This window comes from Solea senegalensis, linkage group LG2 (assembly GCF_019176455.1).
Source record: "Solea senegalensis isolate Sse05_10M linkage group LG2, IFAPA_SoseM_1, whole genome shotgun sequence".
NCBI lineage: Eukaryota > Metazoa > Chordata > Actinopteri > Pleuronectiformes > Soleidae > Solea > Solea senegalensis.
In genome coordinates, this window is record NC_058022.1 from 14,267,618 (window position 1) to 14,484,392 (window position 216,775).

General features: G+C 42.4%; 10 protein-coding genes across 15 annotated transcripts; 6 read left to right on the forward strand and 4 right to left on the reverse strand.

The window, feature by feature from the left end:
* Positions 1–6,249: 6,249 nt before the first annotated feature.
* Positions 6,250–7,852, forward strand: LOC122765268 (potassium voltage-gated channel subfamily E member 2-like). The gene is made up of 2 exons (XM_044019432.1): positions 6,250–6,544; positions 7,082–7,852. The coding sequence occupies exons 1-2, from the start codon at positions 6,518–6,520 to the stop codon at positions 7,415–7,417; spliced, it is 363 nt and encodes a 120-aa protein (XP_043875367.1). The 5' UTR covers positions 6,250–6,517; the 3' UTR covers positions 7,418–7,852.
* Positions 7,853–9,232: 1,380 nt separating this feature from the next.
* Positions 9,233–13,910, forward strand: casq2 (calsequestrin 2). The gene is made up of 11 exons (XM_044050141.1): positions 9,233–9,744; positions 10,849–10,933; positions 11,027–11,127; positions 11,227–11,338; positions 11,782–11,855; positions 11,931–12,061; positions 12,155–12,200; positions 12,302–12,356; positions 13,153–13,253; positions 13,385–13,459; positions 13,550–13,910. The coding sequence occupies exons 1-11, from the start codon at positions 9,508–9,510 to the stop codon at positions 13,769–13,771; spliced, it is 1,239 nt and encodes a 412-aa protein (XP_043906076.1). The 5' UTR covers positions 9,233–9,507; the 3' UTR covers positions 13,772–13,910.
* A 5,869-nt stretch (positions 13,911–19,779) lies between these two features.
* Positions 19,780–38,131, reverse strand: LOC122765577 (vang-like protein 1). Of its 2 annotated transcripts, none has more exons than XM_044019920.1 (9): positions 37,947–38,131; positions 31,275–31,526; positions 30,489–30,660; positions 26,511–26,939; positions 26,153–26,328; positions 25,228–25,361; positions 23,008–23,158; positions 22,176–22,410; positions 19,780–21,664 (listed from the first exon to the last, which is right to left on the reverse strand). In XM_044019920.1, the coding sequence occupies exons 2-9, from the start codon at positions 31,343–31,345 to the stop codon at positions 21,404–21,406; spliced, it is 1,629 nt and encodes a 542-aa protein (XP_043875855.1). In that variant the 5' UTR covers positions 31,346–31,526; positions 37,947–38,131; the 3' UTR covers positions 19,780–21,403. The 2 variants fall into 2 exon arrangements, with proteins under 2 accessions (XP_043875855.1, XP_043875854.1); XM_044019919.1 differs by having other exon boundaries at positions 26,153–26,331.
* A 3,530-nt stretch (positions 38,132–41,661) lies between these two features.
* LOC122765093 (helix-loop-helix protein 2-like) lies at positions 41,662–44,087 on the reverse strand. Its single transcript, XM_044019166.1, has 2 exons — positions 44,066–44,087; positions 41,662–42,032 (listed from the first exon to the last, which is right to left on the reverse strand). The coding sequence occupies exons 1-2, from the start codon at positions 44,085–44,087 to the stop codon at positions 41,662–41,664; spliced, it is 393 nt and encodes a 130-aa protein (XP_043875101.1).
* Positions 44,088–50,859: 6,772 nt separating this feature from the next.
* Positions 50,860–52,167, forward strand: LOC122765188 (ribosyldihydronicotinamide dehydrogenase [quinone]-like). The gene is made up of 6 exons (XM_044019321.1): positions 50,860–50,934; positions 51,005–51,169; positions 51,248–51,378; positions 51,459–51,572; positions 51,650–51,751; positions 51,818–52,167. Exons 1-6 carry the CDS (start codon positions 50,931–50,933, stop codon positions 52,112–52,114), a joined length of 813 nt encoding a protein of 270 aa, XP_043875256.1. The 5' UTR covers positions 50,860–50,930; the 3' UTR covers positions 52,115–52,167.
* An 11,508-nt stretch (positions 52,168–63,675) lies between these two features.
* On the forward strand, positions 63,676–69,171 carry LOC122765404 (atypical chemokine receptor 3-like). The gene is made up of 2 exons (XM_044019640.1): positions 63,676–63,828; positions 66,507–69,171. The coding sequence occupies exon 2, from the start codon at positions 66,576–66,578 to the stop codon at positions 67,710–67,712; it is 1,137 nt and encodes a 378-aa protein (XP_043875575.1). The 5' UTR covers positions 63,676–63,828; positions 66,507–66,575; the 3' UTR covers positions 67,713–69,171.
* Positions 69,172–92,232: 23,061 nt separating this feature from the next.
* On the forward strand, positions 92,233–95,647 carry rpe (ribulose-5-phosphate-3-epimerase). 3 transcript variants are annotated; one of them, XM_044020023.1, is made up of 7 exons: positions 92,233–92,318; positions 92,475–92,612; positions 93,273–93,352; positions 93,460–93,599; positions 93,955–94,089; positions 94,852–94,938; positions 95,041–95,647. In XM_044020023.1, exons 2-7 carry the CDS (start codon positions 92,491–92,493, stop codon positions 95,161–95,163), a joined length of 687 nt encoding a protein of 228 aa, XP_043875958.1. In that variant the 5' UTR covers positions 92,233–92,318; positions 92,475–92,490; the 3' UTR covers positions 95,164–95,647. The 3 variants fall into 3 exon arrangements, with proteins under 3 accessions (XP_043875958.1, XP_043875959.1, XP_043875960.1); XM_044020024.1 differs by lacking the exon at positions 92,233–92,318 and having other exon boundaries at positions 92,427–92,612; XM_044020025.1 differs by lacking the exon at positions 92,233–92,318 and having other exon boundaries at positions 92,564–92,631.
* A 3,299-nt stretch (positions 95,648–98,946) lies between these two features.
* igsf3 (immunoglobulin superfamily, member 3) lies at positions 98,947–178,684 on the reverse strand. Of its 2 annotated transcripts, XR_006359662.1 has the most exons (10): positions 177,649–178,684; positions 160,876–161,256; positions 136,399–136,818; positions 133,228–133,614; positions 129,392–129,799; positions 126,530–126,955; positions 112,612–113,022; positions 107,399–107,845; positions 106,037–106,952; positions 98,947–98,961 (listed from the first exon to the last, which is right to left on the reverse strand). XR_006359662.1 is itself a non-coding variant. In XM_044018554.1 (9 exons), the coding sequence occupies exons 1-9, from the start codon at positions 177,686–177,688 to the stop codon at positions 106,702–106,704; spliced, it is 3,171 nt and encodes a 1,056-aa protein (XP_043874489.1). In that variant the 5' UTR covers positions 177,689–178,684; the 3' UTR covers positions 104,345–106,701. The 2 variants fall into 2 exon arrangements, 1 of the variants encoding a protein (XP_043874489.1); XM_044018554.1 differs by lacking the exon at positions 98,947–98,961 and having other exon boundaries at positions 104,345–106,952.
* A 19,495-nt stretch (positions 178,685–198,179) lies between these two features.
* Positions 198,180–204,568, reverse strand: LOC122784021 (immunoglobulin superfamily member 3-like). 2 transcript variants are annotated; one of them, XM_044049068.1, is made up of 10 exons: positions 204,345–204,559; positions 203,254–203,628; positions 202,728–203,144; positions 202,165–202,569; positions 201,447–201,821; positions 200,625–200,996; positions 200,140–200,532; positions 199,459–199,875; positions 198,624–199,016; positions 198,180–198,534 (listed from the first exon to the last, which is right to left on the reverse strand). In XM_044049068.1, exons 1-10 carry the CDS (start codon positions 204,412–204,414, stop codon positions 198,341–198,343), a joined length of 3,411 nt encoding a protein of 1,136 aa, XP_043905003.1. In that variant the 5' UTR covers positions 204,415–204,559; the 3' UTR covers positions 198,180–198,340. The 2 variants fall into 2 exon arrangements, with proteins under 2 accessions (XP_043905003.1, XP_043905012.1); XM_044049077.1 differs by lacking the exon at positions 198,624–199,016 and having other exon boundaries at positions 204,345–204,568.
* Positions 204,569–206,270: 1,702 nt separating this feature from the next.
* On the forward strand, positions 206,271–213,446 carry klhl6 (kelch-like family member 6). Its single transcript, XM_044051267.1, has 7 exons — positions 206,271–206,878; positions 207,020–207,185; positions 209,488–209,937; positions 211,519–211,756; positions 211,967–212,169; positions 212,257–212,470; positions 212,962–213,446. The coding sequence occupies exons 1-7, from the start codon at positions 206,622–206,624 to the stop codon at positions 213,255–213,257; spliced, it is 1,824 nt and encodes a 607-aa protein (XP_043907202.1). The 5' UTR covers positions 206,271–206,621; the 3' UTR covers positions 213,258–213,446.
* Positions 213,447–216,775: the final 3,329 nt, after the last annotated feature.

A 216,775-nucleotide genomic window follows, 5' to 3' on the forward strand; every position in this document is an offset into this window, starting at 1 on the left:
TAATAATGTGAATATGTCTAAATAATGACAATGATAACATGTTTAATAATATTTTATGTAGCCTTTCTACATGGAGTTTGCCTGGTGTTCAATATTAACAGCCATGACTTAGGATAAGAAACAAACTCGGCTCCTTTAAGGTGCCCTCACTGGATACCAAGGCACCAGGCAGCTGGACCGGACACACTAGCTCAAGTCTGACTAACTTAACTTACTAATATATGTATCAGACCTGGCATTGTCTCATTGTCTGCAATAAAATCTTTCAACTTAACTCACCTGATAATCAAAAATCTCCGTAACACCTCCCACTAAATGTCCGCAAGATTGTGGAGGATAAAGCGGTAGAAAACGGATGGATATATTACGTAAATGTTTCATGTTCAAAATATATCATCATCACTTTAATACCAGCAGTGTGAAAACTGGAGGTAAGAATAAGGTTGTCGTCCTTATTTGCAACTGTCCTGTCCATGCGTCATTGCAATAAAACCTTAACACAGTGTCAATTAACAACTGCAGTTACTGTCAACGCCGACTGTAAATGAATGCCTGTTCTCTAAGCTCATTGATTTCCAGGCAGCTGCTCCTCAGCACTGTAACGGATGCTCTGACGCATGGCCTGCACGGCGATGCCCACAAAGCAGGGCTCAATAAATTCTTCACATTCAGATTTGGAGGGAATTACGATAGTGGTGCTGTCCACCAAAAATATTTGTCTGGTATTCGACCACTGTGGTGCAAAAGGTATTTGTTGCAGAAATAAATGGGGTTTTTTCAGTCACAAAGGCACCACTTCATAAACTACTGTTTATTTCCCAGGGCCTTTATAATAATAATAATAATGATAATAATAAGCATGCTTGTACTCACTTGCCTGAATTGTCAGTTACACTGTGAAGCACAGCCATCAAAGGTTATGCAACAGTGTGGCCGCCAACTTCAGTCCATGTGGGAATCACTGAGGTTAGTGGGAATTGTGTTGTGAGCAGCAACTCTTGAATAAGGAATGCTTGGTTTTGTGTAGTCCTATTACGTAAACGCTATCATTAATATCAGCTTCATAGTTATTAAAGGTGACATCGAATGCTTGTATCGCACATATATGTTAGTTATGGAGGTCTACTTACATATATTAATTTGTTTTCATGATTAAAAACCTCCTAATCGGTTGAATGTACACAACCGGATGTGCCCGCACCAGGAGGCGCTACAGTGGTGAGAGGAGTGGTGAGGTTTACCGATGACATCATCAACATACGGAAGTGCCGTTCCACTTCACAGAGCCCAGGAAAACAATGCAGTGGCTGAACTGTTTGTTCTGAAACTTTAGGGTTTCATAAACAAGGCAATGACGCAGATACACACACAAACGCAGCATTAATTGGAGCTTCCGGTCTATGTCGCCTTTAAGAGCATACTTCAACTTCATTGTATGCAAGCTCGATTTGTCGGTGACGGTTATGTGTAACGGAAGCGACCATGTAGGGAACGTGGCGTGACATTTCAAGCAACACAACAAACACAAACTCAATGCATTCCTTTCATTCCCCATGCGCCGCCTCTACTACCCTATGGCAGCGTGCCATTCCACGGCAAAAGGAAATATTTACCTACTTTACGGAATAACAACAGGAAGAATATTGTCCAGGGCCACAACACGGTGAACGTGGGATTATTGAGGCTTATACCAGTGAGGCCTTTTCCTGTCTTTCTGGGTCAAACTCATCGCACTGACAACAACATTCCTGACTGGTGACAAATGGACAGCGTGGCGGTGCTGTAAAATGCTGATAAAGAGTTTGCTGATATGGCAGCCGAATAATTAGAGAGGCTTTAATTCTTGTAAGTCATAGGAGAAAACAATCCTTATCTCTCCTCTCACATGTTCCGGTAATAAAACAGGTCTGTGAACAGGTTGGGAACAGGATGGAAATTTTTGAGACAGCAGATACGGAGCTGGTGGCAGCGCAGGTCACACGCTGAGCTCGTCATGTTTCTTGGTTCACCTCTGTAGCGCCTGGACTGACTGTGGTCCAACATATTCTGTATTTTACTGGCAGTATAAGGCAGCAGGCTCTCTATATAATTATTTTAGTGGGTGTATATTTGCATTTTTTTCCCCCTCTTTTATTGCTTTGTTTTTCAGAGGACCCACCATTAATTGTGTTGTAAAATAACAATAAAGGCTTTCCATGTCTGTTTAAATAGAAATAGAAACAGATACGGGGAGTAATACAACATTCCTAATGCCGACTCAACAACAACAACATATTATGTATTTTCCATGATGTGTTCTTCTCGTATAAATAACAGCGTAACCACGACAGTGGCATTATCACTGATCTCTTCTAAATCGTACAATCATGATGCCGGCCTTAGGTTAAAACACATTTGGCCTGGAGAAGACGTGGAGACTGCTAACCACTACAGACTGATGGTGTCACTACCTCTAAATAAATAATGTGTACTCCTGCTGAGCTGTGGTGTCCTCACAAATATGAATCATCATGGTTCATGCAACAATGTTGGTATCCACCACAGGAGTCCTGCCAAGCTTTCGTATTAATGTTGACTGGATTCTCTCATCTAAATTCACTCAAACTCTGAAGAATTCAGGTTCTGCCTCATCATATTATGAGATATACAGAATGATGACACTTTAAAGCTGCGGTGTGTAACTTTAGGTGAAGTTATTATTCTGCCTGTTTGGTATTCGTGTGACATCATTTATATGCCGTGAACGCAATACTGTCAGACCTGACTGAGGGAGTTTTTGTGTGTATACAACGGCAGAGCAGGGGTGGATTGGGGCACGGAACATTAATCCCACTAAACTGTTAAATATAAAAGTTTTTTTAGCAGTAGAATTCACCTCTGAGAGGTGTTTATATTGCCGTGTTCCCATTACATGGTCCCAGCTCGCCTCACCACGGATCAACTCTACATGGTTTGGTTGTGTTTCCATGACAATATAGTACCACCTCAACGTGGGCGGAGTCACCACAGCACGTAGCGTCTGCCTGTGACGATATTCTGACCAATCAGTAGCTGGCAGTCTGACGACGTCACTCGTGATATCAGCTCGGCTCGCTTGGAACCTCACCAGAGCAGGTACTAAAAAGGTACCAGGTACCAGGTACCAGGTCCTATCACTAATGGAAAAGCAAAATAACCAACATTGCCTCCGTTTGTCTTGAACTTCAGTGTTAAGAGCAGAATCTAAAAGGAAGGAGAATTACACAAATGAGTTTTTCCAGCTCCTTCTGAGAGCTTTACAGGATGCTTTTTGCATCACATAATGCCGTTCCGTTCGGTATTCCACCCTTTTGTCGTTGCTAACGTGTGCACGTGACAGCCATTCACTACTCTCAGTAGAACAGAGTTCAAGTGTATTTACCCTCACAGCAGCTTTGTCAGATATCAGTCACCAGCTGATCCAAGAAGAGGGCGTGGAACGCAGCCTTATTTGCATATGTGGAAAAGTACTGCTGTATTGTTGCCCAAGACATAGGGAGGATAATTCCCATCACACAGTCACTACATTTAACTGAAGAGTGGATTCATCACTATAACTCAAAGTTATCGTTTGACGTTAACGTTCTGCAAATCCAACGGCCCAGGTGCACGACTGACGTGGGCCAACCAAGTGAAAACTCATCAAAGCTGTGATTGTACTGTTTATATAACCACCGACTCACAAAACAGTAATTTAACACGCTGTGGATGCCACAACCTCAGTGTGCTCTCATGTGAACTCTAAATATGTGAGGTGGGCCAACACGATCCTACAGATCCGTGTGTGAACATGTGGTGGGCCTGTCCTTTGTGTGTTTGTGTGAAATGACATTTTTATGTAACATTTAAGCCTCGCAGGGGGCTTTATGGCTCACTGGCTGCGGCGATACTGCGCTCTTATTTGCACAACGTCAGTCTTGCCTTTTTGGTGTCTGTTGATCAATCTCGATGGCCGGCGGTTTTTACAGTCATCGCTCTGCAGCCGGGGGCCGGGTTTAAATCCAGAGCGAGCTTTGTTTCACAAAATTTGTGATGCTCTTTGAATTAAATTGAACGTATTGTCTCTTCAAACACAGAACTCCATTTGTGTTTGCATCACCGTAATTACCTCACTCACAGCTGTCAGGCTGTGATCATCCAAACCTATCCATGCAAATGTACAGTGTGCTCTGCTGATTACTCTCTTGCCAACACACTGCTGCAGCCCATGTCCAAGAGGAAAGGAATTGGGCTCGTAGCTGGAAGGATCACTGGTTTAAACCCGGGACGGGCCAAGAGCTTGGGTGCCCATGAGCAAAGCACCAAATCCCCCTTTGTTATGTGCCCTCTGCTCCTGCACCCAGCTTGTGTGTGTTCATGACTTGTGTGTAATAAGGATAGGACAAATTCACTATCACTAATTGCTGTGTGTGCTAATGACTAATTCTAATTCTAAGCTTCCTACATCTCCTCCGTCTCATGTTGTATTTACTATGATTTGACTGTTTATGCGTCTCTTAAGGTGCATCAGCTCTTTCAGGAGAATCATCAGCTGCTCCGGAAACATCCAAACAACAGCCTGTCACATTTAAGTGCATAATTATTTGCTGCAAACCGTCAATTTTGGGCTATTCTACCATTACTGGCCTTTCCAGCACATTCCAGTCGCCCTTTATGCTTATGAATGTATCTCTAATTTAATACACAAATTTAATCAGCTTCAAATGAATGATCTGATTTTGAAGGATAAAAGTCAAATGGATTCACAGTATAAAGAAGCTTTGGGATTACAGGAATTGGAGGAATGTGCATGTTCAGTTGCATAAGAGGCATCTGCAGCATAACAGGAACGTTAGTAAGATGTAACTAATCGTTTTGGTACTGGTTAAGAAATCATTCACTTCGGTTATGCTTTAACAGTTTAATACTGTTTATAAGTGAAACCCTCGGGCCGCAGGCATTCAACCCCAATGCTTGTACCTAAAAGAATTCAGATATAAGTTACTGGTTAATTAACTTTTATAAAGTGACTTATTAACATTTTAGAAAATGGTAGTGAAGAGTGTTTCAAGGCTGGAATGGAAGTGTGGTTATATTGCACCATGGTTGTTTCTTCTTTGGTCATTTAATAAAATAGAGTTGTCTGCTGTAACCTCAAGTTATTAATATGTGAAATGTAACAATGCTGTTTTGATTGATGCAGCGGCAGCGGCAGCAGCAGCAGCACTACTCCTCTGTTTAATGGTGGAAAGCATCAAATGTCAGGTCATTTCAACACTCATTGTGCTGAGACATTCTTTCTTAAAGCACCGAGCCAACACAGGAATTCCTAATGTTTTTAAAGACACATAAAATTGTGAAACATCAGATCCCTGAGATGCCATGTCATCAAGATGTGCACATGTTGAAACCTGACCAGAGAGTGAGAGGAAACAAAATATCCACGGTCCCTGGCATGTAGAGTATAAAACACTAACCTGTAGATTTTGCATGAGGTGAGTTGTATTTGCAACGTGGCTGACATTCTACATTTTATTTTGCATATACTTTAAAGACCAGATTATAATCCAACTGTAATCATTTCCCTCTCTTCTCCTGTCCACTGTCTCTTCTCAGGCTGTGGAATTTTACCGCTTTGCAGCTCACTTTTCATGTACTTGTGCATCGGTCTCTTTGAACTAACTGTTTCTCTTGTCTTGTAGAAAAAAAAGTCAGCACGCTGGCGCTGGATAACAAAACATAAACGATCTTGGAACGATGAGAGCTAGTGGGAATAATCCACTCCAGGAGTGCGTCTCTGAGGGGGGGAAACTCCTCTCCTTCAAATGCTGATCCAGTTTAAAACATTCCTGTCAGCAAACAGATACTGTCCTTGAACAAGAAAATGGACCACTAATGACTCCCGGGTGCTGAAAAGTGATAAGCACCACCTTAAATTAAGACCCATTTAAATGATTTAGTGATAGAGTGTCCACATGACATGAACACATGTGTATATAAGAAGAAGCAATAACTAAAACACTTACAATACAAAATAAAGAAAAATTTGAATGTAAGTGCATGTTAATATGGACCCAGAAATGTGTATTATTCTACTGCCATCTAGTGAGAGCTAGAGTACAAATAATTGCTAAATGTCTTGTATTGTGCGCCCCCTGTGTGTGAAGATGACAAATGACAATGTAAATACACACACACCAGCCTCTGCCCTTGTATTTGTTTCTACCATGTGGATGTTAATGAATCATTGTTTGTGCATATGTGTGTGTGTGTAAGTTGTAACGACTTCCTGGAGGAGATATCAGAATTGTATTTGCCAAACACGCTGAAGGTCACAGCACAGTATCTTTACCACATGTACACAATATCAAAACTCACTGTTCAGCCAAGCAAGAACAGTGGGGTCGTGCTTGACTGCGCTCCAGTGAAGCAGTGAGCCAATGACTTTGACCAATTACTTAAAACAGGCATATATGTTTTCTTCTGGGTTCTTTTCCACTCCAAAGTGAAAAACTCCAAGATGTGGCCTTCAAAATCCTGGCAGCAGGTTAGTGCAGTATGGAAATAATGTAGTGTTTCCGTCAGTTTTCTGATTGCAGTCTAGTAGCATTATTTTGGGGAGCTAAATAAAGTAAACGTACTTTAAATCACAAAGAACAAGGAAAGCTTATAGTAATGATAATGAAATGAATCAGGGTTGTGATAATGACCTTGAGTTGCTTTGCTATCAGTTACATATCATATTTTTTGTGCTTTCAAATGCGCTCAGTCTGTATTTGGACCAATCCAACTTATTTTTGCAGTGTTTGTCACTAAAAACCTCAGATTCTTTATGAATGATGGAGATCAACATGTATATTTCTGCCATAAGTCATATTTGACCATGAAATGTTAAATTGACTGTTAATTTCATTTCATTTCCCGGTGATATGTTAATGTATTTTTTGGTTTTTAATCTTTATTGTGGAACATTTTCAAATGCATTAATATAATTTGAATATGATACATCAAGTTTACAGTCAAGTATAAAATGAACTGAAAATACTACGAAGCAGAAATACTATATCCTGTGCTTACTAACTAGGGGAACAGCTCTGATTGGTCCAACTTGACCCTTCACCTGGAGGAGTCCTTGACCAGTGCGTTGGGTCACTATCTCAACAACTGGAGACATAACATGACAGCTGTAGCCGAGGCGTTAGACAAGACTCTGGCTGAGGAGAATGTCAGGGATATAATCTGGTATCTGGTGGTGATGATCGGCATGTTTGCCTTCATTACTGTGGCCATCCTGGTGAGCACGGTGAAATCCAAGAGGAGGGAGCACTCCAACGACCCCTACCACCAGTACATCAAGGAGGATTGGACTGCTCAGTTACAGCAGAGTGGCGGGGTAGTGACTAACTTTGCAGCTTTATAAGACACATGCTGTATATGTTTAACTCTCAGCAAGTCTAAATGAGGAAAATGGCTTCTACCCATTTATGTTTTCTGTTCTCTGACAACTATGTCTGATTTAAATTGATTTTTGGACATGATGTAACATGAGTTATCTGTAGAAGTTCTTACTGTTAAGCAGATGATGGGAGTAAGTCACACATATGCAAGTTCCAAGCAAGTCTCAAGTCTAAAGTGCAAGAATCAAGAAAGACACAAGTCAAGTCTAATGAATATAGAAGATGAAGATGATTTCCCAGAAATTCCACATTTAAATATGCTAAAAAAAAAAATCATTTGGAATTGTTAGAGTTTTATATGTAACAGAAATACTGCATTACTCATACAATGTAAGGACTTCCTCATGGTCCCAAACAACTGAATTGTTCATTAACATCAATAAAATGAAAAAAATGCAGAGCCTTTTTGTTGGCATCACTCGGTTGCCAGGTTTGACACCCAATGTTGTAACATTAACCCCTCAATATTTGAGAAAATGTAAATATTGCATATGTCAAGTCATTTCAAGTCAGTCGAAGTAAAGAGTCTTTTACCAACGTTAGTCAAGCAAGTCTCAAGCCCTCAAATTTGCAACTGAAGTCATGGCTCCAGTCCGCCACCTCTAAAATACTCTGTAATGCTATAAACTTGGTCTCCTTTTATTATTATTTTTAGTTGTACTAAATTAACATTTACATTTTACAACTACTTTGTTTTCAACTATGTATCTATTTCGTTTCCACTCACTTCCACTTTACTTTCTGTTGATTTTAATTATATTTTTCTCACTATCAATTGAACTATAGGCATGGAGGACATTTTAAGATGTTACAGCAGGGAAAAGAACAAATGTCGATCATACAACTGATAATTGGCTTAATTCAGTTTCTGCCTTGGGTTTGCATGTTCCTCCCACAGTCCCAAAACAATGAATGGTTGTTTGTCTCAAAGTGTTGGACTTTCCTATGTCAGCTGGGATTAACACCAATGGCCCGGCCTACCTTATATGAAGGAAAAGGCAGTAAATAATGTCTGACTGAATCACTTCTGGGATCTTTTTTTTGTGCCTGCAGAGGGCAGCAGAGACTCTTATCAACAGCACGACTGTGCATTCGACAAGTTTGGACACAAAGAAGTCTAGGGAGGGAGGTAAGAATAGAGGTGCAGCTGTTGCTGTTTTGTCTGCAGCTCAGAAATAGTGCCTGTGTGGACAGTGTGCAAGTTTGTACAGAAACAATTAAATTGCAGCTAAATGTGGTACGAAGTATCTCTCCTATTTTTCTGCTCACTGTCCACAGATACAGCTTTGACAAACTAAGAAAAGCTACTGACATGCAGATTCATTTCTTACACCCAAAGTCATACATATTATACTGTATATTCTCAGAAATCACATTGCACACACTGCTAAGCCCACAGAGCCACATCTACAGGACAGTCAATCCAGACAAATTAAGCTGTCCTTTGCACACCTGTTGGCAGATTCTTTCACAGGCTACCATTAATACTAGAAAACTTTGCATTCACTTTAGGTCTCTATTCAACACCTCAATGTAACTGCACTTCCAATGTTTTTGGGGTCTCTCTTCTCCCATGTAACTGACTCCCTCAGAGAGAGATGTCAGGCAGAAGGTACTGTAACTCACTATTTAACCCCCACTGTTATTTCCTACTACCTCCATTTCCCCCTTGTCATTTTATTTTTAGAAATGAAACAACTGGTGTCCTAAAAATGGACCTGTCCTACGCGGGCAGGGGAGAGAAGTGCAGCTATGTATGGTATCTCCTGCTGGACCCTCACAGGCCCGACAGTGCTTGTCTTTTGCCTTTGTGTCGGCAGAGAGAAGGTGTTGAGGAGGAGTCGTATCGGAAGAAGGAGCTGCAACGTTCTGAAGATGTCGTAGACATTGAATTTCTGAATGCTTTACAACAGCCACTCAAGGACCTCTTCTCACATCTGAAACTTTCTGCAGCTTTTCCCGCCCACCCCTCACATACGTGACCTTTCTAGTGATCCAGGTTTGTGCTGAGACTAAACCATACTCGTTTGGGAGTGTGTGGGAACTGTGGACCATGTTCTGCCTGTGGTTGTTCCTGCTCCCTTGCCTGAGCTTCGTGCCTCTGGCCTCAGCTCAGAAGGCCCTGGATTTCCCACAGTATGACGGGAAAGACCGCGTTCTCGACATCAATGACAAGAACTACAAGCGAGCTTTGAAGAAGTACACCACGCTTTGCTTGCTGTACCATGAACCCATTCCAGACAACAAGGAGCATCAAAGGCAACACCAGATGACTGAGCTGGTGCTGGAGGTAAAGTACTGGAAATTCAGTTTAAAAAGTTCAAATTTAAATTAAAGGAAAGCTTTGTTTGTCAGTGGTAGTGACTTCCTCAAGGTCAGTGTGTAACTGCATGCACTTCAATACAGTAATGTAGAAATGTTTGACAGTAATTCTCTCTTCTTTTGTCAGACGCTTATGTGTTTTATGAGATCAGTATATGCAATGTTTTCTTCTCTAATGCATCTTTTTGTGGACAAATGCCAACATAAGTAAGCTTGAGGTTATTTTGTGTTCTAGTTCTGTTAGGTAACTGGATGCTCTCTGCAATTGTTAAATTTAATTGACAAAAATCCCCACACAGAAAGGAAAATAGTTGATTGTTACTGAGGATGAGCTGCTAGTGATGAGTGTCATTTGAGCCCAGTTGTCGTATTAAAATGGTCAGGCACAAAGAGTATAGTATACATTCATGACTGCTACTGTGACATGCAGTAGTATACCTATATAGTAATATATGTTTTGTCTTGTTTTTCTTTGTGAAATGGTTTGAAGGAACAAATGCACCTCCAAATATATATATATATATAATTCAGGTGAATCAGGAGTCGTTAAATTTATGTTCATATTTATTACAGTTTCCTCTTCACTGCCACTGCTGAGTTTGTATCCATCATGATCATCCTCACATTCAATACAAACAAAAACCAAAATGACACGTTTCTACTCTGTACTTTTATGTAACTTATCTGTACACTAAACAGTGCATTATTTATAAGAGTAAAACAACATTGATCTATTTGTGCAAGCCCCAGTTTAAATCAGCTCAATGCTCATAGAATGACAATTGAATTATACATATATGTGTGTGTGTTGTATATATATGTAGTCTAGTTATATTTAGCACAAGACAGTGAGGGTTATTATATTACTGCGTCTTTAAAGCTCCTGGGTTCCTTTGTCAGTTTGCCAGCTTTGGTATTATTATACGACCTTTCCCAACACTGCAGTCTCTTTTTAACTAACTGAAGTTTTCCATCTGACAAAATTAAATATACATATATATACATATATTTTATAGGTTTTTTTTTGCATTTTTTGTGCTCAGTCCAACCTTTTGTATTTATTTTCTCCCAGCTTGCAGCTCAGGTTACAGAAGAGAAGGACATTGGGTTTGGAATGGTCGACTCCCACAAAGATGCAAAGGTCGCAAAGAAACTGGGTGAGTATTTGTATAAAGTTTAAACTACATTGAGCCTCCTGCTCTATCTGGGATTTACAAGACTTAACGGCATATCATCCCCTTCAATCACAGGTTTGGAGGAGGTGGGCAGTGTATATATATTTAAAGCTGATCGGGTGATTGAGTATGATGGCCTGCTTTCTGCTAACACCCTGGTGGAGTTCCTGTTGGATGTGAGTAGACCGATTTAAGGGCAGATTCCCAGCTGCTAGTGCTAATGGACACCGTTGTGACCCCAGAACCTCTCCCTCCCTCTGATGGTCTGTCTCTAGCTGTTGGAGGAACCCGTGGAGGTGATCGGAAACGCTCTGGAGCTGAGGGCCTTCGATAGAATGGAGGAAGATATTAAGCTCATTGGTTTTTTCAAGAGTGAAGACTCTGATCGTGAGTGTTGCTGCTGAAATGAAAGATACATATGCTTTTTCCAAAGATGTTTTAATTATGCTTGTAAAAATATCAATATTCTCTGCCTTGTTCAATGGGCCTGCGATGCCCTTCATTAAAATGTATTTTAACCCCTTCATCTTCATGGATTTACAGATCCATTTTTAACACTGCTGCACACACACAGCTGACACTGCCTCATCCCCTCTCACATGCTTCGGAAGAACTGAGTGTAGTTTACTTGTGGCTTCTTCCCCTCCAACCAACTGTGGGAACAGTAATTGGAGGTCAAAGTTCAGCTATTTTGTGTAAATGTCATGTATACAAGAGCCAAGGAAGCATAAACAGATGTGTGGTCAAGAAAAGAGGACTGCAACCAAGCCATGTCTCACTAAACACAGCATAATAATACATTTTTGTCCCGGTCTTCATTTTATTCTCAGACTTTGATGCATTTAAAGAAGCTGCAGAGCAGTTCCACCCTTACATCAAGTTCTATGCTACATTTGAGAAGTCGGTAAGTGATCAACAAGCACATTATTAACTCAACACATGCACAACTATCCTCTATAATCTGATCTTTCTGCTTCAGGTGGCCAAGGAGCTCACTCTGAAGATGAACGAGGTGGATTTCTACGAACCCTTCATGGAGGAGCCCGTCACCATCCCAGGAAAACCTCTCTCTGAGGAGGATATAGTGGAATTCATAAATGAACACAGGCGGTGCGCGCTAAGAGCTGTGTTGACCTAAACACTGTTAAAGTCTGTGTGTGAAAAAACAACTGTTGACATTCAGTGTCCTTTATGTCCTATTAGACCAACTCTGAGAAAGCTGCGTGCAGAAGATATGTTTGAGACCTGGGTGGGTGATAACAGCTCAGCTGCAGAGAAAGAAGTTCAAATTAAGTTTTACTCTTGTCCTTTTTACTTTTACACTTGTCACTTTTCCTTTTATTTGAATAGGAGGATGATATCGAGGGCATCCACATTGTAGCTTTCGCGGAGGAAGAGGATCCTGGTAAGAGTCTGTTATATCATTTTATTGCACTATGGTCGAGCCATATGTCATTACCATCCATTCATCCGTCCATCCATTTTCTACCGCTTTATCCTCCACATGATGGTCACAGGGGACGCTGTGCTAATCTCAGCTGACAGGGCAATGGGGGGAGTACACCCTGGACAGTTTGCCAGTCCATCACAGGGCCACATATAAAGACAAACAAACATCCACTCACACCTACGGAGTGTTCAATTTACCTAATCCCCATATTGCATGTTTTTGGACTGTGGGAGGAAACCAGAGAACCCAGAGAAAACTCATGCACACACAGGGAGAACATCCAAACTCCATGCAGAAAGGCCCTTGATCCGACCGGGTCACAAAACCGGGTCTTCTTGGTGCAAGGGCAAGAGTGCTAACCACTACACCAACCATGTGGCACGTTATGACCATATTCAATTCAATTCAATTATATTTGGGTAGTGCCAAATTACAACATACATTATCTCAAGGCACTGTACATAGCAAGGCAGAAACCTTACAATATTGTAGACAGAAGAAAATCCCAACATAGACAATGAGAAAGCATGAGGAACCAGTTTTACTCTACTGTACTATAATGCTAGTCATTTCATCTACTGTATGCTTATTTACTTTATAAAATCAGGAAAATCAAAAATCAATAGCCATTTGATGACTGCCCATCAATGTGATGCTCTATTCCTGACCCCAGAGTTTAAAACACTGGATAAATTAATGTTTTATATCCATTCCAAATCAGCTGATGTTGTGTGGTCTTACTTTCTTCAAGATGGCTTTGAGTTTCTGGAGATCCTGAAGGAGGTTGCGAGGGACAACACTCACCTCCCCGACCTCAGCATCATCTGGATTGACCCTGATGATTTTCCCCTGGTGAGACGTGAAACCTCTGGATGAGTAGAGAGGCAGAAAAAAAACAAAACAAGAGTGAAACATCAAACCAAACTAAACCCCCTTTCTAGATATTTAGCTGCAGGTCTAATGTGATCTGTCTCCCTCTTCAGCTGATCCCCTACTGGGAGAAGACCTTTAAGGTGGATCTGTTCAGGCCTCAGATTGGAGTCATAAATGTCACGGACGTAAGTTCACAGCAACCTGAGAATGTGTGCCCGTCATGTCATGAGTATTATGTTGAGTTTCTCCCGACACTGCTGTGTGTTTGTGTGCAGGCTGACAGTGTGTGGCTGGAGATGGAAGATGAGGAGGATCTGCCCAGCGCTCAGGAGCTGGAGGACTGGATAGAAGATGTTCTCTCTGGCAAAGTCAACACTGAAGATGATGATGATGATGATGATGACGATGATGATGATGATGATGATGATGAGGATGATGACGACGACGACGACGACGATGATGATGATGACGACGAAGATGACGACGACGATGAGTAATTAATGAGAAACATATCTTGATAATCTTGACTCCTCAGTCAAGATTATCCAGTTGAACATGGACTTCAAGCAGCTGTAAAGCAACTTTTGACACAAACACGTCTATAAATGACTGTTCATAATAAACATGTCAACAGTGTCATCAGATTGGTATCTTCTTTTAAAACGGCACAATGTGAAAGCTTCATTCCTCAATTAAAAAAACACTGTATAAAGTAAAGAATAAGATATACATCAAAGGAAGCAGCAGGCAGTGGAAAGTAGTTTCGTCAAATACAGTTTTTTTAGTATAAAATGTAAGGGTTTTATTTTGAGTCTATTAATATAATACTATCAACCTAATATTTCAGATGGTAAATGTGCTTTGTTCTTTTCAGATTAGGGTTTATTAGGGATTTTGTTTGGCCAGCAACATCTAATTTAGTTTCCTTGTCATTTTCCAGAAAAATAAGTGAATCACATTTCTTACACCACGTCCCATTAAACTTCCTAAAATCCCTCTGTCAAAACAAGCATCTTTACTTTCATACTTTAAATTTTTCCAGATAATATTGTTGAACATTTATTTCTTGAATGTGTAACTTTTACTTCAAACCTCGCAAAGCAGCTGGATTTCCTCCAAATTGGACTATCTGGCACAGCTTCAGGTAAGTCTTGGTAATTTTACTTAAGTGAAGGATCTGAGTGCTTCTTCCACTTTCCACTTTCAAGATGTTTAATCAGCTATAGGTGGCTCAATTCTCCCATAAGCCCAGCTGATTTACAGATGCAGAAATGGAGAAGACTTGTACACCCAAGTGAGGGGGGTAACTTACGGAAACTTATGAAGAGGTGAGGCAACTTAATCGGTGGTGTGTCCATTTTGTCCATTAGAGCTTGTTAGGGCTCGATGTTTGTCAGTGAGTTTGCAGGAGACACACGGTCAGAAACAAATGCTGCAGACGAGGTAAAGGTACTTTGTGTTTTTTAAGTTCATAAAAATAAAAGGTGCCATTGATAACGTATCAGGTTTTCTTCACTGATTTAAAGTTTCAGGATTCCAGTGGAGTTCTAAAGACGGACGTAATATTTATAAAGTATTATACTGTATATTTCATGTTATTTATACAAGCAGCAGTTTGAATTGCCGTAAGAACTTATCCTGATGTAATCATAATATAATAATGTCAATACTACTAATAATAGACTCACAACCTGATGGAAATGTTCACATTGACTAGGGTTGGGCAACATTTCAACATATACATTTAAATGTTTAAAACCACAATTAACAAGCATCTTCAATGCAAAAGCAGGAGCCATATTCTGTATTTGATTATCCAACGTTTATCGCATTACTTCCTGATGTGAACACAACTTTGTCGTGTGTGAGTTATTTCTGATGAGGGCTGCAACAATTATGAAATGAATGGCCTATAACCATTTTGATAATCGATATCAGTTAAAGTAGGTTTTTTTTAATGATTAAAACAAGTTGATTCTTCAGATTCTTAAATGTGTATATCTTTGGTTTCTTTGCTCCATATAAAAAGAAATTATTAAAACTGAATAATTTTGGTTTGTGGACCAAACAAGATAATTTTCAGGTTAAGGAAACTTTTTTTTTAATCTACAGTAAAAGTTTTTTGTTTTAAGGTATCCACATCTTTAAGTTAAAAAAAAGTCAATCAAGTTAAGAATATGTTTTACTTGATATGAAGAGGGCAATAAATACAGATCCCATCCAATCCACCTTTATTTATAAAGCACTTTAAAACGAAACAGCTGAAAAAGTTCTGCACATCAGAGATAAATAAATAAAACAAATAAAATGTAAAAATGCACAAATTCACCACGCTCAAGGTCACTTTACAGAACAACAGCATGGAGAGCAGAGAAACCCAACAGTTCACACATTGAGCAAGCACTAGGCATCAGTGGAGAGAAAAAAACTCCCTTTTAACAGGAAGAAATCTCTGACAGAACCAGATTCAAAGATGTGAGGTTAAAATCCCCTGCTGGGAGGCCACCCAACATGGCACGCAAAAAGACATTATGAACACAAAAGGTTCAACTTGAGTCTTTAGTGGCTTTATCTTCATAATCAAATCAGGAACCAATTATATCAAAGTGATTACCAGTTGAAGGAATAAGTCCTCTAGCTCATTGTAATCAAACCATTACTACACTGGTTGCAGCACTTTGTAAACTTCAATGCATTTACCAAGCATGAGTCATCAGATTCAAAGATCGTCAAACAACCAAGTCAAAACTAAATACAGATTTTCAATGTGAATCATTACTGAAAGTAGCAGTGTCTGTATTTCAGTGTTTTGCATCATCGTGTGCATGTACAATGTTTTGTGATGTGTGGTTGAGGGTCAGTGTGGGCAGGGCGTCTGGGTTGGATCAGTCTCTGTCTTTAAGTGGTAAAGTCAATTAAAACAAATCTGAGCTGGATCTGTGACCATGTTCTGTTGGACAGAGTGACGTAGCAGCCTTGGAGGCATGTGTACACTATGGTAGGCTCTGGTTCTTAAGGTCCAAAACTACCCCCACATCCAACCACAATTCAATATTAAATCACCAAATTTCAAGTCCTGTAGATTTATTCGTATTATCAAACCAATACCTACACATTGTTCCTCAGTTTGCTAGCCATTTGGGATGATGCCAACTCCAATGACTTGGTTGCTGCATGAAAAACTGCAAATCAAAGTCCACCCAGACATAGTTTCTTCTCTGATCCCGAAACCTCACAGCAAAGCATGAAATCAATTCCACTTTCCCCGTCCTCGGATCTCATTTTCTCTCCCTGCAGCCTTCCAACACCCACTGCTGTCCTCATAACACCTGCAAGAGGCAGAGGTCTCACAATTCAGAGCTTCTCATGTATTTAGCAAGATGTGGCACTAGACTATTGATAAAGCAGAAACCTGAAAATGCTTGACACCAAATTAACCAAACACTTAAAAACAAGTTACATCTACACCTTCAATTGCATACGCTGAAATTGCTAGTGTATGCTATTCTATCAAAAAACCCACATTGGGAAAAATCATAAAGACATATCTTTCAACCAGTTGCCAGCGTCATATATAAAAGGGGCAAAAGACCACTTACATTTACATGATTAAGGTTAACCACAAAGCTCCAGAGTGAAACCAAGAAACAAACCACCAATTATGAAATTCTTAAGATGCAGCTGCTAATTCCTGCCACAAGGAGGATACTTGAACAGTCAACATTTAGCCAAATTCTGTCTGAGGACTTTTGCAATTCAGCCCAATGAATAAGGTCTTATTTTCATTTGTCCGTCATAATCAAATCAGGAACATTTCTCCTCTTGTTACAGCACTTTGGAACAAAACTTTAGACAAGCTACAAGTAAACTTCAATGTATTTACTAAGCATGGGTCATCAGGCCAAGTCAAAACTGAGATTTTTCAAAACAAGATTTAAAAGACAAGCGTAAAAGCCATTTAAATATACAGATACAAGAAAGCCTCAAGAATAATCAACTCAAAATCTATTTAGGTTGAGACCCTCCCAGCAACAGACAGAGTGACAGCTTCATTTAAATGTTATTGTGTCAGACATTGTTGTCATACATGGTCAGATGCAAAATTACTTTATAAATTGATTCAACAACAACTCACAACAAACCAGGAAAAAAAGATTGACACAGTGGCCAAGAGCAGTCATGACAATGGCCATGAAGAGACGGATGTGAAAAAGCTCAGACCAGGGAAAGACATGGCACAGTGGTCAGGCAAGAACAGCACTTATCATTTGAGCGGCCAAGAGAAGACTGAAGCCATAACATTGTGACAGTGGACAAGACACAACATCCAATGTTCTCCTACCATCAACTGAGCATCAACTGCATACCAACATCCATTCAGTTGTAATTTAACATCTGGTCCTCATGCAGTACACATTAGAACTGACGACATCAGAATGTCTGCATTTTGGAATAAAAATAATGAATCAACAATAGCAAGGTGACAATCAAAGCTGTACAGTCAGTTTTTTGTACTTCTGGAAGATCCCCCATCTTCCAGATGGAGTGGCTCAGTGGTTAAGACCGGTACCCTGTGTGCGAAAGACATCATGGTCGCAAGTTCGACTCCACCCCTGGCTGATTGTACTCAATTCTATTGTAAGTTGCTTTGGATAAAAGCGTCTGCTAAATGACATGTAATGTAATGTAATGTTATACAAGCTGAAGTTTGTTTTTCTTTTAGAGACACATTTAGACAGGATAGATCGGACAGATTGGCACGGCGGCCGGAAAAACTGCAATGTCATGGCGAGCAAGAAAAATGCGTGGCACTTACAGTTTGTGGATTCAACCAGAACATTTTGACAATTTTTAGATAAAAAAATCCTCAACCATGCTGGCACAGCAGCCGGGTATGACCACACCCTCTAAAGAAGGCACTTACTATTTGTAGATGTACCTACTTTTTTTGGTCCCTGAAACTACTTTGAGGTAGTGATTGTCCTGTCCAGAGGGGTGGACAAACAGGACCAAAGCTGAAATTGATCAAATAAGCAAACATTAAGGCAGAACTTTGCCATCAATGAAGCACAGCTTAGCTAACATTGAGTAGATAATTAAGCCAACAGAGAGCTGACAATTTGAGCTAAGGTTGAAATTAAGCATTGAAGAAATAATTTAGCCAAAGCTAAAAACAACCAACATTAAACCAACCAACCAAACCAAAGTTAATCTTATAATGAAGCAGAACTTGAGCAAATTAGCAAACATTTAGACAAAATGAAGCTGATAATAGAGGCACAGCATGGCTAACACTGAGCTAAGGCTATTTTTGAGGAGACAATTAAATATTATGACACAATTTAGCCAACAATGTCAACACTAAGATAACTTGACAAAAGGTACTCACCACTGAATCATCAATCTTGACCAGGCCGTAAACTTCATTCTGAATCTCCTGTTGTCACGTTTTTATACACAAGCTGCGGCACGCGATCAACATTTCGGCGTCTGACGTCACGCCGCGGTAGTTTCGATTTTTAAAAGTTCCCTCCTTCAGGAAAGGTTTCTGTAGTTAAACAGCGTCACTTTTCTCTCCATATCGCGGCTTCTCTTCGAACCGATGTTGGCTGGACGAAGAGAAAGAGGAGGAGGAGCCGCAGTCATCAGCTGATTGAAACCACCTGCGTGAAGATGATCAGGTGTGTTGTATGTCATCAATCAATCAATCAGTCTCTTCTTTTATATGCAATATTTACAACATATTCACATTTCCCTCCTCTACCTCCATGTTTTCATTCACCTTTATGTCAGATTTTAAATATTGAATCACGCGTAATCACTATAATATTTTAATGTAGGTTAATAAAATGTAGGTAAAATACATACAGAGGATGTAGAAATAAAAGCATTTCTAATCTGAACGGCTTAATCCCTCATTCTAGTTAAGAAGGCCTGTTTGTGGGTGAAAGGCTTTCCATAAACAAAGACCATACTGATCATATGAAAACATATCACAAATTCCGATGTATGGTATTTAGTGGGAAAACTGCCTTTATTTTTGTAGTAATAGTCACAACCGCAGGAATAACAGATTATATTATTAAAACCTTTTAAATAATATAAATAAAACTAGCTGAAAATTGCCTGATACAGGCAGTGGCACAGGAAATATTAATGCTTTGCTGTTAATGCACTTTTTATGTCACAAACCCCCAAACAATATTGGGAAGAATGTTTGAAAAAAATATTCTTTCTGTGAATATTGTTACGTATTATTTCACTAATGAAACAAAAACCTTAACAGAAATCAAAAGAAATATATTTAAGTAATGACAATTATCATTACAACTATAACTCATTATAACTAAGATGTTGTGCAATAATCCCTACTTTATAATTACACATGTAGCTAGAAATAGCTTTTTAAATTTATCTTTACCTATGATACAGTGATAAAACTCATTGAATAGTGTATGTATTCATCACACATTACATAAAAATACAACAATAATCCAATACCTTGAAAAGGTCAATACAAATATTTATTTTTTTTAACAAATGTGACTTTGACACAGTTGCTTTGATTTTACATGACCTGCTGTATAAAAGAAGACAGACAATGTACCAGCTGTATGACGTTTGGGAAGGCATTTTTTTCCCTCATTAATCGTATTTCTCTTCCCACCTCTCTCTCACACTCTCTCTCTCTCACAGACACACACATACACACACATAAATTCACATGTATGATGAGTTGATCGTTGACATGTAAAACTGAGGCACATGTCGTCATCAATAAGTATTTACAACCTTCAACAACAGCCCTAAGCAAAGCTACACCGTCAGTCACCACAGTAACAATTGTGTCACTATAAATGTACAATATAACATGCCTCCAACTTACACACAGATGACATAAAAAGACCAAATATTCATAGAAATAAACACTTGCAGTCTGACGCACAAGACAGTTGGTGTTCCAGCAGTGGTGGATAGGTGGCAGTAGTGTGACACTCCAGAGACAGAATACTGACAACAGAAATACTGACACTAGGTTGAGCTATATTTGATTAAAAGTCTTGGCAGAACGAGTTAATTGACCCTTACTTTTTCAAAAACTAAACTGAAACACTGAAATCTAGGCTTAGATGTTCATGTATTTAATGTATTATTTTTATCTTAGGCAGCTGAGAACCTCATGGCTTGGTATCTTTCGCTTGGATGTCAAGTTTTACGGTACACGATGCTGTCATAATACATCTTCATTTTAGCAAATGATGACCCAGGTCAGGAGAATATGTTCTAAAAATCAACATTACAAAACACAATTAGCTCTACAGATATAAACAAGGCAGAAATGTTTGTTTCTAATCTTGGGTCTGTATTCATCTGTACTGTGTTTGGCATTCTATCCAAGATATTATTTTTAAAACGTATTTAACTTTTAAAGATACTTCAATGATTTGTCAGACACCAACAACACTTTGTCACCTATTTACAGTCCAGCTATCTTCACAAATACAGTGCAGAAAGACAAGGTAAAAATAAAACGTTGATAGGGTAAAAAAAATCCTTCAAACCAAGCACAGTTTTAATATAAAATAGGTATGCAGTATAATCACGTATAAATACTGTACATACATCTATAATACAGAACAGTTCAATCATCATTGCTAGGACAGAAAAAAGAGCAGTTTTGGTGAAAAGGGTTCAGTTTATATCAAATATCCGGTCACTGCGTAACACGGAGGAGAGAAGAGAGAGACATTTTAAGACAAACCCCAGGTGTAGATTCAACTGCACAAAACCATGCACACCTTTCATCCTAAATCACACACTCCTCTTAAATCATGAACTCTCCCCCGCAGGCAGACACTGGCACACACATAAAAGTAGAACATTTGCAAGGGTCATCTGAAGTGCATAGAGGAATACCTGAACTGTGTTCTGTAAATGTCAGGACAGAGAAATCCAATCATACGCCCTCCTTCTTTCCTGTCTTTTCATGTCTCCCAGGACAAAGACAAGGACACAAATGTGTATGTACTGTATATATGTGAGAAAATGACACCAACCTAAATACAAAAGGAGAAGTACAAAAAGCTTCAGTCCAGATCCAGATGAGCAGCACTGGTCCAGTGAGTCTGTTAAACTGAGGTTTCTGACTGAAGCAGCAATAGAAACTTGTGAGACTTGGGGTCGATGTACTCCTCAGTTAGTCGGATGTAAGGGATGCTCTTGACATTAATAGCTAAGCTGAAGTCAAGACACCTCAGCAGGAACTCAGATCCTTGCTTTATGCCACTGGTGACAGACGCCTCGCTGATCAAAGTCCACTGATCCGCCATCCAGCGCTCAGGTCCGTACTGCAGAGTCGGACCAGGGGCCAGGTAAGCCTCGAGGAAGGCCTGTACACACATGGACAGCCAATGAGTCTTCAAACACATTTTCAACAGCATGATGTTAAAGTTGCAGTGGGTACACAAATGTCTGAGTGTTTCTCTGTACAGCAGTGTTTGGATCTCATGCTCCCTGAAAAACGACTTGTTTTTTGTCGATACAGTCAGAGGCAATGTATCGATCAAAACATAGCGACTTGACAGCAATTTGATGGGATAAATGCTTCTTCACAGCATCAAAATGACATGTAATGTAATGCATCCATCCCTGCGTTGCTGCTCTATACATACACTATAAATGCTCCTTCATTCAGGTCTGATAGTATTGCTTGACATAGCCAGGTAAAAGACGTCAGGAAAACCAAACATAGGCAACAAAAATAACAACAAAAATGACCAAAGGTTAAGCAGTACAGTTCCTCTCAAATTTTAAAATGAATGGTTTAAATTATATTGTTTGTTTAGAACAAATTGGGTGTATATTTTGCACTTATTTACAAACATTAAAAGCCAAGCTGACCTTGGGGCTCATGTTGTTTATAAGGCAGAAACCGAGGTGCTTCTGGATGCTCTCCATGCTGTGGCAGTGCTGCCTCCTGGTGGTGCGGAGGTACTTCTGCAGTGCACGTGCCATCGACGGAAAGATGGCCAGCGCTGCTTCGTGTACATCCATGATGTCAGAGGGGGTTGCACGCTCATCCTCTTTTTTCATCCGCCGGACATGTGTGAAGGCCTCTTCAACAGCCACCACCAGCCTGACAAAGGAGCTTAATGTCAGCTTTTGAGGTGACTGGCTTTAATCCTTACTATATGACAAGCACTGCATATATATATATATATATATATATATATATATATATATATATATATATATATATATATATATATATGTGTGTATATATATATATATATATATATATATATATATATATACTTCCCCTTATTGCTCAGTACATATATGAACAGAACAATATTTATGTTTTAAACTAATGCATTTGTGCACAACTTTGTCGAATCGTGTGGGAAAAAAGAACATAAGTAGCAGTTCCTGGTTTATTAAACCAAGTTAATTTGATTTGATTATAAGTGATACAATGCTCTATATTTCCTGTAGTTACTGTATTCTATGTGTTTGTTCTTGTGCTGCATTTATCGTAATATCATTTAATTCAATTCACTTGTCAAAAATGTAAAAAGTAGGTCTATCTGAAGGCCACTCTTAGGCTTTTTAAGACCTGTACTGAAGCACAAATGTGTAATTACATCTACAGCGCATATACAATTCTTGAATAAAGACGAACAAGATCAATATTTCACCCTCTGATCTTCTAAATGTGTTTCCCATGACCCACCTGGCTCTACGCTTACGGACTCTTCTCTCGTAGTCGGCCTCTTCATAGTACAGCTCGTTGTGGGCACTGTCTTTGCGTTTGGCAGCAGCTGTAGCCATCGCTCGTGACTGATTGCCATTACCAGCCTGGGCCCCCGCTGTGCTCCCAGGGGCTGCACCGGGAAAAAAGGACAGCACAAATTGATGGTTATATTTGTTTCAGGGCTGGAGGACGTGGTTCCTGACCCAAACCTGACTCTGATTAATGGGCTGCATCTCAGTGAAGCAAAGAGTCACATTGGACACAGTGGACTTCAGAACGCACCGTGTAAGACCGGTGAATCAACCTATTTAGTACTGCGCCCATTTTAGAATGTGAGAAAGATTTGGGCGCTCTTTGTGTTAATAACATATAACTGGGGCATTCAGCCAAATCGTGTGTCTCACTCACAGAGAATGTTAATTATAAGACTGAGAAAAGAGGCTATTTCCACTGGAAGCGTCCACATTTTTCCACATACAGGATCCTGCAGAATCCTTTTCATCAGCTGTGTTGGGGGGTTGGGGTGGATGAGATTTTCATAATTTTACACTACAAAGACCATAGTTGTCATCTGAGCTGGAAATGACAACCGCATGAAGCCGATGGAGCTTCATTGTAGGGAATAAACATTTGGTCTCGTGAAGATCAATTCGGGGATGTTATAGAGTGTAAATGCTGCAGGTCAGTTAAGGATTTAAATCATTAATCTAATCTGCACACATGTATGTGCAGGTCTGGCACAATGAGTGCAGCAGTAACAACTGTTGAATGAATTTAGATCATCTTCACTGGGCAGAGTGTACATCGTGCATTTTCCTATGAAAACGTGGGTAAACACTGGCCTCTTTAACTTCTTGACCTACATATTCATGCTATATAAAAAGCAACGATGAATGACTGTGAATGTGAAAGAGAAAGGGGGGGGGTGGGGCTGCAGTGAGTGGAAAATGAAATAAAGAATAGGACGGCGGGGGAAAAAAGCACGAGTGAGCCGACCTGAGACGTGAGAGTGTGTGAGATATGAGCGTTGCTCTGATGAATTATTTAAGGCTTGAAATTCCACAGCCCTCGAGAGGCTTTTTCACTGCACTTTGATCAAGAAGGGGGAGGGGGAGATGGTGCTATGAGGACACCATCCCATACTGTATCCCTGCCGTAGATCTTCATATCCACGGTGCTGTACAGGTGCTGAGTGGAGGATCGTTTTTAACTGCAGGACAAGATGCAATACGTGTCATTACAGGATGTGTGTATGGGGGGTTATAGATTGAGAGCATTAAAACACCACAGTTTTGTATGTGTGCGTGTGTGCAGTACATACATTGTGTCAGGGTGGGGGCTTTAGAGTGCAGTAAAGATGGAGTCAGGTGAACCGTGAAATTAGCAGCTTCCTATGATACAGTGCTGTGTGAGAGGCAGTGAGGACTTTTATCTGTACTTACTGTCCAAAAGGTATGTTCTCAATTTGTTTTTAAAAGCTGTTCAGGGAAGATACATGAGGATGAAAAAAACATCCCAACAAGAAAGCAGGAGCAAGAAAATATGGTTAAGAAATGATGAAAAGATCTGATAAGACTTGAAATGTACAGATGTCATCAGTGGCACGTCGCTGTCTAGTTTTGGGTAAGAGCAACTGCATCAAACCACTCACTTTGCTTCATACATTTCAATGAGATACAGCTTAAAGACTAACAATCTAAAAATAATGCAGCATAGAGTCTTTTCACAGTCCAGACCCATAGATCTCAGAGAGGATTTTCAAATGGGGACCCATTAGCTTCAGAATGGCTTTTTATAGACAACAATAACAATGTCCTCACATCACTATATTTGCAACAGACTAGTTCATAAAAAAAAAAAACACAACATGTTTTTCCCTTCGCATTGCTCACTCCTCTTTCTTTGTTGTTTGGCTCTATACCCGGGCGGTCAGCAGCAGCAGCAGGCGTTACTGATTGTTGGCATGGAAACACTGCTAGGCAGGTGTCACTGATTGTTACAATGGAAACAAACAGTAGCTCTTAGCTGTAGAGTTAGCCTGAGGGTAAGGATGAAGTAAATCTGGTCAATTACAGACCGACATAAAACATCAAGATTGTCCTAAACTAGTTAAGCACTGAGCGGGACAACGACTAGTACAGAGGCACAATTTCTGTATAATTCTGGGAGGAAACGGCTGTAGCAGATAAAGCGACTAACCGTCTACGTTGTAGACCTTTAGCCCGGCCAGGTGTTTTGCCGCCCGGTGTTTCGAGGCAGAGAGAAGTGCCGGGTTATGGAGAGGAAAATCTCTGTAGTAATACTCCAGAATGGACAGAGCAGCCCTCTGAATACTGCACAAGATAAAAGAGAGAAAGACAGTACATCACAGCTGACCTACTGTATGTAAGACGACATTTAATCCACATGTTTTAAGACACATGCTATTAGATATTAAACACAAATCATTTGGCCCTAGTTTACAGTGTTAAAACAGAAGGACCCTGCTGGTTACACTTCATTTGGATAGTTGGAAACTGATTCAGCCTGACCAGAATTGACAGGATTCCTACAGCTTTTATTCATGATGTTGGTGCAGAAGAACAAAACATGTAAATAGACTCCTGTGTGTAAAATTAGTGAAGTTATTGGAATCTGTTATTCTGTTTCTACATCCTGTCCTGTCCTGGTCCTGTTTACCACCTTGCCAGTAATTCCTGTTTTTGGCTGCATGACGCAAACATTATCTAATTACCAGTGTTGTCTCCTTTATCCTGTGGCGGTCACACACTTGTCCACAGCAAAAACAAAGTAAAACAGCCACAGGATGAGTATGTGTGTCTGGCAAATTTCTCATGCCTCCCTGCAGACTCTTAGAATAACTCGCCACCAGACGATGAGACTGATGAGTAACTCAATTAGTGCATGTGCCAGATTTCCCTGTGGACACGAGCCTCCAATTACACACATACTTCAGCATTATAGAATGTAATGACTGTGACCAAGTGCTACTGTGTGCATCTCAATGGAGAGTATTGGGAACGGTCACGTCCACATGAAAGATTACAAAGGTCTTTGTTTTCTTGTTTCATCACGAGCTTCGTACACAAAATGTGAACGTTGGCCAGGGAATGAACATGCATACCTGAGCTGTCCTATGTTGTAGTGACGCGTCTCTCCATCTGTGGAGCGGATGACACACACGCTGTAACAGGGCTGCAGCTGGCGGAGCTGCAGCAGCACCACGGCCAGGTAGTGGACAAACAGCTGCGAGTCGACGAGGGACACGGCGAATTGGACGATACCGTGGTAGTCTTCGTCCTGCTTAGACCACAAAGCGTTCACTGCTGTCACCACGTCATAGGTTAGAGTCACATTCAATTCAAATATGTCATAAAATTAGAAGTAAAACAGAGGTCTGTACAGTCCAAAAATAAAAAAAAAGTGAATTACTTTCACACACCTGCCCAATACAACTATAAAAAAAACCAACAACAACTCACCTGTGGGTCGAGGATTCTGACGCCATAGAAGAGCCAATAAGACATGGTGAGCAGGAGTGTGAGTGTGGTGAGGAAGGCACGGTACACACACACTCTGGGCAGGCTGGCGCGGCCCGGTCGGAGAAACAAGGCCCAAATGGCCACCAGGAGCATGAGGAGCTTGAAGGAGATGGAGAGGAAGAGGCCCTCGCAGGCTGCACCACAAGTCTGCAGCCTGTCAGGCCACATCACAACTGGAAGAAGCAGGAAGAGCATGGGCGTGGCCAGCACCAGCAGCCCCACAAACAAGCCCACAGCCAGGGGAAGATAGCGACGGAAGCTTTGGGTCCGATCCTGTATCCCTTTCCCTAATCCAACCACTTCCTCCTGGGAGACGCTCAGCTCTGAAGTGCCTGTAACTGCGGTGGTTGTCTCTCCCCAGTTATCATCCTGAAAGAGAGAAAAGATAAGATGGTAAGTATGACCCTGACCTTAGCATACCAGAAATGATCATTCACAACTTCCACTCTCCCACTCTCTAGCATTTCCTGCTTGGAGACCACAGACATTCAGGGAGAAGATTCCAGGGATTTGGGATCTCACAGAAACTTGTGGGATTTAACATGAATTCAGAATATATCAGACATGGAGGCGGACTCAAAACATCAAACATGTTTAATACTTATTTGTTATTTGAAAATTGTGAAGACTGTCGCGTCTGTTAACCCCTCACACGACAGGATCATTTGGCCAGATAATCTGTTCAAATCAGCCTAAAATCGAAAGGCAACCACGAGCGGGAGCGGCTGGTTTCCGGCTGGTTTGTGCATTTGGGCTTCTGTATGAATGTGTTTACATATTTCGCATCAGAAGGATACAACACCACCGTGAAATGTGTCCTTAATTACTGTTCACACGGTTAATGAACTGAGCCAGGCTGGAAGAGGAGATGCCAACTCTGAAGCCAGAAGATGACTGAGCATGAGACGAGGAGACACAGTGAGAGAGGAGGATGGCAGCGGTGGTGGTGGTGGTGGGGAGGGGGATCTGTCTGTGGGAGTAATGCATTAAATCAGAGGACAGTTATGTACTGTAAGTGTAAAGTCAGCTCCATTTATCACTTTTACTCAGCGCACTCCTGCACCAACTCACTTTAATAAGATCTGCAGCCTTCCGAACTTCAATAGATGCTCATTAGTCCTTTCATAAAATGCTTTTCTCCACACTAAGCTGATATATTTCTCACGAAAACCATTATACATTTTAAAATAGTCCCCCTGCTATTCATGTGGATGGGATATTATACATCGTATTGAAAAGTAGAATCTAATCCTGCCCATTGGGCAGTAAAATTAGCACGGCAAGTTTCAGCTGCCTCTGTATGTCCCCACACGGCCACTCATTACTCCGTCTCACAACAGGAGTAGTCATTAGCTCCACCAAGGATGTCATTTAATTGTCGTCAGCAGGACTACCAACAAATTGCTGTACCATTTTCTTGGAATGGTGTGGGAAGAATACATATGTTTTTCGCATCTTTTAACGTGGTGAATTTGGGTGTTAGCTGTGAAGGAGGGACGCCGAGTACGCTTCTGGTCAAACCTGCATTTGCGGTGGTTTCTATTTGATGAGTTCATAGTCACAGGCCGTTGCAGCAGTATGCAGTGTGGCAGATCAACACGGCATTGATGAGCTATGATTAGACTGGTACGTTTGTGTGATTTAAAAAAGCAAAAAAGAAAGCAGAAGCACCCGAGATCGGCTAAACTGAATTTTTTCAATTGACAGCTGAACATTTGACATTTCCACATGATGTGTGTATAATAGATATGAGGTTTGGGCCGGCGGTCTCTTTACTTGTCAAACTTCAAGCTCAATGTAGAGGAAAAATTAGATTTTTTGTATTTATTTTATCTCAGCCTACCGGCAACAAAACATTAGTCGACCAACTGTTGGTTGCAGACGAGCATATTTCCCGAACCATGAGTTTTTCCTCTAAACATTTGATGGTCACAGAGAGCGGGTGGGACCACAGCTTTAACCAGCTCAGACACCAGACGGTCTGTGCCACTCCTCACCAGATGTTAGCTCTGAAGCACAGTTTAAATGTTTAGGAGCTGAAGAGGAGGAGGAGGAGGATGAAGAGACTGCATCTATTTCTGGCCTCTTGTCCTGCTCTCATGTGAAGGCTTTCTTCTAGATCAGCTATGGTGTGTTCAGCCTCAAAGAGAAGTGAACACTTGCGACCTAATTCATCAGATTCCATTTGAATGCACAATCAAACCCTCTGCCAAGGCATCTTTACATTATATTAGTGACTGAGGTACGACACTATTAAACCCAGCCATTAAGTCCCATCTGATTAATCCCCAAGATTAATCCGACACTAATCAGTCCTCTCTAAAAACAGTAAAGTGAGGAGGAAGTGTAAATAGGGAAAGGAAGAGAAAGAGAGCCTTCTGCCGTCCTGCTTGGCAGTCTTTTCACGAGTGAATATGGACGCTGATTAGCAGTATAGTCAGTAACAATGTGTGAAGCGGTGCTAAAATAAATCATAGACCCTGAGGCGAAGTCGTTTAAAATGCCGGACAGGTTTCTTTCCCCTTTCTTCTGTTGCTTACGTATTGGGTATCGGATTACAGGCTGTTGGTGTGGTAGCTGTGCACCAGAGTGTCTCCACCTATGTGACGCAAAGCCGTCGTAAAAATGCCAAAGCTACGCGCCACCATGTGCCGTGGTGTTTCGCTGTGGGGAAATGGAAGCCGATGCCGCGTGGCACAAAGTCACAGCATCACAGAGCGGCGCGCGCGCTCTCAGTAACAGATTTGGCACTCTCTCTGTGACTCAAACACAGCCGTGCACCGAGAGCTGCGGCCCAACAGCGTATCCTTATGTCACAGGCATGTGAGTAAACATGGGAGGATTACTCATATCAGCTTCCCTCAAAGTGGCCCTTGGCTGGACGTTAAAGCTAATCTCACTGTGGGAGAATGTCTCTCTGGGCCGGAGCCTGTTAGTATTCCAGCAGCTCTGCCGTCCAACAGAGCTGCTCCGAAACACAACACAACACAAACACAAACACAAACAAAGCAAAACAAACGCTGACTGCATGATGGTGTAGTTTGGTGATAGTGTCACTGGCGCGACATTCACACGTCATTTGCCTGCAGGGCCAAAGCAACACAAGGGTGGATAAGTTTACCCCGCCGACAATACGCGCATGCTGCAAGCTGACAATCACATGACAGTGTGGAATGTGGGATGCTGAGCTGAGGCGGTGAAATGGGTCAGACTGAGGAAATCCTAATCACATTCAATCATACAAGTTTTTGTTTGAGTGGACCTTTTCCTTTTTAACACGGATAAAACATTTTTTCTCCTGTCTATAAACTTCAAGTAGGTCAGCGAGACAGTGAAGGCACCCTGAGGCTGATCTCTCTCAAAAAAGAGAACATCTATCACTCTTTTTTTCCCTCCTTCGAGGTGTGTTTTTGTTTCTCATTTTGCTTCCTTTCATTTCTTCGCTCCTCTTGCGCTGAGAATGTGTGACTTTCTGAGAAACACACTTCTGTACCGCGTGGCGAAGACATGAGAACGTTTTACTCTCACGCCTCCTGTCAGCTGACTGAAGCGAGACACGAGAACACAGTCGGTTTGAAGCAGGATTAGAACTGTTTATCAAAAATAATGATCATGATGTTCCTCTGTGTCTTTGAAGCCAGTGAAGTTTTATCACTGCGACCAGAGAATTACACGCACAGTAAACATACAAATCCGTCCCCGGCATACAAGAGGGACGCTGATCCTCTGACCTCGATGGTCTCATGTCACCATTGTTATTATGAGCCAGTCTCTGTGCCAGCTGTGCGACGACGCGTTTATAAGGTCACGGTGCCGAGTTCTTAGCTGGATTACCGGGGCCTTTCCGATTTACTCTGAAGGAATTTGATTACTGTTTCAAAAGAATGCATTTAAAAATAGCCGCCTGCTTCAGTATACCTGGCCTTCCTCTCCCTGCTCTGTTGCGGAGGTGGGTTCTCCAGGCAGAGGCTCGCCATTGTGAACGGGCGATTCCTGGGACGGCGTGTCAGGCGGGTTGATGACGACGGACCTCTCGGAGCGACTGCTGTCTTTACTGCTGCTGGCTTTGTGCCGCTCACGGCTTCGATCCCTGTGGAACAAAACACATGAAAACAGTGAGTGAACATCAAGGATTGTACAACATCGTTGTAGTCACATAAGCACAAGATGAGAAATGCAATCTAAGTGAATTGATTTATATATGACAAAATTGAAACATTGCAGTTTGAGACAATTGTGCAAATTGTGGACGAGTAAATGTAAGTTGCAGCCATACAGGCCAAAAGGCTGGTGAAAATGTAGAGCAATGAATATTTCAACAGGCAATCACAGGAGTGAGGATGTGGACGGGACCGGAATCAAATCCTTCTCTTATTTGCAGAATAGCGTAGAATAGAGTAAATCACTGAAATAGGTTTAGAGCCATTCGTCTGTTACGGCCCTAATCCGTGAGCTTTGTGTGCCTCAGTCTCCGGCTTTCTCCCGCTCTGCCCCTCTCTCTCTCTCTCTCTTCGCCTCTCACATCAGTTATTAGGCTACAGCCGACCAAAATGAAAGAAAACACGAGAAACTTTTAATGTGCACCAAAAACATTCCAGTAGAAATTACACAGCAATGGGCTGGGATGAGCGATGCACTGTGTGATCCAGGTAAAACAGAAAGAAATCAGGGACAGACAGTCAGATGGACGGCCTGAGCACATACCCATGTCGGTTTGATCTCCCGGAGCGGCTGGAGTGATAGGAGTAGCCCGAGTGGGTCGACTCGGTGTCCATTCCAGCGCAGTTTTACAGGCACTGATTGCTGAGGTGGACGAGGAGTGACGCGTCGTGTGGCAGAGAGGACAAGCTGGCAGCGGTGCTCAGGACGAGGACTGGGTTGCTATAGAGACGAGCCGCTGGAATCCAACGACGACTGGCTACAACCCCAGGGAGCTGCTTCAGTGGCCACATCGACCTGAGTGATGGAGAGATGGAAGGTACGAGAGAAAGAGAGAGAGAGAGAGGTTTACTTCATCATGCTACAGCCAATGTATGAGGTATACAGGACAATTCAGGCACCATAGGAATGTGTGTTTATTATAGGGTTGGTAGTGAAGGAACGATTACAACTTACTACATATTTGCTCTATAGGATTTCATTCCTTTTGGTGTGACTATGTCTTAGTGCTGCTATTTAAGTCTCTTATAAAAAATAATTATGCATCTACAGAGACATTGAGATGTAAAAATGTTACAACATAAACGTGAGTATCCGAGAATTAGGGGTCTCAGAAAATCAAAATCAAACCCAGATAAGGTGAAAGTGCATTCATCATGTTCCTGTTCTCTGAAACAAGATGCCTGTTCACCTACGACCTGCTTCTTTAAGAGAAAACGTGCAACTTTTCTTTTCTTTCAAGCTTTTGGTTGCTAATTTTTGTTATAGAAATTAGGGATATGTGTGTTTATGATTCAGTTTTTTTTTGTCTTTTGTTTTCTATGATTTTAACACTGTATGAAATCTGCCATATAAATAAAACAGAGGTGACTGAAACAGCGCAAACAGATTTAATGTGATTAATGATAAAATGTGATTAGAAGATGTGAATCAAGGTGCCACATATTTAATCAATATGACTTCATGAGATGCTCGATTGCTTAATGAATCTACTGCAAACAGAAACAGCATTTATCTCTTTAATGAGACTAAACAATGAGCAGAACTTCTTTCTTTTTTCTTTATTCTGTTTGCTTTTAATTCTAGGATGTTTGCACAATATTAAAGCAGAGCAACCTCCTCATTTCACTGCACGCTTCACCGCTTCATTTAGCTATAAAATCCCTGAATTCTTGAATCCTTCAACTCATTTATACCCCACACATTTTAAGTGCACGGTGTATAACGTAAATATTTCCCTCCAGGACAATAAAACCTAAAATAATCAACTAAATGTGATTCAAGTGAATGTTTAGGTTTATATATGATCTACTGTAGCTCTCTATTGTGTTAGCATGAGGTCAGATTGAAAGTGCCAGACTCACTTCCTGGGCCCTAATGTATGCCGTGTGATGGATGAGGCTGTCTCTTGCTTCACCATGTGTGACCATACACTTAGAACTCAATCTACACGCCGTCCACCTGACAATCACCATCCTTCTCTGGCCCCAGTCCCATTCCACTAACTGGGATTATTATCATCTCCTTATTGTCAAAAGGCAATTTGTTATTTTTACAGCCGACGGTGCCAATAAACACGAATACAGCGCATTCAGCATTTTAGGATGCAAATCCACACAGAAGCCTGGAGATAATTGTATTTATGCAACATAGGCGATATCCATGAATACGATACCAATGTTTTTCTTTTGTTCAATCCTCCAACAAGGGAAATGTGCATGAGATAGACTCCATTAAGGATTACACTGCATAGGAATTGATAACATTGTCCCTGTGTGTAGTATCACTTATGTCTGACAACAAATGCTAGGATTTGTATTATCTCATGGAGATTATGAAAATCAAGTCAACTTTACTTCTGGAGCACATTTGAAAAACAACCAAAGTTGACCAAATGCTTTACAGATGTAAAGACCCAGCAACATAAAACGTATAAAACATAAAATCAATAAAAAATAGAAGTCAAATAGTGATATAATAGAATAGTAAAATGATAAACACTATACTATTTCTATCCTGAAATGAAGGCTAAGGAGAAGAGGTGGGTCTTTACAAGAGCAGATTTAATTTCCATGGGTTGCTCCAAAGTTTAGGGGCAGCAACAGAAAAGGCCACATCGCTCCTGGTTAGTAGTCAGGATTTTGGCACATCTAAACTCGGCCTGTTATCAGACCTCAGAGCTTGGGATGGAACAAGAAGAAAAAGACGTTTCGAGAGGTAAGATGGTGCCAAACCATTAAGGGCTTCAAAAACCAACAATAAAACGAACAGGAAGCCAGTGGAGAGAGCGCAGCACAGGCGTGACGTGGTCTCTCTTCTTTTTTCCTGTTAAAAGGCGAGCGGCAGCGTTCTGGACCAGCTGGAGGAGCTGGACAGTTGACTGATCTAAACCAGTAGCATCCTGGTGTAAAGAACATGACATCATTCTCCACTGATACAGTTTCCTGTGCTATTAAAAGCATGTTGGAAAACACAGAGCAGTGCATACATAGGTAGTCACTGAATAATGCAACCGAACATGCGAGAACATGGCGTTCACGGTATCAAAGCTGATGTCACAGCGTCACATTTTTTTAACAGAATTGCAGACAGGGCACAGTGACATCTCTCAGCCCTAACCAACATCTGGAGCGTCCACAGTTGCCATGGCAACACAGGAGGCAGGAGGCCCCGTCTCGTAGCGATAATCAATCACCCCCCGCAGAGCTTAAATTTGTGTGATACACTAATAGTGTGTGTGTGTGTGTGTGTGTGTGTGTGCGTGAGTGGGGGTGTGGCGGCACTGTGAGAGGGCACAGCGAGTAAACAATGGCTTCCCATCACACGCAGCACCCAAATGGTTTCAACGAATGAATGAATGAGCCCTAGAACATGAATAAAAGCTGTTAACCCCGTGAGCGCTGATCTCCGATCGTGAGGCGGTGAAAATGTGGGCCAAGATGAGAAGCCACTGAGAAGCCACTCACCCACGAGGGCGAGCATGAAGGAGCACAGTGGACCAGGTCATGTGGAAAATCAACGCCACGGGGTAAAAAAAACTATCAGTTACAGACTAACGGATAACTATGAATAAGGCATGCAGAAGTAACAATGTCAGACGTGCCGCTGTACTTCCAGGAAAAAAAAAAAAAATCCCAGAAAATTCTGGAGTCCTCATGTGCGGGAGGCAGATGAACAGTGTTATCTGCACGGTGAAGCATGACTTGCATGCGTCTCTGAAGGCTGTTCTGGTTCACTGCACAGAGATGAGCGTCACGAGGGGAGACAGTGATACTAATGTAAAACAAACACTCATTATTGTGTTTGTTTAGTGGCCGGAGGTTGTCGCACAGTGCACTTACAGAGCTACTGTAAGTGCACATGGTCAGATTTGGAGATGAGAGTCATGCATTATGGATAAATAGTTCTGTTTTATTACATTATTAACGAGCATCGACAGACGGCACTCGTGCAACACGTATAAAAGTTTCATCTGAGTGTAAGGAAATATGGATACATGACACTAAATGGATGGTTTGAAGCACTGTCACAATATATTGGGAAGAAAGTGTGCTTTTGTGCTGTATTTAATCCTCTCCCACGACTTCTTTTTCAACCACAAAGAAAAACTAACAATGAAAATATGGTTTATGCATGTAATATTGTCATTTATACTATGATATCTTTTCTTAAATTGTACTTTGAGGTTAAAAATGACAATATATCACATATATATCACTGTAGTATCCCAATATATCATCACTCCTGTATCCTAAGATGTATGCTTTGATAGATCCGGGTCTTTCCTCTGCTGGTCCAGCTCATCGATGCATAACAAGAATGTGAGATGACTTTAGTGCAGTGTCACTGGCTGCAGGGACATTTCAGCTTCCTTAAACTGGACAGAGAACAAGAGGCGTGGCGTTTGAGACTCAGTCCAAGAGCGGCGCAGTGTTAGCCGCCGAACTGTTACAGTGTCACAGCCTGGTTACCATGGCATCTGTTACCTCTCTCTCTCACACCCATTAGCCCTCATGCCTCCTCCTCTGTCCTTCATGTGCACTCTGGCCCTGATGACACAGATAGATCACATGTACAGGACCCTCCCATTTATCTGGGTTTGGGACTCTTTTTTTTTGACTGCTGCCATGTCAGATTTTAAAAACCGGACGTTCACAGATGTCACCTGCCTTTTATTCACAGTCTATGGGATGGAGGGTTTAAAGAATGTGCCTTTTTACCTGTTTGGGACGCTTGAATGTCAAGTGTAAAGCTAACAACAGCAAACTGAATCATGAGGAAAACACAGATGCAGCTGAAGTGACACAGCTGACCGACTCATGGTGTTTTAGACTCATTTCTTTTTCTTGCCTTTCTGCTGCTCTCTTTCTCGGGTCGCCACAGTGGATGATTTGCACATTTGAATTTGGCAGAGATGTTTATACCAGATGCAACCCTCTCATTTATCTGGGCTTGAGACCGGCACAAGGAGTACACTCGATGTTCCCCCTGTTCTCCCCTTAGCTGGGGTCAATTTAGAGTGTCCAATTAACAATGGGGATGGAGTACCTCGCTCAGGGGACCGGCTGGGACTTGAACCAGCCACCCTTTAATCACAAGCCAAGTTGGGTTTTTTTCCCCACTTGACTATGGGCTGCCCCAAGGTGTTTTAGACTAGCGATCCACAAATAAATATCTACAAAACCAAGCACTATTCAGTTATTACAGTAAAGGATCAAATTATCATTGTCAAAGGAGATTATGGAATAGAATAGAAATAACCACTTGTTACAACCACGGCGAGCAGGAGTCCATCTCTGAAAGCCCAACATGTCAAACCATGAAGCAGATTGGACTACACAGCAGCAGAGGACCACAGCAGATGTCACTCCTGCTTCCGAACAACGTGTCCTCTGTACCCAATAAAGTGGCGGTCAGTGTACGGTCTGCTGTGTGCTCGTTTTGCTGTCATTGTTTGCCGCTGATAACAATGTGACATTTGATTCTTGACACGAGCATATAGTGGTTAGGTATGTGCAGAGAGCAACTAGAGAGCAACCCTGTGACCTTTGAGTGACTGGATAATCTCAAACTACTCTCCTACTCTACTGCCCTTTCACACACACACACACACACACACGTTTGCACTTCATTCATAGTGAGGACCCTCATAGACATAATGCATTCCCTAGCACCTTACCTTAACCATCACAACTAAGTGCAGCACTGACCTAAACCCAGATCTTCACCCCCAAAAAGGCCTTTAAAGAAGTGAGGACCAGCCAAACTGTCCTTACTTTGCCGTCCTCCCTTGGTATGGTTTATATAAAAGCCACAAATACAAGAACACACACACACACACACACAGGTTTACAGACTCTGCCTTGACTTCCATTCATTTGGACAGTCTGAACGAAGTGTTATCTCTAACATTAACCACAACCATAACCAGTAAATGCCTAACCATGTAACCTTAGCCCTAGACTTAACCAGATCCTCAGAAATGAGGTTGTGCCTCATTAGGACCATGTTTTGGTCTCCTTAAGGAGTACTGGTCCTGGTAAGATCAACGTTCATGCCAAAAAAAGGTCCTAAAGATGTAATAAATACAAGCACACACACACAGAGAGGAGAAAGAGGAGAAAGTTAAGACCTGACACAGTCCTCTGGAATGCAAACGCTCTGCTCTGCTCATGTGAAACTATGTAAAAGTATAGTAGAGGGAGAGGGGGCAAGGTCACGCTGAGGTGGTGAAAGAGATACCTCAGTGCATTCATACCGCCTTATTGTCCTTAAATACACTCTACTACACACCGCTCTGCCTTTACACCACGCTCTCTAAGCTTCCACGGATCGTAAAGGTATATCTTCATGTGTCGTTCCCAGCCAAATCCCCCCCCCAAAAAAAAATGTCATTTAAAAAGGGAACAATGACCAAAAACGTTGCCAGGAACTCTTTCTTTTGATCATTTGTGGCATGAATGGCTTCCAGGGGGATGACTCATGTATTTCAGAGGTTCCCATACCTCACAATGTCCCCTCGGCTTCTCCACACACAGGAGGACCTATCAACACTGTTTCTGTTCAATAATACATGACTGGAGGTGATGCATGGTTTCACTGCAGCAGCAGCAGCAGCATCATGAGGGACACTCATGAGGAGATATGTCAGTGTCAGAGGAGGAAACACATTTCAATCTCCTCATCCAGCTGTGCTGCTCCAGACAGATGCTGCTGCTGCTGCTGGTGGAGGCGACACACACCGTCACCCTGCTGCTGCTGCTGCTGCTGATGCTTCGTCTGAAACCGCCCTTTATTCCACAGCTTCTCCTCCTGCAGTCTGAGGCAGCGAGGGATGCGCTGTATGTGTGCTGTGACTTCTCTATTACAAAGCTGCAGTGTCGGTTACAAAAGATCTCGTTTCAGTTTCACCCTGAAATTCATTCATTAAAAATAAAAATAATAATAATAATAATGATAAAAAATAATAATAAGCACCTCGTGCAATTAATGTTGTATTCTGTTTCCACATAAGAGGCAGTGAAACAACATGGTTTTACCGCCACATGAATGTGGGTTAGTAGGATCACAGACTAACACAGGAAACCATTTTCACCACCAATGAACTTCACCGTTAATTCTCATGTGGGGTTGTTGAGTCTCGGGCTTGTGACATTAAACCAATACCGCGGGTGTAAATGAGCACATCGATTGCGAGGATCCGGTGAGTAAACGTACCTCTGTCTCAGACTGAAGTCATCATATTCCCTCTCCTGCGTCTCAGTGTGAAGGTGTGAGTCCGTCGTCGTCGCCGCCGCCGCCGCTGCCGCTGCTGCTGCTGCGTCTGTGCTTTTCAGAAGAGACCAACCCTTCCTCACAGTCTGGCCATTGTGATGATGAGAAGGACCAGAGACAGAGAGAGAGGGAGAGAGAGAGAGAGAGAGAAGCAGCATGGAGCGTGGAGGCGCTCTACAATGATGTGTTTCATCTCTTGACCACAAGGGGTCGCGCTTACGCTCACACATATTGTATAATTTGGCTTCTTTTTTTTTTGGCAAAATGGTAATGGCAAATATTTTTGATCAATACTGGCATCATGATTATTCACTGGCAACTGGGATAAAATAAAAAAAGGAAGAGGCCATACTTATATTATATCATTACCCGTAACTTTAAATCCTGAAAGAACTATAACAATGGTGTATTATAATTGTTTGTAACAAATACTGTGTAAGAATGCTGTGAAGGAAAAGCTGGAAGAGAGAAATAAAAATGTAAAAGTATAATCACAAATAAGAACACTGTCAAACGCCGTCTTTTATGTCGAAAATATTATACAAAGCACTGTGTTTTTATGTCATTGCATTAGGCATGTTTTTTGAAAATGAGGAATCTCTACAATCTCTACAATCAAAAGTAAAATAGCTTTATGTATCTTAAAATCATACAAATTTAAGGCTGGATTATCAACCAACCTTTACCCGCAAACCTAAATTAACACTAAAATCTAATTTCAGGGAATACTGGGATTGATTGGTCAAAATTCTTGTCATGACCTCACTGACAATATAGTGCCACATAATCTGAATTACTATAAAAGCAAAAAGGAGCATTTTTGCACCCATAAAATGTTTCAAATGTGTATTATTGCTATGTTTTACTTACTTTCTGGAACATGAGCAACAACAAAAACCACACCATAATCATAATAATCCACAATTCATTTAGAAGAAAACCTAATTCTTGACCATGACCAAATAATTTTACTTCACAGTCCTTTGTTCTGTCTACTATTCAAACAAATGTTTTACTGTAAGGATGAAGGCGACAGAAAAAGCTTGCCGATGTAAATAGAGCAATGTTTTCAATGATTTAAGGCACACAGAAATACGACTTGTATTACAGTATGCTATCCTAAGGATACGAAATTGAGATTACTACATTCCTAATCTTAATTTTGTCCACAAACCTCCATCAGAGGGCAGTGCTGCTCCTCATGAAAGTAAAGAATAGAATTTCACACATTTTAGAGAGAATATTCTTATATCCAGAATAACAGCAAATCATTGCCTGTTCAAACAAGTAAACTCAACAGAAAATAACACAATCTAATAAAATTGTCCAGTAACGATGGTTTCCATTTGTGTTGACTCAAAGACAGAATATAAAATACAGAACATTACTAATAATCACGGCCTTTATCCATAAATATGATGCTACGTTTGGCAGGTCCTTCTAGTCCCTGACATTGTACCCAGCGTGTGGTGTGTGTGATGTGCAGTGTGCAGACAAAGCACTGTCAATCGTACTGCTGGAGTGGACATGAACAATACCCAGAGTCCCTTGGGCCACATTACTCTGCAGAGACTCACATAAAAGGAAGCGGAGAGTAACACAGGCCGCCTCTGACTAATGGAGAGAAAAAGCAAACACGCAGGCATTCACATTCACCGCCTGAGCTCATACAACATGAGAGCCGAAAGAAGGAGCAGTTTGTCAAAACAACCCTAAAATGTTCAGTGGTTTATTTTGTGTAAATAACAAAATACATTGCTGGTTAAAAAACAACAACAGAGAATTGAAGACAGTAAACCAACACTAAACCAAATGATGAAATATGATGCCAGTTCATCTGCTCTTCCTCAGGTGAAGGAAGAGCAGATTATTGTGGGACCTTTTACAGTAAAAAAGTGTGTCATTTCCTCATTGTGTGTGTATTTTTGTGTTTGCTATGTCTATTAGCCATTTTGTGGCAGTAACACTGACCTTGTAAGGACTGGTAGTCCTCATGGAGACCAAAACCTGGCCTTAATAAGGTAGAGCCTGATTTCTGAAGAACTGGGACTCAGGGCCTACTTTTGGGGCCTTAACTTAACCACAGTTTAAAATGTCCTTAGGTTTAGATTAGGATTAAACCAGGGGTCTGCAACCTCTAGTATCAGAAGAGCCATTTTTTGACTGCTCTACAAATATAAATAATCTGGTGGCACAAAACATTATTATGACCCATACAATGAAGATAATACATGAAGTTTTATATATATATAGATAAAATAACTAAAGTTTTTTTGAAATATAAAACTGTTAACATTTTATAGCTGTTGACAAAGGAAAACACACACAAATAAACACTTTTGGCACATGTAGGCTAACAGCTAACATTTGTGTCCTTCCATAATTTGTTTGGATATTGTGTAGCTCATGTAACCTGCTGGGATGTGGATCCAAATTTTATACATGACTTCATTTAAGTGTTATAATGAATGGCTTTCCATATTTCAAACACAAGTCTGTTGAGTCTGGGGGAGGTTTTTAAATATGGCATTTGATGTACAGTACCTGCTGAGCTGAGCCGATACTAAATGTGACATGGACAGACTGCCGGCCACGGAGTGTCGACGCTGGAATAATAATCAGAAAGAAATCAAACCGAAAAATGCTGGACTGAAGATCATTTAAAAAGACTTCCAAATGAAGACATTAAAGTGTTAATCTCCAACATATAGGAGGAGTGTGGCGTATTTGGTGACCGCACTCCGGTCATACAGGAAGTACTGAACTAATCTTTTTAATGAACTGATTCTAATGATTCATTACTTACTAATAACTGCTTTACTTGTCACTTCTTTGTGTGTGTCACGTATAAAACCAAGTAGAGTCAAGCTGTGCTGGAACTGTATAATGGAAAAGCGCCATTAGTGTCGGCTCAGCTTGCTTGGAACCTCGTCAGAGCAGGTACTAAAAAAGCACCAGGTACTGTCGCTAACGGTAAAGCGAAAAAAAAATAAAAACGAGTAGGGCGGAGCCACGCTGAGCCATGTTGTTCTGGAACCGTGTAGAGGAAAGGCGCCATTAGGATGTGACAATATTTTTAGTTGACAAATTATTAAAACACTTTTATTAATCGCCTTGGGCAATAAGAGGTGTTCACTTTGAAAGACGAACATTTGAATAAAATGTCTTTTTTTCTCTGAAGCTACAGGGAGCCACTGCAGAGGGGCTGAAGAGCCACAGGTTGTAGACCCCTGGATTAGAATGCAGTCCTGTTTGTGTGTGTGTGTGTGGGCTGGAGAATCACCTGCAAACAAACGGAATAAGAATAAAAAATCTCAAATGTTTGCAAATCACATCACAGATCAATGGCTTTGCTCGACTTTAAAGATATCAAAAATAACGGTTGTATAAAAGCAGTGAGAATTTATTTTGAAGAATTGAAATAAATATGTTCAAACTGGTTCAAACTCAAATTTCCTTACTTGTTTGCAGCAGCAACACTACAGGTGGTTATGCAAGGTGAAATATCAGTGTAACATTCCCATGATGCATCAGGCTGGAGTGTGTCTGTCCTGTTTGGAGTTTCATTTGTCATTTTAACCCCACACATGATTCAGGGAATACATGGCATGTCAGTATTGATCTGTCATGGCTGCTTACAGTTATTTCTCCTCCTCCATCATCGTGTTACAACCTGAACATCCAGCACGTGACTCAGGTAAGAGATGTAACAAACGGCGAGTCGTAGGATCTCAATCTTGGACAACTTCCTGTCTGGTGGGCTCGTGGGCAGGATTTTCCTCAGCTCTGCAAAGGCCACGTTGAAGGCCACGACACGGACACGCTCCCTGGTGGCGTGCGCGCACCGATACTTAGCTGTCGCGCGCCTCCTCCGCCTCTTCTCCTCTTTGCTGAGGGCGGTCGCGCGCACGGAACACGCATTGGCCTCTCCATCCGCGCGCTCGGCAGAGCCACAGTGAACATCCAGCTCCAGGGGGCGCTGTGTGTCCGCCTGCTGAGGACTGAGCATCATCTCACTGTCCTCACGTCCTGCAGAAGAATCAGAAAATATTATATGGCTCAGAATTCAGGAAACAAATAATCACAAACTATTTTACAAGACAGCACATGTACAGCACTTTTCGTGGACTTTGCATAAAGCTGAAGTCATTTTACAACATTAACAGGCAACACATTTATAGGGACCAGCTGCAACAATGAGAAAACATAAACTTTTTAGAAAAACGTGTTTTAACTAAACAGGTTATTGTTATTTATTTGACAAATAACAAACTGAGTTCACCTTTTTATACCTACATTTGTGCCACATTAATCAATTAATCATGCATGACATTCAACCACTAAAACAACCTTTTCTGTTCAGGAATTTGACATCTCACTCAATAAGTAATAATTTGCTTTCCTGTATTTTTCTGTGTTTTTTTTTGTAAAACATTAAATTAGAAATGTCTTGGATAACAATAATAATTATATTTTAGCATTAAAAACACAATTTTGGTTACAGAGCTTCTACATGCTGGTATATAAACCATAAGAGGAACATAAAATATGATTTAGATAATTACCAATGCTGTTAATGTAGGGCAGCTGTGGCATAAACCTTACATTGTGGTGGTCTAATACATGGGGTAAGCACTGGATATCCCCTTTACGAGTTGATTTGTTTTCAGACTAAAAAGAAAATTAATGTAACCAGCCCTAAAATATGATAGGGACTCGTGCTGCCCCCTTGTGACAGATCGTAGCAGACAGCGGCGCTGTCTGAGGTGCTGAAACAAGTGCCCACAAACCAACGTGTGAAATCATCTACAAATAAAAAAAAGTAAATAAATACAACTAAAAATCGAAATGAACTGGCACTCGACACTGACTATTGATGGAATTACATGTTTTACATTGTGTCTTCCTTGTATACGTAGACATATATATGTGTACATGTATACATGTACAAATAAATAATTAAATTGTTTCAGTAAAGCTAAACTTACTTCTTCAGTTTCACATAATCTTATCCTGCGATCAGCTGAGCCCACAAACAACAAACAAACACTGCTGTGCATTATCAGTATCAAATCTCAACTCACGTTGCTCGTTAAAGAAACCAGATTGATGTCACACAGTGGAAGTGCATCAGTTCATCGCAGGGGACGGTAAAGTTGTCTCCTCCCGTGCGCATCCATGCAGTCCTGGTTTTGGATTCGGTTAAGTCAAGTTTAAATATTGGTTTCATGTGTGAGTGCAGGTGAAGTAGACCCGCGCTCCGTCTCTTCCGCCTCTCTGTCTGTATCCTTGTATCTCTTCATTCAGCAGCAGAGAAATCTGTCCGCGTCTTTCAGGATGTGCGCAAACTAAGACGCCCCCTGTCTGCCCATAAGCGTGGGCTGACGACACGAGCAGCAGGACAATGACAATGTGCTCATCACGGTAAGACAATTAGTCTTTCTGATTTTAAATATACGTATCACAGATATCATTATATTAAACTTCCATATCCACATTTGTTATTACAGATATTTACAATTTGTATTGCCCATCACTCAATATCAAAATAAATTTATTTATAGATGAATCTGTAGATGTATAGATTTTTTTGTGTGAACTATATATCACTTCATATCAAAACAAACACTTTTATTTTGAAATTATGAAAGAAATATTGTTATTGGTATATTGATGGATAAATGAGATATAATTAGAAGCTAATATCACATGTCCCTTCTGAACAGTACATGACTGTACCATACATATTCAGAATTGGAATTGTGGGTATTCTATATGTTACTAAATTATGAATAATTTCATTCTGAGATGTCTACACTTTGACTATAATTACAGTTCAATACATCTTCTGTCAGAATTAAATTGTATATTGCTCAAACTGGAATTTATCATAATAATTTAGTTGCATGTATGTGTTATTCATCTACAATTCAATGGTTAGTTTCCTAGGAGAGACCTTCACAGTCAAACTCTCTCTGTGCAGACATTTTGTTTTATTTGAACCATATAATCCAGTGACCTCATTTGCAACCCTTGCTGTGTGTAAATTGATTAAAGTTCACCTGAAACCTCCACTGACGTCATGTTTGTGAGGTTAAGTGAGGTCATGTGTCTCAGTAGAAAGAGTAAGAACAACCACAGAACAAAATCATGTCTCCTTGAAGAACAGAGTGAAACAGCTGCTTTTGTGTGTACCCATTAAAACACAAACAATGAAACAGGGGAAGTTGTGTTCCATGCTGGAGCTGGAGACAAGAAGGGGGGTGGTGGTTTAAATGTAGATTTCTCAGCAGTAAAGTGCACAACACAGGGTTTGGTCACAAGCTGTTAAACATCTACAGAAAACATGCTCTACCATTAGGATTTGCAGGAGATTGGTTTACTCACTGTGTCTCTGGGTTCTCTGGTTTCACCCCACAATCCAAAAGTATGCAGATTTGGGGATTAGGCAAATTGGACACTCTAAATTGACTGTAGGTGTGAGTGTGACAGAGGATGGGTGCTTGTCTCCCTGGGATGGATTGACAATTTGTCCAAAGTGGGCCTCACTTTTCGCCCTATGTCAGCTGGGATAAGCACCAGTGCCCCCTGCAACACTCCTGTGGAAGACAAAGTGGTAGAAGATGAATGAATGAATGGCTCAGTCAGTGTGGGAATTGAATTGACTGTAAAACAATCGACTCCAAGCTTAATCAAGGTTACATTTACTCTCACAAGTAAATAAAAATTATTATTAACAAGTTCAGGTTCAACTTTAATATCATATCATGTGATACCCATGAAATAGTTACTCTAAGTTCAATATGTCAGCCAGAACATCTGCAAACACCGAAGCACAGGTTTTGTGTTTGTGTTTTTGGCTTGGTGTTGTGGGAATCCCTTCACCTCTGTGTGGCTGCAGATATATTATATATAAATTATTATTATAGAACGTGTTTGTCTCAGACACCGTCTGACGCGGCTCAGCTGGAGTCACGTGTGATAACGGAGAGCGCCTCGGCATATGGTGAACGCTGTTATCGTTCTCTCCTAAACACCATGTGGCCATTACTTGGGAATGACCCGCTGCGCTGCTGAGAGGGATAAGTCACATCAGGTGATGCAGAATAAGGTGTTTCATTTTTCCTCCTGTACATTTTAATCTTCAAATTAGTATAACAGTCATCTGAGAGCTGGCTTTAGCTCCTCCATAGAGATTCACAGAGAATGAATGAATGATGTCATGACATCATTTAATAATTTTTAATTTAGGAATAATCTAATCTATATTGTGACATTTGCCGTTAGTATTAAGGAATCTGAGAATGTCACATGGAATATTTTGCAGTTTTAAGTCAGTTAAGTCAGCTTAGGGACAGTTCCTGGTGCTGAAATGAGTCCAGGTCAAAACAAACCAAGAGAGCTACATTTCATATCATATCATTTTTTATATATGGATATTTTATACCTATGTGTTGTCTAATGGTCCAGGGGTTCCGTTTGTGTCAACAGCCTCACTTCACATTATTAGTAATGCATAACATTCAGTCCATTCACCTCTGCTAGACCATTTTAGTTCTGCAGATTCTTCATTCACTCTTCTCCCACAAATACCTCACTCACTCACTCACTCATCTTCTGACACTATCCTCCACCTGAGGGGGGCGCTGGTGCCAATCCCAGCTGACATAGCCAGTCCATCACATAGAAATAAACAACACTCACACCTATGGTCAAACTCCTTGTTCCAACCGGGTCTGTAGGAATAATAGGACGTTGCTTTTTGCCACACTCCCTGTGCTGTGCACTGTGTCATCGCCTCCCTCTCGCCTACACCATTTATCCAGGGTTTAACTCCTCATCTGTCTCAGTCCTGACACCATCTGTTTGAAGCTGAGGCAGCAAACCGTTCAGAATAGAATAGAATAGGGTACAACGCACACAATTGTGGGTGCTCCACACAGCAACAGTGCACTAAGAGGTGAAATATGGAATAATAAGTGCAACTTTACTACAACAAAATACACATAAACAGCAAATAATCCACGGGATTAAGCAATATAATAGACTGTAAGGTGCAGAGGAGCTCTGTATGTGTGTGTGTGTGTGTGTCGGGGTGTGGGTGGTATACATTTACTGATTTATGTCTGTATGGCCCGGGGGAAGAAAGTGTTTGTCAGTGCGGTGGTGTGGGATTTGATTGAGGGCAACAGGTCAAACAGGTGATGGGCAGGGTGTGAAGGGTTTCCTGTGATAGTTTTCCTGAGTCAGCAGGATCTGGATATTTCCTCCAGGGAGGGCAAAGGGCAGCCGATGATTTTTTTGGGGCAGAGTTAGTAACCCTCTGTGCAGCCTTCCTGTCCACAGCTGTGGAGCCTGCACACTCCACGAGAGGAGTGAAAGAAGGCCAGCAGTAGCTTCTAAAGTGTAATCACTCACTGTTTATCACCGTATCGTCCACACAAGGGGGAGCTGGAGAGAATCCCAGCTGACATAAGGTAAAAGGGGGGGCGGGGGGTACACACCCTGGACAGGGCAGCAGTCCATCGCATTGGTCATTTTCTGTGTGATAATAAATAATAATAAATACATATTTAATTACAGTAACCAAACAATCCTACATGCTATCCAATAACTGAACCTTTTAACTTCCTTAACTTTCAACCTCTTCACCTTCAGTCATGTCCAAGTCCTGTCATCCTCATGTGTTGCCATAAAATGGCAAATGCAAGTGCTAAAGTTCTTTTTTAAAATTTTAATCTGATCCCTGGTTTATCCCCCCCGCACCCAGTTTCCTCTCTGTCTGCTCACCATCTGCTGTCATATTTTGTTTCTGCCGGTTTGGAATCAGATATTTAATCAATCAGCTTTGTCACCATGGTTACGGCAGCTAGGAAGAAGCGGGGAGAGGCGTAAGGGAGGGAAGACAATACAGCAGCTCTGCTCCATTCCTCAAGGTTTTCTTTTGGTACAACTTCACTGCAAAAGCAAGAGTCAAGGATCCACTTAATGCTCGTTAAGTCATTATTGAAAGAAGACAAGGGACTCCCAGAAGATATTATCAATAACACAAGCTTTCATTATATTTCCTTGAATCATTTGCCTGAGATTAAAAAATTAAGAAATGACTCACTACATCGGGGCTACAACAGTTCAGTTATCAAACATGTTCTGTTGATTCTGTTCAGTTATTCTAGCCAATTAACAAGCCTGAGAGGTTTAAGAGTAAAGGCTTCATATGACACAACACTAGTCTGTGAAAAGTAAACTACACCTCATTGCTATTCTCTTCTGTTTAATCCACCTTTAATACATTGCGTTCAGTTGTGTTTCATATTGCACTTTTCTATCCTTGACTAGTCCTTACACTCCAGTTTTGCCATTCACATTCACATTCACATACACAACACTTTGTCTATCACACAGCCATTCACGTATAGCTGCAAGGAGGAATTTTGATTTGTTCATGGACATCAGCACAAAGGGGATTGGACCCTAACCCTCTGGGAGAAAGACGACTTTACCATCATCTCTTCAGACAATTGTAACTTATTATTTACTTATTGTGATCAGAATTAGGCATGCGATTAAACATCCAAAAAGATCAACTTTTTCTGTCACAAGAAATTATTTTATCATTTATAGTTTTATTTATCAGTAATAATCTACATATATATATATATATATATATATATATATATATATATATATATATATATATATATATATATATATATATATATATACACACACACATATACGTATATATTGTTTCAGACTTCTCTTTTTGAGTTAAGGCAGTGATCTATTCCCACTTTCCTTTTTAATCTTACAGATTAGAAGGACACATCTTTTTCAACAAAATTTTTCTGGTCCAGTTTTCATTTAAAATCTGGCTCTTGGTTCAGTTTTGCTTTCAGGTGTGCGCACGGAAATTGGAGACTGAATGTAAATGAAAGGACCCTAAATAAAACATAACTATTTTAGAGAAGCTCAAATGGAAAAGACAGAGTGGATGGATTTGTGAGACGTGTGGGGAATTATACAGGGGATTGCTTTTGTGATGTTTTATGTGAGTTTGCATCCAAGAAATGATGTCCTTCAAACTTAAAAGCCGCAGCTTTTAGTTTTGTTTATTGTAATTACATAAATAGAAAATGTCAGCCAATTACAGAGGACACCTGTTTCCAACTCCTCAGGGGCAGTTAAGGCAGAGTGGGAGAGCACTGAGACATGTTAATGTGGCAAAAAATAAAGAGTGACATTTTCACTTCATTCAGAGCATTTCCCGACGTAGTGGTCTCTTATCGCAGATCAAACAAATTAACAGATTAAAATTTGTCATCCACTCAATTAAAAACATTGTGTGTACATACTGTGTCACCATAGCACTGTCAATATTTATTTAACAACACACAGAAACACCAGATGTTCCTGAATCACAACAGCAGCTTTTGGATTAAAGTCAGGAAGCCACAGAAGCAGCTGTTTGAGAAACTGAAGCTTCTGTTTAACGTGCAGTCATCTCATGAATCACATATTTGGATCACAAATGGTGCAACTTAAAGCCATAGCAAACAGCATAGCTATTAACAGGTGCTAGCTGCCGTGTATATAGTTCATATAAATAGTATGCAATTATATTGCAGCTCCTACAGTGTGGTAATATATTGTATGCAGAAATCTATTCTTTATTCGTGTGCTTTTGCTCCATTACCTTGAAAACCTTGAGAGACACATCAGTCAGTCAGTCAGTCATCATCTAACCGCTTTATCCTCCACCAGAGGGTCGCGGGGGGTGCTGTGCCAATCTCAGCTACATCGGGCGATAGGCGGGGTACACCCTGGACAGTTCGCCAGTCCATCGCAGGGCCACACACAGCTAGAGACAAACAACCATTCACTCTCACACTCACATCTATGGTCAATTTAGAGTGTCCAATTTACCTAATCCCCACATTGCATGTTTTTGGACTGTGGGAGGAAGCCGGAGAACCCGGAGAGAACCCACGCACACACGGGGAGAACATGCAAACTCCATGCAGAAAGGCCCTTGTTCCAACCGGGGCTCGAACCCGGGTCTTCTCGCTGCAAGGCGAGAGTGCTAACCACTACACCACAGTGTGTCCCTTGAGAGACAAATAATACAAATAAAACAGATCTTGTGTCTGTGCCAGGCTGCAGGGCTGTGACTGTGTCTTTTTTAATTTTCATACACCCATTCCAGTAATTATGTCACTAACATTAGGTAGCAGTTTGTGTGCTTGACAGTGACTCTGCTCTGCCAATATATAAGCATAATTCATGACTCACCATCTGGATGGAGATTACCCAGTTTGGCCTTAACCTCCCAGTGCTCTGGCAGATATTCACCAACTGTGATTAAACCGTAAACTGCATCTAATAAATTTGTTCACTGGAGAACAGCCCAGATAATGTTGGCATCTAGTGGTTAAAAAAAGAAAAGAAAAGAAAGCGTGGATGTTGCACACTGAAGCCCAAAAGCATTACCAACTCACTAATACATCAATTTTTTGCAACAATATTTTTAATCAAGCACCTGAATGTCACTATTCTGCTTTAAATAGGTTTATAGGTTTTAAATTTTAAAATATAATAAATATAGATACATACAAAAATTTAATTTAATTTAATTTAATTTAATTTAATTTAATTTAATTTAATTTAATTTAATTTAATTTAATTGTTGTCCCTTACTTTTCGAGGAATGCCTGTATTATAGTGCCTGTATTATAGACGATCTGCATTTTCCTACATTGGCCACATGATGGCACTATAAGTCACATTTTACAGCAATATCTCGCTCTGTCCACAGTGAGTATTTTCAACCATTGTAGAAACTAATAAAAGAAAGAAAGAAAAAAACCTGACACATGTGGAAGAAAGTGTGAAACATGCACATAAAATGTTGCAACAAAACAGCCTGGGATCATGTTGCTCAATACATCACAAACCATGGAAACTTATCTCCCAGCAGACGACAAAAAGACATGCAGAGGGAATGTAGCCAGAGGCTCAATGTGAGGCACCGAGAACACAAACACACTAATGTGGCGATGGTGAGAACAGCCTGTCTCATAGCTACCAGAATGCCTCATATTCTTCTTTTTATTTTTAACAGTCCATGTGTTGATTTGACAAACTGACAAATACCCACACTCAACAGCCCAGGAAGAGAAAACCAGGAGAGGCACCGGGGAGGAAGATAGCATACAAAGCGTATCCATATGTCTCACTCATGTGGCATCGTTGCATGCCTGTGCACCCGTGTGCGAACACACAGCAGTGATCCCCCCCCCTCCATCGCAGGGGCTGCACAGACAGAGCTCAGGACTGATTTTGGTACCAGATGTGTGCCAGCTCGTGTCTGCCTTTCCATTGCAGGACTTCTTTTTTCACAGGGCAACGTTCGTGAGCTTACTCGACCACAGGCAACTGATGTTTTATTTTTTTTTTAGAGCAAAGTAAAGCAAAACAGAACTTGAAAACCAGTAACAGTAGACTACAGTGAGGGGACCACTAGTACACATGTGCTTAATGTGGTTTTGGATACACCAGGGGTGGCACACACAATTTTTAAACATCTTGTCCACAGAGACAGACATCGCTGTACGTGTAAGCTCCCAAACATCCACAGAGACTTTACACAAAAGCAGAGGAATAATCGTGGATTCAAAACTGCTAAAACATCTGCAGCTGTTGCAGCTTATTTTTAGATGCAGTAAAAAGCGTGTGGATGGGAGTCCTGAGAAACAGCCCCAGCAGCTGATTGGTTGATTGACATTGATTGCTTATTGACAGCACCTGTGAGGGTACAATGAGCCGTGAGCCCCTGCATATAAAAACAGCCCAGTTCCACACCATGTTCAGCTGCTTTCTCCATCGACACACAACTTGAGAAGTACACAAGCCGCAGTTTGGTCCAACATGGGTGAGTCATGTGTTATTTGGGAATCCTGAAGGGTGTTTCTGATTCTAACCTGTTAATCTTGCCTCAACAGCAAAGAAGGTTTTGATTGTGTATGCCCATCAGAGTGTGGCCTCGTTCAACGCTGCAGCCAAAAATGTGGCAGTGGAGGTTTTGTCAACCAAGGGCTGCACTGTTGAGGTTTCTGACCTGTATGCTATGAAGTTTCAAGCCTCTGCTACTGTGGAGGACATCACGGGTATGTAAACTTACACTGGCTTTACATTCTATACTCTTTGACTGTCCATCCTCAAGGACGTCTCTCTTGTCTTTGCAGGTGACGTTAAGGATACTGAGAACTTTCGTTATGCAGAAGAGACCAAGCTGGCATGGGAGGAAGGAAAGCTGTCTGCGGACATTACTGAGGAACAACGTAAAGTCAATGAGGCGGATCTGATCATCTTTCAGGTGAGCAGTCGTCGCAGTGATTTGTGTTTCAAATCCTGAGCGCTCCAGAATAAATTACTATTAAATGCTCCTTTTCTCAGTTCCCCATGTACTGGTCCACTGTTCCTGCAATCATGAAGGGCTGGTTTGACCGGGTGCTCACACTGGGCTTTGCCTACTCCCAAGATAAGATGTACAGCAATGGAATGTTCAAGGTAAAAATGAAGCGGCTTGCCTCATTAAACTAATGCATTGCTCTGCCTTGGATTTTATTTATCGATTTTCTCCACAGGGCAAGAAAGTTATGCTGTCCTTCACCACTGGCTGTCATGAGTCCATGTTTACTGAAAATGGCATCAGCGGAGACATCAATGTCACACTTTGGCCACTACAGGTATTTCTGAATTAATTAACTGAATCAAGTGTTAAATTCAGCACTAACACTTTTTTTTCTTTCCAGAATGGGATCCTCTACTACTGTGGCTTCCAGGTTCTGGCCCCCCAAATCTTCTGGGCTCCCTCTCTGATTTCTTCTGAGGAGCGTAAGGCCATGCTGGAGGCCTGGCGCACACGACTACAGGGACTCCTGGAAGAGGAGCCGCTGGGCTTCACTCCTCTGGACTGCTTTGACGAGAAGGGCTTCCAGTTGAAGCCTGAGGTTCGTGAGAAGCATGCAGCCAAGAAGGTTGGACTTGCAGTGGGAATCCACCTGGGGATGCCCCTCCCACCAAACAGCCAGGTGAAAGCTGGGGTCTGAGGAGGATGATGTCGTCCTGTCAATTTCATGCATTAAAAGCTTTAAAACCCAAATTCATTGTCTTGATGGTACTTTGAAAGAGGTTCAGTTTCTGCACATAATTGAAAGTAGTAGAAGGAAAGTTGGGCAAATGTGTGATCACTTCAGTTTTCATGGTGGCATTTAGTAAGATTTCACCAGGTAGACTTAAAGGTGACATAGAATGCTTGTATCACATGTTAGTTATGGAGGTCTACTTGCATATTAACTTTTCATGATTTAAAACCTCCTAATCGCTGCAAACAAGCCGATCGAAATATCTCCTCACTGACGCTCTCGTCAGCTGCGCTGTTTCAGACCAAAACCACACCCCCAGAATGTGGACTGTTGTGATTGGCCAGCCAATGAGAGCTTTCCCACTGTCGTGAATGGCCAGGTACCTGGAAGTGACGTAATAGATAGGCCAGCTCTCAGAAACTCAGCTCCTCTCTCTGGCAAGGTGCTCTGCATCTGAGCAGCTACGAGTAGTTCTCCGGTTGCATGTACGTAACCGGATGTGCCCGGACCAGGAGGCACTACGGTGGTGAGGATTTCTGATGACATCAAATTAAGGAAGTGCTGATCTGCTTCGCAGAGCCCAGGAAAACCATACAACACTTTTTCTCAGCAGTGGCTGAACTGTTCTGAAACTTTAGGGTTTCATAAACGAGGTAATGACGCAAAACGCAGCGTTAATTGGAGCTTCCGGTCTGTGGGCTTTAACATTGTCCCTAACCTTTAAATGGTCCTCGTATCTATCTTGCAGCTAATTTATTTGCTCATGGTTACCATACCTCAAATGTGGCTCCATTGTAAAATTGAGCTTCAGCATGTCTTCACATCCTAATTTTCTTTTTGGCTGAAACTGCTACACCAGGTGGTGGATTTAGAAGCCAAACATTCCCTCAGTTTGTCCATAAGGCCCTAATGAAATGACTACAACCGTTCCATAACTTCAACATGTGGATTTAAGTAACTGTTTACAAGTTTATCAGAACATGGAAAGTCTGATCACACCCTGTTTCCACTGCCCTTAAATGGACACTTTTTCAAAAGTTGCAGTTGTCTTTCAGGGTGGCAACATGCTTTTGAATCATCAGATCAGGGAGGCTAAGAGAAAATGTCTCTACGTCACTCCCTCAAAATGAGCTTTGAAGAGGTCTCTAGGTTAAGTCACTGACAAACAAGCTAAACAAGAAGCATGTTTTGTCAACCCACCTGGATAAACCGTTCCTGTGCCCAGCAGCCACATCAAAGCTGGGGAGGGGGTTGTGGGTAATGAACACTGCTTCTTGCTCTGCATGTGCAGTTAAAAGCTTTTTGTCTCTAGCTGATAATTGTGAAAGACTTGACCTTTCCATTTGCCTGTAAAGGTCAAGTCCTTATGAACCCCCTCTGTTCTAGACTATTTTTGGAAAACTCAAATGTCTTGCATGAGGCCTGGCTCAAGGTGGAGTGTTCTCTGCGATGTATACAGAAACACTGGCAGCCAAAGAGTCTGCCTGCACGCAGTGTGCAGCTCTTGCACAGCAAACCGAAGTGGCCGAGCACTTTTCCCAGAGAAGCAGCTTTTGTTTGGGTATGGAGGAAATGAAATGGAGGTGGGGGTGTGTGTGTGTGCACACTTGAGGAAATAGCCTTGCACTCTGATGTCCAGACCACAGCCTGTGACATGTAGGAACTTGACGGTGTGCATATTTAACAGCTGGGGTTCCACAAGGTCACGGTGCATTTGTTTGTGTCAAGTCACTTCCAATTTCATAATCACCTGCCAAAGCGGCCAGAACAAGTTCAGCGCTTGTCCTTTTTAGCAGTCAAAACAACTCCAAGACGAGAGTTTCTTATGCCGAATGGTGTTTAGACATGAGGATTTACTGCTAAACAGTCTTCCGAAAGTGGACTTTCTCAATTTGCAAAATTCCACACTTTTTTTTTTGACTGCCTTACTCGCACTGACAAATGCAATGAAACACACAGCATCACATCTTTACCCAGATGATGCACGGAAAAGTGTCCATAAAGTTGAATGTAAGCTGCATAAATTGTCCAATGTGAAATGGGGGTGGAGATATTTTGAATCGTTGAATGAAGAGGGCAAAGTAGCAGATATTTTGGCAGTGGATAATCAACTATGCGCAGAGAATCACTTGGGAATGAAGCTAAAACTTAAGCCAGCTCCTTCACTTCACTTTCACGGGAAACATGGACTTTTTAAACATGTTTACATTGCCTTTTAGTTAGTAAGCCCTGAGGGATTCAACATGGCCTAAAATGAAAAAGGTGCATACATTTAAGCGTTGTGAGGGAACAAAGACCACTGCTGTGTCCCTCTGTGCACGGAATTTTCTTAAAATGTTTTAGAATTTATCGCTAAATACTCTCGGTAACTTCTGCAGCCTCCAGCTGTAGAACTTCTCTGCATTGTTGGCTGACCGCTTACCGGAAGTAGTTGGGCTGGCTTATTGAAAACGGGGAAGAGTCAAGTGCATATCACATATTGTAGTTGCTGTTTCCTGTGAGTGATTAAATTTGGGATGTGGGAACACTACTCTGTTGGAATTCACACACTATGGCAGAGAGTGTGTGAGATGTGTCTGAATCCTTCATGCACTTGTGAGTAGAGCTCTTTCTCTGCCTCTCTTAATCTGAGACAGAAGAAAACCAGCGTTAGACTTAGAGTCGGTGGTGTTGTGGCCACTGAGTGTTTATGTATATAAGACTTGTACCACCGTATCTGATTCAGTGTCCATCCTGCTTTCCCATTGTCCATCCCAGTTCTCCCACCATGACTGCAGGGAAGTCCATTTTTCACTGGGTCAATGGGAGGAAGTGGGCACCATCTTACAAAAAGCATGGAAAAGAGCACACGGAAAAACTGGAAGGTTTAGCTGATTCGCTTAAATGTGCACATTTATTCAAATAAAATGAAGCAGAGAAAGCTTCACTCAAAATTTCACCAAATATCAATCCAAAAACAAAAATATAAAAAATAAATGTTCCAGGTAGTTATGTAAGAACCTGCTGATTGTCTGTCAGAGCAAGTTGCTTCAGGCTAATAAATAGTCAGACAAACAATTCTTTGTAAAACCATTAGCTATTTTATGTTATATATGTAATTGGTGAGCTTTTAAGGCAAATTGTGTTAGCTTTGGACAGAGCTGGATAGCTGTTTCTTTTACCGCTGTTTATGCTAAGCTAAGTTAAGCTAACTGGCTGCTAGCTGTGGCCTAATTACTGTAGTCACATGAGGGGGGTATTGATAATTTAACACAGAAATAGACAAGTTTCTGAACATTTTCCTAAAATATATATATATATATATATATATATATATATATATATATATATATATATATATATATATATATATATATATATATATATTTTTTAAATAAAATGTTAGACTTGACAAAATAAATAACAAATTCATTCTTTAAAAAACTGAGGTGAGATTTGAGCAATAGATTCAGGAATGCAGAGCAGAGCCAGATGTGACTGATTGTTCTTTGTTGCCTTTTGAGTGTTTTGATTAGGCCATAAATGGGTCCTTGTGTTTGCACCAGATGTCAGAGGGTTAACAGCAGTCAGACCATTAAACACTATGACCCAAAACATACTGGGAAGGAAAGAGGAGGAGAGGAGAGAGAGGAGAGAGCTGGACGAGAAAAGTAAGAAAAAGTTAGAGGCTGACTGAGAAATGAGAAAAATTATTTACACCATCCATCCACTCGTTCTTTCAGGGGCTTCGTTAAAATCCAATCAATTACATCTTAACACAAACCATAGCTTGTCTAACTTGGCCGAAGTCCATGTGTGCATATAGGATATATTGAGAAAATGAGGCACAGTTTAGGGTCGGTATATCAAGATTGACAGCAGGGAATGTAACTATTCTAACTGCCCCTTTACCCTCGTATCACTGGTTGTTGATGTGGAAAATATATCATGAACGTCATGATAGGGTGTTGTACCATGTTGTGTTCGTGTTGTGCAGATTAGTGCATGTGCAAGTCAGAGATAGTCAAGGCAGACGTCAAGAGTGAGGCAACAGTGTCTAGCCACAACCAACCATGTTCATGTATTTATGTATTAATTAACCGAGTGACTGTGTTTTTACAGTGGGGAACATCCAATTGTTGCGTTAAAGCCTTCCTCCTCCGGGGTAATTCAACAATTCTAATTGTAAACAATCTTTTGTGCTGACTAAAAGACTCTTTATTCCTTTTCTCACCATACATTTCCACAGTTGTCAATTTTTACAGCGTTATGAAATGGGGAATTCATTTTGACATCTGAGTACAATCATCCTTACAAACTGCACCAATTACTGTAGCCTCTTAAATCAATGTTTTCTTGCAGTATAAGTAGATCGGTTCCCACAGCCCTCGTTAAAGGTAGTGTTTCAACAAAACAATCTTTTATTCACTTCTGACTCAAACGTATACTGTAGCACCTTTAAAGTGGTTTGAAAGTGGAAAACAAAAACTGCTGGCAAATGAATTGCATACCTGAGCCAGTTGATAAAGTTCGTCAGATCTAGCTTTTGGCAAGAAAAGAAATAGAGTATTTTTATGCTTTTATTTCCTCATAAACAGAGGGTGTAAAGTACTCGCATGAAACCACATGCATCAATGTGTTTGTTTGTGTGTGTGTGTGTGCACTTAAGGTACATTTCTCATGGCCCTGCACTGGTGATCAACAGCTGTGGAGGAACACAAGGTCCAAAAATGAAGGGAAGAACACCAGTGAACGAAAAATACAAATAAAAATAACAATCACTACCTCCTTCCTCTTTTCATGAACTCTTGCAGGATGTGTCTTTCATGCCTTGCTCTTTTCATCCTCACCTCCATCCTTCTTTTGTCTCAGTCTTCTCTTCTCACCGGTGTAAAAATACACAGGAAACTTTTACCACAATGGGACTTTTCACACACACTTTTGCTCATTAAGGACTTGGATGTTCACTGGAGATGTATCCCTCACTGGATCGGGCTATTGTTTACCGTATTATGAGCAAGCTCTTTCACAAATCAGGCTCCTGACAGGCCCCAGGCAAGCCTGCACTTTGCAACTTTGAAAGTCTTACACGGAAGACCTGCCACGGTTTTTGATGAATGAATGGGCATGAAGCTATTGGCCCCCATTCAGCCTATGATGTATAGAGTGCCTGGTCGTGTGAGGCTGACGTGAGGTAGCAAAGCTGTTTCATATTTACAAGCAGAGGCTTAGTGGCTGGGAGGTTCAGGGAAGGCTTTTGGTTGTTTGATGCATCAGAGTGACAGGGTTAACACTGCAGTCACCCATTACGCTCGTCTCTAAATCCTTTTCTGGACCATAATGAGAAGCAGATATTCACTATCTCAACCACAAGCTTCAGAGCGGTGGGAGAAACAGACACATGGCGAATGCAGCACATCATGTGTCCACCACTGCTTCTTGATGCGTTGCACCAGTGCTTTACTCTTTTCTTTTGTTTCTATCTTTCATTCAATCTTTATTTCTGGCTCTTATTTCCCTTGATATGATACCGATGCGTTCCCACTGTCATACATCAGCAGAATCCATGAAAGGCAACAAATGGCCTCATGCGTTTTTGGTCTGTAACAGATGTAAGTAAAGGTTCAAGGTTATAAATGACACGGAGAAGAAAGACTAGATAAATGGGAGCACTAGACTTATTGCCCCTCACTATAGGAGAGGGCTCAGCTCCAGATGCTGCCTGGGTTGCCACCTCCTCCTCAGTGTAATCCCCCTGCAGAGTTACATTTGTGTGTATGTGAGCGATGGGGGGGACCATGAATGGGAACCACCTGGGATGGAGAAATATGACTTTAGGTTATTTTCCATCCCATGTTGATTTTATTCAATAATTTTTTAGCTGCTGGGTAAGTTTACATAGCAAACTGTATATATCGCCATTTAGATCTTTTTCCATTAAAGTGACTCAGGCTTCTTTCCACGAGAATGTTTGTCTACATTACTTGTTCCATCATCTTGTTTGAATGCTGTGGAGCTGTGTTTATATCAAAGGACCCTGCGATGTTTGGTGTATGAGCTTTTTTTTCGCAAATGAAATCTCTCTTTTTTTTTTAAAGCTAAATTTAAACCATGAACTCCATGCCAGTAACTGGACGTCGACACGGGATTTTTATAGTCATACGCAAACTAGGGTAACACCTACAGCTAATGTTGCCAGTGAGGCTATACTACTCCAGGCTTCCCCAAAACATAACACATTCCAACAGTGTGAATGGTCCATTTTTCATTTAGCGTGACAGGACAATAGGGGTGAAAGTTAGCCACCTTATCTGTGAACTCTGAGCCATCCGCATGTTGTAAAGCACACATCAGGATTGCCAGGATAGGATTACTTAGTCCCTCCAGGGAAGTCAGCGAGATAGACACCATCTCATGCAGTCTGTGGACAGATTCTGTCATTCACTAATCCATACTGGATACTTACTGTCCCCGGGAGCAAGACATTTCATCAGCCCTTACCCATCATCTGCGTGATCCCAGTGACCTGACGAATACAAATGCGTGTGCGCGTTTGTGCAAGAATGTGGGGGTGAACAGCAACCTGTACGGCTCGGGGTGAACAGAAAATTTGTTTGAGGCGCTGCTGCGTGCGGAGATGACGGACAAAGTTAATGGGCTGTACGAACCACAGCCAGCCATGCTGAACAGCTAAGAATGAAGGCACTGACAGATTCACTGAGGTCAGAGAGCGCGATGCAAAAGAGAGAGAACGTTTTAGAGCAATAGCACATTTCAAAAAACTTGGCCCTAATGATGGATTAAATAAATGTGGAAGATCTCTCGCACTGATGAACCCACTGACACTTGTTACCGAACTCTGCAGTTACCCCCAGGTTTATGGAGGAGCCTTTTCAGCCCATTGTTTTTGCTTTTACAGCCCACAACTTTGCTTTTTAGGTCCTGTCTCACTCCTCTCATCAGCGTTTCTTTTTTAAGCTGCAGGAGGGAGTTGTTTTCGGGACAAAAGCTCTAAAAAATCTCTAAAAGCCCATTGTAACCTAAATGTCCGTCAGCAAATGACTAACAGTTAGACACTAGCTGTTGAGTGCAGCCAAGCATTTAGCAGGAGTATGAGTACAGCAAACAAGCCAGAATTTGGAGTAAATATTGGACTTTGATTTGTCACATAGCAGCAAACACAAATAAACAATACTGTTCATCCATTTCGGCTGCATGACTGAATAAGCTATTGTTTATTAACAAATTCGCCACACTAACTTACCTGCAGGAATCTTTTTTTTTTCAACATACCACAAAGCCTCTTTGTATATTCATGTTTGACATCCAAGCAGTGCTCAGATTTCACTCACATTCATGGGCTGGTGTTAGAGATGTTCTTTCAGGAGGAATGTCACAAATGCTACATTTCCACAGCGTTTTTGCCAAACACACGCCAGCATGAACACATCCCTAAAAGACACAAAGCAACACCTTATTAAGAGCAATTAGGAAAATCAGCAGTGACATGCAAAAAAAAACTGGCACAAAACCAAAAACCTTTTTTTTTTTCATGCACTCCCTCATGTTTCACACAAGCTTTGTCCACTCCTGCGCACTGCTGTCAGAGTAACTCACACTCGCCCTTCTCCTGCTGAAAGATAATAGAAAATTAAGTGATAATAAAGTGAAGGACGAGCGATCTGAGGAGGAAGGGGGTAACGAGGCATGTGGGGAAGCAGAGGCATGCGGGAGGGAACCTCAGAAGTGCATGGAGGTTTGCAGTTGATGGTAAAAAATGTGCCTGAGAATGAGACTATGAGGGACCCTCTGAATGGACATTTGCACGAAAAAGGGCCTTGTCTGTCAGATCCCCCACCGTGACATAGGGCCAGACTACAATAGGAACTGCAGTCATTGGGAATAACTCTCTCAATGTTTCTTCCTCTGTTTTCCTCAACTTTTCTCTCCCACACCAAGCAGCCACCCACCTCCTTCTTTGGCGTCAGCACTGCCCCGTTTAGCTCCTGCAGTCCCGTGCCCTTTTCCATCTCCTCATCTCTGGATTGTTCTGTTGACCCTGTGACAACTCGGTCTTTGGACTTTTGAAAGCAGCCCATGCCGTGTGGGAAACACAATTTGTTTACATTAGCTTTTACTTCGTCAAAGCTATTAAATCCTGTTGATTATTTCATTAAACTAACATCACAAATTTGTCTCAGTCTCAGATCAGTGTCTGCCGCCTGGAGAACAAAGACACCGATCGTGCCGTTACAGCCTCAAGCTGTAAACCCTCACAGAAACATCATGCACGGATTCCAATTGTTTTGGAACTCTTGCAGTCCTGCGACAGATTTCAGTCGCGTGCTGAAATACGTCTGGCAGCATTACAGCACCGAAAAAAGCGATGTTATGAAATTGGAATTTATTAAACCTGATTTCCTTTTTTGCAACTTGTGAAAGAATAAAACAACCTGTCAAAACAACACCGATATTTTTACTAACTTGTTGGCATACAGTTGCCTATTTTCATTAGATACTGAGAAATATTGACAGTGTTCCTGAGCCATGTCTCCAACCCTGGAAATGTAAGATCTGTGTTATCATATTTTTTGGTGTGCAATTTCTTTTGGCTCTCTTTTGGTCTCCACCAACCCCAAAGGGAAATATTTGGTATTATCTCCACTAGCTCACTGTTTTCTTTGTCTGTCCATTGTTTGGTGCTGAGGTGGGACATAGTGTGCAGTGGTGGGGTTTTGATGGAAGCACCTTCCAGCTGTGTCACTGATGAGAGAAGTCAGAGCAAGTCCAAGGGGCAAACAAAGATGTGTGTGCCCGGAAAAACCAAAACAATGAGCCGAAAGGTGCTGAAATCCTCTGGGATTGAGTGGAACTGCAGAGTCATGGAGTGAGTAAAGTGACGTAAGAAGTTCCGACTTGATCAGATTCTCATGGTGGGAGTGTGGATGAAACTGTCAAGCGACTGTTGGATTTCCTTCGATTTTCGTTTCCCTCCACATTAAATGCAGATGTCTGTCTCTCAAACAGCACTGCAGCACATACACAAACGCTAACACACACAAAGACGCACACCCTGCTGTTCCCAGTCCTGCTTCCCTGTGAATGAGGACTAGAGAACAGAGGTTGGCAGCGGTCCGCAGGGCTGCGGATGCTTATCAGCAAGGCTTACAAATCCCTCCTGATGCTTCTGATATGGAGGACAATGGCTATGCGTGCGTAGTGGGAGCTCTCTTTAAAGCCGCATTGAAACCGACTTTACTCCACTCTTTAATGAGGTCAAAGTAGCCTGCTGGCTGTATTTCATCACAGAATACAGGGCGTACAGTAATAATAAACTGTGTTAAAGTGACCTGTACTGTTCAACGATATATTCTTCCTAAGAAAACAGGCTGGACAGCTTGTTAAGCCAGGACTTCAATCACTCAACACGGCATCAAAGGAAGGACTTCATATTGGAGCTCAAAGTGAGGATATTGTCGGGATTTCACAATTCCACCAGTGTTTATCACGTCAGTCTTTAATGAAATTCCTCTCTTAGCTTCTTTGTGTGATCCTGCCTTTGTATTGAACTTGGGGTTAATTGCCCTGGTGGGGCCACCAGAGTTGCAGGTGAGCTTTCAGCTGCTTCCAGTGCAGACGTGAGCCACCCACACGGCTTTGTGCTGCATCCAAAGGATGTGCCTGAAATGAGACTGAATACCTCTCCAACAACAATGAAACAACAAGGCCTTTGCAGCTGATGTTATTGTTGGTCACAGTTTTTGGACAAACAAAAAAAAAAACAACACCCTTTTTTTGGTTTCTTTCTGTCAGATTGTTCAAATTGATTTATGTGAAATAAACCAGGAAATACGTTTTGGCATTGTTTGTTATGCAGGGGCGTGTTTTTCAGTTACTTTTGTGAGACTGGGTGTTGGTTTTGGGAGGAAGCAGAAGACACAGTACATGGCTAACTGGCTAACTGAACATCTGCAGGTCTGGTTTCATATTTAGGTTTCTGGGGTGGGGAACAGAGGGCGGTGTCCTTTCAGTTGGATTTTATGTGGTTATTTACACCACTGTGACTGCACGTGGTCGTCAGTAGTCATGTGAAGTCAGTAATAAATTATAAAACAATCATGTAAAGATTTCATGAGATGATGCAAAGTTTACATTTTAGCTGATAAGCGTCATGAATTAATGCAACATATTGCTCCTGGTTCTTGATCATATTGTGAATGATGAACAATAGTGGTTTCAAGTTATTGAAAAGTAGGCCATGATAATGTAAAGCAAGGGAGGGACTTGAGGGACACTATCACTGCATTTTACAATGTTTAGCCACCTTAAAATCCATACATGACAGGCATAACACAATAATAACAAGAGAATACAGGGAGCACTTAAACGTGTGTAGACCTGTGAGGCACTGTCCTATAAAAACATGCATTAAGCAACATACCGTGTAATTTAACCCTCATAATGTCCTCCACAGATTGCCATACACCTTTTGTCCTCTGGGGTCAAAAATGGTTGGACTGTTTATAAATTAGAGTTGAACTCATTACCTGACATATAAACATGTCAACATCCATTTCCAAAACGTGTAACCCTCCTGTTTGCCCTCAAATTTACCAACACCTTTAATCCTTGGGGTCAGCGATTTAAACGTCAAGAAAATGATTGCGCAAGTGTATGTATGTGTTTAGGTTTATGTGTGTCCCCAAACACACAGTATCTATTACACAGATAATAGGGAGAAATGCTATGGAAATGCAATCCTCCATATAATCTCACTGATTGACCTACAGTTGGAAAGATAGATCTTGTTAGTGTCGTACAGCTGTTTTTTATTTATTTATAACATTTCATTTCAGTCTTTTCACATGAAGTAGAAAACTGATTCAAAAATCATTATCGATGTGAGTGATTAACATTGAATGACTCCAAGAATAATAAGGAGGTTTAATGTTCCGAAATGTTTGTGCTGGCCTTCAATGCAAACTGCAGTCTCTGTCTGTCTGTCTGTCTGTCTCTGCCTGTGTGTCTGCCTGTGTGTCTGTGTCTCTGAACCTGCTTTTCTGTGTGTTGTGGGGACCTAAAACTGTTTCAGACATTAGGGGGAAGTTTTAAAGTTAGGCTGAGGTCAGGATTAAATTATAGTTAGGGTTAGGATTAGGCCAGCAGTAATTATGGTTAAGGTTAGAGTAAGTCTCCAGGAAATGAATGTAAGTCAATGCAATGTCTTCTGATGTATGGAAACCAGTATGTGTGTGTGTGTGTGGAGAGAGAGAGAGAGTGAGAGAGAGAGAGAGAGAGAGAGAAAGAGAGAGAGAAAGAGTTCATGTATTACTTTCCAATATTTTTTTTGTGTTTTTTTCTCAATAATAACAACTACTATAATAGAGGGTCATTGGTAGTGAACATATAAACGTAAGTAAAGTGATTATAAATGTGTGTTTTTCCTGCTGCGCCGAAACTCAGATGAAGGAGAGAGTGTGTGTGTGTGTGTGTGTGTGTGCTGTTGGGTCCAGCCTTAGGGGCGTTACTGCAGTGAGTATCAGCAAGTGCAGACCGAGGCACAGGCTTAGATTCATTGACGGAGGCAGAGCTGCTCACGAGTTTCCTGCAGCGCAGTCTGACGTTATTCATCAGTGAGAAAGAAAAAAAAACGAAAAGAGAAGAAGCCGAAATAAAGTCAGTGGAGGATTCAAACTCAGGTAAGCTGATCAAATAAGCTCATGTTGGAATAATTATTGGAGTTGTTTTATTTATTTATTTTGACTTTAGGCTGGTCGGTGCCTGCGATTCAATCTGTCCTATCATTATTAACGCAGTGAAAATGAATCGATATGTAGTGTATGACTTTTGCCGGGATTTGCCTTTTCCTGTTCTCTCTCTCTCTCCATCTTCCTTACAAGTGCGTCTGCGTCTCGTGCTACTGTAAACCAAGTTGTGCGTGTGATAAGAGAGGTTTGTTTTGCAGCGCGACATGAATCAACAGTGGCAACAATGAGGCTGTTTGTGTCCAGCAGCAGCAGGAGGAGGCGGCGGCGGTTTAAAACGGCACGATCCGTGCGGAGTGACTTACTGACTGCACTTCTGCGGTTCATCTGCACGGTCGTGTTTTGTTTAAAAACCCGCACACAGAGGCTGGTGTCAGGAGAAACTTCTGACAGTCGTGCCGCACCTGCACCATCACAGCCGGCCGCATTAGCACATGAAAATGGCCCTCACATGCTTTTATTGTATGTGTATTGAAAAACAAAAGACCATTTCGGCTAATTTGTAACTGGATACTACAGAGGGTTAAAAAGCGGTGACACACACACACACACACAGAGGTTTGCACAGCTATCCTTTTAAGGACTTACCAAAGCTTTATCCAGTTAACCTCAACCTAACCCCAAACCCCCAGAAATAGGACTTATCATATTCTACAGACTGAAGGGAACATCTCTGTTTCTCACAGATCTGCACAAATATCACACAGTAAGTAATTCCTGTCAAAATTAATCGCAATTGGATATTTATTCAAGAAGACTGTTGGTCCTTACAAGGTCAGAGATTAAGATAGAAAGGGTCCCACGCACACACACACACACACACACACACACACAGAGCATGAGTTGCTGTGCTCTATCTGTTATCTGATGGTGTGGGTGTTAAAAAGGTTAATTAGCTTGAAGCCTGTGGGGCTACCTGGCACCTCCAGGTATTTTCCATATAATATAAGTGGAATTAGACAGAGGCCATTGTGAGGGATTATCTCTGCATAGAAAATCCTTCCATTAGAATGAATAGCAGCTCCCCTTTGCCTGCTGTGTCCAAAATAATTGAAAGCGAAATAAAAAAAAGAAAGAAAGAAAAAGTGAGGCTTCTGACATCTCTTTGAAGAGATATATCACAGGCAGTGTGGTCAAAGAAGTGTTGCGATGAGGGGCAAAATAATCCTCTTCAAATCCTGTACAGAATATGCAGAAATAGTCATCATCAGCCAAAAGTAAAATCCTCATCTGACCTTATTTCAAGGTGTGTCATTTTAAATTGAAATGAATCACTGTGCAAGAACATTACAATAATAATAAGTATATTTAAAATCAAATGCTTTAAATAACCTTTTACCCGCTTGTCAAACAGATTTCACTTAAAAATACAAACGTGGGATTAGGATTATTCATGTAAACTGAATACAGGGACACAAATGAATAATATGTTGCAGGTGCCTTTTTCTTTCATCATTCCCTGTGACTGCATAGTAATTAGTTCTGTGTGCAGCAGAGCTCTACCTCTCCTACATAGACAGATGTCTGGTGTGGTCACATTTCACTGCTCTGCGGCGTGCTGTGTCACCCAGTGGTCGGTGACCCTCGCTTGTGCCGCGGTCTGGCCATTTTGCGGGCGTCAAGCGTCCCCCGCTGGTCTCTGCGTGGAATCCACTCTGTGGGCGTACACATCGGGCAGAGGGAACAGCAGGGTTAAGCCACTCGTGTTCTGGTTTTGATCTATCACCTTTGACCTCTGAGCTTGCACACACACACACACACACACACACACCAGTTAGGGGAGCAGAGAGAGACATCACAGCCAAAAAGGAAAAGAAAAAATGGGGACAAGGCAGACGCCTCTGTGCAGAGCTAGACCTTTTAGATTCAACATGTTACTGGCATGCTCAGCTGCTCTACACACTGCAACCTCTGTGATCTCGCATATTGCTCCGGTCGCCTCACTCTAAATGTATATGTGCGTTTTATTTGAATCTGTGTGCAAGTGTTGGTGTGTTATTAGATTCAGATGTTGTAAAAAAATGACGTATTCAAGGATACGAGCGGCGATCGCTTTGATCATCTGTGTGGTGACAGCTCCATTCTCACTTCTCTTCGTCACTCCGCCTCAAGAGAAGGAGGAAAACTGTTTTACCATAACACGCTTGTTAAGGGAAAACATTCTTTAAAGTGGCATCAGGTTTCCCCACCCTGACCAATGCTTTATCTTGGAACGCCCTAAACGGAAATAGACCCTGTTTGGCTTTCTTGATCCCACTTCCTTATGTCTAATCTGCCTTCTCTGCTCGTGGAGTTAATGTAAACATTTATGGTACTGCTCCCCGACTGCACATCAGTCACGGACAACCAATACATCAGTGACACACCAGAAAGGAAACTCTCTTAACTTGTTTAAGAAGTAACTTAACAGTTAACCACATCATGGCATACCACAAGACGTGACGTGTTTTACAAACGCCTACAGTTTGAGTCCACATGGGTAAAATAAGGCAAAAAAAAAAAAAAGCTTTTCAAATATGATGGCAGAAAATAAAAAAAAAGAGCATTTAACAGTTGGATCTTTTTCAAGATAAATGTATGGTCCAATAAATGATGAATTAATGTTTTTGCAGGCTCTGTTCCATTCCGACGTGGTGTGTGTAACCTTCCAGAGATCTGTGGTCGTCTCCCAGTCCTGAAGAATGAGTCTGAGCAGCAGTGACCTGGAGGACCTGTGGGAGTCGTTGGGGGAACTCAACCTCTCTGAAACCTTCACCAACATATCAAGTGTGGACACCATGGTGTGTGCCACAGCGTTCAACCGCAGCGCTCTGCTCTACTCCATGTGTGTCCTCTACACGTTTATCTTCATCATCGGGCTGGCTGCGAACGCTCTGGTCCTGTGGGTGAACATCCGCAGTCAAAGAGACTCCACCCCTCGCCATGAGACGCACACATACATCGCCCATCTTGCCGTTGCTGACCTGTGTGTGTGTGCCACTCTGCCCGTGTGGGTGAGCTCACTGGCCCAGCATGGCCACTGGCCCTTTGGTGAGGTGGCTTGTAAACTCACCCACCTGCTGTTCTCCGTCAATCTCTTCAGCAGCATCTTCTTCCTGGCCTGCATGAGCGTGGACCGTTACCTAAGTGTGGCGCGGCACAAAGACAGCACAAGTGGCGTGCGCAGGAAGCTGATCCGCAGCGGGGTGTGTGTAGGGGTGTGGCTTCTGGCTTTAGTAGCGTCCTTGCCTGACACCTACTTCCTGCGTAATGTGAAGTCCACACACGGGGACGCGATGCTTTGCAGGCCCGTGTACCCGGAGGAAAATCCCAGGGAGTGGATGGTGGGAGTGCAGCTGAGCTTCATCCTTTTGGGCTTTGTTCTGCCCTTTCCTGTTATTGCAGTGTTTTATGCCCTGCTCGCCAGCTCCCTCAGCCGCTCCTCTGCCTCTTCATCGTCCACCACGGTGGAGCAGGAGCGGCGCGTGAGCCGCAGGATGATCCTGGCCTACATTGTTGTGTTCCTGGGTTGCTGGGGGCCCTACCACGCTGTCCTCCTCGCAGACGCCCTGTCCCAGCTGGGCCTGGTGCCACTGACCTGTGGCCTGGAGAATGTGCTTTACGTGGCTTTACACCTCACCCAGTGCCTGTCCCTGCTCCACTGCTGTTTCAACCCAATCCTCTATAACTTCATCAACAGAAACTACCGCTACGACCTCATGAAGGCCTTCATCTTCAAATACTCAACAAGGACGGGCTTAGCGCGCCTCATTGAGCCCTCCAACATGTCTGAGACCGAGTACTCGGCCGTCGCTGTGGAAAACCCTCCGCAGATCTGAGGCGCAGCAAACACTGAACACTGTTTGCAGATCGAACTGAATAATGCAACAACATTACATTACAAAATGATGATGCCATCAGACTGTAAATACCAGCATTATTTCTTCACATTAGAGGACAGTGAATGAAGAACAATCCGGCATCTTTTTCTTTCTCAGAAATCTGCTCGAGTCCTGTAGAAAAGAAAGAAAGCTGGAACATTTATTATGCCAAATATCCTAGTTTTGATGGACTGTTTAAAAGCACTTAGAAGCAGTTAAGATATAATAGCTGATACTGAAATAATATCAATATTGTCATTCACAAAACAGTGATTGTGTAAAAACACTGTGTTTATAGGAGTGTACTGTGCGTGTTTTGTGTGTTTGTTGTGTTTAATCTGACAGGCTGAATTGAAATATTGAATATGGATAGTGTTAGTAGAGTAATATTTTTTTTGTCTTAAGCTGTATTTATATTGTTTTTTTTTCTTAAACTGTTGTGTTTGCCTCTTTCACACTGACATGTGCTCACTTCATGCAATGCTGCCTTATCATTTTAGTCAGACCACTGACCGGCTCAGTGTTTTCGTCCTGCTGTCTCATTATTAATCTTAACCACGGGTCACCTCATATCTGGTGAATGTTTTCTCTGCGCACCATCGAGGAATAGTTACAGCTCACACTGTGAGGTCTGCACACGAACTATGAGGCTAAGTTTTCAGCTAATTAGTTTTAAAAAAAGACAAAGGAAACAATCTAGCTGGCTGGATCTATAAGCGATATCTCATTTCTTACCAAAATAACTGAAGATAGTACTATTGATACTATTGATTAGCTGGACGTGGTGACTTCCTGTTGCAAATTAACCAAACAAAATAAGCAAACAGAATGTGAGTGTGGTGCTGGACAGAAACGTATTTCCCAATATGTTACAAACTGCTTGTATCGTCACCGCAGATTACGGACGTCTTTGTTTTCTTGATGTAAATATTTGTTCACATTGTCATAATAGCTGGGACTACTGAGCAGACAGGCCATGCAGCTCCCATCGTCTCTGAAATACAACATTATTAGGCCAACATTCTGTTGTTTGACATCAGTGCGAACAAAGTGTACACAATTTATATGACCAAATAACATGAATAGCTTTACACCACTAATGTAGCAGCCGTGGTTTTGAGCAAAAAAAGTGTTTATTATGGACCAAATAACAGCATTATATTTAGAGACACACATAGATGATGTTTTACGCGTCATGGATATTGAATTAGGCCGTTTTCTCACCGTCTATTGTAGGAAACACATGTCGGCACAGGGCATGTTGTGTCATGTGACTGGTCACACATGGACGACACATTTACACTGAAAAAGATTGAAGACTGGGATACACGGACATGTGTAGACAAGAACATAGGCATTCCGTTGCTATTGTAATGTGTAACATGTGTTTTATGATATATTAAATAGTGAGAAAATGTTTTGCCTCAGTGATTTGTTTGGTTTTCGTCAAAATAATCTCACAGCTTCATGTCATGTCCATTCCCCGAGGTCCCCAAAATACGCAAATGTAAAGCTTAAAAGTGTTTCAGAGAAGCTTTCACCACTCCGCCCGGGACCCCAGTGAACAAAGACGTCAAGAATGATCTCAAAACATTTCAACATAACTTCCCCTGGTTTATTCCAGCTTTTGTGGCGTGTTTACTCCAGTCATGTATGCTTGGTATGGAAAAAAACACAGTTTTCAATTACTGTCACATTAACTGTCTTTCAGAAAGCGGCCAAAGAAACAGATGTTCCTCGTGTCACTTTAAAAGGAGGAGTCTGGCACTTTTGTTTGACAGTCAGGGTCAATCAGGTTAAAACTAGACAGATTTATTACACGCTTCCTCCCTCATTGAGACGAGAATGAAAGGGAAACATGCCAGTCCCATCAAAGATGTTAATATATCTCGCGTAACGAGGAAGAATGTAGAGACTGACAGCAAGAGCTGTAATGTGGCACTGCTTCCTGTTGTCATGCTGTCACATTATGGGGACAACGACAAGCATGGATCTTGTGTGATAAACAACATCCTGCCACCGTTATCTTCAGGATAATTCCACTACACTCCACCCTGCTTTCTCCAAATCAACTACCAAATGCAAATGCATTGTTATCTGTTGCTCGTCATCGACCACGTCCCACTTTTCCCTTGGGATGAAGAGTTAAATGTTGCCAAACACTGCATGACTATGACTGGGTGACAATCCTATGAGATATATAAAGTCAGGGTTTGATTTTGCCTGCTTTTTGTAACATCTAAAAATAATTTTGGGTGATTTGTTTTTGCCACAGAATCTTCATTTTTTTTCCTAGATTTTCAGCTCTTATCTACATATTGCGACTATGTGCTCAGTATTCATTCACACAGCAAGTTGAAATTCTTTTGAGACAACACACTCCTGTTGATAGACTGAGTTGAATATTTGCATGGGCAAGTGAGGGGCAGTTCAGTGCCTTCACTCCATGGCAGGGTGTCAGAGGTCACTCTGATGAGGAAGCTGTGCAGGGATATCCAGAGGTCAAACGGCTACTGATCCTTTCACAGCTTCCTTTTTGCCTGTTGACACTGCCTTGATCTTGCAGCACTCCTGGTGTGTGGCGGTCACCTCTGCCCCAACCAGCCGGTCACCTCCTCGCTTCTTTCGTTGTGTGTGAATGATTTTCCCACAAGATGAACTCATGTGACCTGAACCCTGTCGTTGTAAATGAACTTCTTCTAACTCGCCAAACATGATGCAGTGTATACATTTATCAACTTCAAGCCTTCGTTAAATGCATATAATATATATGTAAAAATGGAACTATGCACAAGCAAAGCAATATCATGTTGCGGGTCTGATTCTGGATGCCAGCTATCCAAGGTTAGCAGAGAGGTGTCTGTCATGGCTATCTGCGTAACAGGATTTGTAAATGCAGCGAAGGTGACTGTGATGTGATGTGAAGCCATGACCACCATTGTCGGGGAGAACAACCCGATCCTGGAGCTCCATTTGGGCTGTGTAATAATAGTGTTTAAGCTGAAAGCACAACACATGATCTGAGGTGATTTGATTGGGTGCCACTCACACATGCTGGTGCCTGGAAAGTTGGACACGGTTCAACTTCTGCAGCCCACAGTGCGGGCAAAGCAACAGTCCCACAATGCAGAATGTCAATGACACGTAATGCTGCTCCATTCAGAGTTTAGAAGAGTTTTTCATTGATGCCGCCGCCCTGTACGTGTGAGACGGCTGTTACAAGGACTTAAGATGAAAGTGTAATAGCTGGGGTTATATTAGGGTATTTTACAATTCACTGTAATTGCCACACAGTGCACTTGAAGCCTGTGAGGCCCCCAAGAGTCTGGATGCTTAAAGGTAGGGTGGGAGATCATTTTCTGGAGCATATTTTACTCTATTGCTTAAAATCCTCGTCACACCGCGATTATAACCAATTAATGAATGCATTGTCACAAAAATGAAAAATGTCAATCACGTGTGGGACGGACAGGCCTGTAAAACCCCCTCCAATCATATTGAACGGCGCGAACGAATGAATTGGCTTGTGATGCATCAAACAAGCTGCTATACTGATAGCATTAATCGCGCATGCTCAGAAGACAACGCCAGAGCTTATGCTAGCTTGCTCAGTGAGAGAGTTGCAGCAACGTTATGACAGAAAAGGTGCCAACAACATGTGTTGCAAACAAAAGTTTTTTGGGAAAGCTACCGCCAAGAAAAAGGCTGATGCAGAGCAATCCAACACAAGTGAAAGCCCAGAAAGGGCTGCAAAGTGACGCCATGGTGGCCTGGTTTCTACTGGACAGGTAGGTTAACTTTATGTCTTTGTGATCGATAGTATTTGTTGTTTTTCGGCACCGCGTTGTCATTTGAACAAGTATTCAAAAAAGATAGCGATGTGAATCCATGTCTGAAAAAAGGGGTTTGGACAGTTTTTCCAGCATCTCCAACCCTACCTTTAAGGCAGGTTGTCCTTGCAGTAAGTAAGATTTAATTCTAATTCCTCATGAGGTACACAGACCATATCACACCATAGCATTTTCCAAACTATCTCAGCCATACAGCTGATGCTCAGGTGCTGCAGTCATGCGTGAGCACACTCTGGGAGAAATGTTGTGAGTCAAAATGCTCCTGCTGCTCTGTGACTCAGTCGCCCGCTTGTGTTTAAATTGGCAGGAGTAAACTGTATTTCTGTGAGGTGTTTTCAGTTGCTTTTACAGTTTGACACTTTCTTCCTTTGGATTTTCTCACGTTCCCGTTATAACTCACTCGTGCAGATGGTGTAAAAACATATTACCGAGCCAGTCGAGCACGAACTGTGAGCAAAATGTAAGAAACAGCTGAACAGAGCTCTGCACTGATCAGCCATGACAATAAAAGTGGTAGCTGGGCTTTAATGTCACGTTTGATCAGTGTGTTTATGACTTTGTGGAGAATGATTGAAAGTTCAAATTAAGTTTTAAATGACATTACATCGTGTTAAGAATGACCCCCCCTTTTAAACAGGGCACATATATACAGTGCACTGCCATAATATTTAGTTACCCGTTTTATTGACATGGTTGACTGGCGGAGTCTGAACTGAAAACAAGGGAGAGATTTACAGTGATTTTAAGTCAGAGGTCTAGAACTGGTTAATACTGTACAATTGCCTGGTGTCCAGCTCAGTCCTGTTACAGCTGGGTTTTATGTGATTTGTAGTACATCGTTAACGGGGTTGTTTATTACCGTTTGATTAAAAAAAAGCACAGGAAATAGAGCAGAGATCAAATAGATTAAAGGATTGTTGCTTTACAGCTGCAGATCGGCTATTCTTTATACTTTGAGATAATGTTAATGAATGATGAAACATGGTAGAGATGCAGAGGGGGAGAACACTGAAAACTGAACACTGAAAAACCTCTGCTCAATCATGTGTAGGACATATTCACCCAAATATGGAAATGTGAATTGCATTATTCCTGGCCAATTTCCAAGCATTGCGAATAAATTCTCAACCATGTCCTGAATTTGCTTCCCTGAATAAATAAAGCATCTTGAATTATTGATGAAGTAGAATATGAGTTGAAAAGCAGCAGCTGTTAGTACTCACAGGAAGTTTCTTGGTGCGATTATGAAGAAAAGTCAGAGGGTAGAGTTAGTTTAGCACTCGGTGAATCCACTCCAGTCAAGAGAAGAGGATGTGTGGCAATGCCCAGATGTTGGACAGATGTTGAGTAAAAAGGAAGGAAGAAAAAAAAACATCCAACGGCTCATGTCAGCTCACAAAATCACGGCTTATTTAACCTTTCAAAGCACAGTCCTGATAACATCAGGATGAGAGCAGGGTTTTTTTAAAAGTGCACAGGAACAAATCAACAGAAACTGTGATCCGAGGATGGAATTCATGTTGCTGTGTTCAGGACTAATGATGATACTGTCAGGGTCTGTGAGAGCAGATGGCCCATGCACATAATATTTCTTGTTTCACACGAGGAGATACTGAGAAAATGTTTCTGCAGCTGTGAGACCTGAAGAAGGATCCATCCATCCATCCATCCATCCACCCATCCCTCCATCTGGTTTGTTTTCTGACAGTCATGGGGAATCAATCCTAGCTGACATTGGATGAGAGGCACAGTACCCCATGAACATTACATCACATTTTAATTTTGTTTTTTAAAGCTGACGCAGAAATATTGATTGGGCCATCTTGAAGGCCGTTCAACCTGTCACTCCAAAAATAGCACTACAAGAAACTAAACCATTAAAGCTGAAAGATTGAAAACCCAAAAGACTAACTCCACAATTGCTATTGGCAGAGGCAGACAGACAGACAGGCTGTAATATCAGTTTTAGTTGGCCATCTGTGGATTGCACCTTTTACTCTTATTTATGGTCCAAACACAGATTAAACTGAGAGTGTTCCAAAAATAAGCTTGAATAATAGGCTGTAAAGTCAGTTCCTTTTAACCTACCACGCCGCGTATGATAACATTAAACCACACATAAAACATTCCCGGGCTTATTGTTTGTGTGAAAGCTCTAATCTCTTCCAGATCCACAAATGTAACTGTATAGGCAGGACACACATGGACATGGCTGCGGAGGCTTCATATTAGGGGCGGGGAGCTGATTTATACCACACTTCGTGCCCAAGCTTTGGATCCGGTGTTTAGATGTCACCTAATCCATCCACCGCTCTGTCGACTTTAAGAGCTCAGCCTTTATGCGCAACTTTAAAGTTTGGGCCACCGCTCCATCAGCTCAGCAGCACGCTCGTGACAGAGCTGATGATGGAACTTCAAAGAACCGTCGGGAGAAGAGGAGGCAGCTGCTTCGTAGATTATGGAGGCACACGTGTTTATATTTCCCAGGACTGTGAAACATTTTATAAGAAACCTGCAATCTATATGAGGAAAGTAGATTATATCCTGCGTGTTATGTATATTCACCTGTTGCTCTGATATCTCTTCACGTTTGTGAGTGTTTGTTGTCTTTGGTGTAAAGATAATGACAATGAATTACGACATAAGAACCCAACGTAAAAAAAGACATTCTCGCCTTCGTGCAGTTGTGGCATGTTTATCATAGCCTAGTGTTTCACTTCAATTCACCCCTTCACCCAAATGGATAATGAATGACTTTGAGCGTCTCTTTGGGTAATGATAGCTTATTTTGTCACGGAACGGGATGCATGATAAAATGGAAGCGTTGAGGGAAGCTTCATCTCAGCTGACGGGATGTGTTGACAGTGACGGACAAATTCCAAAGTGGGATTTACGTTGCCTCTCTGAAGTGACAAGAAAAATACTAACTTTGGGCTGCGGGTGATGTTTTGTCTGTGATGACGTTTGAGCAGACAAATGTCCTCCTTCGGTTCCTGTCTGAGGTCAGAGTCTGGCATTCCACTGGCAAAACAAGCCTGTTTACTCAGACAAAAGCAGGGCGTCTCAGTAAAATCAACACGGCGTCACTGCGCCAGAACCCACTTTCATAGGCTTCATAAAGCTCATTCTCATTCTTTGTTGCTTCACAAAGAAATGTTGATGTTCATTCATTCATCAGCTGAAAAACAGGCTTTATCGTGCTAAAAAATACCCTCCGTTTCATTTATGTTACAACACTGCATGAAATCCTACAACTAAAGCTAAACGTGTGGAAATCCCCAAAGCCAGAGTTAGAGGTAATTTGCCCTCAGAAATGAATACAACACACACACAATAGCATTTCTGTCTTTCTGCATTCTGATATTCTTATTCTAATGACTCAACGTGACATGTTATCCTTGAACACGCGCCTAAACCCACTGATTCACCACAGAACATAATAATCACAGAGGGAACAAGGAAAAAGTCAAACGTTAAAATGTGCAGGTGAAATATTCAAATTCAAAGGGAAAAGAAAAGAAAAGGCAAAAATAATAATAAATAAAAAAAACAAATGAGAAAAGCAAAATGTACAGAATGTACAGCCAAGGTCCAGAAACACACACGAGAACCTGAAGAATAAACAAAGCTTACAGTGACAGTGAATAACCGAAAAGTGCAGAATATGAAACAACAAGAAACAGGTGTAAGTGAAATAAAACATGTGACTGTGATCAACAAAAGAGAAAGTGCGGGAAGTAAAGACAGACATAAAGCCAGGCATGGATACTAAATAAGAACAGATACTCAAGGTAATTCCACAAAATGCACGGGGTGAATGTCACGAAATGCAACTTTCTCTGGATTAAAGAAGATTTGTTTTCCTCTAATCTCAATGAATTGTTTGTACACCTCATTTGATGGGGACAACATTGAAAAGTATAGGGGATCGCCAAAAGAATTATTATTTCGTGAAAGATGAATGTACAAATACTTGAGGACACTGCCATCAACAAAGCTCATTAGCCAAATCACTACCTGTCTTTACGTTACGTAAGATATACAACTAGAGTTGAAGACCGGTACTACAGTCCAGATTAAAAAACATTGGAAATCATTGTCTCCCCTCCCACTTCCTCCCCAGAGACTCGAGGTCGCCAGGTAGTTTTACAGAACCAATAAATATGGAGCTGCACTTTCGACAGACCATTCCGACGACATAAATATAAACAGAATTTGCTGCGTTCAATTACAAATATTGAATAAACTGTCTCTACCATTGTTATTCTGTTGTAACTAGTCATTGCATTTAACACGTCTCTTTAATCTCTAGCTGGATTGTAATACAATACATTTCTGACATGTACCTCCTTTAATTAGTACTTGCATGATTATATTTTCAGGTTCAAGCTTAGTCTGAAATTGAAACTTCCATTCCACTTTCCCACCACGTCAAGGGAATGATTCATTCCACGTGAAGTCTAGTTTTAGCTCTTTCATGGGTTTCTTTTTTTCTATTTCATCAAAGGGATCCTCCTTTTTCATTAAGGGACTTTCTGCTCAAATTAGAACTTCATACGCAAAATGTATACATTTCTTCTCTCGCTCATTCCCGTAATCTATTTTTTTGGCTCCAGAAACCAAAATAGCACCCAGGAAAATGCTTCAAGTCCTTTGTTTCAATGAGATGACATGACACACAAGACTCGGCAAGCAGGTTAACTTCTCTATGTCCTCTTGTTGAAATGTCTGTCCTGACGAACGTTCGCCGAAAGCCTTTCATTCTTACCCAAAGTGATTTATGACATTTCTGTCACATGTCTGATGGACGGCCTCCTACAGTGATACCAGGCGATGTTAATTGCTACATTAGCCATTTAATGTTTCTCCTCCAGCTCACTGTTTCAAAATCTTTGTATTAGAACAATGAAAAAGCTGCAGCTGTGACAACAATGATGTCCTCGAGCAAATAAAACTAGTAACTGATACAATGGTGGGGTGACTCAAAACCAGCGCAGAGGTGAAAAGGGGGCAGAGGACGATGAACCCTGAGTTCAGCTTCTGAAAATCGTCTATTCATAACTGAAGGCCCGGGGGCGAATACAATCCGTGGTATGTTTTCATTTCGTCAATTGTGTGAGCGAATACTGAGATTTGGTGTCACACACACAGACACAACAGGCGTGTCAGCTCTCGGTTTCCCCACCCTAAACCGCCCTCAACCCCACCCGGAAAATACGACTTCCTCCCCCATTCATCTCACTGCAATTTTGTTTTATTTCTCAGGAGCTGTTTTACAAACTCATTTGTCAAAGCACACAAAGCTTTATTGAGGCCAGTGAAACCAAGCATGGGAAGCAGGAATTACAAAAACAGTTAGGTTGCAAGGTTATTGTACTGAGGCCAACTGCAGCAAACCCTCTGCCACAAGGTTTGGCTTCAGATTCAAACGTGGTCGACGCCGCAAATGACCGAATGCAATTAATGCTGTTTACTGTATGTTGTTGTTTGAATTCCTGTTGATCACACACGCAACTTACATGTGGTGCAGCAGGTTGCTGCAGCTGCAGTCAACCTGCAACTAAATCCAGGAAATGGAGGAAGTTGAGTGAGTTCCAGAGAAGCAGGGGGAAGAAGTTTCACTCCAGCGTGTGGGGGAGTAACTCGGGTGATATGGAGGATGACAAGGGCCAAGATGCTCTGAGGTGGTTGTTGAAAGACATACAGACATTCAATTTCACCCCAGGGTGTGAAGTGTGTGTGTGTGTGAATGAAAAGTGAGAGAAACTCCCTGTAAAACAATACCACGCCGAGTCTCTACGTCCTACTATGAAGAAGAGGAAGAAAAGGGAAGGACGGAGGGCAGAGACAAAGATGTTTTTCTTTTCTTTTTGGTGACAGACAGACATAAACAGTGACACGTCATCGGTGACATTGATTGTTTAGTTAAACTTCTGTATATTGTCATGGGGGTGGAAAAAAAAGATAATTTGATGAGGTGGTGGGAGATTAAATAAAATCTAGAGACATTAAATAAAATCTTGTCTTTTTATCCTTTGCAAAGAGTGTCAAACTGTGGAGCTGTGACAAAGGTAGGCAGGACGTTGTTGTACTGTTTGTGAAAGCTTGTGCAGTCAACTTCTGTGTTTTCTGGGGTTATGTCTGGGGCATCGAAACCTTGCTGGAGGTCAGCAGATTAATACGTCAAGGTCTCTTAGCTTTTAAGAATAAAAGTCACATACCAATGTCACGTGTCTAAATCACTAGGAAGAATGCAAAGGCAACATAGGATAAAAAATATGCCCATTACAATACACAACAGCGTTTCTGTGAACAATTCAAACAGAAATATTTACTATTTTCATGGCACAGCTTTTAAGTGACACCTATCTTTCCTGGTTTGTATTTATTTATTTATTTAGCGCTTTTCTGGTCTTGATGACCACTCAGAACTGCTTCACACAACAGTTTCTGCCATTCACCCATTCATACAGCTCATGTACTGTATGTGTGTGCAGCACATTTTCTATCCCACCTTTCACACACGTTCACACGCTGCTGTAGGAGGAGCAACGTGGGGTTAAGTGTCTTGCCTAAGGACGGGACGTAGACTAGCAGAGACCTTCAAGGTGAAAGACAAGTCGTGTTTGTCTTATATTTTAAAGGGTTGTTTCACAGCTCACAGTTTTTTTCCACTTAGTCAAATGAAGAATAAAATGAATATCATTATGATGCTGCTGTGTTTGTTTAACTCACATTCTATTACAGAGTTGGATAAATTTGACCAATGTATTTTATTTTTTCAGATCTTTTACTCATGAAACTTGTCAATTGACAGAAACAGTGAAGAGCAGTGTAGGGCTTTTATTTTTATAAGTGACTTTGACGTCGATTTTATTTATGTTTTTCAATCCCAACCTCCTCTTTTGTTGGGAATGAGAGATGTATCTCAGATTCACTGTCTTATGATCGAATATCACATTTATCTCTGGAATTTGCAAAAAAAAAAAAAAAAACCCACCAAAACAAAAATATTTGTCTGGGGGAAGTGGCCCTTTAATATTCAACCACCTGCAAAGCCAGGTCTACAATGCTTAACTAATATTACACATTTTAACATGTGAATCTGCCATTGCAGGAACAGCCCTAAACAAACCCATGTAAATACACAGATATAACAAGGGTTTATTGTCAAACAGTGCTGGAAAGAAAATCACAAATATGAAGATGTACAGTAAAACAAAGAATGGCTCTTTGATTTTGAGGAGCATTCTCAAAAGACAGATGTTTTTAGTCAAGAATCAAACGGTTGCTTCACAGGTTTATCACATTTCACCGGCTGAAAAGTGGTAACACGGAGTTGATTTTTTTCATTCATACCCGTCTGTGTTTTAGGTTGATGGATGAACATTTTCATTAAGGTCAATATGTCATAAGTAAAGGCTGCAACCCAAACTGGGCTTTCCATCCTGCCCTTGCTATATGGTTTGAAACTCAATAGGAGGAGTGGGGGGTTTGGAAAAACACGCGTTTAAAGGAGGAGGTGTGTGTGTGTGTGTGTAGGCATGTGTTTCACTGCTTTCTCTGCTACGGTATTAAATAGCTTTCCATCAGATGTCTCCCACCTTGTAATCAATAATGCTAGAATAACACCCGGAACACAACAGTCATCAGCCGACTGTCATTCACTTACACCCAAACTAATCCACACATGCACATGAACGCAGAGGCATCCATCATCCATAACTGTCTGCTAGGTGCTCAGACAGCACTCTCATGAACACACAGCAGCTCGGGAGCTTCCAGGCATCATCCATCACCGTGGCCCACCATGAGGGCGTCCATTACTGAGACACACACACACACACACACACAGGCAATGAACCTGATCCACACCAGGCCACGGACTGGACACACACAGACCACCTCTAGGGGACCTTTAGGGGTGGACAAATACAAAAACAAATAAAACACAGGTCACTTACAGGGACACACAGGTAGCCTGTTTTTTATTGCTCCTTTCAGCTCAATCACTGTCTATAGAGTGTGCTATTATTTTCATCTCTTAATCAAATCATCAAACATTCCCCCCCCCCACCCTCGCCAGGCTCTTCCTCTCTTCCTGCATCTCCTTCTGTGTTTGAAGTACAGTGTGTAAATAGTGCTGAGTAGGTGGCCTTGTAATGAAAACACAGATATATACAGATATCAAAGGCTACACACATTAATCAGGACTTGTGCGTCACAGATGTGTGGCCGTGCACGCTCCGTTTTCTACATGTGTGCAATTCCCCCGCCATGCAAAGCATGTTTTGCGAAAAGAGCATGCGTGTCGTGCCAGCTGAGAACATATGGCAGTGGCACAGTTTACAATTTCCCATAAAAACCAGCTTACGGTTGTCTTGAAGTTGTTTATCTCATGGATTTTTGAGCTCCCTTGCAACAATAATATCAGCCCGTTTCATTCTCAGGCTTTGGTTTACTGACTGAAACAAATGTTTCTACTGGTACAGAGGTAAAGGTATTCATGACATGCCGTCCTCAGTAACAATATCAATTCCACTTTCCCATTAGCATCATTCACGGCGTATACTTTAGTGTCTGTGTATCAGTTCCCTGATACTATTCCCATGAACTGGTTCTTCTTAAATGGCTGCGTGTATCATCATATTTTGCTATTTTAAGAAAAGAACAAAATGTGAGGATCATTCCACAGTGGCTACAGGGAAAAGGCACAGGTTTGTTTATTTGAATTCTTGTGCTTGTGTGTTTGTTTCATCAGCTCTAAAACTCTTGAAAATATCAGTCAGGCCTGTGTGTTGTCATACTTACACATTTTTTTTTTTAGCATCATGAGCATAATCTGGGATTCTGCTATTATTTAAAGTCTCTCAGCCCAAAAACAAGGATGAAGTCTGTCAGCGCTCACTCCTCCAGAAAGTCTGTTACAACACTTGAGTGCAGGACTAGGGCTCCTACAGCTTTAAGCAAGTTACATTTAAGACATTTTAAGACTTTTTAAATGACCCAAAACACATTAGTTAGGGATAAAATGTTTATTTCAAAATAAAACATAGAATATCTACTCTCCAGTGTTGGTATTGTGACGTCCTGACCAAATTTTTCTTTTTTTAAATAAATGTCATGAAATGTTATGAGATTTTCGCTGACAAATAATAATCATAAAACCCTACTTCCTATGTGTTTACATTTTCAAGACTTTTGAAAGAGGGATTTAAGACTAATTAAGGCCTTATTTGTAGATTTTAAGACTTTTAAGACTTTTTAAGGATCTGTGGGAACTCAGAGGACTGTTTGATTACAAACTCAGTTGGGCCGCATTTTCAATCCAAGAAATATAGCGAGGCCAGACATGTCCTGCAGGCAGTAAGCAGCAGTTCATCAAAAAATGTAAGTATAATAAAAGAACTAGCAATAAAATGATGTTGGTCCTATGTGTCCTTCGTACACCTCAAAGTGGGTGAAAATCAAAAGGTGCAGAATATAAGCATTTGTTTCTCTTTGAAATAAGGTAAACATGTGTCATATACATATATATATATATATATATATATATATATATATATATATATATATATATATATACACATATATGTATATACGACTCACAAACATCTCACAGTGCCCTTAACAGAATACAAAAACTATCAATGCTATCAAACCTGTCAGAGCACTGTAGGAATGTATGCAGGAATCTTTGCGGGACAGTGAGAAGTGTTTCTCTCGTTTTTTCTCAGTGTTTCTGGTGGAACCACAGGCTGGACAACTAAGAATGATGCCCACAGGCTGCCATTTGAATAGGCTGGCTTTAGTGGAAGCACAGAAGTAGAAATATCTTATACGTGGGTGTGTGCTGCAGTGTTAGCTTCATGAAGGTAAGATAAAGAGGTTGACAGTTCAGGAATAAGGAATTGCCGTGGAAACTGAGAGGAAGTTCGTGGAGTTTACAGCTGCCATGTGCTATCTAATGTAAAAAAATAAGGCCTCAGAGCAGAGAGTGTATCCGAAGTATTGAGTATCAGGAGCCTACACACAAGTAATCACGCAAATGTCACTGTATTAACTTCTGCCCTGTGACATCACGTTTAATGATTTTGTTTCTGGCCGCCCAGCAGGAAGTGCAGCCAAAGAAGTGAATGTTACAGTTTTAAAAGTCTCCATTTTAATGCTGTGCTCATTCAATTTGTGTCACAGAGATGTGGCACAGTGTTACTCTGCTAGGACACAAAAAAAACTGGACATACAATCAAAATCAACGCAGGACTAAGAGAATACTTTAGGAAGTGAAACACCATTACAGTCCAGGGAGAGTCATAACACTGCTGATCTCACAGAGGATTTCCTATGTGAAATGTGTGTTTGTTGATATGTGGAATGTGATAGCACCTGGACAGCTGCCTCGAGGCCTCTAAACTTACAATGACTGCTCTTTGGCCACCAGGGCTTAGCGAAGAAGTTGTTAACACAGCACTGACGTTTACTCTCCGATCGATAAGGCGATTGTGTCGTTTAAAGGTTGCATTTATGTGTGTCTGCATTGTGTCTTTCTCTGGCAAGAAAAGCGCTGCTGACGACAATAAAATCACAACATTTGACCACTGTTTAGAATTACTCATTTGCTTTTGATTAAAAACTGGTGGACATCATATCTTTGTTTCACTGTAAGCACTGACCGGAGGAGTAAACTTGAAAGACGGCCATAAAATCCACATGGTTCTGTTGTGGGGGGGAAAGAATGGAAGCTATGGGGCACAGAAGGAAGCTATCAGTGTCCATTCTAACCTGTACAAACATCTGGACATGATATCTACCCCTGCTCCTCAGGAATGACGCAGAAGGAAGACCGAGAGTCCCACACCCTGACAACCCACGTCTCCGTTGTCCTGATCTTTGCCATGGGTGAATATGCCAGAGCTTTAGGGAAGATTTCATCCAACGTCATGCAGTGGAGGTGATCTATAATTATAGTCTGTGCTAAACCATAAATCACTCGGGGAACACATCTCGGAGACGGCACTAAATAATGATGAAAATTAGCCCCTCGTGGCAGTGAGCCGCTATTTGTTGAAAAAATAATCCCAGCACAGATCATGGAAATGTTGCCAAAGCTATGACATGAATCACTTCTTTCTTCTCGAGGATGTAATTCACAGGTGTCATAGACTTCTTTCTACGAGTAAAGTGATACTCCCGCCAGTCACTACTGTGATCATCACAATGGTTATCCCTTGCGCCGTGGTGTTGTTGAACCTTTTATAAACCTTTGCACACGAATAATTCAACTACAGATCCACCACACTCAGATTCACTTGGATTATGCAGACGGACTGTTTACCATTAACTCAAGATCTCCTTTGGTGCATAATTGTGTGGGTGTTATGGAAGCCTGTCTATCAAAAATGCCAAAAACTGAGCCTTTACAGTCACAACAACCCGACACACACTGCTGATTGCAATATGAGCTTTTCGGCCACCTTGATGTTGGACTCCCGATCTTAACTAAGCCTCATGGGAACTGAACACACTCTCTCAGGCAATCCGAGCAGTCACATACGAATAGGTTGTGTGGTCAGAGACACTTGAGCTACATTTGTTCGAGTGCTTAAGTCTTTAATCTGCGCGCTGGATCAAGAAATATTATCGTGGATTTAAGTCAGATCCTTAAATCTCAGGCTTTACATCACCACGAGCAGCAGTTCTTAAAGTCTCCGGGTGTTTGGACGTTCACAGTTTTAACACCTTGAGCGAGTTGTAAAGAGACACTTGACTTGATTTGTTAGCGTCGGAGAGTGTTTACTTTAGGTCCCGTACTTTCAACATTCATCCAGTGCTGCATGTGCGGGACCAAGATTAATACTTAAAAACTAGGTGGTCCTCGAACTCTCTTGGCTATTTGACTAAACACACCTGAGCATATTTCATCTGCAGATTTCTACTCTTGGGGAACTGGACTTTATAAGGTTTGTTGAGCATCACAATTGACTCTAAACTGTCTCAGTGGTCACTGAGTCAGTTGGTTGGTCCAGAACCACTAGCATTGGCATTTCTTTGACCTTTTGTGTTTGTCCTCTGGAAATTCAATAGGTTCACTAAGAATTTAGTCAACAAGCTCAACATTGTCACCTCACTCACATGCAGAGTAAGAACTGTGGGTCTTTAAGGCTTCAGGTTGGGTTGTGATATTCTAGGATTGCAGTGTGATTGAAGGAACAAAGTCTTTGACATTCATAAAGGTCAAATCTAAGAACTTCCAAGGAGTCTATGGCGTTTAGTTAAGAAATGTCTCGCTCGCTCACTCACTCACAGAGCTGTGGATGATTTACTTTGAGTTGCGTTCAAATGTAAAAGTGAAACAATCTCTGGCAGGTCATGGCGTCGAATGTAGAGGAAATAATCAAAAGCTATATGACAAAAAAACAGGCTAAGATGCCTCGTAACTGACTTCTTTTGTGTTTGATCCTTGCACTCTGCAGTGAGTTTTGAAGTCCGGCACCAAACGTAAACATTCAACAGCTCATGAAGAAGAAGAAGGGTCTGTTGTCTGAACACATAGCTCATGGTGTTAGAGGTCTGAGGCTGTGAATCCAAACCAAGGTTCTAAATACCTACAATTGCTGAAAACTGCTTGGATAATAGAGGCTCCCAGTGTGGTGGTGGTGGTGATTTTGCTTGTAACCCTAAAGTGCCACTGGTGCAAATTGTTGGTCAAACTAATCCCACTGCAAGAGGAGAGGCTGGAAACTCTACTGCCATCCAGACTGCTGATCGAAGCGGGTGTTTTTATAGTGGAATACCATGAATAGTTACAATTTTGTGGCTAAAATGAGGAATTTTGAGAGAAGAATGGGTGTATTTTGTCATAATTAAGTATAATTTTACAACATGTGGTACTGTTTTGCTGCACAACTCTCGCCTTTGCAGGCTTGGGCCTGCATCGGCCGCGCACACTGTCTCTGCACTGCACACGGATGAGTGTGTTATGAGTGTCGACGGAGAAGCTCATGAAATGTTGTGGCACAGTGCCCGAACACGTATGGCTCCTCTGTTGTGAGCCGTACTACGTTTTTTTCTTCCCTCATTCAAAGCCATCCAGCATTTCCTGGCAAAGACGATAATACACAAGGACAATCCTCCGAGGAGTTGTTCCCCAGTGTTCTTCACCTAAACGTCAGAAGATCCACTGTTGGACATGGAAAACACAGGCAGGAACACTCACATATACACATATCCTTTTACATGAGGGTGACCACAGTGTAAAAGGGCTTACACGTACACTTTGTTTGGCTCTGCCAAGAAGAGCCAAGAACGGTGTCGACCTGTGGTCACGCAGTGTATGTGAAAAATAAAGATGGCCTTTCAGATTCCAGATTTGGTGTTGGTTGAACTTTACCTCACCTCCAGAAGCACGGCAGGGACACGGCAGAAAAAAAAAACAGCGAGCGGGCCAGGGGAAATTCCTACCAGGGATCCATGAATGTCTTAATACCACAGGAATGCACAAGTCAAATTTACACGACGGTCATGACAGCTACAGATATGAATCAAGATAAGCCAAAATCGTTCCCAAGCTCCATTGTGGTTGTTCTCATTTTTATCACTCCGTGCAAAAGAATTTCGTTTGTTTATGGCCTTCAGGTCTTTGAGGACTTTAAGACTAACACTGCAGCGGGGGCTTATACGGAGCCGCCATAAAAAGATAAATAAAAATGACACATTTAACTATTTGTAAATGACTAAAACCCATGTCATCCATTTCAGCTCAAGGTAATGGAGTAAAAAATGTATAGGTATGTAGATTTAGATATAAAATGTGCAACAACAACAACAACAAAAATAATAATAAGTGTTATAATATGGTGCAACACCATTACTAAGTTAATATATATATAAAGTAGGAAAACAGCTGTACTAAGACAACCTGTTCCCGCCAAAAGAGAAGTTAATCTCCAGGTTACATGGTTACTCATGTCATTAAATGAGTTACTCCCAGGACTGTTTATTTTACTCCAGGGAAATCCACCCTAATGAAACACCAACAGCTTTCATTCTCCGCTGCTTGCCCCTACACAACCCAGCGAGGGAACACCCCGTCGCAGCTTGACAAACAACATTGATTTGCTACATCGCTGAACGTCATTGCTGGGCGGATCTTCTCTAAATCTGCCAGTGTCTCTTGGATAGTTTCTGCATTAGTAAGTGGAAGATTTGTCAAGGCTCGTGTGGATTTTTGCGAGAGCTGTGGAGAGTTGCTCGTCATGCCTTCATTCCTGTTGACAGAGTAGCTCATGGAATCTTTTGGCAAGGGGCCCACGGGGGGTGTTTGCACCTCACTTGTGAGCCTTACTTGTGTTTTTCTCCTGATGTGACATTTCCTGGCAACGATAATACACAAATACCTTCCTCTGTGGAGTTGTTCTCCTGTGTCCTTCACTCAGGCTTTGAGAAAGCAAAGGTTTGCTCTATGCACTGTGTCTGTGAAATGTATCGCCCTCCTTCATTTGCTTTTCAGCAAAACTGTATTTTGGAGCATATTTGCAGAATTAAAAATACGGTGGCTTTTATCTCCGATTTCTTCCGTTCTCACCTGATCAGCAGAACAGTACAGCAGCAGAGTCCATTATTAGCTGATGCACTGTACATGCTGGCTCTCTGCCAGGCTCCTCTGGTAAGCCACTCAAAGAGGCCAGCGCCAGCCAAAGCCTGGAGCATTCCCACACCAAACAAAAACACATCAGTAAAGTCAATATTAGCCTTTTATGCTGCCAACCAGCAGCAGGAAAAACACAGTACAAGAGGAGCGCATCCCTCACAGGACATCTAAAGGCCAAATGAAAGCCCTCGGATAGTAAAAGAGTTAATGAATTGCTCTCAAAGGTCTGCGTCTCGAGTGGGCTGTAACCTATCGCGCTCCTGCTCCCACTTCCGTCCATTCTTTGCGCGAGGTTAATTGGACGGTGGGACAGCACTTTGTCAGGATGTGAATATGGAGTAGTTCACATGGGCCATTTTTGAATGGAATGAGCAATTTCCCCTGATAACGACATTCACGCGTTCCACTGCCAAGGAGGAGGAGAGCGCAGCGCTTTGACAGAAATCACTGGCGGGTGATATTTTTACAGTGAGCCGACAGCCACCATAATAATTGAGCATTATAAGTTATTTCCTGACATTTCATAAAAGCACTCTTCGCTCCTCTGCTGATTGTAGAGATAACACTGATTGTAATTGATTCACTTTTTTATTGAATAGACTGACGGGAGCATGAAAGCTGAGTGGTCCACGCAACATTGCTGTGCAACTACATCATGAAACGTGAATTCCGTCTTCTGTATTCTTGGCGTCCGTGAGATTGAAGGTTACGATAAACAAAGTAGAATCAGGGAGCCACTCCTCTTTAATTGTGCAAACCTGATACGTAGGCTGGTTAAACAAATCAGAGAAACCTTGCGTTTTAAGTGACCTTCCACGGCTCATGGGTTGTTTTTCCATCTCGCAAAATCTTTTGTCGGGTTTCTTCTTTTAGATGCACGGCACACTCCCTCCCCTGCAGATGGATAACGTGCATAGCATCTTAACTAACAATCAGTTTGATCTCAAGTCTTTGCCAATGTTGCATACTTGAAATCTGAACCTCTTTAAGTGTAGTTTGTTGATCATTCGATATGTGTTCCTTCGTGCACACCCACGTTTGCTTTTGAAATCCTCAAATGGCCCCATCCAGGGGAAAAAGATGTTGGAGAATGTGTTGATTCTGCCTGACTCTTCACAGTGGGTCCGACAGCTGTTGGAAACACCAGATGGGCTGAGGGTTCATACTTGGATTGCGTGATTCTTTTCTCACTTTTTATTTACTTTTTTTTTTTTCGATGGCCTCTCAGTGCCAAACAGCTTGCTACATCATCATCATCTTCCCCCTCAAAGTGGAATATATTTGTTTTTCTTCTGTTTCTGAAGTCATCGCTGTATTTTTCACACTTTATTCTATAAAGTACATGACACACTTTCAGATTTGTTGCCAGATTTACTTTAGATTTATTGAGACTTTAAAAGTATTCACTTCTTTCTATGAACTTCTATTCTTCCAGGATTGTATTAATGCGAGTAGGAATAAATATCAAATAAATCAAGAATACTTTAAATAAATCTCTCCATTGTATCTCGGAAAGCTACTCCAGGAAAAAAAATAAATAAAAAGACTTAGTGCACATGTTGTGAGAAAATATTAAACCCTGCGGGGGGTTTTCTGCAGTCCCTCGCATCCACGGTCTTCAAATATTAACGATTAAATCATGTGGATTAGATTTTTATGAGGTGAGCTTACCTCGAATAAACCTGCTCAGTGGGCTACAGGTCTTAAATCACACAGAATCATTATTAAAAAAACAATCTGTGTTTTTATTCTTTCAAAACATTCGACACTCAACGTCAACAGTGCTCCTGTGGTTCATTTTCTGGCCTTTTGAAGTGACACTTGGTCCACCTTAATGCACTAAATCATGACCAGTGTATAGGGACCCGTTTCTCCCCTGAGGCCACAGGCAATTACTGTTAAATGTTGACCACTGGTCCTTTGAAGTGTGCTGTGGTCAGGGTGTTTACATTAAGGTCACGTCAAAGAGTACAAACCATGACATACATTGATTTAAGGCTGTTTAAATAACTGATATGGAGCCGATGATGCTAAATAATCTTGTATCTAACGATTTGGAGGCAACATTAACCACAGTATCAATATGAAAAGATCACTCAATTGATTTCTGACCTAATTTTTGCATGTCCATATTGGACGTATACGCTTAAGGGAATTATGCAATTGAAAGCACAGATGAGGCAACAAAAACAGCTTTAGATTTCCTGGTTCCAAAGTTTCATTTCTGTGTAGTTAATGATTGCAGCTCTGCAAGTCACAATGCACCTTTGTGGCCACTGCATTCCCTGGGAGTACATTATTGTAATGACTAACCTTTTCCAGCAAGTTCAGACAAATATAATGGGTACTTTAACACAGGCCTCACATAGTACAATTGTACTTTTAATTGATTATGTGCAGAGAATTTCAGCATTTTCTTGTTGTTGTTGTTGTTGGGAATATGTGGAGACAGTCCTGCCTCCCTGTAGTCCACCATAAATAGATATACAGCCATAGGATATACAAGGAAACTCATCTGTTGTCCCTGTTGTGCACACACACACACACACACGCACACACACACACACGCACACACACACACGGATCGCCCTGTGACTATTAACCTAACAAGTAGGAGATGCTGCACCACCCTTTCCTTTCCTCTTACGTACCCTGACCACAGGCCCATAAAGCCCAGGAAGGGAGCAGCTACAAGGACACACTCCACACACTTCTTCTGACCATCACAAGAAGTTGCTTTATCACTATCTGTTTGCTCAGGAGGCCAGACTCGGCTGCAGGCAGGATGCAGGATGAAGGTTTCAATCAAGATAATACATGAATAGTTTGGATCAGGTTCTTAATAATCAACATCAGTGGCTCGAAAAAGGAAAAAACACGTCAGAACTGTCTCTGTTCCTGTTCCTGCATTCTTTTGCAGAGGTCAAGAGTCAGCGGGACCCAATTTATCCCAGGTTACAGCTCCTCATATACTGCTGAACGCAAAAGGTACACGTCTTTAAGTTCACTTAACAAACACAGGAAATCTTCCCTATATGAAACCAACACACCTATTCCTCTGCAGATTAGCAGCTGTCATTTTTTTCCCCCTAAACACATTTAATTCAGTTACAAATTGGAAATAAGCTGGGTATTGATTTACCACATAATTAACAATTAACTCATAGTTGGCAAACAATCAGGAGAGTTGTAATGTGGATAATATAAGGCGATTGGTTCCAGGAACAACTTTCATGATCTCAGTTCAGAAGAGAACATAGGAACAGCAAATGCACTAGTGCTGGACAAGACATGGACAAGTGGGCATGTATATGTATGTGTATATATATATATATATCTATATATATATATATAGAGATAGATAGATAGATAGATAGATAGATAGATAGATAGATAGATAGATAGATAGATAGATAGATAGATAGATAGATAGATACACACACACACATACACTGTATTTCACAAGCAGTGAAGAAATGGAGAAAATGTGCAATACATGCATATCTTTATCATCCAAACAAATTCTAAAATGTTGCCATGAAGTGGGTCTCGCAAATTAGAAAAGTGGCAAAACATGAAAATACATCAAATAAAATAAAGAAAAGTTTGACAATGTATATCCATGTTGAGAACATTTGGGGCTTTGTTGGAAACTATCATTCATCATAGCGGTAAAGACAAATTAGTCTCGTTCTGTTCCTGTAGATATCGCTGTCACCGGGAAACCATGCAGATGCATTTGAGAATATACAGCGGTGCTTTAAATTAAGACGGAGAGTGTTTAAGCTGAGAACACGTCAACTGTGAGCAATAGAGAGCAGCTTGATAGCATCTTAAAAATGATTGCACACACATTCCTGAACTGTTCCTCCTCCAGTAAAACAAAAAAGGTGTCGTTAATGGGGGACTACTGGTAAACAGAAGCCTGCGGCTGACTGGAGTGATGTGCATGGTGTTTAAGCTGTTTACAGTAAAAGTGATAAATGTGACTTGGTGTCGGCTGTAGGGAAAAGAATCACCCCATTAAAAATGAAACACCAATGCATCAATTACAGTGGGGCAATTTATCAGTATCACTATCTAGGCTCACTTAAAGTTCCACTTTGCTCAAAATATTATCTCAGTAACTAAATGAGTGTTAAAAGAGCTGAAGTGTATCTTCATTTCCCCCCTCTTCCATTAACCCTGCTCTCAGGAATCAGAGAGTTACCATGAGGGACTTTCGTATGGACAGATGTCCCTGCAGTTATGGCACCAGTCCACAAAATACTTGTCAAAGCCTAAAGCACTTTTGACTTAACTCCCCAAGAGGCTTGTGAGGTCCCAGTTCTCTATGACGGCAATTTACTCTGTTTCAACCCCACTCAAATGTTCTGTGCCATGCCACCAGTGGTTTTCATCACTGCTGCAGTAATGCAAAACTCATAAATGCCAGATTGTGTTTGGTCAGTCAGGGTACATGAGTAGGGCTCCTTGTGGGCCGAGCCTCCGCAGAGTGCTGCAGAGAGGCCTTTTAAAACCCTTTTCCTTTGCTCATTATAAATCACAACAACTAACACAGTTATAAGGAGAAGAAGGGAAAAAAAACTGTTATCCAATTTCAATGGACTGTCTCCAAGGTGAACAAAGATATCAGGGAGGAAGAATTACTGTAAAAGTGTTTGGTGAATACACTGCAAATGTTCTCTCTCTTATGAGTAATAATGACAATAACCTGCTGGAATTAAAGTACCATAAATACAAATTGTGCAGACAGCCAGATACATCTGCAGCAGATTATAATTTATATATTTTCTATCCCATTCACAGTGAAGGATTAAAGCACTTTTTGGAAATAACTACTATTTTATACAATTACGTAAATGTTTCTTGTATGCTTGTTTCATTGTGAGTTTGTTTTCCCGTTGATTTTCAGGTAACAACTGGGACCTTAAGGTTGCTGCTCATGTTTTGTAACATCTCTCTCTTTTATTTGGTAAAAGCTTCATGTCAAGTCAAACAGTAATAAGCCCACAGGGCAACCTGTTCTCTGTCCAAATCAAGCAAACTGCTTGAATCAATAAATCAAAGTTTTCTAAAACCCACATATCATCCCAGCCTGCGTCATCAAACACATCAGTGAACAGGGTTTCCTCTGAGGCCATTACCATAAAACATACAAGTTATTACATCAAAGAGTGGTAGAGATACAGTTGACGGAGAGACGTGACTCACAAGAATAAGTCGGTGAAGCATTAAAACATGAAATCAGTGGCCACATAAAGAGAGAAAATAGAGGCAGAAAACATCTGGGATACAAAAGTAAACTGTGCCCCACATTATTTCTCAATGTATCCAATATGCTGCTGATTAGAAAACTGTGTCCTCCATGACTCAACAAAATTCTCTATTTCACACAATGTCACAATGTCTTCTGTGATTTTAGAGAAAAGGGTATTCGCCTTTACTCTTTTTTAGCAGAGTTTGAGTAAATTTGCTGCAAACTAACACACGTTAAATATTATAAATAATATGAGTCAACATTGGGTTTTTGAACCACACAGAGAGGAGCATACAGGCAGAAAGACATGACTGTTAACGTCTCCTAAATCAACTTCCATCTACAATTCAAGGCCTGAGAAACACTGATGAACTGTAAATAAAAGTTCAATGTGAGCCATGCGCCATCTAGTGTTCAAACGTGATCAATGTCTTATTTTGAAAGCGGAAGTAAGACTCCGGAACATGGAGCGACACCTTTATTTTCCCCCTCATGACAGCTATGGTTTTACCGGAGAAAAAAAAACTTTTTTCTATGGTTTTACCGGAGAATTTTTTTTTTAATTAATTAACTAATTAATTAATTAATTTTACATTAATTAATTCATTTAGTTGCCTTCGACATTAAACTCATTGCGTCTCACACACACACTGTGTAACTACGGTTGTTGCTGCTGATATCGTTAAGCAAGGGACACGTTACAAAATGCAGCGATACAACTTAATTAGAAACGGCAGCATTTACGCAGTCAAGAATTTAAAATTATTTTCTTACACTTATGCTTTCAATGTCTGCAGCAACAGGTAACAACCTCTTACATTTTAAGATGTATGTACTTACGTTATTTTATATTGAAGGTTGCCAGCGGAACTCGTACTTTATGTTGTGGCTAACTTGACTTAGCGTTAACCTCCCCTTGCTTCTTCTTCCTCCTCCTGCTCCTGCTGCTGCTGTTGCAGGAAGACTGTAAACAACATGTCTTATAGTGCGAAGATCGGTCCGTCCATCCTGAGCAGCGACCTGTCCTGTCTGGGTAGCGAGTGTGTGCGGATGATGGAGTGCGGGGCAGATTACCTGCACCTCGACGTGATGGACGGGTCAGTGAACTAGCAACTGGTTAGTTAGAAGCTAAAACTAGCATGCTAACGGCTAGCTTGGAAGTTCAGTGTGTGGGAGCTAAAGTTGGCTACAACCAACAAGCTAAGTTAGCCTGTGAGAGGTAAACTGGGAAACCATGTGTGTGTGAGAATGGTTTCTTCTGGCTTAAATGCAGCGAGGAGGCATCAAACGACACTAGCGCGATTAAAACCGTTCAGAAGTCGATTTGTGAATATATATATATAAATGTGAATACACATATTGGGATAATTGAGAATGGAGAAAGGCAATAGTTCACGTGAGTCACTTGAATGTGCTGAGAAGTTCCTAAACAGTTCATGATTTATTATCATAGTATTCCTTTTGTATTCTTTTTCAAACTAATTTTCAACTATACCTTGCATATTTGGCGATGCAAGGTATGACTTTGTAAAAATAAAAAAAATGTGTAATTTGTAACATTAGTGACATTGGTTTCCTCTGTAGTCGGATGCACATATATGGACATATGTCTGTATTTCTGTGCTCCAAGTACAAACAAACTGCTTTCTTCTACCTCCAAGTGTTGACACTTTAGTTGTCCTCTACACAAATGCAAAGTTTTGCCCTGCATATGTTTCAGCTGCCAGTTTAATGTCTGGTTTCTTACCTTTTTAAAGACATTTTGTTCCCAATATCACATTTGGCCATCCCATGGTAGAGTGCCTGAGGAAGACAGTAGGCCAAGACCCTTTTTTTGGTGAGGAAAAAACACACACCACACTTCAGAAACCCAAGTTATCCCACTGAATTGAATCATGAATGTCTGTGTGGCTGAGTGCAGTATTGTGTCTGTCAATGTTGCAGACATGCACATGATGGTGTCGCGGCCGGAGCAATGGGTGAAGCCCATGGCAGCAGCAGGAGCCAGCCAGTACACATTCCACCTCGAAACCACCACCAACCCTGGAAACCTCATCAAAGAGATCAGAGAGAGTGGCATGAAGGTTAGCCAGCGGACAAACCTCCAGCATTTTAGAGCAAAAATGTTGTTCAATTTTACCTGATTTAAAACATTGTGACTTTTTTTAGTCAAATGTGGCAAGGTTGTTGGTAACACATTTCTTGTGCGGTGACAATTAATAGAGGTATTTTTCATTAATTTACATGTCTCTATCAGAATACTGTCATTATTAGTAAATGCTCAAGGTTGTGACATCATTATTGGACACACAATTGAAATCAAGCCATTGGTATGAGCTAATATTCCTATAAAGAGAGTAGCTGTACAGTGGATCTATAAATATTTGTGACAAACCATATATTGGGTAGGAGATAATTTGAAAAACTGGTATTTTGTAGGTGGGTTTGGCTATAAAACCTGGAACAACGGTTGAAGAGCTGGCACCTTGGGCTAACCATATCGACATGGCTCTGGTCATGACTGTGGAACCTGGTTTTGGAGGTCAGAAGTTCATGGAGGACATGATGCCTAAGGTAAGGACGAGCTGCAAAGGTTATATAGGTGAAACAATACAGAACATCTGCACCTAGTTTATGCAGCTTTTCCAAACACTGGACATAGCAAACTACTCATTGCATCATCCATTAATTTTTTTTAAAACTGCACCACTTTATCCTCCATGAGAGTTGCAGGAGGTGCTGGAAATAGGGCGAAAGGCAGGGTACATCCCGGTCAATTTGCCAGTCCGTCGCAGGGCCAACATACAGGGACAAACAACCATTCACTCTCACCCTCACACTTGCGGCCAGTTTAGCACGTCCAGTTGACCTAATCTGCACGTTTTTGGACTCCGTAAAGACTCCAGAATACCCAGAGAGAATGTTTGCACACATGGGGAGATCATGCAAACTCCATGTTGACATTTGAGAGCAGGCAAAGTTCAAATGGTTTCTGTTAAAGGAGCACGAGGAGTTTAGACACCTCATTTTTCTGCAGCCAATATAAGGGCAAAGAGCATATGTCCATTCAAAGTAGGTGGGACAATTCAAAGTGCAAAAACAATCAATAAATCGATTAGATGAATTATCATGTACTGTGTGTATGATGAAAGAACGGTTGTTTCTTACACACTTCTGTTAAACTTAAATTTGTGTTGTGTAAAGTTCTGCTTTCGCAATGTGAGTGAGTCTCACTCACATCATACAAGCACTGTGTTTCTCTTTAGGCCTGTGTAGTATCAGGAAATTGTGTTGTAAAAATTGTGTCGGACAGGTTTTTGTTTGTCTTGCGACCAGGTGACCTGGCTGCGGAATCAGTTCCCTTCATTAGACATTGAAGTAGACGGAGGGGTTGGACCTGATTCCATTCACAAATGTGCCGAGGTAATGAAAACAAACACTAAAGCCTGTTGAAATCATCTCAAGCACATTGAATTCCTTTTTTGAGGTCGTCTTATCTCATGTGTATTGTCATACGCCCTACAGGCAGGAGCCAACATGATAGTGTCAGGCAGCGCCGTGATAGGCAGCGATGACCCTCGCTCCGTCATCGCTCTTCTACGCACCGTGGTGGCTGAAGCGATACAGAAACGCTCCCTGGACCGCTGAGGTATCCTCTGTGTGGAGATCCCCGTGGCCCTCGCACTCTACCTTCCTGTCTAATCAAATCACTGCATTAGCCAGTGGAACAGACTCAACACAGACATTTTCTGGGCGCCTCTACAAAACAGTTTGAACTAAAGTTTTTAAGTGTGCTTAACTAAGTTAAGACAGGATGAGTCTCTTCATTTCCAGACCGGAGCAGATGTCACTCACACCTGTAAACATTCCTCATTGTTTTGACTCGTAATGTATGTTGTATCATGTATAAATTACAGTAATGACATTGGCTTAGGAAAGCTGGGCTTCATGCAGGTAATCTAGTTTTACAGGCAATCCTTTGACTGTCATCTGAAGTTTCATATGTTATGAAACTAGTTTAGCTCTTGTTTAGTTTTGTTGAAAAATAATTCACAAATGTCTTGCTGTACGTCAGAGCAGAAATAAAAATGTACGACCAAAATCCGCCAGGTTTGGTTTTGCAGATTAAAAAGACTCAAGTGATTTTGCAGTTTGACAAGAAGGTATAAGACACACAAACACCCCTGCCCTTTGACTGACCTAATGTTTTATCAGTGACATGGTCTCTCAGGCCTTACCCACACTTGCACATAACTTCCTCTTGACAATCTTTTGCTTTTTTGTTTTTTGTTTTCAATAAACACAGCATTGTTTTAAGAAATGTCTTTTTACGAAACCACAAAAGGAGTCTAAACGCTGTGTTATATATGCCAGGCCTGTATGTGGTGCTGTTACGCTGCCACAGAGATACACTGAAATAAAGGCGAACACGTAGAGCATGCGCATAAAGCTTGCACGCCGTGTACAAATTCCCAACACAAGAAGAAGATGATGGTGAGAGCGAATGCTAGAGCAACAAAGAGGCCGAGCTATGACATCATTTTCCCAAAGTTGCATATTGGTTGTATACATGAAAACTCAAAGGTGGCATTTGAGATTTCTTGGAACCTGTTTTCCAAAAATAGCATCGTAGGGCTCCCAAAATACCAGTTCTGTGTGGATATAAAGTCAATAGAATGCAAAACTTTAGCGGATTCTCATAAACCCTTTCGTGTGTGTACGGGCCCTCAGTCTCCGGGCTCTGACAGTAAATCACGGAGAAACGTTTCGAGTATCCCACAACAACTTCTCAGTCATGAACTAGAACTCCCCGATGGAGTGGTTTTCTCTGCTTGTTAAGTTGAGGCTGTTTGACAGTGAATAAATGCCACCTCTTACCACTCATTTGGGACGGGAGCGGAGGGGAATACTAAAAGTGGCAGCAGACAGGAAGTCAGCCAAGAGACGACAACACTGACGGGTGGCCAGCATCCAGCAAGCTGTTGAGAACTGTCTTTTGAGATTGTGCTGCGATGACACCATTGCGTCGCATCCTTTTTTTAGTGCAGCTTTATTCATGCTGCTCATCACCTCTTATACCGCATACATTGGATTCAAAGATAGAAGCACTTGGAATAACCATGGTATGCAGACCATGTGTCTGAATGCACAGAAGGCCTCACCGGGTGCAACCCCTGCCACACTTTATTATGCGTCTTCTGTGAAGTGGTTGGAGAGTGTATGTTGGCACCGACTGACCATGAATGCGCCCAGCCGCTGGCATCATCTGCAGCATTCACTCCACGATGCATCGGAGTTGGTAAGACAACGTCACGACCAGGCCAGACATTTGACACACCGATCCAAGGGTTCATGTTGTTGACTCACTGTCTCCACTGAAATCAGGAAGTTATGCTGTTATAGACTTCAACTGTCCAGTTTTATTGAGCCTGTGTCACTGCAGCCTCACATTTCTGTTGCCCGCTGACATGGCGTGTGAGACTGAAGCTTATATAAAGTAATTGTAGCCCTTTGTCTCTGTACGCTGTACTTTCAGAGACGCTTTTCTGCCCACCTCGGCTGTAAGGTGTTGGTTACAACATTGGAGGTAGAGCTTGTACTTTCCACCATGTATTAATAACATAATTCATTCAATGAATTACTAGTGTTTTATATGGAGAAACATGCAATGCTCCTTTAAAATGTGACGCACGGTTAAAATGCAGTATAATGTGTGCCGTGTAATAACTAGCAAATGCATCCTACAAGAGCAAAAGGTTAATTCAATCATGTATGAGCACGACACCATCACAACACTGACAAATCATGCACTGAACCAAGCGTCTGATGATCTGCAACAGCTTCCTTTTCCATGCACTAGGTGGCGGATTTGGACAAAAGCCCCCCCCCACACACACACACACTCCCCCCAAGTAGGGATGTCAGAGTGAGAAATCATGTAAGGAAATTGTAAACATATATTATTAATCTGCAAGGATGAACACGCATTCTACACAGGTCTAGATTTGGGGAACATTGTGGTTTAATCTATAATGCATTCTTCTTCCATGGGGTGAACAGCTCGACTATGAGCGCAGCAGAGAACTGCCTGAAGAAGAACAACTGAGGAGCTGCAGCATTTCTCTGCTGGAAAAATGGTTTTGTTAAACTAATTAAAACTGAGCCAATCATGTTAGTATATGTGCGTAAGTATTCATTCTTATATTTCTTACTAATGCCAGCATTGTTGTATATGGAAAAGTCCATAAAGTTGCTTTGGTATTAGGCAAATGAATCAGGAGTGACACCACTGAGCATAAAAAGTGCTGGCTCTGCAAGTTAGAGAGCTACAGTACAGTAATGTTGCATTTACTGACTAGGACATGGATTCTTCTTCTTCTCCGAGGACTTACGGGAAGACTAAAGACACGTCTACAGTATCGCTCATGTCTTTATCTGCTGAATCCAGAATCCCTCGTGTCAATGAGAATCACCAATGACACACTTCAAACTGCAAAAGCAGCTCACGCTCAATAATGCAGCATGTCTTGCAGGCAATTCACAGACTGTTGAAATATTGATACTTCAAATCTGTATTAGTGTTAGTGTATCAGTGTGACATATAACCGCAGATAATCATTCGTGCTCGTCGGTCCATTGTACTCTCATCATGTGGGTTCATACAGGGCATGTGAGTGTTACAGGAGTAGTTGCATGTGATCCGTGCATTTGTCTGTCACGGGGGAAACTCTCGTGACCAACGTCAGTCTTAATGGATGATGACAGGCGTTTTGTCTGCCTGTGTCACTGCCGCGTCGCATAGGGGAGTAGTCAGCACCTCCTCATGCTCCACGCTCCTTAAGTCATGGTGAAGTCACACTGTCAGGAGATCAACAGTTGCTTCGCTCTACGGTTAATTCACCGTTTGATTTATTTAAAGCTGCAGTGTGTAAGATTTGAGGCCCTGGTATACTCTCCCACGCACATGCAGCGCGCGACAGATATCGTCGAAACATTTCCAAACTCTGGGCTGCACGTACAGTCTGCGAGTTGCGCGTTGTAACCAGCCTTTTGTATGTACACCAACTTTACCCACACGCTGATGCATAAACAAATGAAGAAGGAGGAGAGAGTTTTTACATCCTTTCTGGATTGTGAAGGCCACCGTAGTTCCCTGACATCCCTGACACAAAGGAAGGGTTGAGTGGAGATGTCCTCCGTGTGTTAGACTCTGCAGTCTCACTGTTAGATGTCGTAAATTCTTACACAACTGGACCTTGAACATATAATGTATAATACAAGAGGAAATGCAAATTCAGCAGCAGCAGCAATCCATCCATCCATTTTCCACCACTTTATCCTCCACATCAGGGTCACAGGGCTGCTGGTGCCAATCCCACCAGCAACCATGACAATGAGAGGCAGGTAGGCTTCTGCCCCCTCACACACACACACACACACACACACCTACCTCATATGCCGGCCTCTAACTTATACATCAAAGTCACTCACAAGAGAGTGTGATGCCATGACAACCACATCAAGCTATTGTCTACTGTGCTCCAAAACAAGAAGTAGAAGTAAAGGCTGGGGGGGTGACACAGAGTACAATAGTCAGAGATCCATCAGTGATTCACCTCGTCTCACTGATCACGTGTGTGAACAGCCCACATCTTTCACAGCATGGACGTTGTCATAGGGTATGTTCATTGGAAAACAGGGCACACACTCTCTCTCTCTCTCTCTCACACACACACACACACAGAGAGAGAGAGGGGGAGAAGAAATTGAAAGTCCAGAAAAGATTTTACACCGAAATTGAGTTAGACAGCCATCATGTTGAGTTTTAAAACGCCGCCTTGAGGGAACGTCTCAGTCCTTGGCAGAGGTGTGTGCACACTTCAACAGAAAGCCACATCGTGTACAACCACCACACTGTTAAAGCGGATAGATCACCAAACAGCAGGTCCCTCCGGAGGGTGGCCCACAAGACAGGCCGCAAGTGATACTTCACCCACAGGAACACACACACACACACAGCCACCACAGGGAGCAACTACACCCGCTCTGAATAGGTGTAAAAATCTACATCTGCAAACTTTACACTAGGGTCTCGCTGAGCGTTATGACACCCGTGCAGATAATATTCATGTTCATGGGAGATGAATCGCTGAACGAGGACCCACGCTGTCAAATATTCATTGGTCTCGTCCAAAGACACCGTTTGAAGTATAGCTCTCCCAGAAGGATGTGCTTTTTTTGTTTTTCGGATTGTTTGTTTTTTCCGTACAACTCGTCTTTTTTGTGTCTCTCTCGCTGCTCTGCTCTGCTGCCATTTTATTCCGTTCCATCTATTCCCTCGCTGCAGTTACTGTCTCTTTCATGATTCACCCTTCCCCATCCCTGGTATCTCTGCTATCGTTATGTGGTAGAATGATGTCTTTTTGCATCTCTCCTCATCCTCAGCACTAAAAGCACGTCGGTGAACTCGCTGCTCCTGCTCAAACTCATTCATAATTACTTGGCATCCCACAGGAGGGCAACATGCGCAGCGCTGATTAGCTCACTGTGGTTACCACCTTTACTTATGCATAAAGGCCTCGTTTGATTGAGTCTCAATAGGGTTCTCAACAATTAAAAACAACTTGTTTAGAAGCGCTTTACAAAATATCTCTTTGCTCTGAGGGCTTGCACCACAGTGCTAGATTGACACAGACAGACAGACAGACAGATAGATAAATTATACATGTTGTATGTTAGTGCATGTTAATGTAATAGCGTGTACTGTATTATGTTCCCATTAGCAGTGATAGTTCTGTCTACTTCATCCCTGCTCTGCGTACTTCAGTGTTGCACAGTTCTGTAAATTCAATTTTATGTTCTGTTTTTTTTTAGGTGGACACTGTTGCTATGGATGAAAAATAGCCTCTTGGCCAAATGTAGCACATAAAAAAAACCAAAAACGATTTAACAACATGCACCACCTGTTTAACTAAACCAACACATAATTAGATAAATCAGCATCCAGATATAATAGCTTACAGGCTCAAAAAGAAAAAGCACAACTGCTCTTGTTCTTACAACATGGCTGCAGACGCGGCTTGTTTGGAAAAGGCCTCCGGTGTCTTTCTTCCATTCACAGACACCGTATCTTAAACTGCGTTATCTTAAGATTTACTGGAGCAGGAACGTTGGGACCCAAATGGCATCGGCTGAAATTTACAGACGAATACATCTTCCAAGGTCAGTTCACCAATAAGGTACAGTACATAAATGTATATTCTCTATAAAACAAATACAACAACAAAAGCCTACAACAATTAATTAGCTCCTCATCTGATTCTCCAGGCTTCCGCGGGCGGCAAAGACGAGCGAGGATAAATCCATACGTCTCAGGGGACGAATGCTATCGTAGTGGCAACGATAGCGTCGCTTCAGTGTGTCTTAGACAGAGCTACAATTATACACACAATTTTAGTGCCTATCCATTATGGATGAGATGAGATTTTTTTTTTTTTTTCCAGTGCACGTGTTTGTAAATTTGTGCATGTTTTAATTCATAATGAATGTTGTGGGACCATTAGTGTTTTTGTTGTCGCTGGATTTCAGTATGCTTCTTTCTGTTTTGTGCTGCATATGAATTATTTGTTTTTTCTTTCACTGATAATTATCAGACAGAGCTCATGCCCCCCCCACCCCCCGCCCCCCCAATAAACAGCTTTATCTAACACACTCTTTAATACAAGTATTGATCCTCTTTTTTTTTTGTTTTATACTCCCCCCAGCAGAATTTATACAATCACACCGTCCTCGAGATTACTCACTGCTGCCGATACATCAAGAGCAATTTGTGGTGCAATTTTCCGCAGCACAGGAGGTACATCTGTTCTTCCACCGTTATTGCTCGCCCCTGTATTTCACCCTTTAGGAGGAAAAACCAGCGCTTCTTTGAAAATGTGAATGCTATTTTATTTTTTATTTTTTTTGCTGCTCTAACTGATTCACACTTACATCATCACTAAGTGCTAGGCACAGGTGAATGCAACACGCTGTGCAGGCCGCTCACACTACACCCAGAACATTTAGTATCACTTCCTTCCACCTCCAAGAACAGAACAACCTCCAGCGTACACAGTATTTTGTTGCTTGCCGAGGATTGCGTTACATGATTTATTGATTCCACGCTGTGTACTTTGTGTTAAGTTTGCACATCGAAGAACCTGCTTCTAATGAACTATTTTCGGATTCTAATCCATGCAGAAATGCGTATGGATCTCCATGGACACTCCTCTGTCCTATATGTGCGATGATGCGCCACAGCGGAGTAAGCGGAAGACTTAATTCTCTGTGATGCTTCCCATTTCTCAGTTAATTCATAATTTATTTGCCTGATTGCTGCTCTGGATCATACGACACTACACAAGTAGACCTAATGTCTGCCCAGGTGGGCCCTCGAGTGAGTGCATCTTCAGCGGCGACTATGGATTTGTGAGCGTTATTTAATTGCATGCAAGACATTTCTTTCCTCCTAAGGTGTGCACTTGACAAAATGGAAATCAGAGTGAAAGTGGGACAGGGAGATGGTGCTCAAAGAGGATTTGAATTTTTGTTTTTTTTTGCATCCTGTGAAGTTGTGATGGAGCTTGCTGACAATAACACCAGTACTATTTGTTTCCCTACCATCAGTGCTCGCAGCATCAATAGATCTGCGAGTCCGGAGGCTGTTTTTCCAGTCGAGATGAATTATTTTGTCGAGACTTGACCAAAAGCTCATGCAGGGGAAACTGTGTGTGCGTCGCGGAACGCAGAAAGTGATCTTGAATCACCACAAGCAAACACCTTAACTGTGTCTCTTCTTGCGGCGAACGCCATTTACCATGCGTGTCACCGTGATTTATGGAATGGGTGGCAGCATTTGTTCTTGGCTTCACTGAGTATGTGTTAATCAATGTGAGTTCATGTGGATTTGTGGGGAGAGGAGTTGGAGAGCAGTCCACGAACAACGTGGACTTGTGGAGGAATGGAGTTGACAGAGAGGGAGGGAAAGTAAGCTGGTCAGTTTGCGTTAGTTATGAGTTATGAATGATGTGATTTGCTGATGCTGGTAAAAAAGAAAAGAAAGGGCCCACTTAACCTGCAGGAGATCCTTGTAAGTATCGTTTATCTTGTGGATGTGCTGACCCAATCCTTCTCTCTCCTCCACTCAAGTGATGCACTTATACAACGAGAGAGAGAGAGAGAGAGACAGAACATGCAGAGTAAATAAACCATCGTGTTGTCGCAGAGGTTCAAATCCCCACAGCATCTCAACAAGACCCTCCTGACTGCAGGACATTATGATTAAAGTAAGGGTAGATGATTTGGAAGTGAGCTGAGAGTGCCCGAGTACATTATGTAACAAATCTGGACCAATAAATTGTTTTTAACCTATTCCCAAATACAGAAAAGAAACCCAGAAAGATGCACTGAATGTATTTTATTGCAGTAAACGGACAATAGCAAAGTGCCTTTGTAAAGTTCATGATGGCAACTATTAGAATAACAAAAGGGGGGGAAAAAAATCAAATAAAAACAAGCCATGGTCATATAAAAATACATCACTGAAAATAAAGCATCACTGGCTAAAATGAAGAAAAAAAAAAAAGAATCACCACAAACTATTTTACACCTAAATCTGGAGCCAGCACACAGCCAAAACATGCAGCTACAACTTCCTGTCAGAACATCTGGAGGCGGCGCGACCCCTCACACTTTCCTGGATAAGGTCCGCAAAGATGACATGAGTTGAATTTTGAATAAATTGGATCTGGGACCATGTGACCAATTCAGTAGCACCTAGGGACTCAACCTGCAGCTCGATGATCATCCACTACTTTCAAAACAGACCGACCACGTCGTTCCCGTTTTGGATGGAATCAGCTTCACGACTGCATTTACTGACAGAGCAAATGCATAAGACACACATAATGTATGCAACCGTTACAGTCACAAGACCCTTCCACTCCAGTAACAGCTCCACCATGTCTTCCTGGTAAAACCGGGGCCCTAAAATGCACCGAATGGTTTATGACAAGCTGAATTAGATTCAGGTAATGAGGCAACTTTTCAACCGTCACGGTCTTATTTTACACAGTATTTACAAACAGGGAATTAGGATCAGATTCACAAATCACTGTACACAGCAATTCTATCATTTTATTTATTTATTTTGTAGAAATCCACGCACCCCTTTAAGGAATATAGTCGATAACGTCTTTGCTCGGAGAAGTTCTTTTTTGCATCATGTGTCCTCCTAATTTTTTTTACCCTCATGTGACTAAGACTTTAAGTCAAACTGTTGCCTCATCAACTACGTCGGAGCTTAAAATATTCAGTGAGGACTACTTTTCATCCAATACTCTATAGCTGACAATCCCATCACGCAACAGATGGAATGAAAGCAACATCATTTTGGCAGGAAGTGGCACTGCGCTCAGATCCACAGGCGAACACACAGCATCAGGCAACATCCAGACATCCGGCGCTCTGTACCTGACCGATGATGACTAAAGAAAGTGGCCAAAGTCTCTGCTGAATGGGATTATCTTACATCAGTTTAAAAAAAGAAAAGTAACTGGTTAATAATGAGCACACGGGAAGGTGATGGTGGGGGTTGTCATCTTCTTTGACATTAATAAGCTGTAGCTGTATTCACCGTGCATGCATGACATTTCTGACTCACATGACTAAATAGCACCAGCTCGTCTCCATTTGCGACGGTTTACTTGAAATGGAACTGGTGAACGAATAAATAAAAAAAAAAATAAAATAAAAAATAGCAAAGCAAGTTGAAATATCAGAACTCTCAGTACCAGCTGTGCACTTTTGGTTTTTAATGACATACGATCTATAAATCTATTTAATGAAGTGCCGCGTGAAAGCAAAGCATTAAAAGAACAAATATGACCAATATATCAAACACGATCTCCACAACACCCACTCTTGAGAGAGATTAATTGATAGGTTTTCAATGAGCACTATTGGCAGTCAAATATAGTAAATAATAATAAGGGGGCTAGGCTTTGTGTTGGCTCAGGGATCAGTTAATGGGATGGGGGAGGCGGGGGGGGGTGGAGCGGGGGAGCGGTGGAGGAGGTGTTTGGGCACTGCTCTGTCACACAAACATAATGCTCAAAGAGTTTAAAGTTTACAAAACATCAAAATTCCTCCTGCAATACTCATGCAATATACACGTTGACACGATTGAGACAACATTATCAAGTTTTTCAAGAGTTTTCTTGTCCAGTCTGGCAGTGAAAGGGTTCGGGTCAGGTAGAGGATTTTTCTCTCTACTCCCGGCTGCTGCATTCCAAGGAAAGTGACAGATTTTCCACCCTTCTGCCTTTTTTCTGTCGGGGGGGCTGAAGAGACACGGCTGCAGCCGGAATCCACGATTAGAAGACGACAGTTCCACAGTTCAGTCTCTGCCGACTTTGATGAAGCGTCCTACCTCGGTGTTACATCACATTTCACGAAATAAACGCGACTCAAGCAGAAGATCGGTAAGTGAATGCATTGTTGTGACTTGTCTGTTGGACTACTGTACACGCAAAGCCACACTGACGTCCTTTATAGATATACAGTAGATATACAGTGTTCTGACACTGACCAAACTTGACAATCTGGTATGAAATGCTACACACTGCAATGCGCAGGACGACTCTAGCATTTCTACATCTACCACATTGCCAACACACAGAATATTGACATAATCTGCTTGGTGCAGTTGCCTGGCAACACAAGCAGCACAGTTTTTTTTTTAGTTTTTTTTTTAAGAGAATTTCAAAACCAAAAGGGAAAAATCTTACAAAGCTATGCAAAGTAGTATAAAACAATAAATAGAAAAGTCTCTAAAATAAACACAAGAGTCGATTTGTTGACTTGAGAGTGTGCAGGAGGGTTTCACCACACGCGCACATTAGCAATCTGAAGTGTGGCTCTGGACAGATCAAGTGTTGTCTTTAAACTACGGCGCATCTTTTGGGCTTCTGAAATCTGCAGGGCAACAGAGTGGTCATACTCGAAGAAATGTGCAAGAATTCAATTTCAGGTGCTGACCCCCACTGTGCAATGTTTAAGGGACAATTCAACTGATTTTACATGGGTGTAAAACTGCCCATAAGGCTCATAAACCCACAGCAGGAGGTAAACAGACATATTTTCACAATCCGCTTCATCTCCACTCAAACTTCAATTACTGCCGACCGCGTGGAAATCAGGAGGAATTGGCACTGAAAAAAAACAATAATAATTATAAAAAAAAATCCCATGTGTTGAAGTATGTATATCCCCAGCAGGAGAGAGGTGTTTATTCATTCTCCATCATTTCTGACCCTCCCCTCTATTTCTCTTGCTGTCTTTTTTTTGGGGAGAGGAAGAGGACAGGGAAGAAGAGCAGAGCGGTCTCTCACTAAGGCCAGAGAGTCTGGCAGTGTTTAAGTGGCACACCGGGACCTGCTTCTGTCTGCCAAGTCAAATTCATTGTGGAGGCAGGTGGGCCAACACACACAAACACACACACACACATCCTCACTTAGGACACAGACTTGTGTGTCCTTGCCTTTGTCTCTATGCAGCCTGGAAACCAAGTCATCAGCTATGAAGTCAGTGGGCACAAAGCGTCACTATGGCAACCAACATAGTGGGCCAGGCTGTGGCTGCTCTTGGATCAGTGCGGAGACTTTTTTTTTGGCATCCGCTCAGTGCCAAAGTCCATTATAGAGTTTCCCTCTCTTAAATCATCTTCCCAGAACAGCCAATGATCTCATCGGCGCAATTTTTCTTCTCTTTCAAAAATATAGACACATATTCAGAGTAATAGAAATCAAAATGCAGCTTTTGAGATTAGGTTTCACGGAAAACAAAAAGAGAGAGAGAGAGAGAGAGAGAGAGAGTGAGAGAGAGTGTGAAGCTTGTGATACTCTCATCCTTCAACTTTGCACTCCCACATTTTAGTCCACACACACACACACACACACACACACAGTTGTTAACATAAAAACAGGCAGCAATCAGGGTAGGGATTTTGAAACGGATCAACTGATTGACTAATTCAACACAGCAGTGAATGACAGTAAGGTCTGAAGGTGGAGTCCACACGTGCTCCCTGGCATTGTGTTAGCTGGATCTGCAATGTGTGTGAGGAAGGAAGGCAGGAGCATCCCCCCCTTAGTCAACAGAGCCAGGATGCAGGCTGAGTGCAGGGGGGTCCAAACAGGTGGGAGAATAACTGAGGTGAGGCTCTTTAATCCACAGGAGAGGGGCCCCGTTTTTGCCCTCTTGGCTCTTGCTGTTGTTGCGGCTCTTGAAGCGCACCAGCAGCAAGGCGATGACGAGGATTCCGAAAATGGGAAAGGGGTAAAAGAAGACAAAGTAGAAGAGGGAGTCGTTGGCGCACACCACAGACTTGACGGTGGACTCTGTTGAGAATGAACAAACAAATAGAGTTTTTTTTTTTTCACAGGTGATTTTTGAAACTATGCATGGCACATTCCTGAGGAAAAATGCATTTAATGACTCTCGGAGCACGTTAAAAGGCTGTTTTTGCCGCGCTTAGCGATCCTCAGCGAGTTGTTGACATTGGAGAAAATGAATTCTTCAGATCCCAACACTGCCTTAGAAGCCATTAATTACGGTGGGTGGAACAACTCTTCAAACTGTGGTTGAACCCAGTGCAAAATAAATGTTGTGACTGGAGAAACCGGCTCATTTGAGGTGGGCACAGACTATCTGAAAAGTTGACTTTTATTATTCTCTTGATAAATGTATTATAAGGGGGACATATTACAGCATGAGACAAAAAATTCAAAGGAGCGGCAAAAAATCTATCCTCTTTACTGAAACTGCCAGAATAATAATACTTTACCTTGTTGCAGTACATTGACGATGGTGAACCCAGAGTCGTTGGTGGCCAGGCGGTACCATGCATTGCGGGGATTGAGCAGCCACTCCTCCACGTGGCAGTAGTATCGCCCCGCGTCGGTCGGCCGGGCTCCTTGAATGGTCAGGGTGTACTGGTCCGAAGCCATTCTCGCAAACTGCAGGCGGGAATTGGGCCCCGCCTCCTCTCTGGGGCTGCAGTTCCCATTTCCAAAGACGGAGTCATGGCCAATGGAGAACACGCAGTCCTTCTCCTCGTCTTCCTCCCCCAGCCGGTCCTCGGCGTCCTGGTCTTCAGAGTGCTCCACGTACCAGGACACAGAGAAGCGGGAGTCTCGGGACGACTGGGAGGGAATGGTGCAGCCCAGCCGGATTGGACCAGACTCCTCTACCGTCACATTCGACTCTATCTCCTCAACCTGCAGTCGAACCTCTAATGAAGGAGGAACAAGAAAAGAAAGATGGAAAGTATAAGAGCCTTGCAAAAGTCACACAAAAACCAGACCTCGTATTCTGATTCCGATACCAACTGCTTTTATGGGAATATGTCAATAATTGATATCCATGAGGGTTGCAGGGGCAGCTGAAGCCTAACCCGGCTGACATAGGATGAAAAGGTACAACCTGGAGAGATAACAGAGCCAACATACAGACACAAACAACCATTCACTCTCACACCTAAGGTCAATTAAGAGTAGGGGTGTCAAACATACGGCCCACCAGAGGGTCCAATCCAGCCCGCAGGATGAATTTGGGAAAATTTCAAGATGTTCAATACTATATTTTTCAGTTCCAGACACCTGTGACAAAATGTTTTGTGCCTTTTTAAATCCACTGTGATCTGTAAATGTGCAAATGGTAAATTAAGCATAATATTCTTGAAATTGCACTTAGGAGTTCTTGTTGTTTATGGGTTATTATGCTATTATTTTACTGCTCCGGCCCACTTCACGATCAAATGTGGCCCCTGAACTGAAATGAGTTTGACACCCCTGATTTAGAGTATTCAGTTTACCTAATCCACGATCTGCATGTTTTTGGAGAACCCATGCACGCAAACTTCACACAGAAATGTCAAAGATAAACCAAATCCATCTTTTCTTTCTTCTTTTGTGCCACTTGTGCCCACTGTTTGTTACTGTGGAGAGTGTAGTTTGACTGGTTGTCTCTATAATGGCAAATCACAAGTTTTCCTGGCTTCACCACAACTTATTTATAGCAAAACATCTCAACACTGCGAACCTCGTTTGAAGTCGAGTCACACAAGGAATACGACGATGATGACATACATACATAACGTGACTAAAATCCTACAAAAAGACCGCCAAAAAAAAAAAATAAAATAAAATAATAGTCAAAATATCTGCCTTGATCGTCAAGTGACTCTCTATTGTGCAAGATGAAGGATTCACATGACTGATGTTGCACTTGGATCCATGCTACACCCTGCCAGGGGAGTGAATATTTCATGGACACACGCCTGCTGCTGTTATAAGAAAAAGTGTTTACACATGTTGACAGCCTTATGAGGGCCAACATCTGAGCTTTAACTCGTCTGCTTAATGCAACATCTGTAACATGACCCAATTTTCCACTGGAGATCAATAAAGTATTTATCAGCCAGACGCTGTTCAAATTTGAAGGTGTTAGTTTGGAAAGAGATTTTACAGTTTTCTTCTTGATTTAAGGGAAGATTTTGACTGATTTATTGAGCAGTGATGGTAGAGTTTTGGGGCTTTTACACCAAACCTATTCTGCAGACAGGTAACTGTTTTAGCTATGCTGCAAAGAAACCTAAAAAAAAGGAAAGAGTCTAAAAGAGTTGGACAATAAATGCAGCAAAATGCACGTGGATATTAAAGAGTCTCGGAGATGGACAGATTGAGGAAAATGAGTGCATCTGTCTGTGCCATGTGATCCCCAAACATGAGCACTTTAATAACCTGTGAATGAAACTCAACAGTCTACCAGGCTAAGAACTCACGAACCAGGAAAAAAAACAAAAAATAAATCCATCCCACCAGTGCTGCACGAAGCTGTAACTTCTCAGCAAGGTTAGGTCCTTCCCCAAAGGTAGTGTGTCTGTCTGTCTGTCTGTCTGTAGAAGTGTGTGACAGTGCTTCAGGGGTGACCCAGTTCCATTGCAGTAAAAACAATGGCAGTGAAAACCTGGCTTACATGGGCTTGGAACGGTCTTCTTTAAAAGCAAAATGAGAAACAGAGAGGACAGCAGGCAGGAGCTGGCACACAGCTCCCCCTCATCTCTCTACAGGCAGATTTCTGGATGACGTCCGAGGTGAGTGCATTTTCTAGCCCCTTAATGAATATCCATGATGTTTATAATGCAATTTCTATTTGTCTTATGGACAAGTTCAAATCTGTATGGTTAAGAAAATACAATACAATTTAAAATACATTTAACCTTTCTGATTGCGGGCCACACGGTGGTGTAGTGGTTAGCACTCTCGCCTTGCAGCGAGAAGACCCGGGTTCGAGCCCCAGTTGGAACAAGGGCCTTTCTGCATGGAGTTTGCATGTTCTCCCCGTGTGTGTGGGTTCTCTCCGGGTTCTCCGGCTTCCTCCCACAGTCCAAAAACATGCAGTGTGGGGATTAGGTAAATTGGACACTCTAAATTGACCGTAGGAGTGAGTGTGAGTGTGAATGGTTGTTTGTCTCTAGTTGTGTGTGGCCCTGCGATGGACTGGCGAACTGTCCAGGGTGTACCCCGCCTATCGCCCGATGAAGCTGAGATTGGCACAGCACCCCCCGCGACCCTCTGGTGGAGGATAAAGCGGTTAGATGATGACTGACTGACTGACTTTCTGATTGCTTAAAGGAATACTTCACCAATTTGCATTTAGGTAGTATTTTTGAAAAAGTGTTCTTCCCCGGTTTCTTCTGAGTCGAGAAATATCTTCATTCTTTGTTTTTGTTACGTGCACAACACTCACAACACTCGGTTGAAACGGCAACGCTAATTCTGCACTCATTCCCAGAATGTAAACAGTGTCCGCCATCTTTGCTAACAGTTACTCTAACATTATATTTTTCAACTCAGGGGAAACTGAGGTTAAGTTTCCCCTGAGTTGAGGTTAAAAAAAACTACCACTATTGTAGTATTGTAGTAATACACAGCTAAATGCAAATTGGTGAAGTATTCCTTTAATACTAAGCTCCCACAGATAAACATGTGTTATAGGTCTTCTTTCTGTTGCTGCCCCTCTGGTGTGGAATAGTCTCTCAACCCACATTAGGTCTTACATTTCCCACTACAAGGTGTCTTGCCATTGATCATTTAAAATCCAATTTCAAATTTTCTTTTTAATCCTGATGCACAGTAACGCAGGTGCCAACGCGAGTGGCAGCCTCTTCCAGTAGCTCTGGCAGCTTTTTCCTTTTTGTTCTTTTTCTCTCTGACTTTCTTTTTTTTACTCTTATCTACATACGCATTGGTTTCTGAAAGCCGTAGTGAGAAAGCAGTGAGAACCTTGTGTATACAAGGGATCAGCTGTTTCAACTACGGACAATAGCGCATGCCGGCGCAGCTCAGTGCCGGCATAAAGAGCAAGACCAGAAAAGTGGTGGAGATACAAGCTGCCAATTCCATCATGGATGATGGGGAATGTTAACTAGGGATGGGTATCGAAAACCGGTTCTTGTTGAGAACCGGTTCCGACTGTTTTGATTCCTTGGAATCGTTTGCCAGTTTTGCAAACGATTCCCTTATCGATTCCGAGCGGGCGCGAATGACGTCACCACGCACGTTGTGTAGCTTACGCAAGATAGGTACGCAACGTGCGTAGCGACGTCCAGTGCAGTGCAGCCGGCAACATGGCACCCAAGCGGTACAAACGCTCGAAAGTGTGGTTACATTTCACGAGAAAGGGTGACAACAGGGTAACTTGCAATATTTGCAAAGTGGAGATTTCATCAACGGGAGGAAATACTACCAATATGCAGAAACATTTGCGCACACAGCATGCGATAACTTTGAATGAATGTCGCGTTTTCGATACGCTCCGAGTCCGGAGTGATTCTCAACCCAGCAGCAGCAGCAGCAGCAGCAGCAACGTTAGCATGTCCTCCTCTGCTGTTAATACCGCAGGTAACAACACTGCCTATCATGTTAGCGCCATTTGCCTCGTTGTAAAACCTGCTATTACTAACAGTTAACATTAAATGAATGCCTTCTGCATTTAATTTAGAAAATGACCGTGACAACTTCGTCATAGCTGTAATAATGCACAGTTCCATTGAGTTTGACTGAATTCGTCACTGGCTATTAGAAAAATGTTACTGGATGTTACTGGCCATTCTTGTATTTGCCACAGAATAACTTATCTTGTATTGTATGTTGTTAATTTCTACATACAAGAATATTTATTTTATTATTATTATACCTCAAGACAGTTTGTAAAGTCATGTTACTTCTAACTGAACTAAAGTTGATTCTAATTGACCTGTTTGTTCTCCTTTTTTCCAAATGAGAATCGATAAGAGAATCGATAAAGAACCGAATCGTTTAGCAGAATCGAAAATGGAATCGGAATCGCAAAAATCTTATCAATACCCATCCCTAATGTTAACGCATGAAAAAACGAGACGAACGAGCTGGCCTTAATGAAAAATGTGAAGCTGTACAGGGTTTCTATCTATCTATCTATCTATCTATCTATCTATCTATCTATCTATCTATCTATCTATCTATCTATCTATCTATGAATGTGACTTGACTAGGTTGACATTTGCGGGCTGTAGCTTCATTAACTGTGGGGACAGTGTCAGCTTCAGCGTGCATATAAACTACAGGCATTCACTTTTGTCTTAGTTGCATGTGACAACACATTTTGAACCCCTGTGTTCCAGTTGGAGAGATGCCATATTCTCATTCTGAAATAATAATAAAAAAACAAAAACATGACACCTGGCAAAGGAACAGTGCTCTGGGAGACGACGGAGAAAGGTCACCTTCGGCTGCCGCGTGGAATAAAACCATGAAAAGATAGGGACTGTCGAGGATGAATGAAATGGATAATGATTTGAATGTGGCTGTCATAACTACGGGTGGAAATCGGGACATCCCTAGTCATAACTGCCCAGAGCAAGTTGTATGGTCATTGGTGTGAGATGGCTTTGAGGAGCACAGCCTGCTTATGTGAACGCAAACAAATAAATGAGCATGTTGACAGCTGGCTTACCTGGCTGCCTCACCACAACCTTTGTCAACCCCGAGGATTCCCGGGAGAGACGATACCAGGCTCCATCTGGGTCACTCAGCCACTCCTCCACCAGGCAGTAGTAGGTCCCAGAATCGCTGCTCTCAGCTCTGTTCAGCGTCAGCACGTAGGAACGTGGCGAGAGCCTCTCGGCCTGCACGCGGCGTCGCAGTCTCTCCTCGTCTGCGTACGCCCCGTACTCGAACGCCCCCGAGCGTTCGATTCTTAGCAGGAGCTCGTCGGCCTCTGAGCCCGCAGCGCGTCTCACGTACCACAACACAGCATGCTGGGAGTCCTGGCTGCTCTGAGAGGTGATGGTGCAGTTGATCCTGACGCGACTGTCCTCTGGATACACCTGAGACTGATTGGTCTTCTGCACTCGCAGCTTACTTTCTGCAAGGGAACGAGAAGGAGAGAGGGAGGGGGAGTCAAGAGGGGCGAGAGGAAGATCAGTCATTACTTTGGGTGCAGGAAAATGTGAGATGAGCTGATGAGGTAAACACATGTTTCTTTCTGTCATCAACAGTGGAGACTGGGGAGGGGGGGGCACAGCAGGTGACAAAAACAAAGGAATATGAGGTGAAGGAGGTGGAAATGTCACGGGAATCAAAGTTGAGAGGGTTCTAGGGGTTTGCTGGTGTAAAAAGTAGCAATGTAAGATAAGCTGGGGAGCAGACAAGGGTGAAGATGGAGGAATATGTTATTAGGAAAGATACAAGACAAAGGAAGGGCAGCGGGTCTGTCAGTCTGCCTGGAAGAGAGGGGAGCAGATAAAAAAAGACACGCATTTGTCAAGAACAGACAGGAGGAGAGGAGATAGGGACGAGAGGAGATGGTAGAAGGGTGTGACTGAGATGTCAGGAGGAGAATGAGGCTGCGCCGTGTGTCTGTGGTTACAGTGACAGTGGGAGTGGGTAGAATGAGCTGCAGGTACGTCGGGTGCAACTATGACCAGAGCCCTGCTGTCACGTATTTGGGAGGAGGAGGATTATTACCACATAGCGCACACACAAACACACAAACACACACAGCGATACACGAGAGAATCACAAAACCAAACCCTATAGCAATGTATTTTCAACGAAGTAAAACCTGCTGTAAATATGTAGAGTATACGACAAATTGGATCAGCTACTGTCATGAAAATATTGTTATCATTATTAGCAGTATTAGGTGAAACAAACTGAGTTCAGTGTTCATATTTATTTCCAAAGTGTCTTTTGGATTAATTGCAGGATCATCTCTATCACCAGCTCCAAACTCCTAAACCATGACAATTGGATTTGTAGCCCTCTCGAGTCGGCACACATGTGGCAATCCGAGAGTTTTAGAGTTTTTTGAGCTAAATTTGGGGAGACCAATTCCCTTAACTGATCTCAGCAGCAGATATGCAAGTGCACAATATCAACTATTTCCAGCTCTTTCACCCCCAAAATGAGAAAGTACCAGTAAATACAGGAGCTGTTCGGGGACCAATGTCTGCCAGCAATATCTAAATAGAAAAAGTCACACTTGTTCAGGCCGGCAGACCATTTTTTATAGTTTTATATTATAGTAAAAACCCACATATTCAATTTATTGTGATTAGTAACACAAACTGAGTCAAATGGGAAAAAAAATCAGTTTGACAAATTAATACCAAAGACAAATACTGGTATCATAGCAACACAACAATAACGACGCACAGTGTTAATTGTTTCACATTTACAGACACAAATCTGACCCCCGACTCGATCTTCTACACGTCTCATTCAGTCTTAAACAATTCTCAGCATCTTTAAACCCCCACCCCCACCACCACCCCCCGCTCGAGCTTATCTCAGCTGTGACTGAACGAACGTGATCAACTGCCTGAGGTCACAGCCATCTGCCCAGAACATCGCGCCCTTGTTCACAGATTGGCGAGAATGCTCAAATTATCACTTCTTGCACATTCACGGAGTGCTTTTAGTACTAAGTGTACTTACAAGTATTAAGTGCTTAAAGTATGTACGTATCCGACTGAATTCCAAAGACTTTAGTCACCATCATACAGTAGCTTCTGGTAGGACCCCCCCCACCCCCACAATTTCCTCAACCAGAATCACTGCCGAGCCCCACAGATTCCTGGCAATTTAAAATGTTTTTTTTTTTTTTCCAGAATTACCTCCGAACCTCCTGAAGTGGAACTATGCAGGATTGGATTGGCACAGGACAAAGCAACTCTGTGCCGCTCCCATTTGAAGTTTAAATCTGCAGCCAGGAGGAAAACCGGGGGCTGGAAGCCTGTTGCTTTACACGAGTGTTTCCAGAAATGTTTTCTCAAATCTAAAATAGGCCAATTATGCAAGCCTTATTAGGCCGGCTCACGAGCAAATGCAAGTTTATTTATTTATTTATTTATCAATAAATAGAGACGCAGGATTATCATCAGCAAAATATCAGTATTGGCTGATATTGGCTTCAAAATGTATTATCGGGTATCTGCAAATATAACAACATCCCCCGATATTACTAATGACTAAGAGACTAAAACAGTCCTGCTACCTCCTTGACTCGTATCATGGCTTCATTTCATTGTCATTTATTGGCCCAGTCACTCCCAATATATCTGCATGTTGGATATCGTCAAAAAAAGTCATCCCTCTTACTAAATATCCTTAAAATCAACATTTCACTAGTTGCTTGATTTCAATATCTGGATAATTCTGGTACCTGGTTTTATTACAAGCACCTCAAGAACACCCTTAGTTTAAATGAGTGGATATTGTTGCAGAGATTTTTGATTAAAGTCTTTAAAGACTTTAAAATAAAGTCGTGTCTGTCTGTCTGTCTGATTATCAGGTGAGCTGACCTATGATGGAACCTCTGGAGTCAGCGATGAGTTCAGTTGGACGGAGGATATTCTCGCGAGCAGTGCGCCACGTACAGTAGTTAGTAAGACTGACGAGATGGAGTATCAGGTCCAGATGCCTGGCACCTTGATATAGGGAGGGAACCTTGAAAGGCGCCTAGTTTGGGTCTTATCTTATCTTCTTAAGTTATGGCTGTTTATATTGAACACCAGGTCTGGTGATAAGAATATGTGAGCAATTAAACTTAAAGTTGGCTGAAGATTAGAATTGAAAAGACAGAAATGCACACGCCAGCATGACACATCGTGACACGCGTCCACTCCCACAGAGAGCACGCTTCTTTCCTTCAACTCCAGCCGTCATATGACAGTTACCTCAAAGCTGACACAAGTAAAATATTTAGATGGCCTACAGTATGAACAGTACACGGTGGCTTTTTCTTTGTACATGTGATATTGATGAGGGCAGATTCATTATGCTGTGGGAGGAGACGCAACAAAGAAAGAGAATGGTAATAGGAATGCAAATGCTGATTAATGCATATTTTGAGTTAGACTCACATTCTCTCGCTCTCTCCTGTATTTCCTTAATGAGCCTCAACAAGGGTAAATATCTACAAAGACAAATCCATAAGTGGAAGCGTGGCTTTCCACTGCTCTGCATTACTTCATATGTCACTCACACCTGGTTTCACTAAGTGCACGCTCTCCATTAGCCCTGTGACTGGGGATTTTCCCGCCTCCGGGCCATATACGACCCACAGGACAGTTTAATCTGGCCCATGAGACACTTCATAAATACAGTAAAGCAACTTGTGAAATCTCATGACAGTGAATCATTTCTTCCCGTGATAAAAGAGAACATAAAATAGTGGAATAAAATGTCCTTCAGGGTGGTTGCTTCACAGTGTAATCCTTTCAGGTCATGTCTGGATGAAAGAAGCGCACGCGACGCCATTATGTGCCGTAGGTGACGAGCGTCATGGTCACCGTCAAGATACAGAATGTTCCACACTCTCTAAGGAGGAACGGGGGAAAAAAAAAGACAAAATGACTCTCAAGCATCGTTACTGCTACAAACAGGAAGTGCACTTGAATGAACTTCACTGTCTTTGGAGAGTTCGGAGAGTTTGGGTGCAGGCAGGTTTGATGGCATGTGGCTTAACCCCTTAACACAGAGCGCGCCGCTGACGACACGTTTGCACAAGCGCACTTTGCGTCACCGTAGTTGCGCGACGGTTTGTGCTATCGGGAAACATTCCAAATGGTTTCTGAAAGCCGACGTGTGGTTATTACGGTCATTTCACTCAGGAAGCCAGAGAAACAGCGTCTCAGAGACAAAGACTGATAAAACGCTATCGTAAACATGTTTCATTCTGTTCCAATTTGAAATTTAGCACGCACAACTGCAGTGTTTTTCGTCATTTTAAATTGTTCAAACACTATTTTAACATGCAGTATGTTGTAAACAACTGCCAGATATAGGAAGTTATTCTGGAAAAAATGAGTTAAAGGACATTCTATTAAGCAAAAAAAGGGTTAGGTGTTAAAGGTGTTAAAGCATATTTGACCAAACCTATGAATTATTTAATTGGGGCTGTTTTTTTAAGGCCCCTTATATCCAGGTAAGGGCAATCTTAAGACATTGTGGTCACAACACTATGCTTCCAAATTTGTGGCAACAGTTTGGGCATGGCCCTTTTCTATTGCGACAAGACTGTGCTCCAGTGCACAAAGCAAGGACTATAAAGACATTATTTGACAAGCTTTTTGGTGTTGAAGAACTTGAGTGTCCCGCACAGGGCCCTGACCTCAACCCCATTGAGCACCTTTGGGATGAACTGGAACAGAGATTGAGAGCCGGGCCTCCTTGTCTAACATCATTTCTTGACCTCATAAACGCTCTACAGAATGAACAGGCACAAATCCCCATAGAAACACTTCAAAATCTGGTGGAAAGCCTTCCAAGGAGAGTGGAAGCTGTTCTAGTATATATACATGTTAGAGTCCTCTATATGTATTTTAATACGTCATTACAGTCCCTGCTGAAATGTTATTCAGAGGAAACGTGAACAGTCTTTATAACACTCATGTTAAGACTGTTCTTTCTCGGCTGTTAGAAGAGGACCAAACAAACCTTACTTCCTTTCCTTCCGTCTCCGTTTGTGTTATAATATCCGTCATGTGTACGTCTTCTTCTCTGTTTGTCAGTGTAGCGTTACAGCGTGACTTACAGTACATGTACACCCTTGCCGATCCAATCTTGCACAAATCAGTTTCTTCCCTTCACTTTCAACACGACTTAACACCATTTTAATTAAAAAACGGAAGATCCTAAGTCTGCAAAATCATTTTATGAGGCAGAATGGAAATATAATGATATGAGCTTTACGCTGACTTTCTCAGCTCGACTGGAGAAGTGTGTGTTTCCGCATGTGTACTGTATCGTCTACACACAAACACACATAAAACTGCACACTACATCCACTAATTGGCTCATTGAACCCTTCTCTCCCCCGTCTCCCATGTGTGCAGTTTGTCTGTTTAATGGCTACAGGAGATTGCAGGGTTGAGACAAAGCTGTCTTTATTCCTTTTATTTATCAGCAGCGGTAAGTACACAGAGGTTGCAAACAGCTCAGTTTTCATAAGGAAGAAAGATAGCAAAGTGCACCCCCAAGCCCCAAAAGCTGCTCCACGCAACGGTTGTTTATGAAGCAGAGGAGATGAAAACCATTTTGAGTCCGAGGGGAGGAGAAGTGTACTGCTAAAGATGCCACTGTGGCGTGCCAGTGCACACTAACCACAGGTTTTATTTTTAAAAAAAGAAGAAAAATTAGGATAACTTCAAAGATGCGAGGAAACTTCCTGGTTCTGAGGAGGAGACTACAGCTGGAGATTAAAAATTGAGAGAAAATTAGTTCTCCATCTCTGTTTTATGCTGCAGCTCCAGGTGAAGCCTTTTAATAGACGACAGGATCTAAACATGCGAGGTGAACTGTCGACTTCACTCCTCTTATTCCACCTTTCGCCGGCCGCGGCGGTTGTTTTGACCTCTCGTTACCTCTTTCCACCCTTCTGCGTTACGATCGTGTCTCTCCTGATCAAACTCTGTCTAATCACCTGATGTTCATGAATATTCAGCAGCCTCCACTGTGGGTGAATGAATATTAATGAGGCATAAATGAAGTGTGAACAGTAGCTGTGCTGGTGGGGTCTCTGCTAACACTTCTGCTCAGGTTTTTTTTTTAATTTTAGATAAATGATATGTATTTAAGGGTCACGGAGATGACAAATGTAATCCTTCCACTTAGCTGAAGGAAGGAGGAGTCGCCAAAAGACAGGGAGAGGAAAAGAGGGAGGAATAATGTAGTAGAAAAAATGATTTAGGGAAGAGTCAGAGGGGAAGACAGGAGTGCAGGGAGATGAGATATTAGGACTGAGCTGCAGAGTTTTTGAACGATAGGTGTGTTTTGGAATGTCCACTGAAGTGTAAACGTTAATGTCCTGATGTTGAATTGCTGTGTTTATCAATAAGAAGTTCCCAGTACGGCAGACAGGAAAGGTTCTGTGAGGCTTGTGCTCCACTGCTCTACAACCTTGTACGTTGTAAATAAAGTTTTACCTTGACCAGACTGTTTAACTTCACATCATTTCATTGTCAGTTATCTCCACCACAACAATAAAAGCAGAGAAGTGGATGCAACTTTTAGAGAGGATGAGAGTTAAGGGATAGAGCAGAAAACTGAATAGATGTTCAGAAGAATCAGAGAGTGAAGGACCGAGGGTGTGTTTGCGGGGGGAGGGAGAGAGAGAGGGAAGGAACCTGGAAAAAGATGAGAAAGATGTAAAAGAGAGAAAGTGAGAACATACTCCAGGGGGAGATTTGACAAAGCAGCAGGCAGTCTCCCCAGTTCTATTCCAGAGGACTTTAGAGCCTTAATAGCTGCCTGCTCAGCCTTTAGCATTAGCATTAATGCTGGGCTAATCCACAGCCAGGACCCCAAGCATGTCAGGACCGTGGGCTTTAGACCGACCCTGATCCCCTGCAGAGCAGCTCTCTCTGGCTTGTTGCTCCCTCACCAGCGTCCGCCACATTACACACACACACACACAAAACATGTTACATACAACTCGCTCCCGTGGACGTCTGCCCCAGGGAGCAGAGTGAAGAGCAGGCTGCTAATCGGAATCAATGAGGGTTAGGGATTCCCAGACTGAAGAGTGGCTCCTCTGCCAAACTGGGAGCCTTAATTTCTATGTTAATGACTGCCATGTGTCTATGATCCCATTGTGTCAGAGGGATATTATCCCTCCTCTTTTTATAATATCATTAAGACCAGGCTAATTATGAGGATTTGCGCACACAGTAACAAGAGCTTTGAACCACAGGCTGCATATGGGATTGGATATGGAGTCGACTTTCAGATGCAAAACAAAGTCTTGAGATTCGCAATTTCACCCATACCTTGAAATAATTCACAGATGTCGATCGGCAACCAGGTACTTATTGGACAGCACTAGCCGTCAGTCACAGTGGTGTCCACTCATTCAAGTCACTCGTCCAATCAATAGACTTATTGTCTATTTCCCTCTAAATGGGAACAGAATTGACAAAATGGACATAATGTGCTATTGACAAAAAAAAAAAAAAAAGCCTGAAAGCAGCAATGGAGGCCATTAACTCCTCAGGAATATACACTTTCCTTCCTTCCTGCCTGCTAGTCTGCTAGGAAAATGGATGCACAAGAGGGGAGAGAAGACACGAGGTCAGAGCAGGGTAACACTGGGAGATTAATAGACCAAAAGAAGGTGGAACAGAGGGGAGAGCACAAAGACATCAGACTGAGCTGTGTGCGTGTCTTGATGTCCATGTGGTTTTTAAAGGGGTCTAACAATGGCATAAAACACATTATGCTCATTAAACCACCAAACTGTGGGTATTCAGTTAGTGCAGGCTGGAGAATGGCTAATGCATGCATGTGTGTGTGTGTGTGTGTTCAGGAGGCGGCACTGCTGAGCTTCTATCGCTCTCCTCCTCCTGCTACTATTAGCCACTGATTTACATGGGGAGCAGCAGCACTGTAGCTAGCCCTGAGTTACGACTTCAATTACATCAGCAGCAGGACACACGTGACACACACACACACACACACACACTAACACACTGTCAAAAGGTGCTTAAGAGAGATGAAGAGACACAACACATGAATCTCATTGTGTCTGCAGACTGGGCCGAAAAAGAGAACGGGTACGAGATTGGATTGGATTGAACCGGACAGAAAAATGTGCCGTGTTCTCACATGGGAGGGAGGGAGGGCGGGCGGGGGGGTTGGGGGGGGAGAAGACATGTAGGCCCCGACCTTGACTGTCCTGTCTGAAACAGACGTGATTAATCAAAAACCTTTTATGAAATTATTTTCTGTTTCAGTGCACCTCTCACAGGCTCTTCATTTATCACCCATTATGACCCTGGGTATTCATGTGTGTGCAACACACAGATTGTGAGCACATTTCGGATTATTTGAACGTGCATATAAACCGTGTATAGGGGAGGCAGGTTGTGTGTGTTGCGTGCACCAGCCACTTTAGAATTTACACCTGTCTACGACTGCTGGTTAACACAAATATCTAATCAGTCAATCACAGGGCAGCAACTTCATGTCTTTAGGCATGAAGACATGGCCAAGATGACCTGCTTGAGGTCAGAGAATAATGGGCCGATTGGTTGGAGATGAAAGACAACTATAATTCCATCCCTGAACCCAAAACATGTCGAGCAGATGGGCGTCAACGGAAGACCTCACTGAACACGGTACGCAAACAAAGGGGTGAGAGAACATGTTAGTGCTGTGCAATTATCGAAACTTGTATTTCATGTACGATTATGGCCACAAACAATTACAAAAACACAGTAATCCAAACAAAATGATGATTAGAAAATGGGGGATTTTATTCTGAAAATAATGCTCCGACTCTGACTTCGTCATCCGGCCAAAATAGAACACACGCATTGAGCGGATTCCCCGGGTTAAACACGCAGCGTGAGTAAAGATGGCAGACGGAGGAGAGGAGCAGCAGCGGCGCTGAGTCAGCGGAAAAGGTCGAGCCAGCTCACTTGTGTGGGAACACTTTGGATTTCAAGAGACAGACGTCGACCAGAAACACATCATGTGGAATGTTTGCTGCTCGGTGAAAGTCTGCACCGACCGGCAACGCGACAAATCTCTTTAAAACCACTTGAAACTCAAACGCTACGAGCGAGTGCGCAAACACCTAAGTGGTTAAGTACCAACAACGTCCTCCGCAGCACAGTTGACAATTAAAAAGACACTTTACAGCACGCTCTGAAAAGCACAAAAAAATGACAGGGGGGAAATACTGTGTCATTAGGCCAAAAACTTTGAAGTTGAACTTTATTTTATTGGTAAGTGATATTACATTTCTAGTATCTGGCATTTTATTTACAACGTATTTGTTTTGTAACTTAATGTAAATGTTGGTATTTTAATTTCAATTTAGTTTTTTATTTGTTTTCACGAGACTGGAAGTACACTACATCAGTTATTTTAAGGTAAATTCAACATTTCATGTTCAAAGCCACTTGTTTTACATGCGCTAAGTTCCATCTGTTTCAAGGTCAAGTCAATGAAATAATCGAGATTTCAATTTTGACCCAAATAATAAATATTTTTCCCATAATAGAGCAGTCCTAGTACATGTAATCCCAGTTCTGCCCAGTGTAACGCAAACCCAAACCCTTACTCCAGACTTACCCCATAGACTCCAGACAGTAACACTGTGATGAAGCTGCTACAGTGCACAAACAAGCACATTTGCCATATCTGTATTATTTATGAGATATTGACAACTTGAAACACTATTTGAAGAAAAAATGTAAACATGACCAAGAGAATTATGAGGAGGCGGAGGAGGAGGAGGCGGGCGGCAGGGAATTATAAAATATTCAAAAATCAAAAGCGTGAGAAAGAAGCTGTGGGCGTGCATAGTGGGGAAACCTGTAGCTAAGTGCGAGCAAACGGGAAAGACGACATTAAAAGAGACTTATGGGAGGGGGGGTGAAACCAAAATGTTGAAAGACAGAGATGAAGCGGCAGGGCGGTGAGCCGAGCCTTAATGAAGACAGACAGCTCCCCATCTATGTCCTGATAAGCGGGAATCTCCAATCGCTGCAGCGATGCGAACGCTATCAATTACACTTGTGTGGGCAAGTATTTCATTGGCATGAAACAAAAGCACACGTGGCATCTGGTACTGCCAGCTCAGATTAAATTGAAAGATGCCCACGATTACAAATGGGGAGAGAGTGACGGAGCAGACGAGGCACGACGAGATAAAGTTGGAGAGAGCGGAAAGGTACAGTGCAAGCCCTGACTCAAAGAGAGCAAAACAAGGGATAAGGATACGGATAAGCAAAACAAAGCACAGGCATCTTATCCTGCATCGCCATGTTTTGATCTCAAAGTAGCCGAGCAAGCGTAGGTGTGCGAGGAGAGATGGGGAGAAAACTCTAAGTGGGACACCCCACCCCCACCCCATCATCACCATCATCATTCTAGCTCACCCAATAACCAGGCAATCTTAATATCCTGCTCCTCTTGCCAGATACACGAGCACTAATGTGCACATGCACACACTGGAATGATGAGAAAAACGTATTGAACTCCCCAAACCATCATTAATCTAAACTCCGGTTCCATTAGGGAAGATTCAGCATAATTAGTTTTGGGTGTTTGCAGCGTGTATACATATGTGTGTGTGTGTGTGTGTGTGTGTGTGTGCACAGTTTTGAGTTATGAGTAGATGATATTAGACTGTGTTGTAGAGACTGAGGCTTCCCTGGCGATCTGCCATGCTGAACATGTGTTCGCCATTATTGCATTTCAGAAAGAGACAAAGAGAAAACTCAATCAGGTGAAATCTAATCTTACTGCCACTGTATGTGAAACTGTATGCAATGTGTTTGTTATATTTTTTTTTTTTTTGTGGAGATCCTCTATTCTTGCAGAGTGTGCTGCATGTTTGTGTTTGGACATGAGAATGGTGATGTCTGGATCTCTGCAGGACCCGTATAGCGGTCAGTTCTTGCCCAACTACTGCTCTGGGTTGCACATACAATACAGTAAATATTCTGTGTGTGTGTGTGTGTGTGTGCAAATACAGTAGTGAACTCCTGTTGTATGACCCAGGAGACACAGGCAGTGTGCCTCTAATGCAATCTGGAACAGGAAGTAGGTCTGGGCCGGGCTACAGCCTCACTCATTTGATGAAAGATCATTTTGACCAGCTCACTGCTTCTGTTCCATGCAGCTTTTATCAGCTTTTCTCCTCTGATGATCAAAGGCGATGTTCAGATTACCACCCACATTATTCAGATCGGATCAAACGGTTCACAATCTTAACTTCAAGTGTCTGCCTCTAAATGTGACCGCCCTTAAAATATGTGCACAAAAACCACAAGATAAGATAAGATGAGATGAGATGAGATGAGATGAGATAAGAGTGCATGCGTAAAGGCAACGAGCTGTGACTGTTCTATGACTGTCTGATATAGGACCACATACTGAAGTGACGCAGATCTGATTTTAACCGTTTAATGCCGAGCGTATCGCAGACGACACGTCAAAGCCAACATGTGGTTATTACGGTAATTTCACTCACGCTGTTGCAGGAAGCCGGCGTATCAGCATGTTTGTCACCAGAGAGGAAAGTGCTTTCCTAATAGGGCTTTTTGGTTTTCTTCATTGTAAATTGTTAACACACCATTTTAACATGCAGTAAATTCGAAATAACTGCCAGATATTTAAAGTTATTCTGGAAAAATAATAATTTCTCTGTAAAACCTGACTGGTGAGTCACATTAACCACAAAAAAAGAGAGATACAAGTCACTTCAGCCTGGTAATCTGAACTTAATCTCAGATGCATGGATGGCAATGCTTGTTTTCACCCTCTACTTTTGAAGTTCTGCACACTTCACACACACACAATATAAGATGGTGGCATAATAAGACAAACAGCTGAGAGAAAGTGCTGTGTTGCCGGGTATCGGAGGTAAGACTACATTATGCATAGTAGCATATGCCTGCTCACCGTGGCACGTCACAAGAAACAGTTGCAGGGGGCATTCATGCAGAACTGCCCCCACGTATGTGCTGCATGTACAGTTTGTGCACACAAAATGCTGCTGAGGCAGCTCCGCAAACATCGAACAGGTGCCTCCGGAAGCACGATTTAGCGTCTCTCAATTATGTATCTGGTCAGCTTCTGTGTTTTTCCTCACACCTCATTACACACACTCCCCTTTATCTCGCTTCTATGAGGGAGGAGGTAAAAATGCCACGCTCTCATTTAGCCAGCTGTGGTTAACATTTAGGGAAACAGAGAGAAAAACAGCAGATGGAGGGGAGGGGAGGGGAGAGGAGAGGCATGAGGCAGCGAGACACGTCCTGCAGCCCATGGCCAAGTGTAAAGGAATCGGGCACAGAACACAAAGGGCCAATTAAGTGTACAGATACTGCAAGTGCTGCCCACTGCTCCTGCGCCCGGATTGTGTGTGTGTTCACTACTGGTGTGTAAAGGGTGGGTTAAATGCAGAGGTCATATTTACTACTACTAATTGGTGTGTGTGCAAAAATGATGAATTCTAATTTCAACAAATTAATCACCAGTCTAATTGAAGGTTAGAAAAAACATTAAACACATGCAAGAGGAGGAGATGAGTGCTGCATGACCTGGTCCGACCTGGGCTTTGGCAGCTCGTGAGATAAAAGAAATAACTTTCATTCAGCAGCTGATCACATTGTCACGATTACTGATGGAATTGCCAAGGTAACTGATCACTTTGTCACCGGAGATGCGACTGGAGGGTGGAACTGGCACAGAGTATTTCCTCCCTTGCAAAGTGCCCATGTGTGGCAGTGTGTGTGTGTTAATGATCTGATTTAGGACAAACAAAGTCAACTGCAAGGAAGTGAACATTTAAGGTGATAAGTCACTTTCAAATAACTTCTGAGGGGCCCGGGGACACGTGTGTGGTTCCACGTGAATGGCTAGGGTCGCAGCGCAGTCACTTTAGCTTGTAAGGCACCGCCTCCACACTGTGCGGCTTCTGTGTGCAAGTGTGTGTGGGGTTTTTTTGGGTTTTTTTTTTCCAATAACAGAGGAGAATAAGAGACATGCATTCTACTTGCTCGATTTGAAAGTGTTATTGACCGCCACAGTCAATAGAGCCTCTTACTTTTCCTCACCTGAATATGGAAGGGGCTTTTGTGGGCAGACAAAAAAAAATCACTTAAAAGTCTGCAACTATAATAAATATAATGTAACGCACAATGCTGTGTCACGGCAGTTTAAAACCTACTGTGCTCTCATTACACCCACATTTCTTGCTCATCTTTCTCCTTCAAGTACCACTATGCTTTACTGGACTTTGAAAGTCGGACTCAACTACGGGGCATTTATCACGTATCACACCGTCGGTGAGGCACACCACACTGGGGTATATTGAGCGAAACTGTGCCTGTGTGTGTGTAAGTTTCTTGTTTGTGTTCAGCCACTAATTGGGCTTTGCCTGAATAGTATTTTTTCTCTGTGTGTGTCGAGCACACAGGGCCAGTGAGGGCGGTGTCGACAGTTTAATTCATCCGCTGAGGAAAAAGGTTCAAGGACAGACCTCTCATTCCCTTTATCACACTTTCTCACTTCCTTCTGTCTCTGTCCTTCACTTTCGGTCTCTTTTACTCAGTACTCTCCTGGTGTCTCCTGCATATTTAGTAATCCCTTCACCGCTCTCCATTAGGAGGCTCCACCCAGCGCTGCACACACACACACATGCACGAGCACCCATGTCTGCACACACACACTCCAATTAGTGGGTAAACCAGAGACTAAGAGCAATTAGAGCAGGCAGAAATCCTCTAAGCTCTGCTGAACTTACTCTGTGTGTGTGTGTGTGTGTGTGACTGTGTTTATCCCTGTTTGTGTGCTGGGCTGTGTCTGTTCCACTTAGGTGTGTGTCTGCCTGGCAAGCAGCCATGCAACATTACCTGGCTGCAGGACACTGATGCCAAGCAGGTTGGAAGTGCGGTTGGCAACTCTGCTCCAGCTGTTGTCGTAGTTTCTCCTCCACAGGACGGCGCTGCACTGGTACTTGCCCGCCTCGCGGCGCCCCGCGCGGGTCACCGACAGGCGGAAGTTGGTGTTGGAGTGGGAGCGGTCCACTGTCGTGCGGGTTCCCAAACCCAGCAACTGGTCGCCCCATTGCAGCGTGCCCTCCCGGGTGAAAGTGACCAAGTCTTTGAACTCTCCCTGATCCTCGCCATCGGCGTCCGTGCCAGCGGGCATGAAGCGCCAGGTGACAGAAGTGGGGACGCGAGGGTTGTGCCGGGGCTTGACCAGACACAGGAGGTCGAATGAGTCTCCAAAGGACACAGATGGTGTTCTGGATGAGGCGGACACCATGAAGGAGGACTCTGGGTAGTAGAAGAAAGAGATGTGGATGTTAGGATGTTTGGATGACACGCACAATTACAAACCCCAGTAGAGTACTGCTGATTACATAATAATTGCACGCCACAGCTTGATAGTGTGAATGGATCTGCTCCAGAAGCTTAAAGCTCAGCAAATGACGTGGGGGCTCCGTAATAGTTTTCAGGATTGAACATTCCCGTTAAGCGCATCCACCAAAAGGTACAAACACCCCTGCTGTTAGAAATACTGTGTGTCGACACACTGAGACACAGATCTTTACATAATACAGATTCATTGAGGAAAAGCAGTTCTGAATCTTCACCAGCATTTTCTTTTCGGCATTTTTGCCCTTGACATCCATTTAGCTTACTATACATACGCGTGTGTGTGTGTATATAATGCCCTGGCGTGTGTGTCAGTGTGAGGATGTGTGCTTTTCTGTGAGAGTGTGCCTGAAAATTAATGGTGATGCAACAAAGACAACCCCGGGGAGAGATTTCCTCTAAGCGCCGATGTTCGATCTATGCCGAGCTCCTTGCCAAGTCTAAACTCTCCTCATTAAGCTAAAAACATTCACCCAAGTCCATATATTATTGCCAAGATACACCTACACTGAAAAGCAAGCGAGACGGGGGATAGAGAGACTAGATAAAGAAAAATCCCCTTTATCTGTGGCCCTTTAATGGCATGGATCTGTGGCACCTATTTTGGGGCATTGTCAATAAATGTGAACGAATATGAAAAGCACAGTCATTACATGGATTAAGAAAAAAGAGAGAGTGGGAGGTAGAAATGTGGATATAGTCTGATTTTAGCCAGATCAGGTCATTCATTTCATGGAGACTTTGCAGATTTCTCCATTATGTTCATGTCAACAGCCTCATCGCTTTCTCCCCGTCCCTCACTCTCCATCTCCCTCTGACAGCCATCATCCCCGGTGTCCTTCAGGGTGTGTAATCAATGGCTTTCTGTCCAGACTTGGCTACTGCTGGGACTGCTGCCTTGGGCCATAATTCTCTAACAGACAATAATTCTCTCCTCACTCTATCTCTCATCTCCCTGCACCCAGCTTCCATCTATCCATTTGCCTCACTGTCTGCCCGCCTCAGCGAGAGTAAAGAGGATTTCACGCTGAGCCATTTCCTCATACGACGTCGTCTTTTTTGTTTTGTGTGAGTAAACACGAATGTGTTTGTTTCCTCTATCACACAGAGCGTGTGCGACGTAGAGAGAGAGAGAGAGAAAGTGCATCGATGCTGCACACTGGTGTGCGTATGGCCTTCTTGCTTTTCGACATTCTGACATTCTTAAGCCAATCAGCTGTACGGAGCTATCTACAGCGCACTTTTGTGTTCGCCGTGGCAACGGAAACACATGATTCCCAGGGGGATGTCCTTTTCGCACCACCTACAGTTCCTGTCAGATCCCAGAAGGGATCCATAAAGCAGGAAGTAGTATTTGTCATCTACTGTATAACATCTTTCAAAGGGCAGGTCAGTCTCAGCTCAGACGGAAGTCGGAGCTCCGGTTCCTCTTTTTTTTTAATTTGTTTATTGGGTACACATCTTTGTAGAACTAGAATAACTAAACCATTCTGGGGAAAAAAGAAGAAGTGATTTATCTGCATACATCCAGGGAGTCTGTGTTTGGAAGCTAAAGGAAATAAAAAAAACACACTGACCGTCACACAACAATGCACATTTCGAAAACCTTTGATCAACACACGCGCACAGAGGAGAAAAGGAGGAGACATTGAGGAGTATAACTGAGGAAAGGCTTGCAGCTTTGGACTTCTTTTCCCTGATTTGCATAATATGTCCCTTGTTACTCAAAGTAATGTTTCTGTTGTTGCCCAAACTTAACAAATGGCCACTTAAAAACTGACATCTCTTCACTACTGCACTGCTGTGTATTGCTTCGAGGCGCTAATACAGTGTGTGTGTGTGTGTGTGTGTGTGTGTGTGTGTGTGTGTGTGTGTAGGTCTATGCATATGTGTGTATATTAAGTCCAGCTCTCCTGGCCTGCCGGCTCCTCACTGCTCCGCTCCAGTGGCTTCCTCAGCCTGCACCATGGATGTTAAGCTTAATTCAGCCCTGACAGACGAGTCCAACAGACTGTGAAACACATTGCCACTGCATTTCCATTCTAATAATTCGGACTAATCCATATGGTTGTGTGTCTGTGTGTCTATAAAGAGTGTCATGGAAGCACCTGACTGACAGAGTGTGTGTGTGTGTGTGTTAATCTGAATATACTTCCCTGGGGGAGTATATGAATAAACCATGTTTCGACTGCAATATCTGGAGTGCATGTTCTACCTGAGCGCTTCATCAATCATAAACAAATCACAAACCTTATGTCTGTCTTTCTCTTATTTGTCTTGAGACATGCTTTGATATACACAATAACGTGGTTAAATCAGGCTGACACAACTCACCGACTGTCTTGACGGTGATCGCCTTGGTGGCCGACTCCTCTCCGATCTTCTCCCAGTTGAGCTCCGGCTCAGTGCCGGTCTGAAACCATTCGGTAACCGCGCACCGGTACTGGCCCTCGTCGCCGGGTAAGGCGTTGTACAGCGACAGAGAGAATGTGTCCGCTTGCGCTTTCTCCACACGGATCTCCCCGTAACTGGAGCGCTCTCTGTAGGTTGGGCTGTGCAAAACTGTGCCATCCCGATCCACAGAGGCCACATCCTGGGCCGATCCAGTCTCCTGCTTGTCTGTCCACTGCCAGACAATGGAAAGGGGGCCTGTAGTGGACTGGACTAAGCAGGTCAACTGGATCACATCACCTTCTAGGACCTCTGAGGAGTTACTGGACAATGACACCGTGATGTTGCTCTCTGAGAAGGAGAAGAAAAGAGAGAGGGGGAGACAACCAGGTGAGCATCAGAATTATGCTGTACATGTTTATCTGACACAAGGGACGTCAGAGATGAGCTTGGCATTTTTTAACTGATCAGAGATCAGCAATCAGCATCCTGATCATTTACAGGGCTTTCCATAAGCACGGTCGCTTGGCTTCTTTATTAATGATCCTTCGTGTAGCTCAGCCGTAGACTGTAGCAGAGCTTTATTTGGTGCAGACTCATAATGACATTTAATTCACATTACCTGTGTTTGAGATAATTGGTCATATTTTAATACTACGCCTCATTCCCTCTGTCCTTGCTGCCCCTGAGTGCTGCAGCACACACACACACACGTATGCTTAACGCTCACCGCGGTGACGCAGTGGGTGGACATCGCTGTAGCTTCCGTTTAAAGCGATAAACGGAAGTTTATCTTGTCAGTGTTTGTACAAAATACAAATGCATCAAACCACCTGTTCAACAAGGAGCAATATTTGCACCATTCTGGGTGACAATTTAATTCATTGACACCTTCCGCCCTCTCCCTCCTTCTCCAGCAGTGGTGGCTCAGCCTCACAGCAGCAGACGGATGATAGAAGAGTCCGTTCTTCTTTCGCTCTAAACATCACTCAGGAATATTATTTATTTTACTGACAGTGACCATCTTTACAAAACAAGAATGATGTACTGTGCAGCTCTGCTATCAAGGCATATACAAGTGCTCGATCAGGAACTGGTATCCACAGATACTCGATCGCAAAAAGATGGGATGCTTCTCCTGGAGGGAAAGAATCTCAACTTCTTCTCATGCTGAATCCCACAGACAACAAAAAGCACACTAAGTGTTAAGAGAGTAGAGAGTACAAAGAGCCAGTGGTAACAAAGCACATGGTTGAGCATGTTGCCCCGAGTGTAAGGTAATCCTGTGCAAGTGGTGTGAAGGTGTGTTTGCATGCTTGTACTGTATGTATGTAATTACGTGTGTGTGTGTGTGTGTGTGTGTGTGTGACGAAAGCACGGCCTCAGGCACATCCCAGCAAGAAGCACAGAGAAGGCTTTGGTGAATTGGAGCGTGTACGGTAAGATTTTCCTGACTTCCTGAACTCTGTGTCGCTTGTTGACCAAGTTCACGCGGGCACAGGGAAGAAGACAGAGATCACAGGACTCCTCAGCGGCACTTCAGAGAAGGAAGAGGATAAAAGTTGTTACAGGATTACCCGCTCTGTTTTTCTGTTTCATCTTGACTCTCATCATCACTTCAGTGCGCTTCAAACACTATGGCGCTGCAGTTGACCAAAAAAGCTCTCTTAGTCCTTTGGGACACTGTTGTCTCTTGGGTGGTGTGGCTGAAGATTTCCACTCTTCTCTTTTTTCCTCCCCTCAGGCCAAGCTCTGCTGCTTCCCTTTCAGTTTGCTGGCCCTCCTAATAAGCATGAGCTCTCTGTGAATATGAAATCAACTACTTAATTCTATCACTCTCTAAAATGAACAAAAGGAAAACCCCTTATTCTTCTTTCGTTGTTCCTTTCCATCTGTCATTTTAAAACAGATTTATAATGGGCTTTTTCCATGATACAGTTCTCGCATTTTTTTGCTTTTCCATTAAGGGACAGAACCTGGTACCTGGTAAAAACCCGCTCTGGTGAGGTTCCAAGCGAGCTGAGCCGATACTTAAAATGATGCGACGTCAACACACTCGCTGGCCACCGATTGGTCAGAGAGTGTCGTCACTGGAAGAGTCACGAGCACGACAAGAATCAAACCCACCGTTTTTTAGCAAGAACGTCACAGCGAGCATAGACGGCTGCTGTCCTCAAAGATACACCGAGGTGCATCGGGGAGCGCTGGACGGAGCCCGTTTGTGTCGCGTATAAAACAACGCCACGGCAGTTTGGCGCAGCCGTGCTATAACGAGTACCCAAACCGAGTCAAGTAGAGTCAAGTAGTGCTAGAACTGTATAATGGAAAAATGCAAATAGTTTTTTTTTCCCCACAGCTGAGGAAGAACATAATGAAGTGACACTGAGAGATGAAGAGAGGATTGTTAGACAGTGGTCATCGATCCTAACATCCTGAACTCCCTTAAAAGTGTCAAGTTTCTGGAAGAGCTTTGCATTTCCATTTTGAGTTTTACACCACTCCCCATGCTCTTGCCCATCTCTATATGATAGCATTTAACCTTTCTCTCCCTTGCTCACCCCAAACGTAAACTCTTCCATCAACACTGATCCGTCAGAACTGTTCATCTCACGTTTGCCCTTTGCTGCAACCTTTACCTGCCTCTGACTCATCAACTCTGACCCCTGCCGCACCCACTTTTACCAAGTCTCAGCCCATTCCCACAATTGGAGTGATGGAGCACATCTTGGAAATGTGTGTGCGTGGAATCTGTGAGAGAACGCAGACATGGGAGGGCAGTTTGTGCATGAAATAAATGCTGCCTGGCCACTACTGCTGTGTTTCATGGGAGTTCTCCAATAACCATGGCTATTATCCTGTGTAAACACTATAAACATCTTTTATAGGGCATTAAGGTCTTTTGTCAGAAAAACAAAACCCTCCCATAAAGAGGTTCCCATGAGACTGCTGCAGGTTTGGGGGCCGTTGCTTTGGGCTGATTTAGCAGGGGGTGCACAGCAGTCAGGATAAGGTAAGGGTTTGAATGAAAATACTACACTGTTGTTATCACGCTTAATTATACAGGTAGCAGCCGGCTCCCCGAGCTACTCCATTCCTAAGAGACAAATACAGGGACACACACACAGGAGTGGGAGGACAACCCAAACTGAAGGAGGAGTGCAAGAAAAATCTCAGTGACTGATGGGAGGGCTGTTTGCAGGGTTTACTGTAAATTTACATCAATCAGCTACAGGCCTGACACAACCACACCAACAACAGCCGTGCCTTTATCCAGCCGAAGAAGCCCGCCTCGGCAGAGGACATTCATTTTTCCTGGGGAACCACTTAGAGGGCCCTGGAGAGCAAAGCCCCATTCTCTGCTCCTATTCTTTTTTCCACGGTTTCATTTCATGGCTGTTAGCTCAGCCTCCTTGAGTCTGGACTCCTCTATTACCCAACTATAGTGGTCCCCTCCCTCTTCTCTGCTAAGCCAAGGAAATGGAAAGGACCATAATGCTACATTACCAATCCTTAGCAATCCACTCAAACAGAAAATACATCAGGAATGAGAGCACCATTATCCTTTTCCCTCTTACTCACAGCTAACAATAGAGGCTGTGCAGCTATCGGTTATAGGCCTCCTTGTACAGAGGGAGGTGGAGAGAAGCACAGCATGGCATCCTCCACTGTCATGATAAAGATAAAATACTTTATCATGAAAAGCTCATCATTCTTACTGTAAATGACAACAAAGGTTAGGACAAGTGAGCCAGTGGCCTCATGAACAGATGATTACTCACTGAGTGACTGGACTGTGATCTGGACGTTGCGAGACCTCTTGCTGCGGTCGATGAAGTCCCCCGTGGGTGTCTTCTCTCGCTCAGTCACCCGGCAAATGTATTTCCCCGAATCGTCAGGGCGCAGGTGCTGGAGCTTGAGGAGGTACACGTTGGTGCTCTCCTTGCGTACGGTCATGTGACCTGCTGCCTCGCGGGAAACATAATCGGGGCCCAGGACAGGCACGGCACTGGGGCCCACCACGGCCACCGGTGAGCTGCTGAAGACCCACGACACCGAGAAGAAACGCTCAGGGACATTCTGGGCCTCGATGGTGCAGCGAAGTTCCAGCGGCTCACCGGCCGTGAAGGACCGTCGCTCCGTGCTAACCTGGATGCTGAAGTCCCGATCTAAAAAAAAAAAGAAGGAACATTATGGTTAAAGGGGTGTAAAGTGAGACAACACTATAAAAGGAAGTACTACATGCAACTACAGCATTAAATGTACAAAACCTTGATTTAAATAACAGCAGGAAGAAAAGTGAGCACATTTTTCTTATGTACTCAAACAACCCGTTTCTGGTTTCTAAAAGATAATGTGCACTATAAATGACCGTTGCAATTTCTCAATATCCACAAACTGGAATTTAAATGTATTTATGTAAACCTGCATGCTAACAGGGGGAGTGGAGAGTGGGTGGTAAAGGTGGGGGGTGAGTGGGGATGGGTGGGGCAGTAATATAGTGTCAGTTAGTGTCGAGAGAGAAAGAACAGAAACTAGAGAAGGTTGAGGTCACACAGTGCATCGCTGTGGTAAAACGCTGATCTTTCAGAGAGCTCTCCTTGCTCTCAACCCTTGATTTCACCTCTGCAATAAAAAAATAAATAAAAATCTAATTAAAATTCTCTTTAGCGATCCAAAGGAGAGCCGGGCACTTTCTCTTCCTTCATTTGCAAGATCAAGCAGACGGAGAAAAAAACAGTGCTGGTGCTAGCTCCTCCGTTCATCCATGTTACTTTTTACCTGTACAATTCTCTGCGTGCATGAATACGTGTATTTTTATGGCTTTGTTTTTTCGTTTCATTTGTTTCCAGACGACGAGCACAGTGCGTATCTGAGACGACTGCCTCTCAGTGAGGTGGTAGCCCTGAGCTGTAATTACAAAGACTTTAAGCAGACTTCCGGAGAAACCCAGTCATGGAAAAGTTCAAAGCCTGCCGTTGGTACAGAGCTCATTATGCTGAGGAACATCACAAACGAGAGGGAGGGAAGAGACTGTTTTGACATACACAAACACACGAGTGCTCACGCACATTTAATATTGACACACAAACACACACAAAGTTGTGTTCACTTGTGTGGAAACGATTATCATCTGTCAATAAACTGTGTCAATGAATCCGTTTTCACGTCAACGATAGATAAATAAATAAAAATGATATCGTCGTAAGAAAAAAACACCAGTGACTGTATTAATAATGCAATCATTCTGCTGCCCCAGTTCACACATACATGCAGACGTTGCAGTGTGGCATTTAAATGGCATTAATTGTGCAGGGAGCGGAGCAAACCTGAGCAGCTTACAACCTGCATTGACAAAGTCTCAGCATGGAGCTCTGCTGGGCCTGTGATTAACAGGAGGAGTTCAGGTGACCAGAAACAATACTCAGTGCAATTATCAGATGGAGTTGAGGTGAAAGTGGCTGGAAAAATGAAACACACTGAAATATAAAAGCAGAAAATAAGAAGTGATGTGAGAGTGGAGGGTGAACAAAGGCGGGGGTGCGAGAAAAATCGAAAGAAACAGAGGGGAGGATAGTCGGACAGAGAGTAAAAGGTATATTACAAGGATTCTGTTCATTGCTCCCCTCTCTGAAGGCGGATGTGGCTGTTTAGCTAGTGATGGGTCTGTCTTGAGAGACACACTCCGTCTTTTACCATAAGAGTCTAATGGAGGAGATGCTCCTCTTCTCTAAATGCCTGTCTCTCCGCATCACATGTGCACTTGTACAGGTGTACACGTCAACTGCTGCCCGTGGTAGCGCCCGTCTGTTTTATTCCTTTTGTCACGCAACAACTACTCCATCTATTATAGATTAGAGAAAAGACAAAGAGGGTCGAAGGGTGCCGAGAGTGGAGCTCTCTGTGCCTTTTTATCTCCTCCCAGAAGTAGCAGGAAGTCATTTGATAAACTTGCTTTACATGTGGGGGTTACCACTCTCCGTCTCGTCCGCACAGCGCTATCTGGGGCACCATCAAGTTGTATCGGTCCAGAGCTGATGTGATGCTCGACGGAGAAATGCAAAATGATCCCACTTTGAAGTGATTTACTGACAGGAGACACTTGCCACTGGGTGCTGCCGCGGTAATTGCGCAAATCTCACGACAGTTTATCACCCATCTCTGTGGCTCTTTCTGGGAAGCACACAAAGAGATTCTTTATGCGCGTGGATACAGCACAATTGAGTGTGATAGGGTCAAGTCGGGTGGGAGGCTGCGAGGAAGTGAGTGAGGACTCGTAAAGTCGTCTTTGTTTCTGGTCCATTACGTCTAGATGTCGACGTCTTATTAGATCATTATCATATGAGCCATATTCCTCCATCGTCCACCTCAACGCACTCTTTGTTTCTCCCACGTTCTTCCATTATGCAACCCTTGTTACTTACTGAACCACATGTCCACCTCCCCCTTTCCTCTCCCTCCCTTTTACTTGTTAACTCTTTCCCATTAGACAGTGTTCTCCTACAGAGTTTGTTCTACGCCACCACAGCTTCTCCCACTCAAGAAAAAAACAAGATGGGAGTCATTTCTTTTTTGTGAGGAGGGATCGAAAAAACCCATTCTTGCTTGATGATCTCTGGATCATGTATGTAAAATGTTTCCCATGTTAAAACACCCACACTGTTAGGCACAGGTTAAATTATTGTTGAATATGTTTGCTGCCCGTCAAACGGACACAAATAGAATGAGGGGAGTCTGTGGAGGTTTTGATAAGCCCTTTTTAGTAATCTAATGAGCTTAGCGGGAGATACAGATCAGCAATCAGAGTAAGCTGACTCACGTGTATGTGAATGCTTGTCAAAAGGACAGGGACACAAAAGTACCTTTCCCCCTCTCCATCTCCTCTCTTTCATAGCATCTCTAGCACGGACATAGTGTTCTGGTTTGTAAAGTGAAGCCCAGGACGTACTCACCAGTGGGCTGAATGCGGAGCTGAGTCTTGTTGCTCTGCTTGCGGGTCATGGCGAACCAGCTCCCGTCTGTGTCCTGAATCCACTCGGCAGCCTGGCAGTAGAGCAGGCCCTGATCCACAGGCTGCAGCTTATGGATGGTCAGCCTGTAGGAAGTAGCGCTGGTTTTATCAAGCCGCAGATCGCCCGCCGCCATCCTCTGTCGATACGATCCACCAGAGCGCAGGACAAAGTCCCTGGACAAGGTGACCAGCTCCTGCGGTGGGGCGGTGGCATCCTCCGGGGATCGAAGGTACCAACCCACGGACAGGTGAGTGTGCTGCAACGTGGCTCGAGACACCTCACAGGTGAGCTGCAGTGTGTCGCCTTCCACCTTGGACAGCGTAGCAGCAGGAGACGTTGCCGTCAACGAGTCGGCAATGACTGCAGGAATAAAGAAAAGGAGAAGAGAGAGAGAATGAGCACAGGAGACTGTTGAGGAAGCGCGCACAATAACCTCACCAACGTGCATATAAAGAAAGACTCAAATATCATTCATGTATTCTGTTGTTAAATGTGGAGAACGAGCTATAATGAGACAGACTAATTTGGTTTATACTGTTATGGAAGTGCAAATTAACAGGCATTCTGCTTTGAGTGGTTCTCAATTTAATGCACCCATCACTGCAAGGTAAAAAGGAGTTCATGCAACGCAGCCTCTGTTCTAAAGGTGTTTGTCTCTTTCCTTTGTCATGATGTATGGCGTCCACATGTGATATCTTTTCAAACATTTATTTGATCGCACATGCTACATATACAAAATACAAGTTAAATTCAGCCTGGGCCGTCTGTCTGCAAAACAACCGAGAACAGTGGACAGAATTCAAGGCAGATGGCTGCAAACGGGGACATGAGAGAGACGCACAGACAGAGAGGAACAGTCAAGTGAAAGGATGCAAAAAAAAAGACGTCAAGATGTGATCATTTCAGAGAGCAGTCTGGAAACACTCCAAACGGTGACAGAAATAAACACCTATGGCTTAGAAAAAAGGACCTTCTGCTAGCTTAAGAGGTATTTTTGGATTTGTACCAGGGCACTGAAGAGAGGAAAACAAGACAAACTAGACCTGCGTTTCCAAAATGCATTCATAACAAACAAAAAAGAAGAGCGGTTTCAGGTCATCGTAAAAAAGAAAAAGTTGTGCCCGTATGACGATAGATGCGCTGCATGAATGCATGTGTGAATGGATGAATGGCAAAACTGTCAAGACTACAAAGGTGCTCCATAAATACATTTATCCATTTATATACTGATATCTTATTTGTTTCCACATCGCTGGTCATGTTAAAGTTAAAGTTAGTATTCCTCTGCATTTTGACCCATCCTAGAATTAGGAGCAGTGGGCTGCCACACTGAGTAGCGCCCGGGGAGCATTGGGGGTTGGGTACCTTGCTCAGGGGTACCCCAGCCCTTTTTGGCCAGGTGGGGATTTGTACCGGCGACCTTCTGGTTACAAGTCAAGTTCCCTTTCCACTTGGCCACGGGCTGCCAACTTCCGCCATTTTGACATGTGTCAGCAGGAAAAGCACAGGTGTTACTGACAATAACTCCTGTGAGATCACATGTGTTCTGAAACCTTCATTTGATCATTTACACCTGCACTTTTCCTCCTGTGATGTGTCAAAATGTCTGATATGAAAAAGGCCCATTTGTTCATCATTATCGATGACATTAAAACACCGATTTGCATTTAGCTTTGTATTACTAGAATAGGGTTAGCATTTTTGAAAAAGTGTGCTTCCCAACCTCAGTTTCACCTGAGTGGAGTTGTTGATGTTGATGTGGCCACCAGTGACACTTGAAACTGCAATGCTAATTCTGCACTTTTTAGACCCACTCACAGGGGGACGGGACCTTGTTTCCAGAATGTAAACAGTGTCCGCCATCTTTGCTAACACCAACGCTAACGGGGTCAGCCCTATGTTCCCACATTTCTAAGAATGTTATGAATATTAGGCCCTATGGCATCATTTTGACACATCCTTTGTGTGATTACGTAAATTTAGTCTTCAAAGGACATCACTTGCAGATTGCCTGTTGCTTGCACACAAACATGCATAAATAGTGAAACTTGTTGCTTATTTAGATTGTTTGAATGTGTACTGTTCATTAATGAATTATAGAAAGTTAAATGTGCACTGTGTCTAAATTGCTTTTAACCTATGGAGGTGAGTTTAAATTCAGTATGAGGGTTTGTCACTCCACAGAAACCCCATGTTGGAGTAGCGGTGTAGAGCTCCAGAGAGTTTGGAAGCTAGCTCACTCCTTCAAATCGCCAGCCGTGGGAATGAGTGGCGAGCCCTTAACTACCAGGCAGGGGTAGAAATGTTGAAAAAACTCTTAGAAATGACAGAACATAGGGCCTAATTTTGAAAAAATTCTTAGAAATGAGAGAACATAGGGCCTAATTTTGAAAAAACTCTTAGAAATGAGAGAACATTTAATTTTGAAAAACTCTTAGAAATGAGAGAACATAGGGCCTAATTTTTGAAAAACTATTAGAAAAGAGAACATAGGGCCTAATTTTGAAAAAACTCTTAAAAATGAGGGAACATAGGGCCTAATTTTGAAAAAACTCTTAGAAATTAGAGAACAAAGGGCCTCATTTTGAATAAAACTCTTACAAATGAGAGAAGATAGGGCCTAATTTTGAAAAAACTCTTAGAAATGTGGGAATATAGGGCTGTGAGAATATAGGGCTGTGGGAACATATGCACGCTCCCACGCTAACAAGACCAAGTGTCAATGGTGATTGAGAAGCACAATTTTTTTAAAAATACTACCCCTATTCAAAGCTAAATGCAAATTGGGGAAGTATTCCTTTAAGCACATGCTTATTTTTCTGCTGTGTACACATGTACATGCATCAGAAATCAACCTTCTTGTTAGGCTGGGACAAAACAAAACAAGTGTATAATTATGATTTCTGATGCTGTTTTAAATCACCATGTGACTGCCAGGAAAAAATGGTGTGTCCCTGTGAGTCTCGTGTATCTGTGTTAAAAAAGAAAAAAGAAAAGCACTGTGGAGAAATAACAGAGAAACACACATCACTAATGAAACAAACGGGGTGGGGGGGAGTGGGGTGAGAGGAACAAAAGCAGAAAGATCAGAGAGAAAAAAGATGGAGGGGGCGGAGAAAAGATGCTTGACATCTGGTTACCAGAGTGTAACGAGACACTCAAAAAAAGAAATGATAAAACAGCAGTGGCAGGAAAATAAAGTGAGTAATCAGGTAGGTCAGCGACGATGACACTGAAATGAGATGCTGTTTCAGGAGATATATATAAACCCAGACGAGAATAAACACTTTCCTGGGATAGTTGAAGCAAATTTGAGAATACTGATGACAGTGTGTGTCTTTTCTAAATTCCCCTCACTGCTTGTGGAAGCAGGGGACACTAGCAGCACCGTAGAAACAATTCTTTTCAGATATACTATTTTTGTTTGGTCACGTGTTGAAATGAAATACACACGAATACCCACAGGTTAAGGGGATTTGCTTGCCCTAATGGCTGTGACAGCTGGGTGGCAACTCTCCAAAATTAGCCACATTTACAGTGAGAAAGCATGAAGCTCAATGAATGAAAGAGTTCAAATGCATGAAACATGTAAAGGGAGCGCTATTGTTCTCATGTGATTGTTCGTCTTTTGTGCCATTTGTATAGATAACCACGTTCTATTATTCTCACCTACTCATGTACAAAATTCAATAAAATCAGCCTTTCAGAAAAAAAAAAAAAACAGTTTTAAATGTCACAAGTTACACTCAATGTAATATCCACCTCACATATGAATCACATGCTCTGAGTGGAAATGCCAACATCTAAATCAAGATCCCGTTCATTAGTCAAGCCGCTGATGTCTGATTTTTTTTTTTTTTTAAAAAAGACCAGTCGTTGCCACGTCCTCCTCTACTCTCCAATCAACACTGAGCAGCAGCCTCTCACTGACACACTGTTACCACAACAACGCACCTACGCTACAACCTGCCGTCACCATAGCAACCCTCCCATGTGATGCACGGAATACACCCAGGAGCTACCATAACAACCGCACTACCCTTTTTACACCAAAATGAAAACTGACTGCCGTGCGCTCTGTGGGCTTCACCTGGGGGGAACGAGAGGGTGAAAACAACAAGCCCATTTCCTCCAGCTCTGGAAGAATCCCATGGCCCACTTCCTTTAGGGACATTTCGCCACAGAAAATCTTCTCGGCCAATCAGTTGACTACACAGACATACATCTGGAAGACAGAACCAATCAGGTGGTGGCACGCAATCTTAGCATTTCCGAAGCTGTAAACACACCGAGATCGTCAAAATAACCCCGCTGACCTCAATCTGGGAAGGATTAACAGCAGCATGAGATGACTCGGGTACACGCACAAAAATGAGAGCGAGTGTGTGTGCGTTTGTGTACACAGATATATATACTTGTTTTAATCTTAAATGCCGGGTGACTAATCAAGACCATTCCATCATTTCTTTTTTTACATCCTCATTTTTATTGTCAACAAAACCAATAAGGGAGAAGCCAAAAGCTGATGTAATAAAGTCCAAGGACACATTAATGAGCTGTGACATGCCACTGCATGTTTCTTCACTGGGACGAACATGACGGGCATGCCAGTTCATTTAAAGTGAATCTCTTCCTCAGTGTCCTCACTTACCAGCACACCAAATGTGTATCAGCCCCATCTAATCCTGTACTAATGCCGACAGTTCTGCCAAGGAAAGTGGGCTGAACTCGTTCGAAAATTGTAACATCGACACATTATTTCCCCACTGCCAAAAAAACGGCATGTTTGCACTGCAACTGTTGATTACCGTAAAAAATAAATGACACTACCTGTAAATATTAGTGTTTTTGTAGCACATCGTCTTTTGTATTCTGAGGTCCTCGTGTAAAGTTAAGTATGTAAAGTAAAACATGTCTTCCTTTGACTGGCACAGAGGCTGTCAATGCGTTATAAATCTTTAAAACTACTCTCTTCCTGCTTTACCTCATCTGCAATTTTATTTTTTTTTTGCTTTCATCTCTCTACATTCCTGATCTCCCCCTCTACATTCGCAGCTCTCTGAAGTAAGTGACGGTTGTCGTCCTTCAAGCTGGCCTTTTTAAGTCCAGTCACACACGGATAGTGTGTGGGACGCGAGTACACACACACAAAAAATGAGGGGAGGAGAGACTTTTACAGAGCTGACGCGAGAATTGAAAAGAGACGGTAACTCATGAAGTCTGATCTGTCAACTGTATTTTTGCATGCACGCACCCAAAATCACCACATCTCTCTGCGGCGGCGGCTATTGAAGGATTCCCTACACAAAAGGAAACATCGGGAAATCCGACGGCACAGTTTGTTTAGTGCTCTCACGCGAGTGTTTGCCCGAACATAGCTTCAAAAAAAGGTCGAAACAAACAGCACAGTTATGATCACTTCACACGTTTGGCTCTCTGCTGTGGTCATGTCATGGGAGAAGACGATTACATGAGGCACTGGAGAGCACAGCAGTGCCCTGTGGATGTTACCGCTGCTACACATACAATGAGCAACACCAACAACACATGCATGAACCCACACAGACTCCGTTTCATTGCATTCCTTTGCACGTTTGTGTTTATGTGCCTATTTAAATGCATGAAGACAGCGGGTTTCTGGATTCTGTTCCGTTTCCCGGAGAGAGCGTGCGGTGGTATCTCAGCCTCAATTTGGCTCTTTTGTCAAACGATTGTCTCCGGATGGCGGTCAAAGCTTCTAAGAAAGAGGCCCGACACAAAAGGTGCGTAAAAGTGGTGATATTCAACTTTTCTACCACATAGTGGTAAACACTGCAACTGAATGATACGGCAGTCAGCAGAAAGCAGCCAAAGGTATGTAGATACCAGAACAATGTTTTCTGAACATTTATAGAGACGTGTCTCTGAGCGACATCATTAGCGAGACGCATACAGTCAGGAAACATCTCAACATGGCTGCCAGCCACATGAAAGCTTCTCTTTGTGCCAAAAAACTATGAGAGTCGCAAAAAAAAAATAATGAGCAGAAAATGTTCATTATCCCCAAAAGCGAAACCACCTTGGTTCAGAGAGCAGAATTAACTGTTAGCTCAGATGATCCAATCGGAGGTGTGGACTTTATGAAACCTGGCGGGTCTTACACTGAACCTGAAGTGATAAGCACCGGTTTTAATATAAAGCTATAACGTGAGTCTTTCAGGCTGAGTAATAATCAGTCTGTGTCTCAGTGTGGGAATCTTCCACTAGCTGATGGCACTGAATGGAAACTGTGTGACGTTGCCGTGTGTAGGAGTAGCAAGTCTCATGATCGCATGTGGCTCATCAAAAATTGCTGCACCTGCTTTCAATGCAGCCATTTCCAATAGGAGAATTTTCATTAGTTAACACAGCTGGCATATATATATTAAATTGAAGAAAATACACCAGTGATCTCAACTTGTGCAGCAGGCAAGCAGCGTGACAATGTTAGTCTTTTATGCGTACTTTGGGCTCTCAAGTTTAAACTCAGCTGTCAGTTGATGTTTTTGGACAAACAGAGCTGCGGAGTTAACTCTGTGGAAAAGCCTCATTTGAGCTCGCTGCTAATAGCCGTTTTTTCCCTCTCGCTGGTGAGTGTAGCTGCCAGAGATGACATGTTTTTCCAAAGGTAGTGTGTGGTTAAACACATAAATTATGCAACGCGAGGGTGTGTATTGCATTCAGATTCACCTTTCGCAAATAATCAGCCACAAAAGCGCCACTACAGTGATGTTGTTACGCTGTTCCAAGGAAGGCCTTCGTCAAACGTATTGTGCTGTGCAGCTCAAGCCCCATTCAAGCCTGGCATTACCTGGAGTAGGACTGTTGCGCAGTATGTGGATCATACTCGGCTTAATCTGTGTTGAATTTAAATACACACCAAAATTATGTTTTTACCCAGTCTGACTGCCATGTTTAAATGGACGAATCATATGGCACATGTGAACATAGCTTGTCAATGCGTTTGTTGATGCTCGTATAGAGAGGAGGAAAAACGAGGGACAAGGAGCTAAGACAATCAACGCTCTACTCACGCTGCCGTAACATTCAATAACATGGGAGAAACACATGAATTATTGTAATATGGCAATGACCCTAAACCAACTCCAAATGTGGTTTTTCCCAAATCGGATCTGGGAATGCATTCAGGACGCATTGAGTGCACTCAGACACATACTTGGGTCTGTCCACATGTGATCAGATCAACTCGACTAGAGGATCCAAGACCAGAGTAAGCTGAACCGGCCCACTCTAAAAGCACAAAAGTCTAGTCCTTATTCTAGCCTATGGTGTTTGACATTCACAACACTACTGCGTGGCAATGCAGATGCTCAGCCACAGATGAAGTGGTTACAGCTTTCCAGCGTGTAATAGCCTTAAGTGTGTGCGTTTGTGTGTGTGAGTGTTTGTGTGTGTGTGTGTGTGTGCAAAGCAAATGGCCATTTGGCAAAGCTAGTAGGGTAATTATTGTTAATTACTCTGTGAAACTGAGAGCACTGCTGAGAGGAAAACAGATTGAGTGGGCGATCCTTAGCTTCACTTCATGCAAGTCCAGCCTCGGCACCTTGCAGACGTCACTTCCTGACCCGGGACGCCTGCAACACGCGCAGGCGGACTGAATCAGGAAGTGATTAAAAAGGAACCCCGGCGGAAACAGTGCCTACACCTGTCCTTCTCATACCCACCGTCCATTATCGAGCATATTCACTGCTTCGCGCTTTTGTGTGAGAAATGTCGGTGAGTCATGAATGAAGAGGTTCAACTGAAACAGCGCGAACAAAGTAAAGTGGGAGGAAGAGGACAGAAGGTGAGGATGAAGACAAAGGACATGGAAGATGATGAATAGCAAAAAGGTATGCGGCGCTTTCGCTTGATGCACCCCACAACCTCTCACAGGATCGCAGGAAGTGGAAAATATACTTCAAATAGATTGTGATCATAGCCCTGTTGTCTATATTTAGATAGTGCGCTTGTCAGTCATCCTTCATTACTCCATGTACTAATGCTAACAACACAACAAGCGAGCAATTACAAAAGAAACCTGAGCAACCAGCATAGCAAACTCTGATAATCTGAGATTGAAACACGTTAGTCTCAGGGTAACAGTCACGCTGTAGAGCCACAAAACAGACAAGGCCTCTGTTACAGAGAAGAAAGGGGGTGAGGAGGGAAAAAAACAACAACACGAGAGTTGAAGGCTGCAGTGTGGGATCTAGGGCCACAGCAGGAGGTATAACAATAACACACGCACATGATCAGATTAGCCACGCATCTAATTAGTGTAACATTCAGAGCACCACTCTTTCATATCTGTAATACTGTAAATATTTATAGGTTTTGTACAACCGGTTAAAAAGATGTTGTGCACCGTGTGGATCCCAAGACACAATTGTGTTTTTTTTATTTACTTCTCATGTCAACACTTTGTATGATGATCTCCTTTGAATCTGTGATGGTGTGTCACTACACTACTACTGCTGCTGCTGCTGCTTCAATAAAAAGGTTTAAATGTTTTGTTTTTGTTTAAATCCACAATGCACAATACCATGGGCTTTTATGCTTCCACTTACTCAAGTGTTGCCTGCACATTGAAGGAAGCTGTGGCCGATGTGGGTAAATCACTATAAACTAGGTGCTGTGATGATTAGAGCTGCCATGCACAGGGCCCTGGCATGTGGAAAGAAGCCCACGCTTGATAGATCCCACACCACTATTGCCTTTCGAGGAAGGGGTCATTTGTAAAATTCTAAAACTAATTTTAGTGAATTCTTACAAACAATTGAAAACATCGGTATTAGAGTTCTCAACGGGCCTGAAAATTACAACCTGGCACGTGGGTCTTTAAGGCCGAACCCGACCCAGCCCGACCTCATCCTCGTCTGATTCTGTTTCTCGGAATACTTTTTCCCATCGATTGAAGCGCTGTGTTTTCTTGTACTGCTGCTGCTGTTGTTGACGCAGCACGCGTCTCCTGGCTTGCATCATCTGGGTCCTCCGGTACCGGCAGCTAACAGGCGGGACACCACATATTTGCCCTTTGGTCAGCGGGCAGCATCCAAACTGGTTGAATTTCAGCCACAGGAATGTTGTGGCTTTGTGGAGATCGGTGATGGACTTCATGGTCATTTTTTTCCCCTCAACCGGTGCGCATGCCGCTGACACGCGGCTGCCGGCTGTGCCCCCTCTCCATCAGGCAGGCATCCAGAGTTACTCTTCACCACACGTGAACAGCGATGGTTCACAACACACAACATATCATTTACAACCTGCAAGACATGTGTTTTATAAGCGGAAAAAAAGGAGCCCCGAGGCCCGTCCCGACCCGACTAATTTGCATATTTTTTCGGCCCGAACCCTACTCTAATAAGTATATCACACACAAAAAGTGCCTTGGAACATTACTCATTAATAAGGACACACCATGAGAAAAATGACGTGAATGTTATTGTAAAGTCACCTACTATCACTTTTAATTCATTTACTTCATTTCATATCACACTTATTTATTGCTATCACAGTCAACGGCTCTTTGGTTGGAGAGCTGTCAAATATTTGCTATTGAAGCAGGAAAGGTGTTGGTCAAAGCTGTTAATGACTTTCACATTGCTGAATACATTTTGGCATAATGATCATATTATGCAAAAAAAAAAATATGGCTTTGGCTCGTCTTTTAAATCCGCTAGTCGTTTAAAAAAAAAGTGTCTTTTGACCTTTTCCTCAAATGTTATTTTCCTCTCTGTAGATTAGTATTCGAGTGTGGACAGTTTGGATTCAGCCCATGCTTCACGTCAGCCGCTCTCGCCTTTCTCTTGATATTTCAGGGACGATAAACTTGAGTTTTCTCCAATTACTGCAATTTGTAAACAGACTAATGAATAGAGTCGAGTCATAATGATTGATTGATTTTGAGATTTGTGACATTCAGGTGAAAATTAAAATAAATGTGCCGGCAATTTTCCTTTTAAATGAGACACAAAGACAAGAATGTCTCATCATAGAGGCTTTCACGTGATTCTATCATAGCACACCATCTCCCATCTTCTAAAAATGTGACAGGAGAAGAGCTGGAATTGAAACGAACAGGGGGTAAAAGAAAAGGGGCGAGAGGATATGAGATCTCAGAGATGTTGTTATGAGATTTTCGGTGAGGAGCTGTGAGATCTCCGGCGACTGGAACATCTCTCTCAGTGTGTGTGTGAATGTAACTACGCTTCTTGTGCTATAACACCAGGGTCACAGTGACTAAAAGGGAAAAAGCCTCTTCATTTAATAAAGGGGAAGCAATCTGAAGCAATTTTTCCTGTCTCCTTACACCGACACTCCTCTCTAGGCTCTGTCCTATTTTTCTCCTCACAGTTTTCTCCTCACTCCTCGAGCTTTATTCCATCTCGCAGCCCCCACACACACACACCCCTCTTGCCACCATATTATCTGGTGAGTTTCCTTTTCGTCAGACAAGTTGCTTGTCAGCACCCAATTATCACTTATTCTGTTTTTCTCAGCCTCCTCTGGCACGTCCTCTTCACGGCACATGAAGGCACATTTCTACCGAGTTCTCTCTAACCTGCTTACAGTCTACATGTCAGTCAGGCAATTACCACATTGATAGTTGGAATGTTGAATGTTTTTTTTTTGTTTTTTTTTTATCCTAAGGGGTCATAAAAACTAGAGAGGGGAGTACCATCTGCTCCATGTATGTGTGTGTGAGAGGGAGAGACAGAAACAGAGGCCCCTGTGGCTATTACAGCTCATTATACCTTACGGTAGAAGAACAGGCCTGTCTCGATCTGGCACAATTTCCCTTTCTCTCATAGGCCAACCACAAAAACACACACTCTCCATCCTATGAGCACAGCTGCTCTCTAACACACACACACACACACACACACAATCCCCTTTTATGCAGCCTGTTCAAGGTGGGAATGTTGTGCCTTCATACCGCCCTACTGTTCTGTAGACGAGGCAAGAACAAGGAACAGGGACATTGTTGTTCTGCCTTTATGCCGGCAGCAGAAGTAGTCAGGCAGCTTCGATTGATGTGTCTATGAAGAGGAAGAAACGCTGTTGTGTTAAATGTCATGCCTCTGATTCGGGGACATTGATATGGCTTTTGAAAATCACACATTGTGGCAAAATGATGTACCAGTTTGTTGTGTGTAAAGCCGTGACTCAGCCATACTGGGTCAGTGAATTACCGGCAGTCCTCGGGGGTGTGCTGCTTAATAAAATCATCCTTTTAGAATATCATACAGAAAGTTAATAACAGAATTTCCTGGCACAGCATGTTTTTCAACCAACATGGCCGAGGTTGCAAAAAGTTCAAAGTTATAAGGCCAATAATCCTATCATGGTATTTCACCATTATTACGCTATGTTCTTCCCCCATTCCATTCAGATGTGTATGTATACTTTTATATTTTCTGAACAATACATGCTGAACTTCTTACGTCTGAACCTATTGTATAACGTACGTACATAATGTAATATAGATTATAGTGCCTTCTGTTTCTTTGGTGTTTTATGGGAGTTGGCATATTTAATGTTGCATTACTGCCTCCTTAGAAAATCCAATTCTTCTATGTATACTCTTTCACTATCAAATGTGTCCATTTGGGTGATACATCAAAACAATTGATGTGATTTATTGGTTAGAGACAGTGATATAAATCAGAACTGATCAAAGAATATGCTGATAAGAAAATCATGAATCAAGGGAAACAACGGCAACACTGCACAACAATTCTATGCAGCATTTGATCTTATTTCCAGCTCATCGTTTTGATTTTTATGACCAGCAGCAATTTGTTTTGTTTCAGTTTCAACGCTCTTAATAGCCTCGTTTCCCCCACAGCAGCAGACAGCTGTTGTGATAAACCTACTATTTAGTAGGTCGATGCTATATATTTAGCAGCAACTAGCAGGTGGAACACACAGCGTCTATACACTGAAATAGACACAAGAAGGACAGCGAAGATTGAAATTGCATTCGCCGTTTGGCAAAAGAAACCTGGCTCCAATTGAATGCTAATCATCAGCTCGATGTGTAATTTGGCAACACTTTGGAGAGTAATATGTCAGTGTTGTATTAACATCTCTGAGCTGTCCCCGTGCAGGCAAAAAATAGATATCAGATCAATTCCGGCTGGTTAATGAGAGTAAACACAATCGCTACGAAGTGAACACTGTTTACCTTATTATTTTATCACGTGGCCAAAGAGTTAATGGCACTGTACCAGTTCTTCCATTTGGCTGCAAGACATTTGAAAACTCAATAAATCTTTATTGATAATGCATAGAAATAAGGTTAATAGCAGTGTAATTTATCGGCATTGGCTCAATATCTCTTTTTCTTTTAACAATACCAACATCAGTCATTTTAAACTATGAAGCATTTACCATTTCAAGCAATGTCAAAGACAACTATGTAACAGCATTTCTGAACAGCCCACTATGTGACTCAGCTAGCGCGCCGCTGCTGATTTTTTACTTGAACGCCAAGTATTGTATCAGCTCGTCCTAAAGAACCCTATAATCACCAATCACAAGTTAATCACAAGTTTCCCTAGTTTGCTTTATTGAAAATATGCGTGTTCGTCCTTGTTCTCTGCCCGTGACAGCACGAGCATAGAGGGAGGGGGAAACAAAGGGAGAAAGTGGGAGAGGAAAAGAAAAAGAAGATGGGCATTAGTGGGCTTGTTATTGTAGCAGGAGAATGGGGACGTGGAGTTGAAAGGCTGAACGCTGCGATAAGAGCGGGATCCGTGATGAAGAGACGCTCTCGCATACGAGAGACGCTGTTTACACGAAGGCAGAAGTGGAGGATTTAACAGGAACTAAGAAGCACGCAAACACACACACACACACACACAATATGACACTACCTTTCACTGAGGCCCAGCTAGGATATTAGCCTGAGTGAGAGAGTTGGGAAGATGGAGAGTAAGCGGGCGATTAAAAGGCAAGGAGTGAGAGGAGGGGTAGTCTGAAGAGAGGTGGGAGTATGAAAGACAAATCTCCCTAAGAGTGTTTGAGAAGAGCTATGTGCAAAGCTATCGTTGACTGAAATCCTTTAGAGCATCGGAGATTTACTCATCAGGCCTAAACACGTGAAATATGTCTCTCTACCCCAGCATTTAGCATCGCATGTCGCTTTCTGTCCCCACATTTCTATTTTCATCTTCACCAGCTTCAGACCCAGTTCCTCCATTGTCTTCTTTAGTCACACACACACACACACACACACACTGTCTTCAGCATGTTTTACCCCTTCAGCCCATGTATCCAGATAACAGCAAACACTCAGGAGGAGAGAAATACACACAGATAACATCTCTGTGTGTATCCGTTTGTCTTGTCCTTTACTGTTGTCCTGGAGATTGTTAGCACATGTGCAGGGTTTTGCTCCGTCTGCCACCATCAGCAAAAACACACACCCCAGAGTCATTGCCACTTCTACACACACACACACACACACACACACACACACACACAAAGACACAGATGTCACATAATAACTGGTCTACCTAGAGGCGCACATGAATGCACACAAACACATCGTGTGCACGCACCCTCTCCCACTTCTGCACTATAAACAGCATTTCTCAAGAATATTACGATTCCCGTTTCACTGGAGGTGCAAGTATTAAAACTAATGCGCTCCATCCTTCCCCACCCTAATCTGCACCTCTTTCTGTCTCCGCGCGCGTTACAGGAGCACCCACCATCTCCATTCAACCGACACTCCAGCCCCAGATGGTGAAGCACTGTGACCAATTAAAGACTTCCCCGAGGATAGAATCAGTTACAGCCCCAGCCATCTGACCATGCGAGTGTGTGTGTGTGAGCTTGTAGTCCTTTCAAACCATTCAGTGTTTTTATCAGTCTACAGAGCCCTGATTTCTGGCCAGTCTCGCATGCCATCTAAAAAAGGTACACTGGCATATCAGTCGAAGAATACAGTCGTATCTAAAGCCTTTCCGAATAGCGCATAAACACACGATGTCAAGATTTAAATCGTCGCCCCACTCGAGCACGAAGAGCAGAAGAGCATGAGGAGACTGGCCAGGTGTGCGGAGTATAAGGAGGGCTGTGTTGTGTTGGGTGTATAAGAAATTGTCTTTCAGGGGCAGAGGGGGAGGGAAGAGAGTGTCGTAAAGGGAGGTGGGCAGCGCGCAGTCACCAGGCATCCGTCCAGCAGGGCAGCAGATGAGGGAGCAACTGTCTGCCTTTGCTGCCAACACTGAGGGGATTCAGGCATATGCCAACCCCACCCTGTTCATACAGGCATACACATGCAAACCCAACGCTCTGTCCGTGGCCCACAATGGCCGGCTTGGCATGAGGGCACAGGTGTCAGCACATGTGTCAAGTTGTTTATCCCTCAGTTAACCGACAGGAGGAAACCGGTTGTGCTTTCTTTTAATATTCCGTGTGTGTGTGTGTGTGTGTGAAGTAGGTTGTGAGGACCAACTACACTTTTGGCTGGTCCTCACAACTTTAAAGAACCTTTGGGGGGTTGGTTTTAAGGTTAGGGGTAGAATTAGGTTTAGGTTAAAGGCCTTTGCATACTGAAATATTTTTCAAACATGTGTCCAATCAACGCAGCATTCACATCGGCCACGGGGAAATTGTGACTGTTACGGATCGTGTTCGATGTTTCCCGGGCTTCCGTTTCCAACAAATTCACAGCTAATGAGAATGAGTGTCGTCGTCCTCATCATTTATCAATATCTTCACATCACGCTTCACGTCCACGGGAGGGCGCTTCCAAATTATTTCGTCCCGCATGTTCGCAACGTGTCTGGTTTCCAAAGACCTTTAGGGCTAGGGAACACATTATGTCTAGGAGTGTCCTCGGAACTGTAGAGAATCGAGCGTGCACGTGTGTGTCTCAAAAGTCCTCGCTCAAACTGTAAGACGCCTCTGAGTGTGCGTGTACAGCAAACACAGATTTCACACAGTGGCGTGTCATCAGCTTGCTCACAGTGGTGCTGCTTTACCTAAAAAGTGTAGCCTCTCAGGTGTAGCATTTTCCTCTTCACTTCTACTACAGCGACAACAGCCAGCGGCTGGCTCTACAGCCTACACTGAAATGTCATTACATAAGAGGTTTCGGCTTATTCTCGGTTTCTTGTTGCGAGCGGTTAGGCTGCGATTAGCATGCTGATGAGGTGGCTGTGATGCTTTTCCATGGCAGTGACAACATCTTCAAGAGTAACTATAGGCTGTATATGAAAATGGAAGTCATCGCTGAGTCTATAAAGTAAAAGCCAGTGCAGAAGTGCATGAAATCTGTTGTCTCTTGAATGTCCATCAGGGGGCTATAAATAAATGACCCCACGTGTCACTTGATTTCTCACATCAGCTAAGTTTAGTTTATTGTTTATTTATTTGAGCATGCATACTTCTCATTACTGTAACTCTTAGACTGTTTGTGATCTAGAAAATTCAAAAACTATGGACTGGCGATCTGTCTGGTTGTGACCCGGCCTTTTGCCCTATGTCACCTGAGATTGGCACAGCACCCCCCGTGACCCTCATGTGGAGGATAAAGCGGTACAAGACGGATGCATGGATACCAGAAAGCAGAAAAATAGAGCTTTGTATCCATATACTTGTCATTAAGGTAGCCCTCTGGACTTCCGCAGAACGACTGTCCAATCACAGACAAGATTTCACCGGTGTGTCACACGTTTGTGACGTCAGCTCGATCCTTAGCGAAAGTAAAAGTTCTCTTGGAATAAAGGAGCAGAAGCACTCACTCACTCACTCACTCACTGAACATTTAACAATTCTACAGCCATAAAATCAATAACAATCCAGGCAGCCTCATTATCTTGATGGTCATAAGAGGGTTAACAGGGACAACGCACAATTTCTACAATTGTTCCAGAATTAGTTCATTGCTAATTTACATCTGCAGTCCCTGTGCAGGCAAACAAACAACAATTAGGACAGAATAAGAACACAATACACAAGAATATAAGAAAAATAGACAGGTAGCCAAAGAACAAACAATATGAAATGACAATACATAAGATTGCCTATCACATTATCAATAATCTGGCCTATTCAAAACAGTGGATATAAATAGGCAGTTAACCTACATAGCAGCAAAGATATTAGACCTGAGTGTCATCTGCAATATATTAAAATAGTAGTCTGGCCTGAAACACATTGGTGCATTTACATGCATATATATGTATATATATATATGTATGTATATATATGTATGTGTATATATATATAGTATATTGTCTCAATCACTAGTTTTAGGTCTTACACTGTACAGCATGATTTTTTGTAAATTATAACAGACAAAACAAATAAGTATATGTTTGTATGTATTAGGATCAACACTATGTGAGTGACAGATATATAAATCAGATATGGCTGCAGCTGCAGGTGGACGTGCAGTGAACAAGTACACCAACATTTTAACAAATATAGTTATTTCTGATTTCATAAACCCAACATGGTGTTGACCAAGGCTCTAAACAAAAAAAAGAGAAGAAGCTGCTAATAGATCATTTTCTGAGCGTAGTATGACATAATCATGACGTGCAGCTCCTTGATTGGCAGCAGATTGGTATTCAACATCATACCTGCTGTCTCATGTGACGCCTGCCGCTGCTGTTTTGTGACAATCAGAGTCTGACAGAGCTTAATCAAGTGCAACGCGGCCTGCTGTGTTGCACAAACATCTCCATCAGTGCTATTACAAGAGAAAAACCCTCTCTCCGTGAGCCGCTACCGTTTCGTAAGAGCAGTTGTCTACACGTCCCCATACACATGTGAAAATATCACTAAAAGGAATATATGTCTTAGAATCAAAACAGCGATTGAATAATCTGCCTGAGGACACGAGAGTCAAACATCTGAGCATGTTCTTGTACATATAAATGGATTCTGATGCCTGTGTGCGTATCTGTGTCCAAGCCAGGAGCAGTCGGAGTGTCCTGGACCACACTTCCAAGTCCTATAATACTGTAGGTTCCACTTTTAACTGACACATTTTACCGACATGGACACAAACTAGCAAATTAGCACATCCATATTCATACGGAATTCATATTCTGTGCTCTGTTTATCTCCCCGAGAAGAGACAGCAGGCCCGTGAGGTTTAGCGTTAAGCCAAGCTAATCAAATCAGCAAGAGGAACACTAGCACATCTTTAGCCCATTATATAAACATTAGCAAACATATAAACAGAACACACACACACACACACACGTGGTTACTAAATCTTTTCTCATTAGCCTTAGTCCATAGTGTGGGCGACAGGCGCAATACAGAGCGTGTCTGACATCATTTATATTTTCAGAAGGGCAACAGCACTACATTTGCAAAGCATGCTATGCTTGAAAGTGTGTCTTTGGGCTACGAGAGCATTTAGATTCATGCTTAATGGCAAAAGTGAGTTGACTGGCCCAACAGCATCAACAGCTGAGGTTGGAGCACAATGCAGCCTCTTCCAAATGCCTACTGATTCCTAGTCAATGCTCTGGGAGCTGGGTTGGGCTGAGTCCTGAATTTGTAGAGCAGTCCAGGGTCCCACTGTGTTGTCGTGGACAGGGCTTTGAATCTAATACACTGGTTTAACCAAAGGACATTTGGGTCGCACCTGTGTTTCGAACTCTTACCAGTCTGAAATGTTGACATGACTCTATTCTTAAAAAAAAGTTGTTTCAGTAGAAGGGTTCAGCCATTTTCCATGCTGAGTCACTGTCACACTGACATGTTTTACTGGGACAGCCATCACTCATGTTACCAGTAACTCCTATAATGACATGACACCACGTCTGCTGTCTCTGTGAATTTTTTAAATACATTTATTCATGTACATTCAATTTGACAGGTACATTAGGATTAGGTCTGAACCATTGGACCTCTGAAGACATGAAGCCTCATCACTGTCCATAGTCTTGTCCACCATAGTGGACAAGGTGTATAACCAAACCTACCAAAAGATGTCTACTGTATCGGAGCATTTACTGGAAAGCAGATTTTATGTAGACTCTTGTAACAAGCTAACACATTTGAGGATAAAGCATAACAAAGTTGCTCCTCCGAAATGCCCTCCCTTTAATTAGATTACAGTTTCATATTTGATTCACTGCCCTAACTTTGAGATCAACAAAGATTTGCAAAGCCTTAGGATTATCGAACTTGAAATAGACTTGTTTTTTCCCCCCACCTATATCCTCTCACTGCCCTAACTACACTATTGTTCCATGTCCACTTAATAGAAAAAGAGCCAAATCAATATTTTGATGAAAACTTATGTGTTAAATAAGAATCCTCCTCAAAATCCTTCCACAGAGCTGTACATCTAGTAAAGATTGCACTACAGGACTACAGAGCACCAGGCTGTCTGTTGCTCTGTTCAACAACACTGTTTTATTCACAGCACATCAATGTTCTACTACATTCAGCAGTTGTATTGTCTACCACAGTGATCCACTGGGCTGTTAAAGCCCTCTTCAGTGATGTTCAGTAGAAAGCATATGTTCCAGTGGGAGCACTACAGCAAGGTACCTCTCAGACTCAATTATGAGTGCGACATCTGTCCTGACTGACAGTTCACTACAGCGTGTGACTGTGTTTGTTTCCTGTGTGTGCGTGTGCGTGCGTATGCATGTGCCTGTGTACGGTGAGCCCAACTGGCAGTAATGTTATTGAGCAGGAAGCTCTGTCCGCGAAAGTGGATGAGATGTGCAAGAAAATGGCAAGCCAGACATAGCGATAAAATCTCTCTCCATCTGGAGTCCTGCCTGGTCCACAGCTTAAAGCTAGGGATGTGCACACACACACACACACACACACACACACAAACTCAGCAGAGAAGGAATGTAATTGTAAATGAAAGTGAGAGGTGATGGCGGAGCGAGAGAGAGAGAGGGAGGGGGGGGGGCAGAAAAGGCTAGAAGTGTCACTGCAAAAAGAGACGAGGGAGATGAAAAGCCCCAGTCACATACGGGCGTATGTCCCTCATCAATTCCTAAAGACACAGAGATGTAACTTCCCTTGTCCATTCATCAACACTCTCTGTCCTCTAGTCCCCATTTCCTTCAGTAAATCTTATCCTATCTTTCTTTGTCCACACTGTTCAGCAATTTGTCTCCGATAAAAGAGATTCAATCTACCCATTGTCCCAACCTCCCCCCACCCCACCCCACCCTCCATCTTAATTCAATCCCTACTTCCCTCTGCACTCTTATGCTATGTGCTTCAATCACCGATATGCCTCTCTCCTGTGATGAAACTCAACGAAGAGCTGGATTGACAAAACCATATACCTGCATGACCAGCCCCAAATGAGAGCCAGGGTGGGGAGCGGGCTTAATCAAATCTGGGGGTTCTGGATTGATGAAGGGAGGAGATGGAGCACAGCAGAATAAGGAAGAGAGGGAGGGGCCTCGGTGTCACCCAGCGTAAAAGTAAGGAATGTGAGATGACATCTCCCCGCTCCCTCTATATCTCATTAGAGAAGTAGAGGAGTGCAACTTGGTTGAATCCCCTGAGGAAGAAAATCAAGTGAGACGCAAACCAGAAACACAACAAATTTACAACACTGAGCTCGGCACAGGCACGTTTCAGGCCACTTTTTTACACCACGTGTATGTTTAACAGTGTGCAGCCTTGGCTTAGCTGAGGGGAAAAAAAAAATCACCACTGTTCTTTGCCCTGTTGACCAACACACGCTTGAAGGTTGCACGTGCACAGAAGCACACAAACAAAAAAGATGACCTTGGGTAGGGTAGGGCTTTACAGAGTGCTTACTGTAGAAGTAAAAAATGTGGGGCATACATATATACTAGAAATAAAAAGTGGGAACGAACCAGTGCAGTACTTCAGAAAATAACACGGCCAGCGGTTTTCTTCTTCCTTAATTGAAATTCCTGGGTCTCATGTCCAGCCATTTTCCCTCCTTCTCCCTCTTTCCCAGCGTCGTCAATTTGTGCTGGATAATTGTGTTTGGAACATGTATGGCAGTAAGTGACTGCATTAACCTTAGGAGTCACGTCGGGCACAGACTACTTAAACTGCAAGCCTACAGCGGCAGTCGTATTGTGGGTAATGCCCTGTGGAGGTGTAACCAATCACATTGCAGTCGAGAGGAGACGCTCATCATTTGTTGGCCACACGCTATTCAGCATCACCCAACTACCTATTTCCGATTCTGCTGCTTCTGCCCCTATTCCTCTCTTTTCCAATATCCTCACAGCGGCACCTTTCAGTGCCATCCATCTCTTTCTTCTCTTCAGAAATCACTGCCTGCTAAACTTGAAGTTTTTCTAATCACACCTGGGAAGATGGATGTTTTAACCCTTTTCTCTTGACCAGTGGTGATGAATAACAGACAAATGTGAGAATGCTTTTGTTTTAAAAGTGCATCAGGGCTTTGGGCCTCCAGCTCAGTTACTACCGCATTTCAGATGGACAGCAACTTGCCAAATCCGGAGGCTAGAGTCTGTATTTTTGCCAGCACAGTGACTCCTATGGTGCCGTCTATGACAGTGATGCTATATGGCAGTTTCATAAGTAATGGCAATCTGATACTCGCCACTGCGAGGGCTTGCTGTTCTGCTAGCTGTTGGACTCGCTCACACACAGGCTGGTGCGTAGGATAAGGACAACCATGATGGCCATGTCAGGCTGTTGTCCTTTTCTTCTACAATCTGATGTGTAGGAGGAACACACACACACACACACATGCTCAAACAAGCACACAGAAGCGCACACGCACACTGGCGTGCAACAAACTCAGCTTCGTCAGTCTGCAGGATCAGAGGGTGGAAGGTGTGCACAGAAACAAACTGCTGCCGATGACCGCTGACATCAAAGAGCCTCACAAAAAACTCCTGATCACAGAGCGCGCGATGAACGCCGCGGTCTGATGAAAAGACACGACGGTGAAGAGCGTGAGAAAAAAGGGCTTTAGACAAATAACACAACAAAATTTGAGTCCTGGTGCCTAAGCCCTGGTGCCTAAGCCCAGTGCCACACTGACGCATTTGAGAGGCCTGAAGTGGAGCTGTGTTAGCGCCGAAGCGTTGTGTGACGTGCAATTACTCTGACGCAATTTATAGAAGTGGTGGAAGGTGGTATTTTAAATATGTGGGACAAATGTCTGAACATTCTCAGACTGGTCCTTACCAAGCAGCAGGGCCTCCTACCTTTCTATGACAAATATTAGGAGGGAACCTAGTACAAACCTAAGCTTTCTGTGTATTACATTTACTACATTTACATTTCTGAACCTCTGTGTCACTTGACAAATAATAAAGCTGTGTATTGGCAAGCATGTGGCGATTTGATGAATATCCCAATCCAGAGAGTCCCAACTAAAGGTCTGGAGCTAAAACACAACACAAAACCACTGTCAAGCATATTTGCTTATTAATGAAGTGCTTCAAATTATGATACAGAATAGTGATGGGAAGTACGGCTCTTTTCAAAGATTCAGCTCTTTTGAATCTGAACGGCTCTTCACCGACTCTTTCTCTGAGCCTTTTATTTAAGCTTAATTTTGCAAATATCAATGGTTTGTGTTTTTATAAATCAGTGTTTTCATAAAAGCCTTAATTTTTATGCATTTTGTTTAGTACAAAAAATAGAGTTACTATTTTTTTTTTTTTTACATTTTAATCAAACCATAACAACTGAACACAGAACCTGCACCTAACCTAACCAACCCTCTCTGTCGCTCTGTGTGTACCTGGCCAGTACCACTACACTGGCTGCCCCCTTCCTTCTTTTACACAATAGTGTGATCCTAGTCTGTCCTTGCATGTCATTGGCCGAATGGTGTGTCCATCAAAATAAAGTCCCGCCCCTGCCTGCACTCACATCACTAATATAGAAGCACTCCATGAAATATCGCAACATTTTAGTCTGGAGGTATCTTCTTGATCCCCTACTGATTAAGTGGACATAATGCAGTATTTGTATTCTTTACACATATATTTAATATTTAATATACTAAATATTAAAACACATCAGTTAGTACTGGCACATTTCCATTCAATCGATCTTGTATCAGAGTATATAAAAGGACAGACTGTGTGTCTGCTCACCTCCCTTAAAAAAGCATCTCGGAAAAAGCAACTCACACAAGGACGACTAAGAATAATTTTCCCAGGCAATCAAGTGCATTCACAGCCGAGGTGTCTAATTCTGCGTGACAGACGATACAAGGCGTGAAAACTCTGTGTCACTGTATCAGTGTGAGTGGGGTACAGGTGCGCTGGCTGCTGAAACTCCTCCAGCAGCAGCAGCAGCAGCAGCAGCGGGTATCGTGTTTCATGTCGAAACCCTCACCTGCTCTTTGTACTGTAAGGTGACATCCATGTGAGTCAGCCTTAATGCAGCTCAGGGTAAAAATTACTGTGTGGCCTTCTACCCCCACAATTAACCCAACTACCCCAGACACACACCCACACATCCGCACTGTCTAGTCTTCTAGGTCACAATCTTCCTCCCTGAATTCCTTCTATATTACTCTCTCCTGCTTGTGGAAAATATCCTCAGGGACAGCATCCACAAAGGACTTTAATACAATAGAGTGAGAGCAAATTTGAAAAAAAAGAAGATGAACGGACACATACAGATTACAGAGTAAAACACAGTGGGGAAAGAAAAACAGAGACAGAGTGGATGATCCTAGGAAACTTGCAGCTGCTGGGGATCACAGTGGGACCCTCAGAAATACAACAGGGCAAACTCACTGTCTAACACTGACCTCCAAAACAGGGTTAAGAGCTTTCAGGCAAAGAAAGAGATGACAAAGTCCCTCAACACTTCTTCTTCTTCTTGCATACTCTAGTCTAGATCCCACTCTCACACTCAGGACTATAAATACCGTGTGCTATCAGCAGTGCAGTTTTACTGCACCCTGCTCCTGAGCCCTGTCCCACATAAAGATTATACTGCTCAAACTACAAAATATGAACGCTCAAGTCCATGTAATAACACTTATTTGAATGGAAAAAAACAACAACAACAAGCTTATCGATCTGTTAAGTGCACACACAGTGCTGTTTCTGCGAGTATTGATCACAGCAGCCTGACCTGAACTTTAGTAAATCAGGGTTCACGGCGCCGCACGACAAGTGACTTAGGACCTAAATGTGCGCAACTCAAGCAGAGACACAGTTGGTTTGCACTTTGACCCCCGAGTGAAGGGTCAGCCACACACAGTTAAAGGTATGAAGTTATGAGGAGAATGGAATCCCAGACTGTGGCAGCTGTGCCACAGTGTGTGTGTGTGTGTGTGTGTGTGTGAGTGTGTGGACATATCGGATTGATCTGTTCGTAGCGTTCACACATTACGCCTACACTCCAGCTCAGGTCAAGGGAAAGGTGTACGAAGGGAGTGTGCGAGTGTGAATGAGAGGGTAAGACAGAGAGGGAGGGCGAAACATTCAGGCACCTTATGTGCATGACCAACTCAAGACAAGTTAGTCTAGATTCATGCTCAGTCCAGTTTTGATACCCTGCTTGTAAATGATGCTTAGTGTTAGTTCATGCAGGACACGTCCGTCATACAACCCAGCTGACAACATCAGTCATGCTCTAACCACGGCAGATCATTGTGACCATTGTAATCCCTGTTTTGGCTTCGTATGCTGCTTGGCCAATCCAGTGAACATCTGAAGAGTGGAGTCATCAACGCCAAGGCTAACTGGATTTCCTTCGTTGCAATGGTTTAATTATGCCAAACGTGTTCCTGGCTGAGCTGATATAATGCTTATGTAGATGGTGCATATGCAGACAGAAATCTATGTTGGAAAAATTACCCCAAGCACTTTATTTATAGAGTTTCAATTTATGAAAAACGAAGCACCCCAACCTTCTATTAGGGCTCTTAATTACAGCTGCGTTGTAAGACACACTAAAGCAATTCACTTACCTTGCCAAATGTACATTCTGACAAAGTAAAAAATGATATCACAACCCTATTTGCTGTTTTGCATCCCATCATCACCTGCATTAAAGCTGTGATGTAGTGCTTACAAGTGTAAGTGGACAAGAGACGCAAACAGCGCAAGGATCTTCTGCTTTAGACGTTGCTCCAAAGCACCACTAGTCATCAAAACCTCCACAGGGTGACTTTAAAGAATGGCCAGCAGGTTCTCCATTATAGCAGGACTGCATTCATTTAAGCTCTCAAACAATAAATAAGCATAAAAAAGAAACATACCCACAGGATGTATTTAGGTGTGTGGAGAAGTAATTAGCCGGTATTTCCTATGCAGTGGATTAATTGATTGCGGATTGATCAGTAATGACACACTGCTGACTCTATCTGTGCCTACGGTTGTATTCGTGTTGGGAACATCTGCACACAGAGGCGGTTTATCTGTGCTCTCAGTTTCTATGTGCTCAGAGACTCACCTGTTAGGTTGGTGCGTGCGCTGTAGGATCCGAGGTACCGGCCGTCCGTGTTGGGTGTGTAACACTCAAACAGACCCTGGTCCAGGGCCTGCACTTTGGTGATGTGGAGCACGGCCGAGTCACCGCTGAGCCTCTCCACGAAGATCTCTTTGCTATTCACCCTCTGGGCGTACACAGCATAGGCATAGTTCTGCTGAGCCGTGCTCACAATGCGGATCTCTCGGTCCTGTGCTGACGCCAGGTACATGGACCACTCAAAGTCCTGCTCTACCCCCTCTTTGTAGCCGGTCACGTTGCACCAGATGGTCACATGGGAGCCCTCAGTCCGTATCAGCGGGCCACTCTGCACCGTTACGACTCTCTGGGCCACGGCAACACCAGCTACAGAAAGAGAACGAGAAAGAAACAGAAGGTGGCTTTACAAAACTGCAGTTTAAACAGAAAACCGGTGGCAGATTTTTATACACCCAACATCTCCTGGGTAAACAGAAACAGCATGACATGCACCTTCCCAGGATGAGCTGTGCAGCACAAAACAAACTAACAAGTCCAAAAATGTACAGTAAGGATGTAGACCATAGGAGTATGACACGCAGTATGAGACAATGTTGCTGCATATTGCAATGATGATGACATGACTACTAGGTAAACAGTGTTTATGTCTTCCTGCTTATTGTTAACATCGGCTCAGACCGCGAATAACCAATGCAGGCACTGAATAGAATAGAATACTCTAAACAAAAACAACCCATATGACCAGAATTGTTGCAATATGACAGTGTGGAAGAAGTGTGTAAGGCCACACTGGGAGAACATTATAAAACAAAAAAGAAGTCAAGTAAGTACATTGTGCATATTTATACTGCATTAACGATACATTTTACACCCCAGTTTACAGCCACTCACTCTAACAGCCATCGTCCTACCATGCTAACTGTTATTACAGGTTTAACCTTCACCAAAAGGACTGAGATCACTGTGGCTGTTCTACAGCGAGGCGTGAGGCCATGTACAGTATGAGCATGTTAATTGTGTCAACGAAAGCGATAATAAACACCGCATTCTTGCACAATGCGTCATTAGCTTTTACCGCTCATCGTGATTCCTGAACGACGACGTGCATGGATAATAGCACACTGAATTTGCGCGGACGAAATGCCAAAATAGCGTGTTTAATTACATAGAATTGGGTCAAAATTGCTTCGCGGAAATGGGAGCATTTGTCCAGAATTACAAATTCAGTTTATATTAGTAGTAGTAGTTTCACAAATATGTTTTTTTATCAGCGCTGTCAAATGTTGTCCTCATTTAATTGCTGCTTAAAAACAACAGAACACCACATGAAACTCGTGCGGACCGATTGGTACTGTTCTGTACGTCGCTTTGTATTTAGGTCAGCCGACATACAGTATATCAAATCATTTTGCATCAGCCTCTTGCATTCTCTCGCTCTCACCCACACACACACACACACACACACACACACCACAGAACATTCACCATTCAGCTAACAGCTACAAACATCCCTCTCATCGCAGCCAGAGACAACAGAGCACTTACACATAACCCCCCCACCCTCACCCCACCAAATCCAGACAGAGTGACAAGTACGCTGTTTCCTGCACAAGCATCTGGGGATTGCAGCTGGGTTTGTGTGCGCATGCATGTGTGTATGTGTGTGTGTGAGGAGAGGAGGGAAAAAAAAAAAAAGTCTGTAAGAGGCTGTGTCTCTGGGCACAATGCCTGGCATTAATAATTCACCACAACAGCTTTTTAACTTCAACATCCTCTTTCCTCTCATAGTAAGTTTCTCACACAGGCTTCCACGACACCCTCCATCCTTATTCACTCCTATTAAGTCTTATATGCCCGTGAACTGTGTATATATGTGTGTGTGCAGAAATATGAACCTGCTGTGTGTCAGTGTCTGGATGAAAAAATGCCTTTGCACGTTGTGCTCACTCAGTCACTAAGACAGCAGAAAACAAGAGGTCCACATTTATAGTCCTTTTCAAGCACATTTCACTAATGAGCTGATCAAATCTGAACAAATCTCTGATTTAGAGTCACTCACTTGAATGGGATTTGAACTCCGTCAAAAGGGGCATAAGAGAATTAAAACTGATTAAAGTCATTCTTCGTTGTGATGTGATTTCTAAAAGACCCACACGCGACTTATCAAGATGTAAATTACACAGAGTTTCACACGGAATGTCTCTGTTGTAAATATAAAACTAAAACATATTTGCAGGGATATCGGAGAAGGCTCAAGAACACTAGAGCTGCAACTAACGATTATTTTCATAATCGATTAATCTGTCGATTATTTTCTTGATTAATCAATTGGTCCGAAAATATCAGAAAACGTCAAACCTGGAAATGATGATGTTCTCAAGTGTCTTGTTTTGTCCACAAACCAAAATGATTTTTGTTATCCAGACCAAAGAAATTAAGAAAATATTCACGTTTAAAAAGCTTAAACAATCGGAAATCTTGTTTTAATCTTCAAACAGATTAATCGATCATCAAAATAGTTTTCGATTAATTTCGTAATAGATTAATAATCGATTAATTGTTTCAGCTCTAAAGAACACATTAATAGGTGTTGTAATGTGTGTAATGTGTATGCCACGGTGTTACTTGTACACCAATATAACAAGACGCGGTCAATGACGTTCTGACTGTTTATGCATGGTTTTATTAACTTGTTTTTTTACAACTGTAATTGGGAATAGAACCAGCTTAAAAAAAATGCCTACACTATTTTTAAAGAGTGAAAAAAAAAAAAGATGAAAAGCTTCCCAAGATAGATGGTTGCAGTTAAGAAGTCGACTTGGGGGTGGCGGACATAAACACTGCACTACAAACATTTATAATCATGTTTCATGATGCATGAACTACAATACCCAGCTGTCAGCGGCTCGAGGACTGTAGAATTCTTACATCCATATTGTGTCACCATGTATTTATCTATTAATATATAATATAATAAAATGATATATATATTTATATATATATATATATATATATATATATATATATATGTGTGTGTATATATGTACATTTTCTAAGTCTCACAGACTTCTGTTTTACTATAATGAGCTTCATGATACTGTATCCCGCTTGACAACGCTCTTCCCATGTGCACCACACGAATATTTCACCACGGTGTCATTTCAAATTGGTTTGAATCACGTCTGCACCAAGCATCAAACATTATGGACTGAAAAAACTGAAAATGCATAAAGTGTAATCTGGCAGAGCGCGCAGAAGGATCCGAGAAGCAACCATCTATTCTGACTCAGTACCCAGTTTCCTGCTATACTTTGCTGTGATGTCAGTGCGCTCATCTGGCGGCGCCCAGTCTTCTTCCCTGCTTCTCATATTGCAGCTCCTCATCTAGAACCGCTGGAAAGATATTACTCACACATCCCCAAGAAAAAAAAACAAAACAAAAAAAACGCAGCGTCCGTGTTGGTGCACTCAGAGCTTTCCCTGTAGCTCAGCTGTCTCTCGTCATCCTTCTGAAACGAGTTGCCTCCTCACATGTGATTGCTCTCATTGCTTCCCCACCATGTTTCACTTGTCATCACTCCTCCTTCCCATCGCCCTGACCCTCCAGTAACTCTCACTCTCCGCCTCTCTCGTTCTGTATATTCCCGTCTGTTCTCTGGGCCTCGCGGTTCTCTGCGTCTTTTCAGGCAGGATTTAAACAGCTCTGTGAAACTTCAAAGTGCCCATCGCTCTGCAGGCTGTTTAGAAAGGCTGACAATGACAAACCCTGCAGACACTCAACTGATCGCTTCTTTTCCCACCACCCTTCCACAGTAATCCTAGGCCCGCAATCCCCCCCACCCCACTCTGCCCCCCATTTCTCCACCAAGTGCCCATAACTGCTCAATAAGGTGTAAGATTGTCTATTATTAATGTTCATCTCCATCTGTGAATACTGTGGATGATTTGCTAGCCCTTCTCTTCTTCTTCTTCTTCCTCCTCACTCTCTCTCTCCAGCATCACTCTCCTGTGTCTTATCTCTCATCTCTGCTGCCAGTTGCTTCCCACACAGCTTGTTAACTGGACACGGGAACAACATGGGCCAGATGGTCAGATGGTGGCATATGACCACGGACAAGCTTTTTAGCCCGACCTTCCAGTCCCAACAGCTGGAGTATGGAGAGAAGACGACCAAAACACACACACACACACACACAATACATGCAAGCACACAAACATGCACACACGTGCACACATATAAAGAGAGAAAAAGCCCCAAAGAGGATTATGCTAAGTGGAAGGGGGGTTAAACACTAATCCAATCATTTATGGCCAGTGTCTTATTCTCAGTGGAAACAGCAGCAAGGCTACTTGAATTCACGCCCATTATTCTCATCATCACTCTTCTATGACACATTGTAATTACACACCTAGAAAGGTGTATAATATAAAACGCTGCGGGGAGTAAGCGATAAAGAGGGCGTCTCTGTACAGCAGGGTACAGATATGCTGATGTTGGGATCAGTGCCGTCCACCATCGCTGTCCATTGTGATTTCATTATTAATTACATTCATACACTTACATTAACCATTAACACATACACAACTTGTTCTTGCTGTACGTGTGAAATTGGGTCCGCCATCAAGAAAACGGGCCATATTTGGATTTATGGCAACAATACAATTAGAATGACTGAACTCTTAACTAGGGTTGAGTAGCGGTTGAGTTATCACAACTTCCTTTGTATCACCATAATATGGGAGCAGAAATAGAATAAATATGAGAACACAAAGTTGCTAAAGTTTGTCTGCTAAATGACAACTGCCAAAGCAAAATAATTATACCCTAATAAGTTAATTCATATGTTATTTTCTTGTTGGTTTCTTTGCAACAGACTTAATTAAATTGGTATCAAGAGTATTGTTCAGAAATCAGCATAATAAAAAGGGGGTCCTATCAATTTTGCTGAGGCTTTTTGGCTATCCACAGTACTTGGATTTATACCAACTTTGCTCATACTGATAACTTCCCCCCACCTTGAAACTTTTCTGCAAAAAACTTTGCAGGGAAAGTTGAGGAGCAGGGGGAAAAAGTGAAGCAACTATAGCCAGTGATAGATGAATTAATTATGAACCAACTTGGACCCAGTCAATGCCCTCCCACCCCCCCCATGTCCCCAAAGGAAGTTCAGACTCATCATACGGATCTGAAAACTTTCAGACAGCAAGGTAGCAGCGAGTCAAGGAAAGGACTGCACGGTGAGCGAAGAGGGAGGAAAAAGAGGAATAGAGGGAAGAGGCTAAAAAGAAAATGACAGCTGCCTTCACCACGGAAATGCACAGAACTAAGTGAATATATGTGCTGCGCTCACATGTACAGATTACAAAGAAAATTTAAATGCTAGACAGAAACACAGTACACAAGATTATGATCCTGTCTACACATCCCAAAGCTAGTTAACTATTCTACCAAATCACTCGGCATCTTTCTCCCCTCTTGGCCCCAAAACACATTTGACCACGTTAACATCATTACCAGAGAGAGCAAGTGTGTGAGAGAGACAGAGGGATTCCGAGATGAGAGACGAAATCATGAAGGCTATATGGTGCCATTCAAACGGCGACGAAATAAAACCTGAGTTTCACTATCTTGTGACTGCCAAGGTCGTAATTGTTTTCTATTAGCGGTATGCGCTTCGTTTAAATTTCACATCGGTGAATTAGTGCCCGCGCCGATGGAATAACATTCAACACATTTCACTTTGATTGAAAGCAAATATGTGGCTTCTCGCTACTTTCCTCACTGGCAATCGCACTGGATATTGATGTCATCCTAAAAAATGCATGTCATTGTGCAAATCAGTGCAACTGTAGTAAAGAGAGAGTGTGTCAAAGAGGGAGACGGCGTCAGGAGAGGCCAGAAAGCAGCTCCAACAGCTGACGCACACTACCAACAACTGCCCATTACACCCACGCAGGTTTAATCAGAGGAGCATTCATGGAGCGAGTCGAAAGATGAAGCTGACATGCCGCATGCGGGCAACGCTTGGGGTGCACATACACAAGGACTGCAGAATGAGTACAGTCACACAGAGGGACAGGTTTTCATCAGCCAGCAATGCTGAGAACGAATCCCCCATCAATTTTTGAAGTGCCACCCGCAAGCACAAAATTTGCCAGAAGGCAGAGCAAACATAAACAAACCGTCACATGTATAGTGCACAAACATAGTGTACACTTATTCCCCCTCGCCTGGATTCCAAAGGGTTTAAATGCAAATACATTGTTCTTCTTTTTGAGCCAGCGCTGAAACTGTCTGACACGTAAAGTAATGTAGCTTATTATCGCCAGGTAAACACAATCATAGAGGCAGTAGCAGGTTAGTTTATCCCTTAGCAGACTGGAAATGGGGGAACTACTATTAGCCAGGTTCTGCCCGTCAGTAAATCCACCCATAAGCATCTTGGAATGCTCTATGATTAAATCTAGTTTGCATATTCTCCACTAAAATGAAATCAAAACCAACATCGTCTGATTGTTTTTACAGACGGTTATGTTTTGGACCTTTCTTCATGGTCACAGCAACGATTCAAGAAGTTACTATTTTCAGAAGAAGGAAAAAAAAAAGAAGATTTGTTATAGCAGGATGTAACAACTTCCATCTGCTTCTAGTTTGAGATCTTCTAAGCTACCCGGCTGCTCACTTTCGCTTTATAATCAGACTCAGATGATAAGAAAGGGATTTTACAATGCACAACATGAATTTGTTTTGGCTTTCAAGTCTCGGCAGTCATGTCCTCAGCAAACCTGCAATCTCAATTTTTGTGACTTAATCTCAATTCTGAGGACTCCTGCTTTGTGCTACACCTGGGTCATGTTGTTCTCTGTTCTCGACATGGTAACTAGTTCTAATTTATGGGCCCCCGGGCTACAGCAGTCATGACCCCACCTGTGCTGTTGCTCATAGCAGCTGGTGAGTCCAGGATGTAAGCAATAGGGTTTCCAGGGCAAATTCATTCTTCTTTGCCACTGTATTACTGTACGCAGGAGGAGTCTGTGGACTCTGTGCTATAAACGTAACTTAAATGGAGGCAATGTAGCTGTGTTGGAATGTGATTGGTCTGCGTGGGCTGATTCATATATTCTCCTTTCCATTTCTGGTGCCTGTAGTATTTGTCAATAAAGTCAACAACACAGAGCAGATAATAATCTTCCATTCTCTGCTCAGCAGCTGCCTCCTCGTTCTTCCTCCTACACCCTCGGCTACTTTGCCTTCCTGATACACCACCATGTAAAACAGCCTTAAAATTGCAATGTTTCCTCCTGAGTGATGATCTCAAACTGATAACCGGCACTACAGCAGTTTCTTCTCATCCTTTCAAGTAACACTTTCATCAAACATTTTTTCAAAATTCACAGCACTGATGCCTGATGAATTGCCCCCGTCATCTTCACATTGAAAGCTCCGTCCCTCAACACGGAGGTAAACATGATTACTTTAAAGCTTTGTCAAATAATTATTACATCACTCTACTTCTGTGCAGCTTTGCAGCAGTGGGCGACAACAGATGCTATGTAATTACAGCTACAGCAACACATATATGATATAATAGAAAGCATAAATATTACATGGGCAGAAACATCATCCTTGTCGTTGGTCAGTGTCAGAACCCACTGAAAATTAGGCTTGTTTATCTACTGTAAAGAAACGTGCAATGTTTTGTTATTTGTTTGAATCCTGTTCACACCAAGATACCATCGATAACGAAATTCATCTGGGGATAAAAGAAAGAAATCTGGTGTAGGAGTTTAGAAGAGCTTGAAAAAGAAGGTTGCATTCCCCCTGCTGTCTGCCATCTCGTCAAAGCCCCACCCTCAAAAACACAAAAACAAGACCACTGGCTACAAGTACAGAGGAAGAGAGAAAACTCAGATCGCCGGAAATCATACATATTTGTATCACAATTAACATGTAACACAGGCACGAAACAAACAGAACCACAGCAATAAATTGAAATTAAATGTCTCCTCTGCATGTATACTCTGACTCTGCAAGTTGTCCGATTGCCTGTCTTAGTCAGACTATGGCCTTAGCTTGATTAAACTGTGCATGTAAACGTACTGACAACATCCAAGTCTGATTCACTTGTGAGAAAACACTAAATCTTATCATAATGAACCAGACAGATGGTGACAAGTAGCCAATCAATATTTTTGGTTCATATTGTCCAAAGCTAATACCTGGTTGTGTTTATTTCAATATTGTGAGAACTACAAACAGCAGATCTTTTCCCCAGACACCTTTATTGATTGATGGCTATCAGGAAAGGAAGTTGATTTAAAAAAATAAGCTTTAAAAAAAACTGAAACCAAGTAAGGGCAATGGCTTTAATTCAGAGCTGCAAGTACAATTTGAACAATCTATTAACGGACATTAGCTGCATTCCTGTATCTTTTCAAATGGAAATCACAATTAGAAACAATGCAATCGGTTAACTGCAAAGACTCCAATTCAATTGTATTACCTTTTTCAATGATCCTATGTTCTATGGCAGCTAAAATATATACACTTACATGTTTAAATTCCCATCTTTTCATTAGAATCTGGTTGTGTTTGTTAAAGTATTGTATATTAATGCTCTGGTACATTTTAAATCCATTATACAGTGAATTATTATTAATACAGTGAACTAAAGCTTGACCAATCAAATCCCAATTGTAATTTAGGTATTTAAACCTACATTTTCAGCCCCACTGTATATAAGACACAGTTATCCACTCGGTCATGTTCTTTAAGAATCCAGCTGCCAATTTGAATTGAATTTCAGCTTCATACATCACTGGAATAAAGAAGAATCCTTTTCAAACAACTCTATGCTTCTCACATAATCTGCATAACATAAAATCCTGGAATCTATCTAAACAATCTGTGAGGACTATATGGAAGATGGCTGTTTGCATAGAGCCAAGAACTGTATGCTAGGCTTGCCAAAAACACACAAAGTGACAGATGGTTACAGTTGGTGTGTGTGTGTGTGTGTCGTTTAAGTGTTTTGGGTGTCACTTAAATTTGACAATTAATTTTTAATCAAAGTCATGGCCTATATTCCATAGAGTGTTTGTGCCCGTTGTGGGGGAGAGTTTAAAATAACAGTCAAAAGACAAGTCATCAAACTGGTTCTTTCATATCAGCCTATGCACACACAGACACGGACACACACAGGTTTGCACTTCATTCATAGTGAGGACCCTCACAGACATAACACATCTCCTAACCCCTTACCCTAACCTTAACTATCACAACTTAGTGCATAACCCTAACTTTAAAATAACCCTAATCTAACTCTCTCTAAGTCCCTAAAACCAGGTCTTAACCTCCTTTAAAGATGTGAGGACCAGCCAAAATGTCCTTTTTTTGGACCACACAAAGCCACAAATACAAGAACACACACACACACACACCACCAGTGCATTAAGCATATGCATCCACTCCCTTTGGCAGACACATTAACTGTATATGGACACACCTGCTCCCCCGCTAACCTCATCAACCCCTTCCCCCCAAGCCTATGCCACTTAAGCCCCATTCCTCCCCCAAACAGACACATCCCCCACTCACTGTGTGAGTGACAAAGGACCGGTCCCACGTCTGATCCAGACAAAACTTTCACCCAAGCAAGGCAAACAAAAACAACAAGGCTCGGCCTTATCTTGTCATGAGCTACAGTACAGAACAGTAGACTTGAGTTAGTAATTGTTCAGAGAACGTGAACACTCCGCTAGCTCCAGTCATTATCCATCTCGTGCTTGTGTACAACTGAGCCCGACAGCTGTATCGGTTTTATGTACAGTGCTTCGATTCTGTGTGATTGACAGCTTGCTATCATTTTCCACGTTTGCACATTTCGCCAGCAGATTGGAAAGGAAACTAATTAACTATTAATTAGTCGACTTCAAATAGAGATTTTTTTCCCATTCCATTGTCAGTCATTTTGCCTTTCAGGCAGTGACAACACATGCATTCACACAAACACACGCACATCTCTTTTCTTGTAAGAACACATTTAAGGCAAAGTGTGTGAATGTTCTAAATCGTGGGGGTGGGGGGACATTTATTACTACGCTCATATGAATTTTTGAACATTATCACCACCACAGTAGATCATCAGCAGTGTGCAGGTGGGGATCAGTCGCCATAGTTACAGCACCTGGTGTGTATCCCACATCTCTTTGGGTGGAGGGATGAACAGAGAGCAGAGGGAGTGTGGCTGCACTGAAGGACAACAGTTCTGAGCACTGTGGGCTCTTTCTCTCTCTCTCTCACGCTCTTTGTGGATCTCTCTCTCCCTCTCTTTCAATAGCTACGTCCCAAAAAATGTACCAATTATTTCATCAATTCTTACACTGGCGCACAAAGAATTCTGGGATATGGTCGGCTGGGAAAAATCCACCCGTATCCTTGACGGCCAGGCAAACGTCGGCCCGCATTTGAAGGAGTGCATGAATCAAATTGAAATGGGACAGCCTACGTCGCTGCGCTGCGATGCATTTTAACAACATCTGGTCGACGAGTGCAAATTCTAGAGGATCCGGCCCATGGATTTGGACAGAGCTTGTGTGTGTGTGTGTGTGTGTGTGTGTAGGAGTTAAGTGGAGTCATCTTACTCATTATAATCATCATCACCACTCCCAACACAAACCCACAGAGGTGGAGGGAACAGACAAAAAGCCTGCGGGGGAAGGGGCCCGTGTTTTGTCTTTTAATTGCTCAAGGAAGGTGCTCATAAAAACTCTGATGTAAATGCTGCCGTTAAATGCAGATCCCTCCTCTGACAGTGTCATGGAGGAGACGATATCTGCTCAGAATCACTTGAGGACAGTTTCTTAATAGTGTTCTTTGAAAAGGAGGTGGGTTGGACATAGTATTGTTTAGAAAAGAGTGGGGGAGGAAGGTCAGGGGCTATTCACTGGAGGAGGACGAGGAGGAGGTAGCTGGAGTACCCTTAAGTGTGTCAGTGATATGAGGCAGAGATCCACGCAAATCAGCCCAACTAAACACTCACAGTACATTTACATGACGTGAGGAAGAAAAACTGATTTACTGTGCTCGTCGGACTTAAACCTTGACTTTAAAAATACACGTGCGACTGAAATTGAAAACAAATATCTCAGGGTTGAACTTTCACACCCAGATAACGCAGTTAGGAGTCAAATCACAAAAGCATGTATATCCTCAGTAAGACCCAAACTGGCCTAAGGGCTTTGCGCATCATCCATAGTTCCCCACCCCTGGGCTTTAACACAGAAGAAGACAACAAGCCAGAAAAAAAGAATACATTCCAGACTGGTGCATTTTTTTCTTTTTGAATGATGGTCTATTTTCATTTTTCTAAGTTCATAGATAGTAGTAAGATGGTGCTGGAGGATTTTTCGGAGGCCTGTGGTGTCAGAAGTGACATACTGAGGGCCATAATAACCAAGGACCTAGCTGAATAGTATAGCCATCGATGCCTACGAAATATAGCCTTTACCGTGACATTTTTTGACTTGTTTACCGGGTCATCTTAACCCTAACCTCACTTCTTCTCCATGCCTAACCCTAAACCCCTGCTCTTTTCCCCGACATTGAGTCATTTCTTGTAGGTGATATACTTAGGAGCCGTCTATAAAATCCTCTATTTTAGTGAAAACTTCGGGACTTCTAGTTGCCGGCGCCGGCATTTCATTGGCAGCCAGCCCTCAGTACGTCACTTCCGGCACCACAGCCCTTAACTGCCCTTAAATCCTTAACTGCTCGACAGGTTACCAACTAGCCATCATCTTAAGTTATTTTTGACTGTGACACAGGTAAAACATTAACCGCCTAAAACCAACAAGCTAAAAGGGCGCATATCGCCACCTAGTGTAGCGGAGCCAGACACACTATGTTCAATAAATCGATTCCACACTAGCTGTACACTGGGACAAGGACAGTAGTCCAATTAAAAAGGTGTAGAGCTTCAAGTGTGCATGGAAACATATGGGCTTAAAATCAGTTTATTAAGTTGTTGTGTTGTTGTCATAAGACAAGTCTCAGGTGAGTAGCGATGAGCCAGCACAGCCACATGCAATCCTGGAAAAGAGCTGCGACGTGGGACAGTCCTGACAGTTAACCAGAGGTGCTGCTGAGAGAGTCAAAATCAAAACACAAAGCAGACACTGCCTCTGCTCAGTCTCCAGCTACAGCCACTTTACTGATTCACTGTGGCAGGCAGGAAGTCTCCCTGAAGAACTTTGTTACACTTCACACAGACACTCATCTCCACATGAGAACCAGAGAGAGGAACAGCTCAGATCTGGGTCACGGGGGAGGATCATCACTTACAAAAACACAGGAACTGCACGAGGAGAAGTAGCCGTGATTATTCACGACCAACTTTTAATTTACTGCTCAGATAGCAATAGCTTACAGTTTACTTGCTTCGACCTCAAATGATTCACTGATCTCTTCGGGGAACTCGACTGGGGGTTAAACCATTTTATTCCCAAACACACCTTTAGGGACAGACGGAGGGGGAACAGGATAACAAAAAACAGTCGGGGTTGTAGTAAAACTGCTGTGTCAGTCGGGTGTGAGTTTCGGTGGCTGACTGTGATGTCTGTATTACAGGGCAATTACTCGCACTGTTGGTAGTACACACTAGTTACCAGCATTTGTCTTGCCCTCGAGCAAAACAGACCCATGCCAGCACAGCGACACCATCCCTGGTTTAGCCCTATTGATCCACAACTAATAAGAAGCTGCAGTCTTCACCGACAGCAGAACGCTGACCTACAAATGTCCTGTGTCGCTCTGGATCCCAGCGTTAATGAATATTTACTGGAAACTCACCACACGGTTGGTGATAAATGGGCAAAATGGCTGTCTTCCTCCTGTATTTCTGTCAGTTGAGTCAACAATGATATTGGGAAGAACTGTGTTTGGGGACACACAAGCACGCACACGCCAAACTTTTCCGTAGCATACACAAAATACTGGACCACATATACAAACTGCGAGACGGTGACTTATCGGATTTCCGCGTCGCTGTCTAGACTCTGCTCTTCGCCTCATGTCAGCTGAGGCTTACCAACACATGGAGAGCATTCCCACTGTCGTACCAGCTGACTCGAACACGGAGAAGACGCATGGCCTGACCACACACACATCTAACTGAATACCCCTGCCATTTCGAGGTGGGGGCTTCCAGCTGTCATTCCTGCTCGGGACAGAGAGGAGAGGCTGGGATGGGCACTGGGGAGTGGCACTGCAAACTCTGAATGCCGACAAAATGCATCAGCACTGACCTAGACATTCCCATGACTATTAGAGGTCATTGAGACAACACATATAATGATGACCGAGTATAAGTGTCTCCTTCCTAGAATCCTTTTCATTTCACCATTAATTATAATATGGATGTAAAAGTATGCAATGCCAAAATGGAAACTGTGATGATTTGAATCCCAAGTCCACTCAAGCTTTAGTGACAGTCAGAGCACCACATGGACAATCAAATCTAAGAGGCAGGCTATACTAAGTGCTGCCATTCCGACTTTAAGCAAAGGTTGGGTTTGGGGGGGGTGAGGTGGCTCAGCAGTTGTGTCTAAAATGGAAATGAGCTCTTAAGTCACTTTATGCCGTTTGATTGGGGCAATTATGTAGGGCTTGCTTTAAAATCTATCTGCTGATAAAGTCTGACAGCATTACCACAGCTCTCTTTTCTCTCAGCATTCTCTTTCCAATCAACGGTAATGTAATAAGCCAGAATAACAGCTTATTGTTTCACTTTCTCTTACGACGTGAAATAACTGATCAAAAAAAACAAAAACTGAAGAAATGGAATAAATGAAACGGAATAATTCTCAAACACAAAGAGGCAAGAAAGCAGCTAACTGCATAGGGAGAGCGAAAAAGATGGTGGATGAAGAACCGTCTGTGGTGTTTTATCTATTTCTTTATAAAGTCTGAATTGTGCATTCCATTTGTTTTTCCCTCGACTTCTTCTGAAGTTCCACCGCTTTGGTGTGCTAGCTGAACACAGCCGATTGATTTGAAATAAAAAAAACTAATAATAACTAAACTGAATAATGCAGACAGGAATCATGCTTACGGTCTGCTCATCTATTTTTATCTCTCACAGACATACATGAAAACCAAAACTAGACTAATATAAAAATCCTGTTTTTAGTCCACAAGTTTAGTCAGTTACTGACACTCATATGCAGCATTAATGGGTTGTATTAAGCTAAAATCACTGTAGTTTTAAGTCTAAATCCCGCTAAAATTCAATGTTGCAGCCAATTTTTCCCAATCACTACCACAAAACCTCTCATGTGCATTTGTGCAAATTCCTCCATCATATGCTCACATATTGTATCGACAGGGTGAAGAGAGCACCTGTCTTTCCATGTTGGCAGAGCCAATCGACACACATTAAAACATCAAGCTGTGACAGGCGCATGAGTAAGTGCGAGTGGCAGAAATTAGCATCTTGACAGACATAAGCTTTTACGATTTTCTTCTGTATGATGTGACGCCGCTCTGAGACCGGCTGATACAGGACCGGTGGCAGCTCATCGAAAAACCTGGCCGTCTGCTGGTTTCTCTCGTGTCAGCAGAGTAAATGGAACCCACTCAGGCATTTCACGGTTAAAGCCGCCAGCCTCACACGTATTACACTTTCAATTTAGTTATATAAACTGGGATGTCTGGGGGTACTTCATGCTGCCTCTCGCCAGTTTCAAACACACGCTTGCACCACACCAAATACATGACATCGTTCTTACTCCTAACAGGAGCGAAGGATGGCATCCTGTTTGTGAGTCTAATGAATATTTGTTCCTGCAGGCAACTCTTTATATCATAAACCCCGATGCCACGAATAATCATGAAAACTCACACCAGGCTCTCGGCACCATAAATCACATCTGATTTAAGATTTGCCTAAGTGGCACCCGTGGCTTTAACAATGACAGATACAGTCGCCACCTGACAAAGCTTCCATCCTCCTCTTTATCATCATTTTCTGGAAGACGCAAATTCAAGTGCTGCAAGCTGACACGCACACACACACACACACTGTAAAATAAGACATACCATGGATTATGTTACGAATGTGACGTGAAATACAATAGCATACGCACACGTAATGTTCATGCATATACATTTTCAATAGGATGCAACATACAGCACCTTATACCACAGGAAAGTTAAGTTGATGTCAACAATAATGGTGGCAAGGCATTGGGAAATATAGTCCTCGCAGGTGATTCATGCACACGATCCACACAGTCACGCACATGAAACAAAAGATAGTCTTTCCTAACTCTACTCTGTTCTTCACCACCTCAAACCGCTTCCCATGTAACCGTGATTCATGATTATTATGTAATATGGAAAAAAACCCTCTGTTTTCCAGCCTGCGCTGTAGATACAATCTGTATTGTGCCCGCGTGCATTCGCCTCTACACCACAATGAATAATCATTCTCAGCTTTTTACTGGAAATCATTTGCAGTCCCCGTACCAGAGAAAGTGATTTCTTAAGCAGCGAAAGTTGGACGTGAAGCAAGGCGCAGGCCGGTAATCCTCTTGGCAAAGTGGGGACCCCCAGTGGGCTGACTTCCACTCCCACCTCCCAGTCCCCAGTAGCATCAACAGCCTGGCCTCCCAATACAGGACCAGGAAAGCCATCTGGTGTTTGTTTGGGACAGTTCACACACGGGCAGAATGTATGTGTGTGTGTAAGCAGTCATCACTCTAATTCCTATTCGTCACTGATTGTCAATGGGCGTGTGTGTATGTGTGTGTGTGTTTGAACACAGCTGTTTCACCTGGAGGGATGACTTATCCGTAAACCTGCACATCAAAGCTGCACACGGTGTCTTCACCCACACTGGATGACTTGATATCCTGGGGTGCTGCTGGTGTGGGATTCAAGTGTGTCTGTAACGCGTGTTCAGGTTTAGGACCTTTTCTGTTCAAAACATTGACATTGTTCAGTCCAGTAGCCCCTCGTGGGGACCAGATTTGGGTCCCAACGACGCAGAATCTCATGTGTGATGCTGTGGTAAGATCAGATGGTCAGAGGTAAGATGGGAGGTTTGGTTAGGATGAGGTTGGAGTTACGGTTTTGGCCAGGGTCAATCTAGCTCAGGTCTGTGTGTGTGTGTGTGTGTGCTCATATCACTGACTTTTTCAGGACCAGTCGTCCTCATGGCGACCAAAACCTGGTCCCAGTGAGGAATAATTTAATTTCTCAGGCTCAGAGATGCAAAATGAGTTAGGTTAATGATGGTTAGGCACAGTTAAGATTAAGGATAAGGTTTTAATAAGACTGTCCACATGAATAGAATTCAATGCAGTGTGGGTGCGTGTGTTTATATGTGTACATTAGACTAAGCTTGTACGTGTGTGGGTTAATTACGAACAATACCATGCCATGCCAGGCAGCTCGTCAATGCAGGAGGTCAGACTGTATAGGATTAATCTGTGACTAAAGTCCAAATATCACATTAACCTAGTTCAACACAAACACACACACACACACACACGCATCTGTTCCCATGCATCTGTTACTATTGCAGCGATTATCGATGTAGTCTACATCCACCTGACTCATGATGACTGCTGTTTGCTCTCCCAACACACACACACACACACACAGCTGACGCACATGCACCTCTTCAATGTGACAGGCAGTGAGTGAACAACACAACCACACAGATTCAGACTGACAGCTTTCTTCGGGAGACTTACCAAGCAGCGCGCAGGCGAGCAGGAGCGCACCGGTTGCCATTGTGTATACGTGTGTGTGTGTGTGTGTGTGTTTATGTTGCCCCGCAGATTCACTTCCAGCAGCTACTTCCCCTTCAGAGAAGCAGAACGGTTGGTGTCTGGCCGAGGTTTGATAATGTGGTAAACCGCTGCTCCTGAATCAGAAAGAAAGGAAGAGGAATCCCAGGCTTCTCACAGTCACATCCGCAGCCGGTGAGTCCCGGCGGTTTGCCAGTTGTCCGGCTCACCTCTCCCGTGTCCTCCTCCTCCTCCTCCTCCTCGTGCAAAAAAACAAACAAACCCAAACACCACAGTCTTGGCGCTTTCGCCCTCACCTATCTGCTTTTATCGCTGACGACGTGTGCGTATGCCAGGCGCCCGGGCGACCCAACCCACTCCCACTCCCCGCTTACGCATCCGAGACTGCGGAGGCGATTCCCACTCGGTTTAAGACTTAAGTCCAGAGAGAGCGACGCGTAATCGTTCAGGAGACGCAACAAGACGTGATCGGAGAAGTCCTGGCGCTGTGGAGTCCCACTGGGAACAGGTCATTGATAATTGTCCTCCCCCCTCCTTCACTGACGGCGACGCAAATCGGAGTCCAAGTAGCGGCAGCGGCAGGAGTCTCCGCGGCGTCCTCCACGGCGAATCCCGTAGACTGTGATCATCAGTCGTCTTCCACTATCGCTGTGCAGGAAAGAGCCTTGTGGGCGGGCACTTTAGATGGAGCAGACAAGGCTTTGTGCGCGGACACAGTAAATCCCAATTAATCAAAGGACACTTATTTTAACTCTAAAACACTGCTTTTCCTTTCTTAGTCTCCCATCAACACTTCACGTGAGCAAATTCATGTTCCACAAACACCTGAAGTTATTTCACTCACGAGTTCAAACACCAAAGCTTAATGATGAAATGTTTTGGACAAAAAACACTAATTTGATTTGGTCCCACAAAGAGACGAGTCCCGCTAAATCCAACGCCACTTCCTTGTTCCTGCCTGGCATTTCACTTGTTTTGTCCCAGCGGTTTGAAAAGTTATCGGCGTGCTGCCTGCCTGCCCCCACCCACCCGGCAAATGCCACGCCCCGGCCGTGGGGGACACCAACCACCATCCTCCAGAGGACAAATCTGCATTTCTGAATCTAAATCCTCATCTAGGCCAGCTGGGGGGAGTGTTATTAAACATGTGTTTTTGTTCACCATAAAATATGTGTAAATGAAAGGTGCTCAATAGGTTACCTCATAAAGGTCTATGGCTAAAAGTGTAATATCTATTTTACTTTTATTTTAATTTAATTAGCTAGGAAAGTGGTATCTCTTCAAGGACTTCACGTTTGATTTTATCCTTCATCTAGTTTATGTTCCCTGGTGGTCTAGTGGTTAGGATTCAGTGCTCCCACCGCCGCTGTCCGAGTTCAATTCCCAGTCAGGGTACTAAACTTTGGGGCAGCCCATGGCCAAGTGGAAAGGGAACTTGACTTGTAAGCAGAGGGTTAAAAATGGCTGGGGTAAGCCTGAGCGAGGTACCCAACCCCCATTGCTCCCTGGGCGCTGCTCAGTGGCTGCATGCTGCTGCTAATTCTAGGAAGGTTTCCCCTGTGGGACTGATAAAAGATGAATTCATTTATTTATATTGCTGCATTTATCTATTTTTTTATACATTTTGTACGTGCCTTTATTACTTACTGTAAATGAAAGTGAACGTATTGTGTTCATTTAGTTTAGATTTAGTTTAAACGATTAATACATGCGATACAGTGTAAAATGTGAACAGTCAAAGGAGTTAAATTTTAAGCACATCTAAACTACTTAAGGGGAAAAGAATGTGGTATTGTGGACCTTTGATGTTATGAGATAAAGGTCACTGTGGATCTTTGATACCTTTGATAGCTATGATAGTTAGAAACTGTGCTATGAAAAGTTTTTTCTGACCATTATGTTAAAGTATAACCTTCATCTCCACCTTGGAACATCAAAGGAATATTTTCGTGAGTTGTCCCTCCGAGAGAGGCTTGGATATATGTGACCGGAAACATAACCTGGTTGTGTGGCAAGTGGAAATACATCTGCAAAACTTTTACATGTCTCGTCCATGCCTTGGTGACCGAGGAATAGAAACTGCACATAAGAGTCAAGCCCACTGAAACCTGCCTACAGCTAATAACTTTAAGTGGCCAGGAAATAAAGTGTAATTTCTAGAGGGCAGTGTCGATCAACATAGCGACCATTAAAGGGGCTTATTTTCATTGTGATTAATCTGAAGTAGACCGAAACACTGAATAATACTGATTCAATACCGCTTATAGCGAGATACAGCACCACCTGTGGAGGTGGAGTCAGATGTACACTGCCAATAAATGGATTTTCTCCTTCGCATGTAAACACTGACTGTTGAATTGTTTCTGTTCACAAAGCAGGTGCAGAATAAATAACATTAATGACAACAATCGCCGCTTTAAACAAGCCTTCAAATATAGCAGTTTTTGAAGCTCCGCGTTTTGCAGTTGTAAAAGTTGAGGCTGAATGGAGACAACATTTTATTGCACAGCTGATAAAGTGCGGTCGACTCGGCAGAGAAACTTCCCCTCTTTGTAAATGTCATTCTTTTCATTAATGCTGTTTACTTATCTCACACTGATCACAAAAGTCTCATTGTCATTCATAGTTTACCCAGCACTCGCTGAAATTTGACATCAATCCCACCTCCTGTTTTTCCCCCTACTCCACACTACCATGCATGCGCACTTCTGGCAGCCAACATAATGAGGTGCCACTCTGTTTGGGAACTGTCAGTAATGTCAGCACACTTTACGTTTCACCTTTCAGACTTCACAAGTTGAACGTCTCATCCTCCCGCTTTGATTTAGATAAGCATCGCTTTGACAGAGGCACGGGTTTATCGATTCGGCTACATTATTAGGAGGTTCTCGAAATAGACGCGGGTGAATGGGGCGTTAGCTGGGAAACAGAAAACCGCACATGCTATTATAATACAGTTTTGGTGAGAGACTTTGGAAGGAACTCTTCTTTAGGGAAAGGACTGAAATATAGACTTGGAAATGTGCCAACTCCTGAAAGCTGAAGCTCACTCCTATATGTAATAAGTGCATGAATAAATGGCAAGGCCTTTGCGTAGGTATACCAAACATAATTGCAACAGCATTATTTATTAATTTATTTTTTTAATCAACAGGGAATTTTAATTTCTGAAAACTGTCTGATTGCAACATGAATATTGTTTTGTTTGGTTTTGTTATTTTTTCCTTGGGAGCAGTAGAAATGATTCCCCTCCCCTGGCTGTGTTCATAAATTTCAGTGCAGATAAAACTTGTTTTCCAGAGGCACCAAAAGTGATGTTAGTTTGCCGTGTGCATATACCTTTATACTGTATACAGTACCTTGCATCAGAATTATGGATAAACAAACCCTTTAATGAGGTAAATTTAAACATTTTCCCTTTTTATTAAGAGCGTGCATGTAAAGGAATACAAACACAGGCTTGGCTGCCAGGAAAAGGTATGCTCAAATGGGATTGATAAATTACGTGGCTTATTGGCTCAGCTTCTCCATATATATAAGTCCAACACTGCTGAATTAATATCCAGCGTAACAGAGCTGGCTAGGTAGGCCATCTGTATTACACCTGGTCTACATCGCTGCACCTAAAATTAGCTCAGTTCTCCTCTGGCTGCTTATTGCATGGCCGAGTTATAGCACAGTTCTCACAGGCAGGGAGCTAGAAGGCAGCTGTAACAGTTTCTGAGTCCAGCAGCATCATGTTAGGACGGAAGATGAGCTCCTCCTTGACTCATCAGGCCGATTTTGGCGACAAGCCACAAGAATGTTTGCTTTGAGAAAAAGCAATGTTTTTCTAAAGGAATGTTTGCGAGTACAGTGGATGCCGGGGATCATAATAGGTCTCCATGGAAACTGAGGAGTCTGCATTGTGCGCACCTCATAACAGGGTCCAGCTCCCGTCTCCCAGATAAGTCTTGATTGCCTCAGCCTCCTTAAAGAGTGTCCTTCATAACCTTTGAGCACTGCATGGGACTCAAAGAGGACCGTTTGTTCAAATAATAAATAATGTGAATAATTTAATATCCCTACAGCGTTATATGTTGAGATGGTGTCAGCCAAAAGAGGCTCAGTGCACGGAGTTTTATTCAGTTATTTCATCATACAAACATTTTCCTGTTGTGACCCCAAAAGTATGTGAATGATTTATTACACATATTTATTATACATAACTTCAGCACGTCAGCATTATGCACAGGAATGTGTGGACGCAATTAACACTTCCACATGGATGCATACATTCACACAAAGGTGCAAGTGCCACTTCAAATCACAGATGCTGTGTAGCTCATTCATTGCCACTCACATGCCCTGGATTTGTTTATATAAGTCTTGAGTTCAGACGGCTGGTGCTCATTGATGCTATGAGCCTTGTTATAAAAAATGCTGTCTGAAATTCTAAATAACTAAACAAAAGCTCTCTGTTTTGATGGATCCAAAAGGCAAGTCAGAGAAACTTTTGAAAATACTTCTGGCCGCTTTTACTCCATGAGAAAGGAGGGAGACGTAACAGAGGCAAAGCAAAGCATAAAGGGACGGGGGAATAATCCAGATGGGTTAACATGAAGGGAAGAGAACCAAAAAAACAGAAGAAGTGGAACCTGTCTTTGTTCTCTTGCGATATGTGGATCATGTGGGATAAGCACACGTTTATGAAGTAAACCGCGTTCGGCAAACCAACAAATTTGGAAAGATTAAACAATAAAAACGAACAATACTCCAGGCAATACATGTGTTGAATGCTCTGATTCCACAGTGCATTGCTGATGGGCCACAGGAGAATATATATAGAGAGACAGGCACCAATTTTACACAGTACTGTGGAGTTTATAATGCAGTTTTTGACAGTGTGCAGGGCACACGGCAAAAACACTGCACATGAGTAGATTCAAATGTCCCAATAGTAAATGTGAGATTAGTCAAACGACATATACAGACACTGTCCAGATTTCTGCTGGCTGGTCTTTCCAGCTCAATGCTCCCTTCTGGAAAGGGTGACCAGAACAAGTACGGCGGGCACAACTCGACTGTCTTTCTGAAGGTTTATTCCACATACACAGTTAAGCAGATGTCAGTTAGCAGTTAGACAGCATCTTGTTAGGTTGTAAAACCGACAAGTCGTACAGGTTCTGATGATAGATAGCTTTACAAAGGCACATACGAAGGCGATATATAACAAAACATGGCTTTGACGATGCACCTTAAAGGCACTTTAAAGGCAACGGTGCTTTGATACCAATTGCAGCAATAAACAGATAAATAGAATGAAAGACAAATAGCTTTGCCTGCTAGAAAGTTCTACAGACACAGTCCAATTTCCATTAGCTCAGAAGATGACACACTACATTATAACCTGTGATTATTTATATATAGCTGCGGGGTGTTGCCTTTTGTGTTATAAAGCCAGTTTGTGCTCGGAAAAAAAAACACACAATAAAACTAAATAAAACTCAAGCTCAGTCATCCAAACTTACGGAATTAAGCCCACAACTGTATTCGTATCAGGGCTTTACTTTACAAGGCTGCCAGGAGCATAAGTCACTACATTTTCCTTGCAGATAAATTATTAACCACAGCAGCTCTTAATGTAGAGTATTAATATGAAATCACTGTCAAGCCACCATTTTTTTTCTGTCTCATATCTGTCTGTGTCTCCTTCTCCATCCGTGAGCTCTGATGGCCTTTTTCACCCCCTTAATCATTTTCTATGCAACATATAACGCAGTCTTTTTCCCTGTCTGCTCTAAAAAAATAGATGAAAGCACTTGTGCTTGTATCTGAATGAAATGGTAATTATTCGACATCGCACATGTTTGCACTGTAATTTGTCACATTGATCATCATGCATTGTGAAAGATGTTCATTTGCATCAGACATAAGTTGCCATGCGCAGACGCCGGAACAAAGGCTTTAAGTGAAAAAACGGGTTAGAATTGAGTGAAAGTGTCGACTCCTTTCCTTCTACAATTACAGGTGGTTTATTATATGTTCATTTAAATACCCTTATATTAAACGTCCTAGTTAGGATGCTGATATCCGTTTGCACCACCCCATGTCACTTTCATTATCATCGCCCTGACAGGTGTTTTCAAGAAATACCCTGATGTGTTTCATTGTAAATGATCACTCTCACCGAATGGTGGCAATTACAGGCTTTTAAATTAAGTGAACAGATAGATGAACATCTCAGTCAGGGCAAACTTACTACAGGTATCATTACGCCGCGTTACGCCAGGTGTTCATAAACACACATTGCCAGCAGCAGACAGCCGTGACTGCACGGAACATAACACGCCAGGTACAGTTTATGGAAGCTCTTGGTTGCAGCGTGGGTAAAAATTCTAACGTGTCATGACAAAGTACAGCTGTGCCCATCCATGAGAAGACATTTCACACACCCTCATTGGCTTCCATTTATTTGGTCAGCCTAAACAAAGGCTTCACCAGCGACACCTTAACCTAACCACCATTTAAATCATAACCCTTCCCAGGAATTAGGTTCTGCCTTATTACTTAGGACACAGAGGAGGAGAGCCACAGCAGTCTAGCATCAGGTCTGTCTGCATTATATAGCGCTTTTCTAGTCCTGATGGCCACTCGAAGCTGCTTTACACTACAGTACACCCCATCTGAACTCTGACCCTTCCCTACTGCAGCATCGCAACCTCTCTTTGTCCGTTTCCACACAGGCAGTTCCTCTATGACTAAAATACACACGGCATTGTGTCTTACCTTAAGCACTTAATTTGTGATTAGTCACTGCGGACAGTACTTACACTGGTGTTTTATGTTTTTGCACTTGGTTAGATGTCTCATGTCCTGTCTTTGTCCTATGTGGTGCTCCCTGCGCCCTTTAATTGCCCCCGGGGGAAAAATAAAGTGTTTGAATTGTGAATTGAATTGAACTGAATTAGATAGGTCAGTGATAATGCCAGAAAAGGTAAATACAAGCACACACACGCACACGCATTTCATCATCAGCCCTCGCAGGCACAGGCTTGTCCTTTACGCTGTTAGGTAACAACAGCAAAGCAGATGGTATCTTTCAACTCCAGGCTGTGAAACAACATTTGCTTTTCATGGTCACACTTAAGCTCTTGGTCTGTGCACGTAAACCTGAGAAGTCTCATGGATGAAAGCGGAAGTGTGTGGGCAGAAAAAAGCTTTTTGAGGTACAGTTAATGCGCCGCCAGATTACTGAGTCACTGAATTCAAACATCACAATCTACGATGTGAGTAATATCTTGTAGTTGCCAGCTCGAGTAGTTATTCCCCTAATTGGCCAGGCATCAGTCTAAAATGTCCTTAAACTCAGTTCACGGGCCATAACCTGTGTACATAACAACAACAAATGTCAGGCCATGAAACCTGTGAGCTTATGTCTGCAACACAACACTTATCTGACAGTGAAATCCGAGAGGGGAAACCCGAGAGGGCCACAGTCTCCAGGACACAATTATTAAATCCTGTTAAAGGTCAAACTAAAGTACTGATGGCACCAACAATAAGTCACACAGTAAATTTGGTGGTCAGTGAGTGGATCAGATGATAGCTTATAAGCTTCGAGGAGCCATTGCAACATTAACGGCAATGCTGTTCTCTGTAACTCGTTTTCGTGTTCCTCCTGTAATGAGAGTTTAGGGGCTCCAGTGTCGTAAAGAAATAATCCATCTATCCTCTGTTTATGCTTGTTTAAGATGGAGTGTAACAAGTAAAATTGTCAATACAATATCCTTTTTATTTTGGTCGCAATCAAAGCAATCAGTACTTTAATACCTAATCAAACCAGATGGGAGAAGAGAGTTACAGATTAAGATTTCTGAGCTGGTTGTGTGTGTTTTTTGGCAGACATAAAGCCCATAGCTTCTACTGATTGGGTTCATTCGATCTCATCTCTGCTGCCTGCCAAGCAGAACAAACATGAGCTGCCTACCTCAGGCTGTGTCATGCACTTCACTCTCCTAAACAAATACGCTTACATATTCCTCTGTGCGGACATATGTGCACACAGTTTAGGGCACAAATACTTTGCACTTTCTCAAACATGCCTTTTTGAGCCTGCTGCCTTTTCCTCTCACCTGCATTCATCCGTCACTTGCACATGTTCACGTCAGGTCCTAAAATTCATAAGAAGAAGTACAGAGTTCCCCTCCCCAGGTGGCAATATATCAACATGTTACACGCACGCACATGTGTTGACTGTGCAAAAATCGGATGTTGCTCAAGCGACTTTGCCACACCTCACTTCGTCCAAACCCTTCATGCTATGAGCAGTGCACTTGTGCAACAGAGAACCTCACTCACTCACTGACTCATTCATTTACTGCTTTATCTTAAGGGTCACAGAAGTCACTGGTGCCAATCCCAGATGACAAAGGGCGAAAGGCAGGGTACACCCTGGACAAGTCACCAGTCCATCACAGGGCCACATAGAGACAAACAGCCATCCACTCTCACCTACGATCAATGTAGAGCAGTGTTTCTCAAACTTTTTCAGACCAAGGACCACATAAAAAAACACTCATAGACCACCTAACTCAAAAAAGCCCCAAAAGGGTTGCGGACGATGCTACAAAACATATATTTTTGGATTTTACATAGGCTACTTGTTGATTTGATAGTGAAAACAACACACATATGTCACAGGCAGAGAAAGACTGACATTAAAACACTGATATTTTAAAATTTAACCATGATATGTTACTTGCTTGTCACCTCACGGACCACCAGCAGTCCACAGACCACACTTTGAGAATTGAGAATTGCTGATGATTTAGAGTGTTCAGTTTAGCTAATCTCCATGTTTATTTGTTCCAACCAGGTCGTGGACTCTTCTTGCTGCAAAGGCAAGAGTACTAACCACTACACCAACCATGTGCCCCCCCCCAACAGAGAACCTTATAAATCATGTAATGTACACGCATTACACATGCATTGTGACCCTTATTCTCTTATTACTCACTCTTATTATCAGAAATAATTTGAATGGGTCCAAATTCATGGGCTCAACCTCTGAAATTGCAAGATGTTTAAAAAATAATAATAATAAAAAACTAATTACACTTCATGAGGTTGCTTTACTGTAATGATGGTAAGGTTTTTATGAGGAGAGAAGATAAAATCATTTTTAAATAAGTGGGCAATTTAGAATCAACAGCATTAAATGACATGATATTAGTTCAGCCATGTTAAACATTCCCAGGAAGTCAAATGAATATATACAGTAAATCCAACTGTTCTGACATTATTTGACTTGGGCTAATAAGGGTAAGATTTAAAGGCTCAGATGTGTGACATTTAGTGCTTATTGTAGTTGTGTGTGTTTATTGAGTGTACTACACAAAACGAGGTTCGTACATGTGTACAATCACTTTAAAATGAAAATAGTTTGATGTTAGTAGCCTGAGAATAAGCCTTATATACAGTATGTACTTTTTTGGCAAACAAAAGCCACTATCGTTCTCTGACGCACTTGGGAAAAGAAGGAATGAGTGGAGGAATCTCCCATTTGTTACAATCTGCAGTCTCACCACTAGATGTCCCTAATTCTTTCACACTGGACACAAGCGTGGATTAAGACAGTGAAATACATTTTCCCTCTGTAGTTTTTGTCAGAAGGAAACAGCCTTTAACCCTCGACAACAATCTGTGGGTGCACTTATCCGTCCAAGTTGCTGCAGGCATGCTGTTAGCAATACGCATGAAGCAGCAGCATTACAGCTGAGTTCTCTGAATCACAGGCTTCCTCCGGCTCCCTGAGGACTTCATATCTCTGCATTGCTTGGTCCACATTCTTCAAATGACTGTGAATCTGTATTTGAGGGCGAGAGCGAGAAATTACTTTTCCTCGTTCTAAGCCAGGCAGGGCTGTTAGCAAAATGGTTTTAATTGATTTTGAAGTGGTGTAGCTGTTGGGATCGCCTCCACTACTAAAACATGCTTGACACACAGAAATCCAAACAGCTTATTAACACATCAAAGTGGCAACCAGACTTTACCATTTGTGTAAACCAGATTTTGATGACACACACATATATATATTTGGATGTGGCAGATCGCCTTGCTGCCTCTTCCTGGTTCCCATGGTTCCCAAACACCTACACCGAGTAAGACAGGTCCTCAAGAATGGTTGGAACAAGATATAAACCATCAATAGCTATGCTCTGCTGGTAATAAAACACCCTGCTGGCATAATTGCATGGCCAAAGCAAGAGATAGAGCCCTCGGTTCAGCACACTGAGGTTGTACTCTAAGCAGAAGCAAGTAGCCAGGAGACTAGCAAGTGTCAAAGCCACTATCCAGGATGAAACAACTAACATCCAAGAATATGTCAGTATAATTGACCTGCTAAGTGAAGGCCTCAGGCAGCTGAAATCCAACAGAGAGGAGGAGCCAGAGATGCAAACATGAAAGGACAAGCTCCTCCACAGCATGTTCCACTGTCAAATTGAAGAAGTGGCTGATATTGGAAAAACATACTGTACCAATGGCTGAAGAAAGCTGGACTGAGGCACTGATCATGGCTGCACAGGAGCAGGCCCTCAGCACTAGATCAATAGAGGCTGGGGTCTAGCACACCTGGTAGGACCCAAGGTGTAGACTGTGTAAAGATGCCCATGAAATGTCTCAGTGTCTAGGGATCTGAGTCTGTTCCAAGTATGGACCCAGGATCAAGATGGGACGCCTGCAAAGGTGGTTGAGAACGACAGAGCTAAGATCCTGTGAGACTTCCAGATCCAGACAGACAAACGGGTGGTGGCTAATCAACCGGACATGGTGGTTGTCGATAAGCAGCAGAAGAGGTTAGTAGTGATAGATGTGGCAACCCCAAGCGACAGCAACATCAATAAGAAGGACCACGAGAAGCTTGGGAAATACCAAGGGCTGAGAGAGGAGCTCGAGAAGATGTGGGGAGTAAAGGCAACTGTTGCCCCAGTGGTGACAGGAACACTAAGAGCTGTAACCCCCCAAACTGGGCGAGTTATAATGGCGTTTTTCCACTATACAGTACCACCAAGCCTTGGCTACACGGTTTGGTTGGTTTTCCAGTACAACACAGTACCTCCTTTACGTGGGCGGGGTCATCACAGCACTGTTTGTGATACGGTACACAGGCTTTCAGATGTGCTGTCGCTAAAAACACCTCTGTTAAATGATGAGATTTTAGACATTTCCTTGTCAAATATTGGAGATGAACCCACGTTTTCAAGATTGTTAAGTCTTTTTAACTGATCTACAGTTCAGCATTGTTCAGTTTGATTCTTGTGTGACCAATCAGCGCATGGCTGTCTGACGACGTTGCGCATGGTATCGGCTCAGCTCGCTTGGAGCCTCGCCTGAGCAGGTACTAAAAAAAGTACCAGGTACTATTGCTAATGGAAAAGCAAAATAACTGCGCCATGCCGTGCCGAGGAGTTGAGTCGTGCTAGTGGAAACACGCCATACTGCGCAGAACCCTCCGACTAATTTCCGAACTTCTCTTCAGCTGTGGGTCATCGTATTGCATGTGTTCAGGATATGCATGAGTCATTTAAAGGGATTGAAATGTTGTTTTTCAACGCAGAAAGGTAGAGATGTGGGGCAAAAAAGCAAACAAAGCACCCTCCACCCAACCCAATCAAACAATGAACAAATGAGTTTTCTCTGCACGTGTTTATTTCAGTAAGATGTACAGGTCCGGTCATGTTTTCTCCGCAGCTCTGATATCACACAGTCTCCAGCACAGTGTGAGGTCAGCTCTGGTATAAAGAAGCGACACACCAACAGAAATACCAATTATTTCACACTACATCATGACGCCTTATGGACCTGCTGTGGCATAGCGATGCTGAGGATGAAAGACAGTTAAACCTGTATCTAAGCCCGCAGCAGTTTGCCTACTACTGGTACTACAGTTGGAATGACCCGATGCCACCGATAAAGTGTTGTCATTGCATAACTCATACAGTGCTAAATTGATTACACTCTATTTGGTTCATTGAAAGGACAACACCTGCTGTTAAGTGACTGTAAATCTGCAGCTAATATAAGCTTCAATCTAGACTTTGACTCAGAAGAGCGAGGCACTCTTTAGGTTTGCCAGAGGGTAGCCTTTCATGTAAGATGTGTTGGCAGCGGATCTGGCAATTTCTGCAATATAGAGATTAATAAATGCTAAGTATAAACATTTGTCAGTAAAGCATAGAAACGCAGCCTGGCTGGTGAGTTTTAACCCTTTATATACCTAAAGTGCTTGTATGGGATCACCAAATAAAAAAAAGGAAAAGAAATGATACAAAAGATGACATTTATTTCTGCTTTGACAAGTGTTTTTTTCAAAATAAAAGATCTTTCAGACTCTGATAATCAATGAAATATTTTTTTTATTCAGTCTTTCTGTGGAGCCCGGTACCAAATGGCCGGGTGGTTGAGGACCTCTGATCTGATGGATACAATTTCAAAGGAAACACAGCACAGAGAGTCCACTCACACAAGACAACTGATCACACCCCCAATCAGTGACGCTTGCAAAAAAGAAAAGAAAAAGAAGCCACATGATTTCACAGCTCTGATTGCAGCGTTGCTAGAGGTGCAAAACAATTCAACCATTCCTTTAACAGTTTTCTGTCCTATGTGAATCAGTGTGGATTTGAACTGTTTGTAGAGGGAATATAGGTCTTATATACATGTATGTACATTCACATGATTAAGAACAGTGTTGTGCCACCATTGCGTTCATATCCACAATATCCAGCTTACATTTAAATTGATTGTAGTTGGTTTATCACAGTAATTGCATTGGAGACAAAATAACCTTTATCAGTACAGCTCAATTTCTTAAGTAGCAACATATTGCACCAATGGCAATTATGTATAGCATCAAATCAGCAGGGATTGGCTCCAGCACCCCCACGACCTACATGTGTATTATATGCGCTGATAGGTGATAAATCAAAGTAAATTCATCATAAAGTATCATGGGATCTCTATGACATTATGACGAGCTGTGCTTTGGATTAGAAAAAAACAACACAGCCACATGGACATGGACCAGACCGTCCCTCTGCTTTAAAGGCCTACTATGCCATGGCTCACTGTATGGAGCTGTGATGATTTGTGACAGGTCTGCCTGCCTCACTTCAAGTCACTTCAAGCAGAAAGAGGGAAAGTGAAAAGCCGCAGAGAGAGAGAGAGAAAAAAGAGAAAGCGAGACGGTCAGAGACAGAAACTTTTCAGCCGCCTGTCTCTCCATATGCTTGCATCTGATATGAGTGAAGGATGGAACTGATACGTCTCACAAAAAACGCACTAATAGGGCTCCTACAATCAGTCAGTTGTAAGTGTTTCATTTACATTACAAAGTTAAAGACGGAAATCAGATAATACTGTTATTACTTTCAAGGAGTCGGTTACCATGGTAGCCACATTATTATGCATGATTTGTTAGGGGACGGTGGTCATATGCTCTCTTATAGATGAGCTGAGGATGTACACGTTCAATATCAAGAGGAGTACAGTTTATATTTCAATTAGAAAAAACGAGGAACGATCTTTAATTGGGGTTAGGTTAAGGATAGGCATTAACTGTTATGGTTATAGGTTAGCTTATCCAAATGAATGAAAGTCAGTTCAGTGTCCTTAGAAGAATACCTGTGCAAACCTGTGTGTGTGTGTGTGTGTGTGTCATACAAACACGAGCATTGTAAACGTGCCGGCTCTCCAGTTGAACTGTACAGTGTTTGTCAGCTAATTAGCAACATGAATTAGTGCAACAGCCGTTGGAGGAGCTCCTCACATGCAGCGAAAGTCTGATGGGAGCTGATGGGCGCAGCGGAGCATCATTGCTGGTGACTGAAGAGGAGGGGGCATCTAAACCACTGCTGTAATGAAGACGTGGCGTCGCTATACAGTAGCAGACTCAAGTCGCAGGCAAAGCAGCCGTCAAAATTGGCATTATAGAGCGAATAAATTGCTCGCGCAGTGCCGGAGAACTGTCAGACATACACATGTCAGTACAAACACTGGTGCCAGTGAAAACACAATTATCTCCCTCCAGTAGGACTGGTGGTATCCTGGTGGCACCTCGCAGCTGGCCATATGTGCAGAACTAAACCAAAGAAAACCAGCAAGCGCTCGATTGGCTTTGTTAGTTTGTTTGTTTGTGTGTCTAACTCATCTTTGTCTGTGTGGTTTCTTTGGGAGTAAAGGTTCATAAGGGCTGCAACAAAGGCCGATGTTCAAGCTGTACAACAATGATGGATACGGTCCTGCAAGTGCAACATTTGCCATACAAACATAAATAAAAAAAATAATAATAATGAGTTACATTTCAAGTTACATTCTACTTGTGCTAATGGTGACAAAATCAGAAACGTCCTGTCCTTAAAGGATGCTGTTCATGCCTTTCTTACCTCCTGACTGCTGCAACTCATTACTATCAGGATGGCACTGACAGGAACTAGGAAAAGAGATCACTCGTGTGCTGAGCTCTTTATACTCGCTCCCTGTAAAATTGAGAATAGAATTTAAAATCCTCCTCCTCACACATAAAGCACTCGGTGATCAGGCCATGTCATATCTCAAGGAGGTGATTATTCCTCACTGCACAAATAGACGACTCTGAAAATGCAGACTTGCTTGTAGAATGGCAGGCAGAGCGTTCAGCTGCCGAGCTCCTCTCCTGTGGAACCAGCTCCCACTTTGGGTCCAGGAGGCCGACACTCTCCTTATACATTTAAAGTTCAACGTAAAGCTTTCCTCTTTAATAAAGCTTATAGTCAGAGCTGGTTCAAGTGAACTCTGGACCATCGCTTAGTTATGCTGCCATAGAGGCCATGACTGCTGGGGGAACAGCAGCGAGCACTCTCTCACTCTCTTATCTCTCACCCCCTCCTCTCTCTGTGGGTGTGTGTTCTTATTTTAGAGGTATCCCTGATTCCAGAGGTTCAGTGCAACAACTATAACTATGACTGCACTATTATATAGCTACTAATTACTGCTAACGTTAATATTATCCTCATCCATCCTTCGTCCAAGGCTCTCTGAGGGTCACATGAGGAGCTAGAACCAATCCCAGACGGCATTGGGGCGAGAGGCATGTCACACTTTGGATGATGATAACTGTTATTAATGTTATTGAGTTTTTAAAAAATGTTATTATCCTTTATCTTCTTTTTTCTCCTTTTCATCTCCCTTCATCAACAACCCCTCCCCCTCACTTCTCTCCTCTCTCTCTCTCAATTTGTTCCTGTTGGGTGTCTCTGTAATAATTGTAAGGTCTTGACCTTTCCATGTAAAGTGCCTTGAGTTATTGTATGTTATTAACTGGCGCTATACAAGAAAAAAGAAAATGCAGCTGAATTGAATTTGGTGTGAACATTGGACAGAATGTGAACATAAGAATGGGCAATTAATCACAAATGGGACTACAGTTGGTCTAAATAAAAAAATGGAGATATCGGCAAGGCTGAGACAAAGATAGAGATGAGGGTAAAATCTAAAAAATTATCAGTGTGGCTTTGGTGATAATGAGATAAAAGCAGAGCGGTGCAATGCAAAGTCACGGCACAATACAATCAAATGCTGGATTTTCCTACTCACACAAGAACAGAACACTTAGTAACATCCATCTCGGTTCAAGTCCCATTTTATACAGTGACTAAAGTGCTGTGTGTAGTTAAAGCCGCACTCACCGTGACATTTCTCCCTTCTCTATCTTTCAGGAAAACATTCTAGAGGAGAAACACTGATGGGCAACGGGCTGTGAGCAAAGCCTCGAGTGCCAGTAGCAGATGTATTGGCTGATTAGAAGCTTGCATGGCCTCTATTGACGGAGCTCGCTGATATCCGCAGAGCTATATGTGTTGTCCTGCTCTGAGATAACCAGTAAATGAATGTTTTGGGAGCAGCTGATATTTTCTGGTGCCCTTCATCCCTCAGCTAAGAGGCCTCTTCTCCGCAGCAGCTCTGTCACGATCAAAATCAGATAACGTCAAATTGTACGGACAGTTCTGAGCGAGCTCAACTGTTGTTTTCCCCATTTTCTCTCTCAGGTACGATCACAACAGCAACTGCAGCCAGGAGCCATTGTGGCAAATTCTAAAGACCTGCTCTCTTGCTGACATCTCAGTCTTCATGCTACTACTTCTGTTACCTTGGTGATGCTTGATTCATTACCCTTGACAGCTCGATATCTGCAAGCCAAACAAATGCGTGGTGACTCCCACCATATTAGTTGCATGTATATATACATATATATATATGTATATATACTATCAGTAATTCAGAGTGGGCACATGCTGCTATACTGTTATAAATTCTTGATGATTTAAAAAAAAAAAGAAAAGGATAATTCTGACATGATGACAGTTGGACAAGAAGACGCTCCCACTGTGTGTTTGTTATCATTTTAAACAGCTCTGGAAACGGCATTACATTCAATATCAAAATGAAAAGTCTGTGTCTGTTGTTTGTCCTACGTGGAGGAAAGGAGATGAAAGAATGACAGGCATGGGCTGAATCCACACGGATTCATCGCTCTTATTTATACATTTACCACCAATTTGTAACAGAAACTAAATGCAAGGTTGTTTTCTGGTTTGACGCGCGAAGCAGTTTGAAGTGCTGCTGCAATTAAATCTAGACTTGCCACCGTCCTCTCCACTGGTTGTCTGTCAGGGGAGACACAGAGAAACCACTGCATGCACGACGACTTCACGTGCGGAACACACACATGAACAATACGGAATACTGCTCTTATTTGCTATGTTACAACATCATAACAGGAGGACGATAGATGAAGCCGCTCTGGCGTGTTAATCCATGCAGTTCCAGTATGTGAGAGTATAGATGTATATGTGTGTGTGTGAGAGAGAGAGAGCGAACAGAGGCTCCGAGTTTGTCGAGAGCTCCCTTGACAGGAAGCTGAACTGGCTATTACTTCATATTGCACCATTTAAGCTGTTTTTTAATTTGGCCTCTCCAGTTCCTTCTTCCAGCCAGCATTGTCCCTGGGGATAACAATCAAGCTTCACCAAGAAGAAAAAGCAGACAGCTCTTAACAGTTTAGAGACTTGTGTACAGTTTGTGAGTCTATGGTCATATTTTATATTTGTGTTGATGTGTGGTTGGATAGACTGAAGTAAATCTCTCTATGTTTGCGTGAGGACACACCACAGCTCCCACTCATTTGTCTCTTCCAAAATGCTGCTACATGCCAGGTGACAAAGTGCACTCTGCGGTGTCATCGTCAACGCTGACATCCGCCGGTGTGTCAGCCTGACAAAAGCCTCCTCCTGTGTGTCTCCTTCTCCCTCTGTTCCCCGACACGCACAGACGTACAGTTGCTCACTCACCTACTCTGAAAAAGTCAAAGAGGACAAAGACTGCAGTGACAGGCCAGTGAGAGGCACTCTGACTCACACATATGACTACATGTGACCTTTCAAATGTCTCTGTCCTTGTGGACAACAATAGCTCCCTCTAGTGCTGTCAAGTGATAAGACAGATGTGCACAGAAGGAGAGAGGGAAGAGGGGGGGGTGGCAGAGAGGAAACTATAGAGTGGTTTAGGCAAGAAACACGACGGCATAGGCTGTCAGGGTCTGTGTTCTCTTCTCATGTGAGAACAGGGACTATCAAAGGCAAGATGAAGCCAGGAGGGAGTTTATATCCTAGGAGTTCAGGGTATAAACAAAGAGAGTCGGTGAGCAGAGGTGAGAGGAGGCAAAAAAAAAAAAAAAAGGGCTTCAGAGGAGACTTTCAGATTTCATGAGAGGTGTATTATATAATTTGTGCAGATGGTACTGTGAGCGTCTCTCTCCCCTCATGCCATCCCTGCTCCTGCCAGTACAAATTATCCTCTTGTTAACAGGGTGTCACAGGGCAAAGCTTTGATGTTGCACTTTTTGCATTCCCTTTTTTTGTATTTTTAAATGTGTGTGTGTGTGTTCAGTAATGTCTGTGTGTGTGTGTGTGTGTGTGTGTGTGTGTGTGTGTTTTCACCGCTAAATGCAGGACCAAAGACACAGAAAGACAAGGATGCACCATCTCAATAATAACATAAAACATTTGCACCCCTCAGAACAAAGATTAATGTCAGCTGCAAAAGGTTTTTTTTTGTTTTTTTTAGCATTTATAATGTTTCTGATGTTCACTTGCTCACTGTTAATCGCGTTAGGACATTTCTTTTGAAGTGGTTATTACCATTCAATACACAGCACTGCAGGTTTATAACATGACTGGAGGCCTCATGGTGGCAGTAGAGGGAAAGTTAGCAGATTTTTCAGTTGTGCCATTCTCTCTATTGAGTGTTGAGATGTTCCATTTGATAATTTAACTGGAAAGTCAGGAGCTCTACCGAGGCAGAAGTGAAAATATAAAGTATTATTGGAGCCTTGGTATAAAAACAGACAGACAGACAGCATGCACAATGCCAGGGCCTTGGCACTGGGATAGCTCAATTTAATTCCCTGATTGAATAATGCTTTTAATTGTACCAGTGACTGACAAGTTGGCATGTCGTAAACCTCAAATACTTTAATAGCCATAAAGCACCTGAAGCTTTAACGGCTGAACCGCTCCCGGAATTACTGATTTACAGTCTCTCTGCAACAAACCTCATAGCAGTGTTTGTGTGCGCACACTTAAAACAATGTTCATCCTTCTGGAGTTCAAGGAGCTGTGGTAGCCAGAGTTATATTAATGGGTGTGCACTTTTTCTTTTTTTTTTAAAGTTCTAGTCCACATGAATCACAGGGCAACAGAGCGAAGTCAAATCTGATGTGGAATGAGATCATAGTATCACAGATAACCAGCACCAAGCACCCGGCCACATACTGGCACAGCGAGAATCACACTGTGAATCTGTCTTCAAACATGAGAGTTCTTCATTAAACCCAACTTTTCTCAATACCCTGTAAGCGTATCACTGTTAAATGAGCAACCCCATGATATGACTGTATCAATGTAAGTCAGTGTTCAAACTTTATTCACGAAAAGAGCGTGGCAATGGAGTTGTTGACGGCTGCCTTTGTGCATACTGCATTGTCCTCACTGCTGCATAGACACAGGCATCGATTTGCCTCCCATATGTGGTGATTCTTTGTTTGCTCTGTCAGGCATTGCCATGGAAACACATGGGAGTGGAATTACAGTAAAGTTAAAAGGAGGTGGTATGATTCAAAACCACACGCCACTTGCTACATCATTTTTTTGGGGGGCCTGCGAGAACGACGGTCTCCAAGAACTTTTATTTTCCCACATGTTTCAGAAAAGCATATCACATATGGATGGACTCTGGTGTCGAGACCTGTTTGCTCAAAAGTAAAAGCAAGAATTCGAAATTCTATTCTTGCCTCTTGCACAGATGGGGCATTAAACATTAATAGGGGTGATGGAGGGAAGAGAGAGGGGTGGGGAGGATATGTTTTACTACTTTGATTACTCTCCGGATATGGCAGATCTTGTTGAGCTGCATTGATGTGTACAATCAAAATACATGCAGACATAAGCAAGTACAGGGCGGTCTGTGAGGATCAGGGACAGGGACGTATTATGTTTTGGCACAGTGAGTGGAGACTAGGACTGGTGCCTCACAGCAAGAAGGTTTGGCCTTTTTGTGTGTTGTTTACACATCATCTCTGTTCGTCTGTGGGTGAAGTTACCTGGAGATTACTTATAAGTGCAAATGTGTGTGTGAGTGGTTGTTTATCTGTTCATTCAGTGCTTGTGTCCAGCACTGCATGTGACCCTCAAAGGATTTGCATATGGATGTTCTTTCTACAGAAGCTATTGAGCCGCAGAGCCGCAGAGCATTGTTCTAAATCAATAACTATGTTGTACAAACATTGCACCTGTATCCTCTTTGAAATCCCATTTTAAGGTTCTTATGTAGTTCTAATGTAACACAGCGTCCGTGTCTTATCTCTTAAGCTCAAACTGAGCATCCATCACATGTAAATGCAACATGTTCCTCATCTTAAACAATATTATGCCACTTTAGTAAGACAAGTGTGTAATGACAGGGGGAAAAAAACGCAGTCTGGTCGCAGATCGACTTCCTGTGCATGACAGTAACCACTAACATGTCTCTCTCTCGTGTCTGCAACATGTTCCCATTTCAGCAGTATTACAGACCGCACTGTCTTCCCACAGTCACAGACCTGAACTTGGCAGACCACTTCCTGGTTTATTCATCTATGTCTAAGTTACTGCCTAATATCACACATCTTGCACGCTCAGCTGCTCCCGTGGACACGCTAAGCTTGAACCTCTTCCCATCAAAGCCACACTAACAAGCTGTGTGGTGCGTCAGCACATACAAAGTTGATCTGCCTCGCTCAACACTCGCGTTGCAAATACGACGCATGAGGTTTGTTGTTTATGCAAATGCGGGTTTCGCTGGGAAATGTTTCATTTTTCATGGTTGAATAAAAATGTACTCATTCATAAAGGCAGTAATTATCATTATCAACAGATTTATTGAAACATGAATTATCATCGAGACACAAATGAATAAAAAATAGTGCAACATTTTACAGTATAAAACATTATTGCAGATAAAAACAATAGTCCATCTTAAATCTTCAGACTCTCCCCTCCACTTCTGGCCTATATGAGGTTCACTCATCTGCACTGGGTTTAGTATTCAGCGGATGATCCTCCACCCACAGAGATTGACCTGACTTCTTTCCTCCTGAGACCTTGTTCATGCATATCTTCAGCACCAGCAGGAATATCACCAACAGTAAGCAGATGACTAAAGGTACAAAAATCCCAATCCATGTACTTGAACTGCACTGTGGCTCAGATTGACCTACAAAGAAAGCACAGACATGCATCACTTGTATCCACATTATTTGGTACATTTACATTAAGTTCCAATCAAAGGAAATGTGCGTTTACCTCCTGGAAAAACATGTACAGTCATATATCCTGACTTTTCCACCGCAACCTTCCTCCACCCACGAGACAGAGACGGGAGCCACTCTTCTACCTCACATGAATATCGGCCACTATTTTCAGGAACTGGCTTCATGACTGTGAGGCTGAACTGGTTGGGTAGCCTGTGACCAAATCTTAGCTGATCACCGTTGTCGAACCTGTCTTGTAGGGTAGCGTTGCGGTAAGCAGTGAATATGGGGCGTTGTTCCGTTTCTGAATCCCTCTGCCAAAGCCATGTGACCTGGAACTTAGATTCACTGCTGGATTGACTGCTGATGTGACAGGGGACGGTGAAGTGCTGGGATCTGCTCACATTCCGCTCCACTTCGTCCATGACGATGAACAGGTTCTTTTCTATAAAAGCACAAAGTTAACAGATAAATGTCATTCAACTGAAGGAGTTTCTTTTTCAACGAGGGCCCCGCGTGTTAAATTTCTGAGTACAAAGACAGACAAAGGAGACAAAGTGGGGATTAACAGTCATTAAAAAAAGGGCAGAAACAAAGTGTGTCTGCAGCTGTAAGGACTTAATAGAGCCAGAAAAGAAATGAATAAATGAATAAATGGAGATGTACATCACAGAGCACAGCACACAGTCAATAACCCTGGTACGATGAGAGGATTTAAAACTCAATTCTGTGATATTACGTTTAACTGCTTTAAATTTACCATACAAACACTAAAATAGTATGAATCTTCTCATCTGCCAACAAATATATTACATGTACATCATACATTTCCCTTGCAAATATGTAAAGCCTACACCTATAAAGTGCTGTTAACGCTGTAATCTTACCAACAACATTCACAGTCAGCGTGATAGGACCAGCCTTGTCGGATGCTTTTTGCTGCCAGTGACCGTCGCGATCCAACTGGTATTGATCCACCTGGCACTGGAAGGTCCCACTATCTGCCTCGTGTGCCCTTTGAATCTTGAGGTAGAAGCTGCTCTGAGTGGGTCTGTAGAGATGAAGCCGCCCCTGCAGTCCCACGAGGGCCTGGTTCTCCGGGTACCTGAGCAGGCCGGTGTGATCGAGCTCTACGAGGGGGACATTTGTGAGGGGGGAACCGTTTCCAGAGTACAGCCAAGCAACTTTGTAGAAGAAAGAAGGGCCGAGTGCGCCGGAGATGATGTTACACTGGAGCTCTACCTCTCCCCCCTCTGTGGTGATCAACTGCTGATGCTCGTTCACCTCCCACTGAAGATCGTTGGCTGGAGAACGAAAGGAAGCAGAGAGGTGAAACCTGAGAACTTCACTGTATTTAAAGATGTGGTAATTAGATTTGTTATATGGTTAAAGCAGCAGTAGGTAGGATCACTGGAAAAAAACAGTGGATTGTTTAGTTTTATCTGAAGATTATATAATACATTTGAGACCTTTAGATCTGTAATCTGTGATCTGATTAACCAAAAGGAGTATTTGATAAAGACATTCAAATAAAATCCTGCCTGTGAGCAAATGGTAAACAAACTCACCTGGCTCAACAACTTTCACCTCCGTGATTTGGGACACTGGCGAGAGCTCATACCAATTACCACGGGGATCCTGCAGCCATTCCACCACCTCACATATGTATGAGCCGTCATCCGAGAGCTGAGCCTGCCGTACTGTCAACTCAAAACTCGGGCCCTTAGTGCGTCTCATGCTGATACGTTGTCTGCTACTCGGCTCTACCTGGGTCCCAAATGTTACTAAGGCCTCGCGGTCTGAGCTTATAATTGTCTTATTTTCTGCCTGGTGATGGCGCAACCATGTGACAGCATAGCGAGGAAATGTGAGGGGGTCTGAACTAAGTGAGCACTTTATTTCTATGTCACCGTTGATGTGTCTTGTCAAGGTACGGGGAGAGGTAAGAATGAGTTTGCTCACTAGGAGAAAGAAAGAGAGAGAGAGAGAGACAAATGTTATAAACTGAGCTTTTACCCAGAGTTGTTCTACATGTTGCAAATCTAAATGATACCTGGGTTCTGCACCATCACAGCCACTTGGTTGGATTCAGGCAGCTTCTTGTGCACATTCTCAACAAAGACTGATGCCCGGCACTGGTACATCCCTGCCTCCCTGTGGCTTGCACCGTTGATGAGCAGATAGTGCTGGACTTCATTCCGTTTGTTCTCCACTTTCACCTGGTAGCCCTGCTGATCGCCAGACCAGCTGATGCCGCCATCGTAGTACAGTGTCAGGATGTTGTCTACAGTGGAGGCGTCGCGCCGCAGGCTCCAAATCAGCGTGACTGGCACACGAGGCCCTTGGACTCGGCACAGCAGCTCGACGTTCTCACCAACAGTGACACTGGATTTGCGGGTTATCAGACGCACAGTCACGGACGACTCTGTGGAGTGACAAAGGAGAAGTTAGCGATCATGCTGTCGTCAGCAGTCTGTGAGGGGTTTTGATAAAAAAGGGATGTGGGGAAACACATGTGCTTGCACTGGAACACATGTTACCACATAATGTGTCTATAGTAACTAAAATATACTGAAAATAAGCAATTCATCGAGTACCTCTCTCATCATATCAATCTAACAGTTGAAGTTTAACCATCAATTGAGAAAATCAGTTTTCCTTCTTTAATGCAACAACTGCATATTAACAAAACAGCTTAAAAGGCCTCAGCTAATTAAAAAGACCTCTGGTAACAAGTTTAAGTTTCAGATTATGGAGCGACGACACACTTGGTAACTGGAACATACTCTGTCAACATCCTTTTTTGTTTGCCTTGTAGAACTTGTGTCACGCAGACAGACAGACAGACAGACAGACAGACAGACAGACATCTTACCTATAGGAGTCACTGTCACAGTGGTAGTTTGCGACTGGCTGTAGATCTTGCTATTGCTTTTCCATTCAGACACAGTACAGCGGTAAACACCTGAATCGGTGGGCGTGACCTCATCAAGCTCTAGAGTGAAGGTGTCGGGGGCTGGACGCGTTGCTTTTACTCCGCGACTCAGGAACTCCCCCTCCGTCTCTGAAACACCCTCGCGACTCAGACTGATGACATCCCGAAATAGTGTAGTCGCTGTGGATGTGGTTGACCTGTGATGCCAGGTGACCGAGAGCTGACCTTTAACCCCATCCACTTTGCAGGTGAGCTTCAGCCTGTCACCTTCGTTAATATTCACCAAGGGCTGCATTTCAACCGAGAGTCCACTTTCTGTAACAAAAGAAAAGAAAAAAGACTAATGGCATTGCAGTGTTTGAAAAAAAACAAAAAAAACAATAATAAAAACCCATGATATATCAGAATTAATTGATTAAAGGTCAGTGTGTAAGAATGAGTCTTATCTTATGGTGAGAATGCAGAGAGCAACAAATAATGTGCATATAATTGGCATAAGACCAATTGATTTTTATTTAAAAGTGATTATACACCTGTAACTCACCTTTGGTAACTTATTACATTTCTGATGGACCTATAAATTACACAGTATTTGAGAGTAAACCCTGGATAAATGACGTGTGTGTTTCAGTCAGTGTGGGCTTATTTACTGACAGACCTGTGGCTGAGATGATGATTCGCTGGGGGCCAGATTTCTGGACTGCTCCTTGTATAAAGGCACCATCCTGGCCTTTGTCCCGGTGCCATGCCTGACAGAAATACTCTCCCTGGTCCTCTGTTCTGACAGGCTGCAGTATGAGACGGTAATGTCTGTCCTCGATTCGGGCAGCCCTGAGCTCTCCTTCCCTCTCTCGGCCACTGTATTCAGGCCCCACAGACAGGACACCTGTCGGCCCGATGCGTGCCAGCTCGACACTTCCCTGGAGCCAAGCTACAGTGAGGAGCCTTTCCTCTAGATTGGCCGCGTCTACGTTGCAGGACAGCGAGAGCTCCTGCCCCTCCTGCAGAGTCGTCTGCTGTGCCGAGATTCTCACCACCAGAGAGGACGTGTCTGGCATCACCTCTACTCAAAGCAAGAAAATAATCACAGTGAGACAAATTTGCACTCGGATGCACACACACTCGCAAAAAGCCACGAGGGCTGCAGAGAGGAAAATAAGAAGTGAATCTCTCAAGTTATGCAATTAAGGTGTAACAGTTGATTTGAGAGTGGCTTCTAACCTCTGGCTTTGACGTTCAGAGTTGTTTTCTCTGCATCCTTCTGCGTGATAGTGTACCAGGAACGATCAGGATCTTGGATCCACTCCTGTGCCTGACAGAAGATCTTCCCTCGGTCTGACACCTCCAGCTGAGACATTGTCAGCTTATACGTGGCCTCTCCAGTTTTATCTAACCTTATGTGACCAGCATGGTAACGCTCTTCAAACCCCTGGCCTGGGCTCAGTGTGAAATCTCTGTCCAAAGAAATGATGGGCTTGGCGTCTTCCTCGACGTCTTTAAGGAGATACCAGGCAAAAGACAGATGGGTGTGCTGGATGGTGTTGCTGGAGGCTTGGCACGTTAAAGTGAGAGCATCACCCTCATTATAGCTCAGAGATGTGGAGACAGATGATGAAACACTTAAGGAGTTGTCGATCACTGTGGCACAAACACAAGAAACAAATGAATCTCACAAGACAGAGGCACAGTTTCATTTGAAAGAAGAATAAAATTGAATCAGTTTGACAGACGAATGCTAACCCGTTACCTTTAACTGTCGCCTTAGCGTTGTATACTCCATCATAAACAGATTCCGAGTTGACCACAAAACATTCATAGTCCCCTTCATCGCCTTTCTGTAGACTTTGTATCTCAAAGACGACAGAGTTTGGAGACGCGTGTCTCAGAGTAATGTCCCCGCTCCTCACGCGTCGGCTGTACATGGCATATGCAAAGTCTTGGTCGTGGGTACTGATGATGTTGAACGCAAACTGGGGTTTGTCAGGCTTTGTGATCATGAATTGAAATTCTTTCAGAGTCTCAGTGCTGGTAAAGCCGCTCACGTTGCAGGAGATGGAGAGTGGAGTCCCCAGCACGCGATACAGAGGCCCAGCTTGTATTTTCGTGTGCACTTTGGCTTTCCCTGTGTGAAGTGCAGAAACAGAAGACTTGAAGCTTTAAACTCTTCTTTCCGGTCCCTAACATTTGTCTCATCGTGACACAGAGGTGTGAGACATAGGCACAATATACAGTAGATTACAATATATTACATGAGTCCTTCATTTTTCAAGACATGAACTATATGTCGTGTAAAGTATGTATTTAGGTGCCTATATTTTCATTCAAATTGTTCAACTTTTTTGATTTTACGGAAAATCTAAAAGAATGTCATAGGTGAATCAGTAATTGTGCATTTCTGCTATTTTTATTAATCCCCTTAGGGAAAGTATTCCTCTGCATTTTGACCCATCCTAGTTAGGAGCAGTGGGCTGCCACACTGAGTGGCGCCCGGGGAGCATTGGGGGTTGGGTACCTTGCTCAGGGGTACCCCAGCCCTTTTTGGCCGGGTGGGGATTTGAACCGGCGACCCTCCGGTTACAAGTCAAGTTCCCTTTCCACTTGGCCACGGGCTGCCCCTTATATATATATATAAATATATATAAATATATATATATATATATATAAATAAATATATAATAAAAGAATTTTAAATGCATCAGATACATTTACAGTTTAGTTCAATGTAGTATATATTCACAACACATTTAGAAGAATAGAAATCGCCTTTGTGTATATATATATATATATATATGTATATTTAACTCAAATGCAACTGCAGAAATTAAATGATCTACTTACCACTGTGCAGAAGTAAACCCAGACAGAAGAGTAGACTGCTCCAGTGAAATGAGAGCATGTAATGCCCCATCCTGAACTGACTTAAGAAGCAACACAGTGTTCACACCACAGGAGCACTCGGTACCACTGAGTGGAAATCTGTCTTTGTCTTCATAAAGGGAGGCATTTAAGTGGTTTATGTTTCCGTTTGTATAACAAGAGGAAGTCCTAAAGGTTTCGACAGCCTGTAACAACAGCTTGAGGATAAAAACACACTCACACCTGAGACTGAATATGGTTTGTTAAAATTCACAGTATGGGCTGACGTTATGGTTTGGCAGCATCATCAAATGTGACGTCCTGATACATATGTACAATATTGTGCAATTTCAACAAAGTTGTTGTTGTTTTCATGTCTCTTAAATTCGATGCTGATTGGGATTTGGATTGGTGATGTGACTGAAAGTTGGTCTTACACAAATTGTCACATGTGGATGTAATACTCAAGCATGTATTGAACAAACCTGGCAGAATAGATGTTTTTGCACAGCAGATATTTGTTGTCACGAAACATGAAGACAAACACAGGCTTTACTAATAACATTAATTAGGGTTTCACTCGGGTTTTTAGAAACACAAGGTTGTGCTATTGCTCCAGTGTAAAGGCAGTTATTAAGGGTAATTCTTGATACTTAAACCTGTATGCACTGTTTTGTTTTTTTTTTGTTTTTTTTCCAGAAAGAAATTGTTATTAAAAACTGAACACATGTTTCCTGTGTTTTCTGGATGTGTTCCAATACAATGATTGACATACATGTATACTGTATGATCCTGTTTATCAGGGATCATACAATTAATACTTAATACATACTGTAACGTGTTCTGAAAGACAAAGTCTGGGGTTCTTTGTTTTGCCAGGAAACAGCTCGGTCAAATTTTGACCTATTTACTGAAGCAGGAAACAGGTAAGTGATAACACTGTGATTCAAAAAATATGTTGACGCAATACTGCCACTTGGTGGAGAAGACAAAAACCTTCTGTTGCTGCAGCAGCAGCTACGTGTGTGTCATGTTCACATCTTAGCTCCATAATAAACTTATTTTAATATTTTTTTGAAGAGGAAATTCAAAATTTGACGTGTTCACAAATTACAACAGATAAAAATAAATAAAGATGTAAGTACACAATAATGTAAATATAATAAATCACATGTGTATCAGTAATATAAACATTAAACAGGTTTTTTGAATATTTTTTAAATACATATATATATAAATATTCAAAAACTTGTTTAAAACTAAAAATGGTATTGCTATTTGTTATTTGTATACCTTTTATAGCCTTATCACCTTTTTATACACATATCTGAGCCAGAACACTGGGCTTGTCTTGAGAAGTCAAAAATGAATCAAGCACAACATTCAACCACTAAAACTATTTTTTTTCTGTTCAGGAATGCACAAGTAAATTAATCTAATTTGACATTTCAAGAAATACTAATGAGCTTTACTTTTTTTTCCAGATTTTTTTTATGTAAAAAAATCCAATTGGAAACAATAATAGTTATATTTTAGCAAAAAAAACATAATTTCCATTAAAGAGCTTCTATATGCTGGTGTATTAACCATTACATAATTGCAGCTGTATATATATATATATACATACATACATACATATAAATATACACATAAATATATAGATGTATATATGAGAGTAACTGAATATATTCCATGATAGCATTAGTAATAAACAGCAAATATGATTAAAATATGTTATACAATATAATATATAATGTTAGATAGTTCCATTAACTTTGTGGTCATCATGAGCAGTAGTATTAGCATCTCAGTGGTGAAAACGAAAGCTGACGTAAAGCATGAGCAGCGGCTGTCCTCCATTTTGTGCCACTGTGACGAGTGATGACAGTTAAGAGGCGAGACCTGCTTGAGACCACTAAGCATACAGGAAGTATATAAATTGAGTTTTTGGTTTTTGGTAGTTGTGGCCATTTAATGAAATCTAGTGAAGGAAACCAGCTGTCTGTAGTGCTGAATAAAGAGCTGGGTAACTAAGAGGAACTGAACTTGACACAACAAGAGGAAGTGTATGAAGCATTGCTGCATGTGCATGTTCCTCGCAGAACAGAAATAGGAAGTATGAAGAGCACAGGAAAAAACTTGTTGTGATCACAAACCACAGGGGGGTTATATTCGTCGTCTTCTTACGAGTGCAGGTGCACCTAAAAGACGCAGCATGTTGTTGTGAGGCGAGCAAGTGGCTACTGAACGTCTGAGAAGATGACTGACTCACTGGAGAAGACCACTGACTGTCCCTTGCCTCTTCATGGAGACAACTCCAGTCCAGATGAGGAGGGAGAGAACCTCACGGCAGAGAATGAGTTATGCTGGGAAGATGGAGGTCTACCAATTGAGCTACAGAGAGGTTTGGAGTCTCTGCGAGTCAATAAAGATCTAACTGATGTGATTCTGAGTGTTCAAGGACATGACTTCCCTTGCCATAGAGCCATTCTTGCTGCTGCCAGTCATTACTTCAGGTAAAACAACAAAGCACTGTCCTTTTAGTATTATTATTATTGTTATTATTATTGTTGTTGTTGTTATTATTATTTTTTTTATTGTTGTGATGAGACTGCTGGTTTTACTAAATGAATGTGATGTCATGAATGTTTTTTTAGGGCGATGTTTTGCAGTGGTCTGAAGGAAAGTCATGAGGAGCTTGTCCAAATAAAGGGGTTGGACAGTGGGACCATGCGCTTTCTCCTGGAGTACACCTACACCAGCCGAGCCCTCCTCACGCAAGCAAATGTCCAGGGAATCCTAGAGGCTGCCAGTCAATTTCAGGTAAAATGACAGGAACCACAAAACGGCATCTTGATCCTAATTACGTAATACAATTGTTGGTAAAGAGTACAACATTTTTAGCTGTATTGTATTACCTAATCGTACAACAAAGATTAAATGAAAGACTAATATTAGGAAGACATAAATCCAACTAAATAGAAAATGTTACATTTATTTTGCTCGTCTAAAAAGGGTTGTATTCGCAAGTTATGCTCACTGCTAGTGACATTGACTGTGGAAGGTATTGTAATGTTTGTGTGTCATCAAAGATGATCATTTAACCTGGAAATCTCCGATTATTGCTGCAAAGCGAAGGCGTTACACAAAGTAAAGTATGTACTGAATGTTTCATATCTGACACACTGTGTAGACAGTTGGACACACACACACATACACACATGTTTTGTATTACAGGAGAAAACTATAAGACTCATTTTGTAGTAAACGCTATAAATAAACACTATATATAATTTGATGATCTGCTATATAACTGCAAATAATGTAGTCGCATAAGAAAATTCTTCAAAGCAACTAACAGAAAAAAATTGGAAAAAGATAAGTGTTTTTACGAGGTTTTACGAACAAATTGAGATTACAAGGGAATCACAATCAGTTACAAAAAAAGTCATTGATATTGACATCTTTTCTTCTTCCTACTCCTTTTCATTCTTTTCAATTTTTTGGCATTGCTATTTCGGTTAGAAAGATTTGTTTGATAGGTTGATTTTTTTTTTTTTTAAACGAATGAAATAAAGTTGACAGAAACAAACAAAGGTCTTTCATAATACCAATTATTTTTTAAAGGTCACTGGAGAGATTAGAGAGGATTTTACACTGTCAGGGTAAAATCAACTGATCACTGGGCCGACATCCAGAGACACACAATCATTCACACTCACATTCACACTTACAGGCAATTTAGAGCCTCTAATGGACTTAACTGCGTTTGTTTGGGAGGAGGCCAAAGAATCCGAGGAAACCCCGCAGCCATGGGGAGATGGCTAACGATGCAAACTCCGTACAGGAGAGCTTCAGGCCGAAAACTGGGATTTGAACCAGGAATGTTCTTGCTGTGAACATGCACACATTTAAAAAGTCTGTATGACACATACTGTAATAAAGAGCAGGGAAACGAAGGAACATATTTTGGTTGTTTCCGATGCATTTTCAGATGCGTCACACAAAGAAAGAGAGAAGTGAAAGTTGCCAGTTGTTTACACTTAGGATCATTTTTCCACACACAGGCGTAATTTAACTACACAGCTGTGAGGCAGGTGTTTTTGTACTTCTATTTTTGTAACAAACAGTTTTGGGGTTTTTTCATGTTGAAGATAAAAAGCTCAAGCTGCAATGGGGGTCCTCACTTCTTCAATAGACTTGTGGTTTAGGACTGATAGATCAGAATTATAATCAGATTAAGGTGTGGTATAAAGTGAAATTACAGTGCAACGTTTTTATAAATTCAGTGTTTGTTAGTAGTGGTGCTGTTGTGCACTTAGGACGCCATGGTGGTTTGGTCTAATGTTCATTGTCGATTATTTACTTTTTGTCATTTGAGGAGGCACACTAAAACTATAAACTACTTTAATAATTTGATGTATATATATATATATACATCAATACTTTGATGTATATATCAGAGTGTGTACTCAAGTTTTACCTAAAAATGTAATCATGACCTGCTATAGGGGAATTTCTGTGGCGCACTCACACTCACTCACTCCCTCATACTCATTCTCTCACACTCAGGGCATCAATATGACTTTATTAAATGTCATTAACTTACGTTAACTTTGACATTTTTCCTTCCTGATTTCTCTTTCTCTCTGTGCTCATCTTGTAGTCTGCAGAATCCAGATCCAGTTTCAAGGCTATTTATATTACTATTATCATTTGCAGTACTAGTATAGCCATCATATGCGATGATTACATTGTGGTACTATAAACATTAGATTCAGAACTGTCCAGTCTAAACCTATAAGTCGATACAACTGTTATATAGCTCCTTTCCCTTTCTCTCCCCCAGCTCTCCTCTGTCCCCCATTCTCCTTTCACCCCAACCAGGTGAGGCAGCTGGCCTCACATGATTGAGTCTGGGTCTGTCCAAAATGTTTTCCAGTTAAAAGGGAGTTTTTTTCTCTCTCCACTGATGACTAGTGCTTGCTCACTGTGTGAACTGTTGGGTTTCTCTTCTCGCTTTAATATTGTAATGGTTTCTGTCTTACTATGTACGGCGCCTTGGGATAATGGCGCTACACAAATAGAATTGAATTGATTTCCGTTCTTGCGTTCTCTCTTTCAGTTCCCACGTGTTGTAGATACATGTGCTGACTTTCTTGGCAAGTGTCTGCACCTAGAGAACTGCATTGGTATCCTGAATCTGGCTGAAAGTCACGCCTTGTCAGCGCTGAAGACCAGGGCTCAGGACTACATCACCTCTCAGTTCTCCCAGGTGGTTCAGCAGCAGGATTTCCTGGAGCTGCCAGCGGAATCGATGGAGAGTGTCCTACAGAGTGACAACCTTGATGTCAAGTGTGAGGAGTGTGTTTTTGAGGCATTCATGCATTGGGTTAGAGCCCGGCAGGACGAACGCTATCCCTTACTGGCCAAGTTACTCTCACATGTGCGACTGCCATTACTAAATCCAGCATATTTTGTGGAAAAAGTGGAGTCGGATAGCCTGATACGACAATGCAGTGAGGCCTTTCCTCTATTGCAAGAGGCCCGCAGTTATCACCTCTCTGGCACGGAGGTAAGTACACAGGGGAAACCTGTAGAGTATCATTAGGTCTGTCTAGGTCAGGAGTCTCCAACGAGTAGCTTGCGAGCTACCACTAGCTCCCAGTCCCTTAACGAGTAGCCAAAGGTTTCAATAATGAAACATGCCCCGCTTACATTTTTATCCAATCAAACTCAGGGGTGTCAAGCCCCTTCTAACACTAAATTATCATTTACCAATTATATGTCAAACAGTGGCGCTGCTGTCAGCTTGATGAGTGTGTCAAATAAAAGTTCAGACTGTCAGATTTACATTTATATGACACTTCAGTGGACGCCTCTCTTACTGACTCCATGCAGTGCCAGTCATCTCACTAAATGGAAATACTCCAGGTAGAGATGTTCCGATACCATTTTTTCCCTCCCGATACCGAGTCCGATACTTGTGCTGTGGGTATCGGCCGATACAGAGTACCAATACCGATACCAGTGTCTCGGTACTACGCCTGCATGACTGTGATTATCATTGGTGGTAAGGTTTGGCTCAGGTTGAACCCTCTGTAAAACATGAACGAATACAGCAAATGGACACCATTTATTTTTACCAGTGATATGTTATTTCGTTTTTCAGCTTGTACATTTGTTTTGACTCTGGTCCAAATACAGCAGCACTGGCAGAGCTTCATGTTTCCAAGACGACTGACCGGGAAAGGACGCGCATGACATAATTTTTACATGACTCCAGATTGTTAAAATGAGTCTCTGAAGTAACGCTAAACTTTAAAAACAGAGGCATACATACGCAGGACACAGGTACACTGGTTAGTTGTCGCGCTGCTCTTTTCGTTTAATAAGTGGGCCGCTCCAGTTTGACTGTAGGCGCGCTAACGGCGCTAGCGCAGCTAACAACGCTAACGGAGCTAACTGGTAAATACTGCCAAACCGCAAACATGATGAGCTAACGTTAGCTCCTTGTCTACAGGTGTCGGGTGATCAGTTCTTCTTCACACCTCTAAAACAGCACAGAAACTGTTTCAAGAGCGGCGAAGAAGAACCGTGTCAGAGCTAACGGAGCTCTAATAAATTACGTGGTATCGGATCTGTGCATGGACTCCAGTACTCACTGATACCGATGCCCACATTTTCGGCAGTATCAGAGGCATTTCCGATACTGGTATCGGAATCGGAACAACACTAACTCCAGGAAACATCATACAGATGGGTACTCTTGTGAAGTGACACAGTGACATGTGGGCAGATAAAAACAAAATGAAAAGTGAATAAGACAAAACGTTTGTGAAATGCATACAGAAATGCAAAATGCACATGGAGCTGAATTTGATTTTTCACTCTAAATTCAAGCTTTTTCAGTTTGTTTGGGTTGAAATAGGTGACGTAAAAAAACAACCCATGAGTAGCTCTCAGCCATTTTCATTTTGTCAAAGTAGCTCACAGAAGAAAAAAGGTTGGAGACCCCTGTTCTAGGTAGTCTTAATGGTCAAAAGGTACATGATCATAGGGCAAATTAAAGGCACTAATCTCAACAACAAAAAAAAACACTTTTTTGTGTAGCTGATTGACTTTGTGATTAAAACACATCTAAAATCTTTTGTAGGTGGTCTCTGAACGAACCAAACCCCGTGTGCGGCACTTCCTCTCAGAGGTATTCCTGATAATCGGAGGCTGCACCAAAGATGAACGCTTCGTTTCCACTGTCACCTGTTTGGACCCCCTCAGACGCAGCAGACTCGAGGTTGCCCGGCTGCCGATGACAGAGATGGAGAATGAGTCGCAAAACCGAAAATGGGTGGAATTTGCTTGCATCACCTTCCGCAATGAACTGTATATATCTGGTGAGAAAAGCTAGTCAATTCATTTTTTTTTCTTCAATTATTACTTCCTATCGGGTGTAACCTCTACAGTACTGTTCAGAGACTGGTGGGTTGCTCTAATTGTTGAGCAAAAGCAAGAGCACAGATACTGTCATTGATAAGGATTCAGTGATGAGAAACTATAGTGTCTGTACTGTGGAGGGACCTTCTATAATGCGTCTGTTGTTGCAGGAGGTAAGGAGACACAGCATGATGTTTGGAAATACAACGGCGCCCTGGACAAGTGGATCCAAATTGAGCCCCTGTCAACTGGGCGATGGAGGCACAAAATGGCAGTTCATGGGGGGAAGGTTTATGCGCTAGGTGGATTTGATGGAGGTCAGAGGCTTGCAAGTGTAGAAGCCTATGATCCCTTTCACAATCGTTGGACACAGGTAAACAGCTGACTGGAAGCAAGATATAAGTCATATATCATCCTCTGTGTCCACCAAACCCAGCATATACCCTTGTTCTCATCACAGGTGACACCTCTTGGAGAAGGTGTGAGTTCGTTTGCTGCTGCAACCTTTGACAGATGGATCTATGTGATTGGTGGCGGGCCAAATGGGAAGCTGGCAACTGATAAGGTTCAATGCTGGGAGCCTGGGACAGACTGCTGGGAGCTGCGGACACCCATTCCCATTGAAACTAAATGCACCAATGCTGTTACATTCAAGAACTGCATCTATATAGTCGGTAAGTTGTGTTTTCAAGTATTTAATTTTTTAGGTATTTATTGTACATTTACACTGAAACATTTTTTTACTGCAGCTATTTTGACTGGTTAGAGTGCAGGAAAGGCCCAGATGATCCTGGTAACATTAATTAATAGTAATTAATTTAATTTCTTAAACCTGTGCAATGAATGCCTACATTATGCCTCCATTCAATAATGAGGGAAGTATTCCTCTTGATTTATATGACAACTTATAAACACAAAATTAGTTGTACCTACAGCTTCACATTAGGGAAAATCAACTAGTACATCAGTTCTTCAAATAACTCAGCTGGGACGTTTTATGGCAGTAGTAGTACTTTTACTTTAGTAAAGAGGGTCCGTAACAATTTAGTTGTATTCATTTTAGAGGATATGTATGTATGAGTCTGGTGTAAAACATAAATGTGCACATAACTGTACTTATTTGACACAACAATAGTAATAAGCGATCAATTCTGCTTGCTGCCAGGTGGTGCGATGCATGCCATGTACTGCTACTCCCCTCTGTCTGACTCATGGACCCTTGTGACTCGTCTGGGGGAGAGGGCAAGCTGTGCCATTGCTGCCTGTAACAATAAAATCTTCATCACTGGAGGCCGAGATAACAAAAACCAAGTCATCTCTACAGTGATGTGCTGGGATGTTGCCCGTGAGGTGCTGACAGAGGAGTGTGTCCTACCGATGGGTGTCTCGCACCATGGCAGTGTGACCCTGATGAAATCCTACACACACATACACAAAATGACACCACAAGAGAGCCAGTGACACATGTTTATGCAAATGTGCAAAAACAATGTTTTATCCTGAAAGTTATTTATTTGTTTATGTTTACTTCATTGACAGGTAATTATATTTAGGGTTTGAGCACAAGGTGCGTAGAACCCTATTGAAACTGAAGGAATTTGTATTATTCTTCCTCAAAGTAAATCGGCTTTTTGAGGCCTTTCCCATTGCCCAAAACTCATGGATTTCTCATTGATCAGACCTGGTGTAAATTTACGTCTGACAGTGGTTTGGGGAATGTGCGTAAAAAATTGGAAGTGGGCTGGGCTTACAAAAATGAAAATCAGCTTTCATTAGGTGACTTTCTCTCGTGTTTCACATACATGAACGGAAGTTGATACACATGTTAATCATGTCAGGACGGTCATAAAGTCAATGACGACTTTGACGTAACTTCTACAGGAAGGCCACCGTTGAACAGCTATTTCACACCAATGGTATTTGAACGAACTTGTCCAAGAGCTTTGGTGTGATCGCCTTCAAACTTGGTGAACAAGTTGAGCTTACGATGCTTATGGTTAGTTAAAATGTCAAATGGCGTAAGAGAACGAGGGGGGCAAAGTTGGCGAAAATTTCGAATTTCTTGCAACACACAACGAAACTCTTATAATTTTGTGATGGAAGGTCCGATCTCAACCAAACTTGCGATGATAGATGGACCAGTGCTGAAGACGTCTATGTAAAAACTGTCAAGTTTGAAAACATCGCCTCCTGGTGGTGACAAAATAAACAAAAACAAAAAATTAACTTTACGATTTTGGAAATAACTTTTACAGAGATTATCGTATTCAACTAAAAATTTGTGAAAACACTCAAAACATGTGGTGGATGATGCGTGCTGAATATGATGGCAGATCGTATAACGGGGTTGCCATGGCAACAGTGCAAACCGGATTTTTGCTACAACGTCGCGAATCAAGGTCCTACCTGAACCAAACTTGCTAGGGTTGATGATACTCCGGCCCTGAAGAAGTCTTTATGAAAATCAATTCACAACACCCTCAAACTTGATGAGGTCACTGTGGATCTAAAGTTGCTGAAAGTTTTTTAAAATATCAAATGGCATACGAAATAGGGGGCGCCAAAGTTGGGGATAATTCAGATTTTTCACAACAGAAAACAAAACTCTTATAACTTTCGATGAAACTTGCTATGATTGATCATGCGTCGCTGCTGAAGACGACTATGTTGCTGAAAACAGTACATTTTCAGCAACATAGTTACACACAACAGCGCCTCCTGATGGAAGCAGAAAAGCAAAGTTAGAATTGATGATAGTCCGGCCCTGAAGCTGCCTGTATGAAAATATTTAATTTCCAAAACTACGCCCCCTGGTGACAGCAGAGAGAATTACACTTACAGTTTTAGATGCTGCTCTAACAAGGATTGTTGTATCCACCTGAAACTTGATATGCGAGACCCAAGACATGTCCTGAACATGTCTGTAAAAGATTACCTCCACCCAGGAAGTAGAAGCCCGAAACAGGAAGTAAAGTCTAACATTGTCCGATCTGCAAGAAACTTGGTATGAGTCAATGGACCTTCCCTGAATATGTTTACGGACAGGCCACCCAACAGGAAGTCGGCCATTTTAAACAGGAAGTACCCTCTAACATTGCGCAGGGACTGAAAATAATTAGCACTGAAAATAACTAGGATCGCAAGCGGTGAATGAACGGGAGATGAGCTAGAGGCGCGCATCGCAACATGGGCACACGGAGACTTGCGAGCCTTCAAGCTCAAACCCGTTCAGAACCGCTTGCGGTACTAATTTTTAAATGTCTTTGTTCCATATAACACAAATCATTAAAACCAATTCATTTTGTGGACAAAGCAAGACATTTGAGAACATCATTTCCAGGTTTGAGAGACAATGATCAACATTATCTGGTCCAAGGAATTGAAAAAAATAATTGAATGGTCAATTGATTAGGAAAAAAAAAAAAAATCAGCCCCCCTCTCCACAAAAGCATCATCACAAAACCAAAATGTCAGTCATCTCTTCTTCCTGTTGAATTGATGATGCACTGGATGCTGAGACTGGAAGAATTGTCTCCTCGCCCCTCTTGGGTCACCAGTGTTTGCAGCTTGCAACAAGCCACTGACTTCTTTGTCTACCACTCAGTTGTTCCAAGTCAGATCTTTACTTTGGGAAACATCTTGTATCTGTACCTTACACTTTGGTGTTTTATTGAACTGTTAACTTTTTCCTGCACTAATGTGTGGAGCATTATCCGGCTGTGATTCATCACATCACCTACCTGAGGCTGAGACAATCAGAAATATTAGCATTGCATGTGTGGCTGCTCATATTGCTGCTGGTTTTAGGTAACAATGTTACAACACTGCAACACTGTTCAAATAACTATTTGAATAGCACTTTTCAAAACAATTCTACAAAGTGCTTTCCATAGTAGAAAAATAAAACCTTTAAGCGTAAAATGGTAAAGACAGAATTAAAAGATAAAATGAAAAGCCAGATGAAGTAACATAGTAAAAATACACCTGTAGTTAAAAGAAGGCATTTAAAGCAAAGTAGTCTAATGTTCAGTGGCATATTTTTATGCATTAGCCATATTTAGTGTTAGTGGCTAGAAGTAAGGACGTTGTGAGATAGGGGAAAGTAGCAGCATCACCATCCACTGTAGCATTCCCTGCTTTAGAGTCCAATTTATTATACTCCCTTTAAAACCTTGTACAAATCCATATAGGGTTTGAGTTTTCTGGTTAAGATCAACCGAACACTTGGAGCAGTGTCAAAAGGTGCCAAGTCTACAGTAACAGATCAGTGCAAAAAGAATTCCACATCTTTTAGAAAAAATACAAGTCAACCATAAAGTTAAGAACAAAAGTTTTACTTTATATAAAGAAGGCAATAAATACAAGTTTTCAATGTCAAACATTACAGGCTGAAAGTCGCAGTGTCTGTACACCATCACCATCTACAAGTGATGTGATTTACACTACAAACCTGTCCATTCCAATCCTTTGTTTCGGAGGAAGATAAATGCATATCACGACAGGCCGAGTCACAAAATCAGATGGATCCTTGTCTGATTTTGGAAACTGCACAGCCATGGTACGCCAATCAGTCAGGATCTGTGGCCAGATTTCCTCACACACAGAGAAAAAGGGGAAGGACAAAATGCCTTGCCATGTTACGAGTCGACTCAATTTACCTTGTTCTCTGTTGTGTGAAGAAGACCCAGCTCATAAAATCTTGACTGATTTAAAAATTGAGCAATTAAATAAACTCAAACATCGATGCTGTTGGGTCATGCAGAGTGCTTGCGATCTTTTACAGACTGAAACAGGCTGAAAGTAGCAGTGCCTGTATTTTAGTGTGGTGATGCATCACATGTACAGTGTTTTGTCATGTGTGGTTGTGGGTCAGTGGGGACAAGGGGGCGTTAAAGTCCATTTAAATTTATTTTTTTTTTAATCTCAGTGACCATGTCCTGTTGGGCAGAGTGACGTAGCAGCCATTGATGCATGTGTAC

What these genes read in the sequence shown, in the direction of transcription:
- igsf3 (XM_044018554.1), bottom strand. Translation starts at nt 177,688, where the DNA reads ATGGCAACCGGTGCGCTCCTGCTCGCCTGCGCGCTGCTTG. An exon ending in CGCACGCACCAACCTAACAG is followed by an intron (nt 136,819 to 160,875) that starts GTGAGTCTCTGA and finishes TTATTCCTGCAG; the next exon opens with TCATTGCCGACTCGTTGACG. An exon ending in GCTCCGCATTCAGCCCACTG is followed by an intron (nt 133,615 to 136,398) that starts GTGAGTACGTCC and finishes TTTTTTTTTTAG; the next exon opens with ATCGGGACTTCAGCATCCAG.
- LOC122765577 (XM_044019919.1), bottom strand. Translation starts at nt 31,345, where the DNA reads ATGGACACCGAGTCGACCCACTCGGGCTACTCCTATCACTCCAGCCGC. An exon ending in GGGAGATCAAACCGACATGG is followed by an intron (nt 30,661 to 31,274) that starts GTATGTGCTCAG and finishes TTTGTTCCACAG; the next exon opens with GGATCGAAGCCGTGAGCGGC. An exon ending in TAAACAACATGAGCCCCAAG is followed by an intron (nt 21,665 to 22,175) that starts GTCAGCTTGGCT and finishes ATGTGTGTACAG; the next exon opens with GCCTTCCTCGAGGCTTACCT.
- klhl6 (XM_044051267.1), top strand. Translation starts at nt 206,622, where the DNA reads ATGACTGACTCACTGGAGAAGACCACTGACTGTCCCTTGCCTCTTCAT. An exon ending in ATCACCTCTCTGGCACGGAG is followed by an intron (nt 209,938 to 211,518) that starts GTAAGTACACAG and finishes AATCTTTTGTAG; the next exon opens with GTGGTCTCTGAACGAACCAA. An exon ending in GAACTGCATCTATATAGTCG is followed by an intron (nt 212,471 to 212,961) that starts GTAAGTTGTGTT and finishes GCTTGCTGCCAG; the next exon opens with GTGGTGCGATGCATGCCATG.
- LOC122765188 (XM_044019321.1), top strand. An exon ending in TACTGTGGAGGACATCACGG is followed by an intron (nt 51,170 to 51,247) that starts GTATGTAAACTT and finishes TTGTCTTTGCAG; the next exon opens with GTGACGTTAAGGATACTGAG. An exon ending in ACAGCAATGGAATGTTCAAG is followed by an intron (nt 51,573 to 51,649) that starts GTAAAAATGAAG and finishes TTTTCTCCACAG; the next exon opens with GGCAAGAAAGTTATGCTGTC.
- LOC122765404 (XM_044019640.1), top strand. Translation starts at nt 66,576, where the DNA reads ATGAGTCTGAGCAGCAGTGACCTGGAGGACCTGTGGGAGTCGTTGGGG.
- LOC122765268 (XM_044019432.1), top strand. Translation starts at nt 6,518, where the DNA reads ATGTGGCCTTCAAAATCCTGGCAGCAG. An exon ending in CTTCAAAATCCTGGCAGCAG is followed by an intron (nt 6,545 to 7,081) that starts GTTAGTGCAGTA and finishes CTTACTAACTAG; the next exon opens with GGGAACAGCTCTGATTGGTC.
- LOC122765093 (XM_044019166.1), bottom strand. Translation starts at nt 44,087, where the DNA reads ATGACGTCAGTGGAGGTTTCAG. An exon ending in GACGTCAGTGGAGGTTTCAG is followed by an intron (nt 42,033 to 44,065) that starts GTGAACTTTAAT and finishes ATTCTTCTGCAG; the next exon opens with GACGTGAGGACAGTGAGATG.
- casq2 (XM_044050141.1), top strand. Translation starts at nt 9,508, where the DNA reads ATGTTCTGCCTGTGGTTGTTCCTGCTCCCTTGCCTGAGCTTCGTGCCT. An exon ending in TGGTGGAGTTCCTGTTGGAT is followed by an intron (nt 11,128 to 11,226) that starts GTGAGTAGACCG and finishes GTCTGTCTCTAG; the next exon opens with CTGTTGGAGGAACCCGTGGA. An exon ending in TTCATAAATGAACACAGGCG is followed by an intron (nt 12,062 to 12,154) that starts GTGCGCGCTAAG and finishes ATGTCCTATTAG; the next exon opens with ACCAACTCTGAGAAAGCTGC.
- LOC122784021 (XM_044049068.1), bottom strand. Translation starts at nt 204,414, where the DNA reads ATGGGGCATTACATGCTCTCATTTCACTGGAGCAGTCTACTCTTCTGT. An exon ending in CGCTAAGGCGACAGTTAAAG is followed by an intron (nt 203,145 to 203,253) that starts GTAACGGGTTAG and finishes TTTGTGCCACAG; the next exon opens with TGATCGACAACTCCTTAAGT. An exon ending in TGTACATGTTTTTCCAGGAG is followed by an intron (nt 198,535 to 198,623) that starts GTAAACGCACAT and finishes CTTTCTTTGTAG; the next exon opens with GTCAATCTGAGCCACAGTGC.
- rpe (XM_044020023.1), top strand. Translation starts at nt 92,491, where the DNA reads ATGTCTTATAGTGCGAAGATCGGTCCGTCCATCCTGAGCAGCGACCTG. An exon ending in CACCTCGACGTGATGGACGG is followed by an intron (nt 92,613 to 93,272) that starts GTCAGTGAACTA and finishes ACCTTTTTAAAG; the next exon opens with ACATTTTGTTCCCAATATCA. An exon ending in CCATTCACAAATGTGCCGAG is followed by an intron (nt 94,939 to 95,040) that starts GTAATGAAAACA and finishes TACGCCCTACAG; the next exon opens with GCAGGAGCCAACATGATAGT.